Raw genomic sequence first — 279,677 nt, forward strand, 5'->3', positions numbered from 1 at the left:
GGAAAGGAAATAAGCTAGAAACGTAACTTTTTTTACTTTATGAGAAAATAGCAAGGAATAAAACTAGCAAGCAAAGGAAGAAAAAATGGAAAATAAACCACAACTACACACCCTGAGGAGCAAGAGACAGAAAATCTATGTAGCCAATAAATAACTCCTTTGTCAGAGAATATATATCCTGTCCAGAGAGGCCAATTTGGGAAGTGGCAGCAAAAATAGGGAAGGCTTGATCACACCAGTTATTGAAAAGAAAAAATACCTATAAAAGAGACAGGAAGCCTACACCTGATTCTCCGTGAAAATGATTACAAATTGAGTCTACTGGTGTCCATGTTTCAGGGGTTTTTTTATTTTCTGGGCTTGAGATGAAGTGAAGTAAGGAAGGGCCTTTGCTTTTTCTCCTAGAACTTTATTTATTTTATAGCATGACCAGAAATCATCCCAAAATACCCCAGAGTTACCACCCAACTGCCTTCATTTTTTTGTCCAATCTCATATTTTTCCTTTCTTGACCTATTCTTCCCTACTCCACTGTATTGGGACCTGTACAGTTCAGATTAGAAAGAAAAGACAGAAGGAAAGAAATACTGAAATGAGAAACAAAGAAGACTGTATCAAAAGGGAAAGGTGTGGAGATTAAGGATGGGGTTCATGTCTTTTATGTGGTACCCCACCAACCCTCTCTCCCCATCACAGCAATTATCAAACTTTTTATTTGTTGATACCCTTCTAAAAAGCAGAGATCATTGTCCACTTTATCCTATGTCTTTAATAGGGGAATATCATATTTTCTAACAGGATTTTTAAGAATATGTACCTTTTAAATCCTACGCAATAGCCAAGTATCCCAAAGGATCTATGCTAGTTGATATTGTAGCAGAGCTAAGACCAGTGGGAAGAGTCAAGGAAAACCTTTCAAGTCAAGGAAAATCTTTTCCTCTCATATAATTATCCAGTGCTTCAGAGTCTGAAAGCCAAATAATCACTGCATTAACAAGTGATTACACAGGGCCTATTGAGTTACATTAAAGCCCTGAGTGGCATGAAATACTAGCACAGACCCTATGTCAATCATTCAACAAAAAATCAACTAGGCAGTATTGTATATTCAAATTACATAATGGCTCAATTTAAGGGCTAAATTATACAGAACAAACAATTGATGAATATAAATGCATATGATAAGTATATCGTACACAGAAAATAACTACTTACTAAGACAGGAAGGCAGAAGTTCTTAGATATGATTTGGATTCAAAAGGTAATTACAGTGTAGGGAGATGTTTAAGATAAGACTTTTGGATGTTGTTTTAATAGCAGATGATTAAATAAGGAGCCAAGAATAATTTTTAATTAGGTAAATTCCATTCATACATCTCATAGAATATTAATCTTCCTAGGGTATTTTTAGAAATTATGAATCTGAACATATGTAAACATTTTAAATCAGTAGGAGATAAGGTAATATTCATAGATTATTTAATTCTCTCTTTAAAATCTAACCTCTATAAAATTAAAAATTTTTAATCTAATCACTTTAAAATTTTCTCTATTCTTAAAATACTCTAATTAAAGAATTTATTATTACCTAAAATAATATTTATTCACTCCTGAATAAAAATGGAATTTATATTAAAATTTTTTTATTATACCAGACACTCATATTCATAAAAGAAATTGAAGAGAAGGAAGATAATGAAAAGAAATTTTAATCACCCAAACCCTACCACTCAGAAATAGACATCATTAACTTTGAAATACGTCCTTTAGTCTATTTTCTCTACAATACACATTTCATTAAAAAGAAATCATATTACATATCTGCTTTTGCCTACTTTCTTCAGAAGAATTTAGCAATTTACCATATCAAAAGATATAACTTTAGACCAGTAAAATTTTAAGATTTTTTCTTAGAATTTATCTACACAAAGTTTACTTTCAAATTTAATATATTACTTACTGGATTTTTAAAGTGGTTCTATTTTTCTCTTCTGCACTTTACTCCATTGTGCATGAAATATGAACAGTCAAATAATTTTTAAGTTATGAAATCAAAAACAGTTTGAGAATATCCTCTCACAATGGAATCAGATGTGGTGCAGAGTATATAACAACAAGTACCAAATCAGAGGATGGCCCCAGAGGACAGAGGTCACATACATGAGTTTATATTCTGGATCTATGACTGAGCATCTGTGTCTTCTTGGGCAAGCCACTCACCATTCCAAGATGCACAGATGAAGCATTAAAGAAAATGACCTCTGAAGCTCCCATGAGTCTATTTAGAGTGCAGATATAAAATATTCCAGAAATGGGAACACAGATAAGTTTAAATATGTAGGGATGGTGCTGGCATCCTTAAATTCCATTGGCCTAAGTTTGAAGGCTGCCTCCATTCTACAGGTTTCTAGAAGATTTGAGTCTATAATGAAATCTAGGCATAAAATGGCAAACAAATTTTGACCAGTGTTCCAGAACCTATTATTTGTGGAAAGAAATGGTCCCTTTGGAGGATCTATTTGGACAACTAAAATAAGCTAATTACACCTATTCCCCAATTTCCATACAAGTGATAAATACACCTTGTCACACTGTAAACAGAAGTCATTTTGTAAATGTAAGTAAACACCAGTGATATCTACCCATGTTTTTAGCTTTTAATGGAACACATAAATACAGGTTCCTCAAAAATGACATGTAAATAATCATCAAAGTGAACTCCAGAAAAATTATAAAGAAACACTCTCACTGCCAGGGATATGATTAAACAGAGTTCTGCCACCTTTAAATATATTATAGTATATCAATAGATGCTAAAAAGTAACAAAAATTATTTTATTATGCATTCAACTATATAATTATCTCAGCTAACTGATTATCAGTATTGTCCAATAAAACTTTCAGTAATGATGGAAATGTAAAACATCTGTGGTGTCCAGAATGGTGGTCCCCATTGAAATGTGCCTATTGCAAATGTGGAGCTGATTTTTTTTTTATTGAGTTTAGTTAACTTAAATTTAAATGCCACATGTAGCTAGTGGCTACCATATTGGGCAGCAAGATACAGACCATATTTGGGGCAGAAAAACTTAATTAAGTTCTATCCCTCTATAGTTAAATATTTCTAAAACAATGAATATTAATATTTTTTCCTTCTGCAAGACAACATAAGATTATTTGACAACCTTTACAATTTAAGTTACTGAAAAAATCTCCAGGACCATTATTAAAATACTAATTAGGTTTAGCTCTAGCAAGCAGATCTTCTAAATCATACTTTTCAAAAAGAGATATATAAACTACTTTCATTCTAAAGCATTATTAAAAAGAGTGAAATTATGGCTCCTCTGAAGAAATGTTAACAATTTAAACTACACTCATTCTTTATAGCCTCAGAGCACTTAACTACAAGTCACTTTTTCTCAAAAAATATTAATGTCTAAATATTAACACAAATTATGAGAAGTATTTAGGCAACATATTAAGGGTTTTTAACTTTTTTAAGTATATTGATACTTATTTAATTTTTTAAGTAAGTTAACTTTATAACTATACTGATAATTAAATGGAATTAAGAATATAACTTGAGTTAAAATAAAAATTAAAGAACATAATTAGAATTTAACCTTTTTTATGTTATGATTTTATGACTAAAACAATTATAAACTATACTTCTCATAGGTCTTTAAAAAGTAAGGTTAATTAAAATATATATTGGCTACCACTCAGTACTTCTACATAGATTTGAATTACATAAAAATGTGCTTAAGGAAGCATACAATATAGGCTTGTATACAATATACAATGTACCTTATAACATAGAATAAGCTAGAAAGCAAGTGTCAAAATCTCTAAGAAAATAAACCATGAAACCATATACATATTTAACAGTGAATTAATTGGAAGAAAGTTATTTGGAAGATTTTTGCTCTCATTCTCCCAGCACACGTGACATCTCAGGAGGGGGAAGCCAGCATTCAAAAGGCTCTCTGAAAAGAGAGAAGGGGGTTGGTCCTGGTAGGAGAAGGATGGGAGATGGGGCCTGCACAGGCCATAGGAGCTGGAAACAGAGCTGAGGTGGCTTCTCCCCATGGTACTAGGGACCCTGGTACTGAAGACATTTGGAAATATTAAACGCTAAAAAGATTCAAATGTCCTTACCCACTCATCCACATTATTCAAAATAAAACAACATAGTAAAACATCAACTGTACAGGCCTACTGAGATTATATTTAATTGCAAGATCCTGGATAAGCTCACCAAGATCAGATCTGTCTCATTTTTTTGTGCCCCTGTTTTGCCAGATCTTAAAGAAAAGATTCTAATGACTCACACCCAATGGCTTATGCAGAACTGGATACAGATAAAGAGACCAACTTCCAGACAAGGATGCCAGAAACACAATTACACCCCTAATAAAGTGATCTACAAAAGCCTGGTATCAACCACAAAACACTGTGCTGATAGAAAAGAAAAGAAAATTCCTGGAGTCCGTGCTTGGCAAAGAACACTACCCATTTTTAAGATTTCAAGCAGTTTGAACAGAAAGTCTATCAAAGGTAAGCTGGATACCACATTCCAACCCCAGATGTTTCTAAGATCCAAGGAATCTTAATTTGATCTAAAGAGGAGAGGAAGAGAGTCCCAACAATGATTATAATTTAATCTTCCTACTAGACATGTAAGGAGAGAGAAGCTCAAAAGAAAATATACTTGATTTAGGGAAATTAAAGAATATAATATTTCTTACTCCCAGAGCTTGGACCTTGAGGTCTGCCCCATCTCCTACAAGAATATCCTCACATGAGTCTCTGAGCAAGTCTTTCAAGGAAGAGGTCAGCCAGTACATTTGGAACAGGACTACACATAAATTGTAAGGCTCTTATGCTTGTGTGGTAATAAACGTCCATACATGCGGCAGAAGTTGATCTAAGATTTACTTCCATTGTGATTGGTTATCTAGTGTGAAGGTTTCAGGGTGAAAATGCACATTCTATTGGGGCATATAAATGCTAGATGCCAGGATAGTCACCAAAACATGCCTGGTATTCTCCAAATAAAGAAATTGGTTTATGTGTTTTGTAACATAGTTATTTACCTATAATTTTAATAATTTGTTAGTATATTGCACTTACCTATGTTTTAAACAGAAAAAGAAAAGTCCACTTTTTGTAGAATGAAACACATGAAAGTCAGTTAAGTAGTAGAGCCTTGTCACCCTGTCTCTTTCTAAATGTTTACTGCATGAGGAAAAAAGAAAGGCCTAAATCTACTTAAAGACACATCCATTGCCACTATTAGAGAAAACATAGAACAGTGGAGCAATCAAAATCCACCATGCAGAAGGGCAACTGCTCACTCTACAGTGATATTATTGGCTAGGCTTAAATATTTAAGAGAAAGGACAGAGAGCACTTTCATGTTTAATGCCTACATGCTTGTCAAATACAGTAAGAGAAAGCAAGAAGTGAAGATAATCATGCTAAAAATTCCAAAGATAAGTAGTTGGGAAAATGGTAATTCTTTTTTTGGTCCCTCATCAGCTGACTCATTGCCTGGGGTGTTTTTATAATGTTGATCCCGAGACAGAGCCACCCACTGAGAATATATAAATTAGTAGTGAGTGAAGAATCAGCAGATGGAAGAAATTGCAGAAAAAGAAGTAAGGATTTTTCACTTTGTACAAGTTAGAAAACATAAGGGAATATATTTTCTCAAGAGAAAGAAAAGGTTGGATTGGCTTGGCTAATCAGAATTTCCATTATAAGGGCAGATATTATTATACTAACAAAAATAAAATTAGGATACTGAGCATCATTTCTCATGATACAAGTATTGGATCATTCTCAAGCCATCATAGAGGTCTGGTTAAATTAGAGAAAGCCTTATGACTTTGCTATGTTTTTGCAGCCTGGCAATAGTCTGTCTATAGCCAAAACATCCACGTTAATGGCAAAGAAATAAAAAAACATTCTGAAAGCAAAAGACATGATTTAAGTGGTTGACCATGATTGAATGAGTTTACCAAGAGGTGCAAAACTCCATCAGAATTACTAAGAGCACCATTTCCACAGAAAGAACCTGGCTAATTAATTCATTAGTATGTTAGAGAATAAAGATATAATATCACAGTCACTAGACACCCAACAATTGGTAGAAACATGTAAAGTAATTCGCTTCATTTTAGCCATTCAAGGTTCACTTTTGCCATTGGCAATTAACTAACTAGGAGAAAGTTATGGGGAATTATGAGAGTCAAAGGTCCAAAAGTATAAAACTGATGGACAGTAAAATGAAGCATTTTCAGGATATTACCAAGAAACCAACTGTAAACTCCAAAATTACTCCAAAAGGGGAAACAAGTAGGGAGCAAGGTTTTGAAATACAGTCACCCAGAGCAAAAGAAGTAAGGCTGATGATGGTTTGAAATACCCCAACTGGAGAATGCCACAGCCTCCTTCATATATAGAGTTAGTGAAGTAATCTGAAACGTATTTCCTAGATAAAAATCTCTTAAGACAGGAACTAAAGTAATGACTTTAGCAAATGAAATTAATATCTAAAACATGTTCTTGTCAAACAGACAACTTTTAATACTGTTAAACATACAAATTCCAATTCTAGCCATAACATAACAATTGGCATCAGGCTTACCAGTCTGCCTTAAACAATTATAAATATGTGAATCAACCATTTAAGATAACTGGACAACAGCCATCCCATGTCTGTGATCCTCAAAAGAAAAGACACACATGAGATGAGCTCAAACTGTAGCAGAGAAAAGTAACCTGAGCAAAAAAGTAGCATTCTTGCTGGGAAGGGAAAATAGATCAGAGTTAAGGGCTGCTGAAGCAACAGAAAATTTCGGGATAGGATACTGGAGAAAAGTAATCTATGCAGAGAGGAATCTGTTGACAACTGCAGAGATGTCCATTTCAGTCTTTGGGCCAATACTAACCTGCATATATTCAGGGAAAAATTCCACGAGGCTTGGTGGAGAACAGTTATTGCAGACTCTGAGCTGAATAAAGGACCTAGAAATCACATAATGCTGAGACACTGAAGTTCTAATTATCTAGATAAGTGGCTTTTCTGAATTCTGCATACATTAATTTCAGAACCCAATATATTAAAAGTAGTATTATTTTGGCCCTAGATTAAGGACTACTCTAGACCTATCCAAACAAAATACTTAACATGATAAAACTTTGCCAGGAAATTGCTGCCAGAAAAACCTCAGCACTCTTAAGATCAAAAACTAGGCTTTCAACAATGTAGCATTTGCAATGTTGAGCATAAAATCAAAATTACCAGGCATGCAAAGAAATAGGAACATGCAACACATAATCAGAGAAAAATGCACATAGAGAAACAACCAGAAAAGGGGATAAAGATGGCAGAGTAGGAAGATCCTGAGCCCACCTCTTCTCATGGAAACCTCAAAATCTATGACTCACAAGTGAAAAGAATACCACAACAGTAGGGCCGTCTCTAAAGAACAAGGGGTTCAAGCCCCACGTGTCAGACTCCACAGCCCAGAGGACCTGCATGGGGAAGAAAAATGCCTAGAACATTTGAAAAACAACAGGCCTTATGTCTGAGACAGCTGGAGTGCAGTAAGAAACTAAGACTCTGCTCTTAAAGGGTGCACACACAGTCACACTTGCTCTGACTCCCAGCATAGAAACAGCAGTTTGAAAGTCATCACCAGGGTTACACCGGAAGGAGATTCATCTACTAATTTTAGCATGTATTGGAGGAAGAAGAATCTATTGAAATGTTCTCCAGGTACAGAAGCACTGTGAGCACCATTTTCTTTTCAGTTGCTTTCTATCCAGCTAGCCTGGCACTGGCAGGTGCCATTTCTGACACACACCATCTCCTATGCTAGCACTACTTGCCCAGCACGTGATCGTCTGTGAATGTGCTTCATTCAAGCCATCCAGTCTGGCCCAGGGCCTTCCCAAATGCCCCTCCCCACCCCACCATAGCCAGCACTGACAGCCCTCAGGCATCCCTGCCTCAGAAGGCCAGCCCCACACATCAGCAAGCCTACAGCAGTCACAGCTGGGCCTCTCAGACAAATGGGCTGAGGGCCATCCCTGCCCATGAGAGTGCCCACAGTAGGTGCAGCAGAGCTTTGAAGATAGCCACCCTAGTGATGGCCCTACACTTAGCAAATCTAAACCAAACTGTGACCCAGCCACAATAGGAGGGTGCATGCAGCCCACACAGCGAACATCCTTGAGGCACTTGCCTTAGGTGACCAAGTGGGTTAGTGCTACTGGGTCCAATAGAACAACTTCCATTTAAAGCCACTTCTTCAAGACCAGGATACATAACTGATCTAAGTAATACAGAAAAACAAACACAGAAATTTAGGCAAAATGAGGAGACGGAGGAATATGTTGCAAACAGAGGACAAGACAAAGTATCAAAAAGAAAAAAAAATCCTAAACAAAGTGGAAATAAGCAATCTACCACATAAAAAGTTCAAAGTAATGGCCATAAAAATGCTCAACAAATTCATTAGAATAGATGAACACAGTGAGAATTTCTGCATATATATAAAATCAGAACTGAAGAATACAATAACTGAAATGAAAAACACACAGAGGGAATCAATTAAAGATTAGATAATTCAAAAGAATGGATCAGCAATCTGGAAAACAGGGTAGAAGAAATTCCCAATCAGACAGCAAAAGGAAAAAGAACCTAAAAAATGAGTATAGTTTAAGGAATCTCTGAACAATGTCAAGCTAACTAATATCACATTCTAAGGATCCCAGAGGAAGAAAGAAAGGGACAGAAAAACTATTTGAAGAAATAATGGCTGAAAAGTTCCATAACCTGGAAAGGAAACAGTTCAGAAAGCACAAAGAGTCCCAAATAAGACACATGAACCCAAAGAGACCTACACCAAGATACATTATATCATGTTGAAGTGTCAACAATTAAAGATAAAGACTTTTTAAAATGGCAGGAGAAATACAATCAGTTACATATAAGGGAACCTCCATAAGACTATGGGCTGATTTATAAGAAGCAACTTTACAGACCAAAAGGGAGTGGCATGATATATTCCAAGTGCTGAAAGGAAAAAAATTACAACCAAAAATACTCTACCTGGAAAGGTTACAAAACAGAATTAAAGGTGAGATAAAGAGTTTCTCAGACAAGCAAAAGCTAAAGAAGTTCATAACCACCAAACCAGCCTTTCAATAAACACTAAAGGGACTCTTTAAATGGAAAAGAAATAGCCATAACTAGAAAGAAAATTATGGGAAAAAAATCTCACTGGTAAAGGTAAACATACATTAAAGGTAGTGGACCAACTACCTGCATTGCTAGTATGAAGGGTAAAAGACAAAAGTAGTAAAATAATCTAAATCTATAATAATTAGTCAAGAGATACAAGATATTTGCAAATGACATAAATGATAATGGATTAATATAAAAAATATACAAAGAACTCACACAATATAACCTCCAAAAAAATCCCATTTAAAAATAGGCAGAGAATCTGAATAGATATTTCTCCAAAGAAACATGCAGATTACAGATGGCCAACAGACACATGAAAAGATGCTCAACATCACTAATTATCAAGAAAATGAAAATCAAAACCACACTGAGATATCACTTTGCACCTGTCATATGGGCTAGTATCAAAAAGACAAAAAAAAACAAGTGCTGGAGAGGATGCAGAGAAAAGGGAAACCTTATGCTCTGTTGTTGGAAATGCAAATGGTGCAACCATATAGAAAACAGTATGGAGGTTCCTCAAAAACTTAAAAATAGAACTACCATACAATTCAGCAATTCCACTTCTTAAGTATTTATCTGAAGAAAACAAAAGACCAGTTCGAAGAGATATATCGCCCTTATTTCATTGCAGCATTAACAATCACCAAGATACAGAAATAACCTAAGTGTCCATCAATAGATGAATGGATTAAGTGATGTATATATATATATATATATATATACAAAATGCAATATTCTCAGCCATAAAAAGAGAATAAAATCTTGACATTTTTGACAATATGGATCAACGTAGAGGTTATTATCCTAAGTGAAATAAGTCAGATAAAGACAAATACTGTATGATTTTACTTATATGTACAATCTAAAAAACAAAAAAAATAAAACAAATTTATAGATACAGAGAACAATCTGGTGGTTGCCAAAGGGGATGGGGTTGGGGAGATGGGCAAATTAGGGGAAGAGAATTAAAAGGTACAAACTTCCAATTACAAAATAATAAGACATGGGGATGCAATGTAAAGCATAGAGAATATAGTTAATATTGTATGTAACAGCTTTCTATGATGATATGGTGATCACTTCATAATGTTAATAAATGTTGAATGATTATGTTGTATATCATACACTTGAAGCTAATACATTAGTTTATAAATGAACTACATTTTAATTATACACACACACACACACACACACACACGCACACACACATACATACACACACACAAATTCCTCCCAAAAAAGAAAAACAACTAAAGATGACATAAATACTGGAATTAATATATACTTTAAGGTATTATAAATGCATTCAAGGATTTAAAGGTAAATAAAGACCTAATAAACAAATGGATCAAACCTCAGGAAAGAAATGAGAATTTATGAAAAACTGAATGGCAATTTTATATTTGAAAATTCCAATACCTTCAGTGAAAAAATATTACTAGATCTAGTTAAGAGCAGTTTAGATACTACAGAAGAAAGACAGAGAAACAGAACCTATGCATACAGAAAAATACAGAGATTGAGAGAGAAAGAAAAAAAAACTCCTGGAAAGTAAAAAAGAGTTTCAGTGACATCAGGGACCAGAGGGCCTATCATACATATAATTGGAGCCACAGAACCAGAAGTGAGAATATGGAGTTGAAAAGACATTTGAAGAATTAATGTTTGAAAATTTTCCAAATTTGGTGAAAACTGTAAATGCACGAATGCAAGTTTAATGAAACCTAAGCAAAATAAACACAAGTCAAACACCAAGACCTACTACAATCAAATTGCTGAAAATCAGTGATAAGGAGAAAATCTTAAAAATAGCTAAAGTAAGGAAAATAACATTACATGGAGAGGAAAATGATGAGCTCCCTTTTCCTTCTTATCTGAAACAATGAATTAAAAAAGTCAGTAGAATGACAAATTTAAACTGCTGAGAGAAAATACATGTCAACATGTATGTCTATGTCCAGCAAAAAACATTTTCAAAAATAAAGACAAAATACGGGTGGAGAAAGACAAGTGCCAAATGATTTCCCTCATTTGTGGAGTATAATAATGAAGCAAAACTGAAGGAACAAAACAGCAGCAGCAGACTCAGAGACTCCAAGAAGGAACTAGTGGTTACCAAAGGGGAGGGGTGTGGGAGGGCAGGTGGGGAAGGAGGGAGGGAGAAGCAGATTGAGGGGTATTATGTTTAGTACACATGGTGTGGGGGATCACGGGGAGAACAGCATAGCACAGAGAAGGCAAATAGTAAATCTGTGGCATCTTACTACACTGATGGACAGTGACTGCATTGGGGTACGGGTGGGGACTTGATAATATGGGTAAATATAGTAACCACATTGTTTTTTCATGTGAAACCTTCATAAGAGTGTATATCAATAAGACCTTAATAAAAAATTTAAAAATAAATAAATAAAAATAAAGGCAAAATACCTTCAGACAAACAGAATAGAGTGAATTTATTGCCAGCAGACCTGCATATTATGAAACATTAAAGGAGATCATTCATGTAGAGGGAAAATAACAGTAGATGAAAAAATCACATCCATACAAAAGAATGAAAAACACCAGAAATTTCAGGTGGGTAAATATAAAAGTATTTTTATTCATTTTTAAATTTCCTTAAATGGTAATCCATTGTTTAGATCAACACTAATAACAGTGTATTTGGAGAGTTAAGATATATATAGAAATAAATAGCACAATAAATAGTAAAAAGAATTGTAAATTGTGACAGGATGAATTATAAAAATGTAGATTTTCTAATCTCCAGCATAGGATTGTGAAAATGATGAGATATCAAACCCACAACTATCTTATACTATATGGCAAAAGGTATTTGATAGGTGTGATTAAGGCTATTAAATCCACTAACTTTAAAATAAAGAGATTGTCTGGGCGGGCCTACATTAATCACATCAACCATTTAAAGGGGAAGTCAAAGACATCTGAAACATGAGAAGTATTAGACTCACCATTTCTGGTTACAAAAGGGAGGCAGTCATAGGACAAGGAATGTGGGAGGTCTTAGTAACTGATAGTGACCTTCAGCTGACAGCTAGTAAGGAAACAGGGACCTCAGTGCAACAGCAGAGAACTGAATTTTGCCAACAACTTGAATGAGCTTGAAAGCTGATTCTTGCCCCAAGTCTCCAGATAATAGCTCAACCAGAACAGCACCTTGATTTCAGCTATGTGATAACTGAGCATAGATCATATTCAAAAGCCCCCTTGGACTTCTGATCTACAGAAATCTGTGCTAATAAATGAGTGTTGTTTTAAGCCACTGAATCCATGATACTTTGTTAAGCAGCAATTGAAAACTAACACAAGAGTAGTATGCTTTACAAAATTCTGTCATTATATATGTAATGATAGAGGATTACATAAAGGTAACTTAAGTAGTATTTGTGGTAAGTGTACATGCTATAAACCATACAAAAAAAATAGAATGATAAAATTAACATCCAATAGTTGATATAAAATGGAATATTAAATATCCTCAATGGATTTAAAACAATTCTTTAAGACTTCTTAGATGGGAGCAGGCACTTTGTATCACTTGTGTTAGAACAAAGTACAGGGCCTGGGATATAGTGGGCAGTCTCTAAACATGTATGGAATGAATGCACAAATGAATTATCAAATCCATGAGTTAAGGAATAGGAATTCCTTAGTGGTTCTAGAGCCAGAAATGCCTAGTTGAAGGTACTTTTTAACCCATAAACAATATAAAGAATAATCAGAGGGGAAATCACCACTCAAGCAGAGAAATCAGCAAAGATTAGGGCTTTTACTATTTATTCCCAATCTGGTTCTAAAATGGATTTAAGGTACCTGACAATTAAAAGACTATTACATTAATCTGCAATGGCTCTGGAATATGGCTCATAGAAAATCAAGTAATTATATGTAAATGTGGAAATAGCCATTTTAGATGAAAAGAAAACACAAATATTCCCTGTTTTTAGAGAAAGGAAATATGGGTTCTGGGCTAAACACTTCTCACTGGTTTTTTCTTGTTTTTTTTTTTTTTGTCATCATGCTACATACAGGGGGAAGAATGTCTATGTATTTGCAAAAGCTGCAAATCTAATTTTAATACACAGGTCAAATATCATCCCAGAAACAGAAACTGAGATTTGAAGTGCTTATATCTTTAACTAGGGCATAGACCACAGATGAAGCAGCTTTTTAGTGGAATCAGCTAGAGTTTTATAAGCTCCACATTGCTCATATTCGACTATATGTAAGACAAACTTTCCACACTTCATAAATCCTAATAAATGGTAGGATGAAGGGTGAGGTATAAGGAACAAATATATCTTAAGGGCCTGTTTTGGCTGGGAGAGGATATCTCTGCAAACCTTATTGAAGTACAGTATGTATGTTCTGTTCCCTTTGGTAGAATTCCTGGCATAGGGATATATTCACGAAAATGTAGACTAATGTACTTGGGGTCTTGGCAGTGTTCTAGTTTATTCGAGATGCTACTACATGAGATGTTTTAATTATTCTGTAATCTAAATACTAGACTGATACATAATTGTAAAAAATGTTGTGGTAGTTCATATGTCCATATATTTCAGATAAGAATCGAAGATGTCTCATGTTAACATTATTAAAACATGGAGTCTTCCCTTTCTACCACACATAACAATAACTTGACACAGACCTACAGGAAAATGAAAGGTATGTGTGGCTCTCTACATTTATGCGAGCTTGGTCTTCCTCTGAACCAGTGAATCTGAATCACTAATTAACCAGGTGCAGAGTGTTTTACAAAAAAGTGACTTGATTAATGCAAGCTTTTTAACCAACTACAACAGAGGTGCATATTCTTTTAAATTAGTTGTTCTGAAGCACACTTTCTCAGAAGATATCCTATTGCGAAAATGAGCACAATCCTTAACCAGTTCCAACATGATTCACACTAATTAAACAAGTACTTTATAGGTTTGAACCCATGACATCAAGTTATAAATTATGTAGTTTAAAAGCTTCATTCAATTTTTCTAGTAACTAGAAACAAAGGAGAGGCTACTTAGCAGTTGTTTAATCCAGCAGACACAAACCAAAATTTGTGGTCACTTTAATATTTAGCTGTGGCTTCACTATTTAAGAGGCTATTTACCTAAGATAAAAAAGGAAATCTAGAGACAACATCACCAAGCTTCATTTGGTTTGAAACATAAAAATCATACAGTAAATAATATACATGATAATTTAATCCTCATCTATGTGCCAAGCATTGCATAATATACCAGGGATACAAAGGTGAAAAAAAACATTATTTCTCTTTCCCAATTACTTCCAATCTAAAAAGAGAGAGAACAATATACATATCAGTAAGTTCAGGAAGTATGCTAGGTGCTCTGGGATGGCAGTGAGCAATGACTTCATAAAGAATAAAAAATATGTGCCATGGCCTGCAATATAACTTAGATTACCTGCTTTACAGGCAAAGGTAACTCAGTGAGCAAAGGCAGAATTAGGAGAAACAGTGAGGCCTGCCCCGAGAAGCATTGGATAAGTGAGGAGACAAGACTGAAGAGAGATGGCCCTTTGGAGGCTAAATCAGTAAACAGATAAGAGTTAGAGTACAGACTGAGACTTTTTCCTGAGAGCAAATGGGAAATCACTGAAGAGTTTAAATAGGTGAGCTAACGTGATCAAATTATGTCTTCAAGAGAATATCATCACAGCAGTGTGAAGGAAGGCAAGACTGAAAATGAGAAACCACAGAATTGAAAAATGAATAAAAGGCCAATTAAAAAGTTTATTGCTACAACCCAGCTAAGAGTTAATAGGGGCATGAAAAAATGTAATAGTTTTGAGGATGAAAGTTTTAATTCAATAAGTAACATTTCTAAGGGTTTTTTTTTAAATTTAATGTGGTTGAATTCCTAAAAATTCCTAAATGTATAGTTTCTATTGCATAATTATTAAAAATGGATTTTATCAACACAAATGGGCTTAATATTATAAATCTTTATATTTATGTATAATGTTTTGGAACAAGATTATTGAATATTAAATATTAAATTTGATAAACTTTCTTACAAAATTTACTTTTATCAGCTGACTTCAACTCTTATCCTATACAAACCTTAGTAAAATTCTATCTTACTCTACCCATCCTTTAATCAACTAACCAATACATATTTGCTACTACACTAGAGAGCAAAGAAAACAGTAAAGTACTATGTTCATACCCTGCCTTCAGCACACAAGCTGGTAACTCACTAGGACATGTGTTACTCTTACAAAGCATTTCCCATACACCATTTAATTTAATCATCATAACAGCCCTCAGAAGTAGGCATTACAGTTTTTTTTTAATGGAAACTCAGAAATTACGTAGCAGCAAAGAATGCCAACATTCATTGAGTGTTAGACATTGTATTAAGTGCTTCAGTCATATTATTTTAGTCCTCACAAACCCCCTCTGAGGTGTACTACTATGCTTATTGTCACTTTATGTAAAAAGAAAAAGAGGAACAAAAAATTAAAATAAATTGCTTCTGGTCACTCAACCAGTAACTAGCAACACCAGGTTTCAGACCCAGGCCCTTGAACCCCAGAGGCCACACCCTTTCCAACCACTTGCACTAGCTCTACACTTTATCAAAAGAAAACTGACTACTCAGTAAACTAAACCCAGACATAAGGTTGAATTATCCTCCCAGACCTTTAGTTAAACTGCAGGTTCTTATACTCCTTTCTGAACACCCACAAGCTAACACATTCCAAGCATTATCTGTAAACTTTCCGGCATGATACCATAACTTAACTTCTTTCCAGTAAAAGAATTTGTCTGACAGTCATTTTCATGAACTACTTCAAGCCTCTAGTTAATAAATAAAGTAAACTTATGGTCTACATGTAGTTTCCACAACTATCATTTTATTTAGTTAACTGTGACCTTATATACTGACTACTTTCTGTAAAGAGTTTCACCTACAAAATAGAAGTTTTTCAGAACCAAACACTTAAAAATATATTGAAGTAGAATGATCTTAAAATACAGATAGTAATGGTTTTCTCTACAGGAACTTCCAAACCATCAGGGCATCAAAACCTGAAGAGTACTACCTTCAATGCTTAAAAATTTAGCAACATCTTCCTCTTTAATGATTAAAGATTTTTTTAAATGCCAAGATACAGGAGGAACATAAAGAATCTCCTATTTCCCTGTTCTCTTGCAGCTTTTCTTTCCTATGGTTAATAGTGATAAATAAGCTCCTTCTCATTTCATGTATCTCGATTTACACATTTATTTCAAGACAGTTCTACAAATTCCAGAAATGTCAGAGAGAGACATAGGGGTTGAACATATCGGGCCTTGTGGATGCCAGAGAATTATAAATAACTCTGCCTGCTTGGACCCAATAGCAGAATGGAGGATGCCATTTTGGTTAATATCTCAGGTAGATGCCAACTGTGGCTAATATTTCTGCTTTTGTGCATCCCCTGCACTTCCCTCTCTTAATCTTTTGCCAGTCACTCTTTGGACAAAGGAAACTATGGCCACAGCATCCTGAAAAATGAACAATCTGGAGAAAGAAAAGAAAGTGAGGAAGAATAAAAAAAGCAGAACCTAGTGAGAGTCCAAATGACTCTTTACAGAGTATGTGGCCACCATGTTCCAAGGCAGATTCCTACTCTTTCAAGTCAGTTGTGTCTAATGTATGACACCTAGATATCTTGTTGATGAAAGATATCAACTTGGCAAAACCACTAAAGAAACTATGAAAATATATTGCTTTCTTTCATAATTCCCTCCTAGTATGAAGTGTTTTCAACCTAAAATATGAACTTTGAAAATAGAACACTTATTTGCTCACAAATAAAAACACATGGTGGTAGAATTTGCTGGCAGTGCGCCCCACCACCCTTCCCAGCTCCATGATCTTGCATAAAGTCCTTCAAGTTGAAACCCTAAGTACCTCACATGCAAATTAGGAGTAGCAGCAGCTATATCATTAGATAAAAATATTAGATATGCACATAAAGACCCAATACATAGTAAATTCTCAATACAGGTCAGGAAGAGGAAGAAAAAGAAGCTAGAACTATTGTTGTTATACTTTCTTTTAGATTCTAGGTAGGAAAAGGATGAAAGTATTTGGGGTACCCAATTCTGATTTGGGATGCTAGATGACATCAAAAAATGCTTTCCAATTAAAAAACAAAAAGATTAAAGTTTGATCACTCTTAAGATGGAAAAGATAATGGGAGAAATACACATTGACATAAAGAAAAATTTATTTTGAGTCATATAAACTGTAAGTTTTTCAAATCATAATTATTATATAATTAGAAAAGAAAAATCAAGAGCAATGAGATAAACTATTTTAATACTAAAATTTAAAACTTAAACACAATAGAAAAGGCATGTTTTTTTAAGAATGCCAAAGTTGTATATAAAGAGGGAAAAAGTTCATTTAAATCTGACTAGTAGAATGAAAAAAGAAAATATATGAAAGTAGAGATTTATCAGTTACAAAATAGGATGAGAAAATCAAAAGTTGTATGGAAAATCTGGCTGAATTTTGGAAGAAAATGTTTTTTCTTCCAAAAGAGAAAATAGTCAGCTCTTAATGATTTAGTAAAATGTCCTCAAAATCCAAGGTTATAGTAAGGATGGTAGACTAATCAAAAAGGATTATTGTGAAAAACAATGTAAGTATGTTAAATGATGACTTTTCAGAAGATGCTTCACCTTGGAAATTTACCATCCTTTTGAAGCCCCTCTTCCTGACTCACTGGTTGTAGTTTTAATAAAGTCTGAGAGAAAGGGTAGATGAGTAATGTCATGAGTCAGAGGTTATTTTTAAGAAAGGTAATACTAGATTTTAAAATCTTGGTAACCTTTAACATTTTATAATGCCTGCTATTTTAAATTATTCTGAGAAAGTTACCAAGGCTTACAGAAAAGTTGGCTGCTTCAAATTGTGTGCCCTATTAAGAAGCAAAATTTGGCAAAAGGTTTAGTTGTCTTAGTAGCAGTGGCAAAGCATTAAAAAATGTAATGCTACAAAGGTATTATTTTACTAAGTTTAGGTCATAAGACTAATGTTCTCAGTCAAAGAGCTGCTTCTAAAAAGTGTAGCAGACATTTGGCACATGTTATCAACCATATTACGCAGCAATCTCTAGCCCTCCTTCTCTAAGATTTAGGCCACATGCCTTGCTTTACATAAATTCAAAATCTTGCTTCATTGCAGCTTTTGACAATTGTGATAACTATATACAAGCAAATGAGATACCAGTCCAAGCTTAACAGTAAATTCTTTTTCACTAATGGTAGATACCATTTATGCCATGGGAGAGAGTTCAGCTGTTAGGATTCTTTAACACTTTTCTGTCAAAAGTATCTAATGGATGTTTAAACATTTGTAATGATAGCCTAATACAATAGGCTAAACCTGAGACTATCCCATGTAGATTTTAGCTGACTGAAATTATAGATTTCTGCCTTATAGAATCTAGCTAATAAAGGCCCATTTAGCTAATGCTAAATTTTCTGCTTACTCTACACCTAAATGGCAGTCCCTAACCGAACAGTAGTCATTTCCAACCTTTATCCTTCACTTTATATGATTCCTGACAAGATGGAACTCAAAAAACAGGTTTGTAATTTATATCTTTATATGCATCCACAGAGCTGCCCACAAATAAATCCACATACAGACCACATCCATTGGCAAAAGAACCCATTGATTTGAAAATGGCAGAGGGATGCTGCCCAACACCAAAAAAACCTGTCAGAATTTCATATCAATCGAGGTCTTAAATAACGTTAATTCCAAAATAAAATGTATTGAATTGCAAAGCAAACTGTATTACACTGTATTTTTAATTCCATGAAAGCCTTAAGAAATAATTTCTTTGTTTTATAACACACCATCTGTTAACTAAATGAAAGTAGGGTTTTAGAAAGATTGTGAAATTGCTTTCGAATTAGTTCATTTTTTGAGCAAATGTATTCCACTCTGAATCTAGCTTTCTTATACCCATGTGCAATTTCTACCTGAACTTTTGTACATGGGACACATAAAAATAAGCCAATTTCTTGATATGAGTTCTTTCACATGTGTAGGGTTATATATGGGGTCTATACTGAGTACAGTTCTACCTGAGTACAGAACCCGCATCTGTTTAATGCCTATACCTTGTAATAAGAAGTAGAAAATAAACTTCTTCAGATTAAAGACCACTTGGAATGGTCTTTTGCATGGAAAAGCATTAAAGACTGTAAATTGAGAAGAAAGCCTCTCTGCCTTAGAAAACTTGGCAAGGTTAGAAATGCAGAAATGCAAGTGGATAAAGTGGCAATCAATGCACTATACCTCAAAGAGGCATAAGGGGTTTTCCAAAAATACAAATACGACTGTCTGACATGCATTCATTTTAATGTAATTCCTTAAGAACAGGAAGGCTCTTCATATTTGCAAGAATATCCATTAAAATTAAAATACATTTGAAAAGAAAAGAACTGATGATTGCTGGCTTACTATACGCACTATTACATATGCTTTACATAAGTATACTTGGTTGTTATACTTTTAAGCTTATGCCTTAATTATCAGCTAATTTACGCATGAAGTTTAACAGAAAAGCCCCTCATAAACTAGTTTCCAGAAAGTATTCACAATTAGGCAGAAAAACCCCATGGAGGACAAAAAGGCCTGAACTCCAGCACTTAGACTAACCTCATGCCTGTAATTCTTACCACAGAGGAGAATATTGGTGTCTTTATGGTAAATACACCATTTATTTATTTATCAGTTCATTCCTATATTTTATGACACAATACTTTGCTATGTGATGTGAAAGATACACAAGTATATCAAAGAACCAGTCAGAGTAATAGAGCATAATGAAAAAATATATTTGAAAGATACAAAATTTGATAATACCTTTACATAAGCAATAAACTTTCACTTAGGAGGATTATGTAGGGAGAAAGAGGCTACAGAATACAAATGTTATTTTAAAATAAGCAAATTAAAACTAACAAAAATGTATTTCTCTAAGCTTTCAAATATATGGGATCTTTAGTCTAAATGCTTCCAAGTAAATATTCTCCCTTAATGAGCCTTAGAAGTTAATATTCATCAGCATATCAAAGCACTAGCTCAGATCATATGGCAATTATTCTACCTGTACATGAAAAGATATTTCTCAAGTTCACTGTGGCTTCTCTTCCATTAGGTAGTTTCTTCTAAATGCTGTTCACATTTTAATTTGCTTAGCTTTGCTTTTGTAAAAATCTCAGATGAACTTTCATCCTGTCAAAATCTAAGACCTCTGATTCTAAATCCTAGTTAATATATAACATACTAATCCAATTATGAAATTTTATCCTGTATTTTATATAATTTAGTTCTGCATTTATAAGATGTTATCTATTACATCATTCAGTGTCCTGGCTATTCAGAAATTTATTTCAGAATTTTTAAAACTGGGAGCAAAATCTCTCTAAAAGAACTGAAATATCTCCTCATTTCCAATAATGAGGGTCATTTCTCTTTTCTCTCTGATTGCCAAAACCTCAGAATCAAACCTGAAGTACAATCATAAATATATGCTAACCTGATGGTTACTCTAATATTAGCCTTCATTTTTTTATCAGCTTGATTTTCTATATTAATCCCTCTTTTGTGTGAAACAAATGAAGCATAAATGTTTGATAAATTAAAATATAATATACTATACATACCACCAAGTCATACAACTTCAAATTATATGTATATATGAAATTGTCTACTGCTTTTGAAATAAATGATTAATACCTAAAGTTATTTGTCAAGGCATGTCAAGTGAACAGGAACACCTCATTGTTTAATTAAAATATAATTGGCATATAGCGTCCTATTAGTTTCAGGTGCACAACATAGTGATTCAATATTTTTATACATCATGAAATGATCTCCAAGATAAATCTAGTTACTATCCATCACCATTCAAAGTTATAACATTATTGACTATATTCCCTATGTATAGTCCCCATGACTTATTTATTTTATAATTGTAAGCTTATACCTCTTTATCCCCTTCACCTATTCCTATTACTTCCCTAATGCTCCCCACTCTGGCAACCAATAGTTTGTTTCCTGTATCTATGAGTATGTTTCTGTTTTGTTTTACTTGCTTCTTTTGCTCTTTAGATTTTACATATAAGCGAAATCATATAGTATTTGTCTTTCTTTGTCTGATTTATTTCATTTAACATGGTAACTTCTAGGACCATCCATGTTGTTGCAAATGGTAAGATTTCATTTTTTATGGCTAATATTCCATTGCATATATGTACCACATCACCTTTATCCTGCCATGTACTGATGGACACTTAGGTTGCTTCCATATCTGGGTTTCTGTTTAGTTTGGATAAATACCTAGAAGGAATTGCTGTATTGTTTGGTAGTTCATTTTTAAGTTTTTGAAGAAAGTCAATACGTCATCCACAGTGGCTGCACTAATTAACAGTGTATGATGGTTCCCTTTTCTCCACATCCTTGACAACACTTATTTCTTGTCTTTTTAATAATAGCCAATCTGACAGGTGTGAAGTGACATCTCATTGTAGTTTTGACTTTCATTTCCCTGATGATTACTGATGTTGAAACATTTTAATATGTCTATTGGCCATCTGCATGTCTTTTTTGAAAAAATGTCTATTCAAATCCTCTGCCCATTTACACACCTCATTTTATTTAAATGTAATATTATTTAAGCAAAAACCTGAGGATTTTAAAGTGGGTCCCATTTGCTCTTAATTTCACTGTTAATATTTTACTATTATTTTAGACTTTAGGCATATCCAGTCTGCTATACCAGTACTGCAAAAAGTGGGCACCACCATTATAAATCACTACACCAGCTGATCATGTATTAGGGGAAAGAAAAAACTTAAATATAAACAAAGAATAATTCTATTAACAAACAAAAAACGGGATGGTTTACACAAAAGTGAAAAAGCTGGCCAATGTACCTTTCTGCAATAACTGGAAGAACTAGACACATGTTCATATTTCTTAAATAAAAAAGTCCATTGATTAGGCCTAATAGGACTTTTTAAAAGAAATAAACAATAAATGTAGGAGTAAACAGGATAATGTTTATATTCATGTAAGAGATTTTTGTTGTGCCTTTCATTATTATGAATTACAACTATATAATAATAACACAAGTAATAATTCAAATGGACTGACTCACCTATTCCAATAACATCATACTTGCTTTTTTAGGGAAAATAGTATGTATATTTGCAATTTTTGCTATGAAAATGGTGAAGAGAAAATAGATTGGCAGAAACTATAAATAAATAGCTTACATATTTACTTTAGCTTCCCCCTACCAGCACCTTTCAAACTATACTTGCTGGAAAGAAAAGATTAAAGAAAAGGAGTGGAGGAAATAATCTGAGGAAATACAGGCTCTTTTTCTTTCCTGTCCTTTCTACCCTGCTGTAACAATCTTTTAAAGACTTGGCTTTTTCCTTAGGGATACATACTTAAGAACACAGCCTCCGCCTTATTGTCATCCCAGACAAATGCATTCCCTTAAGTTCCACCATTTATCCACTGTCCCTTTAAGAATATCAAAGACAAGCTCTTCAAGAAGTCAAGAGAACCCTAACCAGATGATCACTCTGTTGTTCAGTTTCATTGTCAAGTCCAAGTTATCCTATGGGGTTTCCTACTACCATTTACTATGCCTACTGGACTCTGACTCTCCGCTATGATGAGTCTACCACTTCCCTGCTTGGGTTTCTGCTTCATGGTTCCAGTTGGCCTTTTGGCAAATGAGAGGTTCTCACCCCATATGTCTTCTCAATAAGTATCAGTAATAATTATGGTTCATATCTATGGACTGTAAGCACTTTACATATACATTCATTCAAAAAAATTAATTGCTAACTATGTACCAAACTGTATTTATCTGTTAAGCACTGAAAAAAACAAAGATTCACTTCCGGCAAAAGTCTCAGTTCTTATTGAGCCTACCGTGAGTCAGACATGAATCACGTAAGCAGAGTTACGAAAACATTAATAAAAAGAAGGAACACTTTTTTGTTCTTGTTTTAATTTTTTTTATTTTGGTATCATTAAGATACAATTACATGAGCAACATTGTGGTTACTAGATTCCCCTCATTATCAAGTCCCCACCACAAATCAGATTACAGTCACTGTCCATCAGCATAGTAAGATGCTATAGAATTACTGCTTCTCTTCTCAGTGCTGTACTGCCCTCTGCATGCCCCACCACTAAATTATGTGTGCTAATTGTAATGTCCCTTATTCCCCTTCTCCATCCCTTCCCACACATCCTGCTCAGTCCCTTTCCATTTGGTAACCCAAGCCCATTCTTGGGTTCTGTGAGTCTGCTGCTGTTTTGTTCCTTCAGTTTTTTCTTTCTTCTTACATTCCACAGATGAGTGAAATCATTTGGTACTTGTCTTTCTCCTCCTGGCTTATTTCACTGAGCATAATACCCTCTAGCTCTTTCCATATTGTTGCAAATAGTAGGATTTGTTTTCTTCTTATGGCTGACTAATGTTCTATTGTGTATATGTACCACATCTTCTTTATCCATTCACCTACTGACGGACCCTTAGGTTGCTTCCATTTCTTGGCTATTGTAAATAGTGCTGCAATAAACATAGGGGTGCATATGTCTTTTTCAAACTGGGCTCCTGCATTCTTAGGGTAAATTCCTAGGAGTGGAATTCCTGGTTGACATGGTATTTCTATTTTTAGTTTTTGGAGGAACCTCCATATTGCTTTCAACAATGGTTGAACTAATTCACATTCCCACCAGCAGTGTAGGAAGGTTCCCCTTTCTCCACATCCTTGCTAACATTTGTTGTTGTCTTTTGTATGGTGGCCATCCTAACTGGTGTGAGGTGATATCTCATTGTGGTTTTAATTTGCATTTCTCTGATGATTAGCCTTGTGGAGCATCTTTTCATGTGCCTGTTGGCCACTTGAATTTCTTCTTTGGAGAAGTGTCTGTTCAGTTACTCTGCCCATTTTTTAATTGGATTTTTTGCTTTTTGTTGAGGTGTGTGAGCTCTGTATATATTTTGGATGTCAACCCCTTATGGGATATGTCATTTATGAATATATTCTTTGATACTGTACAGTGTCTTTTTGTTCTACTGATGGTGTCTTTTGCTGTACAGAAGCTTTTTAGTTTGATATAGTCCCATTTGTTCCTTTTTGCTTTTGTTTCCCTTGCCTGGGGAGATATGTTCATAAAGAAGTTGCTCATGTTGATGTCCAAGAGATTTTTGCCTGTGTTTTGATCTAAGAGTTTTATGATTTCATGACTTACATTCAGGCCTTTGATCCATTTCGAGTTTACTTTTCTCTATGGAGTTAGACAGTAATTCAATAATCCAGCAACAGATTTCTGTGTATTAATTTTGCAATCTGCAACTTTGCTGAATTCAGATATTAATTTTGGTAGTTTTTGAGTGGATTCTTTAGGGTTTGTTATGTACAATATCATGTCATCTGCAGTGACAGTTGGAATTCTTCTTTACCAATCTGGATGCCTTTTATTTCTTTGTGTTGTCTGATTGCCATGACTAGGACCTCCAGTACTATGTTGAATAAAAGTGGAGAGAGTGGGCATCCTTGTCTTGTTCCTGTTCTTAGAGGAAAAGCTTTCAGATTCTCACTGCTAAGTAGGATGTTGGCTGTGGGTTTGTCATATATGGCCTTTATTATGTTGAGGCACTTGCCCTCTACACCCATTTTGTTAAGAGTTTTTATCATGAATGGATGCTGAATTTTGTCGAATGCTTTTTCATCATCAATGGAGATGATCATGTGGTTTTTGTCCTTTTGTTGATGTGGTGGATAATGTTGATGGATTTTCAAATGTACCATCCTTGCATCGCTGGGATGAACCCCCCTTGATCATGGTGTATGATCCTCTTGATATATTTTTGAATTCGGTTTGCTAATATTTTGTTGAGTATTTTTGGATCTATATTCTTCAGGAATATTGGTCTGTAGTTGCCTTTTTTTTGTGGTGTCTTTGCCTGGTTTTGGAATTAGAGTGATGCTGGCTTTATAGAATGAGTTTGGAAATATTCCCTCTTCTATTTTTTGGAAAACTTTAAGGAGACTGGGTATTATGTCTTCTCTAAATGTCTGATAAAATACAGTGGTGAATCCTTCTAGTCCAGGGGTTTTGGTCTTTGGTAGTTTTTTGATTATCGATTCAATATCATTGCTGATAATTGGTCTGTTTAGCTTTTCTGTTTCTTCCTTGGTCAATCTTGGAAGGTTATATTTTTCTAGAAAGTTGTCCATTTCTTGTAGGTCATCCAACTTGCTAGCATAGTTTTTCATAGTATTCTCTAATAATTCTTTGTATTTCTGTGGTGTCTGTAGTGATTTTTCCTTTCTCATTTCTGATTCTGTTTACATGTGTAGATTCTCTTTTTTTCTTAATAAATCTGGCTAGGGGTTTACCTATTTTGTTTATTTTCTCAAAGAACCAGCTCTTGGTTTCTTTAATTTTTTTCTATTGTTTTATTATTCTCAATATTATTTATTTCTTCTCTGATCCTTATTATGTCCTTCCTTCTGCTGACTTTGGGCCTTATTTGTTCTTGTTTTTCCAGTTTCAATAATTGTGAATTCAGACTATTCATTTGGGATTGTTCTTCCTTCTTTCAATAGGCCTGGATTGCTACATACTTTCCTCTTAGAACTGTGTTCCACAGAAGTTGGGGTGTGGTGCTGCTGTTTTCATTTGTCTCCATGTATTTCTTGATCACTGTTTTAATTTGGTCATTGATCTGTTGATTATTTAGGAGCATGTTATTAAGCCTCCATGTGTTGGTAAGCCTTTTTGTTTTCTTTGTACAATTTATTTCTAGTTTTCTACCTTTGTGATATGAGAAGTTGGTTGGTAAAATTTCAATACTTTTGAATTTACTGAGGCTCTTTTGGTGACCTAGGATGTAGCATATTCTGGAAAATGTTATGTGCACTTGAGAAAGAGTGGAATGTTCTATAGATGTCTGTTAGGTCTACCTGTTCTAATGTGTTGTTCAGTACCTCTGTGTCCTTCCTTATTGTCCATCCGATGGATCTATCCTTTGGAGTGAGTGGAGTGTTGAAGTCTCCTAAAATGAATACATTGCATTCTATTTCCTCCTTTAATTCTGTTAGTATTTGTTTTACATATGTAGGTAATCCTGTATTGGGTGCATATATATTTATAATGGTTATATCCTCTTGTTGAATTGACCCCTTTATCATTAGGTAATATCTTTCTTTGTCTTTTGTTGCTTTCTTTGTTTTAAAGTCTATTTTGTCTGATACAAGTACTGCAACACCTGCTTTTTCCTCCCCATTAGTTGCATGAAATATCTTTTTCCATCCCTTCACTTTTAGTCTGTGTATGTTTTTGGGTTTGAAGTGAGTCTCTTGTAAGCAGCATACATATGGGTCATGTTTTTTTATGCATTCTATTACTCTGTGTGTTTTGATTGGTGTATTCAGTCCATTTACATTTAGGGTGATTATCGATAGATATGTACTTATTAACATTGCAGGCTTTGGATTCATCTTATCAAAGGTTCAGGGGCAACTTCTTTACTACCCAACCATCTAACTTAACCCATTTATTAAGCTATTATAAACACAGTCTGATGATTCTTTATTTATCTCCCTTCTTTTTCTTCCTCCTCTACTCTTTATATGTTAGGTATTTTATTCTATACTCTTTGTATTTCCCTTGACTGTTTTTGTGGATAGCTGATATTATTTTGCATTTAGTTAGTATTTGGTTGGTCTACTTTCTTTGCTGTTGTTTTATTTTCTCTGGTGACAGCTATTTAGCCTTAGGAGCACTTCCATCTAGAGCAGTCCCTTTAAAATACATCATAGAGATGGTTGGTGGGAGGTAAATTCCCTCAGCTTTTCCTTAGCTGGGAATTGTTTAACCTCTCCATCAAATTTAAATGACAATCTTGCTGTGTAGAGTATTCTTGGTTCAAGGCCATTCTGTTTCATTGCATTGAATATATCATGCCATTCCCTTCTGTCCTGTAAGTTTTCTGCTGAGAAATCTGATGATAGCCTGATGGGTTTTCTTTTGTAGGTGATCTTTTTTCTCTCTCTGGCTGCTTTTAATACTCTATCCTTGTCATTGATCTTTGGCATTTTAATTATTATATGTCTTGGTGTTGTCCTCTTTGGGTCCCTTGTGTTGGGAAATCTGTGGACTTCCATGGTCTGAGAGACTACTGCCTTCACAAGATTGGGGAAGTTTTCAGCAATTATTTCTTCAAAGACATTTTCTATCCCTTTTTCTTTCTCTTCTTCTTCTGGTACCCCTATAATGCAAATATTGTTCCATTTGGATTGGTCACACAATTCTCTTAATATTTTTTCATTCCTAGAAATCCTTTTATCTCTCTCTGCCTCAGCTTCTCTGTATTCCGGTTCTCTGATTTCTATTCCATTAACAGTCTCTTCCACCTCATCCAGTTTGCTCTTAAATCCTTCCATTGTTGGTTTCATTTCTGTAATCTCCCTCCTGAATTCATTCCTTAGCTCTTGAATATTTCTCTGTAGCTCCATCAGCATGCTTAGACTTGAATTCTTTTTCAGGAAGATTGGTGATTTCAGTCCCACCAAACCCTCTCTCTGGTGTTTGAGAGATTTGGGATTGAACAAGGTTCTTCTGCCTTTTCATGGTGATGGGAGTGGTTGCTGGCAAGTGGTGCATGTGTCAGCTGGGAGAAAAACATCCCTTCCTGCTTGCTGGTCACTTTGCCTGTCTCTGCTGTTTGTGCCAGATAACCACACACAGGGAGCATCCTCTGGGTTAATCCCCTAGGCTCTTGTGGGTGGGGTGGCCCTTGAGACAGCCTGGAGTGCTGGTAGGGGTTGCAGGTGAGCAGCATGTGTGATGCTGTGAGAAAAGAGCCCCTTTGTGCTTTCCTGAGTCTGCGGCCGTGTCCACTGTCTGTGCCAGTCAATGTCATGCAGGTAGCAGCCTCTACGTTAATCCCCTAAGCTGTCGTGGGCGGAGCAGCCCTCAGGATGGCCTAGGGCACTGGCAGGGGTAGAAAGGACGTTTTTTAAGAGTCTATCCAAGGATTTCACCTAGCCAGAGGAGTAAAAAAAGCTTACTCCAGAAAGTGATGCCCAAGCTAAGGTATCAAAAATTACAGGAATGAATTAGGCACAGAGCACAGAAGGCATTGCAGACAGAGCAAACAGTGTATTAAGGGAGCCTATAATGACAGAGTCGGGGGAAGTAGTTGAGACCCAATGGCATTGACCATTTGAAAAACTAAGGGAGGTGAACATAGCAGGAGTGCAGAAAGCAGAATCTAGGAAGAGAGTACCAAATGAAGGAAGGCCAGTAGGATATGTTAAGGATTTAGGTCTTTATCCTTCAAGCAGTTAAAGTCATTGAAAGTTGTTAACTAAACTGATACAATTACATTTGTACTTAAAATGATGACCCTCCCTGGCTTAGGGATGCAAGCTAGGGCTGGATTGGAGGTAGAATAGATTCAAAGAGACCAGTTAGGCTATTGCAATAGTTCAGGCAGGAGATAATAGTATCTTAAACAAATAATAGCTCACTTTTAACAGATTTCATGTGCCAGGTATATTATATCTCATTTAATCCTCACATTAATCCTATGTAATAGAATCTGTAATGATCTTTAAAGATACATAAAATGAGTTTTAGAGCTGCTGAGTGACTTGCCAAGGTCACATATATAATATACAATAAGAGCAGGATTCAAGCCCAGGCAGTAGGCAATCTAGCAGTAAAATTCTTGCTCATATCTGGTGTTCTTCACAGTTGCCCATTAAGTGGTAGCAGTAGCATTGAAAAGAACTTCAAGAAATATCTGGGAGCTGAAGCCACAGCTCTCAATGTTGGGTTAGTGATAGAGAATGAGGAGTTAAAGAGAGGAGACATCAAGGATGACATTAAGGGTCTGACACAAGTGGTTAGATGATGGTGCCATTCACTGAAATTGAGAGCACTGAAAGTGGATCAGATTTTGGTGAGGGCCAGGATGTCAGAGGTAAATAAAGCAGTATACTAAAGTGGTAAGGACAGATTTGAATCTATAATTATTGCAATTAGAAAAAGAGGCAGTGTGAGTTGACTCTGATTTTCACAGAGGTGATGGGAGTTTTCAAGGGAGAATGAGGGAATAAGGAAGGAAATGAGTGAGGACACAGCAGAGTTAAGAAGTGAGTAAGTGTAAAAAGTGGGAAGTGGGTTATGAATTAATAAAAATATATATATATTGGTTTCCTGGGTCCTGGCACAGAGCTCCCAAAACCCTTGTAAGTTCCTAAGTGACAAGGCATAAGAAGCATTTTTTGTTTTAATCAAGTGACTCTGCATGGGCTCCTGGATGGAAGCTGGTCACCCAGAAGACCAAGCCATAATTAGAAAATTAGAATTCTCAGCCCCACCCCTTGTTCTCTAGAGAAGGGAGAGGAGCTGGAAATAGAGTTCATAATTAATCATGTCTAAATGAGGAGGCCTCCATAAGATCCCAGTAGTTTAGGGTTGAGAACATCCAGGTTGCTGAACACATCCATGTACTGGGAAAGTGAAGCACCCCAACTCTATGGGACAGAAGCTCCCATGCTCAGGACCCTCCCAGACCTCACCCACTGTTGTCTCTTCATCTGGCTGTTCATCCGTGCCCTTTATCATATCCTTTAATAAAATGGTAAAGGTAAGAAAGGGCTTACTGTAAGCAACTCTAGCAAATAATTCAATCTGAGGTGGGGGAAGTGATGGAAACCTCTAATTTTTTAAAGCCAAACCAGAGAGAAGTTGTGAGTAACCTGGGGACCTACAACTTGCAACTGGCATCTGAAGCAGGGGCAATCTCATGGGACTGAGCTCTTAACCTGTGGAATTTGATACTATCTTCAGGTAGATATCTTCAGAAAGATAGTGTCAGAATTAAGTTAAGTTGCAGGACATCCAGCGGGTGTCACAGAGAATTGCTTGATGTGGGAAAGAAACCCACATATTTGGTAACCAGAAGTATAAGAAATACTGTGGGTGTGGTAGTAATGTGAGATTTAACACAGGAGGAAGATTGAGGATTTTTCATAAAATGGAATTGGTCCGTGTAAAACCCATCTGGATTTTTAGCTGGCCCTTGTCGAAGACAGCCCCTACCCTACCAGAGAGTCTGGGAAAAGGGGCCCTATCTTCAGGTGTTCACTAGAACAAACAGTAAATGCTTTGGTAGCCTTGAGTTTTCTCAGGAAGGCACTTTAAGGGAGGGATAAGGTCATTCTAGAGAAGAGGCCTTGAGCTGTTAGAAACTATGTTAGTGTTCTGTTCCTGTCTTTATTGGGCAAAGTTGCAGCTCAGTTAAGAAGAGGGCTCAGAGAAGCCTGCCGAGAGATTGGTCAAGGAGAGAATCTTTGTAAGGGAATTGAAAGGTTCTGTCATGTTCAATCAAAGGACCTTTTGAGACACCCAAATAAAAATATCAAGTATGCAGTTCAGTATACGGATTTATTGATCAGAAGAAAGTGCTTGTTGAGAGATGTAATCTGTAAGCCATCAGCATATGAAAAATAATAAAAATAATAGCCATAGCTGTATTTACTAGGACACATTATTTTCCAATGGCTGATGAAACTTACTCTGTGGGCCCATTCTTCCCCATCCCTATGATGAAAACACAGTCAGATCCCATAGGTCTTCTGTGAAGTATGAATAATAAAATGTAACTTACAAGCTTTAATAAACAAATCCAGTACAATCAAAACTCCAAACTTTCTAACTCATGTTTACCAGGGTAAAGACGGATACTGTTGATTTTTTTCTCTTCCTCACCCACCTCCTTCACTATTCACTAGCTGGTTTTGATTTCTCCCAGTGGGAACCCAGGGATTAGTGGGGAAAAAGCACATAGTTGAAACTGTTGTGACACAGTTGGAATGAAGCATCAGTACCTGCTATGGAAATCCATGTATCTTAATGTTTACTCGACATCTCCACTTAAAGTCCAATAAGCTTTTCATATTTAATATATCTAAGATGAAACTTGATTTCCCCTCATGCACAAAACCTGATGCTTCCACAGTCCTCTCCACATAAGCAAACAGCAACTCTGTTCTGTCAGTTGTTTAGGCTAAATATATTAGAACACTCGTTTCTCTTACAACCCATTTTCAAACCATTAGCACATCTTCTCACTATCTTTAAATTACAATCAATTTTCATTATTTACAGTAGTTATGTTCTATAAAGTTGCTGCAAACATCAAATTAGCTAATACTAAATCATTGCTCCTAGGGGAAATACAAGGTTATGTTCCCATGTGCATTTTGGTCACATTTTCATCACCCAATCAATACACAACCTTGTTTTATGTGTGCTCCTGTTTAAACACTTATTTAATATATATCACTGATTCATTAACATTTAACTCATGACCAGCAGCACTATAATTCATGCCTAAACAAATTTTAAGACATGTATTTTCTCCGTAAGGCTCATCACAGCCTCCTTGTGCTTAGGAGCACTAGACTGCACTGTGGCCCTACAACTGGGATTATTTTAAACAGCAAAATTATCAACAAAATGCACAAAAGCAAAAAGATGTGGCACTAAATCAGGAATTGCTTATAATATAAGCACTGAAAAAAGAAGGCTGAGTGCCATCTGGTTGGAACTCAGTAACATGCACATCAGGGAACTTGAATTTTTTGCCACTCTGTGCGTGTGCATGTCTGTGAATGACCAGGAAGGAAAGTGCTATGAGTACTGATTTGGAGGTTACAAAATAAATTTTAGCAAGAAGGCAAAATTGCAAACACAGAACCTGTGAATAATGAGGACTGCATATCCAGAATCTGACCATTTCTCACCACCATCACTGATACCACCCATCCAAACTTCCATCATTTCCTCATTTGCACTCCACTACTAATCTGCCTCCCAGGACCTACCCTTTTCTCCAACACTCTCACACCCAAATGCATTTTTAAATTCAAATCAAGATCATAGTATTTATTGCACTTTATTGTAATTGAATATTTAATACATCTTCCCAGTAAGAGAGCAAATCCTGTTAAGTGCCTGTATTTTTTTAATAGCCACTTTGGAGTTGAAGAAGTTGGGCTTCAGTAATTAAGTAACTAATTAATTTTAAATAACTTAAAAATTAAGTAATTTTCACAAGTTTATGAAACCACCCAGGGGAAGGGGCAGGAAGGAAGGGAAAGTGATGTGAAGAGTAAAGAAGAAACTTCTCTAGTTCTAAAACCCTGTAAGTCAATGAAAATGCAGCCATTTAAGTATCAAATATACTGTCATTACAGGGCTCTAATTTTAACCTGTAATTGAAAATCCTACAAACTAGTAGAATAGAGCTGAATGTGACAAAGAGGTTGAATTCTATCATCTCCTCCTCCCTTCCATCTTTGCTTCCTTCCTAGACCCTTTATCCTCATCATAAACATACACAAGTGCCTACTTCTATGTCAACACTTACTCATGTCTTGAATTTGCTCAAGTTGGAGTGGCTGACTAGCAGAATGGCTTCAAGGTCATCCAGAAGATTTTTAATAATATGCAAGCTATTAGGAACTTTCTTATAGAGAAGAACCTTGTCAGGACCCCTGTATAGTTTTGTAAGATCTCAAAGGAAAAAATTGCATTAAAGCAATTAAATTGCTTAATAATTAATGCATTCCTGTTTAATATTTTCCAGAAATACTAGTTTGAAGTTTGGTGCAAAGGTTTATCAGTTTTACCCTCCATAACAAGGCCATTCTACTATTACTTGCATATCAAATGCAATAATGGATAAAGTCACACAACAGATTATTATAAAGAGGAAGAGATTTAAAAAACTTTTTCATTTAAGCTATATATATATATAAGCTCTGTCACTGCTCACTTTTATTTCTTATTTCTTTTCTGTTACCGTTCTTATAATCCCCAAAACAAAACGGAATACTTTTCTTCTGTGCATAGTATGTCTTATATGTTGATTAGTTGTGATTGGCACAGCCTTCCTTATTAGATTATAACCTGTTTATAGTTAAATTATATTTTACCCATTGTTGGGTGTACTAGGCCCCATGCTTTCTGCCCACCACAGTATTCAGTACAATGCCTTTTCTCACCCTTCTATCAAATTTTTTTATTTAAGTATTATTGAAATACACTCTTACAAAGGTTTCACATGAAAAAACAATATGGTTACTACATTTACACATTTGATCGTATCCACCCCATAGCCCACTGCAGTCACTGCCCATCAGTATAGTAAGATGCCACAGAGTCACTATTTGCACTTTCTCTGTTATACTGTCTTCCACATGATCCCCTGCACACCATGTGTGCTAATCATAATACCACTCAATCTCCTTCACCCTCCCTCAAACCCACCCTCCCTGACGCCTCCCCTTTGATAACCACTAGTCCCTTCTTGGAGTCTGTGAGTCAGTTGCTGTTTTGTTCCTTCAGTTTTACTTCATTGTTATACTCCACAAATGAGGGAAATTATTTGGTGCTTGTCTTACTCCACCTGGCTTATTTCACTGAACATAATATCCTCCAACTACATCCATGTTTTGCAAATGGTAGGATTTGTTTCTTTCTTATGGCTGAATAGTATTCCATTGTGTATATATACCACATCTTTATCCATTTATCTACTGATGGACACACAGGTTGATTCCATACTTTGGCTATTGTAAAGAGTGCTGCAATAAACATTGGGGTGCATATGTCTTTTTACATCTGAGAAATTTTATTCTTTGGGTAAATTCCTGGGAGTGGAATTCCCGGAGCAAATGGTACTTCTATTTTTAGTTTTTTTGAGGAACCTCCATTTAACTTTCCACAATGGTTGAACTAGCTTATATTCCCACCAGTAGTGTAGGAGGATTTCTCCTTTCTCCACATCTTCACCAGCATTTGTTGTTCTTAAGTCTTTTCGATGCTAGCCATCATAACTGGTGTGAGGTGATACCTCATTGTGGTTTTTATTTGCATTTCCCTGATGATTAGTGATGTGGTGCATCTTTTCATGTGTGTGTTGGCCATCTGAATTTCTTCTTTGGAGAATTGTCTGTTCATATCCTCCACCCATTTTGTAATCGGATTATTTTTTCTGGGGGTGTTGAGGCATGTGAGTTCTCTTTATATTTTGGATGTTAACCCCTTGTCGAATATGTCATTTACAAATACATTCTCCCATACTGTAGGATGACTTTTTGTTCTGTTGATGCTGTCCTTTGCTGTACAGAAGCTACTTAGTTCAATGTAGCCCCTTGTGCTTATTTTTGCTTTTCTTTCCCTTGACCGAGGAGATGTGTTCAGAAAAAAGTTGCTTATCTTTATATTCAGGAGATTTTTGCCTATCTTGTCTTCTAAGAGTTTTATGGTTTGATGATTTACATTCAGGTCTTTGATCCATTTCGAGTTCATTTTTGTGTATGGGGATAGACAATAATCCAATTTCATTGTCTTGCATGTAGTTGTCCAGTTTTGCCAACACCAGTTGTTGAAGAGGCTGTCATTTCCTCATTGTGCATCCATGGCTCCTTTATCATATATGAATTGACCATATATGTTTGGGTTTATATCTGGGCTCTCTAGTCTGTTTCTTTCATCTGTGGTTCTGTTCTTATACCAGTACCAAATTCTCTTGATTACTGTGGCTACAAAGTAGAGCTTGAAGTTAGGAAGTGAGATACCCCCCCAGCTTTATTCTTCCTCCTCAGGATTGCTTTGGCTATTTGGGGTTCTTTTATGGTTCCATATGAATTTTAGAACTATTCCGTCTAGTTCATTGAAGAATTCTGTAGGTATTTTGATAGGGATTGCATTGAATCTGTAGATTGCTTGAGGCAGGATGGCCATTTTGACAATATTATTTGTTCCTATCCATGAGCAAGGGATGTGTTTCCATTTATTGGTATCTTCTTTAATTTCTCTCATGAATGTTTTGTACTTGTTGGAGTATAGGTCTTTCACTTTCTTCATTAGGTTTATTCCTGGGTATTTTATTCTTTTTGATGCAATTGTGAATGGAATTGTTTTCCTGATTTCTCTTTCTGCTAGTTCATCATTAGTGTATAGGAATGCAACAGATTTCTGTGCAATAATTTTGTATCCTGCAACGATGCTGAATTCAGATATTAATTCTGGTAGTTTTGGAGTGGATACTTTAGAGTTTATTATGTACCTATGGTAATATCATGTCATCTGCAAACAGTGACAGTTGAATTTCTTCTTTACCAATCTGGATGCCTTTTATTTCTTTGTGTTGTCTGATGGCCATGGCTAGGAACTCCAGAACTATGTTGAATAAAAGTGGAGAGAGTTGGTATCCTTGCCTTGTTCCCAGTCTTAGAGGAAAAGCTTTCAGATTCTTGCTGTTAAGTGTGATGTTGGCTGTGAGTGTCATATATTGCCTTTATTATGTTGAGGCACTTGCCCTCTATACACATTTTGTTAAGAGTTATTATCATGAGTGGATGTTGAATTATGTCAGATGCTTTTTCAGCATCTATGGAGATGATCATGTGCTTTTTGTCCTTTTTTTTGTTGATGTGGTGGATGATAATGATGATGAATTTTCTAATACTGTACCATACCTCCATCCCTGGAATAAATCCTGCTTGATCATGATGGATGATCTTTTCGATGTATTTTTGAAATTGGTTTGCTAATAGTCTGTTGAGTATTTTTGCATCTATGTTCATCAGAGGTATTGGTCTGTAATTTTCTTTTTGTGTGATGTCTCTGCCTTGTTTTGGTATTAGAGTGATGATGGCCTCATAGCATGAGTTTGGGGGTATTCTCTCCTCTTCTACTTTTTGGAAAACTTTAAGGAGTATGGGTATTAGACCTTTACTAAATGTTCGATAAAATTCAGCAGTGAAACTATCTGGTTCAGGCGTTTTGTTCTTAGGGAGTGTTTTGATTACCAATTCAATTTTCTTGCTGGTAATTAGTCTATTCAGATTTTCTGTTTCTTCCTGGGTCAGCCTTGGAAGGATGTATTTTTCTAGAAAATTGTCCATTTCTTCTAGGGTATCCAGTTTGTTAGCATATAATTTTTTCATAGTACTCTCATAATTCTTTGTATTACTGTGCTGTCCATAGTGATTTTTCCTTTCTCATTTCTGATTCTGTTTATGTGTGTAGACTCTTTTTTTCTTGATAAGTCTGGCTAGGGGTTTATCTATTTTATTTATTTTCTCAAAGAACCAGCTTCTGCTTTCATTGATTCTTTCAACTGTTTTACATTCTCAATTTTATTTATTTATGCTCTAATCTTTATTATATCTGTCCTTCTACTGACTTTTGGCCTCATTTGTTCTTCTCTTTACAGTTTTGTTAATTGTGAGTTTAGACTATTCATATGGGATTGTTCTTCTTTCCTGAGGCAGGCCTGTATTACAATATACTTCCCTCCTAGCACAGACTTTGCTGCTTCCTACAGATTTTGGGGTGTTGAATTATTGTTGTCATTTGTCTCCATATATTTCTTGATCTCTGTTTTTATTTGGTCATTGATCCATTGGTTATTTAGGAGCATGTTGTTAAGCCTCTATGTGTTTGTGGGCTTTCTCATTTTCTTTCCATAATTTATTTTTAGTTTCATACCTTTGTGATCTGAGAAGCTGGTTGGTACTTTCAATCTTTTTTAATTTACTGAGGCTCCTTTTGTGGCCTAGTATATGATCTATTCTTGAAAATGTTCCATGTGTACTTGAGGAGAATATGTTTCCTGCTGCTTTTGAGTGGAAAGCTCTTGTACCTGTCTGTTAGGTCCACCTGTTCTAATGTGTTGTTCAATGCCTTTGTCTCCTTATTTTCTGTCTGGTTGATCTGTCCTTTGGAGTGAGTGGAGTGTTGAAGTCTCCTAGAAAATGCATTGCATTCTATTTCCCCTTTTAATTCTGTTCATATCTGTTTCACATTATGTAGGTGCTTCTATGTTCCGTGCATAGATATTTATAATGGTTATATCTTCTTGAGAGATTGACCCCTTTATCATTATGTAATGTCCTTCTTTGTCTCTTGTGAGTTTCTTTGTTTTAAACTCTATTTTTTCTGGTACAAGTACTGCAACACCTGCTTTTTTCTCCCTATTAGTTGCATGTAATATCTTTTTCCATCTCTTTACTTTCAGTCTATGTATGTCTTCGGGTTTGAAGTGAGTCTCTCATAGGCAGCATATAGTTGGGTCTTGTTTTTTTATCCATTCATTGACTCTATGTCTTTTGATTGGTGCATTCAGACCATTTACATTTAGGATGATTATCAGTAGGTATGTACTTATTGTCTTTGCAGACTTTAAATTCATTGTTACCATAGCGGTTCAAGGGTAACTTCCTTACTATCTAAGAGTCTGACTTAACTCAGTATACTATTACAAACACAATCTAAAAGTTCTTTTTTTCCCTTCTTTTCTTCTTCCATTCTTTGTGTACTAGTTATCATATTCTGTACTCTTTGTCTATCCTTTTTTATTACTTCTGGTGACAGCTATTTAATCTTAGGAACACTTCCATCTATAGCAGTCCCTCCAAAATACACTGTAGAGATGGTTTGTGGGAGGTAAATTCTCTTAGCTTTTGCTCATCTGGAAATTGTTTAATGCCTCCTTCAAATTTAAATGATAATCTTACTGGATAGAGTATTCTTGGTTTAAGGCCCTACTGCTTCATTGCACTAAATATATCATGCCACTCCCTTCTGGCCTGTAAGGTTTCTGCTGAGGAATCGGATGATAGCCTGATGGGTTTTCCTTTGTATGTGATCTTTTTTTCTCTCTGGATGCTTTTAATAGTCTGTCCTTATTTTTAAACTTTGCCATGTTAATTATTATATGTCTTGGTGTTGTCCTCCTTGGGACCCTTGTGTTGGGAGATCTGTGCACCTCCATGGCCTGAGAGACTTTCTCCTTCCCCAGATTAGGGAAGTTTTCAGCAATTACTTCCTTAAAGACACTTTCTATCCCTTTATCTCTCTCTTCTTCTTCTGGTACACCTGTAGTATGAATATTGTTCCATTTGGATTGGTCACACAGTTCTCTCAATATTCTTTAATTCTCAGACATCCTTTCTTCTCTCTGTGCCTCAGCCTCTTTGTATTCCTCTTCTCTAATTTCTATTTCATTTATCGTCTTCTCTACTGTATCTAATCTGCTTTTAAAACCCTCCACTGTGTTCCTCAATGATTGGATCTCCATCCTAAATTCATTCCTGAGTTCTTGAATATTTTTATGTACCTCAATGAGCATGTTTATGGTTTTTATTTTGAAATCTCTTTCAGGAAGATTGATCAGTTCAGTGTCACTTGATCCTTTTTCTGGTGTTGTTGAGATTTAGCTTTGAACCAGGTTCCTTTGACATTTCATATTTGTATGTGGCACCCTCTAGTACCCAGAAGCTCTGCTCTCTGGAGCTGCTCAGCCCCTGGAGTGATGTCGGGGATTGCAGGGGAGTGGTGCTGGTGCTTGGGGAAGGAAAGGGCTGTTTCCTGTTTCCCAGGTGCTATGTCTGTCTCCACTGCCAGAACCAGTGGGCTGAACACATGGGTGCAAGCCTCTATGCTTTGCATTTGTAGCTGATGTAGGCAGGGCTTCCTTCTGGTTCACCTGATGCCAGGGCAGGGTTTTCCGGTTTGTGAGCCAGGTGTAGGCTGGCCAGGAAGAAGGTGCAGCAGGCTGCATATCATGGTGGGGAGCCTTGGAGCTGCTTAGTCAGCCAGGGAACTGGAGCACCTGAAGATCATGAAAGTTCCCAACCTGCTGGGCAGAGTGCACCCAGACAATCTTGTTTACCTGTCCTTTTTCTTGAGCAGTAAGCTCTGTGCAATCCTTGCCCCTTTAGCAGCCTTCTCACTTTTAGGAAGTCTCTCAGACTTCTCACCCAGATCAGCCAGATATGGATCCCTGTTTTCCACAAGCAGCTAGAATCTCAGTCTCTCCAGGTATTCTGCCTGTCTTAGCTTTCCTACCCCACTAATCACCAGAGCACCATGCAATGTAGGTTCATGTTCCCAGAGCAGATCTCCAGGGCTAGGTGTTCAGCAGTCCCAGGCCTCCACTCCTCCCTGCTCTGTTTCTCTCCCTTCTGCGGGTGAGCTGTGGTGGGGGAAGGGTTTGGGTCCTGCCGGGTCACAGCTTTGGTACATTACCCGGATCCATGAGGTCTGTTCCTTTCTCCAGGTGTATGCATTCTGGCATAGCCCTCTTTCCTGTTGCTCTTTCAGGATTATTGTATTAATTATATTTTATGTGGTTTTAGGAGGAGGTCTCTGTCTCACCCCTCATGCTGCTTTCTTTAATCCTCTCCACCCTTCTATCAAATTTTACTAACAGTATCAGATTGCCTGTTAGGTGCTGTGACACAGGCTCAAACAAGTAGACGCAGTCCCTGCCATCACTTTGCTGACCAAAGTTAGCCTTCAATAAAGTTTAATTGATTTGATGCTGCAGAAGAACTGCTTCCACTCTCCCATTGCTCACTAAAATCCTGTGTTGATACTAGGGAAAAAAATGAGAAATGAGATTTGAGATGAATATTTTTTTACCAAATCTCTCAGGATATAACCCACTATAGCCTCACATGCTAATAATTACAATAGTCCTGCTAGTAGTAATGTCTAGTATTTATTGAGTACTTAACTATGTGCTAAGCATTTGTCATGAATTATTATATTTACTCTTCAGAACCATCTTTTGAGGAAACTGATGTACAGGTTTTAAAATGCAAACAATCACCCAAAAGCAGATTTCAGGTTAATTCTAAAATGGATATCAGATATTACTTAAGGTTTTATCTTCCATGTATGTATGTGGCTCACAGATACAAGAAAATAAACAAAATGTTAAGCATTTTTTTACCTTTCAGAATATTAGAAAGATTGGTTATTCATTTTAATCCTTCTAACATTGCTCTTCTCAGACAATGTCTATTTCTATAGAATCATTCCCCTGTGCTCATCAGAGTTTGGTCAGGAAAATAGAAGCCACTCCAGCTATTTGGTGTAGAAATTAATGCAGAAACATTGGAAAGTGACAGGAGCAAATGTCAGGAAAATCCTTTTCAGGAGATTCAAAAGAGCAGAGACCAGGAGCAGAGGAAAGCTCCCACCAATGATCTCAGGTAACTGCAATACCAAAATGATTCTCAGATGATGCCCAAAGTCCCATGCCTAAAAGCTGATGCTGCTCATAGGCCTTTCACAAATGCCATGGAGAATAATGGCTGCTATTCCTCTGTATTCCAAACTTTGTGCATGAGCCCTGATTCACAGCATCTAGTGGCACACTGCTGGCAAGGGAAAATATATTTTCCAGGCTTTGTTCTGCTATAGTACAAGCAGAGTCTAGAATGTCAGGGAGAACTGGGAATCAGTTACAATATCAGATAACATCTACCCTTTAGATATTCAATGTTCATTCACAGGTTTCAGTCCAAAGTTAACCTTCTAAACAATAATAATGTCAAAGACACACTTTGAACTAACATAAATACAACTATCTCTTATACTAATTAAAGACACTCTCAACCTTTCTCTGCCACCAAAAAAAAGACAAAACGTTCCATAAATTATTATATCAATGCCTGGATAATGTTACTTTATTTTCTAGCTCAGGAACAATCTTTCTTTGATAGTTGGCTTGTAATGTAAACAATGAATAATAATAATCACAACCAGAACATACTATATGAAACAGTAGAGAACGGGAGAGAAACACTTAGTATATTTAAGTATATACATAAAAAAGCAAGGATAAAACATATATGCATAGTCGCCAGAGCCCTTAATTTTGAAACTATTCACAAATCATAATTGGTAAATTTCTTTCTAGTATATTCTACTTTTCTTTTGCCCTTATCAGTCACCTAAAATGGTTATTGGGAGACATTTCTCCATGAATCCCTCAAGTTTCTGCACACCTTTCAATCAAGACTGTCATTTCAAGGATAGCTGAATAGCAACTAATCTTTGAAGGAAGAGATAATGTCTCCCTCTGAAGCAAAGGGGAAGTTTATTGATTGTCCACTACAATATATACATATATATATTTGCACCCAAAATTATATTTTTAGAGCATATATAATACAAATGCCGACACTATGTTTATTACTATTACGGTAATTAAAAAGTCCCTTTTGCCTGACCTATGAGTCTGATGTCTCTTGCCAATATCCATGAAACTATGACAAGCTAACTTGCCCTTGCAGTAAAGTCTCAAACTCTGCATAACTCTTGACATTCAGGATTCTATACCTGATGACCCAAACTTTTAATTTCCAAGAGCCTAAGCCATGTGTGGTCCTACTGTTTTGGGGTTGCTGTAGTTGGTCTGCCATTAAGTTTTATCACTGGATATGGAAGCATTAAGAGGCACCCAGAAAAACTTCTGAGTCTCCAACATCCTCCTCCCTGTCCCTATTAAGAGGTAGCACCTATTTCTCCTTGGTAAACAAGATCAATCACATCAACCTCTTTATTGACCCCTTTATATTTTTCTTGGTTCAACAACATAAGGAGACCAAAACAGCCAAGTGAATTTCTCAACTTCCAATTCAATGGAAGCTTTTGAGTCCCTGGTAGAAGCATTACTCACTTCATAATTAAGACCTCTAAACCAGCACAGCACAGAATAGGAAACAAAATTTTACAAGTGATCACTAGGGGTAGTAGTTGGAGGAGCTACTCCTACTGTCACCACTTTGATCCACTACCCTGGCTTAAAGAAAAAAATCACCATGCATTGGTTGCTTCTTAGAGCATATATGACATCATGTGGGATATTACCCCAGCTTCGAAAGGAGCTTTGACCTAGCTAGCACTATAACTGAGCCTTTAATAGATCATTTCATCATTCTAATCTTCAGTAGATCGTCCCACCATTCTACCATACAAGCTGTTTTTGGATGATGGAGTACATGGAAACAACAGTGAACTCCATAGGCATAGGTTTGTTTTTTTGTTTTTTTTTACTTACTAGATTATAGGTTTATTATAAAAGGATATAACTCAGAAACAGCCAGATGGAAGAGACACATAGGGCAATGTATGGGGAAGGGCGAGGCGTTTCCATGACTCTTCCTGTCATGTCCCTCAATATCCATGGGTTTACCAACCTGGAAGCTCTTCTAACCCTGTCCTTCTGGGTTTTTTTTTTTTTTTTTGAGAGGGCATCTCTCATATTTATTGATCAAATGGTTGTTAACAACAATAAAATTCAGTATAGGGGGGTCAACGCTCAATGTACAATCATTAATCCATCTCAAGCCTAATTCTCGTCAGTCTCCAATCTTCTGAAGCATAACGAACAAGTTCTTACATGGTGAACGAATTCTTACATAGTGAATAAATTCTTACATGGTGAACAGTACAAGGGCAGTCATCACAGAAACTTTCGGTTTTGATCATGCAATATGACCTATAAACAATCAGGTCAAATATGAATATTCGTTTGATTTTTGTACTTGATTTATATGTTGATCCCACATTTCTCCTATTATTATTATTATTTTTATTTTTAATAAAATGCTGAAGTGGTAGGTAGATGCAAGATAAAGGTAGAAAACATAGTTTAGTGCTGTAAGAAGGCAAATGTAGATGATCAGATGATCAGGTGTGTGCCTATGGACTAAGTATTAATCCAGGCTAGACAAGGGCAGCAAGACATCCACGGATGCAGAAGATTTCTCTCAAAGCAGGGGGGGTGAGGTTCTGAGCCTCACCTCTGTTGATCCCCAAATTCTCACCTGATGGCCCCCCTGCGACTGTGCCTGTCTTAGGTTGTTCCTCCCTTGAGGAATCTTACCCGTCTCTGGCTAACCAGTCCTCTTCCGGGGCCATACAGGGAAATGTAAAGTTGGTAAGTGAGAGAGAAGCCATATTGTTTGCAAAGGTTAGCTTCTTCCTTCTTTGCAGATTTATGCCCTGTGGCTTCTATGCCCAGCACTTGTCTCGAGGTATCTTTACCACCTGGAGGAATTATGATACTCGGTAAATTCGATATGAGGCACGAATTCTATTTAAGGGTTGTAATTAGGAAGGAAGAAGAAAAGCTATAGGTGTAGCATATGAAGGAAACTTGGGAGGATTGATTATTTCTTTGACATATCTTCTTGTATAGTACCTTAAGTATGTATAGGTTTTAAACTACTAACTAATTTGCACACACATATTAACATAATAGGAATACGGTGACATAAACAAAGCAAATCAATAATTACCATCCATCTCCAGTGAAGCCAAGAAAACCATTTAGGCACCCTAGGCATTTGTGAAAATTTATCTATGATATGATGGATATTGTCCAACTGTACTTGAACCATCAGACAAATTAAAGCAGCCCATTTCTGGGATCTGTTCACATCCCATATGTTCTTTTAACCATAGATAGTCTATAGTCATGAGATTTTGGAGTGCTACAACTTGCACCCCTCCCAACTCCTGGTTGAGTTCCAACAGTACAGATCCGGTCAAATTCGTTGTCTCACTGGATGCACATGCCAGCCTAGACATCTCCCTCCTCATTCTTATGGCAAGTCTAGCAGACGGTGGGCTGGATTCAGTCACAACCGCAGCATCGTCTGGATCCCTGTGGAGGCTTTTTGATGATCATCCCCCGGCACAAGTCCTCCAGAGAGTGCTGATGCCGGAAGCTCCTCCTCATATCGTATCTTAGTTCATTTTCTGGGTATCCAAGCTAGGCCTTGATCTTCTACGTAGAAACAAACAGACCCTTTGCCCACACTTTGACATGCCCTCTATACCACTGTGCAGAACTCATTGGAGGTCAGCACACAGTAACTGCTTTTTTTTTTTTTTTAATTAAAAGAAAGGAATATTATCAGAAAAGAGTACCTCCATAGCTGATCATCTGACACCCTTTAAGTGATCAACATTAAGGATATTTAAAGCATGCGTTGATCTTTGATTTACCAATAGTTTTATCCTGTTAAGGAGTAATCCCCCTTTTCTTTCTTTCTTTCTTTCTTTTTTTTTTTTTTTTTTAATTTTTAATCTACACTTACATGAAGAATACTAGGTTTACTATGCTCTCCCCTATATCAGGTCCCCCCTAACAACCACATTACGGTTACTGTCCGTCAGCTTAGCAAAATGTTGTAGAGTCACTACTTGTCCTCTCTGTGTTGTGCAGCCCACCCTCCCCTTGCTCCCTCCCCGCCATGCATGCTAATCTTAATACCCCCCTTCTTCTTCCCCCCCCTTATCCCTCCCTGCCCACCCATCCTCCCCAGTTCCTTTCCCTTTGGTACCTGTTAGTCCATTTTTGGGTTCTGTAATTCCACTGCTGTTTTGTTCCTTCAGTTTTTCCTTTGTTCCTATACTCCTCAGATGAGTGAAATCATTTGGTATTTCTCTTTCTCGGCTTGGCTTATTTCACTGAGCATAATACTCTCCAGCTCCATCCATGTTGCTGCAAATGGTTGGATTTTTCCACTTCTTATGGCTGAGTAGTATTCCATTGTGTATATGTACCACATCTTCTTTATCCATTCATCTACCGATGGACATTTAGGTTGCTTCCAATTCTTGGCTATTGTAAATAGTGCTGCGATAAACATAGGAGTGCATCTGTCTTTCTCAAACTTGATTGCTGCGTTCTTAGGGTAAATTCCTAGGAGTGGAATTCCTGGGTCAAATGGTAGGTCTGTTTTGAGCATTTTGATGCACCTCCATACTGCTTTCCACAATGGTTGACCTAATTTACATTCCCACCAGCAGTGTAGGAGGGTTCCCCTTTCTCCACAGCCTCACCAACATTTGTTGTTGTTTGTCTTTTGGATGGCAGCTATCCTTACTGGTGTGAGGTGATATCTCATTGTAGTTTTAATTTGCATTTCTCTGATAATTAGCGATGTGGAGCATCTTTTCATGTGTCTCTTGGCCATCTGTATTTCTTTTTTGGAGAACTGTCTGTTCAGTTCCTCTGCCCATTTTTTAATTGGGTTATTTGTTTTTTGTTTGTTGAGGCGTGTGAGCTCTTTATATATTCTGGACGTCAAGCCTTTATCGGATCTGTCATTTTCAAATATATTCTCCCATACTGTAGGGTTCCTTTTTGTTCTATTGATGGTGTCTTTCGCTGTACAGAAGCTTTTCAGCTTAATGTAGTCCCACTTGCTCATTTTTGCTGTTGTTTTCCTTGCCCGGGGAGATATGTTCAAGAAGAGATCACTCATGTTTATGTCTAATTGGTTTTTGCCTATGTTTTTTTCCAAGAGTTTAATGGTTTCATGCCTTACATTCAGGTCTTTGATCCATTTTGAGTTTGCCTTTGTATATGGGGTTAGACAATGGTCCAGTTTCATTCTCCTACATGTAGCTGTCCAGTTTTGCCAGCACCATCTGTTGAAGAGACTGTCATTTTGCCATTGTATGTCCATGGCTCCTTTATCAAATATTAATTGACCATATATGTTTGGGTTAATTTCTGAGGTCTCTAATCTGTTCCACTGGTCTGTGGCTCTGTTCGTGTGCCAGTACCAAATTGTCTTGATTACTATGGCTTTGTAGTAGAGCTTGAAGTTGGGGAGTGAGATCCCCCATACTTTATTCTTCTTTTTCAGGATTGCTTTGGCTATTCGGGGTCTTTGGTGTTTCCATATGAATTTTTTAATTATTTGTTCCAATTCATTGAAGAATGTTGCTGGTAATTTGAGAGGGATTGCATCAAATCTGTATATTGCTTTGGGCAGGATGGCCATTTTGATGATATTAATTCTTCCTAGCAATGAGCATGGGATGAGTTTCCATTTATTAGTGTCCCCTTTAATTTCTCTTAAGAGTGACTTGTAGTTTTCAGAGTATAAGTCTTTCACTTCTTTGGTTAGGTTTATTCCTAGGTATTTTATTCTTTTTGATGCAATGGTGAATGGAATTGTTTTCCTGATTTCTCTTTCTATTGATTCGTTGTTAGTGTATAGGAAAGCTACAGATTTCTGTGTGTTGATTTTGTATCCTGCAACTTTGCTGTATTCCAATATCAGTTCTAGTAGTTTTGGAGTGGAGTCTTTAGGGTTTTTTATGTACAGTATCATATCATCTGCAAATAGTGACAGTTTAACTTCTTCTTTACCAATCTGGATTCCTTGTATTTCTTTGTTTTGTCTGATTGCCGTGGCTAGGACCTCCAGTACTATGTTAAATAACAGTGGGGAGAGTGGGCATCCCTGTCTGGTTCCCGATCTCAGTGGAAATGCTTTCAGCTTCTCGCTGTTCAGTATAATGCTGGCTGTGGGTTTATCATATATGGCCTTTATTATGTTGAGGTACTTGCCCTCTATTCCCATTTTGCTGAGAGTTTTTATCATGAATGGATGTTGAATTTTGTCAAATGCTTTTTCAGCATCTATGGAGATGATCATGTGGTTTTTGTCTTTCTTTTTGTTGATGTGGTGGATGATGTTGATGGATTTTCGAATGTTGTACCATCCTTGCATCCCTGGGATGAACCCCACTTGGTCATGGTGTATGATCCTTTTGATATACTGTTGAATTCTGTTTGCTAATATTTTATTGAGTATTTTTGCATCTACATTCATCAGGGCTATTGGTCTGTAATTTTCTTTTTTGGTGGGGTCTTTGCCTGGTTTTGGTATTAGGGTGATGTTGGCTTCATAGAATGAGTTTGGGAGTATTCCCTCTTCTTCTATTTTGTGGAACACTTTAAGGAGAATGGGTATTATGTCTTCTCTGTGTGTCTGATAAAATTCCGAGGTAAATCCGTCCGGCCCCGGGGTTTTGTTCTTGGGTAGTTTTTTGATTACTATTTCAATTTCTTTGCTTGTAATTGGTTTGTTTAACTTTTGTGTTTCTTCCTTGGTCAGTCTTGGGAGGTTGGATTTTTCTAGAAAGTTGTCCATTTCTTCTAGGTTTTCCAGCTTGTTGGCATATAGGTTTTCATAGTAGTCTTTAATAATTCTTTGTATTTCTGTGGAGTCTGTCGTGGTTTTTCCATTCTCATTTCTGATTATGTTGATTTGTGTTGACTCTCTTTTTCTCTTAATAAGTTGGGCTAGAGGCTTATCTATTTTGTTTATTTTCTCAAAGAACCAGCTCTTGGTTTCGTTGATTTTTGCTATTGTTTTATTCTTCTCAATTTTGTTTATTTCTTCTCTGATCTTTATTATGTCCCTCCTTCTGCTGACTTTAGGCCTCATTTGTTCTTCTTTTTCCAGTTTCGATAATTGTGATGTTAGACTATTCATTTGGGATTGTTCCTCCTTCTTCAAGTGTGCCTGGATTGCTATATACTTTCCTCTTAAGACTGCTTTCGCTGCATCCCACAGAAGTTGGGGCTTAGTGTTGTTGTTGTCATTTGTTTCTATATATTCCTTGATCTCTATTTTGATTTGTTCATTGATCCATTGATTATTTAGTAGCATGTTGTTAAGTCTCCATGTGTTTGTGAGCCTTTTTGTTTTCTTTGTAGAATTTATTTCTACTTTCATACCTTTGTGGTCTGAAAAATTGGTTGGTAGAATTTCAATATTTTGGAATTTACTGAAGCTCTTTTTGTGAGCTAGTATGTGGTCTATTCTGGAGAATGTTCCATGTGCACTTGAGAAGAATGTATATCCTGTTGCTTTTGGATGTATAGTTCTATAGATGTCTATTAGGTCCATCTGTTCTAGTGTGTTGTTCAGTGCCTGTGTGTCTTTACTTATTTTCTGTCCGGTGGATCTATCCTTTGGGGTGAGTGGTGTGTTGAAGTCTCCTACAATGAATGCATTGCAGTCTATTTCCCTCTTTAGTTCTGTTAGTATTTGCTTCACATATGCTGGTGCTCCTGTATTGGGTGCATATATATTTAGAATAGTTATATCCTCTTGTTGGACTGAGCCCTTTATCATTATGTAGTGGCCTTCTTTATCTCTTGTTACTTTCTTTGTTTTGAAGTCTATTTTGTCTGATATTAGTACTGCAACCCCTGCTTTTTTCTCACTGTTGTTTGCCTGAAATATGTTTTTCCATCCCTTGACTTTTAGTCTATGCTTATCTTTGGGTTTAAGGTGAGTTTCTTGTAAGCAGCATATAGATGGGTCTTGCTTTTTTATCCATTCTATTCCTCTATGTCTTTTGATTGGTGCATTAAGTCCATTTACATTTAGGGTGACTATTGAGAGATATGTACTTATTGACATTTCAGGCTTTAGATTCGTGGTTACCAAAGGTTCAAGGTTAGCTTCTTTAGTATCTTACTGCCTAACTTAGCTCGCTTATTGAGCTGTTATATACACTGTCTGGAGATTCTTTTCTTCTCTCCCTTCTTATTCCTCCTCCTCCATTCTTCATATGTTGTGTGTTTTGTTCTGTGCTCTTTTTAGGAGTGCTCACATCTAGAGCAGTCCCTGTAGGATGCCCTGTAGAGGTGGTTTGTGGGAAGCAAATTCCCTCAGCTTTTGCTTGTCTGGGAATTGTTTGATCCCACCATCATATTTAAATGATAGTCGTGCTGGATACAGTATCCTTGGTTCAAGGCCCTTCTGTTTCATTGCATTAAGTATATCATGCCATTCTCTTCTGGCCTGTAGGGTTTCTGTTGTGAAGTCTGATGTTAGCCTGATTGGTTTTCCTTTATAGGTGACCTTTTTCTCTCTAGCTGCCTTTAAAACTCTTTCCTTGTCCTTGATCCTTGCCATTTTAATTACTATGTGTCTTGGTGTTGTCCTCCTTGGATCCTTTCTGTTGGGGGTTCTGTGTAATTCCATGGTCTTTTCGATTATTTCCTCCCCCAGTTTGGGGAAGTTTTCAGCAATTATTTCTTCAAAGACACTTTCTATCCCTTTTCCTCTTTCTTCCTCTTCTGGTATCCCTATAATACGAATGTTTTTCCTTTTGTATTGGTCACATATTTCTCTTAGTGTTGTTTCATTCCTGGAGATCCTTTTATCTCTCTCTATGTCAGCTTCTATACGTTCCTGTTCTCTGGCTTCTATTCCTTCAATGGCCTCTTGCAACTTATCCATTCTGCTTATAAATCCTTCCAGGGATTGTTTCACTTCTGTGATCTCTTTCCTGACATCTGTGATCTCCTTCCGGACTTCATCCCACTGCTCTTGCATTTTTCTCTGCATCTCATCCCACTGCTCTTGCATTTTTCTCTGCATCTCATCCCATTGCTCTTGCATTTTTCTCTGCATCTCTGTCAGCATGTTCATGATTTTTATTTTGAATTCTTTTTCAGGAGGACTAGTTAGGTCTGTCTCCTTCTCAGGTGTTGTCTCTGTGATCTTTGTCTGCCTGTAGTTTTGCCTTTTCATGGTGATAGAGATAGTTTGCAGAGCTGGTACAAGTGACCACTGGAAGAGCTTCCCTTCTTGTTGGTTTGTAGCCTTTTCCTGGGAGAATAGCGACCTCTAGTTGCTTGTGCTGGGCAGCTGTGCACAGACAGGGCTTCTGCTTCCTGCCCAGTTGCTTTGGGGTTTATCTCCGCTGTTGCTGTGGGCTTGGCCTGGCTGGAGCTGTTCCTCCAAAATGGTGGAGCCCTGTTGGAGGGGGAGTGGCCAGGAGGCTATTTATCTCCATAAGGGGCCTCTGTGCTCCCTGCTGCCCAGGGGGTTAGAGTGGCCAGAGATCCCCAGATTCCCTGCCTCTGGTCTAAGTGACCTGTCCTGCCCCTTTAAGACTTCCAAAAAGCACTCTCCAAACCAAAACAACAACAGCAACAATGAGAGAGGGAACAGAAAGAAAGAAAAAGAAAAAAAAAAAAAAAAAGGAAAAAACAAGCGATTTTTTTTTTTTTTTTTTTTGTCCTCAGGTGCCGGTCCCAGGCACCCGCTCACTGGTCCTGCTGCCCTGTCTCCCTAGCACCAGGGTCCCTGTCCTTTCAAGGCTTCCAAAAAGCACCCACCCACCGGTCCCACAGGGAAGGAACGCTCGATATTCTTTGTCCTCAGGCACTGGTCCCAGGCACCCGCTCACCAGTCCCGCCGCCCTGCCTCCCTAGCACCGGGGTCCCTGTCCCTTCAAGGCTTCCAAAAAGCACTCGCCAAAAAGAGAGAAAAAAAAGGGGAAAAATGCGCGATTTCTTCCGTCCTCAGGTGCCAGTCTCAGGCTCCCGCCCACCGGTCCCACAGGGAAAAACGCGGGATATTCTTCGTCCTCAGGTGCCGGTCCCAGGCACCCGCTCACCAGTCCCGCCGCCCTGCCTCCCTAGCACCGGGGTCCCTGTCCCTTTTAGGCTTCCAAAAAGCACTCGCAGAAAAGAGAAAAAAAAAGGGGGGAAAACGCGCGATTTCCTCTGTCCTCAAGTGCCGGTCTCAGGCACCCGCCCACCGGTCCCGCAGGGAAAAACGTGGGATATTCTTTGTCCTCAGGCGCCGGTCCCAGGCACCCACTCACCAGTCCCGCCACCCTGCCTCCCTAGCACTGGGGTCCCCGTCCCTTCAAGGCTTCCAAAAAGCGCTCGCCAAAAAGAGAAAAAAAAAAGGGGGAAAAACGTGCGACCTCCTCCGTCCTCAGGCACCGGTCTCAGGCACCCGCCCGCCGGTCCCACAGGGAGAAACGCGGGATATTCTTTGTCTTCCGGCGCCATTCCCAGGCACCTGCTCACCGGTCCCGCCACCCTGCCTCCCCAGCAACGGGGGCCCGTCCCTCTAAGGCTTCCAAAAAGCGCTCACCAAAAAAAAAAACCGCTCCGGTTTCTCTCCACCCGCCGGGAGCCGGGGGGAGGGGCGCTCGGGTCCCACCCGGCCGGGGCTTGTATCTTACCCCCTTCGCAAGGCGCTGGGTTCTTGCAGGTGTGGATGTGGTCTCGATGTTGTCCTGTGTCCTGTGGTCTCTATTTTAGGAAGATTTTTCTTTGTTATATTTTCATAGCTCTATGTGTTTTGGGGAGGAGATTTCCACTGCTCTACTCACGCCGCCATCCTGGCTCCCGACCGGCATAGGTTTTTTTTATTGCTAATTTTCTGTTCTTTAGTTGATAGCAATATTGTACGGAAAAGCAGGGTGGTGAATAAAACATTAGATAGTGATGGCAGAAGTATTCTGCATAGGAAAGACAAATCCATATCCAAAGTTAATGTCTATTTCAGAGAAGTCTAGGTAACTTGCCAGTGCCACTGTGGAATAGTATCATATTAGAGACTCAGGATTGCTCTTTGTTATTGGCAGGCTTATCACTCAACATTACTGTGAATCAGATCCCGCATGGTGTGGGAAAGTCTACATTGTTGAGCCCTTGCATAGCTTATGTCCCCGACATGGCTATTTTGTACACACAGTTACTGAGTGAGCCCTGGGGTGGCTAGAGAGAAAAGCTCAATGATGTCTATAAACTGGCTCTTCTTGTTCATCTGATTATTGAGTTTTCTATGCAATTGATCCCCATGATCATGAGATACAAAAATCCACATTCTGTGACCATTCTGAATGGTTCATCCTCATATACCTCTTCCCAAGACCTTCTAGTCAACAATTCTTCAACTTTATTTCTCCCAAATTCCTGATCATTTGGCCAAAATTTCAGCTACTTGGAATGACATAATACAGATCTACACCTCATACCGTCTTTTCTTCTAGATAAAGCAAAAACCCAGATGCATGCTTGAACTTCTGCCTCCTAGAGGATTTCTTTCATGCAGTCCTTCAAGGCCATCTGAGTGGGTCTAGTGCATTATTCATGCCCAAGATGTCATAGGTTTGAAGGAGAGGCAGCAAAGCTATAAAAGAAAATGTTACTTGGGTATGAGAGACCTGCTTAAGCAACTTACTTATATTTTAGCTTCTGTTGAAGTCCAGTGTCACTGATGACACAATACAGCTGTGTAGGCCTGAATTTATAGCTCAGTAATTTAGATAATATTTACTTTGCAATTAGATAATATCCAGGCACTCCATAAACCATGGTGTTCTTCACTAGGATTCTCCTGAGTTTTCCTATCTGCATTCCTATCTAACATAGTTATTTCAAGTACTGTTGGATCTGTTAGATCATAGTACTAGAGGTAGATGCATGTACTACCTGCATGGGCTACAGAGCCTCCTTTTGTTCTGGGCACAGATCAAAGCTGGAAGCCTTACTGTTTACTCAGCAAAGAGATTGGAGCAGCACATTTCAATGTTCTGTCTGTTACATGTTAAATATACAATGTGTTATATATTGAACTAGAATCTAAAGAACCTGTCAGTTATGTCACAATCAAAATGGAAATGAGTGTTTAATTCTAAGAATTTTTTTTTACTTCTGATATGCCAGCAATAGTGTATACTCTTATCAGAGCAATCAAGAGAAATCTTTGGCTACAAGAAATACTGCTGCTCTACCTCTTGTGAGAGTTCCAAAAGAGCTTAAAATCGTCTGTTTTCAGTTTGTTTGAGAAATTATGAAATACTGTGAAAGTTTCAAGCAGAACATACATGATTAAATGGTATAGTTTATTTCTCTCTTTAAGGTACTCTAATATAAGGTTAAGTTGTACTGAAGCACCCTACAACTGGAACATTTATATCCTGCACTTAAATTAGAAATGACTAGAATAGAAACCTTAATGCAGAAACCATTTTGAAATAATCATGTCTTGATTATAAGTATTTAAGTTTTCATATGCATGCAAGATTCATCAGATATTCCAGTGAATAATACTTCAGTTCCTGAAATCTATTGTTCTGGATCTAATATAATTCTGGGATAACTGGTTCAAGATAGCAGCATTAATGACACAATTAAATAACACCATTGCACTAAAACTTTTCTTCCATTGTGCAAATTCACTGGAATTCTCCATATAATGTCCTTACCTTGGAAATCCAAAGCTAATGTCCTTCCTCAAAAAAGCTAGAGACTGTCCATATTCCATGGTCTTAGATTAAATAAATCATTGACTCTATCCCTTAGCACTTGCTTTTGACTAGGTAAAATCTCTAAACACAAATTATCCTGTAATTATACTAGTGATGTGAAATGAGGCATTGGTGATACACAAGTGGTTTCAGAAAAAATGTCATCAATTAGAAGAAGGCTTCTGAGAAGTGACAACAAAGTATGACATCTTCCTTTGTGCATCAGAGAATTGAGGTATTTTATTTCCTCAGGATTATCTGCAGGCAGTGGTTATTTTCATCCTAAACTATTACCTGTTGATTACATAGTAATGAATACTGAGCTGTAGAGTAAGTAGAGAAAGAATTTCCCAAATTAAATCACTCCGACAAGCTGAATCATATTTTGGGTGGGACATCAATTGCAATATGACCTTCTCCAACAGTGCTGTTTATAGACTGTAGCCACCTTTTGAATAAGCATATAAAATAACTCATGCTTAAATAACTCTCATATCAGGGAAGCATGAGCAATGTATTGCAAAATGGGTAAATTTTTAAAGAATTCATGATGGATTGTTGAGTTATAGTATCTATCATTAAAAATGAGAAAGATAACTCACAAATGGCCTGGCCATGAAGATAAATGCTATAATCGTTCATTTCATATATATTATTGAACCTAATATTTTATTGAATTCATCATTCTTTAAACTTCATTTCCATTAAAAATTTTCCATTTTTCATCAAGACATTAAAACAAATAACATTCACAATACATAAGAAAGCATGCTAGTAAAGAAAATCCAAAATGAGTAGAAAGATCCTCTGAAGTCACTCCTAGTGCTTCTCTTTCCTACATATGAAACTTTCAAGGCTTATATTAATAGTCAAAGAAGTCAGTCATTTTAGAGTTTATGTGCGTGCCTTGGCAAACTGAAACTAATGAAATTATATTATTAAAAATCTGTTTAGCTCATGAATTTCCATAGGTTTACTTCTAATAGAGTGTTCTAAACATAAAGCTTCTTTTTCAGCAACTGTATCAATAAACAGTAAGGAAGAAGAAATTTCTGAGTAGCTAGCTCAAACATAAAGATCTTGAAATCAGAATTATTTACAATGTGTTTTAAAGTAGTTACTATTAAATAAACATGAACTCAAAAGAAGTAATTTTCCAAATAGTACACTCAGTTTAAGTTTCAAAAGGATCTTATATTCATCATTATCTACTTTTTTGTGTGAACCAACGTCTAAGAGAGAAATCCTCCTCATTTTGAATGTCTAAGTTTTTAAGATGAAACCATACATCTAAAAACAACATCCTAAGACTGTGCTCAATAATTTATGACATGAGACCACCATATCTTAAGAAAAACCTTATCAAATGGTCCTTAAGACCTTAAGAATATTTAGTAATTCAGTCCTCCTGGAGAATATCTAAGACAGAGCCTCCTGATACTTTAATACAGTCTCCATTCTAGAAGGTATATCATTACAGCAAGGTTTCAAATATGGCAACAACTGAGATAGGGCCTCAAATTTATGTTTAGTCAGAAATCATGTTATAGTAGTGTAACTCCAAGGGGAAAATCCCAGGCAAAATACCTTTGAAACCAAAATCAGTCAAAGGGAGAAATAAAGTTAAGAAATTTGTTTATTGCTTACAAGCAGTTGTCTGGTCTCTCTCCTCACCAAGCTGCAGCAGAAGAGAGTTCCACCCATCCTCTCTGGTCCAGATAAACCCTCCCAAGCCCTTGTAATTACCTATTGATATGAAGATAAACTAAATCTCTCCACCCCGTGGAAACACCTGTTGATATGCAGATGCACTAAAGCCAGGTGAGAGATTCTGGAAATATTGCCACTTATCCACAATTAGGAAGTCGGTTTAAGCATTCCCTAAATATATCAGCAATTGAGATTTGCTCCCATAAGGTCCACTCTGAAACACAAGAAATAGTCAAAGTTGGTTGAACAGAAAGATTCCTTAATTATTGTTCCACTTTTAACTCTTAAATACTTTCAAAATCTTCTTAAAATGTATTGGCTATCTTCACTTTCTCACCTCAAAGAGTTCATTTTCATTGCATAATGGATAATTAAGTTCCCCATAACTTCTGAAGAATATGATTACATATACCAGTTCTTGCTGAGAAGAATTGTAGATGCAGACAGAGACAGAGTTAAAGGCTGAATGAAATATATACTCCACAACAAATGCTGAATATCTTTTAAAAATAATTTCACTAATCTGAACCTATTTTTTCTTCTACTTGCCTACCTCCAAAAATAAAATAGCTCTGTCTAAAATGTGCATTAGATTGAGGAATTGGTGAAGTAATTATCTGAACAATTACTCTTATAGCCACAGTACCTATGTTGTTACATGACTCCACCAAATCTTCACAAGAACACTTGGTGATTAGGAATCACCATTCCAGCTTTACAAAAATGGAAAGGGAGGTTCAGGAAGTTTACTTAACTTGTCTAGGTCCACAGCCAATAAATGAAAGAAGCACTTCTGTCTGTTGTTTCCAAATTTGTTATTTCCACTACATCATGTTGCTTCATAGTTTAGTTAGCTGAATCCTAGTTACTGGAAAGTTTTCAGCATTACACAAATACTTTTTCAGATTATTTCAATAATCTCATTTATTTTTAACATCATTTATTTAGTGGCGCCTACTAATTTTGTACAGGTACCATGCTAGGCAAGACATAATTTCTATTTTCATGGAACATATTCTGGTTGTTAGAAAAACAGAAAAGCCAAAAGACAGTATAATCACAAATTAAAATCACAATTGAGCAGCAAACAAACAGATAAACTAGAGAATAACAATAGAACACCAATATTTTATAGGGTGGTCCCAACAATTGTGAGACATCAATAACACATGCTGATGGGAAATGTGTGGACAGAGCTGAGATTCAATTGGGCAAAAATGCATATAAGTAACCCACTTAAAAGCCACACCAGTGAAAAGAGAAATTGAGACAGTCCTTTTTATTTGGGATCAGGGAAATCTGTTTTAAGGGAGAATTAAAGGGATTGGGATCTAAAACCCCAAGAAAAGGCATGACAGAAACTAAGCAGGACCATTGACATCAGGCTGTTGTCAAGGCATAACTTTAGTCCTAAAGAGAAATTAAAGTTCAAGTGAGGCAATCACAAAAAACTATAGAGGCTGGATCCAAGGTTGGGGGCCAAAGAAGGACGGGCAGCATGGTGCAATAGGCAAAAGACTCTAGGACTGGTTGTCAATGAAATAGCTGTGGGAGAGGAAGGGCATGTCAGAACTCTGTAATTAAAGCCAGCTATCTTTAAAATGTATCTGTAACTGAGAATGTAACCTTTTTTAGAATGGAGGTAAAGCAACTGATGTTACCAGGCTCCACCTTCAGACTGTGTGTTGATTAGTCTATATTGGGGCTCCCACAGTGGTATCTTTTCAATTAAATATTTTATTTGTAGATAGTAGAAGGTTTACATGCAGTTGTAAGAAATAAGATCCTATGTACATTTTACCTATTTTCCCTCAGTGATAATATCTTGCAAAATTAAAGCACAGTATCACCATCAGGATATTGATATTGATATAGTCAAAACAGAGAACATATCCATCACCTCAAGATACACAAGTTTTTCATGTCAACCTCTTAGAGCCACACCCACTTCCCTTTCACCTCACCCCTTCCTTAATCCCTAGCAACAACTAATCTACTCAAGGCTTTGATAATTTTTTTCGTTTCAAAATCTTATTTAAAAAGAATCATTAAGTATGTTACTGGGGTTTCACTTTGCTACCTCAACACTATTCTCCAATGATTCTTTTAAGTTGCTGCATATTTCAACAATTTGTTCCTTTTCATTGCTGAGTAGTATTCTATGGTGGAGATGTACCATGGTTCATCTAACTATTCATCCATTAAAGGACCCTGGGTTGTTTCCTGATTTGGGGTATTGTGAAGAGAGTTGCTATAAATATTTATGTTTAAGGTTTTGTGTGAACTTGGGATAAATGCCCAAGAGTACAATTGCTGGGTCAGAAGGTAGTTGTGTGTCTAGTTTTCTTTTTAAACCACCACACTATTTTCCACAGTGATTGTACCATTTTATATTCCCAACAATGTGTGAATGATCCAGTGTCTCCACATCCTCTCCAGGATTCGGGGAGCAGGGAGCCAGTACCCAACTGACACTTGCTGGTTTGCACAGGTACATTTCAGGCAAGGATTCCTTAATGCTAATAAACCTATTTTGTGCATTTATTACCACTGAAATCTGGATATGCAGTCATGTGAACTACACTCTTTCAATATAATCTAATAAAACTAGAATAATAACTAAGCCAAATGTAGTTTTTAATTTACTATCGGCAGTCTGTCATTCTTTAATTATCCTGCCATTTTGTATAAACGAATAGTTGGAAAAAAATGTTGGACTTGTGTAACCCCAGAGGAAAAATATTTTCCGAGCCCAGGGCAAAATACCTTTGAAACCAAAATCAGTCAAAGGGTGACATAAAGTAAGAGAAACTCATTTGTTGCTTACAAGCAGTCATCCATTTCTGCTTACCTGTCTCTCTCAAGACCTGGCTGCAAAAAGGGACCCCACTCAAGCTCTTAAATCCAGATATGCCCTCGTCCCTCTCACCCTTGTAACCACCTATTGATATGGAGATGAACTAAGACCAGTCGAGAGATTCTGGAAATACTGCAATCTTACCCACAGCTGTAGAAATAAAGTTAGAAAAAAATGTTGAACTTGTAATTTATTCCACCTTAGGTATTCTTAGGGGGCCTAAAGAAACAGAGGAACCTCTTAAGTATATGATATATATCAGAGCGTCATGCCTGAAAGTTGACACCAAGATTTTGAGGTCATGATGGGTAAAGGCTATCATTTAAATGATGCAAACTTTTTATCTCATAAGGTAAAATGCTTTTATTTTCCTTTGAGAAACCTTTCTTCATCTGAGAAAACCACCCAATAAGCCCCTAAATGACTCAAAGTAAAAATCAAGTATCTTCGCTTTCTTCCTGGGGCAAAACTTGAAACAACCAATAATCTCAAAGCAGATGTTTAACACAAGAAAGCTTAGTGTTCTGTTTGGTAATATGAATTATATTGAATGGAAGTTCTAAGCCCACAACCTGAAGCTTTTATTGCTTTTAGTGGGGAGAGTAAGAATGTTTATGGATTGGGGTTAAGAAAAGGAATGCCTTTCTCTCTGGATCTTGGAATAGTTGCGTATTCCTAGGACGGCAAAGGCAAGCAGTGGATGGGGAGTGTGGAGGATTAAAGCATTGGTCTGAGGCCAGTGGCAGGCTGGGAATTTGTTTAAGGAATGCCTTATCTTATAAATGAATGTAAGCCTATAAGCAAAATTTCAGAAGTTAGCTTATGGTCACAGCTTCTCAATGGAAAATTAAGAAAAGGTCCTGTTTCACAATTGTGAGTGGTAAAGCTGAAGGGCTATCACCCCTTGCTGCTTGATAGCAGTCATTAGCCAGAGACATTGCTTATGTGATGGGGCAGAGCAGCTTGATGAAGAAGCCAAAGAGATCAGAAGGAATCGGCTTTCCCCTATATAGAATGCAGAGTGTGGGAAACCTCTCAGAAATAACTAAGGGACATAATGAGGGGAGCCAAATTCCTGGGGTCTGGGACTCCTGGGATCTACCTGGAAACTAGGTTACTTGCATTTGTAATCAGCTCCTGGATGACTTGCAGTCAGCATTGGGGCACATTTTACTGGAGGTCAAAAAGCAGTGGTTCTCATGCTTCAGGGTGCTTACTCTCCCAACTGCTTTCTAAAAGGCTGGTCCTAGGTTCCAGTCCAGAGAGCCTGATTTATGTCTCCTATTTTAATAAGCTCTCACATAATGCTGATGCAGGTGGTCTAAGACAACACTTTAAGAAACCTAAAAAGTTAAAGCATTTTTATCAGGCATTAATTTGAGAACTGTTTTAAAAAAAGGCAAGACATTTCTTACATTAAAGAAGACAATATATTTTGGCTCATTAATTTATATCTTTGGCTAAGAGTTATTAGAGCAGTGAGGACTCAGAACCTCATTTTGGAATAATTATCTTCAATGTGAGCACTAGAAGCAATTTTCTTAACAAATTCTTTGTAATTACTGTAACATATCTTGTTTTATACCTTTGAAATGAACAATTTTATTTTGTTCATCAAGAAAATGTGTGTTGAATACCTACTATGCATGAGAAGCATTATACAGAATACAAAGTTAATTTACACAAACTTATTTCAGGTACTTTAAAATCAATTAGTTTTTAGAATAAGAAAACTAAATATATCCACTGTATAGTTTTATACATGAAAAACGGTTTGTTTGATTCCTTGGGACTTAGAAATAAGTTTTTTCTTAAATAATGATTATGTACAAAATTCCTTCTTTTATCTGCTACATTTGGATTTTAAGTCCTTCCTTTCTGCATTTCTACAAGTCTTTCCTATTTGTTATTTTATTGATCTCCCTAGTTACTTTCAGATTTTATAATTTTAGACTTACATATTAGATTTTTTATTCAATATATCAATGCTCAAAAATTACACAGCTTATTTTGATTTTTATTTACTTAGCTAAGCCAAATTATTTTTTAAGGAGAAAAAAAAAGTATATTTGTTAGAGATGGGAATATTTGTTTACTCTTTGCTAGAATATATAAATGTTTCAAGTAGTAAGAGTTAGCTTTTAAAAATTCACTTCCAAAATGTCAACACAATTGGAGTATTTTAGATAGCTCCGAGGCCATTTCTCATTATAACAGTACAAGTATTCCAAGGAACAATTAACTTTTCATCTTAGAGTTCAAAATTACAATCAATATTATAAAAACATTTCTGAAATATGTTTCTCTGTTTTGATTTCAAGTAAGATATTCGTTTATGAGCTTTTATAAGATATGGTGAGTTCTCAGCAGTAAATACTACGTCAACATTAAAAGGAGCATTTAACTAAACTTTTTAAATAAGTGGTTCACAAAATTGCTTAATACATGCTCTAAGGAATTATTTATTTTCACTTTAATTAACTGCACTACTAATTGCAAAATTCTATTACAAGCATGATAGTATTGCTGATCAGATCATAGGAATCATGGGTAAAGGGAAGTCACTATAAGGGAAAAGGCACCAGATTAAAACCACAATTTGGTACCTCATCAGTCATTATGGAACTAAATAAAAAGATAAGGTAATTCCCTTAATCAAACTCTTGTTGAAAGAAAGAAAAGGAAATAAAAGAGCATAGCTAGCGGAAACTAGAGTTTAGGGCATGAGAAGTAACCCATTAGCAAAATGGTGATTCATATTGATACCAACCTCCAAGAGGCTTTTCTAAGAACAATTTACCTTTCCAAAAATCTTTACCTTCAAAGTATTATATTACTTAAAACTGTTATCAGAAATTCTTAGTCTTTCCTTCTGCAGTTCATTGAATTTTGTTCTTGGCTTTAGTTCAACAGATACAATGGAATATAAAAGAAATGGATACATGTCATTTATAAATAATTTTATTACCATTTACTCTATCTTATTATTTAAAAAGCTGACAGATACTCTGTATTCAATGCCCAAGGAATCATAGTTTATAAAAGTTTAGTAGAAACCTAATAGTTTTACAAAATTCAGATTGCAAGTCAGAGCATTAACTATGCAAGTGTTGTGTTTGGTTGTTTCATGACATTTCTCTTGAGTATTCTTGCTGGATTTTGGTTGCACTTTGGCAGTGAAAACACAGAGATAAAATTACATGTTATTGTGAGGTAAACTGCAGAATTTCTAGAATCTCCAGCCTGGCCTTAGCCATTTACATACTAGTAGGTGTTTACCACTGCAGCCTCCCATAGCTTCCTGGCAAGCGGTGGAGAGATAATGACCATTCTCTCCTTCCATCCTTCCCAATTAGTAATTGGTCTGGCACCTGCCTGTCACCAAGGACCCATCAGTGGTGGTCCTCCCAGCAGGGGCAGGCAGGAAGCAGAGAGCACACCCTGGGGGAAGAGCAAGAGGGGTGGCCGGAAGAGACAGACAGGGCTGGGCCTAGGTAGCAAATTTGAGCAAGCTGTGAGTAATAAAACACCTTTCTCCCAACTTACTTTTTCCAGTGACTTATTTCAGTTTTACCAGTTTCACAGGGTATTTGTACCAGCTGGGAGCACTCTTCCACCCAGAGCTAGAATTACATTACAGACAAAATGCACACCACACATGAAAATATGGTGTACCCTAGTGGGGAAAAATTCATGTTCAAAAAATTTAGAAACCAAGGTCAATAATGATTCAAGTCAGTATGACAAAGCTTTGTATTTCTGCACTACCTTATTAAAAAGAACACTGTAAACTCATCCTCAATTGATAAATTATGAAATGAAAAGTAAAATAAAACACAAATTATTGTGTGGTTAATCTGTATTTAGGTCATAGATCAGTCACATAGGTCCCATCTTTGCTTCTACCTGAAAACAATTGCATCATCAGGAAATACTTCTCCATGCTTTTAACTTACTCTTTTCTAATCCTTCCATAACATTTCCATAACATCTTTGCTATTTCTTCCAAATTCTCCTGGTCCCTGTATATTTCAGTGTCTTCACCATGAGGCAGATGCTGCTAGGGAGTACTCACCATCTATTCTCCCTTTCTTTTCTAACACTGATTTTACGTAGGGATACACATGTGCTAGGTTAAAAATGTGTACTCCCCAATCTCCCATGTGGCTAAAGGTGAACATCAGAATCAGTTCTGGCCAATGAGCTATAAGCCAAAGTCAATTGAGTGGGTCCTCAAACTGTTGTTTTGCTCAAAGTGCTGAGAGCACTTTTGGCCATTCATTTGCCCCCTTATCTTCTAACCTGGAACTTGGATGCATTGCCAAGCTCTTAAACATCTGCAAGAGTTCTGAACTGCCTACCTCTGGACTTCTTGCCCCATCAGAAAAATAAAACTGCTGCTTGCTTAAATCATTGGAAATGGATTACCTCTCTCTTTATAGTAACATGTGTATAAATATACTCAAATTCTCTTTTACTATACTTCAATAAAAATGTTTAAAACAAAGGAAGAAACACAAAATTTTAAAAAATATACACAAATTGTTCAGTTATTCTGTTTTGCTGTTTGTTGGCTTTTCTTTTGGGGGGTTTCTTTTTGTCCTTGATCAATCTTTAATATTATATGCAATAAGGACAAAAACCTGATTGTGGTGTTTTTAAAACAATAGTTGCTAATTCTTTGACACTTTTTCCTCAAAGGTAGGGTCTGTGTTCCTTCAAACCCAAGCAACTTAACCAACGGAATTCAGTGAAAATGACTGTGTGATTTGCAAAGCCAGATCAGTGAGGGCAATGCAGCCTCAGCTTTATTTGCCTGAATACTTTTGCACTTGGAGCCCTGAGCTCTAAGACCACCATTCTGTGAGGATGGCATATGGAGAGGCGCTCCTATAGTGTCCTAGTCTTCAAATTCTTCTAGCCCCAAAGCCAACCACAGGAACAAGCCAGACTAGCCCCCAACAATTGAGTCCCTCCTGGTCTTTGAGTCTTTTCAGCAGAGACCAGACATCACACAGCACAGACAAGCTGTCACCATATAGACTAGCCAAGAGCTTCCTGACTTACAGAATTTGTTAGCAAAATAAAATAGTTGCTTTATACTGTTAAGCTTTGAGGTGATCTGTTTTGCAGAAACAATAGCCACAACACTGAAGAAAGCTGTTGCCCCACATTTAGCAAAATGTGAAAATAGAAAAGTTTTTCAAAATGACACAAATGGTATCCAAGAGGATTGCAGCAATTATACTAACATTATTTTACATTTGTATTATGCCTTTCAGTCCATGGCATTCAGGATTCATTACAAACTTGACTCCCTAACAACAAAATACATTAAAACCCTGTTGTCTATCTAGATGTACTCAAATAAACAAGATAGGGCATTCAAACAATCAGAAATGAGAATTTTAAATCATCAGATAATTTTCAAAATACACTCAAATTTTTAGTTTGGCAAATAGTATTTTTTTCCAGAATATCAGATTCTTACAATCTCCCTACCTCCTCCCATTATAAAAACAACAGCATCATTAATATCACTATCATCTTTATCCCAACTCTTCAGCTCAAATGACGAGAGTACAGACTGAAAAGTCATACATTTTTTTTATCATGTTATGTGTTTCTTTTTTTGATATTTAATGATGTTTGTTTTAATCTTTCACTTTTGATACTATAACCTTAGCGATGGAAGAGACAATGTCATGAAAACTTGACCGCTCTAAGATTCTTACACTCAGAAAGACTATAATGACTCATACTGAAAATAAATTTCATTGTTTGAACCAGTATTGTTCTTCCTATTAAAAGGGGAAGGCATATTGTCTAAATAGCTTATTCTTTGAAAGATTTCCCTATGCTTTTTATTTTTATAACAACAGCAGCATTTCTACAAGATGCTTGAAAATTATTTTGTGTATTTTAGTCTATAATTATCTTCGCCTTCCACATGGTTTGTCCCAAAAGGCATGCAGATATAGATGGGGTGGTAAAATAAAGTGTCATGGAAACCAGACACTGATAGCCAGCAAGAGTTTCCCTTTAAATCCTTCCTTTGAAACAAAATTGAAAACTATAAATTTTTTCTTAAGTCCTGACACTGTCTTCTTTAAAAGAATCTACTTACACCTTTCCAGGTGTTTTGTTTACTGTCACATACAGACAACCTATATTCTTTCTAAGTCCTGAATTGCTCAGATTACTGTCAACATTCACTCAATCAAGTATTTTGGACATACCTAGACTAAAATTGTGAAGCAAACTTCCACAAGCTTTGTATTGAAAAGCTGAAGTGGAGTTGTCTGCTCTGTGACAACCATGAAAATTTCTAAAATACAAGCAGAGTATAGATATATAGATATAGATATAGAAAACATATAAAGTCACTAAATAATAGTAAAAAAAAAAATTAGAAAAAGATCCAGCAAGTTGATTTATGTTAATACAAGTATTACAAAAAAAAATGTTTTCAGCTTCCACCTTAGCATTTTGTAGATCTGTGAAGGCACACAAATATTGCCAAGCTCACTGTGTTAGACCATGTTTGAGGTTCAGATTTCATATCGTGACATAGTTTTAATCATATATGTTTATTTCTTAACATATTTTTAATAACTGGTTAGCCATTACCTATTTTGTTTTTTCTTACATGCTTTGAATTTCTCTAGTACCTTTAAAGGAGTTTGTCTTCTCCATATATCAACAAGAACTTTTAAAATATTTCTTCAAAGAAATTAACTTTCCACAAACATAATTTATATGGAGTTGATTCTTCTTGAGTTAAATGGGATTTTAATCCCATGGTTTGCATCTAAATTGACTTTTAAAGTATCCCATCTGGTGCTTTGTAATGTTATTGTCATGGGAAAATAATGTATTGTACTATTATTGGCTTTCCATTGAGTGTTGGCCTAACACTTGAATTTAGAAAACATAACAAAGTATATTGTTATATTTCATGAGTTGATTTTCAAAAAATGAAATTCTAAGTAATTAGGAAGTGGACAAGCGTTTGGAAGATTATTCAGTTTTCTGGCAGATTTGTCATAATGGTTATAGTAGTCAGTACTCTAGAGATCTGAGTACTGCGTAATGGAAACATGTTTATTAAAGTTTCTGTTGGATGTCTTCCAGTGCTTTATAAGGAAAGGTGTGCTGCTTTAATTGAGACAGTGCCTAAAACAACACAATAATATTCTTTTATAATAAATGCCCTGACTGCCAAATATAATTAAAGAATTTACAGTTCTGCCAAAAAATCTAATCAGAAACCTAACACTAACAAGTCCATGCATAATAAGAAAACTAAAGTGGTAATCACTGCTACTGAAGCCTGGATTTGTAAACTTTTTGAGATATTTGTTTCAAGTCCTTAATCACCCACCCCCACTTATGAGGACCCCACATTTTTATCTATGCATCCTGTTCCTACATACTGTAAGACTAGTTTACTTGAATCACAATCCACCTTATATGCTGTCTGTTTGTTTCAGTAAGATTTGAAATTACAAAGGACAGGGACATCATTTTTTTCATCATGCACTCATATCAACTAACAGAGTGTCTGAAATTGAGGAAGTATTAATATACAAAAATGGAAAGAAATGGGTGAAGTAAAATTCTTACACTGAAAGGCATGATAAAATAGTGTGTATGGAAGTATGTAATTGTCATGACCATTGGTGTCCCCAAAACACACACTATAAAGGGTATCTTAGTTTACCAAAAATTACAAGAATTGTAAGCCGAAGGAAGAGTGAAAACACAATTATTTCTAGCACCATTTTGCATTGTTTTGACATTTAAATATAACAAATATAATTAGAAATATGAAAAGACAACATTTAGAGTAGCACTACTGGCTACCACACTGCTTGCTATTCAGAGGCTTTTTTAAAAGACATACTATCTTAATATATATATATATATTTTTTGAGACATTTCAACTTGATAACCATACTGAGAATAATATATATATGGAGATAATCAGCTTAATAATTTTTTCTTTTTTTTTAGTTAACTAAATTAGACATCAACAATTGTTACAGTAAAGACTTGGCCAGGGAGATTATGTCACTACACCTCAGAACTTGAAAGCATAACTTCAAATACAAATGCTGGCCATGATGTAAAGTCAATGGGATCTTACCAGAGGGCCAGCAGAATTTAGAAAATAGGTTTCAGATGAACTCAGACCTACCTGTCTTTCTCAAACTGCAGGAAGAAATAAAAGTGCTCTGTCGACACATTCAAGGATGTCGCTGAAATTTCACCAGTTATTATGTTATTCAATTCATTCCATTCAAATGAAGTCTAGGCAATGTCATAATAGTTTATGTTACCCAATATTAATTTTTGACAAGAAAAATGTTAATGGATGAGCGTTTGCAAGCTTTCTACTTATTCAGCCAGCTAAAAAGATTTCTGGAATGGTCCATTCAATCTCTACTGCTCCCCACCCCTCTTCTCCCAAGATCAATTCTTTCTGGTTTTGCATGTAAGTCTGGATAGAGACAAGGAGGGGCAGAAGGAAACCAGGTTTATAGAGTTAGGGGTGGGAGGACTTTCTCAGAGAATGTGGGATGTGAGGCATGGGAGCTTTTGCACATAGGAAAATATAGAGGAAAGAATGGTGTTTCTTTTTAAGTGTTACTATCATCTACTTATTCTTCCCCACCCTGGTCCCCTTGACAATTTTGAAAATCAAGTAAATAACTCTGTTGGAGGACTGTGAGGCCCACCTTTTAAGGATTACATGGCATAATAATAAATCCCAGAGGGTTTACATATTCAGGATTCATCAGGATTCCTCAGAATTTCTCAGGATACAGCAGATCCTCTATGCTGACTTCTGAAGAGGCAGATTTCTGAAGATGCAGCATTACTTTATGAAAAACAATTCATGAATATGGGGTCAAATAAACAAGTTTGATACATCATTCTCTCACTTAATACTACATAACATTAAGCATGTTTCCTCCTCTTCGTAATGATATTGACAAGGCAAGATTGCAGAGAAAAACTTGACTCATGGTACACATTTAGGTGCTTGCTGTACATAATTGTAAAGTACCAATTGTCAATAAAATTACCCTTATCTATTTTCTCACTGAACCTTTTGTCAGTTACTGAAAATAGCACACATGTTCCTCATGTATATAATTAATAATATACCATACAATATTTGCAGCTTATAAAGTACTTTTTACAAATTTTTAAAAACATAATCCTTACACAGCTCTGTTAGGTATGCCTCACTATAAATGCCAAACATATGGATAAACTGAAGCCCCCAGAAGTAAAGGAGTTTGTACAAAGTCAGCAGCCAACAAGTGAGAGAGTTGAGTTTTAAATCCAGATCATCAGGACCTAATTTCCATGCTACTTCAGCTATCATTCTCTTGTTACCGTAAGGCTACATCATGCAAACACGCTATAAGGTAGAGCACAAATTCCTTAAGAAGAAGCTGATCCACAGTATGGGAATCTATACCCAAAATATCCATATCAATGGGAAAGTCCCACTTCGAGAAATTGTTGATATAATCACTGTCATATTCCCTAAGCAGAAAGAGTGCCGTTCCATCTACGGCTGTTCCATGCAAACAGAGGAAATATGCAACTTCACAGGACAGGTGCTTTTGCTTTTAGGAAGTACATAGCAGGGACCTCATCACTGCTTCTGTGACTAGCCCAAGTCCCTCTGCCTCTTCTCAGCCCAGCTAAATCATTTTAGCCAGGAAGCTTTCCCTCATTCTTAACTCCACCCCAGTCTGAGTTAGAGGTCCACCCGTCTTCTACAACATCTTTTGAGTACTTCCATCCCATCACAGCCTTTACATGCACCAGAGTGTAAGCTCAATGAGGGACTTTTATTTCATTCACTATTGTATTCTTACCATTAGAACAGTGCCGGGCATTAAAAAAAAGTGTTCAATGAATATGTGTAGAATAAATAGTGCGTTTCACTGCTTTTGATTATTCAATATCTAGGTCATCAGTGTGCACATATCTTGAATACAGAGGTTCTCCCATATCTGTGGGCTCAGGCCCTGGTATAGAATCTGACATATGTAAACTTTCCATACAGATTTGTTAAGTAATACATATTTAGCCCATGCCCTAAGTCTTTTATGGATATTCACTCATATATTCCTCATCATACTCAAGGAGGTAGATACTAACATCTTGCCCATTTCACAAATGAGAAAACTCAGGCACAAAACACATTAAGTAATTACACAAAGTCACACAGCTGAGAAGTGGCAAAGTCAGAACTACAATCCAAGTGGTCTGCCTCCAAAGCCCATATTATTAACTGCTATACTCTATTAAATAAATGCATGAATGAACAAACCAACAAAATAAGATACAACAGTGACACATTCAGTAGTAGAACACTGTAGTAGTGTTAAAAAAGTAATTAATAAAAAAGTAGTTAATTTGGCCTAGGATGGGGAAAGCCTTCATATTTCAGGTAACATTTGAGTTCATTACTGAAGGATGAAGTACACTAGGCAGCAAATGTTAAGTGTTAAGTGCTACCTTACATATCATGCATTGCAAACAGCACTACTATGTATTTGAAACCTGAAGTTTTAAGTGTTTTTTTTAGCCACAATACCAACTTCACTCATCACTTTTTAGTTCCTTAGTCATTTCTGATATGAAGCATAACTCATATTTTTTCTATTTTCTTTGATAAAGACTATCTTTTGGAAAATGCAGACTTTTATCTTTGTGAAGTATATTGTTTTTGCTGATGCTCATGAAATGAACTAGAACTGAGCTGGAAAATATGAAGTAATTTTTCTTCTCTATTTCATAAGATTTGCTTTGGCTTTCAACTCAGAGGAGCCTGACACTGTAAGCTGATCACTCCAGGGACCACCAATCCATCTTACAAGGTTCACGTCTGGTTTTGCCAAATTTACATTTGAGACAATGTCCAGATCCCAAAGGAGTCATAAGAAGGGAAAGATAGGAAAAGAGTGGTAGGAAATGTGGCCTAACATGTCCCAAGAGTACAATTGAAAAATGGGAGTCACAGAGATGATGTGGGGATGAGCTCATGCCACCATGGCAACATTAGGTATCAAGTTCCCCAAAACGATCCTATCAGAGATCACACTAACTAAAGCTGATTCTGCCTCTGCACCCCTTTGACATGCTCAGGCAAAGGAGGCTTAGCCTGAAGCACACAGCTGCTGAGCTTGCAAAGAAGCCAAGAAACAAATGTGAAAAACATCTGCAAGCATGTCATTCAAAAAAAAAACCTTGAGGTAAGTTAACTCTAAATGCATAAAGTCAGGACTAAGCGGGCAAATAATTTTATGTGATTTTGCCCAGTTTCTGAATTGTGTGAGGAGGAAATAATATGCTCAGCTTCATATCTCTGAAATGCTAGTTCCTTTCCACTCCAGACATCACTGTTTTGAATATTTCTGATAAAGAAATTTCAAACCACATCTCCATGAAACAAAGCTACTACATTTCAGTTTCATATCCTAAAAGAGATATTTATCCCCTATCGTATGACACAGCATCAGTCTATAATCTTTTATCCCCTAACTACCTGCAGAAACAGGAAATAAAACACAAGCACAGGTCAGGCTGGCCCACAGTTCTGTGAGCACAAGCACAGAGGAAGCATTACCAGAGGAGCCACAGCAGAACTGTGCATGACATCAACAGGACAGTTCACTCTGAAGTACAGAAAAGAGCCCTGGAGGACGTAAGATGTCCAACTAGATTTAAGTGATGCAATGAATTGCTAAAACATGAAGTAAACATCAGCATCTGTCTTCATGTTGTTGGATATTATTGCATTTAACAAAATATGATTATTCTACAAAACAAAAAGTTCAATTACATAAGCAAAGGAAACTGTTCTCCAACTATCAAGACTTTCAAAACAAGCCCTGACCAGAGCAAGAAGTTGTATCATTCCTCCTGGATTCATGTATACAGTGTCTGATATCGCAGTTTTCATCATTAAATATTCCAGTCCCATATAGAACTCCTAAAAAACTCACAATTAATATTTTTAAAAATCAGACACATGTGAACTTTATTTTTTATTCCACTAAGAATATAAATGCCCTTAAATAACCCCACACAAACCAGTGGCAATTATTAATTACTAAGATACCCCAATGGGAAATAAAACAAAACTCTATCACTCAAAGGAACATAAAACATTCTAATTTGTAAAACAAATATCATAGCAGGACTCTGGATGAAGTTTTCAGTTTTAAAGTTTTTGTTTTATTGTTCTATATAAGATAACTTACTGTTTGGATACTGTTACTTATCATGTGTAGTCTAGATGGTATAGAGCCCTAGAGAGAAAAGAATAAACCAAGAATAAATTAACAAATTGCTGAGTTCAGAAATGACAAGGTTAATTATACTAATGGGGAAAAAAAGGATTTCACTAATATTCACCTAGTAAAAACCTAGATTTCAAAACCATCTTTTTTCAAGCAGATATCAACCCATATATCTTTAATACAATAACAATAATTTTCAATGCTTTATTGTCTTCAAAGATATCTCATTTTCACAAGTCTATAAGAAAGGTAAAAATATTCTGTATTACTGTTGAGAAAGTGATTTACTATTCATTTGTTGTTTTATTGGGCAAATATTAAGGTAGTACCTACTATGTTCTAAGTGCTGTTTGGCACATGTGATAACAGGTTAGGTCCTTGTGCTCACAGAGCTTACCTTCTAGGGGAGGGTACAAACAATAAAAAGCAAACAATATTGAAGCAAGGTCATTTTACCCAATGATTAGTACAATAGAGACAATAAAACAGGGTGATGTTAGAAAGCAAATGAAGCAGTGGTGCAACTTTATAGAGGATAAGAGTGGGTATCAAGCAATCTCTCTAAAGAGGTAACATTTGAGCTGAGACCTAAGCAATGAAAAGAACCCAAAGATGTGAGGCCCTGGGAAGAAGATTCCAAGTAGAAGGAAGAGCAAACTCACACAACTAATAAATAACAGAGTAGAAAATTAAACTCAGTTTTCTGCTCTTTCCGTGATACCATATTATTTCTTCTTACTTGGCAAATGACAGTGACCAATGCGTAAAAAAGCTCTTATAAGGTCACATTTAAGACATTGTAATAAAATACTTATTCACATACTTATTTTTAAAATCACTATTAAACTGTTCATGTGTTTCAGGCAGGATCTAAAGATCTTTAATTTTAATCAATATGAAATAATTATAATAGAAAACAACATCAGCTTTTTCAGTAAGGCCCATATTTGATATTTAAAAGCAATGTTTTTGTCCCTCAAAGCATTTTTATCAGCTTATCTTTATTTGTACTTAAGTAACCCAAGAATGCAAATACACACCTTGAGTAAAAAGATAGTTTCTTTGCTGTAAATCTAAAACTGCTGTAAAAAATAAAACTTATTTTAGAACTTAAGTGACACATGTAGCATTACCAATAAAATATTTAATGCCTCAAAAAATCTTGATGTGAGATTTAAGAAAGTCTAGGATTCTATAATCTAAAACCTTCACCCAACTACTAAAATTAAAGGGTCTGACAAACACATAGAGAAGAAATCCCAAAAATGAACATTATTTTCATTCTTCTTACTTTTCTGTAAGATCATGAGCATTTAAAAAAAGAATACATAATTTTGTAAAAGTAATCTGGTACTTCATTCCCCAGTCTTTATCCTTTGGGTTCAGATCAGAATTTGTCCTCAAAGAGAAAAGAAAATTCAATACATATGATCAGACGAAACAGAAAGTGTCAAAATTCCATAGTAGGACTATCAAAACCAGAAGTTGGAGCAGGATACTATTTTTAAGAAGACAGCATTGTACAACAGATAAAGGTCTATACGGGAAGTAAGATTTGGCTTCGCTTTTGACTTTGTGATAGCCATACACACAAGAAATCTTGGAAAATTATTTAACCTTCTTAAATCTCAGTTATCCTATCTATAAAATGGGTGTAAAAATGTCTGCTCTGTCTACATACTAGGACTGCTGTGTGGAACAAGTGAAATAATGTTAATGAAAGGATTTTCAAAATATAGTATTACCCAATTTAAATAAAGAAAAAAACAGTAACTCCTCCCCACCCACATATACATCATTCTCCTAAAAACATTACCTGAAATCTTCAGTGCTAGGCCCAGGTGAAAAGAAAAATATATTGACATATTTTCTTCAAGTTCACCTACAAAATCTGGAGTTGCATGCTAAATTATAAAGTTTATGCATTTATATTTTGTGTTTAAAGCTTTTCACTAATTAGAACAGTATGATTAGAGAATTAAATGCATTTGCAATTCTAGACTTGACTTTTTAAAAACTAAAAGAATTTTAATTCTCTATGTTCATTTTTAGTATAGAATTTTGCTTATTTACCATATGTAATCAAGACTAAGAGTGAACTGCTTATTTTATTATGTTGTTCTTCTCCAAGAGCTATGGGCTTATCAGTCATTCTCACACCTCATTACCTAGGAAGAGGTGCCTCGGAATACACAATAAAGCATCTCTCAGAGGGCCCTGACTTCAGCAAGTAGCAAGTCCATTTTCTCTGTTGTTAATGGAAATCAGTGTTATGTCAAGAAGGCTGGACAATACTGTCAGTTGTCATCAGTCTTTCATGGACAACATTCAAGACCAAATTAGAATTTGTCCTTGCCTGGCTAGCTTCCTTTTTATTTTAGAAAAAAAAAAAGTTTAAGGAAATAATGTTGAAGTTTGGAACTTGTTTTCCACAGAATTTCTTTTATTTTGAAACATTAGATAGCAGTAGGTGATGTTTTGCAGAAATGGTTACTTAGTAAACTAATTATCATGGCTTTAACTGCAGAAAGCTTTTATTCCTTGAATCCTTAAAATCTTTTAACCTTAAATATCATTTGGATAGACTGTGATCCGTAAAGGAAAAAAAACAAGTATTTTATTCAATTTTGTATCCCCAATACCTAACCCAGTGCTTGTAACATCAGCAGGCATCCTTGTACAATCAGAGATTTTATGAAGTTCCTGATACTAATTACTGAAGTGACCTACTTGTAAACAGTCAGAGCTTCTGGAATATTTTGCCTTCTCCAATTTGGACTAACATTTTTCAAGAACTAGATTCCCCACTGTCAATCAGCTCTCACTAAAAGTAAACAGTTATCATGTACATAATCCCAATATGTTTTAAAAGTTGATCAGAAAGAGGCTGAAGTTTCCAGTTAAAAAGTATAGTGGAGATAAATAGATAAATTCATTATATTATACCATTTGCCTTTGAGAAATTTTGAGAAAATGTGGCCCCCACCTTTAAAATAAGTGAATTTCCTGAAGAAGATACCTATATAATTTTCAAGAACTAATCCTTTTTTCTAGGGAGGAAAACTTCTATTCATTTGTTGATGAATAGCTGATGTTTAGGTGGTGATTTTTTACTAAAGTCAGTTACTGGATTTTTTTTTTCTTCCTTTACATACTTAGAGGGTTTTCTGGTGTCTAACATGATTTTTAAAATAGATATTATTTTAATTTAAAAAGTGATTGTTTCATTAATAGAAAATGATGCAGAGATGGAAAGTGGCCCTCTGTTGGCCCAGGTAACATGGAATAAAGGGAGTCTGGGACCATGCCCAGTGTTTGAGATTTCCTGCTAACCCGCTAACCCAGCATCACCACCAGCCCCTGTATATATACTCCAAATCCTGTTCCCCACATGGTTCCAGGATAGTGTTGTAATAACAACCTAACTGCACTTTTGATGTTTGACTGCTGACAGCTGTCAAGTGGCACCACTCCCTCTTCCCCTTCCTCCCCACATCTGGGCAAGCTGATAAGAAAGAGCAGGCACACCTCCTTTGGCATCAGTGGTAGCGCAAACCATGCAAGGTCCAGCCTGGTATGTGCCAGCATCATTCCACCCCCACCTTCTACTGCAATAAAAACCAGCCTCCTTTCCCTGCTCTCTCAAGCCATTTTTGGATCTACTTGGTAGCCTCCCCAAAAAGCTTCATTTTGTGAATAACAATCCTTCTCATATTTTCCTAATACACACATGGATATCAACAGTCTTGATATCTGAGCCAAATTTTGGGTGGAGAATCTATCACATTTTTATAAGGTGAAGCAAACAACTATGCCGAGGAAAGGCCATAATTCCCCAGAGAAATATACGGCCATAGGCATGAGCAGACATGAGGTGCGTAGCAGCTTCTGAGCAAGCCTTAGCAAACTTCTCAGTGCTGCTTTCCAGAGAATCTTAAGATTTGCAGTGGTTTCCAGGTGAGCCCGAAGAACTACCCACATCAGTGATACATTAGTGGTGACTTTCCTGCGCTTTTTCCCTAGCCTTTCCAATGATTATGTAAACCTCAAATCCCCTACAAACCCCTCCTTTCTTGAAATACATGGGAGACACCTGTTTTCTGAATTGAAGCCTTACGGACATGCTTAGTTGATAACAAGGACAATTCAATCTCATTTTTAGTCCAGAGTTTGGCACTCAATAAATATCCATCATATCATGGCAGACTTACCCCTTTATCTATTAGAGTCAGACTCAGGAAAATGAGGCAGTGTGAGGAAATTTGAGCAAGAAATCTGTCACAGTAAGTCCAAGATCATAGTAGCTCTGATCAGGAATCTAAAAAGGGAAAGTAGGCAATATCCCATGGGAGAGATCAAACCTAGAGCCAGAGATGAAGCAGAAAGGGAATGAGATATCACATGAAATTGGATAAGAGGAAGATGTAGTTTTTCAAACACAATGCATCTTTGACAAATTTTTTGAATAATTTGTTGCTAGTTAGGCCAACTTTTACTGGTCTACATTCAAATTTTGTAGGTCTCTTCCACATCTCTTCAACGAATCACAAGGTTCCAAATTTGCCTGAACTATCACACCCTGCATGATAAGAACGAGCAAGAATGGAGTCCATGGACTTATCTAGGAGAAAAGCCAGCTCTGGGTGCCCAAGGAAGCAAGCAACAGCAGCTCCAAAGTCTAAAAGTGAAATAAGCTTTCATTGAAGAGTCTCTAGAACTGACTATCAGAAAATAAAACCAAGCTGAGAACCAAAGTATCTACAGTTCTGGCTACAGGCTCCTCACTCTTGTTTATATAAGTGTTTTGAACACTGTGTTGCTGCTCAAATTGTCTTTAATGTCCATGACCCACACATAGGGAGGCAGTTTTTAAGATTCTTTAAAACTGCTAAATAATTCTTGACTTTTTAAAAGATTTATGACATTTTGGCTAATAGATCTTCAGAAATCAGCAACTCCCCTGTGAAGGTATCCATGAAACCATTTGCTGCTGCTGTGAACAGTTGTGCTGCTAAATATACAAGTAACACCAACCAATGACTCAAATTTTCATTTGATGTCTTCATGTAAACATTGCAAGAATTTGTCTGCTTATTATCTTTTCCTGATTCCTCTTTTGACCCTTAACTACATCTGCTCCATCTTCCAATCCAACATTAGTGGATCCTTTTCTCTGAGTTAAGACTCTATTTAACTCACTCTGGTTGTCTTCTCATTTACCATCATGATAAAGAGCAGACACTAGATTAAGGGGCACCATACTTCACAATTACAACATAGGTAGGTCACCAGGATGGTTGTACAGCACAGAGAACACAATGAATGACTCTATAACATCTTACTACATTGATAGACAACCAGAGTGACTGCAATGGAGGGGGTGAGGGCTTTATAATATGGGTGAATGTTGAACCACTGTTTTGTGTATGTGGAACCATCATAAAATTATTTATCAATGATACTTTTATAAAAAAAAAGATACTAGAAATTGCAAGGTATTTTTATCAGTTTTAAATCTACTGAAAGAGAAGGTATGGCAGAACTGTGCAGAGGGGAAATATTTTGTTTGCTATAGACTAATGTCAACTTGCAAAGTACTGGATAAAAATATAAAGTAGTCAGCAGTGACCTGATAACTAAATTTCCTAATGAGGCATTAGATACCTCTCTAATTTTTGTCCTTTGCTCTTGAGGATGAAGTTGTCATCAGTATTGCCTTTTGATACCTAATTGAGCTCTAAGATCCTCAGTCTGGGGTTTGTAGAGCAGCAAAGCAAAAACATGAGTAATATTATTTAAGTTCCATCTCGGTGAAGGTGAGTGGCCAAGATGCCAGAAAGCTAAGCAGGACACTGGAAGTCAGTATTGGTAATCAAATGTTTTAGAAACAATAATATACCACAAATAAATAAGAATATGGCCTGAATCACAGGCAAATTACTCACTTCCGTATTCTTTGATGTAGATACATAATACAAAATCATATTCACTTGTAATCTTTTTACTCATGCTTGTTGACATGTGACACATGATAGACCAAGACAGACCAAGACAGCTTCAGAAGCAGAGCTCCCCACAACTGCATTAACTGAGGTTTAAAAATCCTCTAGACAGAGGCAAACACATGTGCATAGTTAGGCACACACTACCCCAGCATATATTCATATAAACACACTACAGCTGAGCCGCTGCTAGTATTCAGAATCCCTCAGCCACATGCAAAGTCCACTTTCTGTCATATGCACTTATCTGCAATGTAGTTGTGTAATGGAATTAATTTGTTTCTTAAGTATTTTGTCTCTTTTCACTGATTAACAGTTAAGTTCCCATAGAAAGCTATTTTGACAATCTTATCGATGAAAGAGTCACAAGAAAAATTAAAATAAAAACTGAAGCACACTTCAAGTTGCTAAGTGCAAAATATTGAATCATCTTTTACTACCACTAAATGTCTAAGTTACTGTTTAGTCCTCCACTAGAACTTTTCTGAAAGCTGAATTTTCTGGAGCACTTTTAGTACAAAGTAGTCATTTGAATAGTAGTATTTTCACCTTTGCCTTGGATTATGGTCTGCATAAAGTGCTTTGAAAGCTAGGAAAGACTTTTACACTAATTAAAGTACATAAACACTTCAGGCTAAGTGTAGGCATATGAAGTTGCTATTTGATTTTAGGAAGTGAGTACCTTGGAGAAAAAAACACTTGTGGCATTGAATAGTATATGATTGAAAGAGTTAAGAAAAAAAGTTGACATGTAATAAAATATACATTGGAAATTTTGGAAAAGCCCATAAACATGCAGAAATAAAGATCTTCAAGTATAATAACAAAGATTATTGACATTGTTAGCTGTGATATAACAGAGTGTTTATCCAAAGGTCCTTTGTAGGGTTCATTCTAGGTTTTGCTTAGCATTAAAAAATGGAATTTTATATATGTTAATTATATTATTCCCCCTGCTGTTTCTAGTTCTAATGCAAATTCATAAGGCTTGGTGTCCCTTCAAAGCAATCGTGATTTCAACCTTCAGTTCACCTACTGATGTCACTATGTCTCTTGAAGGAGTACAAAATTAACAGCAAAATCCAAGGCACAAATAATAATTTCATATGCTATTCAACACCTACATGAGAGTTTATTTGATTATAAATTATATTCACAAAGATGTTGCTTGAATATTTTCAGATTAAGTCCCTGTTATAAACATGTCGAAGTTCATGGTTGGTAAAGCGCTACATTTCAGTACAGTCAGTGGACCATAAAACTGCCATTAGATACAAATTGCTTTACACATTGATGAAAAGCACAAGAGCTGTGTCTAAAGCAAACGTCCTACTCAGTCAGCAGTGTCCTACAGACATCAAGAGTAGCAAAGAGACGAAAAGGTCAGATAACCATCACAAAGTAAGTGAGCTTTCCATTTTGTGACCTACCAAGTTAGAAGATCCAGAAGGTAATAACTATTATATTTTTAACAAATAATGTTACTTTTTCTGGAATGGTCTTATCATCCTCCATTCTCTCCTCCTTCTAGTTGAAAACCAAAAGACTAAAATGTATTTCCCACACTCTCTTGCAAACCTCTGTTTTTCCTGTTTTTCCTCATATTGCTTGCATTTGTTTTCACAACATGTACTAGAGCTACCAGGTACTTATTTTGTTATACAAAATTAAGGCTTCCTAAACTAATCCCAGCCTCCCCCACATCAGCACAGACTCTACTACTTTGAACCTGATAATTTTATTTTTATTAGGGCAAATGTTAATTAAAGAAAAAGCATGCTGGGGTCAACAAGGAATGATCTGGGAGTTACCAGGATGATTCAAATTGCACAAAAATATGTTTCCCATCCAGACATTACAGTATTTGACATTTCACTATTAGAGATGCATTCTTTTGAACTGGTTCCTTACCATCTGCTTTCAGTTCTGGTAACATCACACTAATTCACCCTGAAGAGTTAAAGGGTTATGTTCCAGCAAGGACTTGCTGCTACAAATGCTTTAGTGAAGATTTTTCTTCATTACTTTTAGTAATACTATCAAGCATTTATTGATTACCTAATGCTACTAAAGTACTAGATATTTCAGAGCTCTATTATTTAATCTGTACAACAAGCCTATAAGACAGGTGTTATTATCAGCCATATTTTACAAATGAGAGGAACTTTAGGAGGGCAATTAAAGAGCACTGGCTTTGAGGGAGAGACAAAGTGAGAATTTCAAATTCATTACTTACTAGCAATGTGTCCTTTGAAAATTTACAGTTCCTTCACCTGTGAAAACTTTGGCAATGGTATTTTTCTCCTGAGTTTGCTATAAAGAGCAAGTAAGTGCCTGATACAGAATGAGTCTAAAATGCAGAGGCTATCTAAGGGTAGATAAGAAACAATGATCAGAAGTCAAGCAAGCTGCCTATAATCAGCTAACAAGCTCCCCATTGTGTGGACCACCTACACTACAGTACGTGGTTTTTGCAAAGATTATGCATGTCTCCATGCCTCTAAGTCCTTCTTCCAAAACAATTTGGATAAATAAACATAAAACAGGAAAGGAACTCTCACTACCATAATACCAGCAACAAAAACACTGCAAAATTAACTGCTCTCCCTCAGAACAGGCTGTCCTTTCCTAACCTGGATCATTAAGGTCAGCTGTGGATTCAATAACCGCAGCCTCATTTCTCTTCCTTTACTTCATGTGGATTGGTCAGCTTGTGACACTAACCCCCATCTATTAGAAGCTCTGTGAGTCACGCCAATGCCAGGCTGAGTCATGTCGGTTAAACAATGATGCAGTCCTGAGACACTGGAGAGAGCAATTAAAAATGACCTCTGGTGGTGAATTAGGTATCTCCACTCCCCTAGCTCCATATCTTCAAATTAGTATCAGCGAAAAAGGTACTGCCTGATTCATGAGGAGAAAATGTAACTGTTGAGAAAGATATGATTATGGAAGTGAGGAGGAGAAATGGGAAAGGCTCTTAGCTCACACTGTGGTTGGAACTGGACATAAACCTTCCATTTTGCTTTTCAGTTTGCCCAACTTAGCACTGCAGAGAGCTGTTCATTTCAAATGTGAACCTTTTAAGTGCTCATAAAAGGAGTTCCTTTCTCTCTTATTGACAATTTTTTCTCCTTTAGCCATTTATATTGCCCCCAAACCTAATCTTTGTGTCTGATATTTTGCTAGAACTATCAAAATAAACAAACATAAATTCTAAAAAAAATCTTGCTTTCTCCAACTCCTTTTATTTCTTTCAGGGACACAAAAGACAGTCTATCTTCATTACCAGTTGTAGATTATTTTAACAAGATGTTTTTCCTTATAACACTAAGGCTATATTATAAGATTCCCTAATATCAATCCTCAGGCCTAAACAAGTCTGACAATTCAGCTTCCAAAGTAAGAAAAGGAAGTAGAAATCATCAACCAGCTTTCTCTTTACTGAACGTTCTGTTTTTTGAAGACGAAAACCTTTTCCTTTGGTAGAAAATGCCAGTTGGTTCTGACAAACACTTGTGAAACTTCTGTCTTCTTGAAAATAGCAAATATCTAAAAATTCACAAAATTTTTCACAGATTATAAGAAATTAGTTGGAATAGGTGTGCTCTTAAAGGCCAAACTGCTGAGCGCTACCCTGCTTTTCCAGCTGTCTCTCCAGTGTTACCATGTGGAAGTCCTGCCAAAACCTTACGCTCAACTTGTTCAAAACTGAAATATCCACCCTATTCTCCAACTTTACTCTCACAGAAAAGGGCATCCCTGACTTGCCTTACACATGTCTTCAGTTTCTCCCTCCTCTTACCACTTACATCTAGTTCATCACCAAGTGCTGTCAGCTCTTCCTGTCAACAGCTCTTCCCTGTCTCCTCCTTTCCATTCTTACTGCATGGCCTTTACCATGTTTCAAATGAGTTTTGTAGGAACCTCATCAGTGGTCTTCTTGCCTCCTCTGATATCCTTCATACAGTCACAGTATTATCTTTCTAAAATACAGAATAGTTTTCAGCTGCCAGCAAACTGTAATCAGGACATAGCCCGGCATCCATCTTCAGCTCTGGTCCCATCTCATTACAGTTGGCCATACACTGGATGCTCCAACTACACTGGAAAACATACTGTGGCCCAAACACGCTTCCCACTTCCTAAACTCTCTTCCTTTGATGACGGTACTCCCTTTTCCTGGAATACCTAAGCCACCCACCTCGTTAATCAGAGCACTCCTTCATTCTGGATGCCCTCTATGACTTTTAAAGGAGAAAGTATCAAGGTGAATATTATATTTCTTCACAGCAGCCAGTCGGATCTATTTAAAACAAAACAAATCAATTAATATCCCCTCCCTGCTTAAATCTTTAGGGAGTTCCACTAAACTCAAAATAATAATGGACATTTATTTATTTTAGTTATAGGTTCTGCAACTTTTTTGGCTCCTATCTACATCTCCATATCTCATGGTCCCCTGCTGAGCCGTCCCTGCTCTCTATGTTCTGGCCATGCAGTGTCATTTTTACTCTTCAAAACTCTCAAGTTCATCCCCACTTCATCAGCTTTGCACTTTGCCCTCTGCAGAATACTTTTCCCACACACCTTAACATGACTGAGTTCTTCAGGACCTCAAAGGCACTATAATTTATTTAAAGTAACCCACACTAACTCAGAATCACACTGCACTTTCTTTCTAGCAAGCATTGCTATCAACAGCTAAAATTATCTTATGTGTATATATTTGCTTTGTAATTTCTGTTTTCTGCTTCCTTCCAACAAAATGTAATCCCCTTAAGGTTGCTTATTCTTTTACCACTAAATCTTCAGCATCTAACACAGAGCCAGATACAATAAATGTTTACTAAAATAATTAAATGAAAAACACAGCATTGATCACATTTTATCTCACATTTCAGTAAGTTGTATACATGTTCATCTTTCTCCCTAGATTATATCCTTTTCAAGACCAGGGATGATATATTACATTTATATTCCCCCACAGCACCTAGCATATCAGATTATCACTCTAGGTATTCAGTAAAATTTTCTGAATGGAATTAAATTGAGTAATTCTATCCTTCACTGAGCTACTTATCTCCCCAATTGTAAAGAGCATTGGCTCCAGGAAACCTTGGTCACAGCCTTAGCTCTGTCACTTATGAGCTGTGTGACCATTGCCAAGTTGCTTAATGTCTCTGAATCTCTGTTCAGATGAAAAACAAGGATGATAAAAATGTCTGCCCAATTCACAAGGTAGTTGTGAGGATTAAATTAAATCACAAGTGTGTTTTTCTTGGTAATTAAACTACAAACTGTACAAGGGCAGAGAGAATAATTGCTACTTCATTGCTTCATCTATATAGAATAGCCTTATATTGTGTGCACATAGATTAATCAATAATCATTAATCACCTTCTATGTGACACTGTAATAGGCACCTTTCGTATAACACTTTATTTAGTTTAATCCTTAAAACCACCATGTAAACTGAATATTGGTATCCCTATTTCATATAGGAGAAAAATTGACACCTAAAATGATGAAGAAATTCACATAAGGCCATACAATGAGTCACTATCAATGCTGGGATTTGGTATCAAGCTAATGCTCACATCATTTTTTAACTACTCAAGATCCATTCCTTCCTTTAGAATTTTCCCAGCTACCTTAGTTAATCCCACTATCTGCTAGAAGCTCAAGGAATCACTGGAGGATTTTTCCTTCAATTCCTCCCACTCAGGATTCCAGGACAACTGAAGAGCAAGTCCATAGCCTGAATCTGGCCATGTTCTTCCAGGGCACTGAATCTGAGTGAGGGTGAAGATGAGTGAAGGAGAGGAGACATCATTCTTACCAGTGATGGTCCTGTGCAACTCCATTCTACAGGCCCTGCATTGACAGCTGGGGCCACTTCTCTATTCCAAGCCTGGTTTTCCAGTCTTCCCCTAAATACAGTGAGTTCCATGACAGCCTTCCAATAAGTTGTTTTTGTCCTTAAATTCACCAGTTTCTCTTGCTCACATAACCAGAACCCGAAATGATACCTTGTGCAAAAAGAAAAATGATGTGAATTATAATGCATTCTCAGAAAAAATCATAATAAATAAATAATAAATGTGCTAATGAATGAATATCCCTATTCATATGTAAACATGTAAAATATTAAATAATAGACTAAGTACTACATAAAAATACATCACAAAAAAGAAATGCCACAGATAGTATATTATTAATTGATAAGTTAATAGGCCAGGCTATAAATGCTGGAGGAGATCATAGGAGGAAAAAAAACACAGCAAGTTTGTATCATCCACAGAGCCTTCATAGCTCAATAAATACTGTAGAATGAAGTCTGGATATCATTTCCTAAGGCAAATTTGAGGAAACTAATGAACGTAATCCTCTTGCCGGAGACAGAAAGGGTGGGGTGATGGAATAACTCAGTGCATTTTCATTTGAACTACTCTTCTCCAGAACTGTGAAATTCAACAAAGGCCTATTACAGGAAGACAGGCTTCTGCCACAGTGGTCTTACTGTTTTTCAGTCAACAAACCTATATCAGGCAATGAGGGTCCCAGACACTGAAAGAGGTGCTAGGAATACACAGAGGAATCAAATTCAGGCATCCAGAAGTATACCATCTAAGTGGAGAATAGACATCAGATCGAATATTATGAAAACAATGCATAATTACACATAGAGAACTGCCCAAAGACTGAGGAAATTCTCAAAAGCAACCATTACCCAACTGGGCAGGGGAGTGGGGGTTGGCAGGAAAGCCTTGTAGAGGAGAACTCCCTAGCTAGGTCTTAAAGGATAGATAAAATTGACAAAGGAAGAGGCAAAATGAAGAGCATTCTAGGAAGACAGACAAATATAAGCAAAAACACAGAAAAGAGAAACACCAAGGTATGTACAGGTGTAGTGTGAGTCAGGCAGTGACAAGAAATTAGGTCCAAGTGCAATCAGGGGACAGATCATGGAGGGGCTGGTACGTGATGACACTGTAGACATGAGAACATAAAACTCTAGCTGAGCAGACCTGAGTTTCATCACTACCTTTGGAGGCTTGAGAGGAATGACTATCACTCAAACTACATGAACTGAAATTGAAATGGAGTAATATCCTAGAGGATTATCAAGGAACTTTACCAGAAGAGTAAATACTTGCTGATAATACTTATCGTTATATTCTACTAAATGAAAGACTGAAGGGTCTTCACTGTAATCTTTTAAGCCAAAGAACTCAATAATAATTACACTTTTACTCATAAATAGTTATTTAAGCTTCACAATGTATAAAAATCTGTATAAATCTGCTGGATTGTAAGCACCATCCAGGCAAAGACATTGCCTGTCTTGTAACTACCATGCCTAGTGCATATAGGTGCTCGACTAAATGTAGCCAATAAATAAATGAAGGAATGCATATTTCTTATTTTTTGCTCATCCTCAATTTTATAAGGTATCTTTATTTCTATTTCATAAATAGTTCAATTATTTAGGTAATTAATAAGCTTATTGGTAAAGAAACATGTATTTAGAAAATTTATTTTTCTGTACATTGAATAAGAATAAATTATTAAAATCTAGAAGATGAAATTTTTATTGTATTTACAAAAGAATTTCTTGACTTTGAGGTTTATAAAAATTAGAACTAGTTTCCCAGAAAGACCACAAATCTCCTACTCCAAAGATGTTTTATGCAGAGTAAGATGTTGATTTAAATAAAGACTGCTTTCTTCAGAGAGGGAGATGGACACATTTGAGCTTGAACAAATTATTCTATAAATTCTCTTGTAATGTAATGTTTCCTTCCTAGGGGAAAAAAAAAGTATCATTCTGAAAGGCTGGTTTCTTCTGCTACAGTGACACCTACTGTTCTTGCCAATATTTTGTTTTTAAGAAAGAAATATTTGGAAATAAGATGTTTAAGCTTCAATAAAATATTCCAAGTTTCACTAAAAAGGTTATTGATATGAAATCTTTATTTTAGTGTTTTAACTTACAAATTATAATATTTATGAAGGTTAAAAAATTATATAATTTATACATCTTTGAAATGTGTATGGATGAAATATCATCCAGTACATTAAGTTACGAGCTTAGGAAAATGGTTATTACCAGATCTATATATATGCATGACATATATGCATATATATGAGATATTTAATAGAATAATTCCCAGCGTTTTAATGTTGAGCCTAGAAAACTTTAGACATTGTATCAACTTAGTAAGCCTTTTACTTTTCAAATGCAGTATTACAATAGTACAGTGTTTAATCTAAGGTGTTCAAAACAATCTCAAAATGCTCATTTTGAAAAGTATTAAAGATAGCTTATGTACTCATTTATGTTTACCTTATATTGAACATCTAATTCTAAGTTATTTTCTCTTTTTTTAAAGACTAGGAAGGGCCCCAAGAAGACACTGGGCCCATTTCTCAGAGTCCAAGAAACTTACAATTAAATTCATCTCAGGAATGTAAGTAGCTCTTCTTTTTCCAGAGCCCCTGAAAATGGAAAATTGATATCTCCCTCACATTGTAAATATCATTTTAGACATCTTTGTGTTTTCATTTTGGTGGAATAAATACAAATCTACCTAAAGCTGTCTAGGTTAGGACTGAGTTAACATTAGTAGCTAAAGTTTACTGACAACTTACTATGAGACCAGGTCATGCTAACTGCTTTACAGGTGTTACCTTGCTTAATGCTCACAAGAGTCCTACATCTGCATATTGTAAACAAGGAAACTGCGGCACCAAGATATCAAGTAACTTGTTCAAGATGGAACACCTAGTAACTGGCAGATGGAACTACTAAACCCAGGGCAGTCAGAATCCAGAGTCCAGAGCCCAACCTAGGATTACCTACACATATTTTGATACATGAGAAGCATGCAACTTAGAGGAGAAGGGCAAGTTTCAGGAAAGGCAAAGCCATGTGTAAGGGAAAAGTCCTCAGCATACCTATACTCTCCCTCCACAAACATATCTATGCTCTCCCTCTGTGTTCCTTGCCCAAATACTCCCAACAGGACATAACCAAGTGGGGAAAACTCAGCATAAATGATAAATGCCGTATGACTGAGCAACCCCATAGCATGATTTTTACTTGAAGAATGACATGCTTTTTAGAAAATTTACACACATACAAAGATCAAACAGTACAGAAATAAACCATTGTATAGAAACCATGAAGCAAAAAAACAGTTTGTCATGATGATCATCACAGTATGCCACCAACTGTAAATAACATAACATAGTTAAGAGTGGGCTGTAAAGATTAACAAATCCAAGCATTATTGAAACTAAAATGGAAAAGGACCTCAGAATTAGGGATCTTTCCTAGTATGTCAGGAATGAAATATTAGAAGAGTCAAGGAAACTTCCTGAGAAGACCAACTTCATAGCTGTTGGCATTCTTATTCATTTGAAGGAATTTTGCTGATACATACATATTTATAGAGACAGCAATAAATACATATGATGAGATTTATACAGATATGGATATCAGTATCTGAGCTCAGTCTTCCTGCCTGGTCTCCCATATTATCACAAACCTACAATAATAAGAAAAAAAATTCAACCAATATGCACATTTTGAAGAGAACAATAAGAGGGCACTAAAGAGGACAGAAAGAAATATGATAACAGGGAGAAATGCAAATAAATTGCCAGGATACTCTCACATAGGAAAAAGTAATTAAGAATATCAGAGGAGTTTTATATAGTAAAAAATGGAATTTGGGAAGGACTGAGAACTTCCAACTTGGATCATTACAGAGGACTCCAAAATATATAAATAATATGAACTGGATTTTTTGTATTATTAGTAGCATTTATAGAGGCAGAGAAGAATAGGGAAAACATTCTGGACAAGGGGAAGAGTCAAGTATAGAAACCAAAGTGTGAAGTCCAGACAGTTCAACGTGCATTCAGGAACAGTATGTGTATTAGTTTGCCTAAAGAACAGGGATCTGAGAGAGGCTAGGTTCAGTGTCAGAAATGGTAAATTCGTAACTTACGGTGAAGTGAGCTGGCTGCCATACTAAAGAGTTGGGGAAGAGTTTGATCATAGAATGACATTATGAAACCAGTAGTTTAGGAACAGTGTTGGTAGAAATGTGAAAGATGAACCAAGAAGGATAGAAAGAGATGTGACCAGTAGAAGACTGCTGCATCAGTCCAGGTATGAAATTGTAAGAGTCTGAGTTACACTGGCCATGCTAGAGGTGGTGACAAAGAAACACGGATGTGAGGCATGTTGCCAAGATAAATTTAAAGGATTTCACAAATAATAAGGATCCTGGTGTTTGGCTTTAGTGTGGATGGAGTCTACTACAAAGAGCAAGAAGAAAACAAAACAGAACAATGACTTTGATGGAACAGTGTCCCACAGCCTCAAGCTTTCAGAATGGCACCCATCAGGTAGTGGGTGAGTACCTCTAGAAGAGGAAAAGAGAATAACAGCAAAATTGTTAAGAACAGAAGAGCTAAAAATTACTCAGAATGTGCAATTATTGGCTGATTTGTTACATAGAATGAAGAGACATTCTCTAAATAGTTAGTAATGACTATAAGAGCCAAGCCAATTTGTGCAAAATCCAAGCTGTCTGGACCAAGCAACAAAAAAAGATATAGGAAAGAGAAGAAATAAGAAAACTAAGCGAATGGCAAGCATCCAAGTAGACAAGTAAAAGAAGTGGCAGGGGGGAAGAGAGGCATTAGAAGTGACAAACAGCTACCACCTTGACAAAAGGGAAGAATAGAGTTACCAATGGAGACAGAGGTGCCAATACAGCTCTGGAGTCTAGCATGACTACAAAATTAAATGTTCATCATTTGATCGCCATTACAGTGACTGTTTGCAGAACAAAATATAAAAACCCATGTAGTCACCAGTCCAGATTTACTTATGAAGGCAACAGATAGAATGCTAGGTTTTGACATTTAGGAAGGGGGAAAGGGGAGAAATTCAATGAAAAGAGAAACCACATAAATCATCTTCCAAGGCCCTTGCTGTCCATCTTATGGAAACATTCTTCCCTGGGATCTTCTCATAGCTTACAGCTTCCCTTCATTCAGTCCCTGAAAAAATGTCACCTCCCTGACACCACTAGCAAATTAACCACTCACTCAGTCCAGTCCCTCTTGAATTCCCTACTATGTTTTGTTTCCTTTATAAAATTTATTGCTGTCAGAAATCATGCTTTTATTTTTTAATATTTTATTTTCTGCCTTGATCTACAATGGAGACTCCATAAGGGCAGGCACGTCATTTTTCTTGTTCATCACTGTATTCTATGGCTTTAAAAAGTACCTAAATATTTGTTGAATAAATGGATGACCATATTTTCACAATGATGTTCTAATTTATACAAACCTGGGTGTAATTCTGACTCAGCCATCTACAGTTTGTAGTGGGCATGCATTTTCTTTCTTCCCAGCATATTGTGGTGAGCCTCCCATCCCTAGCAGCAGTCCAAGTGGCTAGGAGTCTGGCCCCACCTTCTAGCACTAGGGGTGGCATCTAATACAGGTTGAGTTACTCAGAAAACCCAATCACCCAGCCACGAGGTTGGTCCGTAGTTTAGCATGAATCTACATTAGGGCAATTCAGAGTCATCCCTAGTTTTTTTCCAAGGGCTTTCCAATCGATGTATTATTCTCTGAGATCTCTTAGATATAGAATGTAAAAAATAATAAATAAATAAATAAATAAACACAAAACAGAATAAAATGAACAAAACAGCAAGAGACTCATAGACACTGAGAAATGACTGGTGGTCACCATGGGGGAGGGGTTGGGATGGTTGTGTGAAATAGGCGAAGAAGATAAAGACACAAAATCTCGTTCATAACATAAATTAGTCATGGGAATGAAAGTATAGTATAGAGAATACAGTCAATAGTTCTGTAACATCTTTCTATGTTGACAGTAACTACACTAGTTGCGGTGAGGATTTAATAATGTATGTAACTGTTGAACCACTGTGTTGTATACTTGAAACCAACATAATATTGTGTACCAATTATCTGTCAGTGAAAAAAAAATCAACAAAAAATTAAAAATCAAAATTACAAAAAGACTCAATCATACCATTGCATGTTTCAAGAGCTCTTTAGCTTTTTACAGCTGAGTATTTCAAACTGTATGACTATACCATGGTTTAAATACATAAATAGAATGTAAGCTTAGGATACCAGCAACCACTTTTGTTACCTCATGGGAAGCAGCTGCCAGGAAATAAATCCAACATAGAGGGAAAGCTGAGAAATGTGAAAAAAGAGACAAAATTCTAATGATATGGTTTAAATCCCTGGATCCAAAGATGCCTGAAATTTTACCTTTTCTCCTTTCCAGGAACATGAAACAGTCGAAACTCTTACCTACGCTAGTTTGAGTTGGATTACTCACACTTGCAATATAGTCCTGACTAGTGAAAATTGTGAGAATTTGGGCAAGTCTCATTTAAGTTATTTGTGAAACAGTGATAATAACACCTACTGAGTGTGAAGAAAATCAATAACAGTTTAAATTCTAAAAAACAAATAACAGTTAAAGCAAAGTACCTCACACATAGTAGATAATAAATGGGAAAAGCAGCTTGTGAATTGTTTATAGAAGCCATATAACCAAAAGCAACAGCACAGAGCTCACAATGTGTAGGACATAATTGCTAATATTCAAAATAAGCAATGGAAAAATCATTACATCAGACCTGCCCATAAGAGAGAGGGCTGATGAGCTAAATTTGGCAATCAGCACATAAGAAATCTAAAACAAGCATCACACCAGAAAGAAGATAGATCATAGACTGATGTGAATGGGAAGAAAAAACAAGGTCAATACTAGCCATCAGATGAGCAAATTAGGGACACTGAAATGATAAGAAATTAGAAGACAGGTTCGAAACACTAGAGACCAAAAAATAAAAGCATTGACGTATGAGTGAGTGAGGGGCGACTGCAATAATACTGCAACCATTTGTGCTGACCCTCTCATGAGAAGGTAGCCTGATTCACTGGACCACTGTTATAGCTTTAAAACATCAGGAACTTTCATGTATTGTATCCTGAATTAATTTACCCAATTAATAAATCAAAGCAAGGTACAAGTGTTCTCTTGAAATGTGCATTCCTTTCTTTGTCAAGCTTACAACAAAGCTTTAGGAAGTTATCCTCACTCTGAAAGAAAAAATGAGTATCCATACATGACTTGAGAAGAGCTAGCCTGGAACTATTTAATGAATCCACACAGTACAATCTTCTACATTATTTGACATCAAAAGGGCAGGGAGTCACAGTATTTGTCATTTTTTAATCAACTAAATATTGTTGAGTACTACTGTACCAAGTAACGATATGAGAGATCTCAGTGAGAAGATTAATGTATTCCCCTATTATGTATTCAAAGTTAACTGAAAATAAATATAAATGTATATATAAGCAAATGCAATTTATCGACAAGTGTTTTCTGATGAGTGAATTGGTATTCTGAAATAAGACTCATCAGAGAAGACTAACAACAGGAGCTTGAGAGTCAGAAAATTTTGAAGCCAAAGAAGTAGAGAGTTTCCCAGTGAATTCAGATTGAAGCCAAAACTTCACTCGTCCTCTAAAATGCAACACAAATGCCACTTCCTCCAGGAGGCCTGCACATTTCCTGAGAAAAGCTGATTTCCTTCTCAACCATGTTTTTTCATATGTCTATTCCAGCATCGTCCACTATAACTTCTTTGTTTACTTTTGTTTTCCCATCTATCTCCAGTACTCCAATCCCCAAATTTTGACCCTCTTAAGAGCACATCCTTGTAAACTTGGAATCTAATACAGAGCCTGGCACAGGCAGGTGAGCATTGAGAGAATGATAACCAAAAAAAAATGAGCACAGCCTAATTTGAAGTGTATTACATGGCTGTTCAAATGAATCTATTTTGACAAACTTCACCATTATCCAGACAGTTGCCAGTGAATCAAGTTCACCTAGGTTTTAAAAGGATGAAAGTGAACTGATTATTCTAACATGTTAATCTTAAAATTTCTCATAACTTGGAAAATACCATCATCTCAGAAAGATATTTTCTCCTTGTTACTTACACAGTGCAAGCTGATTAATAGATGAATGAAAAGCATTTTTTGTGTTTTTATCATCTTTTCATATGCTTAGTGAAAGTTCATTTCAGTACTATATGCTTAGCCAAAGATAGCAAAACTATTTTGCTGCTATAATACTGAACTCATCCTGAGGAAGCTGCATTACTGTCTATTAATACTTCTAGCATTTTCCTGCTCCCCGTTGTTACCTCATTACCTCATTGATTCAACTAATGGACCAGAGTGTTTTTCAAAATATGGAATGCTATTAAGCAGAGTTCTGAGGAAAGTTGAATCATCTGAAAGAAAAACATAAGAGTTCTAAGCTCATTACAGTATTAAGGAAACCATGTCTAAGATACTGCTTGTTCTTAGAATTCTATTCAGAGTCAAATATTATGTAAAACTTAGGGAGAAAGTGTGACCTGTTGCAGAACTGTTGATATAAAATAGTGAATGGTTAAGAGCACAAACTTTACACTTAGTTCGCCTGAGCTTGAATCCACCACTTACAGTATGCAACCTGAACAGGTTTTTACTCCCTAAATAGCTTCATTATCTATAAAAAAAAAAGAATAACAATAACAACAATCTTCAGATTAAGTTAGATTTTCCACATGAAATAGATCATGCAGTACATTTTTAACTAACACATATTATATTACCCTATGATTATGAAGATCGTTTTGGCTTGAAGTTTAATCAAGCCTTTCTAAAGCATCCTGATACTTTCATTGATATAATAAGGGTTAACTCCCCTTCATACCATCAATAAACCCCAAGCTAATAAAGTATATGTATGGTTCTTGAATCAGTAAAGAATAAATAACATAGAATTGGATATTAACAGATGAAAGGACACTTGCATCTATACAGAAGAGAAAAAAAAAAGGGTTTTCCAGAAGGTGAGAGAACCATTTGATAGAAGGTTCTTCAGTTCAGAAATGCAGAACACAATGCTGAATGAGCACTAACTCCAAACATTGTCCTGGCAGTTTCTTGAAAGATTAATAAATGAGAGTTTGCAAGTGTGTGAACACATACACACACATTTGTGCATGTAATAATTTCATCTTTTTTCACAAAGGAAATATGTAAAGCATCAATAAAGGCCCCCTAGGTAGGATTGCCAGATTTAGCAAATAAAAACATAGCACACCCAGGTGAATTTGAATTTCAGATAGATACTAGATAATTTTTTAGTTCAAGTATGTCCCATGCAGATTTCCAGGTTGGTATCCTAGAAGGTGATGATATTCAATATATAATTATGGTTAACACTCCCCTAGAACCAGCAGTGGAAGGAATGATATACTTTGTGAAAATGCTAAATAAATGAGACTTTCCAAGAAGAGGTCAGAAAATGTTAAGGGCAGTATCACCACAATATCCTCATCTGAAAAGAGGTTGTACAGATATTCTTGAACCTTATTTCTAGCCTTGTGAGATGACAAGACACCACAGAACATTAAGATTTAAGTTCTTGGCACATAGAAGTCCTCAATAAATACATTTTTATTTAATAATTGGAAATAAAAGTGTCATCAGATTTTATGATTAATTCTTTTCTCAAGGTAAATGGCAGTATACTTTTCTGTTCAAATGGTACTGAAAAGTTGGCAGTTGTTAAAAAAAAAAAGACACTTAAATGCACTGCCTGCTTTCATATCTTTATACAAAGCTTTTAAAAATAATTCTCCTATCTATATCTAAACTTCTTTGTGCCCCTGCTATTATTGGACTAGAATCTTTCAAAACCATTTTACCCAGCCTTTTAATATTCTAAGTGTCTATACAGAAGTTGAACTTATGCATTTGGAATTGATATTAAATTCCCTGAATGTTTTTGGCATTGTTGAGTGCTGTTCTTCCCATCACTGTTCAGCACCAATGCTATTGGATTAGTAGAAAAAAAGTAAAAATATTGCAGCAACTGAATGATATGTGGGACATGGAGCTGTAATAGTGACAGAGCTTGAAGCAGTCTTACTCGATATGACAGAGCATGTAATGCACCTGAAATTGGGCCCTGTGTAGTGACTAAGAGTTTCAATCTTCTGAGTTTTATAGAATTCTGTATTATGTTTGACAGGTCAATTTCACACCAATGGTGGGTTCTATAATGCTAACGAAGTACAAAGATGACAAAACGTAACTAAAATAAAGAAGAATGCAAAAAATGTATGCAAGCTTCAAGCCCATAAACCTAATCTGCTGTAGGAAATTACTATTTTCATATTGTTATAACATTTCTGGGGTACTGCAACTGAAAAATTTGGATCTTCCCCATGCATATATCGAAAAGCTGATCAAGGGTATATAGATTAATGATGTGAAGGAGTGAGGGTGCTGGTGGACCTGTCTATAATCTCCTCCAGTGCATTTTTTCTTTACTCCTTGCCCTCTTCACCCCCACATCCACTTTTAAAACCCAGGATTGTCATATTCATGCAAGAGACTTCCACAATCCAGCTATAACATGAGACAAGGTTCTAACAAGACCAAGACAAGTCACCCTTCCCCTCTATCCTTCCCCCCTTTATGATCCCCTGCCCTGTTAAACTATTCCAGGGATGCTCTCCTGCCACCCCCTGGCGCCTGTAGCACAGAGGTCCAGCCCCCTCAGCACTACGCTGTCCTCCCAATGCTGTGCGAAAAGGTAACAGGATCAGAATCTTTCAGTCTATTCCAAGCTGCCTCTGCCTTGTTTTCTTTTCCCAACTTTCCTCTTCAGCCAAATCTACATTGGCATGATGGGTCCCCCTGCTTTTCTGGCCTCCTGATTCACAGCTGGTTTCCTTTTTCATGTGCAGCCATTTGTCAGACTGATTAATTATCTGGTAGCTGCTCATCTGACTAGGCCTCAGGGCCCTGTCTTGTGAGCTGCTCCCAGGGAGCCCTAGGGAGAATTTCTGTCATTTTCCAGGTCTCATCCTGATTCTGGTCCCAGATGGTTGGAGGTGGACACCTGTTCTCAATTTCCTAACAGTAATGACTTGTAATTAAAAACTACCTTCATAATGAGGCTGTGTATCATGATGGACAGAGAGCAGACTTTGAAGTCACACAATCAAGGGTTTAAAAAACTGACTCAGGTCCTCATTATCTACATGACCTTGGCTAATTTAATTAACCTTCATTATCCTCAGTTTTTGCATCTGAAAAATGGAGGTACTGATGTTGTGCCTATGAAGTGAATATTCATAGAATATATATTGGAACTATGTCACCAAAACTAGGTTTTCTCCTTACAAAACATACTTCATTTTATACCTTACTATCTTTCACCTTCCTTCCAGACAGAATAAGGGGTTAGAAAGTTCCTATTGTCCACCCATTCTATCTCTGTGCTGCTATTTTGTACTCAGGTGAACATTTTTATTTGAAAAATTATTAAAGTGATCAGTGCAACTCAATGGGGAAAAATTACTGTATTACATATCATTTCCCCAATAGGAATATTTGTGCTTATAAAATTCACTGGTTTCTTGGGCTTCCCATTTTTATATTATTATTAAATGCAATTGAAACCTACCTACCAATGAAAAAATTACTCATTATTAAAAGACAAGGACATTTGATTTAAAAAGAAGCAGACCAGTTGCTGTCCATGTGTTTATTTATGTGATCTTCTGAAGGAACTAAATCCTGATGCATTTATAGCAAACTGCTCTCTCATACCTCTGTTTACATCCCCTCTGTGCCACTAAAGGGGCACAGAGGTGAAATCATTTAGTAAGTCATGCTTCCACAGAAATCCATGCCAAAAAGTACATTAACCAAAGCATGTAATGATAATACAGTGATTGGTTACACTATTCAGCTGCCAAAAAATCATCTTTTAGTCCTTTCAAATGTTTAAGGGAAGCCTATATGTCTGAGTCCTGGCCACTTCTACCAGTAACAGATGATACCCTCAAGAAACAAGACCATGTAGCCAGGAACCATATACCACATTTCCTGCTGAGAAGTCATTCCCAGAAACACTTCTTAGAAAGTGGGTTTCTGAAAATGGAAGTAATCCAAAATATAATGCCATTGTTACTTATTGATGTTAATAACTATAATGACCATATGTACTATGCTATATTTATTTTTTCATAAAGGTACTTCCATTAGCTTTCCATCCCAACCATGAGTACCTTAAAGCTAACTTGATAGGGCTATAAAAATTAGGGCAACAATAATAATAATTTTCATTATTGAACATATACTATATGCCAGAATCCTTTAATCCTTACAACAATCTCAATAGGTAGATTGATTTTAAGAAAAAGCACTCAGAGAGTATTCTCAGAGCATTCTTGCTTTGTATAAATACTGACTTTATGACCAATGGAAATAAAGAAGACAAGAATATAGAAGAGAGTGAAATATTAACTTTCAAGGAAGAGAATATTAAAAAAGAAAATCAGTATTATTAGAAATGACTGCTATAGTTTAATTAATATAAAAATAAATAAATAAATAGGTAAGTATTATTATTACTTCTGTTTCTTACAAATATGGAAGCTTTATTTATTTTTACTTATCTTATTTACTTACTCATTATTTCCCTATTTCTTATTAGTAAAGAACATGAGACTTACAGAAGCTAAGTAACTAATCTTCATAGCTATTGCTAAAGCCAAATTCAACTTCAGGTTTTCATTCTGGAGTACATTTACTAATCAAAATGTGAATATTTCTAGTCATTTAGACAGCAAATTCATCCTCAATACCAAAGCCAGTGTCAAATTTGAAATGCTTTCAGTAGTCGGATAAATAAATGAGTTTCTGCTATTAAAATGATAGGAAATGGTAGGATCTGTTGCAGAACTGGAGAATGGTGGTCCCATCTAGACACATTCAAATTCAACATTTTTATAATACTGTAGCAATGAAACTAAACACATCTAGTAACCAGTTTCAATCCATAAACAATGTGCTTAAAACTCTCAGTTACTAGATTGATTTTAAGAAAAAGCACTCAGAGAGTATTCTCAGAGCATTCTTGCTTTGTATAAATACTGACTTTATGACCAATGGAAATAAAGAAGACAAGAATATAGAAGAGAGTGAAATATTAACTTTCAAGGAAGAGAATATTAAAAAAGAAAATCAGTATTATTAGAAATGACTGCTATAGTTTAATTAATATAAAAATAAATAAATAAATGAGTAAATAGTAACCAAGGATATTAAGGGACAACATTACAGAGAATAAAAGTTGATGCAAAAAAATAATAACTATTCCCTTACCTAAGAACAATCACAATGATATAAGCTGTTCAGCATATTCCCAACTACTAAAAAGGGCTTTTTTTGTGTGGCAGGAAGAGGGAAAATGCAAGATTGTAGAGGAAGCAGCTAACATGTACTAAATGCTTGCTACATGCCACACTTGGTACCAGAGGTTTCATACAGTCTAAGAATACCAATGAAAGATAGGTGAATCCTAGTAAGTAGCTATAAAACCCCACAGTGTTATTTCTAGGAATTTACCCAAAGAAAACAAGAGCCCTGATTTGAAAAGATACATGCATCTCTATGCTTATTGCTGCATCACTTGCAATAGTCAAGATATGGAAGCAACCTAAGTGTCCATCATAGATTAATGGATAAAGAAGAGATGGTACATATACACAATGGAATATTATTCATCCATAAAAAATAAAGAAATCCTGACATTTGCAACAACACGGATGGAGCTAGAGGGTATTATGTTTTGTGAAATAAGCCAGGTAGAGAAAGACAAATGCCATATGATATCACTTATTTGTGTAATATAAAAACAAAACAGAGGGGAAAAAACAGCAATAGACTCATAGGCACTGAGGAGTGACTAGTGATTACCAAGGGGGAAGGGTTGGGAGGAAGGAGAGGGGGATAAAGGGGCACAATAATTCGTAATCACAATATAAATTGGTCACAGAGATTGTAGTATAGCATGGAGAATATAGTCAATGATTCTGTAACATCTTTCTACATTGATGGATAGTAACTATACTAGAGGGAGCAAGGATTTAGTAATATGGGTAACTATTGAATCACTATGTTATACAATTGAAACCAATATAAGATTGTATATCAGTGATACTTAAACAACAACAAAAATCCCACAGTGTTAAAAAAGTCAAAATCATTCTTAAAAATTAGCTAATACACCTAGCTAAAGAAAAACTCAGGAAATATTATTTACAGAATTTTGGATACAAAATATTTATATTAATATAATAATATGTTGAAATTGCAAGAAAACTAATAAAATATTCCATAAATAAGCAGTAATGTGTAGTTTATGAAATTTAGAAGTAGTTGTCCTTTTCAACTGCTGCCTTTTAATAACAAAAAATTAATAATTCAACTTTTACCAAGTATTAACTAATAGCAGACTCACCAATATCTGCACCTTACATTACCTCTACATAAATGACACCCTTTTTTTTTTCCTTAATAATAGAATTCAACAAAGGTCCTGGCATGTTTCCCAGGATTAATGGTTGTTGGCATCATGAACATGAAAAGCAAACTAGATCTGGAATTTGCCAAACTAAAGAAAACTCTGGGAGACCACTTGGATACTGACAACAAAAAAGATTGATAAATATAAAAAAAACTGCTGTGGAAGGTACCTAGAGTCACCTGGTATAAAGTTAGCTTTTGCATTGTCAACAGAGAAAGATGAACAAAGTATAAAGTAGAATATTATTACAGGAAAACAGATCTTTGAGATATAATCTTCAAGGAGAGACCCTTTTTTAAAATTCTTACATCTTGTTAGACAAAAAAAAGAGATTTTACAACAAACCCCAATACAACAACGTCAGGAACTTAACCAGATTTTCAAAAATTGTTTTTGCCAATATTTTTTATTATATATTTCAAAATAATGCTCTAAACTTGACTCATGATTTAATTAGCAACTTGAGGCTATATGCCAACAGCCAAGATGCAAGGTTTTAAAAAGCAAGCAATCCTACATAAAGTAAAGCCCTCCTTCCTTCTTTCTCCTGAACATAAACAATTTATTTTAAATTAAACAAATCAAAGCAAACCAAATAAACCTAGTCTTGAACCATAGCTATATCACTTGCAAACTATATGACTTTTAACCCTCTGCATTCCACGTTCCTCTGATAAAATGGAAATGGTCACAGTTAACTTACCCAGTCACATAGACTAATGGAGAAAACAAAACCATTTCAATTCCTGGCTTAGAGTAATCAGTCAAAAAATTCATGTGTGCATTCATTCACGCAATAGATGTCTCTTGAGACCCTCTATGGGTCGGACCCTATTCTGGTGCTAGGGAAATAGTGATGAATAATTCAGAAAGGGTCTCTGCCTTCATGGAATTTACATTCTAGGGGGGAAGATGGACTACAAATAAGAAAGCAAAACATAATATAATTTCAGGTAATGATAAATTATTTTTAAAAATGAAGCAACATGAAAGATGGTGGCATGAGAGGTAAAACATAGGCTTCCTCATAAAACTGGATATAATATGAAAATATAATTAATACAACTAATCCTGAAAGAGCAACAGGAAAGAGGGCTGTGCCAAACTGCATACACCTAGAGAAAAGAATGAACGTCACGAAACAGGGTAATTTACCAAAGCCATGGCCTGGCTACACCCAAGCCCTTCCCCCACCCCAGCTCACTGGAGGGAGGAAGAGAAATGGAGCGGGTAGGGAGTGGAGGTCTAGGACTGCTGAATACCTAATGCCACAGATCTGCTCTGGGAGCACAAACCTACATTTCCTGGTGCTTTCATGGTACTCTTATGATTAGGAGGATGGAAAGCTAAAACAGGCAGAATACCTAGAGAGACTGAGATACCAGCCACTTGTGGAAAGCAGAGATCCATATCCAGCTGCTCTGGGACAAAAGAAAAGCGGGCAGTATGAGACACTTCCTAACAGCAAGAGGGCGGCTAAATGGGCAAGATTTGCATAGAGCTTACTGCTCAGGAGAAAGGACAAGTAGACAAAATTGTCCAGGTGTACTCTGCCCAGCAGGTTGGGAGTTTTCAAAATCTTCAGGCAATCCAGCTCCCTGGATGGCTACACAGCTCAAAGGACCCCCTCCAGGATGCACAGCCTACTGCGCCTTTCTCCCGGCGAGCCCCACCTTGCTCACAAACTGGGAAACACTACCTGGGCATTAGGCCAGCCAGAGGGCAGCCCCTGTCTCCAGCAACTACAAAAGCAAAGCATAGAGTTATACCTGTGTGCTTGGCCCACTGGTTCTGGCAACAAAGCAGGCATAGCAGCTGGGAAGAAGGAAAAATCTTTTTCCTCCTCCAAGGCACAAATAATGCTCCCCTGCAATCCCCAACATTACCTCAGGGGCTAAGCACCTCCAGAGAGTAGAGCTTCTGGGCACTAGAAGGTGCCATATACAAATGTGAAATGCCAAAGAAACCTGGTTCAGAATAAAATTATGAATACAACCCCTGAGAAGAATTCAAATGAAATTGACCTCATGAATCTTCCTGACAGTGATTTCAATATAAAAATTATTAACATGTTCATGGAGGTACAGAAAAATATTCAAGAACTAAGGAATGAATTCCAGTCAGAGATCCAATCATTGAAGAGCACAATGGAGGGTATTAAAAGCAGATTAGATATGGTAGAGGAGATGATAAATGAAATAGAAATTAGAGAAGAGGAATACAAAGAAGCTGAGTCACAGAGAGAAAAAAGGATCTCTAAGAATGAAAGAATATTGGGAGAACTATGTGACCAATCCAAACACAAGAATATTCACATTATAGGGGTACCAGAAGAAGAAGAAGAGAGAGAAAAGGGGTTAGAAAGTGTCTTTGAGGAGGTAATTGCTAAAAACTTCAATCTGGGGAAGGAGATAGTCTCTCAGGCCACAGAGTTATACAGAACTCCCAACACAGGGGCCCCAAGGAAGACAAAAAGAAGACATATACTAATGAAAATGGCAAAGATCAAGGATAAGGACAGACTATAAAAGCAGCCAGAGAGAGAAATAAGATCACATTCAAAGGAAAGCCCATCAGGCCATCATCAGACTTCTCAGCAGAAACCTTACAGGCCAGAAGGGAGTGGCATGATGTATTTAATGCAATTAAGCAAAGGGCCTTGAACCAAAAATACTTTATCTGGCAAGACTGTCATTTAAATTTGAATGAGAGATTAAGCAATTTTCAGATAAGCAAAAGCTGAGAGAATTTACCTCCCACAAACCATCTCCACAGTGTATTTTGGAGGGACTGCTATAGATGGAGATGTTCCTAAGGTTTAACAGCTGTCACCAGAGGTAATAAAATTACAGTAAAGAAAGTAGAACAGCTAATTACAAAGCAAATGCAAAATTAAATCAACTATCCCCAAAGTTAATCAAGGTATAGACAAAGAATACAGAGTATGATACCTAATATATAAAGAATGGAGGAGGAAGAAAAAGGAGGACAGAAAAAGAACCTTTAGATTGTGTTTGTAATATAAAGTGAGTTAAGTTAGCCTCTTAGACAGTAAGGACGTTAAATTTGAAAATTTGGTAACCACAAATCTAAAGCCTGCAATGGCAATAAGTACATATCTATTGTTAATTACCTTAAATATAAACGGATGAAATGCACTAATCAAAAGACACAGAGTCAATGAGAAAAAAAACAAGACCAATCTATATGCTGCCTACAAGAGACTCACTTTAAACCCAAAGACATACAGAGACTAAAAGTGAAGGGATGGAAAAAGATATTTCACGCAAAAAATAGGGAGAAAAAAGCAGGAGTTGCAGTACATGTAACAGACAAAATAGACTTCAAAACAAAGAAAGTAACAAGAGACAAAGAAGAACATTACATAATGATAAAGGGTTGAGTCCAACAAGAGGACATAACCATTATAAGTGTCTATGCACCCAACACAGGAGCATCTACATATGTGAAACAAACACTAATAGAATTAAAAGGGTGTATGTCCAGGGAAAGGAAATCCTGGGGCAAAATACTTCTAAAAACCAAAATCAGTCAAAGGGAGAAATAATGTTCAGGGAAAGGAAATCCTGGGGCAAAATACCTCTAAAAACCAAAATCAAAGGGAGAAATAAAGTTTAAAACCCGTTTATTGCCTACAAAACTGCAGTCCAACCCATCTCTCTCTTCTGCTCAAGCAGCCACAAAACTGGCCCTCCCCCTCACCTCTCAGGTACAGATAAGCCCTCTGTTGCCCAGGTAATTATCCATTGATATGGAGATGAATTTCTCCACCCCTGAGGAAAGATGCAAAATGCACTAAAGCCTTACTTCTTTCCACCTCTGAACACCTACTGGTATGCAAATGTACTAAAGCCAGGCAAGATATTCTGGAAATGTTACAATTTTACTGAAGTCCACCCCTCCAGAAATTTCACCTTACAATTTACTCCATCCCCCTCTTCTGACAAATCTAGTAACATGCAACAGCAACAGCAATAAAATCTCAATAATCCTCAAACCAGAGGATTCAGCCTGTGCAGATTAAGTAAATGTACTTTACAGCACAATCTCTCACTAAGCACAAAATACATTTCTACACTTGTTTACTCATTCCTAACAATCATGCTAGGTTGCTCACAAAACTTTTACCAAACATTAGACAAAGTCAAGCCTCTCTTTAAACATTATTTTCTTGACAACAGCAACACAATCATAATTCCCAAGTCAGACAATTCAGCTAGGTTCAAAGTCTCATGCAGATTAAGTCAAAGCTTGTCCATTCCAACCATCACGTGGCAGCTGCAGCCAGGGGGCGTATCCAGGACACAAAGACCGTAGAAGCAAATAACAGTGATTGTCGGGGGTCAATTTGCTGTTATCACAGGAATACACAGAAAGCCAGCTTCCAGGCCTTTTCCCCAGGGTGCCAGAAGAGACAGCCAGCACCGATCTATATGATGAAATGTCCAGGGTCATGTCCATTTTACTCCTAATTGCTGCACCCATCCGTGCAAGACATGTCCAATAAAGCGGGTACATCAGTCACTCTCAGTAACTGGCGACCGACCATAGGCTGTAGAGAGAGAGACGCTCTAGGCCCCTCTTGGTGGTTTGCTGATCTGCACAACATGCAGGGCACTCCTTCTGGGCTCAGCTGACTTCTTCAAAGGTGAAAGACAAGCCACACCAATGGACTCACATTGTCTTTTGAGGTGTCTGTGCCATGCCACTCTGTGACCTTTGGGTCCAGTCTCACACCCACCCCGCAAGGGGATAGGAGGTTATTACCTTGGTTGGAGTAGTTCCAGCAATGGGCTCTGTAGCCAGCAAGGCGTGGTACACAGCAGCAAGTTGCTTCAAGGTGACCCAGACGTCTGCTCCTTTCCATGGTTGTGGCCAGGCTCCGGCCAGCAGCAAGAGCAGCAGCAGAGGCAGAAGCAGTAGCCTTAGGCTCAGGCCACGGGCCGGGGTCAGCGTGACCAGCAGTGGTGGTGGCACCTCCACGACCACACTAGTGTAGACAAATGTCCCTCAGAATGAGTGCCACTTCTCCCCATCAATTCTAGGGACAGCCCTCCCAAATTGTCATACTAATTATGACAGATAACAGGTTCACAGGAACCCTTTCAACTACGCCAATTGTAAGTCCGGGAAAAGGAAATCCCAGGGCAAAATACCTCTAAAATCCAAAATCAAAGGGAGAATTAAAGTTCAAAACCTGTTTCTTGCTTATAAAACTGCAGTCTGACCCATCTCTCCCTCCTGCTCAAGCAGCCACAAAACCGGCCCTCCCCCTCACCTCTCAGGTACAGATAAGCCCTCTGTTGCTCAGGTAATTACTCGTTGATATGGAGATGAACTTTCCCACCTCTGAGGAAAGATACAAATAAACTAAAGCCTTACTTCTTTCCATCTCTTAACGCATATTGGTATGCAGATGTACTGAAGCCAGGCAAGATATTCTGGAAATGTTATAATTTTACCCACAAAGGGGAAATAGAATGCAATGCATTCATTCTAGAAGACTTCAACTCTCCATTCACTCCAAAGGACAGGTAAACCAGATAAAATAAGGAAGGAGACAGAGGCACTGAAAAACACATTAGAACAGATGGACCTAACAGACATCTACAGAACTCTACACCCAAAAGTAGCACAATACACATTCCTCTCAAGTGCACATGGAACATTTTCAAGAATAGATCATACACTAGGCCACATAAAGAGCCTCAGTAAATTAAAAAAGATTGAAATTGTACCAACCAGTTCCTCAGTTCACAAAACTATGAGACTAGAAATAAATTTTGCAAAGAAAATGAAAATCCTACAAACACATGGAGGCTTCACAACATGCTCCTAAACAACCAATGGAACAATGACCAAATAAAAATAGAGATCAAGCAATATATTGAGACAAATGACAACAATAATTCAACACTGCAAAATCTATGGGATGCAGGAAAGGCAGTGTTAAGAGGAAAGTATATTGCAACACAGGCCTACCAAAGGCAAGAAGAACAATCCCACATGAAAAGGCTAAACTCACAATTAACAAAACTAGAAAAAGAACAAATGAGGCCCAAAGTCAGTAGAAGAAGGGACATAATAAAGACTAGAGCAGAAACAAATAAAATTAAGAAGAATAAAACAATAGAAAGAATTGATGAAAGCAAAAGCTGGTTCTTTGAGTAAACAAACCTAACAGATAAACCCAACCCCTAGCCAGACATATCAAGAAAAAAAGAGTCTACACACATAAACAGAATCAGAAATGAGAAAGGAAAAATTACTATGAACACCACATAAATACAAAGAATTATTAGAGAATACTATGAAAAATAATATGCTAACGAACTGGATAACCTAGAAGAAATGGAAAGCTTTCTAGAAAAGACAACCTTCAAGGCTGACCAAGGAAGAAACAGAAAATATAAACAGACCAATTACTAGTAACAAAATTGAAATGTTAATCCAAAAACTACCTAAGAAAAAAACCTCTGGACCACATGGCTTCACTGCTATACTTTATCAAACATTTAGTGATGACCTAGTCCCCAAATTCCTATCAAAATACCAACAGCATTCTTCAAAGAACTAGAGCAAATAGTCCTAAAATTCATATGGAACTATGGAACTATGCAACAACAAAAGACTCCGAATAGCCAAAGCAATTATGAGAAGGAAGAATAAAGCTGGGGGGATTATGCTCCCCAGCTTCAAGCTCTACCACAAAGCCACAGTAATGAAGACAGTTTGGTGCTAGCACAAGAACAGATCCATAGACTCAATGGAACAGACTAGAAAGCCCTGATACAAATCCAAACATTCACGGTCAATTAATATATGATAAAGGAGCCATGGACACACAAAGGGGAAACAACAGCCTCTTCAACAACCGCTGTTGGCAAAACTGCACAGCTACATGCAAGAGAATGAAACTGGACTATCATCTAACCCCATACACAGAAGTAAACTCAAAATGGATCAAAGACCTGAATGTAAGTCACAAAACCATAAAACTCTTAGAAGACAACACAGGCAAAAATCTCCTGAATGGGAAGGAGCAAAGTTGGCAGCATGAGTAGAGCAGTGGAAATCTCCTCCCAAAAACATATATTTTTAAAAATACAACAAATACAACTATTCCTAAAAGAGAGACCATAAGATATAGGACAACAGCCAGACTACATCTATACCTGCGAGAACCCAACACCTCATGAAGGGGGTAAGATGCAAGCTGCAGCTGGGTAGAAACCGAGCACTGCTCACCCCAGTTCCCGGCGGGAGGAGAGGAGTCGGAGCAGGGAGGGAGAGGGAGCCCAGGACTGCTAAATAACTGGCCCTAGCCATTCCCACCGGAGCGCAGGCACACAGTACGTGGGATGCTGGACACTAGGGAAATGGGACAGTAAAATCTGCAAGTGGATCACAGCAGATGGCACCCCTGGGACAAAGAAAAGCGAGTGCTTTTTAAAAGTCTTAAAGGGACAGGGAACCCACAGCTGAATGCACAATCAGCTAAGCAGCTGTGAAACCGGGGAACTCTGGGCGGACTAACCCCCTGAGCGGCAGCGCGGCTCCGAGGCCCCTCACGGTGATAAACAGACTCCCTCCTGTAACCCCTCCGGTACAGCTCCGACATAGTGGAGCAGCAGCCTTAGACAGGCCACACCCACGGCAACCATGCAGGGAGCTTCCTTCACAGCGGCCAGGCAAGAATCAGAGACCACATCTGTGTGCAACTGCCCAGCACAAGCCGCTAGAGGTCAGCATTCAACCAGAAGAGGAAGGCCACAAACTAGCAAAAAGGGACATTCTCCCACCTGACATGTGCCAATTGCCCACGAATATCTCTACTGCCATGAAAAGGCAGAAGAATTTGATACAGACCAGATTAACCCAGACAGTCTCCCCTGAAAAGGAATCTGGGGAGATGGACCTGACCAATCTTCCTGAAAAAGAATTTAAAACTAAGGTCATAACCATGCTGATGGACTTGCAGAGAAATCTGCAACAGCTAAGGAGGGAGAACACAGAAATAAAACAATCGTTGGAAGGATTTAAAAGCAGAATGGATGAGATGCAAGAGGCCATTGATGGAATAGAAAACAGAGAACAGGAACGCATAGAAGCTGATGGAGAGAGAGACAAAAGAATCTCCAGGAATGAAACAATATTAAGAGAATTGTGTGTCCAATCCAAAAGGAACAATTTATACATTATAGGGGTACCAGAAGAAGAAGAGAGAGAAAAAGGGATAGAAAGTGTCTTTGAAGAAATGATTGCTGAAAACTTCCCCAAACTGAGAGAGGAAATAGTCGCTCAGACCACAGAAGTACACAGAACTCCCAACAGAAGGGACCCAAAGAGGACAACACCAAGACACATAATAATTAAAATGGCAAAGCTCAAGGACAAGGACAGAATTTTGAAGGCAGCTAGAGAGAGGAAAAGGTCACCTATAAAGGAAAACCCATCAGGCTATCATCAGACTTCTCAACAGAAACCTTACAGGCCAGAAGAGAATGTCATGATATATTTAATGCAATGAAACAGAAGGGCCTTGAGCCAAGAACACTAAATCTAGCAGGGATTAAACAATTCCAAGACTAGCAGAAGTTGGAATCTGCCTCCCACAAACCAGCTCTACAGGGTATTTTAGAGGGACTGCTCTAGATGGAAGCACTCCTAAGACCAAATAGATGTCACCAGAGAAAATGAAATCACAGCAAAGAAAGCGAACCAACCAAATACTAACTAAAGGCAAAAAGTAAAATCAACTACCCACAAAAGCAGTCAAAGGAAACACAAAAGAGCACAGAATAAAACACCCAACATATAAACAATGGAGGAAGAGGAATACGAAGGGAGAGAAATAAAGAATCATAAGACAGTGTTTATAATAGCTCAATGAGCAAGTTAAGTTAGACAGAAAGATACTAAAGAAGCTAACCTTGAACTTCTGGTAACCACGAATCTAAAGCCTGCAATGGCAATAAGTACATATCTTTCAATAATCACCCTAAATGTAAATGGACTGAATGCACCAATCAAAAGACACAGAGTAATAGAATGGATAAAAAGAAGACCCATCTATATGCTGCTTACAAGAGACTCACCTCAACCCCAAAGACATGCACAGACTAAAAGTGAAGGGATGGAAACAGATATTTCATGCAAACAACAGGGAGAAAAAAGCAGGTGTTGCAGTACTAGTATGAGACAAAATAGACTTTAAAACAAAGAAAGTAACAAGAGATAAAGAAGGACATTACATAATGATAAGGGCTCAGTCCAACAAGAGGATATAACCATTATAAATATATACGCACCCAAACAGGAGCACCAGCATATGTGAAACAAATACTAACAGAATTAAAGGAGGAAAGAGAATGCAATGCATTCATTTTAGGAGACTTCAACACACTCCAAAGGACAGAAAATAAGTAAGGACACAGAGGCACTGAACAACACACTAGAACAGATGGACCTAATAGACATCTATAGAACTCTACATCCAAAAGCAACAGGATACACATTCTTCTCAAGTGCACATGGAACATTCTCCAGAATAGACCACATACTGGGCCACAAAAAGAGCCTCAGTAAATTCAAAGATATTGAAATTCCACCAACCAACTTTTCAGACCACAAAGGTATAAAACTGGAAATGAATTGTACAAAGGAAGTAAAAAGAGCCACAAACACATGGAGGCTTAACAACATGCTCCTAAATGATCAATGGATCAATGACCATATCAAAATAGAGATCCAGCAATACATGGAAACAAATGACAACAACAACACTAACCCCCATCTTCTGTGGGAGGCAGCAAAAGCAGTCTTAAAAGAGGAAAGCATATAGCAATCCAGGCATATTTATATAAGGAAGAACAATCCCAAATGAATAGTCTAACATCACAATGATTGAAATTGGAAAATGAGGAACAAATGAGACCTAATGTCAGCAGAAGGAGGGACATAATAAAGATCACAGAAGAAATAAATAAAATTGAGAAGAATAAAACAATAGAAAAAATCAATGAAAGCAAGAGCTGGCTTTTTGAGAAAATAAACAAAATAGATAAGCCTCTAGCCAGACTTATTAAGAGAAAAAGAGAGTCAACACACATCAATAGAATTAGAAAAGAGAAAGGAAAAATCACAACAGACCCCACAGAAATACAAAGAATTATTAGAGAATACTATGAAAACCTATATGCTAACAAGCTGGAAAACCTAGAAGAAATGGACAACTTCTTAGAAAAATACAACCTACCAAGACTGACCAAGGAAGAAACAGAAAATCTAAACAAACCAATTAACCAGCAAAGAAATTGAAGCAGTAATCAAAAAACTACCCAAGAACAAAACCCCTGGGCCAGATGGATTTACCTCGGAATTTTATCAGACATACAGAGAAGATATAATACCCATTCTCCTTAAATTTTTCCAAAAAATAGAAGAGGAGGGAATACTCCCAAACTCATTATATGAAGCCAACATCACCCTAATACCAAAACCAGGCAAAGACCCCACCAAAAAAGAAAATTACTGACCAATATAACTGATGAACATAGATGCAAAAATACTCAACAAAATATTAGCAAACTAAATTCAAAAATACATCAAAAGAATCATACAGCATGACCAAGTGGGATTCATCCCAGGGATGCAAGGATGGTACAACATTCAAAAAGCCATCAACATCATCCAACACATAAATAAAAAGAAGGACAAAAACGACATGATCATCTCCATAGATGCTGAAAAAGCATTTGGCAAAATTTAACATCCACTCATGATAAAAACTCTCAGTAAAATGGGCATAGAGGGAAAGTACCTCAACATAATAAAGACCATATATGATAAACCCACGGCCAACATCATACTGAAAAGCGAGAAGCAGAAAGCTTTTCCTCTGAGATCAGGTACAAGACAGGGCTGCCCACTCTCCCTGCTGTTATTCAACACAGTACTGGAGGTCCTAGCCATGGCAATTAGACAAAACAAAGAAATACAAAGAATCCAGATTGGTAAAGAAGAAGTTAAACTGTCACTGTTAGCAGATGACATGATATTGTACATAAAAAACCCTGAAGACTCCACTCCAAGCTACTAGAACTAATATCTGAATTCAGCAAAGTTGCAGGATACAAAATTAACACACAGAACTCTGTGGCTTTCCTATACACTAACAATCAACTAATAGAAAGAGAAACCAGGAAAACAGTTCCATTCACAATTGCATCGAAAAGAATAAAATACCTAGGAATAAACATAACCAAGGAAGTGAAAGACCTATACTCTGAAAACTATAAGACACTCTTAAGAGAAATTAAAGAGGACAATAACAAATGGAAACTCATTCCATGCTCTTGGCTAGAAAGAATTAATATCATCAAAATGCCTATCCTGCCCAAAGCAATAAATAGATTTGATACAATCCCTATCAAATTACCAATATCATTCTTCAATGAACTGGAACAAATAGTTCAAAAATTCATATGGAAACACCAAAGACCCCGAATAGCCAAAGCAATCCTGAGAAGGAAGAATAAAATGGGGGGGGGGGGGAATCTCACTCCTCACTCCCCAACTTCCCAACTTCAAGCTCTACTACAAAGCCACAGTAATCAAGACAATTTGGTACTGGCACAAGAACAGACCCACAGACCAGTAGAACAGAATAGAGACTCCAGACATTAACCCAAACATATATGGTCAATTAATATACACTAAAGGAGCCATGGACATACAATGGTGAAATGACAGTCTCTTCAACAGATGGTGCTGGCAAAATTGGACAGCTACATGTAAGAGAATGAAACTGGATCACTGTCTAACCCCATACACAAAAGTAAATTTGAAATGGATTAAAGACCTGAATGTAAGTCATGAAACCATAAATCTCTTAGAAAAAAACAAAGGCAAAACTCTCTTGGACATAAACATGAGCGACTTCTTCATGAACATATCTCCCTGGGCAAGGGAAACAAAAGCAAAAATGAACAAGTGGGACTATATCAAGCTGAAAAGCTTCTGTACAGCAAAGGACACCATCAATAGAACAGAAAGGAACCCTACAGTGTGGGAGAATATATTCATAAATGACAGATCTTATAAAGGGTTGACACCCAAAACATATAAAGGGCTCACCTACCTCAACAAACAAAAAGCAAATTATCCAATTAAAAAGTGGGCAGAGGAGCTGAACAGACACTTCTCCAAAGAAGAAATTCAGATGGCCAACAGACACATGAAAACATGCTCCGCATCACTTGTCATCAGAGAACTGCAAATTAAAACCACAATGAGATATCACCTCACACCAGTAAAGATGGCTACCATCCAAAAGACAAACAACAACAAATGTTGGCGAACTGTGGAGAAAGGGGAACCCTCCTACACTGCTGGTGGGAATGTAAATTAATTCAACCATTGTGGAAAGCAGTATGGAGGTTCCTCGAAAAGCTCAAAACAGAAATACCATTTGACCCAAGAATTCCGCTTCTAGGAATTTACCCTAAAAAAGCATCAGCCCAGTTTGAAAAAGACAGATGCACCCCTATGTTTATCACAGCACTATTTACAATAGCCAAGAAATGGAAGCAACCTAAGTCTCCATCAGTAGATGAATGGATAAAGAAGATGTGGTACATACACACAATGGAATATTATTCAGCCATAAGAAGAAAACAAATCCTACCATTTGCAACAACATGGATGGAGCTAGAGGGTATTACGCTCAGTGAAATAAGCCAAGTGGAGAAAGAGAAATACCAAATGATTTCACTCATATGTGGAGTATAAGAACAAAGGAAAACTGAAGGAACAAAACAGCAGCAGAATCACAGAACCCAAGAATGGACTAACAGTTACCAAAGGGAAAGGGACTGGGGAGGATGGATGGGAGGGGAGGTAGGTATAAGGGTGGGGAAAAAGAAAGGGAGCATTATGATTAGCAAGTATAATGTGCGGTGAGGGGGGGGGCTGTGCAACACAGAGAAGACGAGTAGTGAGCCTACAGCATCTTACTACACTGATGGACAGTGACTGTAATGCAGATTGCGGAGGGGGACTTGATGAAGGGGGGAGCCTAATAAACATAATGTTCTGCATGTAATTGTAGATTAATGATAACAAAAAAAATGTACAGAGGTGTTTAATACATTAGCCAGAGGCAAGATAATTTTTTATTAAACAAGACATGTAAGTACAAGTACATTAAAAAAAAAATCTCCTGAATGCAAACATGAGAAACTTCTTCCTGAACTCATCTCCTCGAACAAACGAAACAAAAGCAAAAATGAACTCATGGGACTACATCAAACTAAAACGTTTCTGTACAGCAAAGGACACCATGGACAGAAGAAAAAGACATCCTACAGTATGGGAGAATATATTCGTAAATGACATATCCAATAATGGGTTAACATCAAAAATATATAAAGAACTCACATGCCTCAATGCCAAAAAAGCAAATAACCTGATTAAAAAATGGGCAGAGATATGCAGAGACAGTTCTCCAAAGAAGAACTTCAGATGGCCAAAAGACACTTGAAAAGATGCTCCACTTCACTAATCATCAGGGAAATGCAAATTAAAACCACAATGACATATCACTTCATACCAGTAAGGATGGACAGCATCAAAAAGACTAAGAACAATGAATGCTGGTGAAGATGCAGAGAAAGGGGAACCCTCCTACAGTGCTGGTGGGAATGTAAGCCAGTTCCACCATTGTGGAAAGCAATATGGAGGTTCCTCAAAAAACTAAAAATAGAAATACCATTTGACCGGGGAATCCCACTCCTTGGAATTTACCCAAAGAATACAACTCAGACTCAAAAAAGATATATGCCCCCCTATGTTTATGGCGGCACTATTTACAATAGCGAAGATATGGAAGCAACCTAAGTAAGTGTCCATCAGTAGATGAATGGATAAAGAAGATGTGGTACATATACACAATGGAATACTATTCGGCCATAAGAAAGAAACAAATCCTACCATTTGCAACAACATGGATGGAGCTGAAGGACATTATGCTCAGTGAAATAAGCCAGGCAGAGAAAGACATGTATCAAATGATTTTCCTTATTTGTGGAGTATAACATCGAAGCAGAACTGAAGGAACAAAATAGCAGCAGACTCAGAGACTCCAAGAAGGGACTAGTGGTTACCAAAGGGGAGGGCTGTGCAATGGCAGGTCAGGATGAAGGGAGAAGGGTATTGAGGAGTATTATGTTTAGTACACATGGTGTGAGGGGTAATGGGGAAAACAGTGTAGCACAGAGAAGGCAAACAGTGAATCTGTGGCATCTTACTACACTGAAGGACAGTGACTGCATTGGAGTATGGGTAAGGACTTGATAATATGGGTAAATGTAGTAACCACACTGTTTTTTCATGTGTAACCTTCATAAGAGTGTATATCAATAATATCTTAATTTTAAAATTTTTAAATAAATAAAGCAACGTATGGGGATAGAGAATGGAATGAGAGGAATGGTGGAAAGAATTCTTTTAGATTGGGTGGTGAGGGAAGGCTTTTCTGAGGGCATGATACTTGAGCTGGGACCTGAATTACATAAAGGAGAGAGCCCTGCAAGATTTTGAGGGAGAACATTCCAGGAAGAGATTAAAAGACAATGTTAAGCCTTAATTCTGGAATGAATCTGTCAAGAACAAAAAGAAAGCCTATGTGACAGAAGCACAGTGAATGGGCAGAAAGCAAAAGGAAATGAGACAGTTGGAGTAGTCACCGGTCAGGTTACAAAAGATCTACACTAAGGGATCCTATTCTAAGAATGACATTAAGTCATTAGGTGGCTACAAGCCACAGAATGACCAAGTTTGGGTGGCAATATTCCCTATATCACAGTATCAATCATTAGCCCTAACTACCTTGTCCATGTTTCTGAAATCTGGGATGGGTGGCCAAAGTTTGGAGGTGGCACCACTTACTGACATTGTTGTGCACTGGATCAGTCTTTCATAAGTGTGTTATACTTAAATATACTGTCTATGTTAGATGATTCATTAAATCAGACACCCATACTAATGTATTTTGCCTATACTGTATGTAAACAATATTTGCCATAAAGCAGAAACAGTAGAAACAAAACATTTCAAGAAAAAATTTTTTGAAATTTGCAATCAAGCAACCATGGTTCTTCATCCCCTTTTTCAATCACGACTATTTCTACCTGCTGAAAATCCATTAAATGACTGATGTGAAAGCATTCAAAGAAATTTGCAACAGCACTAACAAAACACACGTACAATAGACTTCTTTAGTTTTTTTTACAAAATTGTGTTTGTCCCTTCAAAAATACATCTTTTCTACCTGAGGAGATGCAAAATAAAAGGCAAATGAAATGAAGGTGTCATGCTGCATAATTTTGAAGCCTTAAATGTTTAGAATAGATTTATTAATTTTGGTACATTTCATTTTTTTAACTAAAGAAAGAAGACCATAAGACCTTAATAACATGCATCAATGAATAGGAAACTAACTGCAAATTACCTAATTTGGTGGATTTAAAGTATGGAAATAAGGGCAGTTTTAAAATCAAAGTGGTTGCGGTAACAACACGTCATCATGCAATAAAAATGTTAAAAGGTCGATCCCATTCCTACTCCAGTATGTACCAGAGACTGTTGCCCAAAGCAACACACAGTGTCAAGTGTTGCTAGAATGTACTCAGTCATCGCTCATTAGCAGGCAGCTCTTGAATATTTGAATGAGAATCACAATCCTGTTGGAAGCCAGCAACCTCTACAGCTGTGGGATAACCAACAAGTGGCATAAAGGTGAAAAAGTTGATAGGGCATATCTGTGACAACACACTCACAACAAGCATCAGGCACTTTGTAGCACCATTTCATACTCTCCATAGTGGAAGACTCTTGCCCACACAGATCCTTCATGGCTTTATGTGACCCTCTTCTTCAGCTTACAGAATAGGGCTCTGATTTAATTTAACTGGTCCTGGAATTTACCTAGTTGTAGATATAACTTTTTGAAAAGCAAATTATTGAAAATAGATGGCAAATTGTGCTATTCCAATCATTTTGGAAGTTAAAGACCCTTTCAGACCAAGAACTGAAGATCTGGTTAGCATTCTCAGAATTTTTAAAGACTGGCTTTCTCTGTGACTTTCAGGTAGCAAACCTGAGACTACTGGTCATGCAATACTGATAGTTTAATAATAATAATACACAACAATTATTAATCATTTAATTAGTCCTATGCACTTTCCTAAACACTTTACATGCACTATGCCATTTAATTACTACAATGCCTCTCTGGAATAGCATTACACGAAAGCACATGGTGGGATGGTATACTAGTGAACATGCATCATCAAGACATTGTATACAATTCCTTGGAAATCCTAAAAATGGTTTGCACACATCTCAACATTCCTTGGAATTTGTGATGATGCTGACATAATATCACTTATAAGATATATTTTATTATTTATCCACCCATAGTAGGAGGGGTTTTTTTCCCAGAAATCATACATATGTCATTATGAATGAAGGACTTCATGCATGGTCCTTTAACACAGTTAACACACGTGGGATTAGTCCATCAAGCTCAATGAGCTCAGAGAAGAAAGGACAAAGATGCTGACCTGTCTCATCATGTCCTTTGGTTCATTCATTCATTCACTCATTCATTCAGCAAGTATTATCAGAACTGTACTGTTAAAAACAAGAGAAGCAAATCTGACTTTGCTGTTATTATAAGCTTATGGGAAAACACAATTAACCCACTGATCGAGCATAACACTTAGCATAACCTTGAAAGTGCTTGGGGTAAAAGTAATTTCCCTATTAGACAATCAAGCAGTATCATAAATTGTAAAACATGAAGTTATTGGTTAGCAGGTATTTAGAAAAAAAAGCATTTTCTTTGCCAGGTGGCAGTGTGTGGTATACAAAAGACAAATTAAATTGGTTCTTTTGAATTTTGTATTTAAACATAAGTGATACATACCAAGACATTTAGAAACACTTTTTTGAAGATATTTTCAACTCATTTAAACATAGCAATGCCAAGAATGAATGAAAATATAGTTGAACTAACTAAAAATATTCATTCAGTATCACATCTTGACACAAGCAGTAAAAGCAAGGAGTGTTTTATAGGTGAGCATGGTAGTTACCCTACATGATATCAGCCTCAAAAGGCCCACTTATTGTCTCAACCTGAATGATTCCTATTACTATATATTGTAAAAAGTAGCATTTGCTATTTATCCTGAAGTGACCTCCTTCAAGCTTTAAGATTTGCTAATATCAGTATTCTAAAACTTGTGCTGGTTTGTATGCAAATCACACGCATTTGGTGTGTTAGTCTGTATCTAATTTGGAGTGTATCCAGTGAGTGTACAGACAGCAATCAAATTTCCTCTAAGTCATCACTTTTTTATCAGTCTACATGTGGAAATAACACTAACCTTGATTGATTTGGCTCTCTCTGAGCATTTCTTGTACCAGTATGGCTTTTTAAAGTGGCAGCTACTCTATGCCAAGACCTTCCAAATACACATAGTTCTGATTTTGCCTAAGCTAGAGTAATGTTCAAAGAACTTTAGAAAAGCTACAGATAAGGGCCTAAATAAGTAATTAAGGTTACTTAACTACCACAGCAATGTTCCCATCATGTCATTCTAAAATATTCAAAACACAAACAGATCTTTGTAAGAAGTTAACTTCCACTGTATTGCAAACCCCTGAAAAAAAGCCCTGTATTTTTTTTTACCTCCATTGCATAGCACAGATTCTCAATACATTTTTATCAAGTTAAATTTGTATCATGTTATTTTGAAACAAGCAACGCATATATTCTACAGAGAATCCAAAAGGTTTATTTTAACTTAAAACATACACAATATTAATAGCAAAGTTAACTATTTGAGATTTTGTTTGATCTCCAAGAACCCATTATTTTTAGAGTAATAACTGGGAGATGAATAAAATGTCCAATAGTTAAGGAACAAGAAAGAAAGGACATCAACAAACTAGATGCTATACACAAAGCATAACAGCGGCCTCTCTCCTCCCATCTTTAGCTCCTTTGCTGGCTATGAAACTGTCTACTTATGGCCCATAAAATATGTCAGTGGTGCTGACCTTTTATAAAGGAAAGACTCCTTACAAAATAGAGAACACAACTCACTTGATGAAATAATAAAGGAAAATTAATGGAATTTTGGATATGAATGAAGGCCAAGAGATTCTAAAAGTAACATTGGATTAATGCAAACTACTGTGACCTTCTCTCAAAATAAATCCACACTGCAGAGAAGCAATTAAGAGTTCACAAATTGTAGGCTGCATAGCTAATGCCACAGAATGCAGGTCTGAGGAATTTACAGGATAATAATAAAAATCTCTAATAAGTTGCTGTACTTGAAAAGGCAAAAAGACAGTCAATGGGGTTAATCACTAGACTGCAAAGCATAAAATATTTGCTAAAATGAAAATTAAACACACAAAGCTTTGGTAGAGGTAATCTTGAAAGTACCGACTTCATATTAAATCTAAATTCTGTCTGTCTCACTTTTCCTCCTTTAGAAAGTAGGGTGTCCACCACAAAGGATCCCAGGATAGTAAAGAAAGCAAGGATGCTCTCAAGATGCTATAAGTGATCCTCCCTATATGAGCCTGATACTCATGTGCCCTGAGCCCTTTCCAACAGTGTGATGTGGGGAACAGAAAATCTAATGTTGGTTTATTCACTAGGTGGTGAGAGAAGTGATCCTCCACCTTGCAAGCGTTAGTAACACAAGAGTTGTGAGAATGCATCGCCACTCAATATTCCATATGCAAATAAGAGAATCTGGCACAGGAGCTCAAGGTTTGGACTGACTTTTGTGCCTGGATAAATCTGCAGAAAAGAGCTTTCTACCAACTTTTGCTGTGGTTAAGAAAGAATATTTGTCCTCCATTTGGAATTCATGTGATTCCCAGCCATTCCCAACTCCTGTAGGGGCAATGGTCTAAATGGAATAAAGTTAGGGCAAAAAGTACCAGGCTTGGAGGCTCTAATTCTTACTAGGAATAATCCTTAGAGTATAGCAAAGACCTTCACCTATCATTCCCAATACTCTGCAAAAAATAAAGAAAAGTAGAGGGATCTACTAGAGTTGGTGCCCAGAGGCTACAAAGAATCGCATGGGCTGAGACAGCTACTCCTTATTTCCAGGAACTCAGATTTCTCAGTGTTGAGCACAATTTGAAGGAGAGATAATAATTAAAACCTAAAAATGAAATGGAAAAAAATATTGTAGCTAAACAAACCATTGTTTTGAAAAATGTATTATTATTTCATTACATTCGGTAATATGCATACATTATTAGAAAATAAAGCTTAGAAAAGGAAAAAGATGCAAATAATGATTAATGGATACATCATTCAGAGACAAATACTGGTAACATGTTGATATCTTATATACCAGGTATTTTACACACCAAAAAGCCTCTTTATTTTACTTTTTTTATAAAATCAGATCAGATTATACATACTACTTTATAATCTTTTTTCTTCACATTGAACACTTTTCATACCAAGAAATATGTAAGTGACTCATTCTTTTAAAAGGCCGTACAGTATGTGAATTTCTGTATATATACTAATTTGCTTATTTCAACATTTCCCAAAGTATCTTATGTAGACCACCAGTTCTACAAGATATAGTTTAAGTGTACTAAGCGGCCACATCTAAACATGCCATCATGAAACACTTTTTTAAGGCTCTCTCAGGATTATGGTCTAGGGAACACATTTTGAGAAACACTCTCCCGGGTGAACTCAAGCACTGATCTGAGTCAATACTAAGAAAGTTAGGCCCTTTTGTTTGGGAAAGGAATTTTCAATAGAAGGAAAAATGAGGTTCAGAGGTTCTTGACTCAGTATGGAGTAGTAGAGGCCATTATGTACCAAAGGAGCCCCCAAAACTCATAGTTCTCCAGGGATCATAACATATAAGGACTTAACCGCAAAGATCTTCCAAGTAAGAAAAGGTAGTTTTGCCTAATCTTTCCTCTACTCAAGTAATCCTCAGAAACTCAATGGAGATGGCTTTAGTCAAGTTACAGTTTGCCAAGTCAGGAGAATAAAGCCATGGCTACCTGTCTCTGGAGAAAGAGCTAACAACTAACCTCTTCCTTGGGTCCCGATGCTGCAGAAAGTGACAAGACAGGAGATTCAGGATCCCAACTACTTTCTCCCTCTCTGGAGATGACTGACATCTTGTATCAATAAACAGGACATAGTGAGAATGTGTGTGGGAAAATGGCATGCTCTCCATGGGATCCCCAGACAGAAGCTGCCCTTCTTGTGAGCAAAATCCTACATGGCAGGCAAAGACCCGGAATTGGAAATGAATTTTATCTCTGCTATAGTAGTCATCTGTAATTAAAAGGAAAAGATGTCCACTCTAAAAGACAGAGTCTCAAGATAGTGGCACTCAGAAAGAAACTCTAAATCTTGTGGGCTACATCTTATGTGGAGCAAGCAGAAACTGGTGTAGATAATTCCTTCTGGGGACAAGGTAGTCTGGCTTAGAGTAGGAAGAGTTTGAGTGTAAAAGTTTTGGTTTGGTTCATTTCAGGCATTTTTTAGATGTGTAAATTTCTTATCCTAGCATTTTTCCTATTTGCTCTCTGCTGCAGCCAAAGCTGAGAGACTACTATGTGAATTTTCAAGAAAATTAATCTTAGACAAAGGTGCTGGAAAAAAACATGGATATCAAAGTAGCATAGGTTACTCAAGACTTGGTAACCCAAGATAGATCTCAAGGAAAAGTAAGTATAGGAAAAGGATCTCTTTTGTGATCTAACCCAGTTCACAGAATAGGATGCCAGGTCACACAGGAAATATTCAGTAGCACTATATGCCAGCTGAATATTCCATGGGTCAAGTGTCTAAGAACCAAGCAAGGCAAGCTGAAGATCTTAACAAAGTCCTGAAGAGTATTTTTAGATGAATGCTTTCTTGACAGTAAACAAGACTGACAGCTTTTAATGTAAACCTACCATTCCAATGTTTACCTGAGAAGGACATTCGCCAATACACAAATGTGCAGAGGATGCAAGGACAATTCAGGTACCCTGTTTACTGGAAACACTGTATCTAAATAAATCCCTCACTATTTTAAAAAATGAGTAATCAGAAACCACAGATAAACAGTTTGATAAAAAATAATTCAAAACATGAGAAAAGTAATATGTATACTGAAGATTCAGCTATCTTAAGATGCAACCACATTGTAAATATAATAAAAAGTCATTGAATTATATTTTTACATCGGTAAGTTGTGGAGTGTGTAAACTATATATCAATAAAGCTATTTTTTATTGAAATGTCATTGATATACAATCCTATACAATCTAATATTGGTTTCAAAAGTACAACACAGTAGTTCAACAGTTACCCATATTATTAAACCCTCAACCCCTCGATTGCAGTTACTATCAACATAGAAAGATATTACAGAATCGCTGACTATATTCTCCATGCTGTAATACCATCATCATGACCAGCTTATATTGCGATTTTGCATTATTGTGCCCCTCTATCCCACTCACCCTCCACACCAACTCACTACAACCCCTCACACTTGGTAACAACTAGTCACTTCTCAGTGTCTATGATTCTGTTGCTCTTTTGTTTCTTTCTGGTTTTTTTTCTATAGCATCATCTTTGTTTTTAATTTTTTTATTAAGCTATTATTGATATACACTCTTATTAAGGTTTCACATGAAAAAACAGTGTGGTTACTACATTTACCCATATTATCAAGTCCTCACCCATACCCCAATGCAGTCACTGTCCATCAATGCAGTAAGATGCCACAGATTCACCATTTGCCTTCTCTGTGCTACACTGTATTCCCCGTGATCTGCCACACCATGTGTACTAAACATAATACCCCTCAATCCCCTTCTCCCTCCATCCTGACCCGCCATCACACAACCCTCCCATTTGGTAACCACTAGTCCCTTCTTGGAGTCTCTGAGTCTGCTGCCATTTTGTTCCTTCAGTTTTGCTTCGTTGTTATACTCCACAAATGAGGGAAATCATTTGGCACTTGTCTTTCTCCACCTGGCTTATTTCACTGAACATAATGTCCTCCAGCTCCATCCATGTTGTTGCAAATGGTAGGATTTGTTTCTTTCTTATGGCAGAATAGATTCCATTGTGTATATGTACCACATCTTCTTTATCCATTCATCTACTGATGGACACTTAGGTTCCTTCCATATCTTGGCTATTGTAAATAGTGCCGGCATAAACATAAGGGGGCATATGTCTTTTTGAGTCTGAGAAGTTGTATTCTTTGGGTAAATTCCAAGGAGTGGGATTCCTGGGCCAAATGGTACTTCTATTTTTAGTTTTTGAGGAACCTCCATATTGCTTTCCACAATGGTGGAACTGGCTTACATTCCCACCAGCACTGTAGGAGGATTCCCCTTTCTCCGCATCCTCACCAGCATTTGTTGTTCTTAGTCTTTTCGATGCTGGCCATCCTTACTGGTATGAGGTGATATGTCATTTTAGTTTTAGTTGGTGATATGTCATTGTAGTTTTAATTTGCATTTTCCTGATGATTAGTGATGCGGAGCATCTTTTCATGTTTCTGTTGGCCATCTGAAGTTCTTCTTTGGAGAACTGTCTCTTCATATCCTCTGCCCATTTTTTAATCAGGTTATTTGCTTCTTGGGTGTTGAGGCACATAAGTACTTCATATATTTTGGATGTTAACTCCTTATCAGATATCTCATTTACAAATATATTTTCCCATACTATAGGATGCCTTTTTTTACTGTCCATACAGAAACTTTTTAGTTCAATGTAGTCCCATGAGTGCGTTTTTGCTTTTGTTTCCCTTGCTCTGGAAGAAGTTGCTCATTCTTATATTCAGGAGATTTTTGCCTATGTTGTCTTCTAAGAGTTTTATGGTTTCATGACTTACATTCAAGTCTTTGATCCATTTTGAGTTTACAATAATCCAGTTTCATTCTGTTGCATGTAGCTGTCCAGTTTTGCCAACACCAGCTGTTGAAGAGGCTGTCATTTCCCCTTTGTAGGTCCATGGCTCCTTTATCATATATTAACTGACCATATATGGTTGGGTTTATCTCAGGGCTCTCTAGTCTGTTCCACTGGTCTATGGGTGTGTTCTTGTGCCAGCACCAAATTGTCTTCAATACAGTGACTTTGTAGCAGACCTTGAAGTTGGGGAGCATAATCCCCCCAGCTTTATTCTTCCTTCTCAGTATTGCTTTGGCTATTCAGGGTCTTTTGAATTTAAGAATGATTCAAAAGAATTTGAATCCCATATGAATTTTAGAACAATTTTCCCTAGTTTGTTGAAGAATGTTTTTGGTACTTTGATAGGAATTGCATTGAATCTGTAGATTGCTTTAGGCAGAATGGCCATTTTGACAATATTAATTCTTCCTATCCATGAGCTTGAGATGTGTTTCCATTTATTGGTATCTTCTTTAATTTCTCTCATGAGTGTTTTGTAGTTTTCAGAGTATAGGTCTTTCACCTCCTTGGTTAGATTTATTCCTAGATATTTTATTATTTTTTATGCAACTGAATGGAATTGTTTTCCTGATCTCTCTCTCTGCTAGTTCATTGTTAGTATATAAGAATGCCACAGATTTCTGCATATTTATTTTGTATCCTGCAAACTTGCTGAATTCAGATATTAGATCTATTTGTTTTGGAGTGGATTATTTAGGGTTTTTATGTACAATATCATGTCATCTGTAAACAGGGACAGTTTAACTTATTCCTTGCCAATCTGGATGCCTTTTATTTCTTTGTGTTCTCTGATTGCCATGGCTAGGACTTCCAGTACTATGTTGAATAATAGTGGGGAGAGTGGGCATCCTTGTCTCGTTCCCGATCTTACAGGAAAAGCTTTCAGCTTCTCGCTGTTAAGTATAACATTAGCTGTGAGTTTGTCATATATGGCCTTTATTATGTTGAGGTACTTGCCCTCTATACCCATTTTGTTGAGAGTTTTTATCATGAATGGATGTTGAATATGTCAAATGCTTTTTCAGCATCTATGGAGATGATCATGTGGTTTTTGTCCTTTTTGTTGATGTGGTGGATGATGTGGATGGATTTTTGAATGTTGTACCATCCTTACACCCCTAAGATGAACCCCACTTGATGTATTTCTGAATTCAGTTTGCTAATATTTTGTTCAGTATTTTTGCATCTATGTTCATCAGGGATATTGGTCAGCAGTTTTCTTTTTTGTGGTGTATTTGCCTGGTTTTGGTACTAGAGTGATGCTGGCTTCATAGAGTAAGTTTGGACCTATTCCCTCCTCTTCTATTGTTTGGAAAACTTTAAGGAGAACGGGTATTATGTCTTCTCTAAATGTCTGATAAAATTCAGCAGTGAATCCATCTAGTCTGCGGGTTTTGTTCTTGCGTAGTTTTTTTATTACCAATTCAATTTCATTGCTGGTAATTGTTCTCTTTAAATTTTCTGTTTCTTCCTTGGTCAGTCTTGGAAGGTTGTATTTTTCTAGAAAGTTGTCCATTTCTTCTAGGTTATCCAGTTTGTTAGCATATAGATTTTCATAGTATTCTCCAACAATTCCTTGTATTTCTGTGGTGTCCATAGTGCTTTTTCTTTTCTCATTTCTGATTCTGTTGATGTGTGTTGTTTCTCTTTTATCTTAATAACTCTGGCTGTCTGGCTAGGAGTTTATCTATTTTGTTTATTTTTTCAAAGAACCAGATCTTGATTTCATTGATTTTTTTCTATTGTTTTATTCTTCTCGATTTTATTTATTTCTTCTCTGATCTTTATTATGTCCCTCCTTCTCTGGATTTTGGGCCTCATTGGTTCTTCTTCTTTCAGTTTCAATAATTGTGAATTTAGACTATTCATTTGGGATTGTTCTTCTTTCTTTAAATAGACCTAGATTGCTATATACTTTCCTCTTATAACTTCCTTCATTGCATCACACAGAAGTGGAGGTGTTTTGCTGTTGTTTTCATTTGTCTCCATATCTTGCTTGATCCTAGTTTTAATTTGGTCATTGATCCACTGATTATTTAGGAGCATTTTGTTAAGCCTCCATGTGTCTGTGAGCCTTTTTGTTTTCTTTGTACAATTTATTGCTAGTTTTATACCTTTGTGATCTGAGCAGTTGGTTGGTACAATTTCAATATTTTTTAATTTACTGAGGCTCTTTTTGTTTAGCCTAGTATGTGGTCTATTCTTGAAAATGTTCCATGTGCACTTGAGAAAAATGTGTTTCCTGCTGCTTGTGGGTGTAGAGTTCTGTAGATGTCTATTAGGTCCATCTGTGCTAATATATTGTTCAGTGCTTCTGTGTCCTTACTTATTTTCTGTCTGGTGGATCTGTCCTTTGGAGTGAGTGGTTTGTTAAAGTCTCCTTGAATGAATGCATTGCATTCTATATTCTCCTTTAATTCTGTTAGTATTTGTTTCACATATGTAGGTGCTCCTGTGTTGGGTGCATATATATTTATAATGGTTATATCCTGTTGTTAGACTGACCCCTTTATTGTTATGTAATTTCTTTCTTTATCTCTTGTTACTTTCTTTGTTTTGAAGTCTATTTTGTCTGATACAAGTACTGCAATACCTGTTTTTTTCTCCCTATTGTTTGCATGAAATATCTTTTTTCATCCCTTCACTTTTAGTCTGTGTATGGCTTTGGGTTTAAGTCAGTCTCTTGTAGGCAGCATATAGATGGGTCTTGGTTTTTTTATCCATTCTATTACTCTGTGTCTTTTGATTGGTGCATTCAGTCCATTTACATTTAGGGTGATTATCGATAGATATGTACTTATTGCCTAACTCTTCTAATTATTCTCATGGAAAAAAAATGCTTTAATATTTTTAAACTTCTTTAGAAAAATCTGAATGCAGTATATAATTTCTAATTTCCTTTTTGGAATATGAACAGACTCTTCCCACTATATTTGTTGGCCCTTTCAAACTACTGAGGCAAATGCCCAATGTACAAACCCTCTTTGAAAGAAAGTAGAAGATTTAAGGAAGAAGTAATATTTAATAATGCAAAAAATGGTACCCCATTAGTCTAAAATCTTTAGTTCATCTTCCAAGTATGACTTTCTCCTAAGAAGCATATTAACAATGGCTTAAGATATAAAGGTTTTTAAAGGGATTTGGTTTGGTGTTTCTGTTTCAAAAAATTTTTTCAGGCAAAATAAATTATATTAATCATCTGAATAATCTTAGAATGAAAAAGTTAATAATTCTTTCTTAGTATCTTAGGATAAAGAGATAATAAATTCAAAAGAAAATGATTGACTAGGTATGTAACATGGTGCTCAGTAATGTGGTAGATATAAATGAAATAGAAAATATATCACATGCCCCCAAAAACCTTACCATATGCCTGAAAAGGGAATACTTTTAGAAGACTCAGAAAATAAAGACAATATAAGGAAAATATTCTGACACCATAATCCATGTGGTTTTGTCATAGAACAGTATTGCATTTCAAGATAAAGCAAATCTAAATAGAAATTTTAATTTTTACATTGACTTCCCAAAAACACACTGAAGAATTAGTAGGTTCCATTCCAAAACCACCTCAGAAGGGAAAATTTATCCCTGGACTGGATTTCAACATCCTCCCTTTCTCCAGAAACTCAGCATACCGTCATACAGACTGTGCACTGCACAACTCCACAGTGCAGCATCTACACAGGACATGGTGCAAATGGTGCCATTAGGACTTGTGCAATGGGGCATTCCTGACTCCATTGTCATATCAGAGTTGATGCTCCCTACATCTACTGCTATGTTGAACAAGATCACAGAGTTTTAAAAAACATCTTGTTTTAAATTTCTCTTGTTCCCTTCTTTTTCTGTCACCTGTTGTCTGTTCTGTATTCTCTGTTGCCACTACACACATGCACACACACACACATAAATATACTTCATATCATAGTATCAGGACACAATCCTCTTCATCATACCTACCCTTGGATTTCATTATGGTACCTACCACCTTTTTACATTTTTAAACAAATCTTAGTAGTAACCTACTAAGACAGTAACTAAGTAGTAACTCTTTAACACAGACTACATTTTTGTTCATTCAACTAGAATTTATTTATTGAGTTATCTACTGCTAAATATCTACTACTACTATTTATTGAGTAAATATATGTGTATGTATGTATGTCTGCATTTTCATAAATGTGTGTGTGCACACATACTTTGCTGACTCCCCACATGGCACCTCCCACCTTGCTATCAGAATCAAGTTCTGTTCAGATATCAAAGTATCCCTTCAGCTCAGAGAAGATGGACTTGGCTGTTAGTCTAAAGCAGGTAGACGGCAACTTCTGGACAATGAGATGTAAGAGGGAGTCTGATGAAGAAAGGAAGGCCTCTGAGGAATATTGTCCTCCCTCATATGAGGCAGGCATGGGGAGTTTCTTGCCTTTGACATAATGCCTGGAGCTGCTGTAGCTATCTTGCCATAATGAGGAGAAAAGGAAGTAAATCGCAAAGACACTGATTCAGAGCCAGACATTGTTAAGCCACCAAACCAATGCCAGAAATGGCCCCACTTCTTGATATGTAAGAAAAAAAGAAAGGCCTGTTACTTAACACATGATTAGTAAAGTAGTTTCTTAAAGCCTAAAGCATTTCTAACTGATAGAGCTCTTCTCCATGTGAAATAAAGTCTTACCACATGTTAAATAATTTGGATTTCAATGAGGAAGAGTATTCTGGAGGACTGGGACTTTCCCTGGGTCCCTGATGCCACAATATATAAGTAGATGTCTTTTATGACTTCTCTAAGGTTGTCTTACTACTGATCTGCCTATTTTTGGAGCATATTTAGTGAGCCTATGTTTTAAACAGACCAGCTTGAAAAGGAATCCCCAGAAAAGTGGCAGGTCTTTACAAAGAAAAATGCAAAAAAGAGAAAGTAACAAACTAAGAAAATCCTCCAACAGTGAGTATTGGCCACATACTCAAGACCACCAGAGCTGTGCACACAATATGGGAGAGCCATGTAACCAACCACCAGTGGTATTTACCTCTATATAGATTCATCTGAACAGACGCCACTGATAACTACAAACAGCATCATTCCCAAGCACAAAGAACTCACCTAGTTCTTTGATCTAAGACCTGTTTAAGAAACAAGGTAATACATATTGGAGCATTTACTAAACATTGGCTTCTAAGCCAAATGATTTGTAGCACCTACCAGAGCTGCATTCCAGCTTGCTATTATTTTAAACAAAATTTTAAATGTGGGTAAAATATGTCACAGCAAAAGCTGTAAAGCTGTAACAAATCATTCAGAAAGTACAATTTCTAAAAATCTGCTTACATGAGCATTATGTTAGTAATTTAGCTGGGCATCACCTTTTGACAGGTATATGCTATTGGGTACACGATTCTAAGAAGAAAAATAAAGACAGTCTCACGCTAAATCTGCTCAGGATTTAACAGAACAGCAAGATGACAGGCAAGCACAGTTACCACAAGGGAACCAACTACAATGATGCCTATTACTATAAATCGTCTGAATCATGAAACATGAGTACAATGGTTCCCACTGAACAGACTCTATCATGTCTTAGGACAAATTAGGCACACACAAAAAATTTTCTGCCTATGCAGTGTATAACTTATACATGCAAAATCAAAGATCACAAAATAAAAGTTTTCGAAGAGATAAACTCAAGAGCTGGTTGTCCTATTTACTATTGTAGGACATTGTGAGAATCACATCATCACTCTGAGCTTCCATGTTCCCATCTGATATCCTGCAGCATTGAATCACAATTTGCAATCATTTTACTTATTTGTGCTTTTGTCCATCTCCCTCAATAGAATATAAACTGTACAAATATAAGGATCATTCCTGTCTCAGATCTCTACAGTATCCCCATCCCTAATACAGGGCTAACCTATTACAGATACTCAATAAAAAATTGAGTAAGTAAGTTAATCCTTACAAATGCAACCAAACTCATTAGATTATTTTAAGAACCAAATGAGAGTATCCTGTAGCTGATCTATAAAGTATTGTAAAGAGTAATATTAACTAGACAAATGTTTCAATCAAGTCTTCATGAATTTACAGAAAGTGAAACTATGCTATGCATACAACTGAAATTGTTGAGTCCTTTAATCTTGGACATCCTGAAATGCAGACAGTCTGTCTCATCTGATGTGAGAATAAGATAAAGTAATGTATATTGGCCATTAATAGTGGACCCCAACGTTCTAATCTCTGGAAGGTGTGAGTTCTAGCTTATATGGCAAAAGGGACTTTGCAGATGCTATCAAATTAAGGATCCTTGAAGCAGGGAAATTATCCTAATTCCCCAGGTGGGCTCAATGTAATCACAAAGGTCCTTCTAAGAGAAATGCAGGAAAACTCAGGGTGAGCAGAGAAAGGGACATGATGATGGAAGCTGAATCAGAGTGATGGCCTTGGAAGACGGAGGAAGTTGTCAAAGCCAACGAGTAGAGGCAGCCACTGGATGTTTAAAAAAAGGCAAGGAAATGGATTCTCCTCCACAGAGCCTCCAGAGGGGACTCACCTTTCCAGCCCTTGATTTTATCTCAGTGAAAATTATTTCAGAATTCTGACCTTCAGTACTGAAGGACAGTAATTTAGTGTTGCTTTAAGTCACTAAGTTTCTGGTGATTTTTTTACAAGAGCAATAAGATAGTAATACAGAATGTCAGGTTGGTTTTAGCTGTGAATCGGTACACAAGAATCAGGTATTAGAGTTTAATGTCTGAGTGAACTGTGCGAAGTGATCCCTGTGTTCAAAGGAGCAGTGCACCAGCCACTGAATATAATTTTAGGAGGACTTACAGTTTAGGCCCTTGATATTGTTAGAAGATTACTGCAAGGACAAATATTAACCCCCAATTCTCTGACAGATAGTTTGTGACTATAATTAAGACCTCTGTATGTTGTAGTATATTTTTGGTATACTGGTTCATTTAATTCTTGCAAAATCCCTGTCTGGTGGGTATCGCTGTCTTATCCATCTTATGTATAAGAAAACTATACTTGTGAGAAGGATCAAGTAAATTCCCAAGGTGAAACACATGTATAAGTGGTAGCACCATGGCTGGAGACCAAGTTTAGTGGTGGCAGTTTGGCATTGGAATAATAAAGGCTTCTGCAGATCAAGCTGAGAGAAACAAGGAAAAATTGCTTTGTCCTGCTTCTTGCTATATCACTGGTTCCCTGGGAACTACTCATGCACTCTCTCTACAATACCTATACCGAACAAAATGAAATTTGAAGTAAGTCTAGAGTTGCAGTGTCTCACTCCCAAGTGTCAAACATTACAGATTTCTTTATTGACATTAACTTCTCATACATTTAATTAGAAAGAAAGCCTTTATTCTGCTCCACAGTTCAGCTTTAAAAGAGGAATAAAAATTTACCAGCAAATAGATTCATTCATTCTGAACTTTGCTAGGAACTGACTAGGTTGAATAAACCTTGATATGTTTTATCACTTTCTTGGTCTTTCCTCTTTTTTGTGTATGTATAAAGATTGGACTAACTTGCAGCTGATCAGTGACAGCTCTATGCTTATCTCCAGGGACTTCTAGAACCATGGCTCTGACAAGAGTGGCCAAGAAAGAGTTGAAATATACTAGTTGGGGACTTTTAATGTGCTCTTTAAAGTATAAAGTCCCTTAGAAGCACCCTGCACCAGCTTCTCTAAACATCATTTAATGAAAATTTATAGACCTGTGTAATACACTTGGTTCACTTGGTTTCACTGCCTCATTTTAGCTATATTATCTGTCAGATATAAAAGATTCCTCAGCAAACTTATGCCTTGCCTTCACAGATGTTGGTGCATTGTGATTCAGAGACTAAATGTGCCTTGTGCAGCTGAAAGAGGACCCTCAAAGCTACACTTGGATGTCTCAGATCTCCCTGATTCGCCCATGCTGTCTTTCTCCTTTTGCTGTTTTGCATTCCTTGTCTTTATTAAAGGCTTATGAAAGTATACTTTGTGGAGACTTTTGAGTCCTTTTCATTATATGACCCTGGGAACTGCTACAGTTTATATTCTGGTCCACTATAACAGAGCCTAGAAAGCAATGGATATAGACACCTTTTTTTAAATTAAGCTGTCATTGATATACAATCTTATAAATGTTTCACACAAGCAACATTTTACAGACCTGTGTAATACACTTGATTCACTTGGTTTCACTGCCTCATTTTAGCTATATTATCTGTCAGATATAAAAGATTCCTCAGCAAACTTATGCCTTGCCTTCACAGATGTTGGTGCATTGTGATTCAGAGACTAAATGTGCCCTGTGCAGCTGAAAGAGGACCACTTTTTTGTGTATGTATAAAGATAGGACTAACTTGCAGCTGATCAGTGACAGCTCTATGCTTATCTCCAGGGACTTCTAGAACCATGGCTCTGACAAGAGTGGCCAAGAAAGAGTTGAAATATACTAGTTGGGGACTTTTAATGTGCTCTTTAAAGTATAAAGTCCCTTAGAAGCACCCTGCACCAGCTTCTCTAAACATCATTTAATGAAAATTTATAGACCTGTGTAATACACTTGGTTCACTTGGTTTCACTGCCTCATTTTAGCTATATTATCTGTCAGATATAAAAGATTCCTCAGCAAACTTATGCCTTGCCTTCACAGATGTTGGTGCATTGTGATTCAGAGACTAAATGTGCCCTGTGCAGCTGAAAGAGGACCACTTTTTTGTGTATGTATAAAGATAGGACTAACTTGCAGCTGATCAGTGATAGCTCTATGCTTATCTCCAGGGACTTCTAGAACCATGGCTCTGACAAGAGTGGCCAAGAAAGAGTTGAAATATACTAGTTGGGGACTTTTAATGTGCTCTTTAAAGTATAAAGTCCCTTAGAAGCACCCTGCACCAGCTCCTCTAAACATCATTTAATGAAAATTTACAGACCTGTGTAATACACTTGGTTCACTTGGTTTCACTGCCTCATTTTAGCTATATTATCTGTCAGATACAAAAGATTCCTCAGCAAACTTATGCCTTGCCTTCACAGATCTTGTGGTTACACAAAAGTAAACTAGAAATGATCAAATACCTGAATGTAAGTCATGAAACCATAAAACTCTTAGAGGAAAACATAGGCAAAACTCTCTTGAATATAAACATGAGCAACTTTTTCCTGAATGCATCTCCTCAGGCAAGGGAAACAAAATAAAAAATGAACAAATGCTAAAAAGCTTCTGTACAGCAAAGTACACCATTAGCAAAGCAAAATGGCATCGTACAGTATGGGAGAATATATTTGTAAATGACATATGCAATAAGGGGTTGACATTCAAAATATATAAAGAACTCACATGCCTCAACACCCAACATTGTGGTTACTACATTCACCCATATTAACAAATTCCCCCCACTACACCCCATGGCAGTCGCTGTCCATCAGTGTAATAAGATGCTATAGAGTCACTACTTGTCTTCTCTGTGCTATACTGCCTTCCCCGAAACAATCCTACATTATGTGTGTCAATCATAATGCTCTTTAAACCCCTTCTTCCTCCCTCTCCACCCACCCTCCCACGCCCTTCCCTTTGGTAATCACTAGTCTCTTCTTGCAGTCTGCGAGTCTGCTGCTGTTATGTTCCTTCAGTTTTGCTTCATTATTATACTCCATAAATGAGGGAAATCATTTGGTACTTGTCTTTCTCTGCCTGGCTTATTTCACTGAGCATAATACCCTCTAGTTCCATTCATGTTGTTGCAAATGGTACGATTTGTTTTCTTGTGGCTGAAAAGTATTCCACTGTGTATATGCACCACATCTTCTTTATCCATTCATCTACTGATGGACACTTAGGTTGTTTCCCTATCTTGGCTGTTGTAAATAGTGCTGTGTAAGTCTTCTGAGTCTGAGATCTTGCTTTCTTTGGGTAAATTCCTAGGAGTGGAATTCCTGAGTCAAATGGTATTTGTATTTTTAGTTTTTTGAGGAGCATCTATATTGCTTACCATAATAGTTGAACTAATTTACATTCCCAGCAACAGTGCAAGAGGGTTTCTCTTTCTCCGCCTCTTCTCCAGCATTTTTTGTTCCTAGTCTTTTCAATTGGCCATCCTAACTGCTGTGAGGTGATATCTCATTGTGGTTTTAATTTGCATTTCCTGATAATTAGCAGTGTGGAGCATCTTTACATGTACATATTGGCCATCTGAATTTCTTCTTTGGAGAACTATCTGTTCGTATCCTCTGCCCAAATTTTAATTGGGTTATTTGCTTTTTGGGTGTTGAGGCATGTGAGTGATGTTGTCATGTGATTTTCATCCTTCTGTTTGTTGATGTGGTGTGTGATGTTGATGAAATTTTTAGTATCGTGCCATGCTTGTACCATGGAATAAATCCCACTTGATGATGATGGATGATCTTTTTGATGTATTTTTTAATTTGGTTTACTAATATTTTTTTGAGTATTTTTGCATCTATGTTCATCAGGGATATTGATTGGTAATTTTCTTTTTTGTGGTGTCATTGCCTGGTTTTGATATTAGAGTGATGCTGGCCTCATAGAATGAGTTTTTGTTGATGTAGTGTATGATGTTGATGGATTTTTGAATATCGTGCCATCCTTGTACCGTGGAATAAATCCCACTTGATCATGATGAATGGTCTTTTTGATGTATTTTTTAATTCGGTTTGCTAATATTTTGTTGAGTATTTTTGCATCTATGTTCATCAGGAATATTGGTCTGTAATTTTCTTTTTTTGGTATCTGCTCAGTTTTTATATTAGAGTGATGTTGGTCTCATAGAATGAGTTTGGAAGTATTCCCTCCTCTTCTACTTTTTGGAAAACTTTAAGGAGAATGAGTATTAGGTCTTCTTTAAATGTTGGATAAAATTCAGTGGTGAAGCCATATGATCCAGGGATTTTGTTCTTAGGTAGGTTTTTGATTACCTATTCAATTTCATTGCTGATAATTTGTCTGTTTAGATTTTCTGTTTCTTCCTGGGTCAGCCTTGAAAGGTTGTATTTTTCTAGAAAGTTGTCCATTTCTTCAAGGTTATCCAGTTTTTTAGCATATAATTTTTCATAGTATTCTCTAATGATTCTTTGTAATTCTGCGGTGTCCATAGTGATTTTTCCTTTCTCATTTCTGATTCTGTTGATGTGTGTACACTCTATTTTTCTTGATAAGTGTGGCTAGGGATTTATCTATTTTGTTTATTTTCTCAAAGAACCAGCTCCTGTTTTCATTAATTCTTTCTATTGTTTTATTCTTCTCAATTTTATTTATTTCTTCTCTGATCTTTATTATGTTCCTCCTTGTACTGACTCTGGGTCTCATTTATTTATCTTTTTCTAGCTTCATTAATTGTGAATTTAGACTGTTCATTTGGGATTGTTCTTTCTTTAGGTAAGCCTGTATTGCAATATACTTCCCTCTTAGAATGGCCTTTGCTGCATCCCACAGATTTTTGGGGTGCTGAGTCATTGTTTTCATTTGTGTCCATATATTGCTTGATCTCTGTTTTATTTGGTCATTGATCCATTGATTATTTTGGAGCATGTTGTTTAGCCTCCATGTGTTTGTGGGCTTTTTTGTTTTCTTTGCATAACTTATTTCTAGTTTTATACCTTTGTGATCTGAGAAGCTGGTTGGTACAATTTAAATCCTTCTGAATTTACTGAGGCTTTTTTTATGGCCTTGTATGTGATCTATTCTGGAAAGTGTTCCATGTGCAAGGATTTTGTCACTTTTAAGAAAGCAAGGTTGAATAGTATGTTTCAAGTATGGCCAGGATTTGAAACTCACCATCCAGTTCTAAGACTTTAATTTATTGGTTCTTTTTCAAACATTTAGTGTGCATCTACTATGTGCATGCACATACCAATAATCCAAAGGTACATTTACCTGCCCCTTCTTTCTGCAAATCTTTCCTCTGTCTTAAACAAAATACACACAGTATTTGAGTTACAGTGTTATTTAACTTCATAACATTTTATTCCTACCCCTGAAACAAATGGTACACTACATTTAACCTAGTGAATTTTGTGCCATGCTAGGAAGTAGATCTATTAAATGTAGGGATTTTAAGCCCTCTCTTTTTGTATTCTGTGTCTAAAATTAAATATATATATGTAAACAGTGGAGATGGAAACCAATTCTCCATTTCATAAGAAGTATATTTTTCTGAAAATGTGTTTCCTTTATACTGAATCAAGTGGTATTAGCTATTCACTGATATCCTAAAATGAGGACCAAATCTTGCTCACATCTATACAGTAACTTTATATCTTATCATTCTTTAAAATGCAAATACTACCAATATTTGGGACAGGAAGTTAACAGCACATCTTGTCACCAAAGCATGACTTTATTGACTTCATGACCTAGTGAAACAATCAAAGTAGTAGATTGAGTAGGCTACTCTAAGGATACAAGATATTCTATTCACTGGGGCCTCAATATACATTTGTTCTCTTCATCCTTTAAGTCATCAAGTCATAATGGCTACATTATACATTCATTTGGTGATGCTAGGCTAGTGATAGTAAACTGTATTCTCAGTCCGTCATATCATATTCTTACTTTTGTTCTTAGGTCATTGCACATGTCTTTTCCTCTGCCTGGAATACCTGTCCTTCCTCTTTATCCCCCTCGTTATCTTTCCAGATTACTTGGCCACATCTATTTATAATTCAGACCTCAGTTTAGGCACATTTCCTCCAGAATGTCTTCTAGAATCCTCAGACAAGATTAAAAGCATCTATACATACCAATGGCTCCCTCTACTTCCTCTTTCATAATACTGTTACACTTACTTGTCATAGCTGTTTAATCCTCTGGCTTTACCTTCCAAACTGTAAACCCCATCAAGTTCATACTGTTGAAGATAAGTATCTAGGATACTGCTGGACATATAGCCATTAATCTGTTGACTCACAATCTAAGCTTTTTTCCTCCTTTGGTCAATGGAGGTCTGTACATGTCTCAGGGTGAGATTATTTTAGTAACAGTGCTATGGAAAATAAACTGTATAGAATTGCATATATATGCTTTTAAATACATAAATACTACTAGAAAGGTAACCTAAATAACTTTTTCTGACAAGTGATAATGGTGAGCCCTGCCATAAACACCCCATTCCCACCCTCTAATCCCATTTATCACTCATTACCTCCAAACTAGTGCTGACATCCTTATCCTACTCTTCAATTTAGCATTTCCCTTGTATTTAGTGACCATCCCCTCCAAAAGCCCGATAAAACTCTAGTATTATCATTTCCATGCTACCAAAAAAAAGTATTTATACATTAGTAGCTCAATTGGTCACTCCTATTTGAACCAGTTGGTTGATTTTTGAAATTTAAAATATTTCTCAAGGGAGTTCTTTCTATCATAAAACAACACAAGGTCAAAATCTGGCCCATGAAGATAATACTTTGTGATAACACTTTAGGCAGTATTAGTAATAATTAGTTTTGATTTGAATACTTACTATGTGCCAGGTTCTACATTAAACATTCTACATGAATTTCCCCCATTTAACCCCCATCACTCCATGAGGTAGGTACTGTTACTCTCATTTTAAAAATTAGAAAGTTCAGGTTCAAGAAGAATTAAGGGATGGGCTAAGATCACTCCATTTGTAGAATGCAGATCTGGGGCTCAAATCAATGCAATTTGACCCCACAGTCCAGCTGATTACCATTAGTACATCTCAGTAATAAGAAAAGTCAAAGTTTAGAACTTCTACCTGGCCAAATGAGTTTTATTAGTTTTTAATGCTTTTCACCTATAATGGCTGGATAGCTTATGAATATGTAAATTTTTATGATTTTCACTGCACATTTCCTATAAGAATATGTTTCAACCACAAATATTTCATGACATGAGTTGGCAGCACTTTGTCTAGAACTGCAGCTTTTTCTTCCATATGAATTTGTTAACATAAAAACATGATGCCACAAGTCCTAAAACTGAATCATTGCTTGGTCCTTTATTTTTTTTTTCCAAAAGTTTTATGGAGTTTTTCCCTAAAAGAATACATTTTCTACTGCAGCAATATTTGCAGGCCTATGAATGTCTGAAAGTGTTTAGTGAGTAATTTTAACCAGCTCAGGATTTTCTACCTCTTTAACAGATGTAGTAATTGGTAAGTTATACCTATCATAATGCCAGATATTTTTTACTTTATGAAATAGAATTAGCAACTTCACAAAATAAAGGTATAATATGATGAGTCACATAAAGAATGTATGAATCTTAATTGTTCAGGCACAAAATTTATGTCTGATGACTGAGCTGCTTTTAGCAGCCAGGTGAGGAGATCCCCAGGAAGAGGGGATCTGTGTACCAAGTACATCCAGTGGGACTCTTCAAAAAACATAAACCATATGCCCTATGAAAGAGTCAGCATCCAGATGCCCACCTCACAGAAGCTGTCATTGGCCAATAGTTGTCACTAGGTACCAACAAGGAGGGACCACAGGGAATTAGAAAAAGTACATTTGTCCTTTTTCTCAGTCCCAACACCAGAGGAGTTAGGTTTGGGGAAGGGGAGGAAGTATCCCAGAATCAGACTCTACTATCTACATAGACACACACATTCACTCACCCACTCACTCACACGCTTTATGTAGATATCACCTAGTTATTCTCCAGGACATGCTCAGCTCTATCACTCTCTAAGAAATGACTTATCTCGACCCCAGTTCTACCACCCACCCACAGCCCCTCCCCTTCACAGCTCCATCTTTACACTCTATATTAGATGTTCTTTTCTGATTTTCCCTTAGCCTGCCTCTATTATTAACACCTACCACACTAAATTCTATCCATTTCTCTTACTTCTATCCTCCATTAGACTAACTTTTTGAAAGCAGAGTCTGTACCTTTTTCATATTTGTATCTCTAGTACCTAATAGAGTGTCTGGAATCAAGTAGGTGCTTAAGTATTTGTTGAATGAATGAATAAAGACTACTAAAGCAAGTATAGTTTCAGATTCTTTTATCCTGAGGTTTATCATCCTCTACAGAAACATCATAGTGACCTCCCAGAATTTCATAGCAGGGTCTCTTCTCTTTCTATTCTCTCTAAAAGGAATCTTATCCACCACTCTCATGGCTTCACTTTATCACACTTATGACTCTGAATGCATATGACTTCCAAATTTATACTACCATTTTTCATCTAAACTCCAAGTGGGCATTTTCAACTGCACTGAACATGGATTCTTATTCTAAAACCATTTCAAGGTCTTCTCCTTCTCCTACTCTAGTTGATAATATCATCATTCACCTGAATTTAATGATAGAGACTTTAAAATCTTACTTGATTCCTCTCCATATGGCACCCTCCTTATCTAGTCAGGAACCAACATCTGTCAAGTTTGTCTTATATTTCTTTCTTCATTTGAACCATTAATACTTCAATTCCAACCCTCAATTTGTTGTGTGAGCTGTTCTGAAATCTTCTTACATAATTCTCCCTAACTCAAATCAAACAACTTTGTTGTCCCTTTTCATCATTGAGACACATCTCTATTTGAGTATATCAAGTATCCTAGCATTGTGGAGATGAAGGTGTACTGTATTATACTGTAATTGTGGATATATACATGTAACTCAAGCATTGTAGAGATGAAAGTGAATAAAACAAAGCCCTTTCTTCCCAGTAGCTTACTAAGGACTAAATTCTTTGGATTAGTATACTAGGCCGTTTCTGATCTATCTTCTAGCCTTATCTCCTTTGAGTCTTCTGTTTACATCCTTTGTTGTTCACTTAAGCATTTATGTATTTTATTATTTTTTGCCTTGGGATATGTTATTCCCTCTACCTGGAATTCTCATTTATATCCATACCCTTTTACTACCTGATAAATGTCTACTCAGTTTTCAAGACACAATTCAAATGTTATCTCCTCAATGAAGTTTTTCTAGTAATTACTTTCTTCTTCCATGTGCTCATAGAACTCTGGACCTACCTCTATTATAGTATTGTACTGTAATTGTGGATTTATACATGTCTGCCTTAGTGCATTTGAGAAGACTTAATTGTCCTTGTAACTAAGCAGAATCTAGCACACTGTTGCAGAGCAGACCATTGATACTAGTACATGGTGTTGTATAGATATATGAAAAGCAGGTATATATTTCACTTCCCTTATTCATAACTCAGAAACAAAAAAGAGAAGGCAGAAACATTGTCTTTTTTGATTATTTAGCTTGAAGTTTCTGTCAATTGTTATCTAAAGTTAATGATATAACTGAAGTTTAATTATTTAATGTCTTTAAAAAGGCTTCTTCTATCAACTGAAATAATAAGTAAATGTACAATTATTTGTATAATGCACCATAAAGAAATAAATAGCAAATGGAAGGCCAAAAGTCTCTTTCAAAATTATAAAAGCCAGTAGAATAGTGAAATATGTGGTGGCCTTAATTAACCCCTCTGCTGCTCTAGCAAGCTGGAAGCACCCAGATGACATTTTTCCTCTCTGATTCATTATCTATAAACTTAGCAGAATGGACCCTGGCCCTTTCCACTCTGATAATCAATAACATTATAATACTCCATAGAATTCTCAGAAATGTCACCAATGCTTAATAATGAATACAAAAACTACAGACAGGAGGAATTCACAAAGGGACATCCTTGACTAGAGCAAACCTGACACACAGAAGCAAGAAGTCTAGAGTAAGGTAATCTGAATTATGCCAAGGGATTCTGGCTGAAATGCCAACAAATAAATGCAATTATTCTAAGTGTGCACAGGAGAAAAGAGACAATATGGGATTGCTGAAGCTTTAAAATCTCTTAAGCAATGGAACTCTCACAGGGGCTCAGTTAAATGACACATAGAGGCAAAGCATTTAAGAACCTAAAGGCAAGAGTTTAAAAGGACTTACTTATATCATAACCTCTCCCCATTCCCTTTCAGTTTGCTAAATTGATAGTTACACAATGTTCTGATTATGTATAGTTTCCAAGACTTACTTAAAGTAATATATATATATATATTTTTTTTAGCCAAAGCCTGGGCTATTTTTCTTCACTAGTGTCTATAAATGTAAGTGAGGGAGAGAGAAAATCAGAAGCAGAGTCCAACCTCTCAAACTACACAGATTTGCCATTATCAAGAATTAGTAGCACATCTAAATATTTCTAGGTCAAATGTTCTAAGCTGCAGAGGTACATCATTTGTTTGTTTTAGTTTCACCCTTCATCTTCCAAATGTCATGCTCTGTTCCCCCAACAGCTGCTCTGTTTTGCCACTCTGTTGGTTTCTAAGATGCTCTGTGTGTGACTGGCTGTGATATGAGGAGAGGGAGAACAGATAAAAGATGAACAGAGCACTAGAGCAGAGCAGAACAGCTGCCAGAGGGAAGATGTGTCACTGTAAGGTACACGGAGGCAGGCACTAGAGACAGAAAGCTTTTGAAAGGCACTTCTGTGAGAATGAAGACTGGGAACATGTGGAAAGTTGACAAACAAGAACTGGGCAGAAATCTGCAAATCCATTTTCACAAATTCAGTGTTCTGATCATCTTTTTTAAAAGATGGCTTCATTCCACTTTATTCAGAAGGAAATGGCCACTTAAAAGCATCACAAGTGTCAACCATGCTTTTTTTTAAGGAACAGTTTTCTGTATTTTAAAGGACTCCCTTTTCTCATCTCTAAATTAATAAGTAAAATCCTAATATATTTAAAATGCACAATGTAATGATTTGATATACTTTTATACACTGTGAAAGAATGTCCACCATCAAGTTGACTAATATATCCATCACCTAATATATTTACCTTTTTTGCTTTGATAAGAACACATTTTCTACTTTCTTAAGAAATTTCAATTGAGCAATACAGTATTATCAACTATACTCACCATGTTATGCATTATATTCTCAGACCTTATTCATCTTACAACTGAAAGTTTCTACCTTCTAATCAGCCTTTCCCTATTTTCCTCATCCTCCAGCTCCCTACAACCACCATTCTACTTTCTGTTTCTATGAGTTTGACATTTTTTTTAGATTCCACATATAAATGATATCATACAGTATTTGTCTTTACTATTTGACTTATCTCACTTAGTATAATGCCCTGAAGTTCCATCCATGTTGTCACAAATGACACTACTTTTCTTTTTAAGGCTGAATAGTATTCCATTATGTGTGTATATATATATATGCCACATCTCCTTAATCCATTCAACCATTGACAGATGCTTAGGTTTTTTCCAAACCTTGACTATTGTGAATAATGCTACCATGAATATGGCAGCACAGATACCTCTTGAAGTCAGTGATTTCATTTCCTTTGAACATGTACCCAGAAGTAGGATTGCTAGATTATATGGTAGTTCCATTGGTAATTTCTGGAGAGATCTTCACACCATTTTCCATAGTGACAATACCAGTTTATATTCCTACCAATAGTATACCGTGTTCTCTCTTCTCCATATCCTCACTAGCATTTGTTATATCTTGCCTTTTTGATAATAACCATTCTAACAGGAGTCAGGTAATACCTCACTGAGGTTTTAATTTACATCTCCCTGATGGTTAGTTATGTTGAACACCATTTCATGTACATATTGGCCATTCGTGTGTCTTCTTTTGGAAAATGCCTGTTCAGGTCTTTTGCCATTTCTTAATTGGGTTATTTGGGGGTTTTGTTTTGTTCTGTTTTGGTGGGGTTTTTTTTTTGCTATTGAATTGTGTAAATTCCTTATATATTTTGGATATTAATCCATTATTGGATTTGTAGTTTGAAAATATCTTCTCCCATTTCATAGGTTGTCTTTTCATTTTGTTGGTGATTTCCTTTGCTGTGATTTTTAGTTCGATGTAGTCCTACTTATTTATTTTGATTTTGTTGCCTATAAATTCAAACCCAAAACATCATTTCTAAGACCAATGTCAAGAATATGACCCCTTAAGAGTTCTTCTAGGAAAGATAGTTTCAAGTGGTTTTGGGGTTTGGGGTCTTACATTCAAGACTTTGATCCATTTTGAGTTGATTTTTGTAGATGATATAAGATAGGGGTCTAGTTACATTTCTTTGGATGTGAATAGCCAGTTTTGAGCCTATCTTTTCCTCATTGTATATTCTTGGCTCCTTTGTCAAAAATTATTTGACTTTGTATGCATGGATTTATTTCTGGGCCCTCTCTTCTGTTCCATTGGCCTATGTGTCTGTTTTATGCCAGTGCCACACTGTTTTGATTACTGTAATTTTGTAATATAGTTTGAAATCAAGAAGTGTGATGCCTCCAGCTTTATTCTTCTTTCTCAAGATTGCTTTGAGGTCTTTTGTGGTTCCATATGAATTATAGGGCTTTTTCCTATTTCTGTTTAAAATACCTTTGGAATTTTGACATGGATTGCATTGAAACTACATCTTTTTATATTGCCTATAAATTAAAAAATTATTGTAGTAATAGTTAAATATTTTATTTTAACCTTTATAACAGTGTTATAAGTGATTTCCCTACCATCGTTATAGTAATAGAGTATTATGAACTTAACTGTATATTTATCTTTACTTATGAGATACTTTCACTAATTCGTATACTTTTGTTTCAGCTTGAAGAACTCCCGATAACATTTCTTGTAAGGCTGGTCTGGTTGTGATCAACTCCTTCAGCCTTTTTTTTTCTGGAAAATTCTTTACTTCTCCTTCAATTCTGAAGGGACTACTTTGCCAGATAGGGTATTCGTGGTTGGCAGGTTTGTTTGTTTTCTTGCTTGTTTTTAGCACTTTGAATACACCATCAGGTCCCCCTCCAAAGTAACGTCTGTCCTGCCATACCAGGCAGAGACCAGAACCCTTCCAGAGCAACTCTTACCCCAGGAAGGGGAGGATGGGTGCCACACACCAATATACAGGCAATAGATACAGCTAGGCCTTTCAAGCAGCCATACCAGGAGTAAGAATTCCTTACCTGTGCAGCCATTGCTGACAGCTAGGCTGATGGCCAGCCCCACCCACCAACATGTTTGCAACAGTCATGGCCCAACTACAAAAGGAGCGTGCATGCAGCCCACACAGGGGATACCCCTGGAGCATCTCGTTCTGGTGACCAGGTCATATAGCTCTACCAGGCACCACAGAACACCTACTACACAAGGCCACTGCTCTCAAGACCAGGAGACATAGCCGACCTACATAATTCATAGAAATAAACACAGTCAGACAAAATAAGAATGCAGAGGAATATGTTCCAAATGAAAGAACAAGAGAAAATGCAAGAAAAGGAGCTAAATTAAACAGAGATCTAACTGGTAAAGATTTCAATATAATGGTCATAAAGATACTCACCAGACCAGAGAGAAGAGTGCATGAACTCAGTGAAAACTTCCAGAAAGAGATAGAAAATATAAGAAAGAACCAATCAGAGCTGAAGAATACAATAACCAAAATGAAAAATACACTAGAGGAAATCTATAGCAGACTAGAGGATGCAAAGAATGGATCAGCAATCTGGAAGACATGGTAGTAGAAAGCAACCAAGCTGAAGAGCAAAAGGGAAAAAATAATAAAAAGAGATGAGGATAGGTTAAGGGATCTCTGTACCAGCTTCAAGTATAATAACATCCAACTATAGGGGCCCCACATGGAGAAGAGAAAGAAAGAGGCAGAAAACTTATTTGAAGAAATAATAGCTGAAAATGTCCCCAACCTAGGTAAGGAAACAGACATCCAGGTCCAGGATGCATAGAGAGTTCCAAAGAAAATGAACTAAGGAGCCCCACATAAAGACACATAATAATTAAAATGGTAAAGATTAAGGATAAAGAAAGAATCTTATAAGCAGCAAGAGAAAAGCAAACAATAATGTACATGGGAAATCTCACAAGGTTACCAGCTGATTTTTTCAGCTGATATTTTGCAGGCCAGAAGGGGGTGGCATGATATATTCAAGGTGCTGAAAGGAAAAAACTACAATGAAGAATATTCTACCCAGGAAAGTTATCACTCAGAAATTAAAAGTAACAATACTATATGATTCAGTACTTCTACTTCTGGGTATTTAGCCAGAAGAGTTTCCCAGCAAACAAAAAGGTAAAGCAGTTCATCACCACTAAACAGGCCTCATAAGAAATGTTAAAGGAATTTCTTTAACTGGGAAAAAAAGGCTATAACTAGACATAAGAAAATCATGAAAGCAAGAAAATTTCACTGATAAAAGAAATCATATAGTAAAGGAAGTAGATAAATCATTTACAAAGCTAGTGTGAAGTTCAAAGAACAAAAGTAGTAAAATCGATTATATACACATTAGTCAAGGAATACATGAAATAAAAAGATGTAAAATATGACATCATGGAAGGGGGAATAATACAAAAGTAGTGCTTTTAAAATGTGTTCAAATTTATGTGAAAATCAACCTAATATATTCTTTTATATATATATATAAAGGATGCTATAGATGAACTTCATGGCAATCACAAGCCAACAACCCATGATACAGATACACAAAAAGTAACGAGAAAGGAATTCAAGCAGAGTACCAAAGTCATCAAATCACAGGGAAGAGAAAAAAAGAAGAAAGAACAGAGAAGAATTACAAAAACAACCAGAAAACAATTAACAAAATGACAATTGGTACATACATATCAAGTATTACTTTACATGTAAGTGGACTAAATGCTCCAATCAAAAGACACAGAGAAGACACATAAAAAGATGCTCAACATCACTAATCATCAGGGAAATTCAAATTAAAACCAAAATGAAATATTACTTCACACCAGTCAGAATGGTTAGTATGAAAAAGACAAGAAATAACAAGTGTTGGTGAGGATGTGGAGAAAAGGGAACCCTTATACACTGTTGGAAATGTAAAATTGGTACAGCCACTATGGAAAACTGTATGGAGTTTCCTCAAAAAAATTAAAAGTAACAATACTATATGATTCAGTACTTCTACTTCTGGGTATTTAGCCAGGGAAAATGAAAACACAAATTTGAAAAGATACATGCACCCCTATGTTTACTGCAGCAATATTTACAATAGCCAAGATATGGAAACAATCTGAGTGTTCATCAATAGATGAATGGATAAAGAAGATGTAGGGTGCATGTGTGTATATTAATATATACTTACATAATGGAATATTACTCAGCCATTAAAAAAAGAATGAAATCCTGCCATTTGCAGCAACATTAATGAACCTAGAGGATATTATGCTAATATGTCTTATTGAAATAAGACAGAAAAAGACAAATACCATGTGATTTCACTTATATATGGAATCTAAAAAACAAACAAATAAGCAAGCAACAATAATAACAAAACTCACAGAAACAGATTCATAAATGCAGAGAACAAACCTGGTGGGTGCCAAATGACAAAGGGTTGAAGGGATAGGCAAAATATGTGAAGGAGATGAAGAGATAAAAACTTATAGTTATAAAATAAATAAGTCACAGGATGAAAAGTGCAGCATTGTAAATATAGCCAATAATATTGTAACAACTTTGTACAGTGACAGATGGTAACTACACTTGCTGTAGTGAACATTTCATAATGTATATGTCAAATTACTATGTTGTACACCTGAAACTAATATAATATTATATGTCAACTATACATCAGTGAATTTTTTAAATTAAATTTATGCCCTCAATGGCTGTTTTCCTCTCTGCTTATCTTTCTTCTGGATCCATTATTCTGACTCTCTCTTTTGAAAAAGAGGAGCTTGGTTCATAAAAATTTATACAAACACATCCCTAAGTTATGGTTGTGCAGAAGAAGAAGAGAAGCATTCTTAATCCTGACATTTTCTTGAGACAGTTTGAACAGTAGTTAACTGGGACTATCTCAAAGCTACACAAGGAGCCACTCTAGCCTCCTGCACCTAAGTGTCCACAGGTATAGTAGCTGGGCCAGCTCAGCCCACTGAGAATTTATTCATACAGCTGGCCCTATACTGCACAATCAAACTCTCTCTAAAATTTGTTGATTGCTCTCAGTGACCTCCTGGTGTGAGCCCAGAGGCCAGTTTAACCTGTACCATGCATATCGAACCCAACCCCAGGGACTCTGCCTCTTTCCACCACCTCCACGTTCAAACGAAGCACTCACCATGGGGCATGAGATCCGACTTCTCCAATGACTGCTTACATGGTTTGGCTAACACAATCCATAAGGGCAGAGTAGTTAAATGCTCTGGCGGAAATACATTAACCAATGAGAAACAGGAGATAACAAGGAGATTTTGTTAAGTTCCTGTCCCTGCCTCCCTTTAAATTCCAATGGATTTTTCTAAGACAAAATTATTCCAGATGAGTTCTCTGGAAATGTCCTGTGATCCTGTGACTAAGCAGGTGACTATGTTCCCTATAAGGATGTAATCAGCTCAGCAGCACACTATCTTGGATTTGTTCTCCTTCCTCTCCTGACCACTTTCCTTTACCCTGGCTTCACTGTGACTGCAGGCCCAAATAAAAGATAAAACGTGAGCATGTAAATTATGCCTCATATTCTTCTTTCCAGGAAACTTGGGCTAAGGCATATACTAATGAATAATCCTGATTTCTGCCTCTCCTCCAGGCAAGAGCAGAGTCATATACAATGGCAGGAGAGATCTTATTACTTTTTAGCTTGTAATTAGAAACCTCTCTGTAGGGATATCAATTTTTCATTACCACTGACCACTCTGCCCCTTTCCTATCTCCCTCCCTCTTTATGTCTTTTTTCCCTTCCCTCCTCAGTTCCATGTCTTTCCCTCTCCCATACATGTCCTCTGTCTCTTTCTCTACCAACCCAGGAAAAAAATCTTAATATAGTTACATAAGAGTTGAAAAGAGGAAACTTTTTTTTTAATTTAACCAATGCATGCAAATGACTAAGGTCAAGAACTAAATAGATAATAAGATGAAATAGAAATATTTCATAGACATCTTTGGATAAAGTGGAGGTTCTTATGGCCAGGATTCTCACCTGGTTCCAGTCAGCTAGCTCACTCCACACATGCGGGCAATACGTCATTATTGACTCTGGGCAACAAGGTGGCATGGCTGCAGGAGAGCAGAGATGAGACTGGAGTGGTGGCAGCACTGAGGACAGAGACTGAGATGGCTGCGGGGGCAGAGAGGCCCAGAGGTAGAGACCAGCTTGCTGCATGCAGACTCGCTCTGAGTGAACAGGATTCTGTTCACAGTGAACAGTGATTGACCTGCCACCATGGGAATAAAGTTGGGTATAAACTCTTTCACCTAAAGAACATTCCATTGTCATTTTTTGGTCTCATTGAATCCATAGTGAACTTGCCCAGGGCTGAAACCCATTGGCAAGATAACATCTAAAAAATAAAATTATAAAATTTTAAATTCCAGGTGATTTCCAATGTAACTCATGTCAATATGTTCATTAGTGTCAAAATTGTACAAAGCACAACTTTGAGAAAAATTTTCCCAGTTGTCCTAAATGAATATGACATCTACCTTAAATTTTGACAATTTTAAAGCACAAAATGTTCTTGTGAAGAAAATAAGATTATAGACCCTGGCTTCTTAACAAATGTACTACTTTTTTTAATTATAGATTATTCATTTCCCAGAGAATCAAACTCTCCCTTATCTCCAAATTTGGTATTCATCAAGGGCTTAGAAATCCCACTGATAAATAAAAAGTGAACTGGGTCTCCGTTTTTAAGTTTACTGCTTGGTAAATTTATTCTCTTGGCTTTAAAATAACCACCAAGTGGAAAATTGTAGCACTATCAATGCAACAGAAGTAGGCTGACAAATTAGAAATGGAAAAGAAGAATTAATTGGTATTGGACATGAAAGGGGAATTTTAGTTCCTAAACATTGTGCTTTAATCTCTTCTAAGCTTTAATTGAACTCTCTCAAGTTTCATAATCTTAAGATACATTTATTTTAAATTTACCCACTTGTCAGAAAGATTTATTCAAGCTTTCAGTTTTCTACACTAAAGCATTTTATTTTGAAGTGACTGATTCCAATCACCATCGCTCTGATGAAGTAGTCTTTTAAAGCTGACTCTTGGGAACTTCTGCTATAAAAAGACAAGGACTTGTCCACAACAGGTGTAAGTATAAACTGTATAACAAGCATTGTTGGGGAAAGCTGAATATGCAATACCCTGGAATCTGGTAATTCTACTCCTAAGTGACATAGAAAAACTCTTACACATGTACAAATGGAAACAATGACAAGAAACCTCAGAGCATTATTGCTTATGGTAACAAAAAAAGGAAAAACTCAAAAATTCATGAATAATAGAGTGAATACATAAATTGAAATATATTCAAATGGTGAATACTATGTGTATCAGTAAAAATAACTATAGCCATATATCAATATCTAAGAATATAAAAGTATAATATTGAGTGAAAGAAAAGAATCACATCATTTATAAAATTCAAAAGGAGACAAAATCAACAACATTTAGTTTAAAGATATATTGACCTGGTAAAAGAGTAAAGAACCACAAAATAATGGTTAACAGAAAATTCAGGAGAAAGATAAGCTCAAATAAGAGGGAAAAAAAGGTTATCAGAGTAGGGCACTAGGCCTTAGGTACTTAAGAAAGTACCATTTCTTAACTTGATGGTAGATATATAGATATTTATTTTATTATCATATCAAACTGTGTGTATGCATGTTCACATATATTTGCATGTGTATCCCAGAATAAAATTTTTACTTAAGGTAAAAAGCATTGTCAGCAAAATGGTAATATAAGAGTTAAGGATTCCAGGTAAAGGACTACAGCTCCTAGATGAAGTCCAGAAATAAAAAAAGACATACTGAGAAGGTTAGGAATATAGATTCATTGTACCTACATCACCTCTTCCCCAACACCAGGCAGCCCACTATGTAGAGAGATGCCCTCCTTGGAAGAAGGAAAGTGAGGTGATCAACTACTTCACTGTTGACCTCAGAACCAGGCCAACTCCTGTGGTCCTAGATGCCTTTGGCAGGCCTCTGTGACCCTGGGTACCAGGCCCACCCCAGCACCTGCTGGATTCTAAGCCCCAGATAAATCCCTGACCCCAGTTTCGCAGAGGCTCCCACAAACCTGAGCTCCTGGCACATCCCAGTGCTGGCCAGATCCCACAGATCCATGATCTGCCCATGCAGACCCAGGTCCCAGTCTCACCCCATTGAACCAAAACTCTAAGCCTACTCATACAGACACAGACACCAGGCTGGTTTCCATGGACACAAGCACCAGACCTGCCTGCTCAAGGATTCAAGGACCAAGTCTGCATATGGACACCACCAAATGGCCCACCCAGGAAGTATGAATGAGCTGACTGGTGAAAGACTTTGCCTATTGAAGCCAGTCTGTAATGACTGGAAAAGGTAAATATTTCCTCAAATGTACAGATGACAACACAACACCACAGGATCATGATTAACCAAGGGAACATGACACCACCAAAGGAAAATAATAAAACTCTAAAGGCTGACAAAAAGAAGTGGAGATGTATGAATTATCTGCAAAAGAATCCAGAATAAGCTTCTTAAAGAAATTCAGTGAACTAAAAGAAAACAGATGGCTGACTGAAATTTGGGAACCAATTCATGGATAAAATGAACAGTTTAACAAAGAAATAGAAACTATTGGAAAAAACAAAACAGAAAACCTAGAATTGACGAACATAATGACTGAACTTCAATAGAAGACTTGATCAAGCAAAGAAAAGAGTGAACTGTAAGATAGGTCATCTGAAGTCATCCAGTCAGAGGGTCAAAAAGAAAAATGAAAAAGTGTGAAGAAATCCTATCTGAATTAAAGGATGCCATTAACAGAAGCAACATACGCATTACTGGAGTTCAAGAAGAAGAGAGAGAAAAAGGGGAAGAAACATCCTTTAAAGAAATAATGGAAGAGAACTTCCCAAATATGGGAGAGATTTGGACATCTGAGTTCATGAAGCTAATAGGCCACCCCAAAATTTCAACCCAAAATAATCTTCTCCAAGATACATTATGATAAAAATTGCCAAAATCAGACAAAGAGAAAATGTTAAAAGCAACAAGAGAAAAAAAATTCCTCACATGAAAGGGAACCCTCATAAAGTTATCAGCAGATTTTTTCAGCAAAACCTTGCAGAAGAGGAGAGTGAGATTATATATTCAAAGTGTTGAAAGAAAAATACTGCCAACCAAGCTTACTGAGCAAAGCTGTCTTTCAGAGATGGAGTAAGACTTTCACAAAAAAAATGTTCATCACCATTAAGCCTGCCTTGCAAGAAATGATTAAAGGAATTTTGAGAGCTGAGATGAAAATACTCTAATTAGTAACAAGATGAAAATATAAAACAAGCAGGTATAGGTAAGAATATAAGCAAATTCAAAATACTCTAATACTGTAATATGGTGATGTGATAATCATTTATTTCTACTATGAAGGGTAAAAGACAAAAATATCAAAATAATTATAGCTATGAGATTCAAGATTGAGGTGTGAGAGGTGAGATAGAGAAGTCCTCCCAAAACCACAAATAGTATGAAAATGTAGTTAATTGATACAACTAACCCTAAAACAGCAACAAGAAAGAAGGCTGAACCAGATCGCATATAGACCTCATAAACAGAGCAGACCTCACAAAACAGGGTGATGTTTGAAAGCCTTAATCAGGCAGGACCCAAGCCCTTCCCCCACCCCAGCTCACTGGCAGGAGGAAGAGAAACGGAGAGGGGGAGGGGGTGGAAGCCTAGAACTGCTGAAAACTCAGCCCTTCTGTTTTGGGAGCAGAAATCTACACTGTGTGGTGATCTGGACGTTGGGGAGCTCAGACAGGTACAGTGCTTGAGAAAAACATTCTGGACATTTGTGGAGGAGAGGACTCACACCCGGCACCTCTGGGACAAGGAAAAGGTAGGCTGCCTGAGAGGCTTCCTAGCAGCGAGAGGGCTGCAGAAGGAGTGGGGTTTGCATGGAGCTTGCTATGTGGGTGAGGGGAGAGCTGGACAAGGTTGTCTGGGAGCACTCTGCCCAGCTGGTTGGGAACTTTCAGGAGCTTCAGGCACCCCATCCCCCTCGCTGCCTACTCAGCTCTGAGCCACACACCCCCGCCACTGTGACATGCAGCCTGCTGCACCTTCCTCCTAGCCTGCCAACACAAGTTCAGAAATCTGCATTCACTGTGCTGGTGTAAGGTCAGCCAGAGGGAGGCTCTGCCTACAACAGCTAGAGACACAAAGCACAGAGGCTCACACCTGTGTGCTCGGCCCACTGGCTCTGATACTGGAGACAGACACAGCAGATGAAAATCAGGAAACAGATCTTTCCTCGACCCAGGCACCAGCTCTGCTCCCCTACAACCCCCAACCTCACTCTAGGGGCTGAGCAGCTCCAGAGACTGGAGCATATGGGCACTAGTGTGCACCACACAGAAATATGAAACATCAAAAGAATATGGTTCAGACCAAAATCTCACAAAACCCAAAAAAAGGGTCAAATGAAACTGAACTCACCAATCTGTATGAAAGAGAGTTCAAAATAAAAATTGAAAACATGCTTATGAAGGTACAGAAAAATATTCAAGAACTCAGGAATGAATTTAAGTCAGAGATTCAATCATTAAGAAACTCCAAATCTGAAGTGAAACATACAATGGAGGGATTTAAAAGCAGATTCAATGTAGTAGAAGAGACAGCAAATGGAATAGAAATTAGAGAAGAGGAAAACAAAGAAGCTGAGGCACATAGAGGAAAAAGAATCTCTAAGAATGAAAGAATATTGAGAGAATTGTGTGAGCAATCCAAACGGAACAATATTCATATTATAGAGGTACCAGAAGAAAAAGAGAGAGAAAAATGGATAGAAAGTGTCATTGAGGAGGTAATTACTGAAAATTTCCCCAATCTGGAGAAGGAGATAGTCTCTCAAGCCATGGAGGTGCACAGATCTCCCAACACAAGGGACCCAAGGAAGACAACATCAAGACATATAATAATTAAAATGGCAAAGATCGAGGATAAAGACAGACTTTTAAAGGAGCTAGAGAGAGAGAAAAGATCACATACAAAGAAAAACCCATCAGGCTATCACCAGACTTCTCAACAGAAACCTTACAGGCCAGAAGGGAGTGGCATGATATATTTAATGCAATGAAGCAGAAGGGCCTTGAACCAAGAATACTATACCTGGCAAGGTTATCATTTAAATTTGAAGGAGGGATTAAACAATTTCCAGATAAGAAAAAGTTGAGAGAATTTACCTCCCACAAACACCTCTACAGTGCATTTTGGATGGACTCGTATAGACAGAAGTATTCCTAAGGCTAAATAGATGTCACCCAAGGGATAGACAAAGAGTACAGAATATGACTCATAACATACAAAGAATGGAGGAGGAAGAAAAAGGAGGCAAACAACAAAAAAACAACCTTTAGGTTGTGTTAGTAATAGCACACAAAATGAGCTAAATTAGACTGTTAGATAGTAAGGGACTTTCCATAGATCCTTTGGTAATCACGAATCTAAAACTCGCAATGGCAATAAGTACATACCTATCAATAATCACCCTAAATGTAAATGGGCTGAATGCACCAATCAAAAGACATAGAGTCACTGAATGGATTAAAAAACAAGACCCATCTATATGCTGCATACAAGAGACTCACTTCAAACCCAAAGACATAAACAGACTTAAAGTAAAGGGATACAAAAAGATATTTCATGCAACTAACAGGTGTTGCAGTACTCGTATCAGACAAAATGGACTTCAAAACAAAGAAAGTAGCAAGACACAATGAAGGACATTACATAATGACCAATGGGTTAGTCCAACAAGAGGATATAACTGTTATAAATATATTTCACCCAACACAGGGTCACCTACATATGTGAAACAAATACTAACAGAAATAAAGGGGGAAATACAATGCAATGCATTCATTTTAGGAGACTTCAACACACCATTCACTCCAAAGGACAGATCAAACAGACAGAAAATAAGTAAAGAGACATAGGCACTGAACAATGTATTAGAACAGATAGACCTAATGGACATCTACATAATGCTCCATCCAAAAGCAACAAGATACACATTTTTCTAAAGTGCACATAGAACATTTTCAAGAATAGATCATACAGTAGGCCACAAAAAGAACCTCAGTAAATTCAAAAATATTGAAATTGTACCAACCAACTTCTCAGATCACAAAGGTATGAAACTAGAAATAAATTACAACAAAGAAAATGAAAAAGCCCACAAATACATGGAGGCTTAATAACATGCTTCTAAATAATCAATGAATCAATGACGAAATAAAAACAGAGATCAAGCAATATATGGAGACAAATGACAACAATGATTCAACAACACAAAATCTGTGGGATGCAGCGAAGGCCGTGCTAAGAGGGAAATATATTGCAATACATGCCTACCTCAGGAAAGAAGAACAATCCCAAATGAACCATCTAAACTCACAATTAATGAAACTACAAAAGAACAAATGAGGCCCAAAGTCAGTAGAAAGAGGGACATAATAAAGATTAAAGCAGAAATAAATAAAATTAGGAAGAACAGAACAATAGAAAGAATCAATGAAACCAGGAGCTGGTTCTTCAAGAAAATGAACAAAATAGATAAACCACTAGCCAGACTAATCAAGAAAAAAAGAGAGCCTACACACATAAAAAGAATCAGAAATGAGATCGGAAAAATCATGATGGACACCACAGAAACACAAAGAATTAAGAGAGAATACTATGAAAAATTATTTAGTGACAAACTGGATAACCTAGAAGAAATGGACAACTTTCTAGAAAAATACAAACTTCCAAGACTGACCCAGAAAGAAACAGAAAATATGAATAGACCAATTACCAGCAAAGAAATTGAATTGGTTATCAAAAACTACCTAAGAACAAAACCCCTGGACCAGACCGTTTCACCGCTACATTTTATCAAACATTTAGTGAAGACCTAATATCCATTCTCCTTAAAGTTTTCCAAAAAATAGAAGAAGAGGGAATACTCCCAAACTCATTCTATGAGGCCAGCATCACTCTAATACCAAAATCAGGCAATGACATCACAAAAAAGAAAATTACAGACCAATATACCTGAAGAACATAGATGCAAAAATGCTCAACAAAATATTAGCAAATCAAATTCAAAAATACACCAAAAAGATCATCCTTCATGATCAAGTGGGATTCATCCCACTACATCAACAAAAAGGACAAAAACCACATGATCATCTCCATAGATGCTGAAAAAACATTTGACAAAATTCAACATTCATTCATGATAAATACTCTCAACAAAATGGGTATAGAGGGCAAGTACCTCAACATAATAAAGGCCATATATGACAAACCCAGAGCCAACATTATACTTAACAGCAAGAAGCTGAAAGCTATTCCTTTAAAATAAGGAACATGACAAGGATGCCCACTCTCCCCACTTTTATTCAACATAGTTCTGGAGATCCTAGCCACGGCAATCAGACAACACAAAGAAATAAAAGGCATCCAGATTGTTAAGGAAGAAGTTAAACTGTCCCTCTTTGCAGATGACATGATATTGTAAATAAAGAACCCTAAAGATTTCACTCCAAAACTACTAGATCTAATATCTGAATTCAGCAAAGTTGCAGGATGCAAAATTAATATGCAGAAATCTATACACTAAATGAACTAGCAGAAAGAGAAATCAGGAAAATAATTCCATTCACAACTGCATCAAAAAGAATAAAATACCTAGGAATAAACCCAACCAAGGAAGTGAAAGTCCTATACCCTGAAAACTACAGGACACTCTTAAGAGAAATTAAAGAGGACAATAATAAATGGAAATTCATCCCATGATCTTGGCTAGGAAGAATTAATATTACTGTCAAAATGGCCATCCTGCCTAAAGCAAACTACAGATTCAATGCAATCCCTTTCAAAATTCCTACAGCATTCTTCAATGAACTAGAGCAAATAGTTCTAAAATTCATATGGAACCACCAAAGATCCCAAATTGCCAAAGTAATCCTGAAAGGGAAGAATAAAGCAGGGGAATTATGCTCCCTGACTTCAAACTCTACTAGGAAGCCACAGTAATCAAGACAATTTGGTACTGGCACAAGAACAGACCCACAGACCAGTGGAACAGAATAGAGACTCCAGACATTAACCCAAACATATATGGTCAATTAATATAGGCTAAAGGAGCCATGGACATACAATGGGGAAATGACAGTCTCTTCAACAGATGGTGCTGGCAAAACTGGACAGCTACATGTGAGAGAATGAAACTGGATCACTGTCTAACCACATACACAAAAGTAAATTTGAAATGGATCAAAGACCTGAATGTAAGTCATGAAACCATAAAACTCTTTGAAAAAACATAGGCAAAAATCTGTTGGACATAAACATGAGCAACTTCTTCATGAACATATCTCCCCAGGCAAGGGAAACAAAAGCAAAAATGAACAAGTAGGACTATATCAAACTAAAAATCTTCTGTACAGCAAAGGGCGCCATCAGTAGAACAAAAAGACATCTTACAGTATGGGAGAATATATTCATAAATGACATATCTGATAAGGGGTTGACATCCAAATTATATAAAGAGCTCATGTACCTCAACAAACAAAAACCAAATAAGCCAATTAAAAAAAATGGACAGAATAGCTGAACAGACACTTCTCCAAAGAAGAAATTCAGATGGCCAACAAGCACATGAAAAGATGCTCCACATCGCTAATCATCAGAGAAATGCAGACTAAAACCACAATGAGCTATCACCTCACACCAGTTAGGATGGCCATTATTCAAGAGACAAACAACAAATGTTGGCGAGGATGTGGAGAAAGGGGAACCCTCCTACACTGCTGGTGGGAATGTAAATTAGTTCAACCATTGTGGAGAGCAGTATGGAGGTTCCTCAAAACACGAAAAATAGAAAGACCATTTGAGCCAGGAATTCCACTCCTAGGAATTTACCCTAAGAATGCAGCAGCCCAGTTTGAAAAAGACATATGCATGCCTATGTTTATCACAACACTATTTACAATAGCCAAAAAATGAAAGCAACCTAAGTGTCCACCAGTAGATGAATGGATAAAGAAGATGTGGTACATATACAGAATAGAATATTATTCAGCTATAAGAGGAAAACAAATCCTACCATTTGCAACAACATGGATGGAGCTAGAGGGTATTATGCTCAGTGAAATAAGTCAGGCGGAGAAAGACAAGTGTCAAATGATTTCACTCATCTGTGGAGTATAAGAACAAAGAAAAAACTGAAGGAACAAAACAGCAGCAGACTCACAGAACCCAAGAATGGACTAACAGTTACCAAAGGGAAAGGGACTGGGGAAGATGGGTAGGAAGGGAGGGATAAGGCGGAAAGTGGGGTATTATGATTAGCACACATAATGTAGTGGGGAGGGGACACAGAGAAGACAAGTGGTGACTCTATAGCATCTTACTACACTGATGGACAGTGACTGTAATGGTGTATGTGGTGGGGACTTGATAATAGGTGGAGTCTAGTAACCATAATGTTGTTCATGTAATTGTACATTAATAATACCAAAATAAAAATAATAGAAATAAAAAAATGAGAGACTGTAGAGAGCTCCCTGATCCCTTCTGCCATGTCAAGACACACTGAGAAGATGGCTACCTATGAATCGGGAAATGGGTTCCCATCAGACACCTAATCTGCTGGTGCCTTGATCTTGGACTTCCCAATATCCAGGACTGTGAGAAATAAATTTCGGTTGTTTATAAGCCAAAAAAAAAAATAGATAAATGCATAAAGATGTGGTGCGTATATACAATGGAATATTACTCAGCCATAAAAATGAATGAAATCTTGCCATGTGCAGCAACATGAATGGACCTAGAGGGTACTATGCTAAAGGAAATGAGCCAAGCAGAGAAAAATCAATACCATATGACTTCACTTATTTGTTGAATTTAAGAAACAAAACAAATGGACTCACTGACACAGAGAAGACACTGGTGACTGCCATGGGGGCAGAGGGAAATAGGAAAAGGGGATGAAAGGCACAAAACTCAACTGATAGTATATATTGGTTACAGAGATGAAAGTACAGGATAGGGAATATAGTCAATAATATTGTTGACAGGTGGTAATACAGTTATTGGAGTGGGCATTTATTAATGTAGATAACTGTCAAATCACTATGTTGTATACCTGAAATCAATATAATGCTGTATATCAACTCTACTTCAAAAAAAAAAACTAACCATCCTAACATCCTTAAAAAAAAATTCATGACACCTTTGAAAGGCATTAAGTACGTGCTGAGGAGGAGGAGCAATAATAAGAGACGCTAGGGAAAATATGATCCTATTTGGGGTCTTACAAGACTACTCTGGCAGCCTTTTAGAGACTGGCTGAGAGGAGCACACAGCAACAAGAGAATGGGGTAAGAGCCTCCAATACTGGGATCAACGGTGAAGGTGGAAGGGGTCAAACCAGAGCAGAACTAACATACCAGGAGATTGTGCAGTGAGGAGACACACACTCATCAGGACCCATCAAAACACCCACCCAGAAACGGGACACCCCAAGGGAGCCAGCATTTGGATACCTGCCATCATGCAGTCCGAAGACAATGACAACCAGTAGTGAAAACTGAATGCAGCAACCATCCAGGAGAGGACTTCAGCCACAGCCAGCTAGTAAGAAGAACGTTTCTCTTTCCCTCTTCTCCACTGGAACCTGTGAGCACTAGAGCATTAAGGCCTAGAAGAGGCAGGAGAGAAGGCCTGCGGAGATGGTTCTCACACGCCGGTCCTCAGCAGAAGCACCAGAGTCACCCAGAAACCTACTGGAAACACATATTCTCAAGACCTTGCACAGACCGACTGAATCAGAAACTGAGGCTCGGGCCCAGCGATCTGAGTTTTTAACAATAGCCCCACATGATTCTGATATATGATGAAGTTTGAGAACCACCAGCGTAGATAGATGGAAGTTTCAAACTATACTAGAATGAGCTTTAATAACTATAAGTGATTTGAAAGTTATAGGATCTTCCTGAGATGCTACTAAAGGATAGGAAAGGGAGATTTCCTAGTAAAAGCAGTGGCTCAAGAAAAATAAAAGCATTTCATATTTTATCTCAATGATCGATAAACAAGTTACATATTTCTTCTTTTAGGTGCATTGACAAAAATTGCACTTAAGATTCTATACTTGCAAATACCTGTTCTTTGAACAACAGCAGGTTATTTTTATTTTATATCCAGTATGAAATTTGATCAACAGCATTTTGTTGATAAGTTATGTAAACACCTACCCATCAAAACCATGTACTCAAAATAGCATGGTCTTCCAATATGAGAAAGTAGATGTTACCTATACTCCCTAATTCAGTAGCTCTTCACAGCTCCACCACACAACATCACAACAGATTCCACTAAATAATATAAGCAATTTACCCTAGAAAGATATGGATTGATATAATGAGCATCTGCTCTTTTTTTATATATATATTTCTTTACTTCTAAATTTATTGCTTAAATTGCATCTACTAACAGTTATTGAATGCCTAGCATGTTCCAGATGTTGCTAGGTGATATAATACTTAACATAAATTTGTTTCTGGAACTATCAACTGAATGTATTTCCTTTATATTTGTCAAAATGCTTCAATTACCATAAACCAAAAACACCCACAAGTCATGAATGGCAGTTTACCCTTTGAATGTGAAATCTAACATAGATGTAAAAAAGAATGCTTGATAATGATTCTATAGCATCTTACTACGCTGATGGACAGTGACTGTAATGGGGTATGTGGGGGATACTTGATAATAGGGGGAGTCTAGTAACCATAATGTTGTTCAAGTAATTGTACATTAATGATATTAAAATAAAATTTAAAAGAATGCTTGATAAAAATTATGGGAATTATTTTAAATATTTACCAAAAAACCTGTTTACAATTATTTTAATATACTTGCTCTGTATGTTTTCTGAGCAGAGAAGCTGTCCCATGCTCACTCTTTGATTCTACCTCAAAACTGCTAAACTGTTAATCTTAGAATATTTCAAGTAATATTAACAGTATTCTCTTTATATTACAAATTAAAAGATACCAGGTACCATAGTAAGCACTTCATACATCTTTTTTAATCACAACAAATCTTCCAGAAGGGAATGGTTACATCTACTTTACAAACAGGAAAACCAAATGTCAGAGAGTATTCTACCAAGTGGTATACCCAAAATGAGAACCAAGGACTGCCTTATTCCAGGGACTGAGCTCATAAAGACTATAGGATACTACTTGAGATATCCCTTCGAATGTACAATTTAGAAGAGTGAGGAATCACAGTCTACCATCATGCCTCAAGAGGGTGCATGACACCCTGTCACGAGGGAGAATCAATGCCATTTAAACAGCTACTGAGGGTGAGCTGTAGGTAACAACTAGGAACAAATGAACATTTGTTCATTTCTTCCCTTGACCACATAAACCTGCAAAGAATTACTGCACAAATGGCTTATGATTGTTGGGCCTCTAGCCTGCAGATGGCTGAAAATGATAAATGACTGTTATCTTGCTCCCAGGGACTATGCCACTCTTTTGGTTAGATCAATTTACTATGATGGTAATTTTTGAAAAATACAAAACTCACAAACTATACCAACAGTGGGAAAAAGTCAATTTCTGGATGATCTTAAGCAGGTTTAGCAGAGCCATAGAGGTACAGAGAAGGGAGAGCAGAAAAAAAAAACACTGATGTCTTAAAAACAAATAGAATAGACACCAAAAAGACAGTATTTAGGTTTTGTAACCTAAATTCTTACGAAGATGCCCAAATGAGAATCCCCAAAATACATCTGCATGATTCCAAATTCCTTTAGCTATAGAAAAAGAACTGTAATCAGATTGCATAAAGAAATCTCTTCTATCTGAATTTAATTTTTAAACAGATGTGTTGCTACAGACTTGAAGCTATCCTATTGAGCCTTCACTCAGCTCCTTTCCTAATAAAAATCAGATGTACTTGTTTCTAACTGTGTGTCACAACAATGACATCCAGTGGCTAGTTGGTTGAAATGCACTTTCAGGGAAAAAAATTATACATCCTTTACAAAAGTAATGAAAGTTTCTACTCTTAATATCTACAAGTCATCTTTAGTATGCACCTTCATAACAGTATGAAAAGGGTAGAAGGAAGAATTGTGCTCTTAAAACAATTCAAATCACATTCCATTTGTTGATGATGAGTATTTGTATGAAGCTAGAGAAATAAAGCCATATCTGCTGGGCAGTTAAAGAGATCATAACTTAAGTTGAAACATTTAGACATTTAGAGTTTGTAACAACTCACTTTTATACTACTGTTTACATTTATTTACTGAGACAGATGAAATGTTTGACAAGTCATTTCTTTTGTGTCTTTCCTCAACCTAGATTGTGTGTGTGTGTGTGTGTGTGTGTGTGTGTGTGTGTGTGTGTGTGTGTGTGCATGTGTGTGTATTTAGTGGCTCTGAACTTTAGATTCTGCACAGTCTGCACAGTCGCATAATGTTTCTCTTTAAGAAGAAGAAACAGAAACATTCTGTGAAGTGCTTTAGTGATAAAGAATTAATGTAGTTTGCTGGGGGATAACTATATATAATCCCAGGATACAGTTGGCACTCTGGAAGAATTTATTCCATTGTTTCTTGCATTTTGCACATTTTTACTTGGCAGATGGACATACTCACTTCAGACAGAGACTTCACTATATGGTTTTTTTTACAGTGTGAAGAGCTAAAGTTCAAATCTGCAGGAACCAAGCTTATATGCTAGCCCAGCTGCAAAACGTGGGTGTGTTATAGGTTGTATTACTGTCCTAACTCATTTCTGAAGCATTAGTACAAAAGTGACACTAAATCAGATAAGTGTGGTCCCAGTAAAGAGTGTCTCATTTCAGTCATATGCACATGTGACATAAGTATCACTAATGGCACCTTTCCAACACTAATTAAATCAAGATCTTACAGAATATCTGATACTGTGCCATTTGAGGAGGGGGAGGAGATGAGTAAAGGGACATACTACAGAAAAAATAATGGCTGTCTTGGATTAATGCACGTAACCCAATATCATATGCCTCCATGTTCTCCAGCCTTCTGAGATCTCTTTTTTTGCCCAAGCCCCCATTCCACATAAGTGAAGAAATTCATTATCCCTCATATCCTGTTCCCCTACCCATACCTAAAAATGGTCCTTGTAGGGCTTAAATTTATCTTACACACCTCTTGCTCTCATATCCTGCTTCTGCCAGTGCCCCACACACCTCTAGGGATGCACGTCTGAAAGGGAATCATTTTCTATCAATTTTCTGTGAAAAGGATAAGACTAGTTCTGGCCTTAAGTACTATTATAAATTAAATTTGGTTCATTTATCTCTGTTCCTCCTTTTCTGAGGCCTCCTCCTTCTTTCAGGTATATTTGTCTAGTTTCTGGGTAAACATTTTATAAGAATATTTAGATATTGTGCCTTTTGTATTTATATTTTATAATATGTTACAAAATCTTTGATAAATATGTCTTCCTTTCAAATATCCATAACTTGGTGTCATTTTAAGGTTTAAGTTATGTGTGTGCTTTTTCTTATAACATTTACATTTTTTAAAAAGGACCGTGTTTTATTATGATTAGTACACATGGTGTGGGGGGGGATCATGGGGAAGACAGTGTAGCACAGAGAAGACAAGTAGTAACTCTGTGGCATCTTACTGCACTGATGGACAGTGACTGAAATGGTGTGTGGGGGGACTCAATAATATGGTGAATGTAGTAACTGCATTGTTTTTTCATGTGAAACCTTCATAAGAGTGTGTGTCAATAATACCTTAATTAAAAAGTTGTAAAATTACAAAAGAAAAGGACCTTGTTTGTGTGAGATCATTTTAAAAATACAAATAACAAAAAGAAAACTGAAAACCCACCACACAGAGATAATCACCATGAAATACGAGGAATATACCTGCAGTCTTTCCTCCATAGACACACATACAAAGGGTTGTGTGTCTCATACACAAACATACACACACATAGCATTAAGTATTTAGTATTTTAAACAAGGATGTTTTCAGTTAACTATATGTAGCAAAGAACTTTCAATATTTTTGAATATTCTTCTACAGTATCATTTATACTGCCTCTTTAGCATTTGATTATATAGCAAGACCATGATGAACTTAACAAACAGCTTTATATATAGTATTTGAGGTTTAAAAGTATTATATGCAATGCAATAAATACTCTAGGCACACATCCAGTGACTATTTTCTTAAGGTGAACCCTTTCTGAGTCAAGAACTAGGTATTTTTTATACAAATTGTTAAATTGCCCTCCCACACTATGACATACTATATTGTGATAGTAGTAATAATCTCTGAAGTGGAATTATGGGTGTTTGAATTTCTTTTGTCTTATTAATCCATTTTTCCATGTTTTCTATAAGGAACCAGTTGGATACCCAGAATATGCAGGAGCATCATTCTTGATAGATACATAGGTACATAAATAGATATACCAAAATATGTTTTTATGGGTCTAAGCCATTTTTTTTAGTTATAAAACTATAAAACCAAATTTTTAACTGCAAAATGTCCTCTTTCACAGTATTGAGCCATTGAAAATCAAATGGTCTATGTCATGTTTATGCTTAAAAGAATTAGAAAAATGTCACAGAATCTGTCTTTAACATGTACATTAACATCTTTCTCTAAAACATAAATAATTTTCCTGTCTACCAATAAGTACAAGAGTATATTTTATGAACATACTTTCAAGCATCTCATGTCTTTTTTCATTACCAGTGGTAACAACCTACCATCTTCCTAATGACAATTTTCATTACAAAGATAAGGAAATGCACTATATTTGGAAACTCAGCCTTTCATGTATAACTCCTTGGTGAATATTTCCATCATTTCCTCTCATCTTTGTGTTCAACATTAATCAACTGTTTCCCTATAAACATGCTATGTCTCATTTAGAGACAATGTTTAAAGTTAAATCAACTGCCTACATCATAGCTTCCCTTTCAGGAACCATTTAAGTATGCATTAGGGACACACAAATATTAAAGCTGTAAATGTATTTCTTAATGAATTTACAGTAATGTTTCATTAATGTAAAGCCCCTTCACACAAAGAAGTGCAGCAATTGAAAGATCCGTACATTCTATTGAAGTATCCGTGAAAGTACATGCAAAAAGGTTTTCTGAATGCAGTTTTAATAGGAAGGGAAGGAAGATCATCCTGAATGGGCTTGAGACATTTGGCTGCAGTTCCCCTAGCCACACAGAATGGCTCCAGTTTGATAGTTTTTAGTAAATATCCAGACCTTTCTTTCCATAGAAAATTCAAAGCAACATGATTGATTTTCCTACTTAGTGGTGGTTTCTCTCCTCAACCTGTCTTGAGACCTTTCTCACTATTTTTATTCATCAGCTCATTGAGGTATGAATGTCACACAATTGGCATCAGAATGATTCTTCAAGGAATTCCTATGGTAGGAAACTGAAATTGATACGAATGGGGTTGCAAAGGATCAGTGTGCTCCATGAATTATTCATTCAACCATATTTCCCAAATCATTACTAAATGCCAGACACAAGGCTAAGTAATGCTTCCCCAGTTCCTTGTAGATTGTAACTTGTAAATTACTTTATTTACTCCAACATTGCTATTATTTTTTAAATATCCACTTGAATTATCCTTTGAACAATTTAGCTTCTTTGTTCCTCAATTTGGTTTTGCTAAAGCAGGTGCCAAAACAACTATTTGGCTGCAGGTAGTTTATTTGAGAAATGATCTACAGAAGTAATAGTGAGGGAGCATAAAGAGTAAGATGGCATATATGCTATTGCATTAATTGTCAGAACACACAATAGCTACTCAACCCCTCTGAGGACCCTGTAAGGAAGTTTGCTGAATCGAGCTGCCTTTCCAAAGGAGAGGAAGCTGGGCACTTATCCATAGACTCCAGTTCCCAATTGGTTTAGATTTGTTGCCAGAAGTACAAACTCCTCCACACTTCCACACTGCCTTGCCTGCACTGGGAGTTCCCAGGAGAAAGGCCAGAAGCGAAAAACAGGAACAAAGTATGTGCTTGAAGCTGGAGGGCAAAAGCAAGTACAGGAACTGTTAACCACAGTTGCTGATGAAATCAATTGGACCAAGGGACTGTGACCCAGGGCATGAAAATTGCCAGCTGCAACTTCTTCTCTTCTAGTGATCTCATTCTCTACCAGTTTCTGATATTCACTGTCATCATTAAACCCTAGCCTTGTCTCAATTACCCTTTCTCAGCTTACAATTTTAAGAAATCCCTTTACAAACCATTGCTCTCATCTTTCAAACTTACTCTAGGACCCTGATTTAAACAATGCTTATACCCCCATTGGATCCCACAGTCCATTACTCCTACCACCTTTCCACTGGTTACCACTTCCCAGTGTCCTCACTTCCTTTTACAGCTTAAATATACACAGTCCATCTTTATAATCATTTCAACTGTCTTGCCTCTCTCTCACCTTCTCATTCTCTTGTGGCAAAATTCTAGTACTGGTAAGTTCATCTCTCCATCTACTCTGTGCCTGAATCCTTGTAGCTGAAGGAAACTGGAGAAAAGCATACTTCCTGTGCTGACTCTTCTCACTTTAAAGTGATACTCTGCATAAGTAGGCTCTTAATGCTACACCACAATCAAACTGTATTTCCCTAGTTTCTTCACACACCCACTGTATGCGATTGTTTTGTTTCTTCTATTCTCACTTCAGTTCTCCAGCTTCTCCTTTAACTTCATTTTCAGCTGATAATCTTGCCTCCTAGATCTCTAGGAAAAGAGAAGTGGAACACAGAAATAACTTGTTTTGAATTCCCACCAGTTCCCACCACACTCTGTTCATTCTCCTTTCAGTCTTTTTCTCTCCATACTTCATTTTTGTTAGTTTCTATTGCTCTGTCCCTTCCTTCTGTAGTGTCTAATCAGCTGTTGATCCCATGTAGTCTATTCTTCATTTCACATATATTTTTCATTTCTTGAAGTTTTATTTGAATATTATGCACCTCTCTCTCTATCACATTCATGTTTCCCTCTATCTTCTTATTAGCATGCAACATACTTATAATAGCCAATTTTAGTTATCCCATGTGCCATTTCTTGTTCTGTTTCTATTTATTGACATTTTTCTCCTGGTTATAGGTCATGTTTCTTCTTCTTTTGAATTCCTGATAATTTTTTTATTGGATATTGGGCATTTAGACCATACATAATTGGTTGGTGGATTTTCTTGTGTCGCTTTTAATAGTATTCAGCTTTCTTCTGGCACACAGCTACTTTGCATCAGTCTAACCCTCTTGAGGGAAACCAAGAGCATCCTTCAGTCTAGGGCTAATTTAGCCTCACTACTAAAGTACCATTCTAAGGATTCTATCCATTGCCTCATATAATATGGTCTTTCCTCTCTGATTGGTGAAAAGAAGAATTCATCCCAGCCTCATGTAAGTTTCAGAAATTATTTGGCTTACTGCTTTCCAGTGGTTCCTTCCCCTACCTGGGGTAGTTTCCTTTCTCACATGTACATATCAATACTCAGAACAAAGGCTCCAGGGGCCTCTGAATTAATCTCTTTCTTTCTCTCCCTTACTCTGAATGAAAGATCCCAGCAACCTTAGCCTCCCTGAACTATTTGACCCACTCAGATAGACCAACAAGCTATGTTTGAGTTTTCCCTCTACCCACTGAAGACTGAAAAATACTTTCAGATAACAGTCCAAAAATAAGGCAATAAGGTTCACTTGTTTGTTTTCCTCCTCTTCGGATTCCAAGTGCCTGTTTTCCAATGTCTTGAAAACATTGTTTTGTCCAATTTTCTTGTTGTTTAAAGTGGGAAAGTAACTCCTGTCCTTGTTAATCTGTCATGGCCAGAAACAGAAGTGTTCTCCAGAGGTCTTTATTTAAATATCAAACTTCTTACTGGACACTTCTACTTACAAATATAATAGGAAAATCAAATTTAACATATACAAAGTTTAACTTCATTCCTCTTCTTATATCACATCAAGTAAACCTGTTCCTCTTTCTTTTCCCTATGTCTTCAAAAACATATTCAGAATCTAAACCTACAACCATCCTATTTCACTCTAGTTTGCCATCACTATTTGCCTGGATTATTGCAATAGCACCTGTAGTAACCTGACTTTACTGCATGAAAAATAGCTTCCCAAATCTCAGTGACTTTCAATACAATTTACTTCTTGCTCATAAATTTAAAAATCTGTTATGGTTTTGCTAGGCTTGACTGAGCTTAGCTGGGTCACCTTGCCTTGGCTCTAAACTGCCAGTTTCGTTTAGGTTTGCTCTGTGTCTCTCATTCTGGAGCCCCAGACTAAAGGAGCACTGGCTACTTGGAATATTCTTTTGACAAAACACAAAAGGGCTGAAAAAGGCTAGCTGTGTCTTCTAAAGTCTCACCTTTGAACTGGCATACAATCACTTTCACTCAGATTCCTTTGACTAAAGCACGTGAAATGGTCAAAACCAGTGTTAGTGGGTAGAGGAAATTTATTCTGACCAAGGGAGAAGAGGATGGGAAGCTGAATTCTTGTTGAACAATAATGTTTCACAACCTCCTAACTGGTCTTTCTGTTCTTTCCTTGCCCTTTCATTATGTTCTTAACATAGCATTCAGAATGATCCTTTTAAAACATGCCAGAACCCTCATTTACTAAAAGTTCATAAATAGCTATCCATTTTATTCAGAGTCCATACAATGGCTTATAATGCCTTAATCCAGCACCTGGTTACCTCCTCAATTTCATTTTTTACTATTGCCTCCTCAGTGTCTCAGCTCTGTAATACAGGCCTCCTTGCTAACTTGGAACAGACCATGAAAATTTTTTTCTCATATCACCTAATGCCTGTTAGATGGGACCTTATGCCATCATCTAAAAGTCAAGCAATAACAAATGCTAGCATGGATGTGGAGAAAAGGAAACCCCTTGTGCACTGTGGAAGGACTGTAAAAATGGTACAGCCACTATAGAAAACACTATGTAGGATCCTCAAAAAATTAAAAATAGAACTATCACATGATCCAGCAATTGCACAACTGGGAATATATCTAAAGGCAATGAAAACCCTAACTCAAAAAAAGATGCATCCCCATGTTCATAGAGCATTATTTATAAAAATCCAAGACATGGAAACAGCCTGCCTAACAACAGATGAATGGATAAAGATGTGGGGAACAAGACAAAGATGCCCTCTCTCACCACTTTTATTCAACATAGTGCTGCAAGTCCTAGCCATGGCAATTAGACAAGATAAAGAGATAAAAGGCATCCAAATTGGTAAGGAAGAAGTTAAACTGTCACTGTTTGCAGATGACATGACACTATATAGAGAAAACCCTAAAGACTTCACCAAAAAACTATTAGAACTAATAACTGGATTCAGCAAAGTTGCAGGATACAAAACTAATACACAGAAATCTGTTGCTTTCCTATATACTAACAGTGAACTAGCAGAAAGAGAAATCAGGAAAATAATTCTTTTTACAATTCCAACAAAAAGAATAAAATACCTAGGAATAAACCTAACCAAGGAGGTGAAAGACCTGTACTCTGAAAACTATAAAACACAGATGAGAGAAATTAAAGTAGAAGCAAATAAATGGAAATCAATCCCATTCTCATGGATAGGAAGAATTAATATTGTCAAAATGGCCATCCTGCTCAAAGAAATTTATAGATTCAATGCAATCCTTATCAAAATGCCAGTAGCACCTTTCAATGAACTAGTGCAAATAATCCTAAATTCATTTGGAAGCACAAAAGACCCAGAATAGCCAAAGTAATCCTAAGAAAGAAGAACAAAGCTGTGGATATTACGCTCCCTGATTTAAAGCTATACTATAAAGCTAAAGTAATCAAAACAGTATGGTAGTAACACAAGAACAGACCCATAGATCAATGGAACAGAATAGAGAGCCCAGATATAAACCCATGCATATATGGCCAATTAATATATCAAGAAGCCATGCATCTTGCTGGACTGATGGACAGTGACTGCATTGGGATATGGGTGGGGACTTGATAAAACAGGTAAATGTAGTAACCACATTGTTTTTTCGTGTGAAACCTTCATAAGAGTGTATATCAATAATACCTTAATAAAAATGTAAAAAATGAAAAATATATATATTTTTTAATTTTTAAAAATTATTTTTAGTTTGATGTAGTCCCCTATATATATATATGTATATATATACATATATATATCAAGAAGCCATGAATATACAATGGGGAAAAGACAGTCTCTTCAATAAATGGTGTTGGGAAACTGGACAGCTATATGCAAGTCAATGAAACTGGATTACTCTCTAAGCCCACACACAAAAGTAAACTTGAAATGATTAAAGACCTAATGAAACCATAAAACAAAATAAAAAATGAACAAGTGGGACTACATCAAACTAAAAAGCTTCTGTACAGCAAAGGACACCATCAACAGAATAAAAAGGCAACCTATATATGGGAGAATATATTCATAAATGATTTATCCAATAAGAGTTAACATCTAAAATATATAATGAACTCATATGCCTTGATGCCAAAAACACAAATACCCTAATTTAAAAAATGGGCAGAGGACCTCAACAGGCATTTCTCCAAAGAAGAAATACAGATGGCCAACAGGCCACATCGCTAATCCTCAGGGAAATGCAAATCAAAACCACAATGAGATATCATCTCACCCCAGTCAGAATGGCTACTATCCAAAAAACAAGAAATGACAAGTGCTGGTGAGGATATGGAGAAATGGCGACCCTCCTACACTGTTAGTGGGAGTGTAAACTGATGCTGTCACTATGGAAAGCAGTATGCAGATTTCTCAAAAAATTTAAAATAGAAATACCATATGACCCAGAAACTGCACTTCTAGGAATTTACCTAAAGAAAACAAAATCCCTGATTCAAAAAGATATATGCACCCCTATGTTTCTTGCCACATTATTTACAATAGCCATGAGAGCAACCAAAATGTCCACCAATAGATGAATGGATAAAGAATATGTGGTACATATACACAGTGGAATATTATTCAGCTATAAAAGAGAAAGAAATCCTACCATATGCTGACAACATAGATAGACCTAAAGGGTATTATGCTAAGTGAAATAAGCAGGCAGAGAATGACAAAAACCAGAGGAAGATTCACTTATGTATGGAATCTAAATACAAAATCAACAAAACAGCAGTAGACACAGAGACACCAAGAAGTGACTGGTGGTTACCATGGGGAAGGGTTTGGGGTGGGTAACTGGGGTGAGTAAGGGATATAAATGTGCACAAAAGTCCCAATCATAATATAAGTTGATCACAGGGATGGAAGTGCAGCATGGAGAATATAGTCAATGGTTCTGTAACATCTTTCTGTGTTGACAGATAGTAACTGCGTTAGTTGGGGTAAGGATTTAATAATGTCTGTAACTGCTGAACCACTGTGTTGTATACGTCGAACCAATATAAGATTGTATATCAATGATACTTAAATTTTAAAAAAAGAGGGTGTGGGGCATATGTATATACGTGAAGGAATATTATTCACCCACAGAAAAATACAAGGAAATTCTGCCATTTGCAACAACATGGATGGACCTTGAAGGCATTATGCCATGTGAAATAAGTCAGACAAAGACAAATACTGTATGATTTCACTTACATGTGGAATCTAAGAAAACCAAACTCATAGAAAAAGAGGTCACATTTGCGGTTACCATAAACAGGCAGGTGGGGGGAAAAGGAATTGGAGAAAGATGGTCCAAAAGTACAAAATTCTGAATTCAAGATCAATAAGTATTGGAGAGATGATGTACAGCATGATGCCTATAGTTAACACTGCTATATGATATACAGGTTTCCCCCACTGTCTTAAAGTAGAGCATTCTTATGAAACCTTCTGTAAGCCTAAATAGTATAGAGTGAAAAGCAAGTGTCGTTAGTTTATATGGAAACATTTTTTGACTGTTCCCAAATCCAAAAAATAACCTCTCTTAGGCTTTTCTGCTACCTTAGGTGACATTATGCTAATAGATGCACAGAATAAAACAAGATAAAGCACAAATGTTCACACAGTTCAAAGCTATGGCGGCTTGATGCTGAGATGCTGAGTGTAGTTCCCCAGGAAGGAGCTTGGCAGGGCCACTCTCTCTGCTAGGGGTATGCATTACCTCTGTAACAGCTCAGTGCAAAACAAAATGCTTTTCACCTTTTTTTTTCAGTAAAAATAAAAATCATCTCTGGATTTCTTTCAGTTAGTGAAAACAAGTGCAGTAGTCCCCCATTTTCCACAGGGGATACTATCCAAGACCTCCAGTGGATGCCTAAAATCATGAATAGTACTGAACCCTATATATACTATGCTTTTCCCTACACATACCTATGATAAAGCTTAATTTATAAATTAGGCACAGTAAGAGATTAGCAATAATAAAATAGAAAATTATAACAACATACTGTAATAAAAGTTATGTGAATGTGGTCTCCCTCTCAAAATATGTCATTATAGGGGGGGCGGAGCCAAGATGGCGGCGTGAGTAGAGCAGTGGAAATCTCCTCCCAAAAACACATAGAGCTATGAAAATATAACAAAGAAAAATCTTCCTAAAATAGAGACCACAGGACACAGGACAACATCCAGACCACATCCACACCTGCAAGAACCCAGCGCCTTGTGAAGGGGGTAAGATACAAGCCCCAGCCCGGCGGGACCCGAGCGCCCCTACCCCCGGCTCCCGGCGGGTGGAGAGAAACCGGAGCGGTTTTTTTGTTTGTTTTTTTTTTGGCGAGCGCTTTTTGGAAGCCTTAGAGGGACGGGCCCCCGTTGCTGGGGAGGCAGGGTGGCGGGACCGGTGAGGAGGTGCCTGGGAACGGCGCCGGAGGACAAAGAATATCCTGCGTTTCTCCCTGCGAGACCTGGGGGCGGGTGCCTGAGACCGGTCCCTGAGGACGGAGGAGGTCGCGCGTTTTTCCCCTTTTTTTTTTTCTCTTTTTGGCGAGCGCTTTTTGGAAGCCTTGAAGGGACGGGGACCCCAGTGCTAGGGAGGCACGGTGGCGGGACTGGTGAGCGGGTGCCTGGGACCGGTGCCTGAGGACAAAGAATATCCCCCGTTTTTCCCTGCGGGACCGGTGGGCGGGTGCCTGAGACCGGCACTTGAGGACAGAGGAAATCGCGCGTTTTTCCCCTTTTTTTTTTCTCTTTTCTGCGAGTGCTTTTTGGAAGCCTAAAAGGGACAGGGACCCCGGTGCTAGGGAGGCAGGGCGGCGGGACTGGTGAGCGGGTGCCTGGGACCGGCACCTGAGGACAAAGAATATCCCGCATTTTTCCCTGTGGGACCGGTGGGTGGGTGCCTGAGACCAGCACCTGAGGACGGAAGAAATCGCGCGTTTTTCCCCTTTTTTTTCTCTCTTTTTGCCGAGTGCTTTATGGAAGCCTTGAAGGGACAGGGACCCCGGTGCTAGGGAGGCAGGGCGGCGGGACTGGTGAGCGGGTGCGTGGGACCAGTGCCTGAGGACAAAGAATATTGAGCGTTCCTTCCCTGCGGGACCGGTGCGTGGGTGCTTTTTGGAAGCCTTGAAAGGACAGGGACCCTGGTGCTAGGGAGACAGGGCAGCAGGACCAGTGAGCGGGTGCCTGGGACCGGCACCTGAGGACAAAAAAAAAAAAAAAAAAAAATCGCTTGTTTTTTCCTTTTTTTTCCTTTTTTTTTTCTCTTTCTTTCTGTTCCCTCTCTCATTGTTGCTGCTGTTGTTTTGGTTTGGAGAGTGCTTTTTGGAAATCTTAAAGGGGCAGGACAGGTCACTTAGACCAGAAGCAGGGAATCTGGGGATCTCTGGGCACTCTAACCCCCTGGGCAGCAGGGAGCACAGAGGCCCCTTACGGAGATAAATAGTCTCCTGGCTGCTCCCCCTCCAACGGGGCTCCACCATTTTGGAGGAACAGCCCCAGCCAGGCCAAGCCCACAGCAACAGCGGAGATAAACCCCAAAGCAACTGGGCAGGAAGCAGAAGCCCTGTCTGTGCACAGCTGCCCAGCACAAGCCACTAGAGGTCGCTATTCTCCCAGGAAAAGGCTACAAACCAACAAGAAGGGAAGCTCTTCCAGCGGTCACTTGTACCAGCTCTGCAAACTATCTCTATCACCATGAAAAGGCAAAACTACAGGCAGACAAAGATCACAGAGACAACACCTGAGAAGGAGACAGACCTAACTAGTCCTCCTGAAAAAGAATTCAAAATAAAAATCATGAACATGCTGACAGAGATGCAGAAAAAAATGCAAGAGCAATGGGATGAGATGCAGAGAAAAATGCAAGAGCAGTGGGATGAAGTCCGGAAGGAGATCACAGATGTCAGGAAAGAGATCACAGAAGTGAAACAAACCCTGGAAGGATTTATAAGCAGAATGGATAAGATGCAAGAGGCCATTGAAGGAATAGAAGCCAGAGAACAGGAACGTATAGAAGCTGACATAGAGAGAGATAAAAGGATCTCCAGGAATGAAACAACACTAAGAGAAATATGTGACCAATACAAAAGGAAAAACATTCGTATTATAGGGATACCAGAAGAGGAAGAAAGAGGAAAAGGGATAGAAAGTGTCTTTGAAGAAATAATTGCTGAAAACTTCCCCAAACTGGGGGAGGAAATAATCGAACAGACCATGGAATTATACAGAACCCCCAACAGAAAGGATCCAAGGAGGACAACACCAAGACACATAATAATTAAAATGGCAAGGATCAAGGACAAGGAAAGAGTTTTAAAGGCAGCTAGAGAGAAAAAGGTCACCTATAAAGGAAAACCAATCAGGCTAACATCAGACTTCTCAACAGAAACCCTACAGGCCAGAAGAGAATGGCATGATATACTTAATGCAATGAAACAGAAGGGCCTTGAACCAAGGATACTGTATCCAGCACGACTATCATTTAAATATGATGGTGGGATCAAACAATTCCCAGACAAGCAAAAGCTGAGGGAATTTGCTTCCCACAAACCACCTCTACAGGGCATCCTACAGGGACTGCTCTAGATGGGAGCACCCCTAAAAAGAGCACAGAACAAAACACACAACATATGAAGAATGGAGGAGGAGGAATAAGAAGGGAGAGAAGAAAAGACTCTCCAGACAGTGTATATAACAGCTCAATAAGCGAGCTAAGTTAGGCAGTAAGATACTAAAGAAGCTAACCTTGAACCTTTGGTAACCACGAATCTAAAGCCTGCAATGGCAATAAGTACATATCTTTCAATAGTCACCATAAATGTAAATGGACTTAATGCACCAATCAAAAGACATAGAGTAATAGAATGGATAAAAAAGCAAGACCCATCTATATGCTGCTTACAAGAAACTCACCTTAAACCCAAAGATAAGCATAGACTAAAAGTCAAGGGATGGAAAAACATATTTCAGGCAAACAACAGTGAGAAGAAAGCAGGGGTTGCAGTACTAATATCAGACAAAATAGACTTCAAAACAAAGAAAGTAACAAGAGATAAAGAAGGCCACTACATAATGATAAAGGGCTTAGTCCAACAAGAGGATATAACCATTCTAAATATATATGCACCCAATACAGGAGCACCAGCATATGTGAAGCAAATACTAACAGAACTAAAGAGGGAAATAGACTGCAATGCATTCATTGTAGGAGACTTCAACACACCACTCACCCCAAAGGATAGATCCACCGGACAGAAAATAAGTAAAGACACACAGGCACTGAACAACACACTAGAACAGATGGACCTAATAGACATCTATAGAACTTTACATACAAAAGCAACAGGATATACATTCTTCTCAAGTGCACATGGAACATTCTCCAGAATAGACCACATACTAGCTCACAAAAAGAGCCTCAGTAAATTCCACAATATTGAAATTCTACCAACCAATTTTTCAGACCACAAAGGTATGAAAGTAGAAATAAATTCTACAAAGAAAACAAAAAGGCTCACAAACACATGGAGGCTTAACAACATGCTACTAAATAATCAATGGATCAATGAACAAATCAAAATAGAGATCAAGGAATATATAGAAACAAATGACAACAACAACACTAAGCCCCAACTTCTGTGGGATGCAGCGAAAGCAGTCTTAAGAGGAAAGTATATAGCAATCCAGGCACACTTGAAGAAGGAAGAACAATCCCAAATGAATAGTCTAACATCACAATTATTAAAACTGGAAAAAGAAGAACAAATGAGGCCTAAAGTCAGCAGAAGGAGGGACATAATAAAGATCACAGAAGAAATAAACAAAATTGAGAAGAATAAAACAATAGCAAAAATCAACGAAACCAAGAGCTGGTTCTTTGAGAAAATAAACAAAATAGATAAGCCTCTAGCCCAACTTATTAAGAGAAAAAGAGAGTCAACACAAATCAACATAATCAGAAATGAGAATGGAAAAATCACGACAGACTCCACAGAAATACAAAGAATTATTAAAGACTACTATGAAAACCTATATGCCAACAAGCTGGAAAACCTAGAAGAAATGGACAACTTCCTAGAAAAATACAACCTCCCAAGACTGACCAAGGAAGAAACACAAAAGTTAAACAAACCAATTACAAGCAAAGAAATTGAAACAGTAATCAAAAAACTACCCAAGAACAAAACCCCGGGGCCGGACGGATTTACCTCGGAATTTTATCAGACACACAGAGAAGACATAATACCCATTCTCCTTAAAGTGTTCCACAAAATAGAAGAAGAGGGAATACTCCCAAACTCATTCTATGAAGCCAACATCACCCTAATACCAAAACCAGGCAAAGACCCCACCAAAAAAGAAAATTACAGACCAATATCCCTGATGAATGTAGATGCAAAAATACTCAATAAAATATTAGCAAACAGAATTCAACAGTATATCAAAAGGATCATACACCATGACCAAGTGGGGTTCATCCCAGGGATGCAAGGATGGTACAACATTCGAAAATCCATCAACATCATCCACCACATCAACAAAAAGAAAGACAAAAACCACATGATCATCTCCATAGATGCTGAAAAAGCATTTGACAAAATTCAACATCCATTCATGATAAAAACTCTCAGCAAAATGGGAATAGAGGGCAAGTACCTCAACATAATAAAGGCCATATATGATAAACCCACAGCCAGCATTATACTGAACAGCGAGAAGCTGAAAGCATTTCCACTGAGATCGGGAACCAGACAGGGATGCCCACTCTCCCCACTGTTATTTAACATAGTACTGGAGGTCCTAGCCACGGCAATCAGACAAAACAAAGAAATACAAGGAATCCAGATTGGTAAAGAAGAAGTTAAACTGTCACTATTTGCAGATGATATGATACTGTACATAAAAAACCCTAAAGACTCCACTCCAAAACTACTAGAACTGATATCGGAATACAGCAAAGTTGCAGGATACAAAATCAACACACAGAAATCTGTAGCTTTCCTATACACTAACAACGAATCAATAGAAAGAGAAATCAGGAAAACAATTCCATTCACCATTGCATCAAAAAGAATAAAATACCTAGGAATAAACCTAACCAAGGAAGTGAAAGACTTATACTCTGAAAACTACAAGGGGACACTAATAAATGGAAACTCATCCCATGCTCATGGCTAGGAAGAATTAATATCGTCAAAATGGCTATCCTGCCGAAAGCAATATACAAATTTGATGCAATCCCTCTCAAATTACCAGCAACATTCTTCAATGAATTGGAACAAATAATTCAAAAATTCATATGGAAACACCAAAGACCCCGAATAGCCAAAGCAATCCTGAAAAAGAAGAATAAAGTAGGGGGAATCTCACTCCCCAACTTCAAGCTCTACTACAAAGCCATAGTAATCAAGACAATTTGGTACTGGCACAAGAACAGAGCCACAGACCAGTGGAACAGATTAGAGACCCCAGAAATTAACCCAAACATATATGGTCAATTAATATTTGATAAAGGAGCCATGGACATACAATGGCAAAATGACAGTCTCTTCAACAGATGGTGCTGGCAAAACTGGACAGCTACATGTAGGAGAATGAAACTGGACCATTGTCTAACCCCATATACAAAGGTAAACTCAAAATGGATCAAAGACCTGAATGTAAGTCACGAAACCATTAAACTCTTGGAAAAAAACATAGGCAAAAACCTCTTAGACATAAACATGAGTGATCTCTTCTTGAACATATCTCCCCGGGCAAGGAAAACAACAGCAAAAATGAGCAAGTGGGACTACATTAAGCTGAAAAGCTTCTGTACAGCGAAAGACACCATCAATAGAACAAAAAGGAACCCTACAGTATGGGAGAATATATTTGAAAATGACAGATCTGATAAAGGCTTGACGTCCAGAATATATAAAGAGCTCACACGCCTCAACAAACAAAAAACAAATAACCCAATTAAAAAATGGGCAGAGGAACTGAACAGACAGTTCTCCAAAAAAGAAATACAGATGGCCAAGAGACACATGAAAAGATGCTCCACATCACTAATTATCAGAGAAATGCAAATTAAAACTACAATGAGGTATCACCTCACACCAGTAAGGATAGCTGTCATCCAAAAGACAAACAACAACAAATGTTGGCGAGGCTGTGGAGAAAGGGGAACCCTCCTACACTGCTGGTGGGAATGTAAATTAGTTCAACCATTGTGGAAAGCAGTATGGAGGTGCATCAAAATGCTCAAAACAGACCTACCATTTGACCCAGGAATTCCACTCCTAGGAATTTACCCTAAGAACGCAGCAATCAAGTTTGAGAAAGACAGATGCATTCCTATGTTTATCGCAGCACTATTTACAATAGCCAAGAATTGGAAGCAACCTAAATGTCCATCTGTAGATGAATGGATAAAGAAGATGTGGTACATATACACAATGGAATACTACTCAGCCATAAGAAGTGGAAAAATCCAACCATTTGCAGCAACATGGATGGAGCTGGAGAGTATTATGCTCAGTGAAATAAGCCAAGCGGAGAAAGAGAAATACCAAATGATTTCACTCATCTGAGGAGTATAGGAACAAAGGAAAAACTGAAGGAACAAAACAGCAGCAGAATTACAGAACCCAAAAATGGACTAACAGGTACCAAAGGGAAAGGAACTGGGGAGGATGGGTGGGCAGGGAGGGATAAGGGGGGGGAAGAAGAAGGGGGGTATTAAGATTAGCATGCATGGGGGGAGGGAGAAAGGGGAGGGTGGGCTGCACAACACAGAGAGGACAAGTAGTGACTCTACCACATTTTGCTAAGCTGATGGACAGTAACCGTAATGTGGTTGTTAGGGGGGACCTGATATAGGGGAGAGCATAGTAAACATAGTATTCTTCAGGTAAGTGTAGATTAAAAATTTAAAAAAAAAAAGAAAGAAAGAAAGAAAAGGGGGATTACTCCTTAACAGGATAAAACTATTGGTAAATCAAAGATCAACGCATGCTTTAAATATCCTTAATGTTGATCACTTAAAGGGTGTCAGATGATCAGCTATGGAGGTACTCTTTTCTGATAATATTCCTTTCTCTTAATTAAAAAAAAAAAAAAAAAAAAGCAGTTACTGTGTGCTGACCTCCAATGAGTTCTGCACAGTGGTATAGAGGGCATGTCAAAGTGTGGGCAAAGGGTCTGTTTGTTTCTACGCAGAAGATCAAGGCCTAGCTTGGATACCCAGAAAATGAACTAAGATACGATATGAGGAGGAGCTTCCGGCATCAGCACTCTCTGGAGGACTCGTGCCGGGGGATGATCATCAAAAAGCCTCCACAGGGATCCAGACGATGCTGCGGTTGTGGCTGCATCCAGCCCACCGTCTCCTGGACTTGCCATAAGAAGGAGGAGGGAGATGTCTAGGCTGGCATGTGCATACAATGAGACAACGAATTTGACTGGATCTGTACTGTTGGAACTCAACCAGGAGTTGGGAGGGGTGCAAGTTGTAGCACCCCAAAATCTCATGACTATAGACTATCTATGGTTAAAAGAACATATGGGATGTGAACAGATCCCAGAAATGGGCTGCTTTAATTTGTCTGATGGTTCAAGTACAGTTGGACAATATCCATCATATCATAGATAAATTTTCACAAATGCCTAGGGTGCCTAAATGGTTTTCTTGGCTTCACTGGAGATGGCTGGTAATTATAGATTTGCTTTGTTTATGTCACCGTATTCCTATTATGTTAATATGTGTGTGCAAATTAGTTAGCAGTTTAAAACCTATACATACTTAAGGTACTATACAAGAAGATATGTCAAAGAAATAATCAATCCTCCCAAGTTTCCTTCATATGCTACATCTATAGCTTTTCTTCTTCCTTCCTAATTACAAACCTTAAATAGAATTCGTGCCTCATATCGAATTTACCGAGTATCATAATTCCTCCAGGTGGTAAAGATACCTCGAGACAAGTGCTGGGCATAGAAGCCACAGGGCATAAATCTGCAAAGAAGTAAAAAGCTAACCTTTGCAAACAATATGGCTTCTCTCTCACTTACCAACTTTACATTTCCCTGTATGGCCCCGGAAGATGACTGGTTAGCCAGAGACGGGTAAGATTCCTCAAGGGAGGAACAACCTAAGACAGGCACAGTCGCAGGGGGGCCATCAGGTGAGAATTTGGGGATCAACAGAGGTGAGGCTCAGAACCTCACCCCCCCTGCTTTGAGAGAAATCTTCTGCATCCGTGGATGTCTTGATGCCCTTGTCTAGCCTGGATTAATACTTAGTCCATAGGCACACACCTGATCATCTGATCATCTACATTTGCCTTCTTACAGCACTAAACTATGTTTTCTACCTTTATCTTGCATCTACCTACCACTTCAGCATTTTATTAAAAATAAAAATAATAATAATAATAGGAGAAATGTGGGATCAACATATAAATCAAGTACAAAAATCAAATGAATATTCATATTTGACCTGATGGTTTATAGGTCATATTGCATGATCAAAACCGAAAGTTTCTGTGATGAATGCCCTTGTACTGTTCACCATGTAAGAATTTATTCACTCTGTAAGAATTCGTTCACCATGTAAGAACTTGTTCGTTATGCTTCAGAAGATTGGAGACTGACGAGAATTAGGCTTGAGATGGATTAATGATTGTACATTGAGCATTGACCCCCCTATACTGAATTTTATTGTTGTTAACAACCATTTGATCAATAAATATGAGAGATGCCCTCTCAAAAAAAAAAAAAAAAAATGTCATTATACTGCACTCACCCTTCTTGTGCTGATGTGAGATGATAAAACACCATGTGATGAGATAAAGAAAGGTGAATGACAGGTATTGTGACATAGCTTTAGGCTACTATTGACCTGATTATAGGTCAGAAAGAGGATCATCTGCTTCTGCATTGTGGCTGACCACAGGTAATTGAAACCACAGAAAGTGAAATCACAGATAAGTGGGGACTGCTGTACTAAAGTAGGTCTTTCATAAAAGCAAAGTGGTATAACGTGAACTTTTGAAAAGCAGAGACCCATATATGAAAGTTGTTAAGGGGGAAAAATCCTTAGAGTTCTCATCATAAGCAATTTTTTTCTTTTTTCTTTCTCTTTTTATTTTATTTATATAAGATAATAGATGTTCACTAAACATATTGCTATATTTCACAACATATGTTAGTCAAACCATTATGCTTAACACCTTAAGCTTATAAAGTGATGTATATCAATTATATCTCAATAAAACGGGGGGTAAAAATTCCCTCATCAGGGCTTCTGCCCCTGCAGTGCACTCTATCTAAAACATTACTCACCCAGATATATCATGCCCTTTTCAGATCTTTACTCAACATAACCTTCTTAGTGAGTCCTCCCAGAAGGCTCAATTTATTATTTCAAACACTTCAATACTCCTGTGGGTAAAATTGTAATATATTCAGAATCTCTCACCTGGCCTTAGAGCATCTCTATATCAATAGGTGTTTGCAAAGGTGGAGAGAAGTAGTCCATCTCCATATCAATAGGTGATTACAAGGGTAGGGGGAGCAAGGGTATATCTGGACCAAAGAGGTTTGGTGGGGTCTCTTTTTACAGCTGAGTCATGAGAGACATAGGCAAGCAGAAGTGAACGACTGCTTGTAAGCAATAAACAGGTTTCTCCCATTTTATTTCTCCCTGACTCATTTCAGTTTCAAAGGTAATTTGCCCCCAGCTGAGAATTTATTTTCCCCCCAGAGTTACAACTCCCAAGTGATTTTCTCTGCATTATTTTTCCCCATAGCATTTATTGTACTTTATTTCATTATCTGTCTCCTCCCACTAAAAAATGAAATCTAGGAGGGTAGAGGTAATTTTTGTATATTTTCTTCACTTCTGTATCCCCTGGAATAATGCCTTGTACACAATAGACCCTCAGTAAGTATTTATGAAATGAATTAACAATAAACTAGTATGAATAAGGTTGCTCTACAGTTATAGATAAATTCTCTCAAAAGGGAGAGTCAATTATTCTACAAGGACAAGTCTGATTTTAATCTGCATTTAAACTTGGGATCCTGGAGACCACTTCTGGATTGATGATGAAAATCCTAGGGAGACATTTTTTAAAAACCTTAAGAAGTTTTTAATCAGTAAGGGAGAGTATCTTTGAGGAACTTACTGCAAATTTAAAATTTGTACAAACAGGAATTATACAATCTATGAATCTCTAGAAAGAGTACATGTTAGGACATTTGATCGTTTAGAGGAAGAAGTCAACCCTGATCATATATATGGTGTGGTGTGGTACTCTACACTGAAGTCCTCTCTCTGATTGTCCTGCTTTCCAACTTAGTTTTAGGTGCTTTCTTAATAATGGCCAGAAGGTGGCATATATGATACCCAACTCCAAAAACACATAACCTAATATATTCACATGATTTAGAGTTCATGTGCCTTTAGTTCTCAATAGAGACAACACAAAAAGACAAATGAGAGTTTGGGAAAACAAACAAGAGAAAGACAGCATGCACCAAAACTACTGTCTCTGTGTATGTGGTGCTTCCAGGAAAACCGATTTCAGTGGAGCTGCTGGGAACCCTTTAATACTCTCTCCTACATGCACCAACTGAGAATCCATAGGCCCTTTTTCCATCTTTTCAGAGCCAATCTGTCAAACAGAGGCATATATTTCTTTATTGCCCCTATTGTCTGTGACACCCCAATCAGCCCCAACCCCTACAACATAAGGGAAAAACGCACAGAAGAGCAATGACACTCTCTTTTCTTCACTGCTGTGTCTCCCCCATCTAGAGCAATGCTAGCACTCAGTCTCAATAAATACTTTCTGAGTAAGTCAATAAATTCCCTCTGCTCTCTACCAAGTGGTGAGGGACCTGCCCCCTCCAGAGAGGCTGGCAGTTGTCCAGCTGTGCCAATAACCAAGTGCATGCACTGTTCAGAGATGAAGCTGACAAGTCCCTGTGGCTGTACTCAGGCCCACTAACAGCACATGAGGTAACACACATTCTAAGAAATCTTTCTCACTGTGAAATTTTAGGGTGCAAAAGCACTGGCTTACAGCTTACTCTGGATTTTTTTTTTTTTTAGGTGTTCATTGTTTGGTTGGTTTTTTGCTTGCTTTTTTAAATATCTGTAGCCTATTAAGTTTTCCCTTTGAGAATGGCAGTAATAGGAGACTGAACTCTCAAGGCATTTTATTTCCACATTTCACAGGATGTAATCCTTATTAGGCTCCTCCCCTCATATCAGATAAGCCTCTGAGTTCAAAACTGTGAAGAAGTGATTTCTGAATCATCCGAGAACCTTCTCCTCCTAAGTGAGAGAAAGGGGAAAAAACAGTCAGACATAAGGAGGTGCAGCTCTGGGGAAGATTAAAACAAAGAGAACTTCCTAAATTACTCTCTTCTTCCTAGTACTCATGTTAAGTGAAGATGAGTTCTGTGCTCTATGAAGAGCAGGACACATCTTGTGAGCAGTTATTTTTATCTTATTATAATTCTCTGTTGTTATCCCTGAACCTCTGGTAAACATTATCAGGGGTTACAGAGTTGTCTCAGCTGTGCTGTGGTTAATTCAGAAAGGGTAGTGTGCCCTTAGCTAGGCCTGGATGCTAAAGGTGGCAGAGATGTCCACATCTTCCCTGGGGCAAGGGTGGTGGTAGCCACAGTGCTTGATGAGATTCTCAAGGGGCCAAGGACAGAAGCCCTGGGTGCCAGGTCCTGTTAGCCCTTCCCCTACAGCTATCTCTTTATTGCAGGCTACAGAGTAGAGACAAACAAGCAAGCTCATAAGTTTCCTCATAAGGAGCATCATAATTTTAGTCCTTTACAAAATTATTTAAAGGTTGATGCAAACTCTCTGCATTTTAAGCACCCTGTGTGTTTTCCAGGAAGCTGTTTTTCTAAAATGCTCCCTTTAGAAAGAGCAGAGCATTTCCCTAACCATCCAAAACCATAATCTTCCATTCAGGTTTTGAAAATAAAGCCTGGATTGCCTGAATCATGGCCTAAATTCTATCCTTTATTTACTAGTATGGATGTGGCTGGAGAATAATAACAAGCATTCACATTTGTACTTCCTAATTACAAAGCTGAGCAGCTAAAGAACTTCATTTGATTTTTCATGAAGAGAGGATTCAAACTCTAAGCAAAAATTAATATAAAAAACAGGATTGAAAACATATTGTACCAGGAAAGTCTCACAAAAAAAGAGCCTACAATTTAATGGACTCAGTTACTCTAATCTTTTCATCTCCAAATATCCTTTGTTATTAAAAGCCATTCTATGAAGGTACATATGTGAATCATGCAAAGTGATTCACAAAGGTACCCAGAGAATTTTGGACTCCTATCAGCTTCTTCATCTGTAGCAGTACCAAGACCACAGGAGGCCATACATAGAAAAGGGACTAGGTGGAAGTCTACTTATTTTCTGAACATGTTTGTTAAGACTAAACTGGTTATACATGTCTAACTTCTCCAACTAGTCAGACATTCAAATAAAGACTAAAGAAATATATTGTTTATCCACACTCATACAGGTCTATAACAACACATACCCTTTATTGAAAGCAACATCAAAATATCCATAACCCCCCACTAAAACAGTCCCAAACATTTAACACATCTACTCTCATTTGTGTCTAAGTCACCATCTTAGACTGTAGTTTATACTGTAGGACATTAGCTCTTTGAAGCCACCAAGATCATCTTTAGCTCTGTGCTCTGAAATAAAAAATTAGCAGCATTTAATTATGAAATTCTGGACACTGACAGCCTTCTTGGCAGACAAGTCACAGGTTTCCATATATCATTTAATATAGTGCTTCTCAAACTTTATAGCATATGTGAATCATCTGGGAATCTTTTGATTCAATAAGAATGAGTGGAGCTTCATCTCTGAAATATAACAAAGAAAAAACTGAAGAAACAGCAGCAGAATCACAGAACCCAAGAATGGACTAACAGTTACCAAAGGGAAAGGGACTGGGGAGGAAGGGTGGAAAGGGAGGGATAAGGGGGAAAAAGGGGCATTACGATTAGTAGACATAATGTAGGGGGCAGGCATGGGGAGGGCTGTACAACACAGAGAAGACAAGTAGTGACTCTGTAGCATCTTCCTCTGCTGATGGACAGTGACTGTAATGGGATATATGGTGGGAACTACAGGCCTCTGGTTGAGAGACTGGCTCTGAAAAGTTGGAGAAAAGGCCTATGAACTGTCTCATTTTCTTTTCTCAGTCTTAATTCAGTTATCAGATGATTCCTTGGAAAGAGCCCGAAGGGGAGGGACAGTTGCTAGAATTATTAGTATATCCCTTTAAGTAAATGTGAAGCAAGAGATGGAGGTTCCCCCTCTATAACAAGTCATATTTGTACATAAGAATTCAACAGATGTGGATGTTATAAGTGAAAGCCTTCCCCAGTTTGCAAAATATCACTCTAGATTTTATCAAACACAACAGAAATCTTCCCAGTTCCACCACTTATGAACCATGTAACATTGGGAAAGTAACATTAACTGAGTATTACTTACCAATGCATTGTTCTAAGTGCTTTATTTGGCTTAAACTATTTAACCCGCAAAAAAGGTCTTATGAGATGGGACCTGATGAGAGGAGGTAGCAGACAGAATGAGTAACATACTCAAGATCACAGAGCTGGTAAAAAATAGAATTGGGATTAAACCCAGATAGCCCTTATAGTCTTAACCACTTCATTAGTGGTTCTTAAATGTTCTAAATAAAACACATTCACTCCAAAACTACTAGAACTAATATCGGAATACAGCAAAGTTGCAGGATACAAAATTAATACACAGAAATATGAGGTTTTCCTATACACTAACAATGAACCAATGGAAAGAGAAATCAGGAAAACAATTCCATTCACAATTGCATCAAAAAGAACAAAATACCTAGGAATAAACCTAACCAAGGAAGTGAAAGACCTATACCCCCAAAATTACAAGACATTCTCAAGAGAAATTAAAGAGGACACTAACAAATGGAAACTCATCCCTTGCTCTTGGCTAGGAAGAATTAATATTGTCAAAATGGCCATCCTGCCCAAAGCAATCAACAGATTAAATGCAATCCCTATTAAATTACCAACAGCATTCTTCAACAAACTGGAACAAATAGTTAAAAATTCATATGGAACCACCAAAGATCCCAAAGAGCCAAAGCAATCCTGAGAAGGCAGAATAAAGTGGGGGCAGATCTCGCTCCCCAACTTCAAGCTCTACTACAAAGCCACCGTAATAAAGACAATTTGGTACTGGCACAAGAACAGACCCACAGACCAGTGGAACAGAAAAGAGACTCCAGACATTAACCCAAACATATATGGCCAATTAATATATGATAAAGGAGCCATGGACATATAATGGGGAAATGGCAGCCTCTTCAACAGCTGGTGTTTGCAAAACTGGACAGCTACATGTAAGAGAATAAAACTGGATCATTGTCTAACCCCATACACAAGAGTAAATTCAAAATGGATCAAAGACCTGAATGTAAGCCATGAAGCCATAAAACTCTTAGAAAAAAACAAAGGCAAAAATCTCTTGGACATAAACATAAGCAATTTCTTCAGGAACATATCTCCCTGGGCAAAGGAAGCAACAGCAAAAATGAACAAGTGAAACTATATCAAGCTGAAAAGCTTCTGTACAGCAAAGGGCACCATCAATAGAACAAAAAGCCATCCTACAGTATGGGAGAATATATTCATAAATGACAGATAAAGGGTTGACATCCAAAATATATAAAGGGCTCATGTACCTCAACAAACAAAAAGCAAACAATCCAATTAAAAAATGGGCAGAGGAGCTGAAGAGACAGTTCTCCAAAGAAGAAATTCAGATGGCCAACAGACACATGAAAAGATGCTCCACATCACTAATCATCAGAGAAATGCAAATGAAAACCACAATGAGATATCACCTCACACCAGTAAGAGTGGCCAGCATTGAAAAGACTAAGAACAAATGCTGGCGAGGATGCGGAGAAAGGGGAACCCTCCTACACTGCTGGTGGGAATGTAAGCTAGTTCAACCATTGTGGAAAGCAATATGGAGGTTCCTCAAAAAACTAAAAATAGAAATAGAATTTACCCAAAGAATACAACTTCTCAGACTCAAAAAGATATATGCACCCCTATGTTTATGGCGGCACTATTTACAATAGCCAAGATATGGAAGCAACCTAAGTGTCCATCAGTAGATGAATGGATAAAGAAGATGTGGTACATATACACAATGGAATATTATTCAGCCATAAGAAGAAAACAAATCCTACCATTTGCAACAACATGGTTGGAGCTAGAGGGTATTATGCTCAGTGAAATAAGCCAGGTGGAGAAAGACAAGTACCAAATGATTTCATTCATATGTGGAATATAAGAACAAAGGTAAAACTGAAGGAACAAAACAGCAGCAGAATCACAGAACCCAAGAATGGACTAACATTTACCAAAGGGAAAGGGACTGGGGAGGATGGGTGGGAAGGGAGGGATAAGGTGGGGGAGAGGAAAGGGGGCCTTACGATTAGCATGTATAATGGGTGGGGCAGGGGGAGGGCTGTGCAACACAGAGAAGACAAGTAGTGATTTTACAGCATCTTACTATGCTGATGGACAATGACTAATGGGGTATGTGGGGGGGACTTGGTGAAGGGGGGAGTCTAGGAAACATAATGTTCCTCATGTAATTGTAGATTAATGATACCAAGATTTTAAAAAATTTAAAAATTAAAATTAAAAATTAAAAAATATATATAACACATTATAAGAAACCATTTTTACTATGACCCTTAGTAAGAAGTATGCCCTATAGCTGTTAGAAAAGGCATAAAACCTAAATGTGATTTATTCCCACCAGGAGGTTTAAACATTTCAACAGTAAAATATTAACAAAGGTCCACGTGGTGGAAAATATGCCAGGAAGCTGCTTAGGCTGAGAGTGGGGGTGAAGGGGAATTGGTAAGGACTTGGCTATACCTGTTTAAGTTTTTTAAACCTACCAATGAAAATAAGACAAATGTAAGGAAAGGCCTAATATGGATATAACTGGCCTAGGCGGTGTCCGGGAAAGAATGTGAGCCCCCTAGTCCTCAGCCAATGAGGGCCCAGGGGAGGGACTCGCGCACTAGGAGGTAAATTACCAAACTCCCCAGGTGTGCCTGCTCACCAGACAACTGATCTTGCAAGACCATCATTAAAGCCTCCCTCCGCTCTTCTCTGTCTCTGTGTCAGTTATTGAGTTTCGACCAGTGAGTGTGTTTCTCACAATAACCCAACCCAATGTACAAATATATGTATGTGTTTTCTATATATACATATATACACACACATACATATATATTTAAATAATTAAACCAAAATTTTATAGAACTATATTTACTCTTCCTTCAAACAAAACATTGATATTTTCTATCATATTTTATTGTTTAAAACTGCTAGTGGATCACTCACCACTAAACTGATTTCAGGATCAATTGAGAGTCATGACATGAGGTTTGAAAAACAAAGTACTACATTTCCTTTTACCACCATAGGAATTTTGTGAAGATTACATATAATAATGTATGCAAACTATTTAACACAAGGACTCACACGTACTATGTGCTCTATACATGGCAGCAATTATTACTGATCTTGTAAACTAGCTGTAATTAGAGGAGGCAGGAAAACCCTAACTGAGCTGTAGATGAGTTTATTGCCAGTTTAGATCTGTCCCTAGCAATGATATAGGGACTTTCCCCAGTATTCTTAATTTGTACTGTAGTGGAAATCCACATTCATAGAGAGCTGACTTGTGACTGACTCTGGTTTCCTCTTCACCACCACAAAGGGCAATTTACAAGTTGCTATGCCTCTCTGCTACCATCTTCAGTAAACCCAATATTGAACTATCTTTATATCCAACACTATTCTGAATGCTGTGGCATATAAAATTGGTCTTTGTAAGAGTCCAGGGAGGGAGACACATTCATTTTCTATTGCTGCTTTATAAATTATCACTAACTTAGTGACTTAAATATCACAAACTGAATACCTTCCAATTCTAGAAGTCAGAAATCTGAACTGGGTCTCCTGAGGCCAACGTGTTGGCAGACAGTTTTCCTTTCTGGAACCTCTAGGTGAGAATCCATTTCTTTACACTTTCCAGCTCCTTTTTAGTGGCCACTTGTACTCCTTAGCTCATGACCCTCTCCTCCATCTTTGAGGCTGACAACAGCAGGTTGAAGCTTTCTCACATCAAAACACTCTAACTCTGACACTGGCTCTGTTGTCTCATCTCTTTCTCTGAATATTCTGCCTTCCTCTTCCATCTTTTAAAGACCCTTGTGATTACAGTGGGTACACACAAATAATACAGAAAAATCTCCTTATTTTAAGCCCTTGATTCAATCATATCTGTGAAGTCCCTTTTGCCATGTAAGGTGAATTCAGAGATTCCAGGGATAGAATGGGACATGTGGACAATGAGGAGAAGCAACTATTCTGCTTATCATAGGAGACAAACCACCCAAAATAAGATAAACAACAATAACACATAATACCTATTGAACTTTTACTAGGCATTGTGCTGAGTGCTTTATTTGTCTGTACATTTCCTTGTCAAGAGACCAAGGTTCCAAAAGGTAATGCAAACTGACAAACCTAAGTCTGCATGACTTCCAAGATCATGCTCTTAACCATTCATGACATCTAAGCATTCAATGTGTATACACTTAGTGGTTTGCAACTTCTCCCCATCATGGAGTCCTTTTATTCTTTTCCACCAGGTATCTTATTTTGCAATATTTGCATATAAAAATTTTTTTTCATTAATCAAAGACAAATTTCTAATTGTAACATCAGATAGCTTTAGCTAACTTCTGTGCCTCTTTCTGGATTTGTGTATTCCAGCCAAAATAATGCAACTTAATATTTAATTTTACATATTTTGAGATTGTTTTAGAATACAGAAAACAGGAATTCAAATAAACCCCCTTGTAGATGCCTAGGAGTTCAAAGAAGAAGACAATGAGTATGGAAGAGTCAGAAGAAATGGGGCCTGACTTCACTCTCAAAGAAGCAGAAATTTCAGATGGACCAGAGAAGAACAATGGACAGGAATGATGTCTAAGGAGTAGGAACAAGTAACATGTATGGATGAGACATAAAGTTATTAGGGAGAACTGGAAAAAGACATTAAGGGAGACTCAATAAAGCATGGAAACTGTGAGGTCACATAAATACAGTTAAATTTAGGCAGTCAGGAAAATGCAGAAGCTGAAAAGTTTCTGAACAGGAGTTCTTGGACTTGGGGAGTTTAAATAAATAGAAAAAAGAGGAAGAAAGGAGGAAGTGAGAAACTGGCCTTTGTGATTCACCTCCCAGGAGGGAAACTGGATAGCTGGAAGTCATGGATGGGGATTGAAACTCTTTTTGAGTGTTCTAAATTTTATACAGTGCACATGTATTTTATACAGTGCACATACATATTACTAGTTGAACTAGTAATACATAGATACATGTTATGTATGTATATGTCATATATAGACACATGTATATAAGGCTATCTTTACTGACTGAAGTGCCATATAGTAAAACTAAGCATCTACTCGTAGTACATTTAAGAGCTTAAGATAAACCATAAAAAAAAAAAAAGATAAACCATAACACCATTCTGCCCCTCCTAACCCCCAAGTAAAGATACTTCAGCAATTTTCTCATTGGCTTAAAAAATTGCTCCTTTGATCTCTTTTCTGCCTACCTCATCCTAAGTACTGACTCCATGTTGGGCTGCCCAGGTAGTTTATATTACTTATATATGTTTGCCCAACTTGGATGAGAACCTGCTTCAAAACTGACTCAGAAATCTCACAGGATGGTGTCATTTACCCCCAGGATCCATGATGAGTAACAGTCACAAGGCCTACAGATACCAAGCCAGCCCAGGCTCCTGCCTTAGACAATGCCTACCAGCAGGTCCTGGTCTCATGCCACACTCCAGGCTCAATTTCATCACCATTGATATTTGTCTTTTCAAATTAGTATGTAATTCAAAGGAGTTTTTTTTTCTCATAGATCAACATGTATCCTATTGTTATCTATTGCTTCATTTTTAAGAGGTAACTAATAAAATAACTCCATCATGTTTTGCAGGGGGAGATATTGAACCTTTACACTTTCTGAACAATCTATGCCTTACTTGTAGTATTGGAAAGCTCAGCAGTCAAAGTAAGAACCCTATAATGCCTAGGCAGCAACCTGCTACATTAGTGCTACAAGCAGAAAATGAGGCAAATGAGGGTTTTAGAATGCTTTAAATGTGTTGAGGTTTAGGGAAAGAGTTGCACTAGAAAATAATTCCTTAATCAGTTTGTGACTTAATTGCATTCAAAGCCATAGTATTTAGCTCTTGCTAAGAGCTTAGATGATATACATGACATTATATAAACAAATCAAGTTAGGAGAGACAAAAAATCAAAACTGACTTATTAGGAGATAGGAGAGATAATAAACCAAAACGGACTGCTATAGATAGATCCTAAAAGCCAGTTTGGTTACTCTGCATTTTTTACCAATTTCCATGAGTGAGATTATATGTTATATTGTATGAATGGAAGTATTACATCCAATTATCTGGTCTGGCTGCCTGATGTTTGTCAGTAGCAAAATATTTATCTAGCTTCCCCACAAAAAAGTAATTTTAGAAACTATGTTAGAGGGAAAACATCTAATTGTTTCACCATTGGAAGGAAATCTTGGAAGAAAATTCCTAGTGTTTTTCTGTATGTACTTAGCACACTGTATGCCCTCAAACAATAAACTAGAATAAAGATACCATAATTCAGAGCTAAAATTAATTAATGTGTCACAATTCACAAAGTACTTACACATGTGTTATCTCATTCATTTCACTCAAAGACCCTTATGAATGAGGAAAATGAGTTTCAGCAAGGACAGGCAACATGAGTGCTAAAATAGATACTAACTAGGCTTGAAACCCAGCACAATCCTGGTAACATGTTTTTATATCTGTGAATAAGGCTGAGCACACATTACACAGATTTTTAGACCCTTTGTCCATCTATCCACAAATTACAGGTCAACTATTAGAAAGTCGTATTACGGCATTCAATTCTTAAAACATTTTATTGCCTCAGAGTGCAGTAGGGTCCAGACTTGACTTGCCATGTCCATTGCTGCCTTAAAGCATTCAGGGTCATCAGTGTCCTGAAAAACATGATTCTCATTCTTAGCCTTTGTAGCCCTCTCTAAATGTACCAAAAAGTCTTTGGGAACAACTTTCCTCCTATCTACACCAAAAATTGTCCTTTCCTTTGAATTGCACCTTTGGATCACCTTTTTCCATAGATTTTTCCCAATCATTTAAACTCCACAAAATAATGGCAATTCAATTCCTCATTCACAACCTCCTTAGCAACCTCCATGCTTTAGCATGAATATTACTGAATCTCTTTAGTGTTTCTGTGAAATATTTGTGTGCATATACATATGTATACTCTGCTATGTCTCTGAGGTAAGCTTTCATGACTGAGGTATCTCAGTCATTTCACTCAGATATATGCACCATTTGAAGACTCACTAAATAGAAACATACATGATGTACTTTCTATAGAGTTCATCACTTCATCATAAAGCAAATATCAAGAAAGCACAAATTTATGATATTTGCTATAACATTTACATGTGTAAGCCCTAATTTTACTATAACTCTAAGACAGTATACTATGGACTTAATTAACAAGGGCTCTCTGATGTAATGCACCTAAATTAGACTATATGATTTACTCCCAGTCTTAACACCTTCTACTTATAATACTTGAGTCTCAACCCTCCCATCTTTAAAATGGGAATTGTTGGGGAGAACACAACCATCTCCCATTCCAGGATTTCCTTCCAGGAGGAGAGTTTCTGTTGTAATAACACAGCCAACCTCTCACTGCACCATTCATTTCCCCTCCACCAGCTCCAGTATCTCTACCTAGGGAAGAGAAGCATCTTACCTGACTTGTGAGTTTGGGAATATAGTAGCTCATCCCCTTTCTCTGCCCTTTCTCTTTGGAATCTTCCTGCCCTCAGAGAGAATACATTCCACTACACAACTCCACATTTGACAAGGTTGGACCTCCATGAAGGCTAGCCTGGATTTGTCCTTCTTGTGACTAAGTGTGTACAGATTAGTAAACCCACTTGTCCAATACCTCTAGTCATGTTCTCCAAATTTCAGGATAAAGGTGACATTTTGGACTCCATCTCCACTGCTCTTCTGCTTGCTTCTCAGTTTTCTGAAAATTGGGTAAAATATCATTTATTAGCCCCATCTTATCCCATTAGGGACAATAGTTACAATACAAGATTGTTCTAATGGCATTGTATTTGGTAAAATGTAAAACATACCAAAATCCTAACATAAGGAGTTAGTATTTCAATGTTAACACTTCTTTCATCTATCTATTTCATAGTAAATTTTTAAGGAGACTTATTTATTCAACCAGATAACTGAGTTTTAACTAAATCTACTATGAGGAATAAAATTAATATCTAATTATACTTAAAATAGATTTTCTTTCAATGTTTTCAGTTGTACATGGGTTTTTCTTAATATTTAATAAAATTTTAATTTTCTAGATAGGTGACGGAAAATACTACTGCACTGGGTACAGCCTTGGGTATAGAGAATTACTGGAATACTGGCTGCAAAGATTTTTTTTTTAATCTGGTCCTTTTTGATAATTTTACCTCTTTGACCTACAATGATTTTTAAACATAAACTTGTAACTTTGATAAAACATAAATTTGCAATGAGTATACCAGGTAACATGGCATGATTTGAACCCAAGAATTGCAGTCTTCAACTGGCTATAACAACATCCTTCAATAGCTTAAAGTGATAGTAGGTGGATTATTATCACTTTCATTCATTGTCCTATGGACTGGTAAACAAAACAGATACAGCACTGTCTTCATGGAGTTCACATTTGAAACATGAGCATGGCCACACAATTTTCAATCACTTTTCCATATTTCATAAACTGGCCTTGACAATCATCTTACAAAATTGATAATTCTCACTTAAACTAAAATTAGCAAAGTACCAAATGCTTTTATTTTGAAAAAGGAAACTAGTATTTATTGGGTATAACCTTATGTATATAATCCTGTTTAATTCTCATAATAACCCTAATAAAGGTATTATTATCACTATGTAATAGTTGAAGGAAAGGAGGTTCATTGAGATTACATAATACCAAGGAGGTAATGCATGTTGGCTAATAAAGAAGACTTCTAATTCACATCCATCAGATTCCAAAAACTAACATTTTTCTGCTAGAGTAAGTTGCTTTTGTGGGCAGCCAATAGAGGGCTTATTTATCCTTGTGTGTCCCTTATCACATACCAACAAGCCTACACAGTCAACAAATGTTGAATTAAATTGTTAATATGTAAAAGAAAAAGCAAATTATAGTCAATGTTATTAGTCCCTCAAAGCTTAAGGTATTCCTAATAGTAAACTATTATTAAAGATAAATCAACACTTTAAGATTGTCAGACTGAACTTTACAAGATGTCTTCATATAACAGTATGTTGAGCTGCAGCAAATCACTCACAAATCTATTTCTCAGGAATCTTTGTAAGAACAGCTAGACAGATTCGGGATGCAACAATATAATTTTCTTGGTTCAAGTCTTGTATCTGCCACTTAATAGCTTTGGGATCTTACACAAGTAGATAATATCTGTGCCTCAGTTTTTATATTTTTAAAATAAGAACGATAATATCATCTAGTACAAGGTGTTGTTGCATTAAATGAGTTTGTATATGTAAGATGGTTAGAGGAGTACCTGACACATAGCCAGCATTTACTAAGTATAAGCTGTAATTACTATTATTGCTGCTGCTGGTTGAGAAACTCAGTACCTTATAACCATATCCCAATAACCCACAAAGGCCTTAAAGGATGAGATTATGACCAGCCAGAATCTCTTCCTTAGGAGTTCTTGGATCCAAAATAGCATGAACACCACAGTCAAGTCCCTAGAGAGGTCAGAGGAGCCAGCTGTCTGACTGAGACACAGATAGTTACGGATTCTTGGCTGGGTAATAACTGTTCTGTGAACTTGTCAATGCCTTCTAGCCAAAGACTACCAGTAATACATCTATAGTTCTATAAAACTGGGTTTATTAACTCATTGCAAGAAGAAGAAATGTATACCATGGGAAAACTATGGGGCATCTCAGTAAAAGGATGTTAGAAGGCATTTATTATAGGATTTGGGCTTGTGTTAGGTGATTTTGGGGACACATTCAAGAAAATGGGGATCTTCTCTGCACTGAATGCTTTCTGGAAACAGGTAATTCTCTGATTGGGTATCTTAATAATTCTCATCTAGATAGTGACAGGAATGAAGCCGAGCTAAAGTTGTAATTAGTAAAGTAGCAGCAGTCACTCATTATTAACCAGGCAAGGGGGATGTTTGCTCATTTTTGTGCTTTGAACAATGTTCTTATTTATGTCTGTTCAGACATGATCATAAAGTGGTCTTATTTTTGTCTTGCTCCATTGCAGTCACAAAGCATTCTTGTCTAAGGTTGGTTTACTATTAAAGTGTTTATATTCAACAGGAGATCTGCAGATTCACTGTGAGTGACAGGCCAGCTCCCAGCTAATAGGAGCTGCTTTTCTCTTTCTCAAACTAGATAAGAATGTTTTGATTGAAAGGCAGAGCTGGCCAGGAAAATAACAACTATTATTCTTATTATTTATGTATATTGACAGGCTTATGGTTTATAAAGTCCCTTTATATTCACTGTATAACTTGAGCCCCTCAAAATAATCCTAGGAGGTAAGTAGGCCATAGGGTTCCCCACACTGCACAAGGACCCCATTCTTAATATATTGCATGTGAATGACACCTCCCTGATGTGAACAGTGTTCCCTGAATTCAGGCAACAAGACTATTCTGGCAGGGTAGACATTTCTATTCTTTTTTACAACTAGGAAAATTGAGTCACAGAAGCTTTCTGAGTGTTCCTTATTTCCCAACAAACCCTAGGTATCTCTCTGGCAACCTGTTCATGTGCTGATGTCAGATCCTTTGATTGAGTCATAGTTTCCACTTCCAAACAATTGCACCAGTTTGCCCTGTATGACCTACAGTACATCGGCTACTATGTGAAGAAAAGCTCCACTTTGCACAACTGTGTCTGTACAGAGATTCTGTCTGTACCTGATAGAAACAGGATGCTAAAAATGGTACTGAACTTATAACCTCTTTCACAGTCACCTCCTAAAGCAAAAAAAAAAAAAAAGTGTGTGTGTCTGTGTGCCTAAAAATGTTTATATATAATAGTATATGTTGCTGGTAATCTGGAGGTGACAGGTTGAGAAAATGATTTTGAGTTCTGAAGAAATTTTTAAAAGTAAAATATCCTGCTAAATTCATGGGCTGAAATTTTTTAATGCAGACTGAGCCTCTAATAATATATTTTTCCAGTCTTGGGAACCCACCAGGTCAACTGTCAAAACAAAGTGGAATTTCCCATGAAATGTCCATTCATAATAAATTGTTGTCCAGCACTGTCTTTTCGCAACTGGGAAATTCCCTTTTGCTATTACATTTCTCTCCTGAGACATTATATAAAGTGAAACTGAAAATAGAATACTCTACTGATACATGAAGCAGTTCCCGGAAAGACTATGGGCTTTGACTGAAACAGGTTTGTTCAGGAAACATGCCTCAGTAATTTACAAACTCTGTGACTTCGGGCAATTCATCTAACCTCTAGAAACTCCGAGGGGAAAATCCCGGGGCAAAGTACCTCTAAAACTGAAATCAAAGGGAGAAACAAAGTTAAGAAACCCATTTATTTCTTACAAGCAGTAGTCCTGTCTCTCTCCTGCTACAGCAGAAGAGAAAGAGAACTCCACCCAACCTCTCCAGATAAACCCTCACACACCCTTGTAATTACCTATTGATACGTAGATGATAATTCTCTCCACCCCTTAGAAACACCTATTGATATGTAGATGCACTAAAGCCAGGCAAGAGATTCTGGAAATATTACAATTTTACCCACACCTCTCTTTCATTAACTTGTCATGCTTAGTTCTTCGCTCTACTATCTGAGAGTACCCTGGACTTCCCTATAAGAACATTTATCACAGTCTCTGTGTTCAGGTTTCTATCTCCCTTTGAAGACTAAAAGCATTTTGAGGATAGAGACCATGTGTATTTTGTTATCATTCTATTTCTATCACCTACTTTTATGGCACATAACAAATTTATTAAATGTTACCTTAGGGCGGATTGGAGATCTGGAGAATCAGGAAGGCTTACTTTTCATTTACATATCTTTTTATAATTCTTGAATATTTTCCCATTCCAATTTGGTAAATGTATTTCTTTTTAATTAAAAATAATATTTATATGAAAAGGAGAAAAGGAAGAAAATATTTCTTGCACATAAATGAGCAAATATTTGGGAATGGAATAGTAGGCATTCAGTACTGTTCAGATTCCTTTCTTTGTTAAGCATGAGCTCAAGAGGGTGATTTTAAGGCTAATTATTTTCACTATTTTCATTTGTATAATAAACCATAAGTACAGGAGGACTAAAGTATAATTTCATTTGGATGTAATTTTTCTTTTATTGTGAAAAAGAATAGTTCAGCCAGCTCCACTTAAATCCAGAATATTCCAGTTTGAGGTTAGATGGAGATCAGTAAGGGGGAAGATTCCTTGGGTCTTTTACCTAGTGCTCTAGTCAACTAATAGGAGCCTTAAAAATATACTATTGTTTCCTTCTTGCCACTATTTGTGTCTCTAGCTCTAGCAGGGAATCTCATGAAACAAGATGGCTGGGGACTGTGGCATGATGTAGCTATTCCTTACTCCTTTGTCCAAATCTCATCAAATATCACCAAAATCCCTAAACCCATCCATGAGCAATTTGCAATTTTTAACAAACAGGTTTCTTTGAATGAAATACTTGCTAAGATCATCTTATCCTGAATGACCACAGTAAATCCTTTAATCTTTCCAAAGGACTTTTGTTTCTGTAGCAACACAACTCAGATCATGCCGATACAGAAAGATTTGAGTCATAATTTATATACCATGTATATAATTGTCAAATCACAATGCTGTATACCTGAAACCAATATAATTAGTTACAAATATTATAAACCAGAGTATCAACTATATTTCAGTAACAAAAATAAAATAAAACTTACCAGGTGTTTTCAGACTGAAAAATAGAAAAATTAGAATACAAAACTTCTTTAATTCTTGGATTTGTACTTAAAAATAGTTTATTTTTCGATTTTTGTCTTTTTTCTAATTAACATAAGAGAGAGTTCTTAAGTTGCTACTTCCTGAAATAGCACAGGAGGTGTAAGTGACCTTTATTCTCAAAATGGAAATACAAATCTTAATGTGATTTTACAGAATCTTGAACAGATGAATCAACATACAGATGTATGCTTTCTAACCTACTTTGCATAATTATTCTCAATTTTTGTTTCTAATTTAGTTGGTGTAGTTCTGCATTAGTATTCTTTAAGCCTGCTGTCTTTAGCCAATTCATTATGCAAATTTAACTACAAACATATGACTAAGAACACATATTTTTTAAACTGTATAATGATGAAAACTGTCATGAGAGCTAAAAGTTTGGGACTGCAATAAATAAATTGAGGCTAAATTTAGGTTTGTAATAAAAAGAGCCTTAGCATTTAAATGAATTTAGAAGCACTGAACTCCAGGAATCAGCTGACCAACTTTGCACTTGTGGATAAAATTGAAACATTTCCAGAATTTCTCACCAGGCTTTGGTGCATCTGCAAATCAACAGGCATTCAGACATGGAGAGAAGTATGGCTTTAGTGCATTTGCATCTTTCCTAAGGGGTGGAGAAGTTCATCACCATATCAATGGGTAATTACCTGGGCAACAGAGGACTTATCTGTACCTGAGAGGTGAGGGGGAGGGCCGGTGTGGTTGCTGCTTGAACAGAGAAGAAAGAAGGCCTGGGACTGCATTTTGTAAGCAATAAATGGATTTTAAATTTTATTTCTCCCTTTGACTGATTTTGGTTTTTAGGCGTATTTTGCCCCAGGATTTCCTTTCCCCGGACATACAGTACTATCTATAACAAAAGGAAATGAAAGCCAGGATGTGGATGAACAGCACTGTCATCGTCTTCAGGAAAAAAAACCTGGTACTACAATAAAGAGCAATTCCATAATACAAACCAAAATTACAAATGGACGATACCTCTTTGGTTCAGCAATTCACTTTCTAGGAATTACACATGTAGATACATTAGCATATGTATGAAATTACAAATGTAAAGATTATTTATTGAAGCATTATTTGTGATATGTGCAAACAATCTAAGTGTCCACCAATGGGGGAAACATAATGGTATACCCATCAGCCATTAAAAAAAGTGGATGAGTAAGCTTCTTATACATTCATACAGAAAGATATCCAAGACAGATTAAGTGAAAAACAAGCAAGGTGAAGAGGGATATAGTATGCTCCCATGGCAAGGAAGAGAAAAATCAAAAATGAACAAGTGGGACTACATCAAACTAAAAAGCTTCTGTACAGCAAAGAAAACCATCAACAGAACAAAAAAACAACATACAGTATGGGAGAATATATTCATAAACAGTTTATCCAATAAGGGGTTAACATCCAAAATATATAAAGAACTCATATGCCTCAATGCCGAAAAAACAAATACCGTGATTAAAAAATGGGCAGTGGATCTGAAAAGATATTTCACTGAAAAAGAAATACAAATGGCCAACAGGTACATGAAAAGATGTTCCCATCGTTAATCATCAGGCAAATGCAAATCAAAACCACAATGAGATATCACCTGACACTAGAGTGGCCACTATCCAAAAGACAATAATAACAAGTGTTGGTGAGGTTGTGGGGAAAAGGGAACCCTACCACACTGTTGGTACAAATGCAAATTTGTGCAACTGCTGTGAAAAGCAGAATGGAGGCTCCTCAAAAAACTTAAAATAGAAATACCATATAACCCAGCAATTCTACTTCTGGGAATTTACCTGAAGAAAACAAAAATCCCTGATTTAAAAAGATGTATGCCCCCTATGTTTATTACCAATAAATACAATAGCTAAGATATGGAAGCAACCAAAGTGTCCATCAGGATGAGTGGATAAGGATGAGTGGATAAAGAATACATGGTATATACACACAATATTATTCAGCCATAAAAAAGAAAGAAATCCTACCATATGCAACAACATGTGGAAGGAAAGGAGCGACACACAGCAGCAATTCACTGGAGAATTCCGCTTTATTAGGGAAAGGTGCTGGGTTATATAAGAAGGGGCATGGGGTGATTGTGATGTTCTTCTACAGGGCTGGTGGCTGTTGGCTAGGTGCTGGGATTGGGAGGGGGGCGAGAGGTGATTGGGCTTCAGGTGGCGCCGGCGGGAACCGAGGACCCCGAAGAGAAGCTGGAAGTTTGCCATCTTACTGGTGGGGGCCCTTCATTCCCCCCTTTCTCCTCTATGAGGTTGTGGACGTTGCTTTCTCTCTGACTGCTTCCTGCTGAATGGGAGCGGAGAAGGGAGTGAGGGCTTGAGGATTGGGAGGAAAGGGTTGATAAGACTCCCCACAGTAAGGACGAGTAGATGTGGACTTCTTCAGGTTGGAAATCAATGAAGGTTCCCTGTAACTATAGGTCGAGGACTTGTTGATTCTAATGGTGGTGCCAGGAGGATACGGGTGCCAGAAGCCAGGTGTCTGTGGCCATTGTTTCCAGGAACAGTTTCCAGCGGGGAGAGGGGTCCATCTCAGCATGTGGTGAGGAGGTTATGTGAGGGTGAGGGATCTTCTGTGGCCAGAAGTTGGTAGTTCCTGACTAAAAGCTGGTTGAAAGCTTGATTAGAGATTTTTCCGACTTGGGATTTGATGAACTTTATTATACAGGGTAAGAAAAGACAGGCGAGAAGAATGATTATTATGGAGCCTACAATGGGCCAGACCCAGGTAAGGAGGGGGTTTGTTAGTATTGAAGAGAATGGGTTGGAATTGGAAGCAGAGTGGAGGCTGGAGGCAAGGTGGGTGAGTTTGGTAATGTCAATTTCTACAATGCTGGATTCGTTGATGTAATAGCAGCACTCTTCCTGGAGGAAGACGCAGTTGCCACCCTTCTCAGCTGTAAGCAGATCTAAGGCCCGCCGGTTTTGAAGGGTGAGCTTAGCTAGCGAAGTGACCTGTCTTTGGAGAGAGGCCAGGGAATCGGCAGTGAATGTCAGGGCTCCCTCAAGTTTGAGATCTCTAAATGCCCATAGAGAGTGACTCAAGGCTCCTCCTGAAAACCATGCCCCAATGGCTGAGGTGGTCAAAGAGATACCGACCATGATGGAAAGGAAAGCGGCCCTTTTTGTGCATGAGGGCAAGGGAGGTTGGAGCTCAAGAAATTCTGCAATGCTGTAAAGTGTAAGCTGTGGGATTATGGTGACAGGAATGCAGGGTGTATCGGAGTTGAGAGGTAGTGAGTTGAAAAGACTGCCATTACACCAAAAGAAGTGTCCCGGTTGCGCAAACGTCTTAGAGCCAGAGGTAGGGGTGTAGATAGAGAGGCAGTGAAGTGTGCTGGAGGGGGGTGGAGTTGGGCCTACACAGTGGTGGATGGTGAGACTATCTGCGTATTCTGGTTCCCATAGGGGTATGTCTGCCAGGGGGCAGAGGGGTTGTCCTTCTGCATGGAAGGAGTAGATGGAAATATTAAGCGGCACGGTGGCCAGCAGTGGGCGCTGTAGTGATGTGCATAAGAAACAATTGGCTGTGTTGAGGGTGTGGTTGAGAAAGATGGTGGTGTTTTGAATGAGCTATAACCAAGAGTAGGAGGAATAAGATGAAGAGGCGCCGTCAAGAGTTTGGATAATGACTTTTTCAGAATGTCTGATATCTGATGCAACTTGAGAGATCTGGGAGTGAGAGGGAACATACTCTCGAGAAATATGCAGGGTACCGTGGGGGGACAAGGACCCCCCGTAGTAAAGTGAGGCTGTGACTCCAGTGGCCCATCGAGAGTCCCAGGGATCTGGGACTGATAAGGAGAATAAGCCGCTGGGATATTTCATGAAACAGTTGGAGGAGTAATACTGTGGGTACTGGAAGTTACCCATGTAGTGAATGGCGCAAGACCAGTACGGACATCTCCTGTAGGTGTCTGGCCATCGCCTGCAATAGGCTTGTTTTTGGTCATAGAGGAAGCAGAGGTAGGGAGAATAAGGGTACCTGCTAGTGAACACTTCGGTGGAGGGAGGAAAGTGGAGGTATAAAGGCTCAGAGCAGCTTTTCAAAGGGCAGTCTGGTGTGGCAATGAGGGCAGTAACTTTTGTTTGATGCTGTGCGTAAGTCTGTCTGACTTTGAATCGCCATACAAAGGAGGCTGGGGTGGTGGGGAAGACAATAGGAATGAGGAAAAAAAGCACGAGAGCAGTAAAGGAGGAAAAAGTCATGATTCGGGTATGGATGGCAAAGGGGGTGAACGGGATTTTGGAGAAAAGAGGACAGTAAGGTCAGGAGTCTGGAGGGAGGGAGAGTCTGTAAACTTTTGTAGGTTAAGAGATCTTTTAGGTGATGTGGGTACAGAATGGTAAGGGGCGCCCTGAATGTCAGTTTATGAGCTTCCTTCAGCAAGAGCTGTCTAGCGGCTAATGCTCGTAGGCAGGGGGCCCATCCCCGAACTGTGGGGTCTAATTGCTTGGAGAGATAAGCTACTGGGGCAAAGGATGGGCCATAATATTGGCTTAGGACTCCTAGAGCTTGACTGGACCTCTCATGAATGTATAATGAGAAGGGCTTCGACAAATCAGGAAGATGGAGAGCTGGCGCTTCCACAAGGGCTTGACGGAGCTTAATGAAGGAGTTTCGGGGTGAGGAGGATAATGGTTCTTTAGGGGGGCCCTTGCTGAGGTCGTATAGGGGTTTTGCCAACAGGGAGAAGTTAGGGATCCATGCTCTAAAATACCTAGCCAGGCCTAGAAAGGAAAGGATTTCTGTCTTGGTTTTGGGAACGGGCAGGTTAGAGAGGAGCCATTTTCTGTCTAAGGTAATGGACTTTCTTTGTTGAGATAGAAGGAATCTGAGGTAAGTGACAGGAGGAGAAGAAATTTGAGCTTTGATGGGGGCTACTCGGTAACCTCTGGAAGCTAGAAGGTTAAGTAGGGAGGCAGTGTCAAGTTGAGACTGTTCCCACGAGGGACTGCAGAGTAGAAGATTGTCCATGTATTGTAATAAGGTGGACTTGGAGTGATCATGATGAGACTGTTTGAGGTCCTGAGCTAGGACCTGTCTAAAAACATGGGGACTATCTCAGAAGCTTTGTGGCAAAACTGTCCAAGTGAGTTGTTCAGAATGTCTTGTGTATGGGTCCGTCCAGGTGAATGTGAAAAAATCTTGTGAGGAGGGGTCCAGAGGGATAGGAAAAATGCGTCCTTGAGATCTAGGACGGAGAAGTGGGAGGCCGAGGCAGGGATCTGCGATTAAAGGGTGTACGGATTTGGAACTAAGGGATGGATAGGGACAACGGCCATGTTGATGTGGTGAAGGTCTTGAACAAGGCGGAAAGATCTGTTGGGTTTTTTTTTAAAGCTAATATGGGGGTATTAAACGGGGTATGAGTGGGTCTGAGGTTATTTTTGTTTAAGAGATCTTGAATGATGGGTTGGAGGCCTATGAGGGCTGAAGTGGTTAGGGGGTATTGGGCCTGACAGATATACTGAGAGGGGTCACATAATTTGATAGAGGCAGGAGGACATAGAGCCATGGAGGGGCTTGTAATGTCCCAAACTTTGGGATTTACAGGGTGTATGAGGGCGGAACCAGAGCTTTCATTGGGAAGAGGGGGGTCGTCGGCTATGAGGGCCATCAGAAAGGGAGTACTGGGGGCTGTGGGAGTGGATATACTTATGGAAACGTGGAGGAGAGAAAGGATGTCCCATCCTAGTAAAGGGATGGGACACTGGGGCATAACCAGGAAGGAGTGGGAGAAAGGTATGGGATTGTCTTGGATTGTGCATAAAAGGGGGGGGGCATTTAATGGGAAAATATGTTCACCTCTTACCCCGACTATAGGAGTAATGGCTGGCGAGGTAGGGCCCCGGGATTCTCGCAAGACTGAGAAGGTGGCTCCTGTATCTAGGAGGAAGGAGATGGGGCGACCGTCTACTGTTTAAGTAACCCTGGGCTCCTGTTTGGTGATGGAAATGGTCGGGCGAGAAGCCCCCGGGCCCCATCAATCTTCTTCTGCCAGCCCCACTACAGCGGGCTTAGGATGGGGGTTGTTCGTCCAGCCTCCCCTTCGGGTGGTTGGGCAATCAGACCCCCAGTGGCCCTTTTTGTGGCATCTGGGGCATGGGGTGGTAGGAGATCTGGGGGAGGGGCACGCCCTTGACCAATGTCCCTCTTTTCTGCACTTGAAACAAGCTCCTGGGGGGGGCTTGTTTGTAGAGGGGTGCCCAGGTTGTGGTTTTATCAGCTGGGCCAACATTTGGAAATTGGCCTGATCAGCCTTTTGTTTACGGCATTCTTTCTCCTCCTCCTGGTTATGGAAGACTTTAAAGGCCACTGTTAGGATCTCAGTCTCTGGGGTAGCGGGTCCCTGTTCTAACTTTTTGAGTTTAGCTTTAATGTTGGGGTAGCTTTGAGCTAGGAAGTATGTCATAAGGACATGTCTTCCTTCAGGTGTTTCTGGGTCCAGGCTGGTATACTGTAATAGGGCTTGAGTGAGTCTGTCTAAGAACTAGGAGGGGGTTTCGTCTCTCTTTTGAATTATGTCTTAGACCTTTTGAAAATTGACTACTTTACGAGCTGCCTTTTTCAAACCTGCTATTAAGCAGGAGGCAAAAATATCTCAAGAGCAGAGACCCACGGCAGTGTTATAATCCCAGTGTGGGTCTTGTTCGGGGACAGCAGTGGGGCCAGGGAGATAGGTGGGGTCAGTCCTGTGGGTTTCGGTAGCATGTGTTTGGGCTAAGTCCCAAACTCGTCTACGCTCTTCAGGGAGGAGAGTATTGGCCAAGAGCATGAAAATGTCATGATGTGTGAGGTTGTAAGACTGGAGGGTCCATTGAAACTCCCTGATGTATGTCGTGGGATCAGTGGAAAAGGAACCTAGGTGTTTCTCTAGTTGGGCTAAATCTCCTAAGGAGAAAGGGACGTGAATGCGCACGATGCCTTTGGATCCTGCTACCTCCCGGAGGGGGGGCGATAGTTTTGGGAGGCCCTCAGGACCGAGTCTGAGGGGGACTGAAGGGTTCTGGCTCAGTCTGTGGGGGAGTGACGTGGTCTAGCCGCGCCTAGTCGAGCAGGTCCTGAAGTGCGGAAGGGGGGTGTCAAAGAAAATAAAGAAAGATAGAATCGGACCCATGTGTTGCCAGCCAGCAGCCCAGCTGCTTGCCTCTGCCGCTCTAATTGGGCTTGAACTCATGACTCTGAGGTTAAGAGTCCCATGCTCTACTAACTGAGCTACAGCAGGGCTCCAGTTAATTGCTTATGGAATGTGTAAACAGAATGTTCTTTGTTCTCCATTCCTGCCATATCGGCAAGTGAGGGAAGGGCATAGGTAGAAGCAGGAGCGGTGTTTCTACACATCTTCAAGGTCTCCCTATTTTCAGAGTGAGGAGTCTTGGCTCATCTTCGAGGACAAGATATGTTTTTGTGGACAGATAACTTCTAAGGACTGCACCGGTTGTTCTCTAGCTTGTGCTTTCCCATGCTGCGTTCAGACATGGGGGAAGGTGCTTTCCCATTCTCCCTACAAACATGTGAGAAGACAAAGGCGGTCCCTAACAGGGGAGAAAAAGGTCATGAGGGCAAAGATGGAGGAGGCCCCCAGGACCTAGTTAAAGGGGGACTGAATGGCTCAGGCTTAATCTGCGGGGGACGAAGGTGGAGGAGGTGAGATGGGGGAGGAAGGGAGAAGGGCTGTTGTAGGAGAAGAAGGGGAAGGGAGTGAACGGGAGGCTTCTGCAGGGGTGGCGGCTTACAGGCTAGGAGAACTTGGGAGGGGGCGGGGGGAGGAGGAGGCGGAAAGCTTCGATATAGGGAATCTCCTTCCATTTTTTCAGGCGCTGGCAGTAGTTAAAGAGATTGCGAGTGATGTTAGGATCAAGAGTTCCCCCTGTGGGCCATTGGTTGTTATTGTCTAGGGGGTATGTCGGCCAATCTTGGGAGCAATATTTATGGAGAAGTTTTGGTTTTATATCAGGCGTCAGGGAGAGGGTAGCTAGATGCTTGAGCAGGCATTCAAGAGGTTGAACTTTCAGGGAGGGATGAGGAGGCTCCCATGGCTAAAGGACAGAGAAGGAGACAAACAGGGGAAGACAAATGGAGATCTTCGGACTGGAAGCAGACTGCAAGGAGACAAAGGGCATCCCCGATGATCCTTGGTGGTCTGCAGAAACTCGTACACGAGTCGGAATTTCTTAGGAAGTGTGGGTCGTCACCCAGACTTCCCTAAGAAGGCAGAGTGCTGGAGTCACGAGGTACCTAGCACTAGGAATTTTTGGCAGATAGAACAGATTTCAGCGGACAGAACAGAAGGAGGAGGGGGGAAAAAGGGAGTGTCTTATCAGCAAAGGAGTCACCTAATTTATGGCTGTTGGAGCGGGGCCTGAGGGTCCACTGCAGCCGTGAAGGCCTGAGGCGGGGATTTATGGCTGTTGGAGGAAGGACCTGAGGGTCCGCCGCAGCCGTGAAGGCCTGAGGCGGGGAGAGTTCCCTCCTCGTCCCCGAGAGTCAGAGCCTTGCCGGACGATCACGGTCAATGGCACTGCGATAGCTCGGGGAAGAGTGGCCCACTTCGGGGGGAAAACTTACCTAAAGGCCAGAGAGGAGTGGTGAGTGTGATGAGCCAGCGCTGGAAAAAGAGGACGAGGGCAAGCTGCTGCTGGTGTCGGGGGGAAGACAGGGCCCAGTTGGGGTGTCCCGTCTCCCAGGTTTCGGCACCAATGAAAGGAAAGGAGCGACACACAGCAGCAATTCACCGGAGAAATCCGCTTTATTAGGGAAAGGTGCTGGGTTATATAGGAAGGGGCATGGGGTGATTGTGGTGTTACTTCTACAGGGCTGTTGGCTCTTGGCTAGGTGCTGGGATTGGGAGGGGGGCAAGAGGTGATTGGGCTTCAGGTGGCGCTGGCGGGAACCGAGCACCCCGAAGAGAAGCTGGAAGTTTGCCATCTTACTGGTGGGGACCCTTCAACATGGATGGATCTAGAGGGTATTATGCTCAGTGAAATAAGCCAAGCAGAGACAGACAAATACTATAGATTTCATTTATTTGTGGAATCTAAAAACAAAACAAAAAAATGAACAAAAGAGCAGTAGACTCAGAGCAGAAACACTGAGAAGTAATTGGTAGTTACCAAGGGGAAGGGGTTAGGGTGAGTGGGTGGAGTGGGTGAGGGGGATAAAGGGGCACAAAAGTCTCAATCATAAATTGGTCACAGGGATGAAAGTGCAGCATGGAGAATATAGTCAATAATTCTGCAACCTCTATGTTGACAGTAACTGCATTAGTTGGGGTAAGGATTTAATGCATACAACTGTTGAACCAATGTGTTGTATACTTGAAACCAATATAATACCATATATCAACTATGATTCAGTAAAAAATAAAAGGAATGGTATACTAATTACATAAAAGTGAGAGACATATGTGCACATATTTGTTTTATACTTAAATTTATTTATTTTTTATTGAAGTATAAAATACATAGATAGAAAAGTGCACAGTAAGTGTAACTTCACAGAGTTTTCATGAACTAAACATGCTCATGCAACTAGCACCTACAATCTAGGTTCTATATCAAGAAACAAAATGTTACTAACACCCCATAACCCTCATCATGTCCCTTTAATTATTACCCCCCATACAGGAGTAAGCACTATTCCGGCCACTACCTAAAGGACAAGAAATAGCAAGTGTTGGCAAGAATGTGGAGAAAAGGAAACCCTCATACCCTATTGGTGAGAATGTAAATTGGTACAACCACAGTGGAAAGTGGTACGGAGGTTCCTCAAAAAACTGAAAATAGACCAGAGGAGGCAAGATGGCGGCATGAATACAGCAGTAGAAATCTCCTCCCAAAACCATATATATTTTTAAAAATACAACAAAAAAAACTATCCCTAAAAGAGAGACCAGAAGATTCAGGACAACGGTCAGGCTACATCTACACCTGCAAGAACCCAGCGACTCACGAAGGGGGTAACATACAAGCCGCAGCCTGGCAGGACCTGAGTGGGACCCCCAACCACACCTGTTTGGCGGGAGGAGAGGAGTCAGAGCGGGGAAGGAGAGGGAGCGCAGGACTGCTAAATACCCAGCTCTAGCCATCCGCATCAGGAGCGTAGACACACAGTGTGTGTTGTGCTGGATACTAGGGAAACAGAACAGTAAAACCTGAGAATGGGTCCCTGCAGCAGGTTCCCCTGGGACAAAAGAAAAGCAAGCGATCTTTGAAAGTCTTAAAAGGACAGGGGCCTCACAGCTGAAAGGAAGCATCCCAGAGCACTCAGCCAGGCAGTTGGGAATCCCAGGGACCTCCAAGCTCCCTAACACCTAGGCAGCAATGCAGCTTGGAGGCCCCTCACGGTGCAAAACAGCCTCCTGCCCGTCCCCTCTTGGGCGGGGTCCCGCCATAGCAGTGCAGCAGCCTGATGCCCGCCACACCCACAGCAGCTTCGCAGACCTCCATAGCAGCCTGGGCAATAATCAGAGACCCCATCTGCACGCACCTGCCCAGCACAAGCCTCTAGGGATTACCATTCTCACAGGAGAGGAAGGCCACAAATTAGCAAGAAGAGACATTCTCCCAGCTGATACATATGCCAACTCCCCACAACTACCTCTATCGCCATAAAGGCAGAAGAATTTTATCCAGACCAGACTAACAGAGACATTCCCTGAGAAGGAGCTTGGGAAGGCAGACCTAACCAATCTTCCTGAAAAAAAAATTCAAAATAAAGGTCATGACCATGCTGATGGATCTGTAGAGAAAAATGCAAGAGCTAACAGACAAAGTACAGAGGGAGAATACAGAAATAAAAGAATCTCTGGAAGGATGTAAAAGCAGAAGGGATAATATGCAAGAAGCCATTAATGGAATAGAAATCAGAGAACAGGAACACAGAGAAGCTGTCACAGAGAGAGATAATAGGATATCCAGAAGTGAAACAATATTAAGAGAACTGTGTGACCAATACAAAAGGAACAATATCCATATTATAGGGGTACCAGAAGAAGATGAGAGAGAAAAAGGGATAGAAAGTGTATCTGAAGAAATAATTGCTGAAAACCTCCCCAAACTGAGGGAGGAAATAGTCACTCAGACCACAGAAGCACACAGAAGTCCCAACAGAAGGGACCCAAGGAGGACAACACCAAGACACATAATAATTAAAAAGGAAAATATCAAGGACAAGGACAGAGTTTTAAAGGCAGCTAGAGAGAGGAAAAAGGTCTCCTACAAAGGAAAACCCATCAGGCTATCATCAGACTTCTCAACAGAAACCTTACAGGTCAGAAGAGAATGGCATGATATATTTAATGCAATGAAACAGAAGGGCCTTGAACCAAGAATACTGTATTCAGCACTATTATCATTTAAATGTGAAGGAGGGGTAAAACAATTCCCAGATAAGCAAAAGTTTAGGGAATTTGCCTCCCACAAACCACCCCTGCAGGGTATTTTAGAGGGACTGCTCTAGATGGGAGCACTCCTAAGGCTAAATGGATGTCACCAGAGAAAATAAAATCACAGCAAAGAAAGAAAACCAACAAAATACTAACTAAAGACAAAAAATAAAATCAACTACCCACAAAAGCAGTCAAAGGAAACACAAAAGAGCACAAAACCAAATGCCTAACATGTAAAGAATGGAGAAGGAGGAATGAGAAGGGAGAGAAATAAAGAATCATCAGACTGCGTTTATAATAGCTCAATAAGCGAGTTAAGTTAGACAGTAAGATAGTAAAGAAGCTACCCTTGAACTTTGGTAACCACGAATCTAAAGCCTGCAATGGCAATAAGTACATATCTTTCAATAATCACCGTAAATGTAAATGGATTGAATGCACCAATCAAAAGACACAGAGTAACAGAATAGATAAAAAAGCAAGACCCATCTATATGCTGCTTACAAGAGACTCACCACAATCCCAAAGACATGCACAGACTAAAAGTCAAGGGATGGAAAAAGATATTTCAGGCAAACAACACGGAGAACAAAGCAGGTGTGGCAGTACTAGTATCAGACAAAATAGACTTCAAAACAAAGAAAGTAACAAGAGATAAAGAAATTACATAACAATAAAGGGGTCAGTCTAACAACAGGATATAACCTTATAAATTTATATGCTCTCAATACAGGAGCACCAGCATATGTTAAACAAATACTAACAGAATTAGAGGAGGAAATAGAATGCAATGCATTCATTTTAGGAGACTTCAACACACCACTCACTCCAAAGGACAGATCCACCAGACAGAAAATAAATAAGGAAACAGAGGCACTGAACAAAACACTAGAACAGATGGACCTAATAGACATCTATAGAACTCTACATCCGAAAGAAACAGAATACACATTCTTCTCAAGTGCACATGGAACATTCTCCAGAATAGACCACATACTAGTCAACAAAAAGAGCCTCAGTAAATTCAAAAAGATTGAAATTCCACAAACCAACTTTTCAGACCATAAAGGTATAAAACTAGAAATTATTTGCACAAAGAAAGCAAAAAGACTCACAAACACATGTGGCTTAACAAAATTCTCCTAAATAATCAATGGATCAATGATCAAATTAAAATAGAGATCAAACAATATATGGAAACAAATGACAACAACAACACAAAGCCCCAACTTCTGTGCAATGCAGTAAAAGCAGTCTTAAGAGGAAAGTATATAGCAATCCAGGCATATTTAAAGAAGGAGGAACAATCCCAAATGAATAGTCTAAAGTCACAATTATTGAAATTGGAAAAAGAAGAACAAATGAGACCTAAAGTCAGCAGAAGGGAGGACATAATAAAGATCAGAGAAGAAATAAATAAAATTGAGAAGAATAAAACAATAGAAAAAAATCAATGAAACAAAGAGCTGGTTCTTCAAGAATATAAAGAAAATAGATAACCCTCTAGCCAGACTTATTAAGAGAAAAAGAGAATCAACACACATCAACAGAATCAGAAACAAGAAAGGAAAAATCACGATGGATCCCACAGAAATGCAAAGAATTATTAGAGAATACTATGAAAACCTATATGCTACCAAGCTGGAAAACCTAGAAGAAATGGACAACTTCCTAGAAAAATACAACCTTCCAAGATTGACCGAAGAAGAAACAGAAAATCTGAACAGACCAATTACCAGCAACGAAATTGAAGCGGTAATCAAAAAACTACCCAAGAACAAAACCACCGGGCCAGATGGATTTACCTTGGAATTTTATCAGACATACAGAGAAGACATAATACCCATTCTCCTTAAAGTTTTCCAAAACAATAGAAGAGGAGGGAATACTCCCAAACTCATTCTATGAAGACAACATCAACCTAATACCAAAACCAGGCAAGTACCCCACCAAAAAAGAAAATTGCAGACCAATATCCCTGATGAATGTAGATGCAAAAATACTCAACAAAATATTAGCAAACCGAATTCAAAAATACATCAAAAGGATAAACACCATGACCAAGTGGGATTCATCCCAGGGATGCAAGGATGGTACAACATTTGAAAATCCATCAACACCATCCACCACATAAACAAAAAGAAGGACAAAAACCACATGATCATCTCCATAGATGCTGAAAAAGCATTTGACAAAATTCAACATCCACTCATGATAAAAACTCTCAACAAAATGCGTATAGAGGGCAAGTACCTCAACATAATAAACGCCATATATGACAAACCCACAGCCAGCATCATACTAAACAGCAAGAAACTGAAAGCTTTTCCTCTGAGATCGGGAACAAGACAGGGATGCCCACTCTCCTCACTGTTATTCAACATAGTACTGGAGGTCCTAGCCATGGCAATTAGACAAAACAAAGAAATACAATGAATCCAGATTGGTAAAGAAGAAGTTAATCTGTGACTATTTGCAGTTAACATGATATTGTACATAAAAAAACACTAAAGACTCCACTCCAAAACTACTAGAACTAATATCGGAATACAGCAAAGTTGCAGGATACAAAAGTTGCAGAAATCTGTGGCTTTCCTGTACACTAACAATGAACTAATAGAGAAATCATGAAAACAATTCCATTCACAATTGCATCAAAAAGAATAAAACACTTAGGAATAAACCTAACCAAGGAAGTTAAAGACCTATGCCCTGAAAATTATAAAACACTCTTAAGAGAAATTAAAGAGTACACTAACAAATAGAAACTCATCCCATGCTCTTGGCTAGGAAGAATTAATGTTGTCAAAATGGCCATCCTGCCCAAAGCAATATACAGATTTGATGCAATTCCTATCAAATTACCAACAACATTCTTCAACGAACTAGAATAGTTCAAAAATTCATATGGCAATACCAAAGCCCCCAAATAGCCAATGCAATCCTGAGAAAGAAGAATAAAGTGGGGGGGGGGATCTCACTCCCCAACTTCAAGCTCTACTACAAAGCCACAGTAATCAAGACAATTTGGTACTGGCACAAGAACAGACCCACAGACCAGTGGAACAGAATAGAGTGTCCAAACATTAACCCGAACATATATGGTCAATTAATATACGCTAAAGGAGCCATGGACTTACAACGGGGAAATGACAGTCTGTTCAACAGATGGTGCTGGCAAAACTGGACAGCTACATGTATGGAACTGGATCACTATTTAATCCCATACACAAAAGTTAAATTTGAAATGGATCAAAGACCTAATGTAAGTCATGAAACCATAAAACTCTTACAAAAAAACAGAGGCAAAAATCTCTTGGACATACACATGAGCGACTTCTTCATGAACACATCTCCCCAGGCAAGGGAAACAAAAGCAAAAATGAACAAGTGGGACTATATCAAGATGAAAAGCTTCTGTACAGCAAAGGACACTATCAATAGAACAAAAAGGTACCCTACAGTATGGGAGAATATATTCATAAATGACAGAGCTGATAAAGGGCTGACATCCAAAATATATAAAGAGCTCATGCACCTCAACAAACAAAAGCAAATAATCCAATTAAAAATGGGCAGAGGAGCTGAAGACACTTCTCCATAGAAGAAATTCGGATGGCCAACAGACACATGAAAAGATGCTCCACATCGCTAGTCATCAGAGAAATGCAAATTAAAACCACAATGAGATACCACCTCACACCAGTAAGGATGGCCAGCATCGAAAAGACTAAGAACAAGAAATGCTAGCGAGGATGCGGAGAAAGGGGAACCCTCCTGTACTGCTGGTGGGAATGTAAGCCAGTTCAACCATTGTGGAAAGCAATATGGAGGTTTCTCAAAAAACTAAATGTAGAAATACCATTTGACCCGAAAATCCCACTCCTTGGAATTTACCCAAAGAATAGAACTTCTCAGATTCAAAAAGACATATGAATCCCTATGTTTATCGCAGCACTTTTTACAATAGCCAAGATATGGAAGGAACCTAAATGTCCATCAGTACATGAATGGATAAAAAAGATGTGGTACATATACACAATTGAATACTATTCCACCATAAGAAAGAAACAAATCCCACCATTTGCTACAACATGGATGGAGCTGGAGGACATTATGTTCAGTGAAATAAGCCAGGCAGAGAAAGACAAATGCCAAATGATTTCCCTCATTTGTGGAGTATAAGAATGAAGCAAAACTGAAGGAACAAAATGGCAGCAGACTCAAAAGACTCCAAGAATGAACTAGTGGTTACCAAAGGGGAGGGGTGTGGGAGGGCGGGTAGGGAGGGAGGGAGAAGGGGCTTGAGGGGTATTATGTGTAGTACACATGGTGTGGGGAATCACAGGGAGAACAGTGTAGCACAGAAAAGGCACACAGTGGGTCTGTGGCATCTTGCTGCACTGATGGACAGTGGCTGCATTGGGATATGGGTGGGGGCTTGATAATATGGGTAAATGTAGTAACCATAGTGTTTTTTCATAGGAAACCTTCACAAGAGTGTATATCAATTGTATCCTAATAAAAATTTTTTTTAAAAAAAGAAAACCCTAAAAAAAAAGGTTGTATATCGATACTTCAATAAAATATTGAAAATTAAAAAATAAAAGTTACCACTATCCTGATATCTAATAGCATAGATATTTTACTTATTTTTGTATGTAATAAAAATGGACTCATACAATATATACTCTTTTGTGCCTGGCTTTTTTCATCCAACGTTTATTTATGTGATTCGTCAATACTGGCTGCACTGTTCAATCTCATTGCTCTTCTATTACAAGAGCAATTTCTTTACCCATCCTGTTTATAGGTATTTGGATAATTTTAGTTTGAAGTATGGATAGCACTGCTATGAGCATTCCAATGTATACATATGCATGTCCACCTACCGAGGTAAGGAATTACTGAGTTACAGGATCTGCATATGTGCAATTTTAACGTATATCCCCATATAGTTTATAAAATTGATTGTACTGATACTCCCACCGGCAGTGTACAACAATTCCAATTGCTAAAATCCTTACCCACTCTTAGTATATTGTCTTTTTTAGTTATCCTATTATTTGTGTAGTGGTATTGCACTGTGCTTTTAAGTTGTAGTTCCCTGATAACTAATGGTGTTGAGCACCGTAACACCTTATTTGCTATTTGATATTAGATATCCCTTTTGTGAGATGCCTAGGTCTTCTGCCCAATTTTCTATTACATTGTCTGGTTTTTATACTTCTACATTTTTAACCATGTGAATATATTACTTATTTTTAAAGTAAATTTAAAAGTAATGTAATTAAAAATATAAATACATTTTATAAAGTTCTAAGCTGCATATTCTCACCTTAGGAATTTACAGTATACTACTTTTTCAAAAAGCCCTGAAAAGTATTACACTTTTCAATGACACAGAATAGTTTGGAGAAATGCTGCTTCCATTCTTGTTTAATTTTTATTTCTCACGGAATTAATAATTGCCTCCTTTTTTTCAATTTCTTTTTGAGCTCTCTCACCAATTTTATCACAAATTTCACTAGATGTATCAAACACCTATCAACATAATTTCCCAAATACTCAAAATTAGACAATCTATAAATTCAATTATTTTAACTAAAGTCTTTCTTCTTGGAATCTGCGATCTTTCTGCTCTAGGGAAAACAGGCTGCTCTCTAATTTTGCCACTTTTCTTTTATCCTGGGGTTTCCCTTCACATTTTGTTTTCTGGATACCACGTCTTTCGGTTTCTTGACTTTTCCCATGCTTTATTGGAGCACATTCTCTAGTAGCTTTCCTTTTTTAAAAGGTAAATGTTTGCCTCCTGTAGATATGAAAATATTTTTTATTCTGCCCTTAACTTGATGGATAGTTTGACCGACTATAGAATTATAGGTTGGAAGTTACCGGCCTTCAGAACTTTGAAGATATTTCACCTCACTGTTTTAGCATTAAAGTGTTATTGTTGAGAAACCTAATGCCATTCTAATTCCCATCCCTTTATTCTTATTTCTTCCTCTGAAAACTTTTAGAATTTGCTCTTTATTCCTAAGGTTCTAACCTTTTTAATGATGTGCTCTAATATAGCTCTTTTTTCATTCACTGTAGGTACTTGGTGGGCCATTTTGATATGGAGATGCTGTCCTTTGGTCCTAGAAAAAATTCGTGAATTATTATTTTGATCATTCCTCCCTGTTTATTTTATGTTCTCTTTTTCTGGAATTCTTTGTTCATTGACTGGGTGAATGGATGAATGGGAAAAGTTTCTGAACACTTTTTCTAGCAAAAAGCTTATTGAGCAACAAAGCACAGAATATCAGACCATATCTTTAAAGCTAAGCGTTTTATTTTAAATAACCAAAATTTTAAAACACACTATTCCATTACAACTTCCCGTTATTGTAAACCATAACATTGTTACTCTGATTTCTGACAATACAAAAATAGGAAGCATTGGTTCTCCGTAAGCAAAAATCCCCCATTCGAGTCAGGCATTCCTTATCACTGTTTCTTAAAATTCACTGAATGGCTATTATGGGCTTGGTATTGTATATAATATTTGCACTCATAAAATAGTGGTCTATATATAAAGTGTTTAAGGTAAAAAGACGGAAAGATGTTTGCAATCTGTTTGGTCAGCATTAAACACTGATTGCATGCCTCAGATCTGTAAGAAAGAAATTCTTGCAGTCTTACCTGGAATCAGAGGGATGGACTCTCTGAAGGTTATTTTTCCATCTGTATTTTCCAATATATAATTATGGGCGTAAGAGATACGAGGGAGAAAAGTAGGTGCCTAGCAGAGAAGCACGTATCATGAACTTAACACCTGAACTGTCAGGGTCTATCATCCACCCCTGCCTCCTTAAGTAGCCGGAAGTGAGAGAAGACCGGAGATACCGGTAGGCCAAATTCACTCCCTATCAGACGAGCTGCCGTGGCGCCATGGGCAGTCAGCACCACGCTCCCCACCAAAAGCACTTCCCGCGCAGGCGCCGAGTGGGGAACTGAGCGCCAGCTGCGACCCAGCCGATCCCGGGCTTCGGTGACTCCCTAGATGCGCGGCCCTGAGGAGATTCCTCGTGGGTGTGAGGGTCCGCTGACCAACCGGACAGCGGACAACGGGCAGCTGAGAGGAACTTTCCCAGAGAGAAAACTTTTCCAAAGCAGTGCCCTTGTCTCCCTCCACCGCCCCCAAACCCCTGCCGGAGCCCCGCTGAAGTCCCACAGATCATGTGACTGCGCCAGGCGGCGGAGACCCCGAGCCTCAGGCCGAGACGGGAGCCAATCGGCACGGCCACTGGCCTGGGCCCCTCTCCCGCCCGGCCCCTCTCCCCGCCCCGGTGTCCGCGGTGACGTCGCCCGGTAAGTTTGGGAGGGAGGAGCTCGGGCGGCGAGTCTCGCCCGGCGGGACGCGCTTGGGAGGCTCAGGTCGGCGAGAGGAAGCTCCTCCTCGTCGCGGGGCACCGCCGCGAAGTGACCCCGGCCTCCAGAAACAGGGAGTCCTCTGCGGCTCCGGAAAAGCCGCGGCCGGCGTTGGCCGCGTGGGGAATGAGCGACCGCGTGACCTAGTGTCCGTCAGCGGGGAGGGCCTGGCGGCCTGGCTTGCTCGGGGGGGGGGGGGGACCCGGGCACCCGTGGGCGGCGGCGGAGCCGCGGGAGCCTGGCAGCGGCGGGCCACCCAGACCCAGCCGGCGGCTCGAGCCCGCGCCGCCCGCGACCATGAGCCGCGAGGCCATCTGCAGCGCCCTGCCCACCATTCCCTACCGAAAGCTCACCGACCTGCGCTACTTGAGCCGCGGTGCGTCGGGCACCGTGTCGTCGGCCCGCCATGCAGACTGGCGCGTTCGGGTGGCCGTGAAGCACCTGCACATCCACACCCCTGTGCTCGACAGGTAGGGCGCCCCGGCGGGGCCCCCGCGAAACCCCGAAGCCTGCATCCCCATCCCGCCAACACCATCCCGGAGCCAGCGCGCTCTAGAGCCCCAGCGGCGGTGACCCTCCGGGTCGCCCCACCCCTGTCACCTCTAGGCCCGGCGCTAGCAGGGTGGGGAGAACCGGCTTCTCGGGAGAAGGAGCAGTCATATGCCAACGTTCATTTCTTCTCTCCGCTGCCCTCTCCCCTTCTGTTGCTGGGCTTCCATTCTCCACACACCAAAAACCAGGATGTTTTGGGTTGGGTTTCTGTTGGTTTGGTTTTGTTCGTGGTTGCTTACATGTAATAATGAAAGTTTGGATACCAAACTCAGTTTAATTTGTCCTGTCACTATCACAAGGAAGCCTGTCCCCAAAGGAAATGTGTATGCTCACAATAAACTGAATCAACGCTTAAATGACAAAAAATTTTGAATGCCTCTCACATCCTGGAACAATTTTAGTGCCCTGTCCAGGTTTAAGAGAATGCTGGCATTATTTTCGGTTTTCAGAAAAACATTGCAACTATATACTAAAGACGGGTGACCAAATGAATGAGTCAGTGGGTCTAGGCACTAGTTTTGTGTATTCTCCTAACAATAGGGATTTAAATAGTCCCTGCATTCCGTTCGTAGTGGGTTCTTCATGATTGCAACATTCTCCTCTCCTCCCCCTATATCTAATGTCAAAATACATCGTGCCAGATGCCTGATTGGCCAGAGGCTGTTAGTATCCAATGTCAGATAAATTCCTAAGCTTCAGCCCTACCAATGTTATTGGACTTTTCATCTGCTTGTGGCTTTTCTTTGCTGTCTTGCTATCATGCTTATATGGGCTACATCTCACAGTAGATTTGGGACACCTCTAGAAATTATTCCCACTTTTATATACCATAATCCATGGCCAGTGATGAACAGGGTGTGGCGTGTTTATTTTACCAAGGGCCTTGAATTCTGTGTAGTAAGTGCCATGCAAGTGTTGTATGTGCATGTAGTCAACTTTGAAAGGTCATGGTTTGTTGGAGAGGGTATGTATAGTTGACAACCAACTCTGTAACTGTATGGAAATCTAGTACTGATGGACCCACTAGATACTCTAAAGCAAATTGATTCCCCCATTTTGGACGCTGCTTCTCAAGATTTTAACTTATCTAAGTTTTGCGCCATGTGGGGACAAGGGAATGAACTCTTTCCATACTCTAACCAATTTGAAAGTCTAAAATTCTTCACTAAATTGGGTAGGACATTAATTTTGTCATCAAACAGTCATAAGGACCAGTGAAACTCTGGCATTACTGCATCACATTCTTTCTCCAACTTATTACCTAAGATGTTAACATTAGCAGTATTTTTGTTAATCTGAGCATAGGGCTGGGCTATGCAGTTGACTCATAGGGTGTCTATTTCCTCACTTTTAAAGTGGGGATAATAAATACATGTACTTCTTAGGCTCTGGTGCGGATAATGTCTGCATTGTTATTTGAGACCACCTGAAAGAAAAATAAGTTTATGTGCTGTTAACATGTTCTTATTTTAGTGATTGGTGAGTCCTTTTCCATAACCTCTCTTTGCCCCAGTGAGTAGACCTTCCCCAACAGTCTCCCAATTCCTTATGAGTAGATGAGTCTGATTGGCTGTTGAAACACCCAGGGCAGATGACATAACTGTTATGTAACTGAAATTTTGATGTGGGTAATTTGAGTGATATGCCTATAGAAGCTGTATTTTACGTTTTTATTTTTTAAAATATAAAAATCTATTTTCATACTGTTTTGGTTTCCTTAATCTTCCAAAAATCTGACCTAAAGACTTTCCTTCTTACCTGATGGAGCAGTAGAGTGGGAAGAACAGGCTTGAGTCCCACTGTTGAAGTTCAAATCTGACTCCAACCTTGCACCTATTGTTGCCATTAGAACCAACCATTAGAAAAGTACTCATTTGTCTGAGCCTCATAGTTGGGGTATTAAGTGGGTGAAGGACAGGGAGGAGAGAAGCTTTTTACTTGATGCCCTCTTGTTACTCTTGAATTTTAAAACATATATTTCCTATTCAAAGCATAAATTATTAAGATTTTTTTATTTATTTTGCTTTTTGTTTTAAAAGCAGGCCTCATAGTCTGGTCTGAAATGTCTTTTGCTTTTCTTATTTCAACAGCCATTCATCCAGAGCTTGGGTGGTTTAAGTGCCAACTAATTATCACCACTTACCTAATGAGCTTCTGGAGACATTTCTATGTCTGTTATTGATGCTACTAACACAAATTCATCAACGGTAAAAGCTGATGACATCTCCAGTTTCCTTCCTTTTTTTTTTTTTAATCCCTCTTAGTCACCACAGCCTGAGCATTTTATTCAGCTAGTGTTTTTCTTCCCATTTCTACTACAAGCTTTATAGTTTAAGTCTCTCATTGCTTCTCACCTTATCTAGTATTATAATCTTCTAACACCTGACTTTCAAACTCTACCTCTTTGGGCTGATCTTACATCCTGCTACCAAGTTAATCATCCTAACTAAAAGTTTGTTTTTCTAATGTCATTTCTCTGCTCAAAATTGTGCAATCACAGGTCAGTGACTATCAAAAGTGTGAACATCTTTCTTGGCTTAAGGCTCTGATATAAGGCCATAGTCTACCCTATTCATCTTTACTTCTTTTATATACTCTATTAGATATCCTGATTCATATTAAATAATTGCCATTTTCCAAAAATAGACTTCACTTTAACCTCCTAGAATTCATTTGATTCATATCTGTCAGACATCTACTATGTAACAGGCACTGTTCCAGGTCCTAGAATAAACAAAAGAAGAAAGGCAAAGTCCCTCCTTTTTGGGAGGCCACATCCATTGTTGATGCCCTCTTTTCAATGGTTGAAATTCTACCATCCATAAATTAAAGTACAGTTGAAATCCCTCTCTAAAGACTGTAGCAACTCTTTTGGCCCAAAGTTTATTCTCTTTTCTGAGCTCCCCATAGTTCTCTATTTATTTATTTGCTTGCTTGCTTATTTATTTGTTTTTGGTGGCACTTACCACATTCTGCCTTATATTTTAAGTATTTTTTCCATTGCTTTCCTCATTTTTTAACTTTTGAAGAATAATTGACAAGTATGATTACATGTATTTAAAGTGTGCAGCATGATGATTTGAATACCTATACATTGTGGAATGATTATTACCAAGATCAAGATAATTAACACATCCAAAGAAGGCATATAAATGGCCAATAGTATATGGAAAGGTGCTCAGCATCACTGATCATCAGGGAAATGCAAATCAAAATCACAATGAGTATTTATTTTAAAAGATTTCTGGGCAGCTTGAGGGCACAGACATTTTTTTCTTTATATTATCCATAATGCTGAACATAGTTCTTTATTCATAATAAAAGTTCAGTATTTATTTGTTTTATCAATGAATAAGCAAGTGAAGCTGGGATCAGAATTGTTCCAGGGATTCATAAGCATTTACTCTTACCAGTGTTCTTTTCCTGAGTTCTAATGTATAATCTCTAAGCATTTTTCACCCTTGTGCAACTATTATCATCTAGTTATTTCAATCTACAGTATTTAAATTTTTTAATATTCCAGATATTTGGAAAACTTTTACATGGTATACAACCATAAAATTTAATGTAATCAAATCTGATCATTTAATACAACATAAACTTAATTTGTTTAAAGCACCAATCATTCTAATGTAAATAGACTTTATAAACTTACTCAAACATTGTGTTATTTCCTTTTCCTAGGAAAAGTGCAATAATAATAGCCTGTGTATAGCACTTTTTTCTGTCAGGGGCTCATCAAAGTTATTTTGGTCTTTCAGAAGACCTGTGGAATATGTAGGGTAGGTATTATCCTTACTTTCAAAATGGAGAAACGAAGGGAAAGAGAAGTTGCATAGTTTACAGAAGGTCCGACGCTCATTAATGAAAAAAATCCAGGCTTGATTAGTATTATAGTCATAACTGTATATGTTTCATTACTTTGTATTTTCTTTCTTTAGTGAAAGACATGATGTCTTAAAAGAAGCTGAAATTTTACACAAAGCTAGATTTAGTTACATTCTTCCAATTTTGGGAATTTGCAATGAGCCTGAATTTTTGGGAATGGTTACTGAGTACATGTCAAATGGATCATTAAATGAACTCCTACATAGGGTAAGTATTATACATTTTCAGTGGCAGTAATTCTGTTATTCAAGCTATATAGGCCTTCAGTTTTGCATATGATCAGATTATATGAGGACATATAGAGGAGTCAGAATAAGAATAATGAAAAACAATTGTAGTGGGAAAATGTCACCATTTGTGGTAGCTTCTTTTGTGTTGTTAAAAATACAGTGGGGTCAGGCCCTCCACTTTAAGGGACCTAGATTATTTTACTTTGCTTACATTCTTGAGGTTTACACTGAATTCCAATATCCACATGTATATGTACACACAGGTAGGAGTGTAAGAGAGAAAACACAAACTCTGCACACTATATAACCCACTGTTAGTTAAGCTAGATTTTAGTTGATGTTAAAGACAATTTAGAATTCAAATTAAATATGAATAATACCAGTTCATAAAGTTCTAGATTAATAGGCATAGTAATCTATGTTTGAGTTCCAAATACATTAACTTTTCCAGTAATAGACAATGTCATAAGCCATTTACCTTTTTTCAAGGCATCAGTTACTCTGATTTTGTTTGTGAATCCCATCAATAAACAAATTTGGGAATCCTTACTCCTATCAATAAACAAATTTGGGGATTTTCATTCTCAAAATACATGTATTCATCTATTGTTGTTTGCTTGATCTATATTATTAACATCTCAATCCTGAAGTTTCTCTTAAGAAATCTATTTAAATTACTTGGTCTATTTTTGTGGGGGTTAGTTTAGTTAAACCTGGGTAACATAATCTACAAAATCCAATTACTGCACACTACTAAATTCTAATACATTACAATGTTCCATAAGCAAACAAGGTAGAGTGGGAGCCACTGTCAGCCACTCATGGAAGACTTCCTCTTTGTTTCAGGATCCATCACATTCTATTTATGAGTCATCCGAGACAATAAAATAACTAGTGTCAATGTATAAGATTTGTATAACCAACACAGCAGTCAAGACACAAATATTAGTTAAGCATAATTTTCTTTTTTTGAAAAATGAATATAAGTATAAATTCTAATGATTTCTCCTCATACCCCAGCACCCCAATAGATACTCTGATATCCAAATTTGGAACCCATTAGGAATTCTACAACCTCCTTCAGGAGGACTGCTAATTCCTGAGAGAAATCATAAACTATAGTGAGCGCTCTTCTACCTCTGTTTCTATTACCAGAAACCTCCATATAACCCTGTACCACAGAGAGATCTCATTATTCCTTTGAACTATGCAGTTTTCAGAAAATTTACATTTTACAGATTAAAAGATTCAGTTACTCAGAGGTATAAGGGCCAATGTCTACCAGAGGAAGTACTTTCAACATTAATGTTTTGTGTTTCTCTTGGTTTCCTGTATTAGGGTGGAATTTATCCTGAAGCATCCACCCCCAACCTTGCAAAAGATCATTGAAAAAATAAAAGTACAATGTAAACACAAAGTGTTTGAGCCACTTCTCTTCCAGATTAATCAATTAACTATAAGCTGATGCATTCACAGAAAAAGCTCTCAAGAACAGTTTTGAGCGCTTAGTAGAAGCATACTTTTTCATATAATTTAGAATAATGTGCCCAGTGGTGTGGTGCCTGATGATTCATTGTTGGATCTTCCCAAATTATCTAGTTTTCCTTTGTATCTTCATTCTCCTGAGAAGTTGCCTTAACTTTTATTTCAGAAAACATTTTTTAAGAGAATTCAGATGACAGTCACTTGTATGTACCAAGAAGTAGGAAACATATTTTAAATATGTCTATATTATATACACTCAAAAATAAACATGATCTTTATCTCCTTCACAAAAATAAAATTCCCAAAGGCTAATTTTTCAAGCTGGAATGCAAATAAATTAGTTATTTGATAAAAAGTATGGTTAGTAAATAAATATAATATGGTCATAATTCTAATGATGCAATGATTATTATAATAAAGTATGGTTTTTATATTAATAGGAAAATTAAAATATAAATTTTGAGTGTGTGGTTTGGTATGTAGTAGAAACAAATTTGTGTGTGTGTGCATACATGGGAACATGTTTACACACACAAGTTACTTGATATAAGCCAAAGAACCGGGGAATGGATGTAAATAAAAGTATATATGTGTCTGAATATAATACAGAAAAAAATAATTGGAAACTGTGTCAAATGAAGAAAGAAGAGCCAATACCATTTAGTTACATTACTAATATGGACCAAAAGGATATAGAACTATAAAGTAACCATTATTTTCTCTAAAAATTAAGGAAGAGATCAATCAGGATGTTAAATAATGTTTAAATTGACATTATGTAATGAAAAAATAAGCATATGTTTTGACCTTAGTTTATAATATATATCCTCATGGAATGTTTAATTTTCTAAGTGGAAATACAGTGAAATTTGGCCACTGATTTTGGTTTTGTTTCTTTCCATATGTATGAAGAAAACTGAATATCCTAATGTTGCTTGGCCACTGAGATTTCGCATCCTATACGAAATTGCACTGGGTGTAAATTACCTCCACAATATGAATCCACCTCTACTTCATCATGACTTAAAGACACAGAATATCTTACTGGATGATGAATTTCATGTCAAGGTAATTTTTTTAAAAGTTTTTGTGCATTCTTGTGTTCTATAATTTTAAAGACCATTTTACTTATCCTACCTAGACAGTTTAGTATCTCTCCCTTTACCATGGCCTGTAATTCTTATCTTCAGAGCCCCCTTTTCCTGCTGCAGTGGCTTAGTTATTCTTAAGACTACAGAGATAGTACCATAATTATGATATGAAATACAAACTCATTATGGTCTTAATTGAAATTGTCAAGTATACTTTTTTTTTAATCTTTTATTTTGAAATAATTATAGATTCACAGGAAGTTGCAAGGAAAATACAGAGTTACTATACAAATATTTATTGAATAAAGGAATGACCAACTCATTTCCTTTTTTTGACAGTAGTAGTACTGGCAAAGAGTAAATGTTAAAATAGTTTGTATATTATAAAACATTATGAAATAGTTTAATAATAACATACTTGACTCTTAAATTATCAGGACCATCTGGTATATATATATATATATATATATATAATATCTGGAATTCATCCATATGTTCATTCAACAAATACTTAATATGGCTTGTGTTGAACAGATGGCAGTTAATGAAATGAACTAAACTTTAGTCTTCATGGAGCTTATATTCTTATTGGGGGAGATGGTCAATCAACACATTAATAAAAAAATGTTACATCAGATAGTAAATACTGTAGAGAAGCATAAAATAAAGTATAAGGACACAGAGGAACTGGGTCGTTGGTCAGGGAAGCCATTCTGATGAGGCTGAAGAAGGTGAGGGAGTAGATCATGAGGATACCTGCACTTTCCTAATATTTTTATGGACAAAATGGAGAAATATAGGCTGTGTAACAGCTCTTTTAGGAGTATTCCAAACAAAATGAATGATTATTTCCCAAAAATGCTGATTAATAAAAGGATTGATATTGACCAGTGCCATTTTGTGCATGTTGTGCAACTCTGATCTGAGATCTATACTGGTTAGCATTTAATCATGACTTGAAGATACAAAAAGCTAGCTAATAAATTTGAGGATGACACAAAGCTGTGAGACAAAGTTAAAACCCTCGGACTACAGAAATAACATTCAAAAAGGTCTTAAGAGGCTGAAGTGATCACTTAAATCTAACAAGATAAAACTTGATGATGGCCAGAAAGTATTCTGTAAAGCACATGATAAATAGATATGGTTTAAGTTAATAGTTCATGAGAAAAGAAGTTGTAAGAGCTTTTTGCTGACACTGAATCCCACTTGAATGTTGTGATATGACTTACTGCCAAAAGCTGCTGATGAATTATTAAGGAACTGGTAAGTACAGTACTTAGGAAGTGACACCTATATTCAAGTCTACAAGCATTAGATCACATCAAGAGTATTTTGTTCAGTTCTGAGGATCATAATTTAAGAAGGATATACACACAGATGCATCTAGATAACACCTGAGATTGAAACCTGTGTCATGAGGAAATTGTTTAAAAGAACTAAAGATGTTTAGAAGGAAGAACAACAGAACAGAAGTATATGTGAGGGGCGGGTGATTATAGCTATCTTAAAATAGCAGAAGGGTTGTCATGTGGAAGTAGAATTGGACTTATTCCATTTATCATAAAAAACAGAACCAGGACCAATGAGTGGAAGCAATAGGGAAGGAGTTTTGACTGAGCATGTAAGAAAATGTCACAGTCATTGAAGTTTGGATGTTAAGACTTCCCTGTCATAGGATAACTGCCTTGAGACCTGAAAGGTTGTTATAGTAATGATTCAGGAAACTAGCTGACTATTTATAATAATTGCACTTCTACCTGTATAGTTCCATAATTGATACAATAGATTAATTTCTTTTTTTTACTAATACTGAGGCAACCCCTTTCTTCCCTTTCCATTTTCCCCTCCCATTTTATTCTAGGGAGAGGAAGTACTTTCAATAAAGGTTTATTTTTTCACTTCATTTTCTCACATTTTCTTGTATTAATTTTTCTATTGTTCCAACTTCCCTATTACTCATTTATTTGAAAATTTCTAATATTTATAATAATCTTCAATTATGTATATTACTATAAGAGGTATAGCAAAATAATTTATAAAAATAAAGTGAGTTATATTAAGTATTACTCAGCCACCATTTTTTATTTGCTGTCCTAAGTTAGATATAGGGTAACTGAAATTACCACTACATCTGGTACCTTTAGGTACTTAATTCTTATACTTCATACAGAAATTAATTCAAAATAAGTCATAGATTTAAATGTAAAACATAAAACTAAGACTTTAAGAAGGTGTCATAGAAGAGTACTTAGACATGAGAGAGACATGATCATAAAAGAAAAAGTTCTAAGTTGTACATCATCAAAATTAAAATTTTTCTCTGAAAGATCCTATTAAAAGGGTGAAAAAAAAGAACTATAGACTGGGAGGAAAATATCTACAAACTATATATCTGATGGACTTGTATCATATAGAACTCTCAAAACCCAATACTTAAAAAAACAATCCATCAGAAAGTGGGCTTAACATGTGAAGAGACATTTCATTGAAAAGATTATATGGACAGCAAATAAACATGAGAAGATGTTCGACAACATTAGCCATTTGAAAAATGCAAATTAAGACCATGATGAGATATCACTATATACATTTTAGAGTGCTAAAATAAAAAACTGTGGTACCAAATGCTGATGAAGATGAGGAAAAGCTGTGTCTCGCATACATTGCTGATGGAATGTATAAGGAATCACTGCTCTGGATAGTTGGATTGTTTCTTAAAAAGCTAGACATATCCTTATCAAATGACCTAGCAGTTGCTGCCCTTGGGCATTTATTCCAGAGGAATACAAATTTGTGTTCATTCAAAAATTATACAGGATTTTTTATAGGGGCTTTACTTTAAGTGCTAAAGACTGGATATAACCAAAATATCCATCAGTAAGTGAATGGTTAAACAACTTTGGTATACCCGTACCATGGAATACTATTCACCAATTAAAAAGAACCAACTATTGAAACAAGCAACAACTTGGATGGATCTCAAAGGCATTTATGCTATGTGAACAAAGCCAGTCTCAAAATCACATACTCTATGATTTCCTTTGTGTACCATTTTCAAAACTAACAAAATTACAGAAATGGAAACAGGTTACTGGTTGTCGATAGTTAGAGATGGTGGAGAGGAGGAGGGGAGGGTGACCATAAAGGGGCAGCATGAACTATATCTTTGTGGTGATAGAATATTGCTGTATCTTCACTATTGTGGTAGTAACATGTGGTAAAGTGACACAGAACTACGTATGTGTATTGTACCAAAGTCAAATTTCTGGTCTTAAAATTGTACTATTATGTGTGAGGTAACCATTGGCAGAAACTGGGTGAATGGTACATGGGGTACATTGGAGTATATCACATGAGATCTGAAATTGATCACTGGTCTGATATAATTTGCTTTTTATGAATTCTTGATGGTTCTTTCTTTAATTACTCATATAAAGTATCCCTTACATTAAATTTTCTAAATATTTTTAAAGCAGGATTAAGGAGTCTCCACCAGTATATAGATTTGAAAAATCAACTTTTTTTTTCCTTTTTAAAAATCAGAATGATATTTACTTTTCTCATATCCTATAAAACCTCTCCATTCTGTCCCACAAATAGCATCATGGCAGTATTTTCAAATATAGTTAACCCTTGAACAATGCAGGGGCTCAGGGCGCTAATACCCTCCCTACACAGTCAGAAATCCACATAAAACTTTTGACTTCCCTAAAAGTTAATTTCTAATAGCCTACTGTTGATTTTATGGTAATAAATGATAAAATAGACTGCTGTCTACATGTATTTTATGCATTAATGACATACCTAACTTTTCCTTGATTTTTTTGATATTTCTAGTCTATACAGTTTATCTGCAAGTTTTTTCAAATTGTCGTAAATCTCCAAAAATTTTCTGGTATATTTATTGAAAAAAAGTCTGCATGTAAATGGACCCTTACTTGCAGTTCAAACCTGTATTGTTCAAAGGTCAACTATATTCTCAATAACTTAGTATATATAAAATAACCTCAGATTCACACATTTTTAATACAATTTGTTTTATTAAGGTATTATTGATATACACTCTTAAGAAGGTTTCACATGAAAAACAATGTGGTTACTACATTCACCCATAGTATCAAGTCCCCCCCCATACCCCATTGCAGTCACTGTCCATCAATGTAGTAAGATGCCATAGAGTCACTACCTGTCTTCTTTGTGGTGCACTGTTTTTCCCATGATCCCCCCCACACCATGTGTACTAATCATAATATTCTTCATTCCCCTTCTCCCTCTTCCCCACCCATGCTCCCCCACCCCTCCTACCCTTTGGTAACAGCTAGTCCCTTCTTGGAGTCTGAGTCTGCTGCTGTTTTGTTCGTTCAGTTATGCTTTGTTGTTATATTCCAAAAATGAGGGAAATCATTTGGTACTTGTCTTTCTCTGCCTGGCTTATTTCACTAAGCGTAATACCCTCCAGCTTCTTCCATGTTGTTGCAAATGGTAGGATTTATTTCTTTCTTTTGACTGAATAGTATTCCATTGTGTATATGTACCACATCTTCTTTCAGATTCATACTTTATAAGCCTTTCAAACCTACCTGGATTTTATTTTCTTTATTTCAGTCCAGAAACTTCTTGATAGAGAAAACAGAAGCAAAGTAGTAGGTAATGATCCCTACTTTTTCTTTTTTGTTGGTCAGTAGAGTACCTTTGGTCTTTCTTTGATATGAATAGAATTTAAAATAGTTTTGCTCTGTGTATTTTTATAATTTCTATTAATTTTAACACATACAGATCTGTGACCTTTCTAATAGCATTCTTATACAATGGCAACACTTATATACATCCTATATGTCTTCTACTTTTTACTTTATAAATGTCCCTTTAAAGTCAAAACTCATCAGTGACTCATGAAAAATATCAATTAGTTAATTTACCTATTTCTTTGGAAAGGCCTTTAAATGAAGTGCAAAAAAAAATACTTCTAATACTTAATAAAATAAATGCAAATTCACACCTTGCTACAGTTTTTTTTCAGTAAGTTTTCTCACTGGAATGCTAACCAGAAACAGTATCTAAAATAAAAATATTTATTAACAATTAAGATCAATTGAGACATTAATACTTTGAAAAGAATATATTCAACTTGGTTATCTGTTAGGTGTCCATTAGTGCACGTTAGATACAAATGAACTAGTGATAAACTTCTTTGAAATGAAAAAATTTGCATACCATATTTGCTTTCTCTGCTATTCTGTCAGTCCTGTGTGAAGACCAGAATACTTTAAGGTTATTCTTCATAATTTCTTACTGATGATAACTTTATAGTTTTACAGCTATGGATTATACTTGTAAATGAAAATAGCTATTCTAGTAAGAGGATAGAGTTGTGGAGATTTTTAGAAGTAGTATGTTTTAATTTCATTTGATTTTTTATCATCTTTTTAATTAAAAAGAAAACCTTCAGCTTTGAAATGCATGTTAAAATCTTCTGTAAAATGAGAAATTACAGAAAGTTCCTATTCCCTGTATTTACTGCTGAGTGATAAATTTATCAAAACCTTCAAGAAAACATGGAACTCCTATTCCTCCCATCACATTCTTCACTTTTTTCTTCTGTTAATGAATCATGTATTTTGAATTTAGTATTGTTTGTGATAGAGATAGAACAAATCAGCTAATAGAGGGTTTGTAGGTCAGATTTGAAAACACAAAGATAATTACAGGTAAAATGAAGGAGCACATAAGGAAGCAAGCTCAGGAATACATTTTCTTCAACTCTGTATACAAACCATTATTTAGCCCAAGAGTTTGCAAATTATGGTTCATGTATAGGATAAGACCACACCCCAGATATTTTTTTAGCATTTTTCACTAGGGCCCAAAAATAAACTTTATTGATCATAGTAATGCTTATTTTCCTAGCAAATGTGCTACTGGAATAGTTTTTGCTTTTAAAGGTGGGTGTGAGAAACAGTTTTTAGAAGCAAGTAGGAGTAAGTGGGATATGCATTCCTCACTATCTTAATACCACCTAAAAGTGATTAAAGGCCCTGAAATTGATCCTGTGATTATTGGTGTTATATGAATAAGAACAACTTTCAGTGACTTATTTCTGTGTACTAGACATTGATATTACTAACATATATGGAACACTTATTATGTGCCAGATACAGTTTTGACTGCTTTGCTTAGAATAACTCATTTAATTTTCTCAGTACAACCCTGTGATACAGAGTGTTATTATCCCTAGTTTACAGGTGGGTAACCTGAGGCATAAAGAAATGTAAATACTTGCTCAAGGTCACATAGCTAATTAAGTGGAAAAATCGGAATATAAATAAATAAATAATCTGTCCTCTAGAACCCATGTTTTTAGCCTCAGGTACTGACTTTAATAATCAGTCCAGCTTAGCTCTCACATACTGCCACCATGTTTTCTCTTGGTGTTTTCTTTTTTTTTTTCCTTAGGCTCATCCCTTCATTATTATAATGTATGAAAGATTCACATAGTCTACCCCTTCCCTTTTTAGAGTGGGGCCACAATTATTTTTTACATTTCAAAATCATCTAAACACTAAACCAATTATTTCTTCTGTTAAAACTAGTAAAAAAAATTAAATAATTGAAACAAATGGTGTGCTGGAAGAGCTCATTACACTTGACTCTTAAGTTATGCAGTGTAAAGATCTGAGTAATTTAATGTCTTTAAAGTTTTCTTATACTCTTTTGTCCACTAAATACTATTCTGCTCTTATATTTTGTCTAACATTTTTGTTTTAAAAAGGAACCTTTTAAATATTTAGAGAGTTATAAGATATTGTATAACTTCACAAAATTTACAAGGGAATTAAAACCATAAAGGATACATCAAAAGTGCAGAATATTTGGATGGAGCTAGAGGGTATTATGTTCAGTGAAATAAACCAGGCGGAGAAAGACAAGTACCAAATGATTTCACTCATTTGTGAAGTATAACCACAAAGCAAAACTGGAAGAACAAAACAGCAGCAGACTCATAGACTCCAACAAGGGACTAGCAGTTACCAAAGGGAAGGGGTTTGGGAAGGGGGGGTGGGGAGGGAGGAAGAAGGGGATTAAGGGGCATTATAACTAGCAGTCACAATATAGGTAGGTCACAGAGAAGGTAGACCACCGAGAAGACAAGTAGTGATTGTAGCATCTTATTACACTGATGGACAGTGACTGCAGTGGGGTGGGAGGGACTTGATAATATGGGTGAACATTGAAACCACAGTGTTGCTTGTGAAACTTTCATAAGATTGTATATCAAAGATACCTTAATTTTAAAAAATTAAAATGCAAAGGGAAAAGAAAAAGTGAAAAATATTTGTCACCAATATTCTTTATAGACACTACTTGTCATGGACTTAAATATGTGTTATATGCTAACTATACTATTGGTAACTATATATGATTCTTTAATTGGTAGGCAAAAATCATATAATAATGATCTATATGAAAACATAACCCTGAGTTGTAAACAATGCCCAGTGACCATCATACTAGGTACAAGTTTAGCAGTTCTTGGGAGGTGTAGGTGAATTTTGAAAGCACATGCTATAAAGCTACTTGTCATAAAAAGTAAAGTAGTTAGTATATTCACTCATTTATGATTTAAGGCAAAAAAATACTCTCATTCTTAATATAAGGCAAAAAGTACTCCTGTTTAATTTTTCAAAACTTAGTCTCCTTTTAAAATTTGTGATATTATGCTAAAATTCAAGTCAGTATATATTGCTTTTGCAGTTACTGGGTTCAGTGCTATGGAATCCAATTTGTTAAGAAACTGGTGGAATATGTAGAAATACATCAATTATTTCCTCTGATCTCAATCTAAATACAATGAATATAAACTAAGTTCTTGAATTTTTTAAAAAAGAAAATTTTGGGATTCAATTATTTCCTCTTTTTCTTTACAGATTGCAGATTTTGGTTTATCAAAATGGCGCCTGATGTCCATCTCACAATCGCGAAGTAGTAGATCTTCACCAGAAGGAGGGACAATTATCTATATGCCACCTGAAAACTATGAACCTGGACAGAAATCAAGGGCCAGTATCAAGCATGATATTTATAGGTGCAGTATGTTGCTTTTGCTCAGACTTAACCTAATAAAAAAAAAAGATTAGTCAGAATTTTAAAGTAACTTTTTAAAGTTTGATATTTATTCTTCTCTCATAAGGGTGATGAAAATAAATTAGAGATCACAGTAGTTAATATTTCTCAAATTAAAGATGTGTTGCTTTAAACCACTTTGCATCCCTAAAAAAATTTTTAAGGACATCTTAGTATCTTGTCAATTTATAATGTAATACTCAAGGATTTTTATCATATATGACACATGGGGATTAGGAAACAATGTGGTTGACACTTAACACTACCAAAGGAGACAGTTCTTAGACCAGAAAAATATCAACAGAATAATACTATCTGAAACAATCTTTTGTATTGCTATTTAGTGTGAATAATAGAATCATGTAATTAGAGGGCATAGCTCATATAGGTGCTCGAGAATCATGCACAAGTAGTCCTTGCCTATAACTTCAAGAGTTTATTACAGTAATATCCTAATTTTTCTAATTGGATTCCCTTTCAAAACAACTGTATATGAACATTCATCATCTTGGTTGTATAGAATGATTTTTTATGTAGCATTTCACTACCTGATCACTTGTAAAAATATCTCCACAGGCAGTTTTTAAGATCAATTCTACTTTAATTTATTATGCATAGTTTCTAGTGTACTACATATATACTTGTATCTTAAACAGCTATGCAGTTATCACATGGGAAGTCTTATCCAGAAAACAGCCTTTTGAAGGTAAGTGTATTTTGACATCCTTATTCTAGATGACATCACGTTGGTAGATACAAACTCTATGTATGAAAATTTAATTCATGTTCCTATGAAGACCAACAAACATTGAAGAATAGTTTTTAAATTTTCTTATACTATTCTGTTTCTTTATTTGGAGGTTTGTGTAAGTCAGCTTGCTGTGTAATAACCTCAAAATTTTAGTACCTTAAAAATAAACATTTCTAAGCCATATTAGATGTGAGTTGCTATACTTGGCTCTGCTAGGTCTGCTGAGCTCAGCTTTGCTCTGCTCTATTCACATTCCATTGGTCAAACCAAATCACCTGGCCAAGCCTAAAATCAATGAGGTTAGGACATAAACTCCTCACACAGGAAGCAGAAAAGTCTGGCAATGGCTGGGCTGTATATATTCCTTTAATTGAAAGGGGGTTAATGAATTATTCCTAAAAATTTAAGATTCCCTCTTTTTCATTTGGTTGGCCTTAGAATGTATTTAATATTAGATCATGGTATATTTCTAATAAATGAAATATATTTGTTTTGACAGAAGTCACCAATCCTTTGCAGATTATGTATAGTGTGTCACAAGGACATCGACCTGACACTAGTGAAGAAAGTTTGCCATGGGATATACCTAATCGAGCACTTATGATCTCTCTAATAGAAAGTGGATGGGCACAAAATCCAGATGAAAGACCATCTTTCTTAAGTGAGTGTATGGTTTAAATCTGGACCTTTGAATTGCAAAAATAGCAATGAGGATAAAACATTCTTTGAAAAAGTACATGTTAGATTATAAGCTTAAAGTTGGATTTTTTTATTCAATGTAGTTTTATTTTACATGATATTAGAGAGGTAAGGAGTGGCTACTGGCTATCACAAGAAGGTTGGATATTTATTCCAAGTACAATGGAAAGCCATTCAAGTGTAGGTAAATGGCATGTATTAAGTTTAGGAGAGTTCATCTTGCTGCTATATAGAAAGTTGACTGGAAAAGGGCAAGAGTAGAAGCAAAAAGAGCATCTGGGAAACACTCTTAGGTTCTTCTAATTAAGATGATAATCAAGGAGATAGAAAAATTAGAATTATTATGATTTATTGGGAGGAGCCAAGATGGCGGCATGAGTAGGGCAGTGGAAATCTCCCAAAACCATATATTTTTGAAAATACAACAAATACAACTATTCCTAAAAGAGAGACCAGAAGATACAGTACAACAGCCAGGCTACATCTACACCTGCGAGAACCCAGCACCTCACGAAGGGGGTAAGATACAAGCCACGGCCCAGCAGGACCTGAGCGCCCCTCACCCCCAGCTCCCCAGTGGGAGGAGAGGAGTCGGAGCGGGGAGGGAGTGGGAGCCCAGGACTGCTAAATATCCAGCCCTAGTCATCCACACTAGGAGCACAGACACACAGTGCGTGGTGTGCTGGATAATAGGGAAATGGAACAGTAAAACCTGCAAGTAGGTTCCCATAGCCGGCACCCCTGGGACAAAAGAAAAGCAAGTGCTTTTTGAAAGACTTAAAGGGACAGGAGCGTCCCGGAGCACTCAGCCCAGCATCTGGGAATCCCGGGGAACTCTGGGTGCCCTAACCCCTGGGCAGCAGCACAGCTCTGAGGCCCCTCACAGCAATAAACACCCTCCCACCCATTCCCCCTCTGGCGCACCCCGCCATAGCAGAGCAGCAGCCTGAAAGCGGCCACACCCACAGCAGCCATGCAGAGTGTCCTCTGCAGCTGCCCAGGCCATACTCAGAGACCCCGTCGGCACTCAGCTGCCCAGCACAAGCCGCTAGGGGTTACCATTCTCACAGGAGAGGCAGGCAATGAGCAAGTGGGAAGGGACTTTGTTCTCACAGCTGACACACGTGCCAACTCCCCACAACTACCTCTATCGCCATAAAGGCAGAAGAATTTCATCCAGACTAGACTAACAGAGACATTCCCTGAGAAGGAGCTTGGGGAGGCAGACCTAACCAATCTTCCTGAAAAAAAAAATTCAAAATAAAGGTCATGACCATGCTGATGGATCTGCAGAGAAAAATGCAAGAGCTAACAGACAAAGTACAGAGGGAGAATACAGAAATAAAAGAATCTCTGGAAGGATGTAAAAGCAGAAGGGATAATATGCAAGAAGCCATTAATGGAATAGAAATCAGAGAACAGGAACACAGAGAAGCTGTCACAGAGAGAGATAATAGGATCTCCAGAAATGAAACAATATTAAGAGAACTGTGTGACCAATACAAAAGGAACAATATCCACATTATAGGGGTACTAGAAGAAGATGAGAGAGAAAAAGGGATAGAAAGTGTATCTGAAGAAATAATTGCTGAAAACCTCCCCAAACTGAGGGAGGAAATAGTCACTCAGACCACAGAAGCACACAGAAGTCCCAACAGAAGGGACCCAAGGAGGACAACACCAAGACACATAATAATAAAAATGGAAAATATCAAGGACAAGGACAGAGTTTTAAAGGCAGCTAGAGAGAGGAAAAAGGTCACCTACAAAGGGAAACCCATCAGGCTATCATCAGACTTCTCAACAGAAACCTTACAGGTCAGAAGAGAATGGCATGATATATTTAATGCAATGAAACAGAAGGGCCTTGAACCAAGAATACTGTATTCAGCACGATTATCATTTAAATGTGAAGGAGGGATTAAACAATTCCCAGATAGGCAAAAGTTGAGGGAATTTGCCTCCCACAAACCACCCCTACAGGGTATTTTAGAGGGACTGCTCTAGATGGGAGCACTCCTAAGGCTAAATGGATGTCACCAGAGAAGATCACAGCAAAGAAAGCAGACCAACCAAATACTAATTAAAGGCAAAAAATAAAATCAACTACCCACAAAAGAGCAGTCAAAGGAAACACAAAAGAGCACAAAACCAAATGCCTAACATGTAAAGAATGGAGGAGGAGGAATAAAAAGGGAAAGAAATAAAGAATCATCCGACTGTGTTTATAATAGCTCAATAAGCAAGTTAAGTTAGACAGTAAGATAGTAAAGAAGCTACTCCTGAACCTTTGGTAACCACGAATCTAAAGCCTGCAATGGCAATAAGTACATATCTTTCAATAATCACCGTAAATGTAAATGGATTGAATTCACCAATCAAAAGACACAGTGTAATAGAATGAATAAAAAAGCAAGACCCATCTATATGCTGCTTACAAGAGACTCACCTCAAACCCAAAGACATGCACAGACTAAAATTCAAGGGATGGAAAAAGATATTTCATGCAAACAACAAGGAGAAAAAAGCAGGTGTTGCAGTACTAGTATGAGACAAAATAGACTTCAAAACAAAGAAAGTAGCAAGAGATAAAGAAGGACATCACATAATGATAAAGGGGTCAGTCCAACAAGAGGATATAAGCATTATAAATTTATATGCACCCAAGACAGGAGCACCAACATATGTGAAACAAATACTAACAGAATTAAAGGAGGAAATAGAATGCAGTGCATTCATTTTAGGAGGCTTCAACATACCACTCACTCCAAAGGACAGATCCACCGGACAGAAAATAAGTAAGAACACAGAGGCACTGAACAACACACTAGAACAGATGGACCTAGTAGACATCTAGAGAACTCTACACCCAAAAGCAGCAGGATACACATTCTTCTCAAGTGCACATGGAACATTCTCCAGAATAGACCACATGCTAGACCACAAAAAGAGCCTCAGTAAATTCCAAAATATTGAAATTCTACCAACCAACTTCTCAGACCACAAAGGCATAAAACTAGAAATAAATTGTACAAAGAAAGCAAAAAGGCTCAAAGACACATGGAGGCTTAACAACATGCTCCTAAATGATCAGTGGATCAATGACCAAATTAAAATCGAGATCAAGCAATATATGGAAACAAATAACAACGCAAAGCCCCAACTTCTATGGGATGCAGCAAAAAGCAGTTTTAGGAGGGAAGTATATAGCAACCCAGGCATATTTAAAGAAGGAAGAACAATCCCAAATGAATAGTTGAAAGTCACAATTATCAAAATTGGGAAAAGGAGAACAAATGAGACCTAAAGTCAGCAGAAGAAGGGACATAATAAAGATCAGAGAAGAAGTAAATAAAATTGAGAAGAATAAAACAATAGAAAAAATCAGTGTAACCAAGATTTATTTCAGAGGTACAATGGATCACCTAAATGTAAATAAAATCCTCTTACATGACATCAAATACAAGATCATAAAACAAAATTGATAATTGGACTTCATGAAAGTTGAAAATTTTTACATTCAAAAGATGTTAGTAAGGAAAAATGAAGAGGCAAGCCACAGACTGGGGATCTTCTTTCCAAATAAAAAAGCAACAAAATAGATATTCCATTCAAAACTCATATCCAATGCTCATTACATTATATTTAAAATATCAAAAGTTGCTGTAATGATGTTTCACATTTTATCTCTTATTTCCAAAAGTCATTTGGGAATAGGGTATTTCCTTTATCCCACATGCCACTTCGAAATAGTAATTTCTTCTTCATTCCCTAAAAACTCTAGCTCTTCTGTAGATCATGCCATTAGGCAATACTTAACTTCTTTACGAACTTCCTGGTTTTTCCCTATTCTTTATTGAAGACTTTGGCCTTTGGTTCACTGATTTCACTCTGCGTTAATCGGTACTGCTGAATACTTGAGAGCAGCCCTCTGCAGATCTCTGGAGTTTCTCGTGGAGTACTTCTCTCCTCTCTGGTACTCTGCCCTATGAACTCTATCTGCCTTGGTCTACCCATAAACTCAGCCCCATGCTGAGCATCCACTGGGCTCTACTGCACTTCCCTTTCCTGTGCTGCAGCCAGAAAGGCAGTGAGCCTGGGTAATCGTAAGGTCCATGTGATTCATTTTGCATCTGTCAGAGATCACTGTCCACTGTTGCCTGATACTTAGTGTCTTGAAAACTACCATTTCATATATTTTGTCTTGCTTTTTTGGTTGTTTCAGACAGAAGGGTAAAGTGGTTGTTGTTGCTCCATCCTGGCCAAAAGTGGAAGTCATTGGTTTCTCTCTAAATTAATGGCCTAAACTGGGCACTCTTGTTATGCTTCTCAAATGCATCTGCTGTGTATGCCATTCTCAAAAATAGTATGTTCTTACGGTGTGATGCACAGACTATCGGGGCTGGTCCCTGAGACTCTTATAAGAAGTTCACATAATCAAAACTTTTTCAAAGTAATAAATACTAAGATATTTAGTTTTCCTTTTTACTCTCAGCCTCTTACGAGTATATAGTAGATTTTTCCAGAGACTAAATGAGGTGTGATGATATCATTGCTCCAGTAGATAATGGAATGTACTCTCATATACTCCGATGTTTTATAATTTTCTCAGTTTTAATTTCTAATACAGTAAATATGAGTAGATATGACCCACATATACCAAAGCTCTTGGGGGATACTCAGTAATTTTGAAGACTCCTGGGACCTAAATGTTTGAGAATTTCTATCTAAGATGATCATCTCTGTAAGGGACATATAAGTACCATTCTTTATGTTTGCAAAGTAAGATGAAACTCCATTTCAATCCCCAAGAAGAAAAGTAAGGGAGAAACACTTAAGCTGCTGCTGCTGCTTTGGGAAAGAAGAAATAAAATGTGAACCCATCATTATAGCAACTTTTGATTTTTTAAATAAAATGTAATGAGCATTGGATATGAGTTTTGAATGGAAAATCTACTGCATTGCTTTTTTAGTTGGAAAGAAGATCCCCAGTCTGTGGCTTGCCTCTTCATTTTTCCTTAATGGCACCTTTTTAATGTAAAAATTTTCTGATTTTTTTTCTTCCTCAAAATTGTCCCATTAGTTACTTTTGGAAAAGAAATTGAGCATGCTAATCTGCTCCCTTCTCAGTTCTCTCCTTGTTTTAGAAGTCAGACTGTGTAAAGAATGCACATAATTTCTGTTCCTTTATGTGGAAGCAGATGAGGCCTGTGGTTGAGTAAAACTATTAACTGTAGGTGTAAAGTATTATCAAATTCATTGGCTACAGATCTAAAGGTACATTCTCCATTTAGCTTTATCAGTAATAAAAGTGATATTTTGATCACCATCTATCATTTTTCTGAAGCTTTTCTTAATAAACTCTGAATTTAGGAAGAACAGACAGGGTAATACATATCATGCCTTATCCTCCCTGCTTAAACCTCCTACACCCCATGCTCTCTTTCTTTTGAGCTGATCACCTCTTTTCACACTACTTTGAGAAAATCAAAGCCATGAAAGAGAACTCCCTCATAGTTCCACTACCAGACCTACAAACTTAGTTATACTTGTATCCATTTTTCCATCTTAACTGCCTTTTCTCTTTTACAGTAGGAAAGTGTCCATATACTTATACAAATGTAAACAGTATCTCTTGTGCTCTGGATAACATTCCCTACCCTTCTCTAGCATTCTGTTTCTTATGTTCTCTCTCTGCTTTTACATTGCCAGTCTGCTTGTCTGCTGGATCACTGAACTGTCATACAGTTGTGCATAATGTTTTATCATTATCGCCTATCTTTATATAGGAAAAAAGGTCTTGACCCTGTGTTATCTTCCAACTATCACCTCGTTTTTCTGTTCCCATTCAGATCTAAACACCTGGTAAGAATTGTCTGTACTTGTTGTCTCTACTTCTTTCCCTCTAACTCATTTTTTAACAAATTTATATCAGCCTTCTGTTTTCATATATCTACTAAAGCTACATTAGTTTGGGTTACCATGGATGGCAGTGTTGGAAAATCCTGTTTATCTTACTTGGCCTCTCAGAAGATTAGACAAGACTGACTATTCCCCACTGATACCTTACCTCTCGTGGCTTCCAAGATATGGGAGACTACACTCTTTATTTTTGTCTCTTCCTGAATCGCTTTTTCTCTTCCTCTTCTCAATTCCTGACTTTTGTAATGTCTCAGAGCTGTAGTTTAGGTCCTTTACTCTTTGATGTCTATATTCTCCCTGTAAATGATACAGTCCAAACCATAGCTTTATATACCATCTTTATATTATGGATGTTCAACTTCATATGTGCAGCCCTGGCCTCTCCCTTGAGTGATAAATTCATACACATTTGACGTTTGAACAGCATTGGTTTAAATTGCACAGGTTCACTTATATGCAGATTTTCTTCAGTAAACATACATAGAAAATTTTTTGAGGATTTCTGACAGTTTGTAAAAACTGACAAACTACTTAGCCTAGAAATACTAAAAAAAATTTTTTTAAGTTAAGTATGTCATGAATGCATAAAATATGTGTAGATATTAGTCTGTTTTATCATTTACTACCATAAAACAGTAGCCTATTAGCAGTTAAGTTTTGGGAGAGTCAAAAGTTGTATGTGGAACTGCATGGGAGTCAGTGCCCCTAACCCCCATATTGTTCAAGGGTCAACTGTATTACTGCAGTAATGGTGGTAATATCGATTGTTTCTACTTGTTAGCTGTTATGAGTAATGCTGCTATGACTAATCATATGCAAATCTTTAAGCAAATGTTTTCATTTCTCTTAGGTAACAACCTGTGAGTGTAGTTGCTGGATTGTATTATAAATTTGTCTTTTATTTTTGAGAAACAGTCAACCTGTTTTCCAAAATAGCTACATCATGTTACATTCGCACCATCGCTGTCAGTATTTGATATCATGTTATCTCACTGTAGTTTTGATTTGCATTTTCTAATGACTAATGATGTTAAGCATAATTTCATGTGCTTTTTAGTCATTTGTATGTATCCTTTAGGGAAATTCAATATTTTGCCCATTTTTGAATTTGATTTTATTATTTCATCTTATTATTAAGTTGGCAGAGTTCTCTGTATATTCTGGATATAAGTCCTTTAGCAGATACATAATATGCAGAAATGTTCTCCAGTCTAGGGCTTGCCTTTTTATTTTTCTTAGTAGGGTCTTTGGAAGTGCAAAGGTTTTCAATTTTTTGAAGTCCAAATTATTAAAATTCTTTATGGATCCTGTTTTTGATGTTATAACTAAAAATTCTTTGCCTTACCCAAGATCATGAAGAATTTTCCCCTTTATTTACATTAAGATGCATGATACATTTCAAGTTAATTCTATGCATGGTATGAGGAGAGTCTAGGACCATTCATTTAAAAAAATTATACTTCCCCATTGAATTACCTTAGCAACTTTGTCAAAAAGCAATTGACCATAATTGTAAGGGTTTATTTTTAGACTCTCAATTCCATTCCATTGATCTATATGTCTATCTTTATGCCTAAAATAAAGGCTCTTATGATGGTTGAATGTCATCAGTGTGGGGAAAACTGACTTAGGGCCTTATCAGTTAAATATTAGCATTTGTATTTTTCAACATAATGATTAGAAGCAACCTGAACTCAAATTATTTTTTTTTCTTATTTAGAATGTTTAATAGAACTTGAACCAGTTCTGAGAACATTTGAAGAGATAACTTTTCTTGAAGCTGTTATTCAACTAAAAAAAACAAAGGTAAATTGTTAAATGAAATACTTAGAACTTTAAACAATTATATATTACTTGCGGAGATTTAAACTATGCTGTTTTTATCTGTGTACTTTTCAAAGATATAGGCTACAGTATTGGAGCAGTAGAGTTTACCAGAGACTCTGAATACTTTCTTTTCTTTGGCCACCTCCAGATTTAAAAGACATTTCCACATCTTTCATATATTAAATGTAAATTTTAAATATTTAATGAATGCCAGTTGTATACAGTGAAAGCCCTAAATCATAGGGGTTTTTATATTTTATATTTATTTCCCTAAAGTTTTAATATATACAGAATAATAGATGTATGGGTCCTTGCACTTCTCTTTATTCAGTGTTCTTGGGCTTTCCTAAGATTTATTGCCAAGTTAAGCTGTAGAATTTTTATTAATAATTGAGGTCAAGCTGTTATTTTTTATTGCTTCTTTGTTTTTTTGTTTTTCCACTCAAACACTCCCTGTTTCCTAGACCAAAATAGCAGTTGATATGAATTATCTAGAATAGTTGTCTTATGTACTCATTCTGGCTCTTGTAGATCAGAAGAAAAATTGAAAGGACCCTATTACTACAAAGTTTTCTTAATATTATCAGAAGTTTTTCTGAAAGGAACTGCAGTCCTTTAGGGACAAAGTAAATATAGTGTAGCACTTGCTGGGGTTCAAAAAAATGCATTTGAGATATGATAATGAAAGCCATTACTTACCCAAACCTTGGGTTGTGAATAAAATGACATTGCTTACCTCTTGCAGTTTGCTGGATCTATTGACAGAATTTTTTATTTAAAGGGGAGTACATAAAGGAAACAGTTGCCTTTAACTAAAAATTGATGGTAGAAATACTAGTGCCTAAATTTTTTAAGGCTCTAACAAGGAAATGTTTTATTTCTTTTGGTAACTTTTCACTGACTTTCCCACTTGTGACAAGGTACAGTCTTTTCCAGAATATTCCAGTGTCTCCACTTCTTAGTAAATACAAACTTTGATAACATTTCTTTTTGCTTTGCCTTTTCAGTTCCCTTTTCTTTCCTCACAGCTTTCTCTTCTGCCAAGCAAAGGTGTATACATAGAAGGATCTGTTTTATTGTTTATAAAGTAAAAGAAAACCATTCCAGCCCCTTTTTTTTCTGCAAACACCTTAAATACTAGGATCTACATTTAAAACTGTTAGATTTTTAGAAGAAATTTCAGCTTTTTAAATAAAGTAATTTATGTGTATATTTTCAAATACTTTCTTTAATAGTAGCATTATTTTCTTTGGTTTTTTGAGTTGCTGTATTTTACACAGAGTTGTTGTAGTTACTTTTTTACTTTTTCTGAAATCCTTGTATTAATCCTGTGAAACTGGTAGAGGAAGGATATCATCTCCATCTGATAGATAACTGAGGTATAGGCAAGTTAGGTAATGCCCTGAATACCTAGCTAATGACAAGGCCAAGAGTAGAATACAAATTTAATAAGATTTTTTCATAAAGGTGTTTCTGAAAACAAAGATCACCATTGAGGGTAACTTGTTTTGTTGAGTTTTCTACATTTTTTTCATTTCTTTGAACTGGCTCCTCTAATTCATGTTTTTCACAAATAACATCTCCTGTATCTTGAATAATAAAAGTTGAAACAAAAAAAAAGAGTTTTTCCTTAATATTTCATTTCTAGAACTAATTCACTAGTTTATAATAGTTTGAATTATCACAATTGCTCAGTTATAAAAACTGATGCTACTAAGTCAAGGATATTGCATTTTCAGAAATGTTTCAGTGAATTTAAAAGCACAGAAAACTATGTAGCAGACACAGATCCAAACACCTTAAAAGTTCATGGAAAAATGTATTTAACAAAAGTTCATTAGACTTCTGTGAGCAAATTATTGTGCTATATAGATTGTATAACATATCAATAGTAGTTTTTTCCTCCTAAAATTCCTTACTCATGTAATGGAGCACAAAGTATGAATACTGGAGTTCTGGGTATGGAAACCACCAATTTCTAAAGTCCTATAAAACAGTTGTCATTATGTTGGTTTGGGGAAGAAAAGAGGACTGATAGGTTTGTTCTTAAATCACTCAGTAGTGATGGTAACTAATCCAAGCCTGGCTTATAGAGACAGGAAAAATCACTAAACAATTTTAACACTAGAGTGTTGCATTTGAATTAATCAACTGCTTACTAGTTACCATTTATTGAGTGCTTTATAAGTAATCTTAGAGCTTTTCTGCATATATTGCTTATAATCCTCCTTACAATAATCCTACAAAATAGGTACTCTCTTCTCTAGTTTACAGATAAATAAACGGAGATTGTCTCACACCAAGATCAGACAGCTAGGAATCCTGGGATTGTAAACCAGATCTGATTGGCTATATGGCCCTCAGCATTCCATTAGGGCACTCTGTCTCCTTTTACTCGGTAACCCTCAGTTTCTTATGAATGAAATAAAAATAACACCAGTACCTAAAAAACAGTGCCTAAAATATAGTAAATGAGTTTGCTCAAGGTAACCAATTAATATGAGGTGGGATTCAAAGTCTATTTCTCTTAAGTTATTTCCCCTATACACTGTCTCTGCCTTATGTTCTATATTATATCCTGAACTGATTTAGATTTTCTTCCCATTGATTTTATATAAGCATATAAATACATTAAGTAGATTGTATTTTACTCATGTAATTTCCAAATCACCTCTAGTTAAAGTGCATATGTGTATTAAAATGCATACATGTATTCATTTCAGTTACAGAGTGCTTCGAGTACTATTCACTTATGTGACAAGAAGAATATGGAGTTATCTCTGAACATACCTGTAAATCATGGTCCACAGGAGGTAAAAAAATTATGTTGATAAACTCTAAATATGAGAAGAATATGAAAAATAATTTACTCTGACTCCTTCTTTTTTAATTGGGAAACTAAAGCCTGGGGAGGTTTTAGGGTTTATCAGATAGTTCATGACAATCTCCAGTTTGAAATCCAGCTCTCCTGATTCTCAGTTCATTATTCATCTCATCAAATCACAGTCCTTACTTCTTTGTTTGGCATTAATTTCTGTCCCTGTCATTGTATTATATAATGAATGACATTTCAGTGTGATACATGGGCAAATCATTAATTATAGTTTTGCCCCTATATTTATGCCTTCTTACCCAAATATAAAATATCAAGAATACCTACCTTGTCCTTGCTTCTTACAATGATTAATAAAAGAAAAATGCCATTTGTCTGGCTAGCCAAAAGAATTACTTTAGTAGCACTTATTCTGACATATTTCATATTAACCATTTATTTTAAGCATATATAAGAAATTTTCACTTTATGGATTCAGAAAAGTAATAATACTTTCAAAATGAACCTTAAAGCACAATACATAATCTTTGAATTACCTTTATTTACAGTATCTCATTGGATCTTTGAGCCCGTACATTTTTAGATAGATGTTATAGATACTACAGAAAAAAACTGAGAGCCAAAGAATTTAAATGCTTTGTTGAAGGACAGTCAGTTACTCCATGATGGAGCTAGGAATGGAGCCAAGTTCTGCATTACTTTTTCCATGGATTACCACCCGTCCATGTTGAAGGAACCTGAGGCATTGATAATTGACATTTGCTCTGAATTCGTAGGAAACCAGAGTTGCAGATTTCAGATTTCTTAACTGTACAGAGCCTCTGAGATCATACAGAAAATACTGAAAAAGTAATGATTTCTAATTATTTCATTATGGCCCCATATCTCCCCCAATTTGGGTTGATAAAGAAATCAGGTCATTTTGTTATTTTATATATGTGTTTCTTTAGTTCTGTAAAGTATAATTTGTACTAGTTTGATTCTTTGTTTATAATAAGCCAGAGGCAAGAACTGTTTGGAAATTAAAGCTGCACGACTTTTAAAATGATGTTCCATTAACCTAAATTGTTTATCCTCTGTGTAGGAATCATGTGGATCCTCCCAGCTCCCTAAAAGTAGTAGTTCTCCTGGAACATCAACATCCCTGTCAGCTTCTCCAGACAATTTTTTATCTAGTACGTAAATTTTTCAATCGGTATTAGTTGAAAGTTTTCCATTTTCTTTCAAGATCATATTGTTGACAAGAAGTCATGGTTTGTATGGAACATACCTTTCATTTGCATTCATAACTCATCTTTTAAAAGTAACAGAGTCTAAAATGTAATTATTAGTGGGATGTTCAACAAATACATTGCACAATTAAAGGCATTATGATAGACACTATGAAAAGAAAATTTTTATATCTCTTGTAAGAAAGAGGACAAACATTTCTAAGTAAAAATAGTATGAGATAGAAATGATTTATCATAAGGGAGATACGGATATAGAGCTATAGTGAGAGAGGGAGAGTAACATTTTTACAAAGTACTTTCACAACAACCTTGTGAGGGAGATATTCCTCATTTTACAGATTTTTAAGATCAAGACTTCTGGATCACATAGTTAGTAGCTGGCAAATCCAAGACTCGAAGCCAGGTCTTTTGATACATATTTTCATGTCACTCCACTACACCATGTTGTCATCATGAAGAAACTGTTTCTGGCTGAAGGTTGGACCTGTAGTTATAAAGAATGGGCAAACCAGGCAAAATGAGCAACATAGAGGCACAGAAGCAAGAAAACACAGAGAACAGTGAGTAGTTGGTTTTAGCTGGTGAAGAGGGTGAATGAAAGAAAATAAAAGATCAGTATGGTGGAGTCATATCACGATTCTCTGAATAGGCAAAGCTATTTTTGAGCTGTTCTGTTTGGGTAGGGACTAATGTTTGCAAGTGCTTGAGCAAAGGTATGACATGATGAAATTTTTTGCTTTAGGGAAATTCATCATGGCTAGAATATGTAGGATATTTGGAAGGAAAAGGGAACTGGAGATGGGAAGGCCAATTAGGAGACATGGTCTTTTACTATAGTAGAGGTGAGAAATCTGATCCAGATTACAGGCAGGGAAGAATGGTGTGAGAAGTAATGGAGGACACACTGATAGGATTTTATAACTTTTCACTTGCTGGGGGAAAGAGGATAAAAAAGATAAAGCAGAACTAGTTGTTTAGCTGGGTGATGGGGAAAACATCAGCAAATAGTTGGAACAGTTTTTAGAGTTAAGATGAATATAATTAAGTTTTTAATGTATTTTTAATTTGAGGTGCTTAGCAGCTCATGTGATGGTAATGTCCAGTGAGCTGTTGAAAATTTAAGACTAAGTTTCAATGAAGACAGAAAATGACTCATATAGATTTGGGAAGACAGGTGACAATTGAGGCCCTGAGGTTGGATACGATTACCAAAGGAGAGTATAGGACATGTGTCATATAAATTTCGAGGACATATTTAAAGTGAATAAGGAGGAAGACAGGAAGAAATATGGGACTATGTGAAGAAGTGAAATCCCATGATTTTTAATTTACATAGAACAGACAAGCACAGACAAAAGTATGGTAAAATCATTCAGTATAAATCCTTTTTTGTTCTAAAAAATACTTGTGGAATTAGGTTTATGAATCACCTTTCATAGCAGTGAAAATTTAGGCTTGAATACTATTGTCTGTATGGCTCAGATGTTCATATTTTAGCTAATAGGAGTAGCTAAGGAATATTCTACCCCTAATGAAGGTGTTGTGTTTTACAGGAAAAACTCAAGACTTCTCTATGTTGCATCGCTGTCCAGTAAACCATAGATGGGATAGTAACATTTCTGCAGCTGAAAGGGTGACATTCTGTGATCCCAAGACCACCCCATGCTCTTTAGCAGTAATAAATCCACTTTCAGCTGAGGGAAGTTCAGGTAAATATTTATTGTGAGACATTTTATAAATTATGCCATTTATCTCACAACTATATGTTCAGTAGATTTGCCATACAATAAGTTTTGTTAATCTTTATTTCTTCAATATGATAAATATATACCCTCTTAAATAGGAAAGCTCTTCCAGTCCCAGAAAATGTGAATGCTGAAATGTAATAATAGGCCCAAATGGCATTCCTTGATCATCTCTCTAGGGAGGGATTGCTAAGAGGATGTGTGACTTAATAGGTTACTGAAGTTATTTTTGTTTATTTAACAAATATGCAGATATCCTTTATATTAAAAAAAAAAGCCTGAAACACAGTGTTTTTTGCCCCCATGACTTATAGCGTATAAAAATACAGTGCTTTCCTGGGAGAAGAAGGGAAGAGATAACATAAATATCTGAATGTTTCCTGAAAATTAACAGCATCCCCCAAAATACTGGTATTCCATAGTAGCATAATCATAGTAAAATTAGGTTTTATGCCTTGTTACTCCTTTTTTCATCTAATTCTACTTCCTTGCTCTTCTACAGAGCGATTACAACCTGGGATAGCCCAACAGTGGATCCAGAGTAAAAGGGAAGACATTGTGAACCAGATGACGGAAGCCTGCCTTAACCAATCACTAGATGCCCTTCTGTCCAGGGACTTGATCATGAAGGAGGACTATGAGCTCATTAGTACCAAACCCACAAGGACCTCAAAAGTCAGACAATTACTGGACACTTCTGACATCCAAGGAGAAGAATTTGCCAAAATTATAGTACAGAAGTTGAGAGATAACAAGCAAATGGGTCTTCAACCTTACCCGGAAATACTTGTGGTTTCTCAATCACAGTCTTTAAATTTATTCCAAAATAAAAGCTTGTAAGTGACTTTTTCAAGAAGAAAAGTGAGTTTATAAAATGCTATTTATATCTCTGTCCCCTTGATCATATTGTTTTTTAAAAATCCCTAAGAGTATTAGGAGCTTTAAAGAAGTTTCTTTAGGTAAATACTAATCTCCTTCAGTGACATTACAGTATTTTTTTAATTAATATAGTATAAAGTTAATATTTTACTACATAGTTCATTTTTGTGTTTCTTTTGTTAATTGAAACTTTTTTAATGTAATATATTTTCATACATATCTTAAGGTATGCGTTTCTCATGGAAGCCATTTTCACATTCATTTTCTTCATGGATTATTTATTACTTGTCTAACATGAAGTTTGGCTTTTCTGACATTATTAAACTTAAATCAGAGGTAGTAACAGCATTTCTACCCTTCAGTCTCAGGTTCAAATCCTCTATAGAGGACTGTTTATTAAACTCTGTCATCCAAATTACATTTTTAAATCTTATTTATTGAAATATTCTTTTAAAAGTTGTTTCAAAGGTAAAACAATACAACGTACAGAAAGAAATTGATCTTTCCACATGTATTTGGACACTGGGCTCTGTAGAGAGCCCCATTTCTAACCTTAACTACCAACCAAGATAAAGTTAACAGCATGATTTGTATCCTCTGTATCCTTCCTGCTCATATGTAAAGCATATGCTCATTTAGGAAAAGGTCTTGTCTTAATGTTATTAGCATTGTAACACATACTGCAACCTAATTTTTTCATTTAATAGTACATCATGTGCAAGACTCTGGATGACATGAAGTAGATCTTACTCATTCTTTTTAATTGCTGCATGATATTATCAGGGCTGCACTTTAATTTTCTAGTTCATACCAGTTTGGTCCAAACAGTAAAGATATAGTGTGAGTTCTTTTTATGGTTAACAGGTTATGTCACTAAATGAAAACCTACAAGGAATGATAACCTTCTTCTGAAAATATTTATTAGCAATGTTAGCAAAAAGTATGATACAAGATAAATTTGAAAGTGAACTTTCAAGAAGCACTAGACCCATAGTCTGGGGGAAGAAATGAGTAATAAAAATGACTAGATGGCTTTGAGACAATTATTGTATTAAAATTATAAAATAAGCATTTTAATCTCCATTTTGGAACTTAACATTAACCTATGGTGCCTCATTATTGTGCCTTGGAAAAATAGGGAAATTAATAGGGAAAAAAGGAAATGGAGTAGGTATGTAAGTTATCTATTTATAGCTACTTAATTTTAAGTGTGTTAGGATAATGATTTAATTTGGGAAATAAGTTGAGAGGAAAAAAACACGTCTTTTCCATTGGGGGCTTTCCCCTTTCCCTGTACAAATTCTAAAAAAAAAAATTAGTTATTTTGCATCTTGATGGTTTTGAATTCATTTTGTGGATTTGATGATGTGGTATATCTGGATTGGTGAGGTGATTTTTTTCCCCTGTTCTTTCCATTTTCTGCCTATCTAAAAATTACAGCTTTCCAACCAGTCTGCTTTGGCTACATGCATGCCAGCCATTTTCTACCATAATTTAATAAGAGGGAGGCACACATAGTCACCCATTATTACAACTCTGCAGACTTTTTCTGCATGAATAATAATAGCATAATGATGAATAAGATGATGTCAAAGATCAAGATGAATCTGCAGTAAGTTCTCATCCCCTAGTGGAACTGCTATAATTTCAGCCAGTTTTCATTATAACTCATATTTAATAACACACTGAAATTTAGGGGAAGGTAGGGCAGGATATTCTGAACATGACCAGTCAGTATGGAACAGGCCCTGGCATAGAAGAAACATTTTCTAAATATCTCTTTAATGAGTGGTTCAGTGGAATGAAAGCTGCTCTCCCAGGAGAGGAAGGCCACAAACCAGCAAGGGATGTTCTGCCAGCCAACACATGCGCCAGCTCCCCACAACTACCTCTATCACCATGAAAAGGCAGAAGAATTTGATCGAGACCAAAATCAGAGTCAATCCCTGAGGAGATAGACATAACCAATCTTCCTGAAAAAGAATTCAAAATAAAGGTCATAACCATACTGATGGATTTTCAGAGAAATATGCAGACCTAAGGGATGGACTCTGGAAGGAGATTACAGAAATGAAACAATCTCTGGAAGGACTTAAGAGCAGACTGGATGAGGTGCAAGAGGCCATTAATGAAATAGAAATCAGAGAACAGGAACACAGAGAAGCTGACGCAGAGAGAGATAAAAGGATCTCCAGGAATGAAACAATATTAAGAGAACTGTGTGACCAATACAAAAGGAACAATATCTGCATTATAGGAGTACCAGAAGAAGAAGAGAGAGAAAAAGGGATAGAAAGTGTCTTTGAAGAAATAATGGCTGAAAACATCTCAAAACTGGGGGAAGAAATAGTCGCTCAGACCATGGAAGCACACAGAAGTCCCAACAGAAGGGACCCAAGGAGGACAATACCAAGACACAATAATTAAAATGGCAAAGATCAAGGACGAGGACAGAGTATTAAAGGCAGCCAGAGAGAGAAAAAAGGTCACCTACAAAGGAAAACCCATCAGGCTATCAACAGACTTCTCAACAGAAACCTTACAGGTCAGAAGAGAATGGCATGATACATTTAATGCAATGAAACAGAAGGGCCTTGAACCAAGAATACTGTATCCAGCACGATTATCATTTAAATATGAAGAAGGGATTAAATAATTCCCAGACAAGTAAAAGTTGAGGGAATTTGCCTCCCACAAACCACCCCTACAGGGTATTTTAGAGGGACTGCTTTAGATGGAAGCACTCCTAAGGATAAATGGATGTCACCAGAGAAAATAAACTCACAGCAAAGAAAGCAGACCAACCATATACTAACGAAAGGCAAAAAGTAAAATCAACTACCCACAAAATCAGTTAAAGGAAACACAAAAGAGCACAGAACAAAACACCCAACATATGAAGAACGGAGGAGGAGGAATAAGAAGGGACAGAAATAATCATCAGACTGTGTTTTAATAGCTCAATAAGTGAGTTAAGTTAGACAGTAAGGTAGTAAAGGAGCTAACCTTGAACCTTTGGTAACCACAAATCTAAAGCCTACAATGGCAATAACTACATATCTTTCAATAATCACCCTAAATGTAAATGGAGTGAATGCACCAATCAAAAGACACAGAGGACTACAATGGATAAAAAAGCAAGACCCATCAATATGCTGCTTATAAGAGACTCACCTCAAACCCAAAGACATGCACAGACTAAAAGTCAAGGGATGGAAAAAGATATTTCATGCCAGCAACAGGGAGAAAAAGCAGGTGTTGCAGTACTAGTATCAGACGAAATAGACTTCAAAACAAAGAAAGTCACAAGAGATAAAGCAGGACATTACATAATAATAAAGGGCTCAGTCCAACAAGAGGATATAACCATTATAAATATATATGAACCCAAGACAGGAGCACCAGCATATGTGAAACAAATACTAACAGAACTAAAGGAGGAAATAGAATGCAATGCATTCATTCTGGGAGACTTCAACACACCACTCACTCCGAAGGATAGATCCACCAGAAAGAAAATATGTAAGGACACGGAGGTACTGAACAACACACTAGAACAGATGGGCCTAATAGACATCTATAGAACTCTACATCCAAGAGCAACAAGATACACATTGTCAAGTGTGCATAGAACATTCTTCACAATAGACCACATACTAGGCAACAAAAAGAGCCTCAGTAAATTCCAAAAGATTGAAATTCTACCAATCAACTTCCCAGACCACACAGGTATAGAACTAGAAATAAACTAGAAATAAATTGTACAAAGAAAGCAAAAAGGCCCACAAACACATGGAAGCTTAACAGCATGCTCCTAAATAATCAATGGATCAATGAACAAATTAAAAAAGAGATCAAGAAATATATGGAAACAAATGACAACAACAACACAAAGCCCCAACTTCTGTGGGACGCAACAAAAGCAGTCTTAAGAGGAAATTATGTAGCAATCCAGGCACACTTAAAAAAGGAAGAACAATCCCAAATGAATAGTCTAATGCCACAATTTATCGAGATTGGAAAAAGAAGAACAAATGAGGCCTAAAGTCAGCAGAAGGAGGGACATAATAAAGATCAGAGAAGAAATAAATAAAATTGAGAAGAATAAAACAATAGAAAATCAATGAAACCAAGAGCTGGTTCTTTGAGAAAATAAACAAAATAGATTAGCCTCTAGCCAAACTGATTAAGAGAAAAGAGAATCGACACACATCAACAGAATCAGAAACGAGAAAGGAAACATCACGACAGACCCCACAGAAATACAAAGAATTATTAAAGACTACTATGAAAACCTATATGCTAAGAAGCTGGAAAACCTAGAAGAATTGGACAACTTCCTAGAAAAATACAACCTTCCAAGACTGACCAAGGAAGAAACACAAAATTTAAACAATCCAATTATGAGCAAAGAAATTGAAGTGGTAATCAAAAAACTACCCAAGAACAAAACCCCCAGGCCTGGTGGATTTACCTTGAAATTTTATCAGACATACAGAGAACACATAATACCCATTCTCCTTAAAGTTTTCCAAAAAATAGAAGAGGAGGGAATATTCCCAAACTCATTCTATGAAGCCAACATCACCCTAATACCAAAACCAGGCAAAGACCCCACCAGAAAAGAAAATTACAGACCAATATCCCTGATGAACGTAGATGCAAAAATACTTAACAAAGTATTAGCAAACCGAAGTTAAAAATATATCAGAAGGATCATACACCATGACCAAGTGGGATTCATCCCAGGGATGCAAGGATGGTACAACATTCGAAAATCCATCAACATCATCCACCACATAAACAAAAAGAAGGGCAAAAACCACATGCTCATCTCCATAGATGCTGAAAAAGCATTCGACAAAATTCAACATCCATTCATGATAAAAACTCTCAACAAAATGGGTATAGAGGGCAGGTACCTCAACATAATAAAGACCATATATGATAAACACACAGATAACATCATACTGAACAGCGAGAGGCTGAAAGCTTTTCCTCTGAGATCGGGAACAAGAAAGGTATGCCCACTCTCCCCACTGTTATTTAACATAGTACTGGAGGTCCTAGCCACAGCAATTAGACAAAACAAAGAACTACAAGGAATCCAGATTGGTAAAGAAGAAGTTAAACTCACTATTTACAGATGACATGATATTGTACATAAAAAACCCTAAAGACTCCACTCCAAAACTACTAGAACTGATATCAGAATACAGCAAAGTTGCAGGATACAAGATTAACAGAGAAATCTGTGGCTTTCCTTTACACTAACAATGAACCAATAGAAAGAGAAATCAGGTAAACAATTCCATTCACAATTATATCAAAAAGAATAAAGTACCTAGGAATAAACCTAAACAAGAAAGTGAAAGACCTATACCCTGAAAACTTCAAGACACTCTAATTAAAGAGGACACTAACAAATGGAAACTCATCCCATGCTCTTGGCTAGGAAGAATTAATATCGTCAAAATGGCCATCCTGCCCAAAGTAATATATAGATTTGATGCAATCCCTATCAAATTACCAACAGCATTCTTCAACAAACTGGAACAAATAGTTAAAAATTCATATGGGAACATCAAAGACCCCAAATAGCCAAAGCAGTCCTGGGAAGGAAGAATAAAGTGGAGGGGGGGGATCTCGCACCCCAACTTCAAGCTCTACTACAAAGCCACAGTAATCAAGACAATTTTGTACTGGCACAAGAAGAGAGCCACAGACCAGTGGGACAGAATAGAGACTCCAGACATAAACCCAAACATATGTGGCCAATTAATATATGATAAAGGAGCCATGGACATACAATAGGGAAATGACAGCCTCTTCAACAGCTGGTGTTTGCAAAACTGGAGAGCTACATGTAAGAGAATAAAACTGGATCATTGTCTAACCCCATACACAAAAGTAAATTCAAAATGGATCAAAGACCTGAATGTAAGCCATGAAGCCATAAAACTCTTAGAAAAAAACAAAGGCAAAAATCTCTTGGACATAAACATAAGCAATTTCTTCAGGAACATATCTCCGTGGGCAAGGGAAACAACAGCAAAAATGAACAAGTGAGACTATATCAAACTGAAAAGCTTCTGTACAGCAAAGGGCACCATCAATAGAACAAAAAGCCATTCTACAGTATGGGAGAATATATTCATAAATGACAGATCCGATAAAGGGTTGACATCCAAAATATATAAAGGGCTCACGCACCTCAACAAACAAAAAGCAAACAATGCAATTAAAAAATGGGCAGAGGAGCTGAAGAGACAGATCTCCAAAGAAGAAATTCAGATGGCCAACAGACACATGAAAAGATGCTGCACATGGCTAGTTATCAGAGAAATGCAAATTAAAACCACAATGAGATATCACCTCACACCAGTAAGGATGGCTACCATTCCAAAAGACAAACAAAAACAAATGTTGGCGTGGTTGTGGAGAAAGGGAACCCTCCTATACTGCTGGTGGGAATGTAAACTAGTTCAACCACTATGGAAAGCAGTATGGAGGTTCCTCAGAAAGCTCAAAATAGAAATATCATTTGACCCAGGAATTCCACTTTTAGGAATTTACCCTAAGAATGCAGCAGCCCAGTTTGAAAAAGACAGATGCACCCCAATGTTTATCACAGCACTATTTACAATAGCCAAGATAATGGAAGCAACCTACGTGTCCATCAGTAGATGAATGGATAAAGAAGATGTGGTACATATACACAATGGAATATTATTCAGCCATAAGAAGAAAGGAAATCCTACCATTTGCAACAACATGGATGGAGCTAGAGGGTATTATGCTCAGTGAAATAAGCCAGGTGGAGAAAGACAAGTACCAAATGATTTCACTCACATGTGAAGTATAAGAACAAAGAAAAACTGAAGGAACAGAACAGCAGCAGAATCACAGAACCCAAGAATGGACTAATAGTTACCAAAGGGAAAGGGAATGGGGAGGATGGGAGGGAAGGGAGGGATAAGGGCGGGGAAAAAGAGAGGAGGTATTACGATTAGCATGTATAATGGGGGGGCATGGGGACAGCTGTGCAACACAAAGAAGACAAGTAGTGATTATACAACATCTTACTACGCTGATAGACAGTGACTGTAATGGGGTTTATGGGGGGGACTTGGTGAAGGGTGGACCCTAGTAAACATAATGTTCTTCATGTAATTGTAGATTAATGATAACAAAAAAAAAGATTCAGTCACTCAAGGAAGGGCCCTAATAATCTATAAAAATCTAATTTGTGACTAAACAATACTGGATAATACTAAAGAAGGCATTCTTCACAGTGTATGTTAAGACAGTTCTATCCAGAAGTGTAGTCCACAAAGCAGCAAGAACTTCAGAGGGGACAAGCACTTGAATTACGAAAACAGAGGAGCAGAGCTGATGTGGGACAAGTCAAGAAGCAAGACCAAACTGTGCTATAAGTTACACTAAAGAAGCAGCCTTTCAAAGAGTGGGTTGCTGCAGCAGCAATATCAGGAGTAGGGGCTTGTTTTATTTCCCTTTGTCAGTAATCCTCTGCCCACCCTCACCCACCTCAGTCAGATACTCAGCTTCCTAACTTCTGATGAAAAAGTCTGACCAACTAGGAGACCAGGAAACTCAGCAAACTTTCACATTTAGCCATCCTTAAAAACATCTCATTAGTTTCAGAAATGTGTTTCTTCTCTAAAATTGTACCTCCCATGTCTACAGAGCCCAGTGCCCAAACTACCTCCTGCTTTTCTCTCCCTTTCCCTGGGATCTTTTTTTTTTTTTTCAATCAAGAACCTAGATGTCATTTAAAAACAAAATTCCTTTGCTTGACCTGTCTATCCCTTCTAATCCTTTTCCCAGAGAATTTCTCTCTGCTTCCTCTACTCTTGTTACCAATTTCATTCTTAATCATTTAAAATTTGATGTCATAGAGATACCTGTGTCAACTAGGTTGAAAGGAACAATTGTGCATTGGCTATGCCTCAAATTCCTCTACAATAAAGAAGTTAAATAGACATGTATCTTGTCATTAAAAATTTCCATTGGATGGGGAACCTACTACCTAGACAGGAAATGTTCTTCATCTCCAGACAATTCTATCAGTAGTTCCTTCATGGATTTAAAAATCTGTTTCCCTATTGTATGTATCCACTGGTCCAGGTTCCAAACCTTAGGCTAGCAAATGGAGTAAATGTAATCCATATTCCATATGACAGCACTTTATATATTTCCAGGCAACTCTGTTCCTGATGACTTTTTTTTCTGCTATAAAATAATCCCTCCATCCTTCAATGGCTATTTATTAAGTACGATCTACATTCCTGTTGAAGTATGGTCCCCATGACTGCAAATGATGCTCCCAACCTAGTTAGGTCTGACCAGCACAATTGGGATATCTCCTCCCTTACAATTAATATACTAACAACCCAATTTTTAGCAGTCACATGTCATTGTTGAGTTAATATTTAACTGCGAGCTAAAATCTTTTGTCTTTCAAGTGTATGCTGTTTTGCCTTATTCTTTTTTTATATACTCAAAAGTTGAGTTAGGTTGCAGGCCCATATATAATACTTTGCCTTTATCCCTCTCCAATTAATTTTTTCTAAAAATGATCACTGGTTCTAGTCACTTGATACAGTTTTGATTCCTAAATCTGGAATCCCTCTGTTTATCATCCACAAAGTTGACAAAGTTGCCTTTTATAATTTCATCCAGGTACTAATTAAAATGTTGAATGGTGCTGGACCAAGGAAAAGTCTGCGAAATGCCACAGCTTCCTCTCTTCAACTTGACAAAGCTCCACGAATCATCGCTATTTAGGTTCAACCATTTACCTAGTCACTAATGAATATAACTGAAATATTTTTAAGTGTTTGTATATTATTTATCACAAAAAGAATATGGAATCTACAAATTTGACCAAAATAATCTATTTCAGGTCAGTTTTTAAAGAACTGGCTTATTTTTTTTATCTAAAATGTGTGTTTCAATGTAAGCACACTTTTTGGGGAGGAAGTGGGGGTGAGTACATTAATATATTAAAAGGGACATGTCTCCTTTCTTTACATAGAAACAATATGGCATTTGCTTAGGCTTTGCTTATGAAATCTAGATGCAGGCACTGTGCCCACCAAAATCTCATGATTTAAGGGTACCAACTGTATAAATCTTCAAATTCAACATCTGAAGGAAAAAAACTAAGAAAATTAAAGACTAAGTTGAAGACAATCTTTAAAAAAGTATAAATGTTATCCTTAGATTTGAGTGGGTTTATCTTTAAAACTAGAAGTACCTACAAAATAGAACTACAGATCTAGAAAAATTTTAAACTATGATCCTAAAAATAACCCAGAAACTTAATTCTTGAAAACTGTCCCACTTCTCATTTAATTACTGACATAAGGAGTCTGTTATGGTAGATACCGAGTCCAAAGTTCCAACCTCCATCATCTTTGGCTGGCTCCTTTTTGAAGACTTGGACACCTTGAGCAAACAGGGAAGCTACCAACAAAATAGCTGCATGTGCCTTCATTTCCAGTTTGCAGTCTGTTCCCCTCACTAGGTCCTGCAGTGCTGAGCTCTCACCTCCCTCCCTCACATTTGCTTCTCAGGCACCCTCCAAGGAGTTTCCAACACTCAAAAGAAAATTGTTGGGAAAAGATAGGCTGTGGGCTGGCAGGATAGCCACCACCCTTGTTTCTACCTCTGTTCCTTAGTAGAACAGTATGCAGTTTAAAGCAGCAAAATATAAAAGGGTTGAAAAATTGTCTCTAGTTTTGGGAGCATAGTCTTATCACAAATAAATGAGAGATATTCCACCCTGTCCTCTAACGAAAGTTAAAAGGACCCAAAATTCTAAATTTCTTTTACTCTCAGAAGTAGGTTAATAGTTTTAGAATTTAGGCTCCTCTCAGGCAGTCAAGCTGAATCTACCCTAAGGGAAGAAGGTGGAACCGTACTAGGAGTCTGGCCCACTCATATATTAAGCATCAATAGGCCCAGAGCCTTGGGCCCATGAAAATACTTTAACTTTCATTTCTTTTTAAATTAGAAGGAAAAAAAATGAATGTGACAACAACAAATATAGCTAGGGTGTTATAGGCCAGCTATAAAGAATGCAGCTGTAAAATAGAATTTTTAAATATTTTTTATGGAAGAAGGACCCCACAAAAGTCCTAATGCAACTCTGACTGAGAAGCCATTTTCCTGATGCTCTGAGGGTGGATGGTGATATAAGAAGTTTTCTTGGGTTGTAAAGACTAGACCTACAAAACCACAGCACTCCAAAGATTCCAGGATGGGCTGGGGGCAGGGGAGGGACAGGAGGAGTAGAGAGCAGCAGCTTGGTTTGCCCACTGTGCAGGACTGGGACCCAATGGCACCTGCATATAGCAGAAAGAGAAACTGGAATGACAGTGGCTACCACTCATTAAAGGTGTGTTCATTGGCGCATGAGATTTCTCCCCATTCCAACTGCTGTGTTGAATACAACCCTCAGGACATTGAAGAAAGAGCGAGATTGAGATTTCCCACCAACCCTACCAGGTAAGAGCCTGAGCCAGTTTCATTTAGAAACATAAATAGATGTATCTTGTTCCAGAGTGTAATAGGCAAAATCACAGGCTTATTGGAGGAAAATCTTTTTGAAAAAAGAAATGTTTCATCTTTTACATTGCTAATAGACACTTTCAGGAGTAAATAGAATTCCTAGAGGGAAGAAATGTCCCCTATTACAGATTCTTCTCAGTCTTGCCAGCATAATTCTAAGAAGTAGTTTTTCCCTCTAGCAATACTGTATTTGAAGGGGGAAAAAAAAAGTTTTGTAATTCTGAAATGTACAGGAGAGGCAGACTTCAGAGGCTTCTGCTTTTAGGCTGATGAGATTCAGGACACACTACTCCAAAAAACAGCATCTTGATGTTTTGAATATTTTAAGCTGAAGGAGTTTGAGAAAACAACAGAAGCAGGTCACTCTGCTCCCTCCCAACCCTGCCTCACCCTTCTTCCCTAAATAGGTGATAAAACTCCATGTGAAACGTACCTTCCTGTCCCAAGAAGGTATATTCTTCTCACCAGGGACAAGGAACTAGGAACCAAGAAACCTGTACCAATAAACTTGTTGAACTAGCCCTTATCTTCCTGATTACTTCACCATTAACTACCCCTAACCTAAACCCGGGTCTCATCCATTCTTCACAATTTTTTTTTTTTGTCCAAAAGTTATAAAACCTTCCTGTTCTGGTCACTCTTTAGGTCTTCATTCTGTTGTGAAGGTTTCCATGTACACGTAAAAAATCAATGAAATGTGTATGCTTTTCTTCTGTTAATCTGTCTTTGTCAGTTGAATGTTCAGACCCAGCCAGGGACCCTAAATTGGTCTAGGAAAACTTTTTCCTTCTCTACAAGGCATTGATTTCAAAGTTCTTTTAGACAACCCAGTTACTTTATTCCTAAATTAACATCTATCTGAGGTATGCTTTTTCATGAGCATTGGTCAACATGACAATTTTTTAGATTACTTCCCTTTTTCTCCTGTAGAGGTCATATTTGCATTCTTGCCACAATCATTGTGTAAAGAAAATTACACTGAGTTAAATGAAGAAAGTAAACTTCCTGTCCTTCAGGAGCCACAGTACCATTTTTTAATGCAAGACTTAAAAATCTTAGATGTGTATAACAAAACCACCATGATAACAGACTATGGAAAAGGTACGTTATGTCAGGTCAGGAGACGTAGGTTCTTATTGAACCTAACAGTTAAGAGCCATTTGAGAAGATTTCTGAAACTATGCGAAGCTTCTGTTTCCTCAGTCATTTGATAAAAGTTTCCCTGAGGTGGAATTCTAACGACCTACCAGTATCAAAAATTCAATGAAATATATAGCTCATTAAGAAGTGATACTTATAGGTACAAAGTCGACATTTACTCCATTGTGTGATAAATATACCTTTTTTTATGAACTTGCTGTTTTGGTAACATACCCATTTTTTAAAATAATTCTAATAATAGTCATTTCATTTATTACCAATGTACTTTAAAGTCATGCAAAGGAGTGCCATCCAAAGTTCAGATAACCTCAAATCAAAGCTTTCACAAAATTATTTTTTTAACAAACATGTGTTGAACTCTAAGAGGAAAAAATTATGGAAAAGAAGTATTCTTGTCTTTAAGGAGATGAGATTAAGGACAAAAGGAGAAAACCAAAACCTAAACAATTATCCATAATGTACATCTACTAAAAACAGGTCATATGTGGGCTGGAAAATCTTCACCAAACAGGATATGGAAATTAGAAAGAAACTGACACAGCTGAATTGAATTGAAATGAGAGTATAGCCTGGAGAAGGGCAGTTGGCTGTTTCCCAAGGGAGCTGACAAGAGGTTCTTACATTACCTTATCAAATTTCAGTTCTGGCCTCAGATTTATAAAATCAGACATGGATCTTGGCATTGGGCCGAGAGTGGATCCGCCCATCAGAGGAGTTCAAGCAGATTCTAGAATTGGTAAATAAATCAGAATGTAGTGCCATTTCATTCATTAAGGATGAGAAATAGAACTGCTGCTGGTCCTCCATGGTTTTTGGAACATATATTCTCTTCCACTAATCAGATCTGTGCAGAAGCATAAATTTTATAGAAATGAACACAGACTAGGGGGCATCTGGTCATTTCTCCAACGACACCGTAATCAGGCTTGAGACTTGAGGACCCTCTCACCCAAAGGATGCTTCAGGGGACACTCTGAGGGTCGCTCCTCTGACCCTCTGCCACCTCTTCTAATTGGTTCATTCTTTAGATATGTTAATGTTTCTCAGCAATGTGCTCTTTTTCAAATTATGAACTACCTCAAATGTATAAATATAACGATTCCATGTACCACATATTCTAAGTCATATTTGTTTCAGGCTTTTTTTTTTTTAAGAAATAAAACACTGTAAACAGAACCAAAGCTCCATGCCTTCATCTTCCTCCCATCACTAACTTTTTCTTCCCAGAGTAAATAACTATCTTGATGTAAATATTAATCATCCCCATGCACTTGTTTTTTTAAATCTTGCCTCAGGTGAACTTATTCATAGTAGTGTCATTTCATAAATGGTACTACACTACACATACCCACTGGCAATTCCAGGTCTTCCCTCAACATACTCTTATTGAGATATTACCCCATTGATATATGTAGCCATGCATTTGGCATAGCACACTGTAGTAGAAAGTGGACTTTATCATTTATTTTTTACATATTATTTATTTAATTTATTGTATGTTTGTAGGTAAGAAGTATAATTCAGATCTCACAGGGCTAAAATCTAGGTGTTGGCAGGGCTGCACTCCTTCCTAGAGGCTCCAGTGGAGAAACCACATCATTGCTCAGGCAGATTATCAGTCATATGATTGAGACCCCCCATCCTGCTACTGTCAGCTGAGGGATGTTCTCAGCCTCTAAGGGCTGCCCACATTCCTCGGTTCATGATGCACTTCTGTGTCCAAGGCCAGCAAGGAGAGTAGAATCTCAATCATGTTTTCAATCTTTTCCTGTTTCTCCTCCAAAGTTACCTGATTAGCAACTTTAATTCCATCTGCCACCTAAATTCCTTTTGCCACCTATGCAACATATCCACAGACAAAACATTCGGTTTAGATCACAGGGGTCACAATCCTGCCTGTCAAACAGTTGCTGCCTCAGCATTTCTTCTTTCACCACCTGGCAAGGAAAAGGGAATATATTTTCTGTGATAAGAAGCTTAATGACTCTTCTGTGGCTATAAATATGCTGTAGGAAAAGTGAATTTAATTGACTTCCTCAAAACCGATCACACCAGTTTATTTCAGAATGACAGTTTCTTCATGGATTAGAGAGAAAGAGAAAAGATGTCTTGGAAAAACTGTTCTAAACTCTGAGAAGAGTCACCCCCTCTGCACACAAGAAAATCTTCCATTTGGATGCAATGCATGTATTTTTAGGATTTTTTTCAAATGTTCAACAATAAAATGACATTTAGTTTTTCTTCGTAGGAATATACAATGTGCCATTTCTGTGTCCAAGCCCACGTGACCATCATTTGCTGACCGATGTGCCTTGTTATGTCATCCTACATAGGCTGTCTCCCCTGGCTACTGCTTCTGGTGGTATAAGTTTGAAATGATCCACTACTCTGCCTTCATTGAGTTTTTTTTCCTAAAATGAAATATGAACAATTTGCACCTCTCTGTGCCAGATGCATTCTAATATGGGAGCCTTGTGAAATTAAATGAGTTAATACATGTGACGCTTGCAACAAATCTTGGCACACGATTGAAGTTCTCTCTCCACTATTCTTGTGTGACACAGAGAGGTGCAAATTGCTCATTTTTTACTTCAGATCAGAAAGAAACATGCCTTACTGACACAGTTATCAAGTAAGGACCACATTATGTATGCCAGGCAGCATCATGAAGGGTGGCTCTGTCTCCCTATGGCAAGTTAAAATGGACCCACAAAAACAGGCATAGGGTTTCCTGGTCTAATCTGCTTATAGCCAAAGTGGTCAACAGGGAGGAGATAAAAATTGTCCAGGCACATTTGTTTTAATACATAATATCCATGACCAGAGTGGTTTTCAAGGGGCCTTAGTTAACTTACCCATTGTGCTTCCCAATGAGCTAAGACTGTGTCTACAAGACAAAATCTGTATTGAGAAATGATCACGTCCACAATATCTTAATATACAGACTAATTTCACTCCTTTTCTTTTATAGCCTTTTATTATTATTTATTCCACCTTTTGAAACATTCCAGATTAGATATCCCTTGGACTGTTTCCCAAATTGCCAAATATTTATAAATAGGTATTCTATCTTCCTGTGAAAATAGAAGGAAGAAAAATCTCATGTGATATAACATGCCAGCATATAATGGCCTAACATGCCTTTGTAAATTTAGCATTTGTAGCTGAAGGGACCTGAACCTAGAGAAACATTTGTAAACATGTAATGTCAGTGTTAATTATTTTTCTTTTACATTTTAATTGGTTAACTTAGAGTTCGTTCATACTTCTCTTCTCTACACAAATCAGGAATCATATCCCAGGACAAATTTTGATACACTCTGTACAGTTTATCAATCTCTCAAGTGGCACTGAGTCCGTTCTGTTTCATTCCAAGTTTTGTACCTGGAAATTAGTGCTAAAAATAAACTAGATGATTCCCAGTAATGAATATTCTTTTTACCAATAATTTTCTTTTCTTACACCTCCCCCTCACATTTGGTAATAAGGTCCTTGGCCATGTTCAGGGGCTGATTCTTATTACAATGGCCATGTCCTGTTTCAGTAGACTGAACTCATCGATCATTATAGCATCCAGGTAAGAAAATCAAATGTGCTGTGAGCTGTTGATGTTTTCAAAGCTCAGCTAAGGGAAATCAATAGCGTCTCATGTTCAGTGGCACTAATGTGCAACAGCCATGCCTTTTGATTACCTCTTAGTCTTGTTTTCACCATAAACCTTTTTCAGGGATTTAAAATGCTAAAACAGGGACTCTGGTCATGTTTAGCTTTCACTAATTACACAAGAATATGACCCATTTTAGGTGGACTCTAAATAAAGGGTCAATCTTTTCCAGGATGTGGGACAATAGGGTTTTCATGGAAGTTCAGTTCAATAACATCACATACAGCACATAGTTGTTAGTCAGGATAACTGCAAACCAAACTACAAATGTGGAATAATGATGAGTGAATGAATCCAAAAGGAAAAGAGCCAACTGGTGAACACAGCAAAACAGGTTGTGAAAAAAAATCAGTGGTAATACACATCCGTTCCCTCAATGTACTTAAAATTCCCTCCCGTCTACCTACCTCAAATCTCCCAATCAGCCACCTTAGCTGCCCTAGGGCTAGAATAATGGTGGGCAGTCAGAAGCTGCTCTGCAATCTGCAGTAATTGCAAAGAAGGAAGAGGAGAGTAGGATGTGGTGTGTTTAGAAGATTCTGGAGAATTGTTTCTAATTTGAGACACTGAGTAGTAAAGATGGAGTAGTTCCTGCCATCATTTTGAGTCTAGCCTATTTTTATTGAAATGATAATAACAAATTAGTTTTGCTAATATTTTCTACTTACTGTAACAAACCCTATGAAACTGTTGCTCTTGATGGTAACATTATCCTTATCTTTAAGTTGAGAAAACCAGCTCATTCAAAGTGACCTATTGGATTTATCCAAGGTCATATGCCAGTAAGTAGCAGAGCTCAAGACTCAGATTTATGTCTTCTGACTCCAGCCTCTATGGCCTTTCTACCTCATCATGCCTCCTCTTGCCAGTGGTGACTGAGGTCTGCTTCTTTCCAGGGAAAGACATGATTTGGCTCCAGCGTTTCACCTTCTCTTCGTTGGTCGTCCTATTTGCTAATTGCACTAAATGTCAACTGGTAGCACTTGGTCCATCTGCCCTTATCCCATCTTTCTCATTACTGCTAATAAATGACTAAACAAAATGGCAAGTACAGGGGGATTTCCAGTCCTAGTATCTTCTACCTGTGTGGTCTTTGATTTTTCTGGACTAATCAGAAAAAAAAAAAAAGAAAGCACCTCATTATATATGCCATCTGAATTTCTCTCTTTCTTGCCATGCATATTTACATTTGAAATATCAGTTTCTGTGTTTGCAGAGCATCTAGCTGATGACAGCTAAAGGCTCTCATGCTTCAAATTATTTTTCAGGCTTTTTTATGTAGGCACAAAAGAAGGGCACCTCCCTTGCTGTTTAAGCATGATCTTTATGGAAAGATTCACATTGGTCCCTACTCTTCTCTTCAGTGTAAGTAAATGCAGTGTGCATCTTACAGAAACTGTTAGGGGCAAGAATTCCTCCCTGGTCTCACACATTTTTTGTATTAATTTATTTGAGGATATTCACAACTCTTCACCCAGCTTTAAAATAAAGAGTGTTATGTCCTGTCTTACTGAATTCCGAGGGAAAACATCATCTTAAAGCTTCATGATCTATGAGGTACCTAAGGCCGTGGGTCAGAGACTGACCAGAGACAAATAGGATGTGGACTCAGAAGATCAGGAAGTCTTCCAAAACAGGAATGCTTCAGCTGAGTTTTCATGAATAGGAAATTTCGTTGTGGTCAGAGAAGTGGGAAACAGGAATAGTTAAGAAGAGATTATACAGGAGAAGATTTAGGACATAGAATGGATAATTTGTACTTAGTTGTTCCACATTTACTGTGTGCTATACACTGTATGTCATCACAAGATGGGATGGAGACTGACTTTGGAAAAGATACACTGCCCCCAAATAGTCTTTTTTTGAAAAACAAAGCACATCATTTATCTCTTTTTTAATGAACTCCAAAAGCAGTTTCCACTTGCATAAAATAAGATGAAATCTAAATTTCTTAGCATAATCCACAGTGCTCAGTATGATCGGCCCTGACAATTTCTACTCAATTCAACACATCTCCTACCATATCCACTCCAACCCCTCTGGCCTTCTTTATGTCTATTTTACAGAGCAATCTTTTGCTTCTCCAAGGCATTTGCATTTACTGCTCCCTAGACTGCTCATTGCTCAGCTTTTAGGTCTTAGCTCAAATGCTTCTCGAAGCCTTTCATTAACACCCTAAGATAGAAAACCTCTTTCCCCAATCCACTGCCCAAGAATATCTCTACCCTTTTCCCCCTCTTTTACATATATCTATGTCATACTATTTATTAAACCTAAAATGTCTATTTATTTACTTTGTATGACCTTCCTCCTCCAGCGATACTATAAGCTCTGTTCTGTCCTCAGCATCTAAAAGACCTGGAGATAATCTGTTGGGTAAATGAATGAATAATGAGAGTGAGTAAGTTGAGGAGTGTTCATCATCAGAAGAAATGAGATCAGTCCAAAGGGTTTTCCTGGGTAGGGTTTCCAGAGTAGAAACTTAAAGGCTGAGTTAATTAAAATATAAATAATAATCCATGAGGAACTATATTACATAAGGTTCTTAAATAAGGATCTTAATATTGTAAGCATGACTGTATACATTGTGAGTGTATTCATTGTGAAATTCTGGGATTTTATACCAAAGAAATTTAAAATGTCATCTACATAATACTATAAATATAACCTTTGTCATATTGGTAGCTATGATGTATCTTTTGTGAAAGACATCTTTCAACTCATTAACTTCAGTTACTGGTTCTCTGTCAGGCTTTTAATTATAGGATTAATATTTATAAGGAAAACATAGCCTTAAAGACCAAGGCCAATCAAAGTGTAAAACATACACTATCTGTAAATACCTTACTATGTTTCTTGAGGATTTTTCAACTAGTATAAATTATTTTTGTATTTTTTTATTTTATCATTAATCTACATTTACATGAAGAACATTAGGTTTACTAGGCTCCCCCCTTCACCAATTCCCCCCACAAACCCCATTACAGTCCCTGTCCATCAGCACAGTAAGATGCCGTAGAATCACTACTTGACTTCTCTGTGTTGCACAGCCCTCCCCATGCCCCCCACTACATTATACACGCTAATCGTAATGCCCCCTTTCTTTCTCCCCGCCCTTATCCCTTCCTTCCCACCCACCCTCCCCAGCCCCTTTCCCTTTGATAACTGTTAGTCCATTCTTGGGTTCTGTGATTCTTCTGCTGTTTTGTTCCTTCAGTTTTTCTTTGTTCTTATACTCCACAGATGAGTGAAATCATTTGGTACTTGTCTTTTTCTACCTGGCTTATTTCACTGAGCATAATACCCTCTAGCTCCATCCATGTTGTTGCAAATGGTAGGATTTCCTTTCTTCTTATGGCTGAATAATATTCCATTGTGTATATGTACCACATCTTCTTTATCCATTCATCTACTGATGGAGACTTAGGTTGCTTCCATTTCTTGGCTATTGTAAATAGTGCTGTGATAAACATAGGGGTGCATCTGTCTTTTTCAAACTGGGCTGATGCTTTTTTAGGGTAAATTCCTAGAAGTGGAATTCTTGGGTCAAATGGTATTTCTATTTTGAGCTTTTCGAGGAACCTCCATACTGCTTTCCACAATGATTGAACTAATTTACATTCCCACCAGCAGTGTAGGAGGGTTCCCCTTTCTCCACAATTTGTCAACATTTGTTGTTGTTTGTCTTTTGGATGGTGGCTATCCTTACTGGTGTGAGGTGATATCTCATTGTGGTTTTAATTTGCAGTTCTCTGATGATAAGTGATGTGGAGCATGTTTTCATGTGTCTGTTGGCCATCTGAATTTCTTCTTACTATTCAGCTCTTTTGCCCATTTTTTAATTGGATTATTTGCTTTTTGTTTGTTGAGGTGAGTGAGCTCTTTACATATTTTGGATATCTACCCTTTATCGGATCTGTCATTTATGAATATATTCTCCCATACTGTAGGGTACCTTTTTGTTCTATTGATGGTGTCCTTTGCTGTACAGAAGCTTTTCAGCTTGATATAGTCCCACTTGTTCATTTTTGCTTTTGTTTCCCTTGCCTGGGAGATATGTTCATGAAGACGTCGCTCATATTTATGTCCAAGAGATGTTTGCCTATGTTTTTTTCTAAGAGTTTTATTGTTTCATGACTTACAGCTAGTATAAATTTATACATTATTTATATGGCTTCCTATTAAACTTTTTTAATAAAAGAAATAAAAAACCTATGAGAAGCAAAGAAAATTTTTAAAAAGTCATTATTTTTTCAACATTTGCCACTCTAGAAATTTATTCCAAGGATATAATTTAACAGAAATGAAGATATATGTGACAATATTAACTATATTTGTAAGAGCAAAAAGAAACTAAAGAAAATATTCATCAACTTGATGGAAAATTATATAGATAATAAAAATGATAACATGAAACAGAGAAATACAACAAAATATTGACATAAAAATAACATAATATAATATAGCATTAGTAGTATGATACGTTGGGTCAAAAACAGACTTTGAAATATAACAGTCCTGATCCAAATCCCACTTAGTTATATAAGAACCATATGACCTCAGGCATGTCCAGCAACCTTTGTTTTCTCATTTGCACACTGGAAATAGCAACTGTGCCAATTCTTTCTCATAGGAACAGTTTTTTGTTAACTGGAATCCACTTACTATGAAAATTTTATTGACATGCTCCATAAAATATTCATGAAAGTAATTTACTCTCCAAAATTGTCACCTTCTTCACAACACTCTTTACATTTTAGATTTAGCTTTTACTTCTCATCCTTGAAATAACTAACAGAAACCACTGCTGTGTTGTGAAGTGTTTTGCAGGACTTGATAACTAACTATTCAGTCCTTGTGGCAAATAATACATAAAAATTCAGAACTAAGTCTAAGCAATAGAAATAAAGTACCAATCACTTAAACAAGCTATGGCTCTTGTTATCTTTGGGTTTTTTTTTTTTGCATTGTGTTCTTATTTACCACTGTAAGCCATTTTTCTGAAGAGAGTGTAATGAAATTTCATTCAGAGACTTAACCAGTTAAGAGAGGTTGAACTATTAAAGGAGTATAAAAGAAGGAAGTAATGATGAATCACATACAAGAAGAAAAAACAAAATGGGTGAATGAATGTTTGGAAAGGAACAGATTAGATGGGTTGATGAAATGGGATAAGAAATCAGTGATTAGCTTTCACAGATGACAATGATTCCAGGATGTATGATATGATATCTATGAGCAGCATTTAATTTACTCAGTAGTTTCATTTCATTCAGCAACTCTAAATCTATAAAACTTAGAGAAGCTGAGATCATATAGCTTGCTGTTTCTGGTTCACAGGTTTACCCTGAAGGCAATAATACAAAATACATTACCAAGTTTCCTATACCTGTTCTTTGCTTTAGTGAGAAGGTCATGGCAATATCACATTTGGCCACAAATACAACTAGCTTACCTGTCCCTACGTCATTGGCAGTGCTCTGTGAAGATCCTAAATATCAAAAGTCATTTTTATTGGCTCTTTTACAAGTTTATTTGGAGATTCATACTCTTTTACCTTTTTTTGTGTACAACTGGTGCTGTCAATTTGAAATTTTGCAATAATATATCCCAATCTGTTTCAATTCAGAAATTGGGGGTATGACTTAGTGTTTCCTAAATGTAAAGCACAAATAAAATAATTTTAGTTTTCCATTCTCTTGATGCTTTTCATGACCAAATGAAGATCAGGCTAAAGAGCCACAAAGGAGAGGACTTTGGCCCTATCCCACTTCATGACAGACCTCTCCTCCTTTCCCAGCTCCTTTCCCCTGGGCCTGAAAAGTGTCAGTTCTCACAGGGCTACTGGCATGCTCTTTCCTTCCAAAGAATTGCTATGCAAATGGAAAGGAAATAGAGCATACCTGAAAAACTTTGAAAAACACTGTAGAGGATGAAAGTCAGGTGAAAAGTCTGCTGGTCTAAATGACTCAGACTTGTCTTCTAGGTGGAAAAGAGTTATTCCAACACAGGTTAGAGGTGATGGATAGAATCCACCACCTCAGCAAGGGAGCTATCATGTGGGAGATATTTCACCAACAAATTCTTCAGAATTTGCTGTTCCTGCTGCCAGTATTTCAACACCAATAATTCACTCTTTATTCTCTGATCTTTAGTTTCTCCCTGTACCTTAATGCCCCTGAGCTACCAACCTTGTGCAGGGAGTCATTTCAAACACTCAGACTAAAGGCAGGCACAAAAAATAGCAGCAGAGGTACAAAATCAAGAACAAATTTAGAGTTGTGGCCAGACCTCTACAAATAATGCCAGAATGCTGAAGCTTTAAATGAATTTAGCCTTGAGAAAATAAATAAATATGAGAGACAACAAAGACAAAAAAAATTCCTTATCATTAGTAATGTTGTAACGTTTCACAGGTGAAAAGCAGAACTACATGACTTCTGTCTAGCTCTCCTTTCCTATCGAAAGAAATATCTTAATGAAAAATTCCAACACTTGAAAAGATAAAACAAGCACATTTAAGAGGAAATTTAAGTCCATTTGATAGGTAAGGAATAAGACCATTTAGCTATTTTCAGTGTTCAAGTGAAATATTTTCCAGAGCACTGAAAGTTGTTAATGTCAGCAAAGGTGTGCTGTCACTGATCTTTGAAAATTTGCAGAGAATGGGAAAGATACAAGAGTAATAGAAATAGGCATACCTTAATTTAAGAACAGAGAAAAAATCTCCCTTCTAAAAACATGCCAGACAAGGTTGTTACGATTCCCAGTAGAACTGTATCGGTTGGTTACCATACAAGGGGGTGGGTGGCTTCCTACCAAAGCTGACTGACTGACTCTCTTTTCAAATCCCAGAGAAATACCAGAAGAAATACCAGAAGAGTGACATTAAATAAAAATCAGTCTAAGTTTTAGAAAAATCAGAAGGGTGTTACTAGGAGTCAACCAAAACAGTGAGAAATTTCTGGAATATATTGATGATGCAATGTAACAGAGCTAATTAGCAACCCACAAGTTCAGACCCATAGAAGAAAACTTCAAAATACAAGTTTACCCCACAGACTTCTGCAAAAGCCTTATAATCAAAATAAGCAGAAGTTGGTGGAAGAAGTGAGATGCTGTGGGCAAGGGCCAGGTAAACTAGTAACGGTGGAGCCAGTGCTTGTGTCTCCTAATGCTGATGCTGACATTTTCTCCAGGCTGTGTATAATCAGTTTTTACATAAGAGATTCTCCAAATGGACATCAGCTCTAGAGAATCAGGACCTAGTCACAGACAAAGGAAATCTGCACTTCCCTAAAATAAACCATATTCCCATTCTCAAAGAAAGCCCACTCTCCTGCCACATACAAAATCACTTAAGTCAGAGCTGATTCAATCTAAACTTGAGTTTATTTAATCTAAACTTGAGCTTCTTGCCAAGCAAACAAGAATTCTTACTCTCTCCAGCCCCCAATACTGTTCCAAGTAAAATCTTGCCTATAAATATGACCAAACAACCAAGAAGATGGAAAGAAAAAGTGCTGAACTCAATAGCAGAAATGACCTACAAGAAAACACAATAAAGGGCACAGAGTAAAATGCTAAAATAAATATTAAAATATTTAATATCTTCAGAGAGTTTCAGAGTTCTGCATCTATAAGAAATGAAGTATAGATGGCTACAAAACATTTAGGAAGGTGTTTAACAGTATTCAAATATTTAAGATAAGAAAGAGAGGAGAAAAACGGAAGCAGTGATCACTCCAAGTCAGCATGAACTTGTTGAACCCCAGTTATGCCTCAATCACTCATTTCCTTTTTGAGAGGTCATCAGGCTGGTAGATGGGGGAGTGCTAGCGGCATAGTACATCTATCTGGGGTCTACCAAACCATTAGATAAAATGTTTTGTAGTACGAGATCCTGAATACAAATTATACACTACCATTGAGTGACAGAACAAGCAAACAGAAGTTTGTATCATGTATTAAAGAAATCTCTAATTACCTTTCCCTCTAGACTGTGAACTTCTCGAACTGAAGAACCATATTTCTGTATTGCATTCAGTCCATTGTCTGGGGGATAGTCCACAAATGACAGATTCTCAATAAGTATTTATTGGATGATAATTAGATTTAATAATAATTAACACAAAACCTGTGTTTAAAAGTATTTATGAGATGGAAGGGGAATGGCTAGCTTCTCAGTTCATTTGGAAACACTGTAGGAGCTAAGCTGATTTCCCATCTTAATGTTGTCAACATTGTAACATGGCTAATGAGAGCTATGGATAAATGGCTGTAGTGATGGACAGATAGTGAGGAACACAGAAGAGCTGTGGCAGATTGTATTTTCCAAAGATGACCGTGTTATCTCTCATCCAATAGGCTCTCTGTTTCACTTTTCCTGTAGTGCTAAAAAGTTATTCCCTCCAGATCCATGGAGCAACCCTTTCACCTTATTCCAAAAATGCAAACGAAGAAGACCCAATCCAACAACTGGGGAAGTTGTTGGGCATCAAGGTGAGTCTATTAGAAGAGGTGTGTGTGTGTGTGTGTGTGTGTGTGTGTGTGTGTGTGTGTGTGTGTGTGTGTGTGTGTGTGTTACAGGGGGGTGTCATGTACAAACTGAGCTGAAATACTGCCTTTTTCACACTATGCTATGGTCATATGAAACATTTTTAATTATTATAATTTCTGTTTCAGTGATCTTTTCAAATTCGTTTCACTGTTTCCTTAACAAAATTTCTGACTCAAGAAATATCTGTTGTTGTATAAAAGTAAGTGGAATGGAAAATAATGGAATTTCAAAGAATTGCAAAATATGTACAAGTATCAGTTCTTAGATGCATCTGTCACTAGAGGGAGCTCAGCACTGAATTTGTATTCAAAGGGAGTCCCGACCGCTGGCCCTGAAAACACCACAAAGGTGGTTTGCATGCCAATACACTGTGTGAAGGGGCTTCCAAATAAACCAACACCATTATGTTTCCTAGAAAATGAAAGTGATCAAAAGCATTAGCTTTCTTGTTTTTCAGAGTATTTGGGACAACTATAAATGCCTCTCTCTCCGTGGAGCCACTGTCAAAATAACACACTTCTTTGAATGCTCCTCTAAAATGGCTCATACCCTTTGCAGAGGTCCAAAATGGAATGGATGAATAAACACCGAACATCATTTGTGAAATGTGCTTCAGCCCAGTGTCTCTGAGGGAGTGTTTATGAGGGCAATCAGCCCAATGACACAGGAACAAAATCTGGACCTTGGAAAATGTTCCGCCTTTCAGTCTGTATTATCATTATGTGTGAACTGCTTATAAGTACCTCTCTTCTTATGGGTGCATTTTTAAAAAACAGGGGAGACCTTATTTTGTCATCACCATTTATGGTGAAAAGCCCTGAACTTTGGACAAGCTGTTTTTAGAAAACAAAAAATTAAATAAGACTTTTGAAGACAGTAAACAGTTCCCAAGTCTTGGATCTGAGGGTTTTTGAACAAAAAAACATAGTTCTAAGCCTCATTAGAATAACTGAATTGAATCATTCTTGTAAGTATGAATGAAAAGGATATTAATATCACACGTTTTTTCACAAACCTGATTTCTAGTGTAGAAATAAAACATAATAAAAATAAGAGACTGAGGCATTCCTTTCTACTTCCCCAGTCAAAAGCCAGTAAATAGAGCCTCAAGTCACTCAGAACATGGTTTTGAGGTGGGGCAGGGACATGGCACAAGCATCATGATTAACTTTTCCTGCCTATGGTGAAAATGTTGAGATATAAACAGTATAGTAAGAACAGGAGGGACCCCATCTTAAGGCTAAGATTCTACTTTAAAAAGCAGAGAGTTGAGAAGTAAGATTCCTAATATACTCTTTAGTAATCAGCCAACAGTCTACCTTAAGGCAGGGCAGGCAGGCTTAACTGATATGTCCCCACTGCTTAAGGGTAGCCACTATCTTGGAGACAAACAGAATAAATAAATCCCTTGTATTGGGTTTATTTAGCAGAATTAGCTGGAGGACTGGTAATAGAGGAGAGGAGACATGGTGTCTCTCACCAGAGATAAGCATCTTGAGACCACTAGTCAAGCCTATGCCCAACAACCCACCCCCCTGCCCTTTGTCCCATTCTTGAAAGCCTTAAAAGACAGAATTCCCAACCTTACAGTGCACCTCCTCTCTGAGAATGCCCACACTTTCCTTTCTTTAAGTGCGCACTTTCAAATAAAGCTCTCTCACTGCTCAAATTATTGTATTTTCTCTCTTTGCTATTTCATTTTATTTCCAAGTCTTCACTTTGTCTCTGCTTTACTTCTGATAAGTAAAAAAGGGCTGCTAAGAGCTTAGATTTGGACATGCAAGTTCCCATTCCTTGGGTGACCTGGATGGAACTGCAGTTTTATGGTCTGCTCTAGGTAGCCTGCCTGAAAATCCCCTTCTTTGGGAAGTTCTCAGAATATAATCTCACTCCATGCTGTTCTCTGCAGTTCACACAAATCCTAGGGTGGTAGGAGCTCGTCCCCACACCGGCAGATCCAAGTGGACACAGGATGCCAGGTGAACCCTGGCCTCAAGAGTTGGCAAGGGAATCTGGCCTAGGCCAAGAACTTTCCCTCTTTCCCTCTGCACTTTGCTGTTCTCTGCTGCCTGCAGGACAGCAGCCATTCCCTGCTGCTCTTGCTTTAATGCATTCCTTCCTTACCTACACTCGTCTGACCTGTTCGAGACTTCTTTCTCATCCAGAGTCAACAACCTTCCCACATCCAGGTTGAGATTTCTCCTAGTATGTGCTTCACCTAGCGTGCAGGGACAGACCTCCCCAGATGCAGCTACCTGGCAACAGTATTTTGCACATTCTGGGGGAAATGTTGAAGTTCATAAAAATCACAGACCCTTATCTTTGGAAGGAACTCAGGAGCCACCCTCTACCCCTTACCTGCACAGAAATCCTTTTGTGGGGCTTAGATAGAGAAGGAGATCCCACCACGTGTTAAGGCAGCCTTGTCTCTTATTGGATGGCTCTAATTCTGCAAAAGAAACTCTTCTATCTCCAGAATTTCAATTTTCTGCTCTATAAAATTGCACTTTTATTCTGATTCTGCCTTTTGCCTGAAGGTAAAAAGAGTTTTTCTTGTTCTCAGGAAAGGCATTGAATCTGATATGGACATCTGGTCCTCCATGGCTACTTCTTCCCCAGCCCCACGACCTCTCTGATCAAGACTTTTATATCCAGTCAAAATATTATGAGTTAATTTATAACTAGTTTTATTAAAATGCACTTTCATCATTCTTCCCTTGGTGTAAAACTGAAAAATTAGAAATAACTGAATTGAACATGCCAAACAAAGAAAATAACCTTAGTGCTCAGAAATAATCCTTCTATGTCAACACAAACTTCTATATTGAACATTTCACATAAAATAGGATATTTCTCATTTATTTAAACTTTTTCATATAACCAACTAAAAAATTGTCTACAACACAGTTTGTATAAGTTGAATCATATTCCACTGTGTTTTTGTTACACATTTATGTAAATAATTCACTACTGTTGGATATTTAGGTCGTTTTGCACTTTGGTTATTAGAATAATCACCAAAAAAATTCATGCCGATCCTTACTTTTACAAGACACTCATAGTATTTGCTTAATTTTAGCTTCTTTTTTTTAAAAGAAATTAAGACCTAGTAATTGCTTTTTAAATTATTACCTTGAAGTAAAATATGTTCCTTCCTGCCTCAATAACTCAGAAACATTGTCTGATCCATCATCAACACCACCAATCTCAAAATTGAAAAATTTCCTTCTATTTGAACACTTTTCCTGAAAAACTTCCCCTTTCTACCAATGTCATTTTTTCTAGGTTTCCTGAGTCCCTGGTCTACGTTAGATCCCTGTTATATGACCCAGCACACCTTTCATTTGTCCTTCCTTCCTAGTTTCATATTTGTAATTACATAGTTCGTTGTATGATGATTTGCTTAACTAGACTGGCCTGTCAGAATCACAAGGACAAAAACCTTGTCTGCTAATTCAGCATGATATCTGCAGTGACTAACACAGTGCCTGGAAATATTGCAATTTTACCCACACCCACCCCTCCAGAAATCTCACTTCACAATCTACTCACTCCCCATCTTCCCCAATGAATGGCCTCTGTGCAAGATAACTAGAGCAGTGTAACGAGACTAATAAAATACTATAACAAAAGCAATAAAATCATGATAATCTTCAAGCTGGAGGATTCAGCCAAGTTCAAAGTCCTATGCAGATTTAGTCCATAGCTCACCCATTCCACAGGTGGTCAGTAGCTGAACAGGTAGGGAGATCAGAGCAATCATCACAAAGCAGCTGCAGCCAGGGGGGCGCATCCAGGCCACAGGGACTGTAGAAGAAAATAACCTTAAGGGTGATAAGATACATGTTTTAATGACACCAGCATAGGCAAATCTTGTCCATCAGGTAGGATGTATTGCAAGAGAGTGGTCCTGTGATAGGACAGTAGAAGGAATGGGATCTTGTCCTGGTCTAGTGTGGATAAAATTGCAACATTTCCAGAATCTCTTGCCTGGCTTTTATGCATCTCCCTATCAATAGGTGTTTCCAAGGGGTGGAGAGAAATAGTCCATCTCCATATCAACAAGTGATTACGAGGGAGAGTGAGGGCATATCTGGACCAGAGAGGTTAAGTGGGGTCTCTTTTTGCAGCCAGGTCACAAGAGACATGGGAGAACAGAAATGGAAGACCGCTTATAAGCAATAAACAGGTTTCTCCCAGTTTATTTCTCTCTTTAACTGATTTCACCTCAAAGGTATTTTCCCCTGGGCTGGTAAAATATTTTCCCCCTGGTGTTACATGTAGTATACCAGACTTTCGCCCCACTCATGTGGAAGTTACAGATGGGTCAATATATAGGGCTATGGGAGGTACATGCACTGGCCATAAAGATAAACAAACTTCCCTGTAGGAAGTTCTCCTGGACATTTTGGGTTCACTACTGTGATCTTTGGGGGCCATTCTGATGTTACTCCAGGAGCACACAGGAGGCCAGCTTCCAGGCCTTTTCCCCAAGGTGCCAGAAGGGCCAGCCATCACTGGTCTATGTGTCAAAATGTCCAGGGCCATGTCCACTCAACAGTGTCTCAGGGTTGAATGCAGTTGGGTCTGGCAGCAGGGTTTTGCTCTGCTGGCCATATCCTGTTTTCAATAACTCCTCTTTGGTTTGCACATACAGTTGTATAGGACAGACAGCAATGTGTGTTAGCATATCCACAAGGCTCAAGGCTCCTTTTCAGGGCTTCTCATTCAAATGCTATAGCAGTTTCCATGAGCGAACTGACCAGCCCTGTAGACTATGGGTGTTCAACTTCAGGCCAGATTTCAAGAAACCATTGTACCTTTCTATCATGCCTGCCCTAGTAGGGTTATATAGTACATGAAACTTCCACTTTATTCCTACTGGCTGCACCCATTCTTGTAACACATGTCCAGTAAAGTGGGTGCCTTGATCACTCTCAGTCACCTGCGACTGGCCATAGGCTGCAAAGAGATGCTCTAGGCCCCTTTTCATCATTTGCTGATCTGCATGACATGCAGGAAAAGCAACCAATAGTCCAGTAGCCACACAAGTCATGGCATACCGATACCCTTCTGACACAGGTAGAGGCCTAATATAGTCTGTCTGTCACCTGACAAGGGGTATCGGCCCCTTTACTATTGTCCCATGTTGCTGTGGGACTCAGTGTAAGTTCCTCTTAGAACACATAAGAAACTCCTTCTAGGCTCTGCTGACTTCTTCAAAGACCAAAGGCAAGCCCCACCAGCGGGCTACAGCCCACACTGTCTTTTGCCCTGCATGCAACAAATGCTGATGTAACCATTGGGCCACATCAGAGGCAGGCTTTCCTTCCAGCCAGTGCACCTGGGCCAATGTGTCTGCTTCATCATTCCCTGCAGATGCCAAAGGCAAATGGCCAGTCGTATGATATACAGTAACAGTCTTAGTCTGACCAGAGGCCCATAGGTCTTGCAACAACTCTTGCACCAAAGAGGTCAGTGACCGACCAACTAGTTGGCATGGTATCATGTCAGTAGCCACAGGGTCAAGCCCTGATAGATGACCAAGCTCTCAGTGCAGCCAGCTATTGGGGAGGGCTTCTGGGTGATCATGAACCATACTGCCCACAACTCAGCCCATTGGCTGCTCTTCCATTCACCATACTCCATTCATATTGTCTCAGTCCTGGGATGGAAAGCTACAGCCCTCCACTTCGGGGACTGCTCATGACTAGAGCCATCTGATTACCAAACATCTTCAGGTATAGGGGCTTTTCCCTCCTGATAAGGACTCTCAGCTACCAATGGCTCAAAAGCAAGTTCTTCCTGCTTTCCACTGTTATATGTCACTGGCCCAATAAGCGTTGGAGTTCTCCACTTAAGGAACTAGGAGACAGGGCGCTATGCCATTCTAAGTATGGGCCCCATTTGGCCAGCATAGGCTTCTGTGCAACGCCACTCTGTGGCCTTTGGGTCCAGTATCACAGACACTCCACAATGGGATAGGTGCTTATTACCCTAGTCGGAGTTGTTCTGGTGATGGGGCTTTTTTGCCAACAAGGTGTGGTACACAGCAGCCAGTTGTTTGTCTATCAAGGTGCACTGGATCTCTGCTCCTTTCCATAGTTGTGACCAGAATCCAATAGGTTGGTGCATCTATTCAAGTAGCTGCTAAAGCCCTCATCCACAACCATCTTCAGTTACATGAACATCTAGCTCACAGGGCCTTGATGAGTCCATTACACTCAAGGCCTGTATGGCCCTGACTGCTAGCTTAGCAGCAGTAAAAGCAACTGCACATGTTTCATCCCAGTCCCACCTGATGCCCTTCATACTAACTAGTACAAGGGCTTCAGAATTTGTGCCAGTTGCAGGATAAACACTCTTCAGTAGCCCAAAAGACCCAAAAACTCTTGTAATACTGCTCTAGCGATAGGGATAGGGAAAGCCTAGACTTTGTCTATGACTGCTTCTGGGATAAGTGTATTTTTACCTGACCAGACAACCCCCAAGAACTTTACTGACAAACCCAGCCCCTGAACCTTGGTGCTGTTCACAGCCCATCTGTTCTCCTGTAGATGTTGCAGGTATCCCTGTGGCGGAACAGTGAAAGTCCACTCCCAGCCTCCCATGTGAAAGTAAACTGTTTTTGACTTTCCTGTACTATGTCAATGGGGAAGAAAGCATTAGCAAGATCCACAACATAATGATACATCCATAGTTTGTGACTGAGGGTGTCCATAAGGGTTGCTATAGAGGTGACAGCAGCATGCAAAGGGAGTGAGACTGTATTCAGTTCCCTTTAATCCATGGTCATATGCCAGGAGCTGTCTGGGTTTTTCACTGGCCACGCCGGGGAATTAAAAAGACTACGAATAGGCCTTATGATGCAACCTTCTCCAACTCCTGTAGAGTTTCTCCAATTCCTTATGACCCCCAGGCAACTCATACTGCTTAGTATTTGTAACCCGCCAAGGTACAGGAAGAGCTACAGGTGGTGCTGAGCATATCCCCTCAGAACTGCATTTAGCACACATACCCTCAGTCTGAACTCCCCTGCAATGGTCTGTAACCACAGGCCCTGCAGGATATCCATCCCCAAAATATATTCAGGGATGGGAGAAATGTACACAGTATACTCCTTTGGGGGTAAACGCCCTATCTCCAATGAGATTTAGGCTTTCTTCACTCTAATTGTCTTATCCCCATAGCCAGCTATTACAGCAGGGGTCCTGGAAAAATGCTCAGGGTTGCCATAAATCAGAGAACATTCAGCTCCTATGTCCACCACTGTCAGGACATATTATATATTCATGGGGGACCAATGAATTACTAATTCTACATGTGGCCTCTGGTCCCCACCACATCCCCCAAGGTGGGGACCTTGACACCCCCAGTCAAACCACATCACCAAAACATCATTATTTGGGGGTGAGGGCCCAAGTGAAGCCTAAGTACTGTCCCCCTAGGAATTCTTTCAGGGACATGGGCCAGACATGGGGCTTTGCCTCTGGCTTCCGTGTCCTGGACCTCAGTGGCTGGAACTGCTGCTCTGACTTTAATTGGTTCCACAGTTCTAATAAGATCCTGTTGCGCTGCCCATCAAGTTTTTCTTTCACTACCCCAGCCTTTATCAAATCAACCCACATCTGGGTCCTCAAGACCTTCACAGGGCTCTTTGCACCTCTCCTTTCAGTCATAGCCCATACTTCCCTCTTCCATGCTCTTATTGTTTCAACCTCCCCCAGTACGAGTAACCTCACTTAAGAGTTGCCCTATGTGGGGTCAAGAATAGTCACTAGGGACCCAGAGAGGGATGGGGGAGCTCTATGGAGCAGCAGATTTCTTATTCTTATGGTGAACAACACCTCATCAGGGTCCTGAGAGCCCATATTATAGATGATATTTTTCATGCCCAACTTCTGCTGGATCTCTGCATACATTTTCCAGCTAATGGGTAAGTATGGTAAATCACCCTTTACCAAACTTAGGCCAAACTACCCTGATGGCTGCTGTCAGCCAATCCAGAAGCACCCGATTCCCTGAGTTGTGATGGGCACTTTGCAACCACTGCTGGAGGGAAGGGTAACTCGTCAGGGAAGCCAGTCTACCCATTTCAAAACCTGACACAACAATGTTTTCCACCCACATATCCCAGAGACACAGAAGCCATATAGGCAGAGGTTCCAGTTGCTTCTGCTGAAACTAGATGCTCATGTCCACCAGCTCACCCTGGGTGTAAGGGGGTAGCATGGAGTGCTCCACAACATGGGGAGGGGGCAGCTCCTCCCCCTGAGGAGCCTGCGGTTGTTGCTTTTTTACTTTCCACCCCTTGGAAACAGCAACTGGTATGGAGATGCACTAAGGCCAGGCAAGAGATTCTGGAAATACTGCAATTTTACCCACAGTATGTGTTCATCCACTAAACTGTGTATTCTTTAAGGACAGCAAGTCATTCATTTTTGTATCTCCAGTACTTAACAGAGCACAATAAACGTTTAATTAAAGAACTAAGTTTTGAATTTGTCGTGTAGAAATAGCTAACATCTCAAACAAAGCATATTTTGAAATATTTTTAGTTTTTCTCATTCAACAAAGATCTTGCAAAAAAAATTCAAAAAAGCTCCAGCTACAGTTTTCAGAAAACACAAACCTTTCTTTGTTTCTTAATAGCTGAGCTAAAAGTAACTTTCTCACAGTTGGGGAAGGATCATGAGGTCACCCAATTCCACCCAGGAATGGAATGCCCACTTGTTGCTTGTTCAGGGAACTGATGATGCCAGCAATCCTTTGTCTTTGGTATAATCAGACTCTGAAGTGTAGCCAGGCCTTCGGTTAAGGCCGCCAATGCTGGCAGCATCACTTCCAGATAATTGACCTCAGTGCTGCTGACTCGGAAAGTCAACTCCCCAAGTCAGACAGGGTGCCTTATTCAGATGAGACCGGTTTCTTAAACCCTTTTTTTTTGTGTGCAGAAGGGTGAGTCATGAAATGCTTTGAAATAAAATGGGATTCAGGTGAAACCTGAAACCAGTGTCACTGAACACCTAAACTAAGATTTTAAAACTATTTTGAAAAATCAAAAATTTTATTTTTCCTCTTATAAAATATTTTCTATGGGGAATGATTTGTGTTGATAAGGCATGACTTTAAGTGGCTTATGTAATAAACTGAGAGAGAACGGAGTGATTCTTAACCCCAATTATGATCCAAAACATAGTTTATTCAGCTGCAGCTTGTTCAAGGCTATTCTTTGCATTGTATGGTTGGCAGTAGAGCTTTTGGGAAAAGCTTCTATTCCCATCTTAGGTAAACAAATACAGGTTAAAATAGAAATTTGGTCTGAAAGTTTGTATAATGACAATACCTATTGCAAAGAAAACTGCTCAATATAATTTTTGTTTCCACTAATGAAACTTGACAGTGTATCACAAATTTCATACCTGAAGCTCAATGTGTATGTAGCATGTTAGTTATCAAGGAGTTACAATTTCTTCTCACACATTTAAAGGCAATAACACATGTTGAATTATGGAATATGAAGAGCCTCTCTCCACCTGCTCCTGGAGTCTAGATAATGTCCTGACCCAATTTACACGTTTTTGACTTTACAATATCTGCAACTACAAATAGCACACATGGAGTGTTCCCCAGCACTTTCTCCACAAAACCATTTTGGAAACTAACTGGTAAGTCACCCTGAGAAGATTCAAAAGGCCAGGAATGATTGTACTCTGTGTGGAATTTCCAGAGCAAAGGTAGAATAACAAAGGAATACCAAGTGATAAGACTATTAAGATAAAATGTTTTATCCAGCTGTTGAGTCAAATTGTAGTGATCCACCCAAAGGCCTGCTATTTCCTCTGGTAAATATTATCATTTTATCCACTTTACAACCTGGCAAGCCAAGTTTTGGATCATTTAAATAACCTCCCCCAAGATCTTCTAATCAGGGTAAGAAAACAAGCTCAGTCATAGGACTCCATGTCCTAATACTAAACTAACTTGAATACATTTTTTGTATCTAAAGGTAAGTGAAAGCTATTGTTTAGCTAAGTCAGATACTGAGAGAAGCAACATGAGTGTGAATATAAGAAAAATGTTCTTAGACTTTGGAATGTGTTTGTTTAACAGTGTTTGGATACGGGTGTTGCTTATGTTCTGAAAATTCATAAAACTGTTTTGTTCCCTAAAGCCAGGATGTAGTAATCTGCTATCTTGATTTTGAAACAAACCTCATACCTCTTTCCCTTTTAAGGACTTTGGATTTGGAATTTCCAAATCACAAAATGAAGAAAATGTACTTATGGGGATAAAAGAAGAGATTTGAAATCAGGATTTTCTGAAATACCTGACTGCTGTTTCTGTAATACGTCACTTCTGGGTATGAACAGGAAAGGTAATAATATTAACAGAGTAGCTATTGGAACTGAGGTGATGAAAATGCCATGAGAAAGTTATAAGCAAGATTTATTTGGTGCAAGTTTCTATCGTTCATGCATTCACAGGACTAGGCAGGAGATACTTCAGTGACAACATGCCTTACTATTTCTAGATCACCAAGGAGATCGAAAATACTTGGAACTAAAAAGGCAGTTGACCTAATTAATTTGCAATGGTGCTTTCAGAATGAAATGTTATATTCTAACAGTGATGAAAGAATTACACTTTGTGGTCAGCCAAAGATCTTGGGAAAGAATGTGAGCCTCAGGTAGATATTTAGTGTGCAACTGCTGGTGGTTATTCTGACAAACATTTGCCTATTTACAAGGTTTTAAAATGCCTGCAGCATGTGATAACCAGGAAAATCTAAATAGTTAAAATGTTTTGTACAATATAGGGTTGTGATTTTTATTCAAAAATAATAAATATGATATACTATTAAATCAGCAGTAAAAGTAGTATGTACTTTAGAAAATTTTAAAGAAATTCTTTAAAAATGTAAAAATTCAACATACCTGAAAGTGAACAGCAAAATCAAATCCCAAACCACCCACACAAATAATAACATTTAAAAAAATGTTTATTTTAGTGATATTTTGATGTATTTTCTTCCTGTCTTTTTACAAACATAAACTTGTATTTTATTTATATATTTGAAATCCTACTGCACATTTTGTGTTCTGTGTAAATTTATGATATCTTATTCAACAATTTCTCTATAGCCAGAGAGAGAGAATATTTTAATTTTTATGAGTATAAATAACATTGTGTGAACATATTTGTGTACACACTTTACTGTACTTATTGTTATTCAAGGTAGATTGCTAGCAGCTAGTAAGAAAATCAAAAGATACAATTCATTAATTTTATATAATATATATTATACATTATATATATTTGTTTACCATTGCACACAATATTTCAGCGGCTCTGTGATACATTCTTTTTTACATTTTAATTCTCTTAAATCAGAAGGTATCCTACAACCCACATATCAAACATCCCTCTCTGCCAGGCATCAGTCACTGACCTGGTTGTCACTGTCCGTGTGTGTGAACATGGTGGTTATATCTGGTAGCAACAACTGGAGAACTGTGATGCTTCCCAGTTCAGTCAACAAGACTGTTAGGGACCATTTGAAGAAGAAATAGAATTTGGTTATTCTCCAAAAACCTTCCACTGATACCTTCTGATAATATGAAGAAATTGTATGTCTCAAATTTTACAAAATGGGTGGTAGCCCCTTGGAGCTCACTTTGAAGGAAGGACATAACATTTTACCCTTGATGGCACAGAAGGTAAATTACATGGGAAATGTGAACATGTGTTTACAAATAAAAAAGCAGCACAGAAGGGTTCTGAATACAAAGATGTTTGCTTATATTTTTCCTTTTTAAATATGCACTGGAATTATAAATAATAAAATTTCATATCTAAAGAAGTCTCAAATGGGAAAATGTGGACATATGTTTACAAATAAAAAAGTGATACAGAAGAGTTCTGAATACAAAGATGTTTGCTTATATTTTTCCTTTTTAAATATACATCAGAATTATAAATAATAAAATTTCATCAAGAAGTCTCAGATAACTCAATGAATGTAAAATAAATGTTACAAATGAAAAAATCATTGTGTGAAAGTATGTCAGGTTTTATTTCTTTCTTTGTGATAAAACTGTATCTTAAGATCAACAACATCTTCAACAAAGCAC

General features: G+C 37.4%; 1 protein-coding gene and 2 long non-coding RNA genes across 8 annotated transcripts; 1 reads left to right on the forward strand and 2 right to left on the reverse strand.

The window, feature by feature from the left end:
• Nucleotides 1–51,759: 51,759 nt before the first annotated feature.
• On the reverse strand, nucleotides 51,760–54,814 carry LOC140847954 (uncharacterized). Its single transcript, XR_012128305.1, has 2 exons — nucleotides 54,784–54,814; nucleotides 51,760–52,016 (listed from the first exon to the last, which is right to left on the reverse strand). It is a non-coding gene; the product is annotated as an uncharacterized lncRNA (long non-coding RNA).
• Nucleotides 54,815–80,233: 25,419 nt separating this feature from the next.
• LOC140847955 (uncharacterized) lies at nucleotides 80,234–211,714 on the reverse strand. 2 transcript variants are annotated; one of them, XR_012128307.1, is made up of 4 exons: nucleotides 211,576–211,714; nucleotides 188,390–188,473; nucleotides 81,880–82,069; nucleotides 80,234–80,343 (listed from the first exon to the last, which is right to left on the reverse strand). It is a non-coding gene; the product is annotated as an uncharacterized lncRNA (long non-coding RNA). The 2 variants fall into 2 exon arrangements; XR_012128306.1 differs by lacking the exons at nucleotides 80,234–80,343; nucleotides 81,880–82,069 and adding an exon at nucleotides 178,363–178,479.
• A 93-nt stretch (nucleotides 211,715–211,807) lies between these two features.
• Nucleotides 211,808–243,528, forward strand: RIPK2 (receptor interacting serine/threonine kinase 2). 5 transcript variants are annotated; one of them, XM_017657496.3, is made up of 11 exons: nucleotides 211,810–212,244; nucleotides 216,798–216,951; nucleotides 219,372–219,527; nucleotides 227,479–227,636; nucleotides 228,331–228,380; nucleotides 228,925–229,086; nucleotides 236,767–236,852; nucleotides 239,597–239,686; nucleotides 240,791–240,881; nucleotides 242,492–242,647; nucleotides 243,186–243,528. In XM_017657496.3, the coding sequence occupies exons 1-11, from the start codon at nucleotides 211,937–211,939 to the stop codon at nucleotides 243,521–243,523; spliced, it is 1,749 nt and encodes a 582-aa protein (XP_017512985.1). In that variant the 5' UTR covers nucleotides 211,810–211,936; the 3' UTR covers nucleotides 243,524–243,528. The 5 variants fall into 5 exon arrangements, with proteins under 5 accessions (XP_036851602.1, XP_017512985.1, XP_036851604.1 ...); XM_017657497.3 differs by lacking the exon at nucleotides 211,810–212,244 and adding an exon at nucleotides 212,253–212,774; XM_036995707.2 differs by lacking the exon at nucleotides 228,925–229,086 and having other exon boundaries at nucleotides 211,808–212,244.
• Nucleotides 243,529–279,677: the final 36,149 nt, after the last annotated feature.

The sequence above is a fragment of the Manis javanica genome, chromosome 2, assembly GCF_040802235.1.
Source record: "Manis javanica isolate MJ-LG chromosome 2, MJ_LKY, whole genome shotgun sequence".
NCBI lineage: Eukaryota > Metazoa > Chordata > Mammalia > Pholidota > Manidae > Manis > Manis javanica.

Coding starts and splice junctions, on each gene's coding strand:
- RIPK2 (XM_017657496.3), top strand. CDS start 211,937: ATGCGCGGCCCTGAGGAGATTCCTCGTGGGTGTGAGGGTCCGCTGACC. Junction 216,952..219,371: donor TAAATGAACTCCTACATAGG/GTAAGTATTATA, acceptor ATATGTATGAAG/AAAACTGAATATCCTAATGT. Junction 228,381..228,924: donor CAGAAAACAGCCTTTTGAAG/GTAAGTGTATTT, acceptor TTGTTTTGACAG/AAGTCACCAATCCTTTGCAG.